General features: G+C 40.4%; 9 protein-coding genes and 2 long non-coding RNA genes across 20 annotated transcripts; 6 read left to right on the top strand and 5 right to left on the bottom strand.

Annotated features, from left to right (window-relative positions):
* Positions 1–6,277: 6,277 nt before the first annotated feature.
* On the bottom strand, positions 6,278–27,755 carry LOC109406308 (phenoloxidase-activating factor 2). Of its 6 annotated transcripts, none has more exons than XM_062858545.1 (6): positions 27,685–27,755; positions 20,028–20,190; positions 19,857–19,937; positions 19,647–19,768; positions 6,983–7,260; positions 6,278–6,911 (listed from the first exon to the last, which is right to left on the bottom strand). In XM_062858545.1, the coding sequence occupies exons 2-6, from the start codon at positions 20,164–20,166 to the stop codon at positions 6,317–6,319; spliced, it is 1,215 nt and encodes a 404-aa protein (XP_062714529.1). In that variant the 5' UTR covers positions 20,167–20,190; positions 27,685–27,755; the 3' UTR covers positions 6,278–6,316. The 6 variants fall into 6 exon arrangements, with proteins under 6 accessions (XP_062714529.1, XP_062714532.1, XP_062714533.1 ...); XM_062858548.1 differs by having other exon boundaries at positions 20,028–20,177; positions 27,673–27,747; XM_062858549.1 differs by having other exon boundaries at positions 20,028–20,177; positions 27,685–27,743.
* A 5,095-nt stretch (positions 27,756–32,850) lies between these two features.
* Positions 32,851–42,711, bottom strand: LOC109404503 (uncharacterized). 2 transcript variants are annotated; one of them, XM_019677401.3, is made up of 6 exons: positions 42,557–42,711; positions 42,157–42,400; positions 41,954–42,078; positions 33,718–33,809; positions 33,431–33,644; positions 32,851–33,367 (listed from the first exon to the last, which is right to left on the bottom strand). In XM_019677401.3, exons 2-6 carry the CDS (start codon positions 42,294–42,296, stop codon positions 32,976–32,978), a joined length of 963 nt encoding a protein of 320 aa, XP_019532946.3. In that variant the 5' UTR covers positions 42,297–42,400; positions 42,557–42,711; the 3' UTR covers positions 32,851–32,975. The 2 variants fall into 2 exon arrangements, with proteins under 2 accessions (XP_019532946.3, XP_019532947.3); XM_019677402.3 differs by having other exon boundaries at positions 42,157–42,321; positions 42,557–42,695.
* Positions 37,422–41,947, bottom strand: LOC134291164 (uncharacterized). Its single transcript, XR_009998946.1, has 2 exons — positions 37,751–41,947; positions 37,422–37,681 (listed from the first exon to the last, which is right to left on the bottom strand). It is a non-coding gene; the product is annotated as an uncharacterized LOC134291164 (long non-coding RNA).
* A 17,596-nt stretch (positions 42,712–60,307) lies between the features above and the next one.
* On the top strand, positions 60,308–144,159 carry LOC109406334 (allatostatin-A receptor). 4 transcript variants are annotated; one of them, XM_062858542.1, is made up of 10 exons: positions 60,308–60,710; positions 91,371–91,762; positions 97,935–98,089; positions 98,157–98,287; positions 98,366–98,513; positions 106,247–106,365; positions 113,121–113,196; positions 114,117–114,272; positions 123,106–123,244; positions 128,636–144,158. In XM_062858542.1, the coding sequence occupies exons 2-9, from the start codon at positions 91,600–91,602 to the stop codon at positions 123,205–123,207; spliced, it is 1,050 nt and encodes a 349-aa protein (XP_062714526.1). In that variant the 5' UTR covers positions 60,308–60,710; positions 91,371–91,599; the 3' UTR covers positions 123,208–123,244; positions 128,636–144,158. The 4 variants fall into 4 exon arrangements, with proteins under 4 accessions (XP_062714526.1, XP_062714525.1, XP_062714524.1 ...); XM_062858541.1 differs by having other exon boundaries at positions 60,308–60,706; positions 123,106–144,159; XM_062858540.1 differs by having other exon boundaries at positions 123,106–144,159.
* LOC134291163 (uncharacterized) lies at positions 102,528–104,626 on the top strand. The gene is made up of 3 exons (XR_009998945.1): positions 102,528–103,175; positions 103,243–103,319; positions 103,375–104,626. It is a non-coding gene; the product is annotated as an uncharacterized LOC134291163 (long non-coding RNA).
* Positions 144,160–145,871: 1,712 nt separating the features above from the next.
* Positions 145,872–150,296, bottom strand: LOC134291162 (histone H1B-like). Its single transcript, XM_062858539.1, has one exon. The coding sequence runs from the start codon at positions 147,156–147,158 to the stop codon at positions 146,019–146,021; it is 1,140 nt and encodes a 379-aa protein (XP_062714523.1). The 5' UTR covers positions 147,159–150,296; the 3' UTR covers positions 145,872–146,018.
* Positions 150,297–177,352: 27,056 nt separating this feature from the next.
* On the top strand, positions 177,353–180,223 carry LOC134290541 (uncharacterized). Its single transcript, XM_062857702.1, has one exon. The coding sequence runs from the start codon at positions 177,353–177,355 to the stop codon at positions 180,221–180,223; it is 2,871 nt and encodes a 956-aa protein (XP_062713686.1).
* A 9,168-nt stretch (positions 180,224–189,391) lies between these two features.
* LOC134290540 (uncharacterized) lies at positions 189,392–190,207 on the top strand. The gene has a single exon (XM_062857701.1). The coding sequence runs from the start codon at positions 189,392–189,394 to the stop codon at positions 190,205–190,207; it is 816 nt and encodes a 271-aa protein (XP_062713685.1).
* A 66-nt stretch (positions 190,208–190,273) lies between these two features.
* LOC134290539 (uncharacterized) lies at positions 190,274–191,962 on the top strand. The gene has a single exon (XM_062857700.1). It carries the CDS (start codon positions 190,274–190,276, stop codon positions 191,960–191,962), a length of 1,689 nt encoding a protein of 562 aa, XP_062713684.1.
* Positions 191,963–210,378: 18,416 nt separating this feature from the next.
* On the top strand, positions 210,379–210,804 carry LOC134290538 (uncharacterized). Its single transcript, XM_062857699.1, has one exon. The coding sequence runs from the start codon at positions 210,379–210,381 to the stop codon at positions 210,802–210,804; it is 426 nt and encodes a 141-aa protein (XP_062713683.1).
* A 22,478-nt stretch (positions 210,805–233,282) lies between these two features.
* Positions 233,283–241,539, bottom strand: LOC115261515 (uncharacterized; the record flags this gene model as incomplete). Its single annotated transcript, XM_062857698.1, has 2 exons — positions 233,283–241,375; positions 241,437–241,539. Coding segments are annotated over 2 exons (651 nt in total), but the record flags the coding sequence as incomplete, so codon positions are not given.
* Between the last annotated feature and the right edge of the window lie 791 nt (positions 241,540–242,330).

The following is a 242,330-nucleotide window of genomic DNA, read 5'->3' as shown; positions in this document are numbered from 1 at the left end:
ACAACAAAACAATTCTCGTAGTTCATCTGAAGATTATAACTGAAACTTTCCATTGTGTACGTTATTTAGAATTCGCTATATCAAGGGTAAATTTTATCGAAGATTACCTTATAACACTGCTTCAAATACTTTATTTTGATGTAACTCTTGGCGCTTTTTTTATCTGTATTGACGAGATTTTTAGCCCTAGGTTAGTTCTTCTCGGGACCCACGCTTTGCTTCCCTTCCTAAGGAAGAACTCATATTTTGCGAGTATGTTAGGAGTGGGATTTGAATCCAGGTTCTCGGTTAGTTAGTCAAGTGTTCTAACTATCACACCAGGTCCGCACCCCTCTTGGCGCTTATTTCCTCTATTTTTATATTTTCGTTTGAAAACTCATTTTTGTATGACGTGAAAGATTTCTTAATCATTTCCCTTTTTCAGAAACCCTTACATAACTAATTAACGAACATTAATTTTGATTACAGTAGGAAAATGTCATCTGTTATGTATTATCATCGGTTATATGTAAATTACAATTTGATAAAGCCGAATGAATTTTCCTCCCAAATGTAACGAACAGATTTGTGGTGTAGTAAATGAGTTATAGCACAAGTTGCCACGACAATTATTCCAACACTTTCTTGACAGAATAGTACCAAATATCAGGCTTAAACTTTGACTAGTTAGTTATCAAAAATGCTTTACAGATCTGTAAAAATAGCAGTAATGATCAGGGGCGTACAATTTCGTTTCAATGATACACTTTCATGCAACATTTGAATGAGTCACTTCAAGTGTTTCATACATTTTTCTAATGACTCGGTCGTTAAAAAAAACTTTTCCACTCATCGTAGCACTCGGTAGTCTCCCACCCGGTCGCATTGCTTGTGCTTCACCCGTCAGAGCATTAGTGTCTCACTGGTGCGGGCTAGTCTCTCAATGGTTACGGGCGCCGGTTAATTGGATTTAAGTGGTCGAATTTGTTATCCTCTTTCATAAAACATAATTATCATTCTATTGGCGTGCACCACTATTTAAAAATGTGGTTTAAATAGTGTTTTTAGCATGTTGAAGTATTTCAATGACTCATAAATGAAACGAAAATCCAAGTGTATCATCCCATGTTTCATACACACTTGTTTCTGTAGCAGCAACGAACGAGTGTGTTGCTGGGTGAGAGATGAAGCATCACAGCAGTCCGTTCGCATGGGAAACGATTTGCTACAGTCGTCGTACGTCATGTTTTCCTTTCGAAATTGCACGACCCTGGTAATGATAGCAGTGAAAATACCGTTATTTTGTTGAACAGTATTATCTTGAAATGAGTTTCCTTCAAGCCGTAAACTGTAAACTTCTTTCAAGACAGGCCTGGAATGATTATCTTGATTACTTGTACTGTGGTATTAATGGCATCAGTGCGTCTAAGGTGTAAGAAACAAAGTACGTAGTTATTTAAAAACCGTGTTTCAAATATTACTCTAGTACAAAATAGCTCGAACCCAAATAGTACAGTTTTGGTACAGTTTTACTGAAGCCTATACAATTGAAATAACCAATCAAAAGTACCTATAATATTACTAGATGAGGGCAGTTTGCTTTAATTTGAATAAAGAAAAAAAGTTGACGAAAGATGCGAGTTTAATGATGCCTATATCATACGTAGTTATAGTTTTTTTAGATATAGAACATCTACAACACCCACCCATTGGGAATTTTGATACAATGTAAAAATGAAATGCGATTAAAAATAGTATAGAGATGAACGATTCATGACACAAAAAGACAACAATAAGTATGTATAACGACTAGAACTGTAATAAAATAAATGTGTTGCAGATAAAATGAACTGAATCATTCGTTAGAGAAATCACAGACCTTTATAATTCTTTATTTGTATTACATCAAATCAAGGATCGGTATATTCGCCTCACTCCATTCATATTCACTCCTCTTTGCTGAAGCGAATCGAGAAAGATACAGCAAACGCAGTACTTCCCAAACTGTGCGCCGCGGCGCCCTGGTGCGCCACGAACCTTTCCCGAATAAAAAATACATTAGAAAAACCCAACGTTGTATTGTAACAGTACTATTTAGAACCATATTTTTACAATAGACACCACTGTAAAAATAAAAATACAAAAACAATAAGATGTAATGTAGACACCATACAGTGAATTGTAAATAGGATTTTTACAATATATTATACGGGTTGTTAAGTATCGTAACAATACAAAAAAAAAATCTCCATATATATTTTTTTTGCAAAACCATACATTTTATTGTAAATGAATTGTTCTAAGAACTGATACGTGGGTTTTCATATACCATACATTGTATGGTACATATATGGTATCAAACAATAAAATGAACCGTAAATATATTGTTTTTCGAAAAATGATGTCTCTTCGCAGGATCGTGAGCGATTGATTGGGTCAATATCGACATCGTCGAATGTCATTTCGTCTATGGTCTGTAGAAATGTTTGATGGAGCGAGCTATCTAAGGGTTTCGACTGATTTGACCGATGATTGTCATAGAGTGTTTCGTTGATCTTCTTAGGGGCCGTTCATAAACCACGTAGACTTTTTGGGGGGAGGGGGGGGTCTGGTCAAAGTCTACGCTCCATACAAATTTCAATTTTTTTTGTATGGACAAAAGTCTACGAGGGGGGAGGGGGGGGGTCTGAGATGGTCAAATTTTGGTCTACGTGGTTTATGAACAGCCCCTTAAGGTTTTCTCCGTAGTTTCCAAGCCGGGTGTCCATTGCGTCCGTGCGAATCAGCAGTTTACGTAGGGCTTTCAGTATAATTTTGTCACGTTCATATACCGCCGGCTCAAAGTTCAGGCGGCAGGATTTGCAGAATCAGAACATGCCCACTTTTGACGTCCAGGTTGCATATTGAGTGTTTGTTAAGCCTACACAAGTGGAGTGAAAAGCCATTCCACATGAACCGCTACATGAGACCACTCTTTCTGTGTCCAAACATTCCTTACAAACTTGACATGATTCCATGATACTGGGCAAAGACAAGTAGTGATACGAAGCTCCGCAATTCGACGGTAAATTTATGTTGCGAGGAATGCGCCTGCTGGTATGCAACACTGCCAAAGTAGTATCGATGAGCTTTTGCTTGCTTCCAGTTTTTTCTGGCAGATGGCGCTTCGGAAAAATAACAGCGAGTAGGTGGATGTATGGACAATTATGATAACACAACCAGAAACACGAAACACAAAACACAATAATTCACAAAACTACGATCGCGAAACTCGTTTCTAGCATTGGTACGATTAACACAGACGTTTGAAATGTCGCTTAGTGCAATTTCGTGAATTTACGGCACATAATACAACGAATCGGCGGCGATGAAATTTACAAACACAACAGACGACCGTTTATACGAACAGCGGTTCTCAATTTTTTCAAATGGTTTTGGAATGATTCTGTTTTGTTATGTTGTATTGTTTTACATTACATATACCATATCATGTTATATTAACTTGTCATTTTTCTCCTGTTAATGGCATCTAGCCAAACTAACCTGAAAATAATGTTAAATTGAACTATCTTTGATAGTGCGGATTAGAACCTATCAAGTTCAACATTATTAGGATGCGCTTTTGTAATTCTCCAGAGCGTCTGGGACAACCCTTCATATATAGGATCGCCCACGTCTAAGTCTGAGTAGTCTCCATTAACAGTTGAAGCTTAGGCTCCCATGCATCACCAGCCAGATAACCGGGTTTTGCAAACTAAGCATTATTTGTGGCAACATCTTGAGTGGCATGATGAAACTATGCCGAGCGCGCTAAGTGTTATTAGTCCACTAATGTAGTTGCATGAAGTGGGTGACGAGGTACATAAGTATCATTACAGCGTGCTTAATTGTTACTGCAATATTGAGGCTCCAGTTTGACTAAAGTTTGAAACGCGTAACAACTCATGAGAAAACTGTCAAGTTCAATTCAAATATAAGTTAGGTTAAAAAGCAAACCAGCAGACCAACCTATATTAGAAGCCATTTCAGTGTCCCGTCCATATGTTAAAGATGGCTCTTCGTCAAAGATAAATTTCGTCAATAGCATTTAATTCGGTTGTGGAAGAAGGCAAGTTCACATGAGAGAAGGGGAGAAAACTCCCCTAAATGCAAATACAGAAAAAAAATAGTATTGAACTCATTCACTGATTTACAACACGGAGACTAATTTCGTTCGTTTGAAACAAAAATATTCATGTTTATTCGGTAAACTGATAAAATATTTAAAACTAAAATATTAATTTTTAAAACAAAGTTCCAGCTGCATCACCAAACAAGATTTCCTCTTGCAAAAAAGGCAAGTTTCACCAAAAGTTTCCACGAAATCCCATTGATTTCGGGAGCGTATGTTATCTACATGATGTTGGCATTGAAAGTGCCACGCGGGAAGTGGATTTTTCTAGAGAAGGAAATAATTTTGTAAATTTAATTGGAAAACAAATATTTCCGTAGGGCCGACCTGCCACAAAAAAACAAAAAATTTTACATTTGTTTCTAACATAACCAGTCAGAAGATACATGTTTGTTTCAAAAATGGATTGAATTTGCTTCAAATGTGACGTTCGATTTGCTCCAAACAGTTTTATTTTTGTTGCCAGAACAAATTGACAATTTATTTGAGTTTACCTGAAATATGTTTGATTTTACCATGCTTTTTCTGCGTGTACATCTAAACTTTTTAAGATTTTTGACCAAGTGTATCATAATAAATATTTTGACCGTTTGTCGATCGATTTGGGTTCTTTTGGCACCAAATGAAAGCTACAGCATCCTAGTAGATCGCCCAGAAATTTTATTTTGATTGGACATTTGGTTACAGAGATATCTTTCGAAGAGTACCTACTTAGGATTTATACAACTAAACTTTTTGAGATTTTTGACCAAGTGTATCATAATGAATATTCTGGCCGTCTGTCAACCGATTTCGGTTATCCTGGCACCAAATGAAAGCTACAACATTCTAGTAGAACCCTACACAATTTTATTAGGATTGGACACTTGGTAAGTTTAACTTTTTGAGAGGTTTTTGACCAAGGGTACCATAATAAATATCTCAGCTGTCTGTCAACCGATTTGGGTTCTCTAAGCACCAAATGAAAGCTACAATATCCTTGTATAAGGCCCTGAAATTTTATTTCGATTCGACATTTGATTACTGAGATATCTTACGAAGAGTAAAGAAATTCTGAAAACTCCACTTCACGTAAATATTACAACGCTTAAATTTCCATTTTATTTGATTCGATTTTACACAAAAGAATCTCTTGCACGCAAAATTGTAAGCAAGCTCCATACTGCAGAAAACCTGTAATTTTACAATCCGATGGAGAATTGTGTTGAACGCGATGGAGGTCAATTTGTTACAGCGAACTCGATGTAACAATTTTGAACTGTGAGCATTAGTTTTTGACCAGTCTATGGGAAATTGTTTTTCAATAAATAATGCTGACAAAGTGACCTAGCAGACTTGACGATAGAGTAACTTCTCTTTTTTTGAACGTATACGAACAACGTACGAACACAACGCAGTTAGTCGGACATAGAGGCTTGCAGCAAAAACCTAACCTCAACGAATTCTCATACGATTGGTAAACATTGGCCTCAATTTTTTTTTGAGGGCGTATTAGCGGGGTAACCCGGTATTACTTACAATCGGTGCCGTAATCGCATGTTTTCAAATCGGAATAGTTTGGAAGCGTGAGATTAATTATGGCCTCCATACCCTGGTAAGTTAAATGATTCCTTGGACGCAGCATATCTGTTGATCCAGACGCTGCAACTGGGACCTGGTTGCTCCGCTTCTCTTGTTTCTTCAGATTTTTTTTCCGCTACTGTTAGTTGTGTGTGCCCTCTTCTTCAATTACCCCACGTCGCCACTATATTGTGTATATCTTGCTAGTAAGGTACACCGGGGCAAGTTGAAACGGGTAGGGCAAGATGAAACACAAAGTTTTGAAACTGATTTCAATGCAATATGGTAATTTATCCTTCATTAACAGATTGTTTGAATCAAAAACTATGCGTTATGGCGATCAAACTGTTTATCATCATTAGAAAACATTATGTTAACTCGTTGTTTCATCTTGCCCCACCCGTTTCAACTTGCCCCGGTGTACCTTACACCTACTTTCAGATTATACAATAAAAAATGTTTTTTGATCTCCGCAAGGTATGTAACCCCTTAAATTATCTCACACCCTTCATTCATAATGCATTCGGACTGTTTTCATTATAGAAACATAAATTTATCTTAAATATCATCACTTTTGAATAGTTATCGCATGTTTAAATAAAATATTCAGGGTAAACTTATAGTACTTGTAATCCACGGTACATAAGAGGCAACATTAACATAAACGCCAGGAATATTTGAAGTGCCGCAGCCAATGCCCCATGCAACTAATCCCACCACGAAATAACGCCCACCTAAGGCGCACACCAATGGGGATCCTCCGTCTCCAGTACAGGCATCTTTGCCGGCTTCACCGCCAGCACATACAAAGCTGGTCGCGTCCAGTACGAACGCTGATCCTAGCCGCGTTGTTCGAAGAGCTGTTTGGCAATCAGCGGCAGATCTGATAGTGACATCCACCTTTTTCTGAATAGCTTGATAGGATCCACTGACAAAGTCGTTCTTTCCCCATCCGGATACCCAGCAAGATGTTCCGACAAACGCTGTCGCCGGTAGGCATGCCGTAGTTATCGTAGGCGTAACTCCCAAGGGAACCACTGCCGAAAGCCTCAGCATTGCTATGTCGTTCTGAAGATTAGCGGCATTGTAGCTGGGATGGACAAAGAACTTGGTAACGGTGTATTCTAGAGCCGCAAATGGTTCCGATGCGGCCGAAGCATCCCACTCGCCCATGCGCACTCTGAGCACTTTTGAACCGCCCCTGAAATTTAAAAGTTTAGACAAACAAGTGTTTTAAACCTGCATGTAGTACTGCTCGAGGCGCATACTTACACATATTCAGTAATTCTGTGAGCGGCTGTAATAACATTCAATGGGTCGACGAGGGCACCTGAGCCCACATATATATCGCCGGGTCCTAACAATACCGCTTGCCACGGGTACTCTCCATAGTATGCTTGACCAGCTGCGGGAGCCTTTGCAGCAGCTACCGCTGGATACTGCATCCCACACTGGAAGGGACCTGCATAACAGCACCGATCTAGCCCAGCAGCACAGGTGGCAGGAGTCACAATATTGGGGGTTGGACTAACGGGGCTGCTGGTTTGAGACTGTAAAGATGAAGATTTTTTGTGACAATGGTGAACAATATGATTGTGTACTTATGTAGAAGTCGAACGCCGCGGCTCATCATTGAGCAGCTGCGTAACGTAGAAGTGGCTCAAGACTACGCGCAGCAGTTACCAGTGGCCTTACCAACGAAAGAGCAGCTTGGCGCAGCTACACTTGAAGATGGCTGGAGGGACATCCGATCAGCCATAGGTAGTACCTCGGCTACAGCACTAGGCTTCGCGGCTCCGAATTACAGAAACGACTGATACGACGGCGAATGTGAACAGTTGAAAAACGAGAAGAATGCAGCATGGTCGAGAATGCTGCAACACCGTACGAGGGCGAATGATGCACGTTACAGACAGACGCGGACAGGCAGAACTCAGTCTTCCGGATGAAAAAGCGCCAGCATGAAGAACGAGATCACGAAGCGACGGAAGAGCTGTACCGCGCTAAGGACACACGAAAGTTCTACACTGAAATAAATTTTTTTGTGGAAACTACCAATTCCATAGTAAAATTACTAACCGTACCTATGATTCTCAACCGACAACAATTTCCAGTTGATTCTACTAAAACACTGTCAACTTAACTTGCAGTGCAGTTAACATTACTAAAAATAATCTTAATTTAACAAATGAGCATCGTATTTTTAAACATACTGTGTTGTTAAATGCGTGTCCTGGAAAAATTAACAATGTTTTGTTGTTGAGAAGACTACGCTTGTAGTTGAATTTACTACAATGCATTGTAATTTCAAGCGTATTTCAGTTAACTTAACAGATTTTGTTGTCGGTTGAGAATCATAGGTACGGTTAGTAATTTTACTATGGAATCGGTAGTTTTCACAACAAAATTTATTTCAGTGTACGAGAAGCTGAACCGCTCGCGCAGAGGCTTTGTGCCACAAGCCGACATGTGCGACATAATCACGGGAATATTCTCACGAGCGAGCGTGAGTTGGTCGAGAGGTGGTGGCAGCATTACGATGAGCACCTCAAGGGCGACGGTGCAAGCACCGAAGGTTGGCGCTGTAACAGATCTAGGAGTACGTGCGTAGGACAAAAGATTTTCAGCCCCTAACCTCCAAGAGATTGAAGAGTAGGTTGGCCGGTTGAAAAACAACAAAGCCGCTGGAGCAGATCAACTACCAAGTGAGTTACTAAAACACGGTGGAGAAGCACTAGTGAGAGCACTACACTGGGTCATTAGGGACCATTCATGTGTCCCATCTACAAAAAGGGCGATTAGTTGGATTGCGGAAACTATCGCACGATCACACTACTGAGCGCTGCCTACAAGGTACTCTCTCAAATTTGATGCCGCCGTCTATCACCGATTGCAAGAGAGTTCGTGGGGCAATATCAGGCTGGATTCATGGGTGAACGCGCTACAACGGATCAGATGTTCGCCATCCGCCAGATGTTACAGAAACGCCGTGAATACAACGTGCCCACACATCACTTGTTCATCGATCTCAAATTGGCGTATGATACAATCGATCGAGAACAGCTATGGCAGATTATGCACAAATACGGATTCTCGGATAAACTGATACGATTAATCAAGGCGACGATGGATCGAGTGATGTGCGTAGTTCGAGTATCAGGGACACTCTCGAGTCCCTTCGAATCTCGCAGAGGGTTACGGCAAGGTGATGGTCTTTCGTGCTTGCTGTTCAACATTGCGTTAGAATGTGTAATAAGATGAGCGGGGATAATCACGAGTGGGGGGATTTTCACGAAGTCCGTTCAGTTGCTTGGTTTCGTTGATGATATTGATATTATAGCTCGTAAATTTGAGACGATGGCGGAAACGTACATCCGACTAAAGATTGAAGCCAGGCGAATCGGATTAGTCATTAATGTGTCAAAGTACATGATGGCAAAGAGCTCCAGGGAGGAATCACCGCGCCCGCCACCCCGAATTTATATCGACGGTGAAGAAATCGAGGCGGTTGAAGAATTCGTGTACTTGGGCTCACTGGTGACCGCCGACAACGACACCAGCAGAGAAATCCAGAGGCGCATTGTAGCAGGAAGTCGTGTTTACTTTGGACTCTGCAGAACTCTAGGATCGAATAAAGTTCGCCGTAACACGAAGTTAACTATCTACAAAACGCTGATTAGACCGGTAGTTCTCTATGGGCATGAAATATGGACCCTACGTGCAGAGGATCAACGCGCCCTTGGAGTTTTCGAACGGAAGGCGTTGCGTACTATCTACGATGGAATGCAGATGGAAGACGGGACTTGGAGAAGGCGAATGAACCACGAGCTGCATCAGTTGCTGAGAGAACCAACCATCGTCCACACAGCGAAAATCGGTAGGCTACGGTAGACGGGTCACGTCATCAGGATGTCGGATAGCATCCCGACTAAAATGGTTCTCGAGAGTCATCCGACCAGTACAAGAAGACGTGATGTGCAGCGAGCTAGGTGGGTCGACCAAGTGAAGGACGATCTGCGGACCCTACGCAGAGTGACGAACTGGTGACAAACAGCCATGGATCGAGTGGAATGAAGCAGATGCCACCCCGGCCTCAGCCTGATCGGTAAGGTAAGTAAGTACTACAGATGAATACCCTGATAAAAAATATCATAAAAATACGATAAATTTTATTGTTACAACACCATTTTTTCGAAAAATATTCGCCATTAAACGTAATGTAATTTACACGGCACACTCACCATCATCCCTATTGTTCTATACCATTCAGCGAATGGTAGATGGCACTTTTACAATAAAAAATAGTGGTCGTTATGTATCTTAACCATAAAATTTTGAGAAAATTTTCATACACTTTTTCGCGAAAAACAATAGAATGTATTGTGTTTTAATGAGACATTTTTAGGGCAATTTTCAAAAGAAAACAATATATCTTATTGTTTTTTCATTGTTCTTACAATACAAATACAATTAATTGAATGGCGTCAAATGAATCGTTTGTTGCAATAAGAATACAATAATATTTGTTGTTATTTGTAAGCAGTTTTCGCCTTGGGGCAAGACACTGTGCTGGAGAGTACATTTTCTTTCACAGAGTTGCTCAAAATTTCTTCGGATTGCTCCCGTTTTTGCTTGGGGGTTGCCAGATTTATTGCAAAATCAAAACAATATTGCTTGATATCCCGCTTTTCTTGCAGTTTTAGGGGTGTTTTTCAAAAAATTTCGTCGATCATTGGTGAAAAGAGTTACTCAGAATTTCTCACAGTCACTCTCGTTTGCACAGTGTCTTGCCTCTAGGGTGTACACTGTGCAGTCAGTAGGTAAACGAAAAGTATAAAAAAGATATGTCAAGTGATTTTTTATTTGATTATACAAACATTATCCAAGCAACAATAATATTTATTGTTACTTATTTATTACGAATTGTTTTAAGTGTAATTGAGAAATAAACTCTTTTTTAATAAAAAGTCCATGAGAACTTTGCAGGCACTTTTGCAACTATTTAAAAACAACTAAAATTAATTTTGACTGATAGTAACTTTAAATTATTATAGAACTATTGAAAAACAATCGAATCAATTAGTCACTAATAAAGCTAATGTTCACTTATTGTACGAACTATATGGGCTTGATTTCTATTGTAAAAAGTAACAATATATCTACTATGTGTTTTATTGTGAACAATAAAACCAGTCATATGTTAATAATATTTACCATTTAATGAATGGTAATTTTTTATCCGGGTAAGCCGCTCTGAGGTTGATTTTGAACATTTCAGCTGAATTCTGTGTTATATCTTGCATTATATAAACCTTGCTACTTTTATTTTACACCTACATCGATACACCATGATTGCGCATACCTTGAATTATATAAACTGTGTTACCCTTGCTCGCGATCTGGTAGAACGAGAACTGTACTTTTCGCCATCACGATGAGCGCACACGGCGCTGAAGAAAATTGTTATTTTTCCAATTAATAAAGTGATTAAATAAGTAAAACTATTGTGAGTACTTTTCCTCGGCCGTCACAATAGTTCTGGCGACGGAGGATGCAGGGATGCCACATATACAGATTTTTCTGTAATCATACAGATTTTTTCGTTGATTTTTATGCAGAATTCTGTATACCAATATTACAGATTTTTAAAAAGGATACAGATTATACAGATTTTTCCAAAAACTTACAGAATTTCATACAGATTTTCCATAAAAAATACAGATTTCATACAGATTTTCAGAAAAAAATGCTGATACAGATGGAAAAGATTTTTGAAAGGCAAAATACAGATTTAAATGTGGCAACCCTGGGAGGATGGCGAATCCCGGTGGAATTCCGGCTGACGGTGCTGGTGCTGCTGCGGGGGCTGCTGGAGCTCCGGCTGTTCTTCCCCCACCGACGTTCGCGATAGAATCGTTCGACAAACGTAAGTTAAAATGGATGCGCTGGGTGGAACGTCTTGAGACCGCTTTCCACATCTACGGAGTAGCGGATGAGCAGATGAAAAAGCACTTTCTTCTGCATTACATGGGGTCCGAGACCTATGATGTCATCTGCGACAAGGTTGCCCCGGATTCCCCCCGCACGAAGACGTACCAGGACATCGTTGCAACGTTGAACGACTTCTTCAGCCCCCAGCCACTGGAAATCAGCGAAAATTTTCGCTTCAAGTGTCGCCGCCAGGGCGATAAAGATGCGGCATCCGCCGACGAAACGGTGGACGAGTACCTAGTGGCCCTGCGGAGGATTGCTGTTACGTGCAATTTCGGCGTGTATCTCGACACGGCATTGCGAAACCAGCTAGTGTTCGGGATCAAGCGCAATGATATTCGGAGCCGGCTACTGGAAAAGCGACAACTAACGCTGCAGGATGCTCGCGAAATTGCCGTGAGCATGGAGCTTTCACGGAAGGGAGGCGCCGAGATCGAAGGAGGCTCGTCCAGGCAGGAGGTACATGCAGTGCATCATCCAGCAGGTAAAAAAGAAAAACAAAGTGCCAAGAAGATGCCGCATGTAAACAAAAGTGCGGGTAAAAGTGCAAGCGATGGATGTTGCTTTCGTTGCGGCGACAAATCGCACTTCGCACTTCAAACATAAACAAACTGTGTGCTCGTACTGTAAATTGACCGGACATCTCGCGAAGGTTTGCTTGAAGAAATCGGCCGCGGCGAAGTCTGATTCGCGATCGACGAACAAATCTAATCCGGTGCAAACGAACTACGTAGACCAAACCGGCAGCAGTCAATGCGCCGAGAGTGTAGAAGTGCGTGAAGTTTGCACGGTCGAATCGTCGTCGCGTTGCAAAAAGTTTCTGCTGGATGTTTCCGTGAATGACAAGTGCGTAAGGTTCGAGGTTGATACGGGTTCGCCGGTCAGTATCATCAGTGCGGAGGACAAGAACAGACACTTTCCGGCCGCGCGGTTGCGTAAGTGCGATACGGACTTGGTTAGCTACTGCAATACCAGCATCGATGTGCTTGGTATCCTCGACGCGAGTGTTGAATTCGGTGGTAACGGGATGAAATTACCGTTGTACGTGGTGAATTCCGGGAAGCATCCGTTACTCGGTCGCGAGTGGCTGAAAGTGATGTCAGTGGATTGGAATTGCGTGTTCCAAGGACCGAGTGTTGTTAATACGATTGCTGCTACTGCTTCCCCGGGCCGCGATGCCGCTTTAAAGGCGTTGCTCGAGAGGTATCCGAAGGTATTCGACTCCTCGATCGGAAGGATTTCCAACGTTCAAGCTAACCTACCACTGAAGAAGAATGCGCGACCGGTGTTTCTGAAGGCACGGAAAATACCATTCAGCATGGTGAAGACAGTTGAAGACGAGCTGGAAAAGCTAGTTGCTGAGGGCGTACTGACGAAAGTTAACTCCAGTAACTGGGCAACACCGATTGTTCCCGTTAAGAAGTCGCAGAACCGGGTGAGGATTTGCGGAGACTACAAGCAGACCGTGAACCCAAACCTTGTGGTGGACAAGCATCCACTGCCTACCGTGGACGAACTGTTCGCGTCGCTGGCTGGAGGAAAGAAGTTCAGCAAGATTGATCTCGTCCAAGCGTACCTGCAACTCGAAGTGGCACCAGAAGATCGGGAACTGCTCACGCTGTCTACACATCGCGGTCTCTATCGTCCGAACAGACTGATGTACGGTGTCGCATCAGCCCCAGCAATCTGGCAGCGACAAATGGAAGTCATTTTGCAAGGAATAGAAGGGGTAAGTGTTTTCTTGGACGATATTAAAATAACGGGTGAGAATGATGAAGTACACTTGCGTCGACTGGAGGAGGTACTTCGGCGTCTTAATGAATGCGGAATACGAGTCAACAAGGAGAAGTGCGAATTCTTTGTGGACAACATTGAGTACTGCGGATACTCGATTGATAAGGACGGCATTCACAAGATTCGACAGAAGGTGCAAGCGATCCAGGACATGCCCAGACCGAAGGACGTCGATGAGGTTCGGTCGTTCGTCGGATTTGTTAACTATTACGGACGGTTCTTCCAGAACCTGAGCACGGTGCTGTATCCTCTGAACAACTTGCTTAAAAGCGACGTGCCGTTCAGATGGACCAAGCAATGCGAGGATTCCTTTAGGAAGGTGAAGGAATTAGTGCAATCCGACGACTGCCTCGCCCATTACTCACCCGAGTTACCTCTTCTGCTTGCAACGGACGCTTCGCCCTACGGAGTGGGGGCGGTACTAAGCCACGTGTATCCGGACGGTACTGAACGTCCAATTCAGTTCGCGTCCCAAACTCTCAGTCGAGTGCAGCAGAAGTACATGCAAGTGGACAAGGAGGCGTATGCTGTCATATTTGGAGTGAAGAAATTCTTCCAATACCTCTACGGCTGAAGATTCACCTTGCTTACCGACAACCAAGCTATCTCAAAGATCTTCGGGGAGCACAAAGGGTTGCCGGTCATGTCTGCGTTACGGATGCAACACTACGCTACGTATTTGCAAAGCTTCGATTATGAAATCCGGTTCCGCAAATCTGGCAACCACGCGAATGCTGATGCCATGTCGAGATTTCCGCTGGATATTTCTGATCCTGAGAACGAGATTGAAGAATCTGATGCTGTGGAGCTGAGTCAAATCGACACTCTACCGTTGACGGCTGCCGAGTTGGGCCAAGTTACTGCTGAGGATCATACAGTGCAGAAATTAATCCAAGGAATCAAGCACGGTCAGTCGGTGGAAGCGAAGGATCGTTTCGGTGTGGAACAACACGAGTTCTCCCTTCAAAAAGGATGCTTGCTTCGAGGAATTCGAGTGTACGTGCCTGCCCCTCTCCAGAAACGCGTTCTGGAGGAATTGCATTCTACTCACTTTGGAACAACCCGTACGAAGTCGCTGGCAAGAGGATACTGCTGGTGGCCTGGTTTGGACCGGGATATAGAGGATATGGTAGCCAACTGTGCCGACTGCCAGTCGGTACGTGCCGAGCCGGCGAAGATGAACCTTCATTGCTGGGAAACACCAACAGCCCCTTTTCAGAGGGTTCATGTCGACTTTGCTGGTCCCTATTTGGATACCTACTTCTTCATCTACGTGGACGCCTACAGCAAGTGGCCAGAGGTCCAGATATGCAGGTCCATCACGGCCGAAAGTACCGTCAATATGTGTCGCGAGATCTTCAGCAAGTTTGGCATTCCCTCAGTCCTGGTGAGCGACCATGGCGTCCAATTTACATCGGAGGGTTTTCAACAGTTCCTGAAGACAAACGGTGTAGTGCACAAGATGGGTGCTCCGTACCATCCAGCAACGAACGGTCAAGCGGAGCGGTACGTTCAAACCATCAAACAGAAGTTGAAGGCGTTAAAGTGCACCAAATCTCAGCTGAACCTGGAGTTGTGTAACATCCTGCTCACATACCGCAAAATGATTCACCCGTTAACAGGAAAGTCACCATCAATGCTCGTGTTCGGTCGACAGATTCGATCGAGGCTCGACCTGCTACTACCGAAAAATGAAACTTCAAGCAAGGCGGACATTGTCGTGCGCCAATTTCTGGATGGTGACAGAGTTCGTGTTCGAGATTTCCTGTCCAAAGATAAGTGGAAGTTTGGAAGAATAGCCGAGAAGCTGGGTAAGCTGCGGTATGCTGTACGTCTCGACGATGGGCGAATCTGGGAGCGCCACATTGACCACATAGTCGGTGTGGGCGCCGATCTACAAGACGTTTCGGTGGACACTCCAAGGGAGGAGGAGTTCATTGAACGGTACGAGCCAACCATATCCGCTGTTCCTGCAGTGGATCCTGCTGCGACTGCAGCGGTTCCCGCTGCCGCTATTCCAGAAGGAGAGGCTGCTGGTAGGACACCGGTGGTTTCCAAACGTAATGCGGTCACGACGTCTACGCTTCCTTCCGGCCCGGAGCGTTCGACGTCCACCAAGGATAGTCGATCAGCCGTTTTGGAGTCTACGACACCGCTGCGACGATCATCTCGCATTATTAAACCTCCCCATAGATTGAATTTGTAGTTTTTATGATTGTTAAGCGTAATTTCTTTTAACATAGGGGAGAAGTGTTATATCTTGCATTATATAAACCTTGCTACTTTTATTTTACACCTACATCGATACACCATGATTGCGCATACCTTGAATTATATAAACTTTGTTACCCTTGCTCGCGATCTGGTAGAACGAGAACTGTACTTTTCGCCATCACGATGAGCGCACACGGCGCTGAAGAAAATTGTTATTTTTCCAATTAATAAAGTGATTAAATAAGTAAAACTATTGTGAGTACTTTTCCTCGGCCGTCACAATATTCTGTTATTTGGGTTATTCAGCTGTCATTGCACAATGGTCCGAGGACCAACATTAAGTGGAAAAAATTAATAACTCAAAAACCATCCAAGATAGAGTCTTCATGTCTTCTAGACATTTGCTCGTGAGTCCAAGCCGCGTTATATGCAAAAGTGTCCTAAACACCAAATCTTAAAATACTTCATATTTCAGCACCTAACTTTTTTATTTCAAAAGATATCGAAATAAAATGTTCAGGAAAGTTGAAGAAGGTAAAAACCCCGACAACTTTCTCGAAGAGCAGTTTTTTCTATCTCTTCAATCTGAGGAGATATAACTTATTGAAGAAATAAAAAGTCCGAAATCGGTTTTTTTGTCATATGTCAAAAACTATCATTTTTTCAAGCCTACTATGTTCAGAGCAATTGTACATATTGCCAAAATACACATTTCGTCAGAAGACATCAAAGCTGTACGATGTTTCTATCAAAAGATATAAGTATTTTTGTACTTTTTTAAGCCAATTTTTCTAGCGTAACATTTGAAAAAGGCGCAAGTGAATCTTTAATTTTCTCCCACCACCGGATCTAGTATGACAAAAACTGCATTTTAACAAAATTTGGAGAGGGTGTTTTTTTGTTTTGCGTTTTAAATGTGATTTGACTATGACCGTATTTTAGGCATCAAATTCACGAAAAATGACATCCATAATGTCCGAGTTCAACATCTACTCGTGTTTCAAGATCACTTATCTTAAACATTCGAGTAGCGATGAACCCAATGTTGTCTTTTTTGTTTTGTTTTGTTCCTTTGTGTAAGTGAGCAAAAATATAAAACAAATTCCCTATAGTTTTTCGATTTCTTAATTTATCAGATATATGCATCTGGTGATCGTATGCAAATTTTAAATTGAATTGTGGACCGTCCAGTTTTATATGTTTGACATATATTATGAAAGGCCTTTGATCCTAGGATAGGATGCGACACGACCATTGTGCATTGCTGTTTGGGTGTGCACTATGTTCCGAATGCGCATATACTTCCCAATATACTGAGGGACTGCGTGTTCAGCATTGTATAGCACTACAGGAGGTGTATTGTATAGGATCCGTGGTGTAAACGTTTGCAGTTAGCCATATCATAAATCAAAGCTGCGGTAACACGTAACACAGCGTCCAAAACAATCTGTCATCAACAATGCGCATTGTCGACGATCGTATCGCATCGGTGCGACCAAAAGCGATTAAGGACAAACTTCTTAACATCCCGCTTTAACAGTGCATCAAAACTTCAAACGTACAAATCTCAAGAAGCAAGCTTCACACAACAAAGTATTCTATTATTCTGTTCTTGCTCACTTGTAATAAATCTAAAATAAGAAGATCAGGTGCGCTGGTTTTGTTTACGAAGAGATTTGTGCCCTCGAAATCGTGAGTAGGTGCCAAAGTCGGTCATTGTGGCGGCCATGTTGGGATTCTAACAAGTCTGTCCTTAAAACAATCGGATGTCCCGTAAGCGCAGAACCTCGAGGCAGCGCTTCCGGACGATGCTGGAGTGCAGTCAAAGCAGCCATGGCCCAAGCAGTTATGGCCCATAACAGCTTAGAGCACCTTCGGGTACGTGGGAAAAAGACGACGAAGGATTGATTCGATGAGGAGTCAAGAGATGTTTTAGAGAATGCGAACGCACCGCGGGTGGTATTGCTACATCATGGTACTCTGCAGAATGTGGAACGACAAGAATGGATACACAAGCAGCAAAGTCCGTTACTTTCGAAAGAAAAAAAAAACAACCGCATGGAAGAAAATACAACTGGTACATTGTTCGCAACAACCACGAAAATTCGACCAGACATTGAATTAACAAGGATAAAAAACAAATGTCACGGTGAGGGATGTTGAGGTTGCATCCACCAGATCGAAAAAAGCAGAACTCATAAAGATGAAGTGGAAAAAAGGTGTCCACATAATTAACTAACGGAGTCCCACCTTCTCGCTGTTGATATTTATTGTCTATCCGGTTAGAATCAGACAGACATTCAATAAAAAAAACAATTTCGAGGTCCACACGTGTCGCAACTTTTTCGCGACTAGTGCGCTGTGTTGCTAATGACAAGGGGATTGATACGCATTACTTCCGAAATAATTCAAAAAACGTCTCGAGTCGGGTCGCGTCGCAACTCAGTTGTGCCGCGACGTCCGGTTTGGTAGCGGCCCGACAATAGACTAGACCAAAATCAATTGTTACCTTCAAGTACCGTAGCAGCATGCTAAGATGTTGCAATGGTTATCAGTCGGAGCTGCTTGAATAATAGCTCACAGCTGCCGTTATGTCCGATCTCGATGATAACGCAAAGTAGGTTAGGCATCCAACTAGTTCACAATACGAATTAGTGGGTTTAGCTTTTATTAGTTTCTAGCTTCAGATTTGAGTCCATCTGGATACGCACAGGTTTGCAATCGGCTTGAACGTGGACTCGTTGACTCTTCGAAAACTTGCCTTGTCTGCTATCCGGCTAAACAAACTTCACATATGCATGTTGTAATCGACAGGTCTTGAATTTTTTTATGTAGTTTCTATCATCTTTTGTTTCTACAGACTCTTCAAATTCACTGTGCTCCATATCTTCTATCGAATCTATCGCTTTTGCACGCCATTACACTCGAATTTGTTGCTGTAGTACAGATATGTATATCCAACGCATACAGTCCATCTTCCTCTATTGTCACTTTACCGACGTCCTCTTCAATCTTCTCACCAGCAGTTTTCATCACGTGGAGTACCTGCTCAAACTGAAGCAGAAATGACTTTACATTTTCTTCTTCCTTGGGTCGCAGCTCTTGGACTTGCTTTCGATGAAACAGCTTATCAGCGATTCCAACCTTCCTGAGTGCATTCAAAGCTGTATGTTTGTCCGTCACATATTCGAACTGATCATCAGTTATACGATGGGTTAACAGGTTTTTGCATCTTCGGTGTCTGGCCATCCGCTCGATTAATAGCTTCTTCTTCCGCTGTCTCTCCTCAGCGTTGTCTTCTGAAAATCATCCGCGTACTCTTCATCAGCTTCCGCCGTCTCCAGACACTTCAGCAGATCTTCATCTTTTATCAGCACTTTGATTCTCAACTTCCAGTTTCCGAAATTTTCAACGCCGAACAGCCGAAGTTTCTCGTCAGTTATCTTGAACACTTGCGATACTATTCATTAAAAAAAAAAAAATGGTTCCGAATTTACACTGGACCCATAACATAATTAATTTAGGCATATCGTCATGAACAGCAAGGGTCCATTTAGTCGATGCGGTAAGCGCATGGGTATTCAGCAAGACCATGCTGACCACTCCTCGCCCCCCTAAGAGTCTACGTACTTTATGGACCGGTCCTAATGAAGAGTATGCTTTGCCCCAGTTGGGATGTTACGCCAAGAAATTTTACCATGAATGTGATGTTTTGCAAATAAATATAAGTATGAGAACTGGAATATGTTGATGGCCGGAGTCGGCATTAATCGATTGAAAGGTGGAAGTAGCATTTTGATGAATATCCGAACGAAGTGGAGATAATCGATACTGCAGTTTAAAGGGGTTTTGTTTTAACATCCCTAGTGCTTCCTACTATTTTTACCTCAAATTTGTTCCATGTACTAATCATATTCATAAACTTAAATTACATTACCGTTACAATGCGGACATCGATCATGCCAGATCCATCTGTTGGTACCGTAGTGGTGGTACAGCGTCCAGTCGGAACACATACGCAGGTTTGATTGGTGCTGTTTAAAGGCGGCAGGGGAAGCACTGTTTGGCGATAAACGTTTTATTAGAAAAAAAAAGAACTCTTCGTAATAACACAACTGAATTGAATTTAATGCGTAAGCGAAATTACCAGTTTGCAACGGAACAGTGCCATTTAGAATTCCGGTGATAATGCCTGTGCTCACATTTGTCGCCAATTGCCTCGTCAAATCTATTGAACAATCGAAAAAAGCAAACAAAAAAAAAAAAACGAACGAAAAATCAACACAACTAACAGCGATATGAAAATGCTTCGCCTTACCTCCACCACCACCACCACCTGCCCCGGGACTGGGCGAATCGGGAAATCCGATTTGACCATAAACCTGAACGGGCGTCCACGTTGCCCCCAGCACCATCAGCACACTCAGTACGGGGAACGGTTGGCGGTAACGTTTCATGCTGCTCCAAGCTTCGATGTACAACTGAAGATAATATAGATTGCCACTGACAAGGCTGATGCATCGCGTGGTGCGATCGAATGAATGGGTTAGGTACAATTATTATAATGGAAAATGCATTTCCATTCAAGTCATCAAGTTAGAATAGGATTTTCAAAGATATGATGACACAAATAGGGTAGGAAGTTTCAAATCACACAAACCCGGAGAAAAAGGTCAACGTCGGAAATCTTAAATTTTTAATTTTTATCTTGATTTAATTAAAATTTAATTTTAATGACTGCTTTATGATGGACCTTTTTATCCTTACGTGTAGAAACGACTTTGATTTAGAGAAAAGAAGAAAGAGTAAATATGGCCAGATATACTTTCAAGGTGTGTTTTGGCGCACTTTCGCCTGAGAATGATACTAGAGAGTTTCAGTATGCAGCCACACATTACACAATAAAGTGTGACTCACGATATGATAAACAGAGAAAACTCCTTCATACAATTTTACATACGTGTGTACCAGAATAACAATTAACATTTATGCGGTCATCTTAGGGCAACTCCAGTAGCGTTTCAGTCAAAGAATAAAAATAGAAAGAATGCCATCTCTTGCCTTTTTCTATGTAAACGTCAAGCGACAAGACAAGTGGCGCTCTCTAAGCGTATCAAGGTGGAAGCTCTCTGTAACAGTGTTCGTGATCTGTCATAGGAGAAGGTGGTGTGTGAATGTTGGTAAGTAACTCACACTACCGCATGAAAGTTGAACTTTCATCCGCAGATAGCGCTGCAGTAGTGTACCCCCAAGCGTCAGCGGTGTGGGCATTCTTTATATTCTTATTCTATGGGTTCAATAGTCTATTTTACGAAACGACAACAGTGTTGATATTGATATTAACACTCACGGGCTTGGGCGCAACCTCCTGTCAAATTTTCATTCATGAAATGAGCGATCAGCTGATCCGAAACGTCTCGTAAAATGGCTCATTCTGAAACCTGTCCACGATAAATTTCGGACACCTTTAAACTGCAGTAACTTGAAAACGAAGATACAAATTTCAAATAAAATAACACTCAAACTTGAAGTTAGGGGGGTAAAAAAATAGAAATATATACAGTACATGTACAGTTATTTCTGTCATCAGTAGAGACATTTTAGTCATCTGCTCGTAATCTTGAATTTTAGGGCCACTAGCTTACTCTCGCAGCTATGCGTTTTTGGTCATGTTTTTCGTTCATAAATGTTTCTAATAAAATATACTTCTGGTACCAATCGAAGGAATTCCCACAATTATCATTTTTAGTTCAATAATGCAAAATTCAAAATTCAATTCAATTCAATATTGACGCGATGGGAGGGCTTAACCCATTAGCACTTTAGCGCCAGTTTATTCACCACCGCTTGGACTTTGAGCTAGATATATCTGGTTTACGAGTTAAGTGCAAGTGAAGGAATCGGCCGTAAGTGCTAATGGGAACCAAAGGAGTATCCGTTGTGCATTTATCACAAGTTCAAGTCAAGTTATAATTCAGCATGCATTCTTTGAATTTTCTCAAATTTAACAATAATTGTTAAATTTAACGTAACGCAAGAGTGGGTAGGGGAGGTCTCTGCGTTACATCATTCATCACTTGAAATCGAAAGTACACAGGACAGGGGACGCTAGGATAAGTTGAGTTACAGATTAGGTTTCGTTAACAATTAAACTCATTACCATTAGAAAATTATGGACTGATTAGTTAAAGATAAAACTGTTGATTTTAGAAATGAGTTTATATTTGTATTTCTTATTTTTATAGGTTTTGTAGGGAGGAATATATAAAAGTTGACAAATAATCTTAATCATTTTTATTTTTGACACAAAAATCAGCTGACTGAACTTGTTTGTTTTTATATCTTAGACGATATTATAACACTGACAAAAAACTGGAATTTAGTGACAGACATGTGTCTTTAGGACTTAAGATGGTTTAAAATGTAAGGGGCTACGGTGGATATAATACTTTGGACTAAGATGATCATAGATATGCAGAAGACGACTAGCGAAATTAAGAACACAATTTGACACATTACAGACTATATTTTGACCATAGGCGAAACTACTGGGGGTGCCGGGGGTGCCAGGCACCCCCTAGAATTTGAATGCATTGCAGTAAGATATGGGGCGATGAATGATGAATGGATGAACTAATGAATATTTGTTTGAAGTGCACCCCCTGGCAAGAATCCGTAGTTTCGCCGATGATTTTGACATAAAGGATTTGACTGATATCATTACAACATCGAATGGAAGCTCAAAAAGTGTTATCCAATGCTAATATGAGAGTTATTTGGGGATGATACTGGTGCTGTCAATGACCAACATCGGTTATTGACACTATTGGTAATCAGCTTGAAATGATTTTCAGAATGTATTATAAAGTAACTTAGGATATTATTTGATTATTGTTTGGGGAAGCTGTCAGAAAAACTAGTTGCCCATATCGGCTAAAAACACTAGCTCTGGTAGCTATCTCCGAATAATTTTCAAAAAATTAAATCTTTAAAAATAGCTATGACTTCTTTTTGCTCTTTTTGGGAGGACCACCCTATCCCTTTTTTCTCTCTGAAGGTTGCCAGTGACCTCGGAGATTTTCGATTTATTGAAATATTGTTCTATTATCAAATCATTTTTGGAGCTTCCATTCGAAAAAAAAAATGCAACTTTTTCACGCATTATAGAATAGATTCGATATATTTTTGACAATTGCGCTATCGCGCTATTTCAAAACATGAACATGTTTCGATTCTTTGCTTCTGGTTGCAAACATAAACATCTTCTATCTCGTAAGTTCGTTGGGACTTGTACCGTGATTTCGGGTGAAATTGATCACTTTTCTCAGTTTTTTGCGTCTAATTTTTGAATGTTTGTCGATATGGTTAAATTCAATGCTTTAAAACAAGTACGACCATGGTTTTCATCAGTCAATGAGGTTGAAACTTTTACAGCAAATCATTTTATTATAATAAATATCATTTCAAATAAAAAATCAAAAATTTTACTTTCGGGGTGAAATTGATCAGTCAGTGAAATGCCTTTGTAAATGCTGAAAATCATTTTCCCATCTAAATTAAGCACCCTAGAATGCGAAAAGGTATGCAAAACTGTTACAAGTTTACTAAATTTTTAATTATTTAAGTTTAAAGTTTAATAAATCGAAAGAAAACGCCTAAAAGTATGCAATTTTCTCACTAATTATGTGTATCAATATTGCACTTCCGAAAAAGTGCAATTTTATGCATAAATTACAATATTTATAGAACTTTTGATGACGAAATTGGGTTTAGCGAACACTTGGCAGCTATAAACATTCATTCGAATATCCATTACATGTGTGATACAACTACGGTAACAAAAGTTTGGAAGTGTCTATGAGGATCGCCTAACACGCAGTTTCGGAAAATATTGACTTTAATACCGAAATATGTAACTAATTGGCTGTAAAACATGTAAACACATCTTTCAATAACCCTTGAGCAAGATGATGGCCATTTTCCACAAATTGTTTGAAGTTTAAAGCGTTATTTTTAACAAATAAAAATGGACCTCTCGTCGATCAATTTCATCCCGCTGATCAATTTCACCCGAAATCACGGTACTTTAGTAGTACAGATCTTGTATTACTTAACATAGGCAACCGCCCAACCTTCATAGTATCTGCTAGAGAGGAAGCGTTAGACATAACGCTTTGCTCTAGTAGAATTAGTCACGAGCTCACCAATTGGCATGTGTCAGATGAAGAATCTTTATCTGACCATCGCTACATCTTTTTTGAACATTTAAATGTTACTTCGCAAACATTGCGTTTCAGGAATCCCCGGTCAACAAACTGGGATCTTTTTACTGATTTGGTTGCGGCCAAATTTCATGGTTACTCACCATCCATTGACACTCCAAGTGATTTAGATGATGCCGTTGATACTACAACGACCTTCATCATGGAAGCTTTTGAAGAAGCATGCCCTCTACGGTCTGTGAAGATCACAAGAGGAACCCCTTGGTGGAACTCTGATCTGGCGAAACTCAGGAAACAATGTAGAAAGAGCTGGAACAGACGACGTTTCAGACCTATCAGTTTGACCTCTTTTCTTCTGAAATGCTTAGAACGCATTGTTGATCATCACATCCATGATGTTCATCTGGCCAACGTGCCTCTTCATGTGAACCAACATGTCTACCAATCTGGTAAGTCCACTGTGACTCTTTTACACAATGTTGTCTACGATATCGAGAAAGCATTCGTTCAAAAGCAATCTTGTTTGGGTGTTTTTAGATATCGAGGGTGCCTTTGACAATGTGCCTTTCGATGCCATATTGGAAGCCGCACGGAGTCATAGTATATCTTCAATGATTTCCAATTGGATTCATCAAATGCTCAAAAACCGATATTTCTTCTCGACATTGCGTCTAGCAGGGATTAAGAAATTGAGTGTTTGTGGATGCCCCCAAGGGGAAGTCTTGTCACCGCTTTTGTGGAATCTCGTAGCAGATACGCTATTGAGGCAACTCAATAATAGCGATTTTCCTTTTTATGGTTTTGCCGACGACCACCTGGCATTGTTAGTTGGTACGTGTATCACCACCCTTTTCGACCTGATGCAAAGCGCCCTTCAGGTTGTTGCGGGTTGGTGTCGCCAATATATGGCCGAGTAAAAAATCTATTGTTCTTTTTACGGAAAGGCGAAACCGTAATGGCGTTCGACCTTTGCGTCTCTTTGATTCTGAAATCGATGTGACTGAACAGTTAAAGTACGTTGGAGTCATTCTTGATTCCAAGCTTTCCTGACACCTCACATTGAGATCAGAATCAAGAAAGCTTGTATGGCCATCGGGCAATGCCGACGAACCTTTGGTACAACTTGGGGTCTAAAACCCATGCATATCAAATGGATCTACACAACTGTTGTTCGGCCAATATTGGCCTATGGATGTCTTGTGTGGTGGCAAAAGGGCGAAATGAGAACGGTCCAATCAAAGTTAGGCCATCTCCAAAGGATGTGCTTGATGGCAATGTCTGGTGCGTTCTCTTCAACTCCCACGGCAGCGCTCCAAGTTCCCTTTGACGTAGCTCCACTACACATTCATCTCAAACAAGAAGCACTTTCTTGCACTTACAGTCTACGGGTACTTGGTCTACTAGAGGAAACTCCTGTGAACCGCACATCAACACACACCTCGTTGTTTCCACTTTTGTTGAATTGGGACAAAATTGTCCTTGCTCCAAGTGATCTTACAATTGCTTGTAACTTCCCATATAGGACATTTTCCACGAAATTCCCTTCCCGGGAAGAGTGCACATCTGGTTATCTGAAGAGTAGTATTTCAGACGGCATCGTATGTTACACTGATGGCTCCCTTCTCGAAGGTCGAGCAGGTGCTGGTGTTTATTCTCGTTAGATAAAGCTGTATCAGTCTTACTCACTTGGTAGACACTGCACCGTTTTTCAGAGCCGAAATCTCTGCTCTTATGTGCGGAGTGCAATCAGCACTTCAGCAGCACGTAATGGGCAAAGTAATATACTTCTGTTCAGATAGCCAGGCTGCTATTAAAGCACTTGCTTCGGCTAACTCCAGGTCGAACATAGTTATCGCCTTTCGAACTCAAATCGAGGAGCTGAATTCAGCAAACGCTGTTCATCTTGTATGGGTACATGGTCATTCTTTCATCGCTGGAACTGAATTGGCTGATGAGTTAGATCGCATTGGAGCATTACATGACTTCATTGGCCCTGAGCCAGCTATTCCGATATCGAAGTGTTCGGGTAAAGCTTCAGATTCACACCTGGGCTGCTACTCAACACAGACAATACTGGAATAGTTTGGAGTCATGTCGTCAAACCAAATTGTGTTGTACTGAGCCATCTCCAAGGGTGGCGAAGTATCTTTCAAATCTGTCAAAGCAGAATTGCAGCATTCTGGTCAAAGCATTGACTGGCCACTGCCGACTCAGCTATCACATGGCGAACATTCAGCGAGCTGATTCATTTGCATGTGATAGCTGTGAATGCGATTATGGAACTTCGTATCATTTGATATGTAACTGTCCAGTTTTTGCGCAACTGTGTTTCCGAGTATTCGGTAAACAGTTATTAAGTGAAACTGACTTCAGAAACCTGAATCTTCAGGATATTCTGTTGTTCTTAACCCGCTGTGGTTAAGAGCTGTAGGCTCTCTTTCGCTTTAGGGAGCATCCATTAAGTACGTCACGCTAAAACAGGGAATTTTCGACCCCCCCTCCCCCCTTCGTACGGGTTTTTCCTATACTTAATACATTGCTTGTCACACTTTTACAAACCCCCCCTCCCCCCTAGGACCGTGACGTACTTAATGGATGTCCCCTTATGCGTTATTACAGTGCCCTTTTCAGGGCGCTGTTTGAACCCATTGCAGCCATTCCATAAAAAAAACACGATATAGTGCAAATCCGATTGTCGTGAAACTTGGTGGGTTTGTAGTTCTTCGAAAATAATTAGACCCGTTTTTTTTTTGTTTATTTCGTCATTGGGGTGATAAATTTAATAGAGTCATTAGGGTGACCACATATAGAGTGATCCTAAAAATCAAGGTTTTTAAAAACTAAAAACTTTCAAAAAATCATAACTTTTTAACCAGTTGACCGATTTTAACCTTCTTTTTTTATTTGAAAGCTATTGAAGTTTTAGAAAAAATACGTTGAGCCGAATTGCGGATTTGTGTAAGAAATATGAAACCACCCTAATTGGTCACCCTAAAGACGAAATACAAGAAAAACGGGTCTAATTATTTTCGAAGAACTATGAACCCACCAAGTTTCACGACAATCGGAGTTGCACTATATCGTTTTTCTATGGAATGGCTGTAGGGTATGTGTTCCATTAGTAATCTCATGCTCCCATATTCATCCTATTCGAAAACCAGCGATTACGGCACCGATTGATTCCGTTCTTTTTGATTTCATGCGTGCTCACTCCCAACAAAAAATACAAAAATAACAAACAAAACAAACAATCCTTCAATCCTTTGTTTTTTGTAGGATGAAAATGGGAGCCACATGCTTAAAAAGGGAACCAGTACCCTATATGTTTACATCTTGGTTTCATTTTTTCTATCAAAAACAAAAAAAAACATCTTTTTTCATCAAACGTAGGCAACACATATGAAATTATTTAGGCAGCAAATATTGATTGATTGATCGATTTATTTACGACACTTTACACCGTTATGGTGCATTCGTGTCGATGCAGCAAATATGAAAGTATTTGTTTTTACCAACAAAATAAAAAAAAAACTAGTGCTGTCACTTTGTGTCAAGAGGAATGACATATCCTTTTCTTACCGGAAAATCCGCATTTATCCGTTTCTAACCGTCGCTAACCGTTGCTAAGTGAGCAGCAGTTAGACGCGGTTAACGACGGTTAAAATTGGAAAAATGCGGATATTCCGGTTAGAAGAAGGATATGTCATTCCCCTTGCTTTGTGTGTGACTCTCAAATATTACACTACACTGTACCGAGTCGTCCACAAATCACAACTTTCTTTATGAACACGTTAACTTGTCAAATACCGAATCACTACTAAAAATGTTTACATAAACCGTGAGCTTTCTATATAGAAATCTGTTGAGTTCAAATAAAAAGTACATTTTGCAAACAATAGCAAATTTGCTATTATATTATTTGAACGTGTCACACAAAAAAAAGCCTTGCCTGTAGGTATAACCTACTAGAGTAGTAATTAGATGTGAGTGAATCGCATGGCACAGTCAAATGCGCAAATTGTTAACGCGCGTTAATCCATTCAAAACCAGTGAGAAGAATGGAAAGTCGATCCACATGGCCACATACAATGGGCATATTTTTATTATGATACTTGCTATTTTTGCACAGCCATGGTGACTTCAATAATATACAGTAAGATTGGTGTAGACCTACATAACACTACTTGATGGTGGACTCCCCAAAATCAGTCATCGCTGTTCGTTGCTGCAGGCTACGCAGCTGTAACCTTGAGGGTGCGATATGCACTAGCCTCTCTCTGAAGTAATGGCTTCTTGATGATTACGGAGAGGCATAGGGTTTGTGACCAAGGAAATGTGTTTAGTGGGTCGAGGAGAGAGTAGTCCTGGCTTTCACTTTTGTTGTAGAAGACGGCCTTAACCCCACACTACCTGGACCTGGGCCGGTCAGGTGTCTGTTAAGCAGATATTCCCTCCATGGTTGAGAAGAAAAAAAGATCTACAATGCACATGCATGTACCTAGTTTGGGCAAAACTAATCAATAATAGGGCACTGCACTGTTCTGATTAAATCAACATTTTTGTATTAGATTTTGACGTTTCTTGGCCTTGTTGTTGTTAACAAAATTTCTAAAGGAGCGAAAGTGAAGGAAAGACTTCCATGCAGTGCCCTATATCTAATATTGAGCTTCTCGAGAATTTTTAGCATTTCGACAAGTTTCTCTCCGACCTCTAGGCTGCGCGCCAGGGTATAAGGTGTCGGCCAGAGTGGACGCGTCACGCGGCGCGGCGCGGTGCAATACGGCATTTGACAGGTCGCGCGTCGACGCGCGGCAGAACTCCGTTCATTGGAATACAAGGAAAACAATCATAACATGCCAGAGTGCGCGCGGAATGATGCGAAGCGGAAAGCGTTTAGCAGCGCGACGCACGACAAAACAGTGCATGCACTGTTTTTGATGCGGAAGTCACGCGGTTCGCGCGGAGAATTTTGTATTTTTGTGTGGATTTCATCCGTTTTTACCAAACCATGACGTTAATTTTACGAAATTGTTTTTCAAATGTATTCAAATGTGAATATAAAAAAAATATTAACATGAATAATACCACATGTTTATTTCCTGCCCTTCAGTTCAGAGAGGGTTTGGGCAGCGTTCTGCCAACTTGGTCGAGGCAGGATTCTTGGGAGAACAAGTAAGGGGTCGTTGAAAGATTATGTAACAGTATTTATTGTATTTTGTGTGAAAAATTCTAAGCTTTCCCATACAAGTTACGTAAGATTTGAAAAACCTCATCAACACTGATATTCTAAAGAGCTGGAATGATGGGTTGAGCTTGTAGTGATCCCTTGAAGATGGGATGCAAATCATTAACTCGCGATTGCGCATCTTTGGTACTTCAGGAAAGCAGTACACTACATAAACGAATGGATTTTAAAACACATCCGATACATTACAAAAATTTAATGATTTGCTATCCATGTCCGTGGAACCATTCTGAATAGCCACTTAGGAAATACACTGGATTTTATTTCTTTTTATTTATGACTATTCTCATTATTATTATAACTTTGGCCTTTCGCGAAACGCCCTCCCCCTGGATATTCGATCTTGACGCGATGGGAGGGCTTAACCCATTAGCACTTTAGCGCCAGTTCTTTCACCACCGCTTGGACTTTGAGCTAGATATATCTAGTTTACGAGTTGAGCGCAAGTGAAGGAATCGCCGTAAGTGCTAATGGGAACCAAAGGAGTATCCGTCGTGCATTTATCACAAGTCAAAAACAAATTATAATTCAGCTTGCATAGACCTAATCTTTGCATTCTTTAAATTTTCTCAAATTTAACAATAATTGTTAAATTTAACGTAACGCAAGAGTGGGTAGAGGAGGTCTCTGCGTTACACTCATCATTCGTTACTTGAATTCGTTAGTACACAGGACAGGGGACGCTAGGATAAGTTGACTTACAGCCTTACAGATTAGATTCATTACAATTAGAAGATTATGGACTGATTAGGTAAAGATAAAACTGTTGATTATAGGAGTTTGTATTTGTATTTCTTATTTTTATGGGTTTTGTGAATTTATAAAAGTTGACAAATAATCATTATCATTTTCATTTTTGACAAAAATCAGTTGACTGAACTTTTTTGTTTTTATATCTTAGACGGTATTATTTCACTGATCAAAAAAGCAGGAATTTAGTTAGGACTTAGGACGGTTGACATTGTAAAGGGTTACGATGGATATAATATTACTTTGGACTGAGATGATCACAGATATGCAGAAGACGACTAGCGAAATTAGAAACACAATTTGTTACATTATTGACTATATTTTGACAAATAGGGTTTGACAAATTTCTTTACAATATCGAATGGAAGCTCAAAAAGTGTTATCTAACACTAATATGAGAGTTATTTGGAGATGATGCTGGTGCTGTCAATGACTAACATCGGTTATTGACACTATTGGTAATCAGCTTGAAATAATTTTCAGAATGTATTATAAAATAACTGAGGATATTATCTGATTATTGTTTGGGGAAGCTGTCAGAAAAACGAGTTGCCCATATCGGCTAAAAACGCTAGTTCTGGTAGCTGTCTTCGAATGATTTTCAGAAATATCAAATCTTTAACAATTAGCTACGACACATTTTTTTTTCTTTTTGCTCTTTGTATATTTCTTAAGAATAGTACTCTGAAGGCGTTAACATAGACATAGACACCCTTTTTTATCTCTGAATGTTGTCCAGTGACCTCGGAGATTTTCGATTATTGAAATATTGTTCAATTATCAAATCATCTTTGGAGCTTCCATTCGATCAAAACACTAGTGCGATGGGAAAAGTTAAAAACAGTATTTTAAAAAACTACTACGACCTAATGCTAATAACTACACACTTTGCTCAAGTTGACGACATCGTCTAGTCCATCGTGAGTATTAGTCCTAGTAGGGGGAAAGTTGGGAAAGGGTCCAGGCTTTGCCATCAGCTGTCCTGCAGCTCCACCTGGTCACTCTTCAAAAAAAAAAAAAAAAAAAAAAAAAAAAAAAAAAAAAAAAAAAAAAAAAAAAAAAAAGAATAATACCACATGTTTATTATACGGTGGCGTCTCGTAACCTCACTTTTCACCTGTTATGCGTAACAAAATCAGTAATTTCTTCAAATTTATGACTAAAGACTTAACGGAAATAATCGAAATCTCTGTCATTCTACACCCATTACAAGCAGAGCTTTCACATTAGCCCTACCCATGTTTCATGCACAAAAAGGGTTGATACCCTCTCGTTTATTTTACTATCTCAAAGTATTCTACTAGGGTGTAAGCTTAAAAAACAGTTTCAAAATAAAAATACACTATTTTTGAGTTAACAAACTTGTTCCATTGCCTTGCTGTTTAAAAATAAACCAAGGGGCGCCATTTTTTACGTATACAACCCTGTGGTAACCCTGACTACGAGCTCACTTGTTCATAAAATTTCAAAATTTGTACCTGTAGGGCGGGTAGATTTGAGGTTAGGGAATCACCATTGTCCCAAATGTATATCTCTTCTGAATCATCTCAAGTAAGTAGCATTTGAGGGTAAATTTATATAAATGATTTATTTTTAATTTTAGGTTGAGCACAATAATCACATATCTCTTGGAAATTTTTCATCAGATAACATGTACTCATGTGCAAAGGTGACGGAAATTATGAAAACTTTTCAGTTTACTTTACGAACAGACGCGTTGCACCGCGTTCACTCTGGCTATCAAGCCGCGTTGGAAACCGCGTCAAAAACGCGCCGCACCGCGTCGCGCCGCGTGACGCGTCCACTCTGGCCGCAGCCTAATGTGTGTTGGGCACTTTGCGACGATTAACTTAAACCCACACACCAGCGCACAATTTGCGCGCCGATTGCCTATGCGCCAAGTTTTTCACTAGCCAAATCACTATTAATCACTGATTAAATGAAGTAAAAGCGTTGTTACCGTCAATAATATCATTGTCGTACATTATTTCCAAACATAAGGAAGTTTAATGTTTTAGACAAAAATGGATCCGAACCCTAAGAGAGATAGAGCTCTTGGCGCGAACCATTTTGACATTTGTTTATTTACATTTTGTATGGCGCACAACCCGGCGCATGGGCTGTCGGCGCACAAGTTGTTGGCCAGTATGCGGATTTCAGAAAAGATTCGCAATAATCTTCTTGTAGACATAGTAAATCAACCGAATTATCAAAAACTACAGCAAAACGCGCAAGGAAAAGTAGATACATTAACCCAGTAAAAATACACAATGAATCAATTTAACCCTCGACAAGTCGTGTCTACTCAGTACACGACACGATCGCTCCCGGGTTAAAGGATGACTAAGAGTGGTCATAATTCGGTGCAACACTGAATTATACCACCTAAAATGATTCCAAGAATGGTTTACTAACGACATCGGCCACGTCCATGCAGTTAGAGGGAATTGGGAAGAAATATTATAAAGCAACCCTTGCGGTTTAGAGACCGCGTTTACCTCTGCGTATCCACAAAGTGACTAGCAATTGGTGCACACAGTAGGCCAACTTCTCTGGACCCATCTCGTTGAGTTCAGCTGCGATACCATCCTTACCAGCTGCATTGTTGTTGGTTGTATTTGAATGGTGTTTGGCATCCTTAACTTCCCTCAGCGTGTAAGTTGGATCACTTCTGTCGTCTGCCGCATTGACGTAGTCGTTTCCTCCATTGACATGATCTCGCGTGCTCACATTCTTCGCGTCCTTCAGGTGCGGATCGAACTGCTTCCACCTTTCAATAACCTCTCCTCACCATCCGTCCAGAGGCTTCGAGCCTTGTCCATGTATATTTCGGCTCGTGACATGAAAACGGGTGACTTGAAGTGGGTGAAACCGTGTTATAAGTATGAGTCCCGATTGTCTAATAATAAAAAGGCTTCAAATGGTTATTTCTATTTCTAATCAACAATGGTTTATTTCCACAAACAAAATATTTACAAAACAATATTCCACGGTTTATTTTTTAGACAACCCGCATCGGGCTAATCGTCTTTGCGAATAAAATTCATGACTATAAAGAGCTATTGGGAAGTTTGGTACTGTCGGCCTCTACCTGGTAGATATTGTATTGTTTCTTCAACACAGAATGTACTTCATCCTTGCAAATGAACTTCAATCCATTTTGTTTGTACTGCAGATAAGTGCGAACAAAGTTGCGATTGGTTTCGTGCACCTTGGGATGTTGCAAGTAAGCCTCAATGTCCATCCATTCGCATTTGGAAATCTCCCGATCGCACTTTACGATTTCGGAGTTCTCTGGCGACAGAGCCATTACTATGTACAGATCGGAACATCCGAAGCCAGCACCGTGAGCGTGCCGCAAGGAAACTACGGATTCAAATTTGGTCTTTATGTTGGTTTCTTCCTGGACCTCCCGGATGGCTGCTTCCACAAAGTTTTCGCCTAGAAATGAAGAAGATTGTATCTGTTTATGCTGCCCTACCTGTAGTCTGTAGCAATATTTACAAGGTTCCACATATCCACCGGGGAGCTTCCACGATCCCTTGATCAATGCATTTTTCTCGCTGACCACGAGGATTTGGTTCATATCGTTTAGGACTAGAGCGCCGACTCCGACCATTGTGTGTGCGTAGGGTGGGATGTTCGGACTTTCATCGGACGGTAACCATCGGTACATCATAACGAAGTTGTCTTTGGCGTGATGAAATTTGAACTGACTCTGTAAATTACATGAATTTGTGAAGATAACTGTTTTGTCCTGTATGTATTATAATAGATGCAAGAGGACTTACATTCACCAGTTCTGGGACCCAATGGCTGGAGTTCAGGTAAACCTTAAACCATATGCCTCTTTTCTTATTGTCTGTCCAATGAGAGAGCGATTCTGAAATAAAAATATCAAAAATGTATTCTCAATGTTAGTTGCGACGATATGGAAGCATTTTTAACAAACATCGTTTGGGAACTAGCAACAAGTTAAAAATCCAGCAATTATCTAGCAGAACTTGTGTTCGAAAGCCACTATCACAAAATCTTTCGTGCTACTTTCGTTCAAAATAAGTTTTATATCACTTAAATTTAAGAGTTCTTATAAATTTTCTTGACCAGCGATCTGTATGGTATCTGTATGAGGTCAGGCATAGCTCCTTTATGCAGGACTCTGAATGTAAAAGCCTTGTACTGCGATTTGATGAAGTTGACGATATTATCCGGACGGAACTCCCTTGCGTCTCAGGGCACCCCACAGATTCTCATTCAGACGATCGGAAGCTTTTTCGTATAGTAAATAAATATCAAATATCAATACCGATGATACGGAGCGTGACAATATGGTTGACATGGTTTTGGCACAAAACGGCGAAGAACGTCTGAAGCCGACCAACTGATGGTCCACACATGATCTTCAGGCACGAAATTCTGCCTGATGCTGCTACCGGAGAGTCTCGTCTGTCTTTCCTGTATCCGATTTAGGATAACTTTGCAGAGTACTTTGAGAACAAAACACAGTACATGTAATATGATGCCAGTTGTCGCCCACTGTCAGATACCCCTTTTCTTAAGGACTTTCACTTAGACGCCCTGCATCCAGTCGGGCGGAAAAGTTGCGTTGTTCCAGATATTACAGAATAGGAGTTTATGCTACATTTGCGCGGATAGCAGCATGAGGACAGCTTCGAGCATCTCTGCTGATATACGAATGCGATCAACCTCTGAAGTCTTGTTGAACTTCGGATCCATGCTTCGGATGGATGTTTCAATCTCCTGCAGTGATGGTGTCTCAATGTTGACACGGTTGATGCGTAGTAATCTAAGCTTTTCATGCCGAGATGTGTATTATTGGTTGGACGTCTAAACTTGATGAAGTTGTTCGGAGTGCGCAAACTAATGTTTTAGATGGTCATTTGGGTCGGTGAGTAACTGTTCTCAGTATCGTCTTTTATCCTCGTCCTGACATCCTCGGATTCCAGAAATAAATATTGCCGGTTGTGGTGAGCGTGAGGAGAAAGCCGTCAGGGAGACTACCCACACTCGCTTGTCCCGTCTGCAGTAATCTTTAGTTCATTAAACTGAAACTAGGTATTCTGCGTATAGGAAAACACTATCATACTAATTTGGTAACATAAAATTAAGCAACATATTTTCCTCAACCTGATTTATAGTTTGAATAACTGCCAGGTTTAGGTTTACGTATTTAAAATTACAATTACAATTATCAACATTTATTGATGCCATTTATATTTAGCTGGCCTGGACTCTGGTTCTTGCCCGGTCCATCGCGGCCTTTGCTTCGCTGCACTACTCAACCTTCCGTCAGTTTGTACCTATCAATGATTCACTCCTTTCGCTGAGTATGTGCACAGCTCCCCCAGGTTTTAATAAAGGTATTCATGATGGCCGTCCTCTTCTACGTAGCTACCTTCCTGAACATACGCTTCTCGTACAATGATAAAATATGCCCAGAGAAGTGGGTACGGGAATCGAACCCTCCGTCTCTGGGTTGGCGACTCACAGCCTTATCTACAAAGCAAACTGAAGATCCCACACGGCTTACAACAAATTTCTCAACTTTAAGTAGGTATTCCGGCTGAATCAAAAGTATTTCATAGAGTTTGACACAAGTTTTGAATTTCTGAGGACTCCAGGAACTTTCCAGGATTTCGAGTTCAAAGCTCATAATAAAACTTGTAGTTGGGGAAATTTTCAGGTAACTTAGACACATATACATATAGGTTGTTTGGAGCCTTTCAGAATGGATGGGTCATTTGCATCGCTGAAGTATTCTCTCTTAGGCATGTTGGCAGGTTTCGGGATAACGTTGAAAGCCGAGCGAATGACAGTATACATACTGGAATGAACTTAAAAAAAACTTGAAAACTTAATTTAAGACTAGACTAGAAAACACAATTGCCGAATCCTCGAAGATTGGAAATTTAAAAATACATATGGTAGAAATGAAAGTGCTTATAAAGCTTAGTACATAAATCCATATTTTCTAAAATTAAAAAAAATGTCAATTTGAGCTGTACAGTTTTTTTTAAATTCCTTTTTATTCGTGAACTTTAACTTAAGCTAATTCTTCACACAGAGCTGTACAAACTCGTTGTACAAAAAAACAGCGATATTCCGCGTTTATGTTAGGCCGAATGTGTCACTTGGCCAAATGGGCCATTTGACTGAATAAGTTAGCCAAGAATGGGCAGCCTAGTTGCGTATACCTCGAAGAGCATCCTCCTATTTTTAAAAGAAGTAAACATCTCTGATAGAAGAACTAGTAATGCGCGACCACCCAGAATCATAGTTCAAGAAATATTTGTTTGCTTTAGATGCGAGGTAGGTATGTCGCACTGTATTTCCATCTGCCCTTTCTGGAGGAATCCCATTTCCCTTACCACTTCAACATAGACGGTATTGTGGCGATCCGTCTCGTGCCTCTTATGTCGCGTCGCTCGAAGCACTCTTCGTCTTCTGCCACCACTAGTGCTATAGCCACCATGTCCGCTAGTGCACATATCGCGTCCTTTGAGACCGTGCGGTATGCGCTGACAACCCTAAGGCACATCAGCCAGTGGGTACTCTCGAGTTGCATCACGTTTCGATTGACTACTAGCGCATTAGACCATGCAGCGGCGCTATACCGTAGTATAGAGATCGCTACTGCTTACACTTATTCGAGACTTAGCACTGCCGAGCACCAAAGATATCCGATTAACAAGATGGCCATGTGAGTGGGGTCCCCATATAAATCATAGGAAGCAAGTCTCTTTTGCGATTGTGCTGCCACGTAGGGGAACAATATAGAACTACAAAGCAATATGTTACAAAGCATACTAAGATTTTTCTCGAAGCAAATGACAATTGATTTGTTTTGAACCAGTCGATGGGAGATTCAAATGACTGAATACGATTGTGGCAAGGCAGGTTTTTCATTCAAAAAAGGTTAGAACATTTATCAAACGACAATTCTTGCTTTACATGGCTGCAGGCAATGGTTCCAATCCCTTGCAACCAGATGATGCACGGTTATTGAAGAAGCTCCAGGATCACGGTCGATGGAAGGACTTCGAATGGATTCAAGTGGCGGCTGATTCTTTCAATACAATTATTTATGATTTTGTTTGGATTTCATAGTATAGATTTTTGAATTATGTGCTTTTGTTAGGTTAGTTCACGCAGAAAAGAACAATAAAGATATCAAATACCACTTGAAACTATCATAAAATACCTCATTCTATTCTCGTGAGGGGCGTACTGGAGCACGAACTTTACTGGTAGGTATATGCAAAATGACAGACTGGGGGATCATAAGAGCAAATTTTGGGAAACGATGGTATATGGGCAATGGTCAGTCTGCCTCACCCAAGCTTGGAACATAACGAATAGTACAACATTATACAAAGCGTTTGCAAACATTTATTTTCAAATTTCGATTTTACATTTTATAAAAACATGAATCCAAAATACGATTTCAACTTCACAGTTCTTGCACAGTTCTGAGTTTTTCTATTGCCGCAGATGACTTGTCCGTCATATGCTACGACGTAACAACTAACCACGGATGGCAATATTAAATGCACAAATGCTCTGGCGCTGCTCCCAGGTTGCTCCCGCATTGTGTATCAGGATGCTCCAAATTGTCCGCCGCATTGCTCCTTGGTTGATCAGATTTCAACTTCCTGGAGCAAGTACAGCAGCTCTGCGCCCTCATTTTAAAACCGTGGCCTCACTGTTTTCGTGAATAGATCTTTTAGCATATTCCTAAAATAATTGATAATAGCTTTCAATACTGAATTAATAATATTTATTCAATTATGTAAAATTACCAACCTTTCATTTCCTCACAAAGTACAAACACTTGACAACTGAAAACAAATCTGTTGAGTTAGCAACCACCAAAAGCAAGGCATACTTCAACCTCTATCCCACTATTTAATTCTATATTCTTCCGTAAGCTTACTGATGGCGCTGCATTTGTGTTTCCAGGAATTATTGGAAGTTGAGGGGGTCTGCGAGCACTCAGCAAACTTGTTTTTCAACGGGATCTCAGCAATCGTGTTGTTTGTTTGCAGAGACTCAGGAAATGTTTTGCCGAAATTCACTGCCCATATTCGCATAGGTGACGTAAACGCCACATAGGTCAAAATCCACTTTTTTAGCTTAACATATCCTACACCATGTATAGCATATGCTCCAATTATTAAAAAAATGTGTTTGTTCTAAAACATGTGAGTAAATTGAAAAGAACGTTTTGACGTAACCACCATGTGGTCGCAATACTGACGTCTGTGTACAAAAAAACTAAATCTCCCCATAAAACGTGATTGAACATAATTTATTAAGATAATTTATTGACATAAACATAATTTATGTTTTAGATATCTAAATATTTAATTTCAGATGCCTGAAAATCATTTTCAATATTAACAACTTTCATAGTGAATATTATCAATTATGTTTAATATTTATTATGGATGCATTGTAGATACTGAAACATTTATGATGCTTTGCCAACAACATGCGAATAATTTAACAAATTGATACTTGAAAGCCTTCAACTCGTAATGGTGAGTCTACGTCGATTGAAGTAATCGTTTCCACTGGTCTTAGTCCTGGATCAATCGCTTCCAGTCGCCCTGAGGTTTTGGAGACCCTAAGGGCCGCAAAATGCAGTTGAAGAAGACCTAAAAGGCCCACGTGTGCGCCCTACCACGAAGCCAACGGATCCTTCCTGGTTCTCTGCTAATATGGTATAAGTTTGTCATTTCTCTGGCATACGAGCTACGTACCCAGCCCACCGCAGCCTGCCGTGTTTTATCCTTGTCATTATACACCAGTTAACCGATTTTGTCAGCCTGCTTCGGGGACACATTTTTTGTTCTCCTTAAATATCTAAATAGATTTTCAAGCAGTAGTTTAGTGATGAACATGATTGAATTAGTGAAGTTTGACCGTAAGTTAATGAGAGCAAACAATTTGTGGGGCTGACAAAATTGGGTTCATACTGTATCGATTTATTTACATACTTGGTACAATTTGTAGTTCATGCAACGCCGCCATATGCCGTTATCCTGGCTAGCAGCAAGTATTGTTTGCAGTTAACGTGCTTACTTTAAATTATTCTAAAATGGGTGTTTGTCAAATCTCCTAAGTATAGAATCCGAACACCTCATGTTTGAACAGTTTTATTTTTTTTTGTATGGATGGTTGTGGTAGATCTCTATCGCTTCCTCTGAATTACGACGTAAACTCCTCTAACCCCCGTTCAGCTACTTACTAAGTGCTTGAAGCAAACTCATTGAAACCCGAAACGTAAGTTTTTGTGGCACCTGATTGATTAATGAAATAGTAAACTCATGGTTAGCCACGAGTAAAATCATTCCACAGCAAAACTATTATAAGTTTTTCGTTTTGTTTCAAAACCATCATTGAAACAATACTACTGAACTGTTGTGGCTTTTCAGTCTAACAAAAGTGAAACGGTCAGGAGTTTGGCATAGCCGTTTTAATCCTGTTAGACTGAGAAAGCCACAACAGTTCAACATTTCTTCCCAGTCGTAAACACCCTCCAAAACTTAGATAAATTAAATCCATATCTCTCTGATGATGATGGGTGTATGAGCTTTTGATGTTTACTAATTTAATTGTAAAAACTTAGTGTAGAGGAATAGTACAAGGTTATTAAAATGAAATTAGTTTCGATACATTTCGAAATATGTCGAATATGAGAAAAAATAAATGAGGCCCGCGGGTGACACTTAATGTTTCAGTTTATCAAGTAAATCTCAAAAAATTGTAAATTTTACTAAGGTATTACTTAATAAATACGTACAACATCATATTTTGGATAAGGCATAAAATAACCTTTTCAACATACACATAGACTACCATGCAATTAGGTGCATTGGAAGAAGCCGTTAGGATCCACCGGAGAGCCTGGGGATTAATGTTAATTTCGGTATTTTGCACACATTAAACGAAATAAGCAAACTGGTCGGCGTAAAGTCAAATTGGACAAGGCGATTTTTTGGACAGGTAAAGATAAGCCAAGGAATCATAGTATTTCAAGAAATAATGCACATGCTCTGATATCCCAATTTCTTGCAGGATATTTTCCCATAATCATTGAAAAACAGTTGGTCCGGTCTGATTTAAAGCCGACCAACTGTGAATCTTACTACGATGCCCACGCTTTATGGTACGCTCGACCGCACTATCATATAGTTCACATTTTCAGAATGTGACGTGTTAGATTTTTTCTGAAACCACGGTTAGTACATCTTCTTTCGAGTCGGGACTGCTGCTTATCAACAAAGAATGTATTTAACGCACGAATACGGACATTCAGCCGGAGACCCGGGTTCGATTCCCGTTCCGGTCGGGAAATTTTTTTCGACTCCCTGGGCATGGTGTTGGTGTATCATTGCACTTGCCTCACAATATACAAATGCATGCAATGGCAGGCAAAGGAAGACCTTCAATAATTAACTGTGTTATGTCATTATCTGTTACCAGTAGGGATAAAGAGTAATCGGCGCGCCTTCTTTGTTGCTTGTTTTGTGCCTCTTTTGTCTGACAATTCTCTTCACTGCTGAAAACCCATAAAAAATACATATAATGGATCATTGAAGCCGACTTTTCCGCTACTCACCGCATCAAAACAAAAGCGCCACCGTATATGGACGGTAACACAGTGACAGCAGTCGAGTTACGTCAAACACACAAGGCTACGGTGGCACCATCTGTTCATTTCATAGCGGCCGTTTTAGTTATTTTAGTGATCCATTCACTCTATTTTATTGCGATCTTCCTTTTATTTATTTAGGGTGACTATCAGAGGCTGTCGGGCTAACTCGTAGATTACTTAATTGGGTGCTAATGTAACCAAATTCATATAAACCTACATAGGGGGATTAGGGGCATAATGGACACTCGGGGCGAAATGGACACCCCTGTTTTTGCCGAAACCGTTAACTTTAATGTAAAACTTTCAATGCATAAGTGTAAAGGAACAAGTCATTGTTCTATTTTGCAAAAGTACCATTTACATTCCTTCAAAATAACCAAAATATCATTGAAATTGGAATATGTTTTTTATATGGTGGGTTTCTTATAATTTCGAAGCAGCAGCAAATAAGGTATTACGAGTGTTTGAGTGTGTCCACCATGAAAACAAGTGAATTGTTACCTTATCTACATGTATACGGAGATTTAGCAATGGATGAAGTATTTTGTTTTTGATCAGAGTTTACTTAAAATAGCAAATTTAATGTTGTAGTCGATTCGGGGCGAAATGAACACTGGCAACTATGGATGGATGTACGCGCGTTGCATACTGTTAGGCGTTTTAGAGAGTTTGGAAAAAATCAACCCGATTATTTTAGCCCAAAATTTATTTAATTAACTTTGATGTTATGTAAACTCGTCTAAGATGGAGTATTATATCTATGGTATTGATCTCCGTAGGCAAATTACTTAACTGGTCGATATTATCAAAGATACAGCATAAAATATGCAGAGGTGTTCATTATGCCCCGATGGGTGTCCATTTCGCCCCGTACCTTTCCCGCCAGCCCCAAAAAACACATGGTTTACAATTCATTATTTCTTCACAATAATGACATTCGACTTACTGTAAATGATTGAAATACATAGGAAACAAGTTAAAGTTGTAAGCAAACTGATAATATGTTAAGTTTTTGTCTGTTATACAGGCCTAACATACTCATTTGCTTAGGGTGTCCATTATGCCCCTAATCCCCCTACAAACTGAAAAAAATCTGATAGTGCGCATAATGTTCAATTAAAAATGTCAGAATCGTTCCTTGATATGTTGCGATATCGACACTGACAATAAGATTCAGAGAACCAATGGAGCTTTAGACTCGCACTTCAGGTAAGTATTCCATAAGGATTGATAAGAGTTGTATGTACATTATACATACACGTAATAATGAAAAAATAATTTCCGATTGGTTAACGTATGACCCACTTTTAAATTAGCATGATTTGGACAAGACACAGCATACTTACTTTGCAAGACTGACGAAAACTGCTCTGGATGGCACGTTTCGAGATTCGAGTCGACTGTAATCCCATTGAATCGATCGGAAACTCCTTTGAAAATCCCTTCCGGTGCATCTTGGACGGCAACATATCTAAAAGGTGTGATACACGTCATAAGTGTCCAAAGTCTGGATTCGGCGGCAATCATTATCAATTCAAATCAGTTATACTTATTGAACCAGCTGTCTGCAGCATTCAACACGGTATCAGCTCTTTCGCTCATTTTTCTGGCGTACAGCTGAACTAGCGGCACAGCGGTGTTGAGTTTAAACCGGGTCAGTAAGCGAGTACGACTGAGCACACTTGTCATTTAACTTTCTTGCAAACAAAAGGAACTAAAATGATAAGCACTGTCTTACTGCGGATCACGCTAACTCATTAACATTCGCCTAATGTGTAGACCAGAAGAGTTCACTGCAATGGGATTATTAGAGTAGAGCTAGTGATGCAAGGTCAGCACGTATTCCAGTGATTGAAATATAGCGATCCCATTGTCCACTTTGTCGGATCCGACGCAAATCGTGTCACGAGAGTGGCGAGCTAGCAACGCTCGTGCACAAAGATACCTACGACTAAAATCACAATGGTCTCGAGAACAATTGAGGTGAATCTCCGCGAATGGCAACTTCTGAGGGAGATAACCGAATATCTCCGTCCGTCTGAATGGTTTATATAAACCATATAAACAAATGACGCACCCACACACTACAAGGTTGCGATAACACACCTCCTCAATGGGTCATGCTAAAACCAGATGATTGAAATCAATGTGTCTGAGCGGATTTTCAGGTGAGGTAATTAATCCTATGTGTTGGTGCCGTTTATTCTGGTAACCGCTGCCTTTTTAAGGAAATATGCACATAACATACTATGTACAAAGTATAAGCAATGTTGAATATGCAAATTTAATTATTTGTTTTTGATCTTATTCTAGATATTGTCATATTATGTGAAAATTGAAACCAGTCAATTTAACTGAGTGTAAATTTGAAATTATATTGCTTAATTTTTCAAATTTATTTTTAATGCATTTGGATTCATTATCTTTACTTGAAAGAAAACGAAAATTTTAAATAGAGCCAGCATGAACTTAAGGTTGTATATCATTATAATATAGAAATGATAGTAAACAAATACAGGATCAATTATTGACATTACTTCGTTATTACTCCGTTTTAACGGGTAACCATTTTTTTTCTCAACGAAGGACAACTGTTCCATCCGTTTAGCAGGGCAGCACAAACAATTTCGTCCTACTCAAAACATTGAATTGAAACACCGTGACCCAATTATCAAGTCTGTGAAGATTTGATTTCTTTTCCTTGTTTGTAAAAATGGGACATCGAATGTTATGTGGTATACTCCGCATGTATATTGCATATAGGCAATATGGCATGTGCTACGCTCACTACAGTGAGGGCGGTTTTACTGAACCTTTTCTCTTTCAATTTCTGCTTTGGGGTTGTTTTCCAAACGTATACAGTATACTGTGTATATCTGTATACAGATGCCTGGGACACGTTTCGAAAATAATCAGGTTGTGCTGGTGAAGTTACTCTCTACTGAAAGAGCGTGCCTATAAATTAACTCTCACGTGCCTACTTACGTACAAAGGAATACATTGAATATTTTACTCAAGTTATAGGTTTTTTCTTGAATACACGTTACCAATAATTAGCATTGCCTTTTTGCTGAATTGTGATCTCTTTCTAAGTCAGAATAACTGTATAGATCGGCATGTTTAGAGCAATGAAATCAACATTCAAAAGTATATAGGTGCCTTTGAATCGAATAAACCTGCTTTAAGTCGTTTCGGGAGCGGTTTGGAATTTGATTTTGAAGTTGAAACTTCTATCGAACTCATAGTAGAGATTTTGGAGGAGAAGAACACAGTGTAGGTGGCCATGCTGCAGCATGGGACTAGACAGAACGTAGAACGTTACAGAACGGAGCGGAAGCAGCAGTTTCGCCTCTTTCGGGAGAAAAAATGTCGCACGGAGGAAGCGGAGTGTGTGTGTTGTTCTCAAGAATCACGATAGTTTATTTGTTTGTTTTTTTACTATCAACAGGCTAACTTATGCCCTAATGATATTGGATCTACATAAAATCAATTTAAAATTATTCCTAAGTACTGCCCTTGACAGGTGAAAGTCGAAACCGTCAGCAACCCTATTAAAAAGTCTAAGAAGGCCAAAAAAGGGAGCCGTAAGCGGCATAGTTCGTGCGACGGACAGGAATTTCCAAAAGCCGGTGGTTTCGTAGAGCTCTACTTTGCACATGCAGTTGGATATTGGTCAGCAAAACCGGGCAATCAATCCTTGATGTTAACACATCTGAGATGAACAGAGCTCGGGCCACATTCCGACGAATCGATAAACTGTCCAAATGGATGAGTTGACAACGACTCTCGTAACTGGGTAGATGAAACGGGTCTCTCCATGGAAGACGATGGAGAGCGAAACGGATGAACCTTCGTTGTACAGCTTCAATTCTATCCACTCCGTTACAGTAGTAAGGATGCCATAACGGCGAACAATACTCTAAACTTGAGCGCACCAGAGAGCAATACAACTGCTTCAGGCAATAGATTTTGGTGAATTCTTTTCCGACACGGAACAGGAAGCCGAGGTTTCTGGACGCCTTTCCGACAGCATACGATATGTGCTGCTGAAAAGACAACTCACTATCCAGCTGCACACCTAGATCCTTAATGCAATAAGTCCTTTCAATGGAAGTGCCGAAGAGATCATACACTCAGCGAAGTAAACTACCGAAATTTATCAAAATACCTTATAAAATTTAGCCATAACTGTAAAGTATGGATGCCATAAGAATACCTTATGAAAATTGAGCATGCTTATTATGACCTAATTACATAAGTTAAACTTATGAAAAGAGCAGAGAAATCGTAAAATGATGCAGACTGGAATCGATCCATGAACATCGAGATCACTGAGCTCGTGCCCAACCCACGCGGCTATCGACGCTTGTGAATTTCGTGTTGCTAAATGTGTATAAAAGCCAAACTGTGAGTCGATTTTGCGCCATTAACTGACATAATGAAACTCATTCTAGCCGTTATGAATTGTTTAAAGGCCATTTCATAAGTTAGATCTTATGATAATCTTAGGTTTATTTGCCTGAGTGTAATTGAACTGCAAAGAATCCTTTTTTTTTCGAGAAAGTTATAACGGCAAACTTGTTGGGGTTTACCTTTATCCGGTTTGTAGCGCACCACTCTGCAAAATTGATTAGCTGCTGCTGGAGAAATCGGGCATCGGCAGGTGAACTAATTTGAAAATAAATTTTCATATCGTCTGCGAAGGACAAGCGAGGAACCTTCAATTTCTCATTAGCATCATTGAAGTATATAAGAAAGATCAGGGGACCAAGGTGGCTACCTTGGGGAATCCCAGAAGGAGCATCAAAAATACGTGAAGTTACATCTCCAATTCTTACGGTGAGCTGGCGGCCGATGAGATACTAACGCAGCCAACTATCAAATCTACCACCGAAGCCTAGTTTTGCTAATTTGGCAATCGTAATTTCAAGATGTATGCTATCGAAAGCGGCCGAGAGGTCCAAATAAAACGCATCAGTTTGTTTAGCTTTACAGAAACCATTAATTATACGATTATACGACGTAAACGACAGCAGATTGGTTGTAGTAGATCGCTTTGGCATAAATCCATGTTGATTTTCATCGATGTAGTGACGACAATGGCTTAAGATCGGCACAAAAATCGCAAGTTCAAACAGTTTTGCAACTGAGCTCAGGGCGGAAATACCACGGTAGTTCTCGACGCACATTTTATCCCCTTTTTTATGAACAGGGAACAAAAATGCAGATTTTCATAAGGTAGGAAACTTGCCGCTGGTTAGCGACAACCCAAAGATACGTTGGAGAGGAACGACCATGCTAACGGCACACTGTTTCAGCAAAATGGGCAGGATCCCATCGTGCCCCACGGTGCAAGCAGCATTGAGTTGGTCATGGCCCGCATGATCATTGATTCATCAACCTCGATGTGTGTAAAAGACTCGCCGAGAAAGGGCACATCTTCGACTGCAGCTTCGACTTGTCGGGGAGTAATTGCTTCATTAGAAAAAAAAACGCTTCCAAATTTATCGGCGAAAAAGTCGCAGACGGTTTAAGGGTCAGAGCTCCAGGTATCATCGTGTATCATCGTGGTGGGCAGGCCAGCTTCCTTTCTTTGGTCGTTCACGAACTTCCAGAAAGATTCCGAGTTTGATTTCAATTTTAATTACATATTTTTAATACATGGATAGCAGGATTGGCTCATGCGTTGATATGCATTGTTTAGTCGAACATAATAATTTCTTAACGACAAAGTCCGGTGCTTGGAATAATGTCGCAACGCTGCCCTTTTTGCAGCTTTCATTGATCGTAGCTCCGTTTTTTGCCATGGAGCATGATTGTGCTCAGAACTAACTCGCTTCGGCACATGACGATCAATTACGTAATTCATAATATTGGAGAATGTTTCCACTGCAGCATCAACGTCGTCATTATCTAAAACATCTACCCAATCTATGGTCGATAGGACGTCAGAAATGGTGTTAAAGTCCGCACGTTTAAAATCGTAGTACACTGCAGCGGCAACTTGACGGAAACTGTACCTCGCCCGGTATTCGAAGACTAGGTGGAGAGGAGGGTGGTGACGAGCGAGTTTGACGAGCGGAGCAGCAACCTCAGAGATTACAGGAGCACGATCGGCGTTGCTAATGAACCAAAGGGGCAGATAGACTACACATATGAAAAGTGAACGATCCACTAGACGAATTTCGACCCACACTTGTTCAACACTTAACCACGAGTTATTCGGGACCATGCGCGGCTCCAATTGATGGAGAATTGCAAGAAGAACTCCACCGCCAGAGGTTTTGTTACTGTTGGATAAACAGCGGTCGCAGCGGAAAACGGTGTACTCGTTATCGAAAACCTGCGATGATGTGGTTCTGTCATTCAGTCACGTTTCAGTAAGAGCGATAATGTCGTATCTGTGATCAGCACTGGGCAACAAATATTCGTTAACAGTACCGTTCTTTCCACCCACATTTTGGTAGAAAACATGCAAGTTTGTGACATGTCCGTTATCACCACTATTCCGATCATAAACTGAAACTGGATCACGTCGAAGCTTCAGTGGTACCGGACGAGTCGGCAGATGGCACGGGATCGCAGCCGGTAGATCGTGTTGAGCTAGAATCGGAATGGTCTTCAGAGGTAGGTCGACTGACAAAACACGCATACTTGCCTGGAGGTGCAGGCTGGAAGCCCCTTCCAAACCGCCGTGGACAGGACCAGGACGACTGCGACGGCAGCTGGCAGGGTTGATGCGGTTGACTGGAGTTGGCTCAACTGTCACGGGGTCAGAAGGGGCTCCCAAAGTGCTTCTTTGCGTGCCCATTGACACTCCAAGTGATTTAGATGATGCTGTTGATACTACAACGACCTTCATCATGGAAGATTTTGAAGAAGCATGCCCTCTACGGTCTGTGAAGATCACAAGAGGAACCCCTTGGTGAAACTCTGATCTGGCGAAACTCAGGAAACAATGTAGACAGAGTTGGAACAGACGACGTTCGGCTGGTTAGGAGGCTTTCAGGTCGGCTCGCAAGGCCTACATGAAAGCGCTCCGGTCTGCTGAACGATCCGGCTGGGAAAACCTTTGTACAAATGTTTCCAGTTTGAGTGAAGTCAGTCGGTTAAACAAAATCCTTGCGAAATCTAAGGATTTCCGAGTGAACGAACTTCGTTTGCCAAATGGCGATCGAACTTCTTCTGATAAGGAAGTTCTGGAATGCTTATTCAGCACACACTTCCCTGGATGTGTGGATATTACATCTTCGGATGTACCTGATGTCTTTTCTTGTAGTTATGGTTCCCTGGCTTCGGATCGAAGTATTGTTACTATAGAATCGATTGAGTGGGCACTTAATAGCTTTGCTCCTTTCAAATCTCCTGGGGCAGATGAGACTTATCCAATTTTGCTTCAGAAGAGATTTGATTATTTTAAACTTGTTTTGAAAAAAACAAAATACTTGTTTTGCAGTTTTGCTACAGGGTATGTTCCCAAATCTTGGCGGGATATTACTGTGAAGTTTATTCCGAAAGTGGGTCGTGCGTCGTATGAAGAAGCAAACAGTTTTAGACCTATCAGTTTGACCTCTTTTCTTCTGAAATGCTTAGAACCCATTGTGGATCATCACATCCATGATGTTCATTTGGCCAACGTGCCTCTTCATGTAAACCAAAATCCTACCAAACTGGTAAGTCCACTGTGACTCTTTTACATAATGTTGTTTACGATATCGAGAAAGCATTCGCTAAAATGCTATCTTGTTTGGGTGTTTTCTTAGATATCTAGGTTGCCTTTCGATGCCATATTGGAAGCTGCACGGAGTCATAGTATATCTCTAATGATTTCCAACTGGATTCATCAAATGCTCTAGATCCGATATTTCTTCTCGATATTGCGTCCATGAGGACCAAGGAGGAGTCTTGTCACCGCTTTTGTGGAATTCAATCATAGTGGTTTTTCTACTTATGGTTTGCCGACGACAACCTAACATTGTTAGTTGGTATGTGAATCACCACCCTTTTTTTTTTTTTTTTTTTTTTTTTTTTTTTTTTTTTTTTTTTTTTTTTTTTTTTTTTTTTTTTAGCTCCTGATGTGGGACGGACGTTTATCTAGTAGATAATAATTTTAATGTCAATCGTAATTTCTCTGCATGTTGGTCTAAGTCTTTCGGTGCGTCTCGATTCCGCGTATGTCCATCAGCGTTCTAACTTCGTCATATTCTAATTAAAATGTGCTCTAACAAAATCAATAGTCAAACGTTTAAATTCTGCGAGATTCGTCGTATCCTCGGCCACTTGCGGCAACGAGTTAAAAAATTTAAATCCTCTATAATACAATGATCTCTGGGTGGTGGTTTTCAAATATCGTGGAAGTCTGAAGTCTGCAGCTCCTCTGGTATTGTGTCGATGAACATCGTTATTATACTGAACTCCTTGTTCCAAATATGCAGGCAGTTTTCCCGTTTTCATTTTGTGGAGAAACACTAAACAGTTGTAAATAATCCTTTGTTTTACTGAAAGCCACTGCAGCATATCTAGCATCAGCGAACTAGGTGTGTATCTGCTGCATCTTAGCACAACTCGCATTATTTTATTCTGTAGCCTTTGTAGCCTTCGTAACTGTGTGTCTGATGCAAATATCAAAACGGTAGAGCAATAGTCTAGATGAGGCATAATAACTGATTTGACGTAGGCTAACTTGGACGAAAACGTAAGACTTTTATTAATTCTACACAATACTCCACATTTTCTGGCCACCTTTTTGATTACATAGTCAACATGTTCAATAAAATTCAGCTTTTCATCGACCTGCACTCCAAGATATTTGGTACAGTTTACTCGTTCTATCTGTTCTCCATTCATTTCAAGTGTAACATTCAAATCAACTCGTTTGTTTCCAATTATCATGAATTTAGTTTTCAAAACGTTCAAACAAAGTTTCTTGCTTTTCAAATATTCCGATAATCGGGCCAAATCTGCTTGAGCCTGAGAAATAACATCCTCCAAATTACGTCCACTCCAGTATACTGCAGAGTCATCGGCAAACAACTTCAAAATTCCTTGTAATAAACATCTTTTCATGTCGTTTATATACAATATAAACAGCAACGGGCCTAGCACACTGCCTTGCGGAACTCCTAGATTGCAATCCCTTTGCGACGAAAATTCCTTGCCGTATCTGGTGACTTGTGTCCGGTTTAACAGATAGCTACGAAACCATTCCAAAGCTGTTCCACGAATTCCCAAACGAAATAACACCTCCACAAGCTGAACTCGATCAATCGTTTCAAAAGCTCTTTTCAAGTCCAGAAAGACTGCTACGGTATAACAACCATCCTCTATGTTCAACTTCCATTCCCTCAAGATTTGATTTATTGCTGTCTCAGTTGAATAACTCTTTCTAAACCCAGATTGCTCAGCAATTAGAATATCGTGGTTGTCAATAAACTCCATCAGCTGCTTCTTAACAATTACCTCAAGTACCTTTTCTTGTAGCTGAAGCATATTGATTGGTCTATGCAGATTTCCTTCCTTCGTACCGTTCACTTTGGGAATAGGCACTACCGTCGATTTCTTCCACGAACTAGGTACAATTCCTGTTACTAAGCTTTCATTGATGATTTCTAGAAGAATTGGCATAGTCACCTTCAGCCCATCACGAAAGACTCGTGTGGACACATCTCGAATACCACTCGAACTTTTCAGATCTTTAACTATCTCGGCTAGATCATCCACTGTCACAGCAGAAAAACTTGCTAAACACTCGTTATGAAGTTGCTCTGGTATGAAACGTTCAACATTCACAGCAGCAATTCCATTATGTATTTCAGTAATGCTGTCCACAAAATAATTGTTAAATTTCTCAGCGATGACCTTTTCATTCACTTCATCAATGCACCTGATGCAAAACGCCCTTCAGGTAGTTGAGGGTTGGTGTCGGAAAAGCGAAACCGTAATGGTGTTCGACCTTTGCCTCTCTTTGATTCTGAAATCGATGTGACTGAAGGTAAAGTACGTTGGAGTTATTCTTGATTCCATGCTTTCCTTGACCCTTACATTGAGTTCAGAATCAAGAAAGCTTGTATGATCTTCGGGCAATGCCGGTGAACCTTTGGTGCAACTTGGGGTCTAAAAGCCAAGTATATCAAATGGATTTACACAACTGTGGTTCAGCTAATATTGACCTATGGATGTCTTGTGTGGTGGCAAAAGGGCGAAATGTTAACGGTCCAATCAAAGTTAGGCCCTCTCCAAAGGATGTGCCTAATGGCGATGTTTGGAGCGTTCTCTTCAACTCCCATTGCAGCGCTCGAAGCTCTCTTTGACGTTGCTCCACTACACATTCATCTCAAACAAGAAGCACTTTCTTTCTCTTACCATCTACGGGTGCTCGGTCTACAAGAGGAAAGTCCTGTGAACCGCACATCAACACACACCTCGTTGTTTCCACTTTTGGTAAATTGGGACAAAGCTGTCTTTACTCCAAGTGATCTTACAATTGCTTGTAATTTCCCATTTTCCACGAAATCCTCTTCCCGGCAAGAGTGGACATCTGGATATCTGGAAAGAAGTATTTCAGACGGCATCGTATGTTACACTGATGGCTCCCTTCTCGAAGGTCGAGCAGGTGCTGGTGTTTATTCTCGTGAGCTAAGGCTGCATCAGTCTTATTCACTTGGTAGAAATTGCACCGTTTTTTCAGAGCCGAAATCTTTGCTCTTATGTGCGGAGTGCAATCAGCGCTTCAGCAGCGCGTAATGGGCAAAGTAATATACTTCTGTATCTGTTCAGATAGCCAGGCTACTATTTAAGCACTTGTTTCGGCCAACTCTAGGTCGAAGATAGTTATCGCCTGTCGAACTCAAATTGGGGTGCTAAATTCAGCAAACGCTGTTCACCTTGCATGGGTACCTGGCCATTCTTCCATCGCTGAAAATGAATTGTCTGATGAGTTAGCTGGCACTGGAGCATCACATGACTTCATTGGTCCTGAGCCAGCTATTCCGATATCGAAGTGTTGGGTAAAGCTTCAGATTCACACCTGGGCTGCCACTCAACACAGACAATACTGGAATAGTTTGGAGTCATGTCGTCAAACCAAATTGTATTGTACTGAGCCATCTCCAAGGGTGGCGAAGTATCTTACAAATCTGTCAAAGCAGAATTGTAGCACTCTGGGTCAAAGCAATGACTGGCCCCTGCCGACTTAGCTATCACATGGCGAATGTTCAGCAAGCTGATTCATTTGCATGTGATAGCTGTGAATCCGATTATGGAAGTTCGTATCATTTGATATGTAACTGTCCAGTTTTTGCGCAACTGCGTTTAGATAAACACTTATTTAGTGAAACTGACTTCAGAAACCTGAATCTTTAGGATATTCGGTTGTTCTTAACCCACTGCACAGTGGCTGATTTCGTCATTTTAGCGCGCTTAATTAATAACTTTTTTGCTATGAAGTTTAGCGTCATGGTGTCTTCGGGAAAGTTTTTCACTATAATAAGGAGCTTCTTTTGAGCTTCTGTGAAAAATGATCAATCCCCCTAAAAGTGAGATAGAAAATTTATTTTTTGAATTTTTCAAGATACGAGTTTGGTGTCTTCACAAAAGTTCTAGAAAATGTTGTTTGGAGCAACTTTGCCGAAGACACCAAGTTTGTAACTCCGTTACTTTTCAAGATACGTTACGTTTTCTTTCATCGACCCCTTGAAAAAGGTTTTTGCGCAATAACTTCCTAAAAATTGATTCTACAATTTTCCCATGTTCTACAAAGTTATAGATGATGGTAAAACACACAACTTTGCGGATTATGACATCCCGCTAATTCCAAAATTAAAATAGTTATAATGGTTTTTATAGTTTTTTGGGCCATATTTCAAGCATATATAACTTAGCTATAGGCAAATATATGCAAATTTCCTTTTACGCATGTGAAAGTACATGTAATTGCCTCTCTTAGAAAGCCAAAATCATCAAACTGTAAGAAACTGTAAGATGGTTTTTGTATAGAAACTTAGATCCATTTATGTTACTCTTATATGGGATTTATACAGGGTGTTAGGTTCGTGCGTGCAAACTTTTTAAAGGGTGATAGAGGACCATAAAAGGTGAAAAAAATTGTTCTACGGATATGGTCAAATCTCAACCGTTACGTAGTTATTGAACTTCCCATGTTTTTTTCTCTAATTGCCTTAACTGGCCATATCTTGAAAATGGTCAAACTTATCGCAGTTTTTTGACCCTTATTCGAAAGATTATTGAATTTTCTATCAAATGGCATCTTTTAATCGATTGGTTTAGTTAATTAACTAAATTTTCTAGAACAAATAGCTCAAAAGTAGAGCGTTTTTATTTGTTTTTGTCAATTATCTTTGAAACATGCGTAATAAATTAAAATTCTTTCTTCGGCAAAGTTATGGCCCCTGTTTCACTCTACAATTCGTTCTTTGACATCAAACTTCTAGCTCTTATCGTTTTCTTGTAATTTTGATCTAAATGTGCGGGACAGTGCGCAAAAGAGTACTTTCCTTGACAATTACAAATTTATGATCTGAAATGCGATGTTTAAATCAAAATTGCAAGAAAACGATAAGAGATAAAAGTTTGATGTCAAAGAACGAATTGTAGAGTGAAACAGGGGCCACAAATTTGCGTAAGAGAAAATTTTAATTTATTACGCATTTTTCAAAGATAATTGACAAAAACAAATTAAAACACACTACTTTTAAGCTTTTTGTTCTGGAAATCTTAGTTATTTAACTAAACCAATTGATTCAAAGATGCCATTTGATAGAAAATTCAATAATCTTTCGAATAAGGGTGAAAAAACTGCGACAAGTTTGACCACTTTCAAGATATGGCCAGTTAAGGCAATAACAGTCAAAAACATGGGAAGTTTAATAACTACGTAACGGTTGAGATTTGACCATATGCGTAGAACAATTTTTTTCTCCATTTATGGTCTTCTATCACCCTTTAAAAAGTTTGCACTCACGAACCTAACACCCTGTATATATTTTCAACATATTTATATGACATTTCATGTCAGTTTGCATTTTTATTGTTATTGTAAGTGTGTGTTAATATAAAGAAAGGTTTGTGGTGCATTTTGGATCATTCGTGAAGTACGTTACATAAATACTTACCATCTAATTCTTTTGTCTTACTAACTCAAGTGCTCCACGTAGTCCACGAAAAGAGCGAATGAAGTGCCATTTCTTAAAAAAAATCCAAACTAGCGCGTGACATATTCTGTCAACGCTCTCACTAGTACATATCTATGTCTACATTGGTTATAGTAAATTATAAATCTTATTACACTTCAAAGCAAGCTGCTGTTAAATCGTGATCCGACGAAAGAAGTTTCAATTTATGCGTTTTTTTTTCGTGGATTACGTGGAGCATTGTGAGTTAGTAAGAAAATAGAAGTAGTTGGTGAGTTTTTATGTAACGTACTTCATGAATGATCCAGAATACACAACAAACTTTTCATTATATTAACACACACTTACAATAACAATAAAAATGCAAGCTGACATGAACTGCCAAATAAATATGTTGAAAATATGTATGAATCCCATATAAGAATAACATAAATGGATGTAAGTTTCTATACAAAAACCATCTTACAGTTTCTTACAGTTTGATGATTTTGGCTTTCTAAGAGAGGCAATTACATGTACTTTCACATGCGTAAAAGGAAATTTGCATATATTTGCCTATAGCTAAGTTATATATGCTTGAAATATGGTCCAAAAAACTATAAAAACCATTATAAAAATTTTAATTTTGGAATTAGCGGGATGTCATGTTCTGCAAAGTTGTGTGTTTTACCATTATCTATAACTTTGTAGAACATGGGAAAATTGTAGAATCAATTTTTAGTAAGTTATTGCGCAAAAACCTTTTTCAAGGGGTCGATGAAAGAAAACGTAACGTATCTTGAAAAGTAACGGAGTTACAAACTTGGTGTCTTCGGCAAAGTTGCCCCAAACAACATTTTCTAGAACTTTTGTGAAGACACCAAATTCGTATCTTGAAAAATTCAAAAAATAAATTTTCTATCTCACTTTTAGGGGGGTTGATCATTTTTCACAGAAGCTCAAAAGAAGCTCCTTATTATAGTGAAAAAATTTCCCGAAGACACCATGACGCTAAACTTCATAGTAAAAAAGTTATTAATTAAGCGCGCTAAAATGACGAAATCAGCCACTGTGCACTGTGGTAAAGAGCTATAGGCTCTCTTTCGCTTTATGTGTTATTACAGTGCCCTTTTCAGGGCGCTGTTTGAACCCATTGTGGTACGCTTATGCGTTAGGATATTTTTATATTTCTCTACCTGTCCTTATCCCCATCCTTATCATTATTTCCTTCGTTTTCCCTCATGTAGATGATGAAATAGGCTATTATTATAGCGGTGGCACATATGTCCCAAATGGAGGATAACGTGCCTCTGGAGCAGGCCTTCTGATACCAACGTAATAAATTTTAAGTGGTAAAATTTTCATCAAAATCGGTTGACTACTTTTTTATATACTTCAAAACTCAAAACGCTTCAGAGTGAATTTTAGGAACTTCTCAACTATTTTAAGGTCCGTTTGCACTAGTTCGACTACAAAACTGTCAATACTGCTGCGATTCTCAAAAAAAATTGGACAGTGTTGGCCTAATATAAGAACAAGTTTTCAATCAAATTTTGGGCCATTTTGGCTCAACACTTCCAAAGTTACAAAACTTTGAATGTCACAATAAAATAAAACATTTTTGCTTATTGCAACCAGGGATGGCATTCACCATTTGCAAAGAGTTACATTCACTTGCTACTATCTCAGTTCATAAGCATGCTATCAAAAAACAATGTATGGATGACTTTTACCTTATAGTTTTATCTGAAAGTTTGCCGAATATCATAAGGGTCGCACACGCATGCTTAACTCGTGAGCGAGCTGTGAAAGCAACTCTCCACGCCGTGAATGTAATTTACATTCACGGCGTGGAGAGTTGCTTTCACAGCTCGCTCACGACTTTGGTATACGTTTGCGACCCCAATGTTATTTTGCAAACTTTCAGATAAAATTACAAGGTTAAATTCATCCATACATTGTTTTTCGATAGCATGCTTCTGAACTGAGATAGTAGCAAGTGAATGTAACTCTTTGCAAATGGTGAATGCCATCCCTGATTGCAACTTTTGGCTTGATATACGACTACAACTTTTTATCCGTTAGTGTTACGTATATGTAAAATATTTGTTATTTTTATTCCATCATTACTAAACCGATTCTTATGAAATTGTGATGGCATCATCTACACACAATAAACTGTTGCTGGTTGAAAAATCAGCCATTTTGATGCATGTAATTAAAATTTATACAATATTTTCTGTGGTGCAATTTGACGCGGGGCACCCTTTAGAGTGAATCTGTTTGTCTGTGGTATTTATTTATTTGTTTATTAATTCAACGGACTGTTTTTAGTAATGAGGCCGTTACACTGTTTGTCATTATGTCAAATATTTGCCATCGAAGTCCGACATTCATCCAAGGTTGCTTTGATTCACATTGTGTAGGTCATTTGTTGGGCTTGTTTGACCAATATTTGTCATGTCTAATGGGACTTTAAGATTTTTAAAGTGAAGTTGTAAGGTTACTGTGTGTCTGTTTATTATTATTTTTTTTTTTGCTATTTCGCAGTTCTAGAGTATGTTTTCTAAAAGTGTCCATTATACTCCGAATTCACCTACTGATGAAGCAGCACGAGACTTTATCAACCGCTTTCTTTTTAAGTTTTTTATGCCATACTTTATCGCGTGTTTATGGATTCGTAATCACAATAAAATATGTATAGGTATATTCCATTATGATGGAGTCACATTCGTTAAGGTGCTCTTGATAGGGCAACATTCAATTCTACCCAAAACGTATGGATTCAGAAGCAACGCAACGGTCAGAAATATTGAACGACATATGATACCCACAAGTGCAATTCTTCCTCTCCAGCCAATATATAACAATTCCAATCAGATGTAGGAGAATTGCATACCAAATATCACCTGTTGCCACATAAGGCAAAGTAAGGCGGAAGCCGTCGCGTCGGCATCGTATCGCATCACCACACCACCCACCACGGGCCATGTGCTTTTTGACCGAACGAGCGAACTGACACCGAACTCTGGATCATCGGCGAGACAGCGTGAAACCGCCCAAATAAACAAAACTGAATGTGCACCGCTGCTCTCGGAGAAAATGCCACTTCTGCTCACTTTCTCTGTCGGAAAAGCGTCCTTGCGTATTTGATTTTTCTTCTTATCTTATTTACGAGAAGGTGCGGAAAGGTCATAACATGAAAATCGTATGTTAATGTTAATTAGGATCCCTTTTTGAGCATATGGTTTATTATGTCCATATGAGAGCATTCATCCACCACCGGATAGACGATTTTTCATCCTTAAGAACGAAGCTTTGTCTGTTTTTATTTCCAACATTTGGAACACTAAGCTGAGGAGCAGGTCTTGTCCCAGTTGCGCCAGGAAGAAGATATTAGGAGATGGTACATTTGGTGCGGGGTTGAATCTGTTTTGACTGCAGTTTCTTCTGGAACCCGTAATAGACCCGACTTTCCCTGACGATGCGCCTTCGAGTTTCACAACTCATATTGTAGTTCCTCCATTACCTCGAAGTTATCCCCGCAATCATAACGATACTTTCTCTAGACAAATCCTGTTGTGTTCGGTTCCGCCTACTAGCATGTACTTTGTTTTCCACACATTCATCCCCAAGTAACACACTTGTCACCGAAGAGTCACGGCGGCACAGTTTTTTTGTTGCACAGAAGAATTTGTTTGTTAGAAGTTAGTCTTCGGTGACAAGTGTGTTACTTGGGGATGACCTCAGTCAGACCTTTGCTGCTTCTCGTTTTATGAAAACTGATTTGCCGGGGCGGGCGGGGGTTTGCGATCAGGCTAAGGCCGGGGTGGCCTCTGCTGTACATAGTAGTCGTCTCCATTCCACTTGGTCCATGGCTGTTAGTCTCCAGTTCCGCACTCTGCGTAGGGTGCAGATCGTCCTCCACTTGGTCGACCCACCTAACTCGCTGCGCTCCACGTCTTCTTGTACCGGTCGGATGACTATCGAGAACCATTTTAGTCGGATTGCTATCCGACATCTTGATGACGTGACCCGCCCAACGTAGCCTTCCGATTTTCGCGGTATGGACGATGGTTGGTTCTCTTAGCAGCTGATGCAGCTCGTGGTTCATTCGCCTTCTCCAAGTCCCGTCTTCCATCTGCACTCCGCCGTAGATGGTACGCAACACCTTCCGTTCGAAAACTCCAAGGGCGCGTTGGTCCTCTGCACGTAGGGTCCATGTTTCGTGCCCATAGAGGACAACCGGTCTAATCGCGTTTTGTAGATGGTTAACTTCGTGTTACAGCGAACTTTATTCGATCGTAGAGTCCTGCGGAGTCCAAAGTAAGCACGATTTCCTGCCACAATGCACCTCTGAATTTCTCTGCTGGTGTCGTTGTCGGCGGTCACCAGTGAGCCCAAGTACACGAATTCTTCAACCGCCTCGATTTCATCACCGTCGATATAAATTCGGGGTGGCGGGCGCGCTGATTCCTCCCTGGAGCCCTTTGCCATCATGTACTTTGTCTTCGACACATTTATGACTAATCCGATTCGTCTGGCTTCACTCTTTAGTCGGATGTACGTTTCCGCCATCGTCTCAAATTTACAAGCAATAATATCAATATCATCAGCGAAACCAAGCAGCTGAGCGGACTTCGTGAAAATCGTTCCACTCGTGTTTATCCCCGCTCTCCTAATTACACCCTCTAAAGCAATGTTGAACAGCAAGCACGAAAGACCATCACCTTGCCGTAACCCTCTTGGAGATTCGAAGGGACTGGAGAGTGTCCCTGATACTCGAATTACACACATTACTCGATCCATCGTCGCCTTGATCAACCGTGTCAGTTTATCCAGCAATCCGTATTCGTGCATAATCTGCCATAGCTGTTCTCGATCGATTGTATCATACGCCGATTTGAAATCGATGAACGAGTGATGTGTGGGCACGTTGTGTTCGCGGCATTTCTGCAACACCTGGCGGATGGCGAACATCTGGTCCGTTGTAGCGCGTTCACCCATAAATCCAGCCTGATATTGCACCACATACTCTATTGCAATCGGTGATAGTCGGCGGCATAAAATTTGAGAGAGTATCTTGTAGGCAGCGCTCAGTAGTGTAATCGCGCGGTAGTTCCCGCAATCCAACTTGTCACCCTTTTTGTAGATGGAACACACAATACTTTCCATCCATTCCTCCGGTAATACTTATCCTCCCAAATCTTGGTAATGACCCAGTGTAGTGCTCTCACCAGTGCTTCTCCACCGTATTTAAGAAGCTCGCTTGGTAGTTGATGTGCTCCAGCGGCTTTGTTGTTTTTCAACCGGCCAACCTCCTCCTCAATCTCTTGGAGGTCAGGGGCCGGAAGTCTTTCGTCCTGTACACATACTCCTAGATCTGTTACCACGCCACCTTCGGTACTTGCAACGTCGCCATTGAGGTGCTTATCGTAATGCTGCCGCCACCTCTCGACCACCTCACGCTCGCTCTTGAGAATATTCCCGTGATTATCTCGGCACATGTCGGCTTGTGGCACAAAGCCTCTGCGCGAGCGGTTCAGCTTCTCGTAGAACTTTCGTGTGTCCTTAGCGCGGTACAGCTCTTCCATCACTTCACGATCTCGTTCTTCCTGCTGGTGCTTCTTCTTCCGGAAGACTGAGTTCTGCCTGTTCCGCGCCTGTTTGTAACGTGCCTCATTCGCTCTCGTACGGTGTTGCAGCATTCTCGCCCATGCTGCATTCTTCTCGTTTTTCAACTGTTCACATTCGCCATCGTACCAGTCGTTTCTGTGATTCGGAGTCGCGAAGCCTAGTGCTGCAGCCGAGGTACTACCTATGGCGGATCGGATGTCCCTCCAGCCATCTTCAAGTGTAGCTGCGCCAAGCTGCTCTTCCGTTGATAGGGCCACTGCTAACTGCTGCACGTAGTCTTGAGCCACTTCTACGTTACGCAGCTGCTCGATGTTGAGCCGCGGCGTTCGACTTTGACGCGTGGTGATAACTGTCGAAAGTTTTAAGCGCATGCATACAGCGACTAAGTAGTGATCCGAATCTATGTTCGCACTGCGGTATGTGCGGACATTGGTTATATCCGAGAAGATTTTACCGTCGATTAGAACGAGGTCGGTTTGATTTTCTGTTTGTTGGTCGGGTGATCTCCAGGTGGCTTTGTGGATATCTTTGCGGGGGAAGAAGGTGCTTTGGACTAAACTGATTTGCAACGGTTCCAAATTTAAGGCGATAATTTCCATGTCGTTCGTAAAGTATGCGAATTAACTGGATTTCGTGAAAATCGTAGCCAAGCTGCGGGATCCGGCTCTTCGCATTACACCTTCCAGAGCGATATTGGAAAGTTGGCATGAGAGTCCGATAGTTTACTCGACACCCTTATGCAGTTGTGTACACCGTCCATCGTTGTTATGATCAGTCTGGTCATCTTCCCAGGAAAGCCGCTTTCGTCCATGATTTTCAATAGCTCTGTGTGGCCTATTTTGTCGTATACCACCTTGAACTCGATAAAAAGTTTTGCCGGTTTCACCGTTTTTTTTTTTTCGTCTTTTTTCGGCTTTTCTGGGATATGTTGGCTGGGAAAAACTAGTGTCGAGACTCTCATACCTTCAAAGTGGATGAGTCATTTTTTATGCTTTTCTCTCGCTACATGCGTTTAGTGAGAGAATGCGTAGGAGTCGTTTCGTCTGGACCTATGTGAATTCCGATCCAGAAGATGATAGCAACCGGAGCAGATATTTATCGCTTCAAAAGCATTCCAGCCCATTCGATAGCATCAGTTCGGTCTCGGGTGTTGTGCCGCGTGGTCGGAAAATTTATGGCGAGCAGTTTTCGCGCTCAACTTTGTTCAGTGACTAACTTTATCTTTTCTTTTTTTTCTTGGTATCGTGGAAACTTTGTGGCTCAAGAAATTCAACAACTGTTGCTCATTTTACACATTGCTGTTGTTCCGTCGTGTGAGAGTGTCGGTCGTCGATGGTTGGTAAATAAATAGAAGTTGGCTGGAAAAATATTTCAGTTTTTGTTTGTTGTGGAAGCTGCACAAGAAAAGCAACGTGAAGGATAAACCGAACCGGATGGGGGGCTTCCTTGACTTATAACGGATACGGACAGTGGTGATCGAAATATAATACGCATTGATTAGGTTTGGTTGCCTGATTCGCGAAATAGTGCACTGATTGAACTGGAATTGTTGCTGCAGTTAGGATGGACTGGACAGTGAAATTTTACCTGACAAGAATTAAAACAAAAGCATAACCATCGCAAAAAACCAAGAGTGTTTTTTTTTTCGGCAATACATTGGGATGATTATACTAAGAGTAAAACCTAAAATAGGATTGCTTCCCATGGGGTGTATTCGGGGTGACAACATAAGTTCATTTCAGAAAGTATCAATCTATAGTCAGTGGATCATTTCTTTGAAATCCCAAGAACATAATTGAAATAATGACCAATAATAGTTAATAACAATCATCAGCTACAGAATTACGGTTGGCAAAATTGGGCTCAAAATCAGCTTCTCTATACGAATTCATACAAACATATTTTATGAACATATTTTATGCAATTTTCAATAAGTAGATTTTTTTTTATTAATTGAGCCATAAGCCATCCTACAAACTATAATGGAGAAAGAGTAAATAATTTCTCAAAGACACTGTAATATATTCGAAGGCAAGGAAGTATCTGTGAAAAGTGTTGAACGTTATAAAAAAATAAGAAGGGCTTGCGGCTTGGCGGTCTTGATGGCAGTCGTTTCTGATTCGTATATTGAATTCCTAAAAAGAAACGGGACATACCAACTGTTTAAGAGTAAATTTATAGATTGTTTCAAACACATAAGGTTTGCGGTTATTTTTCGAACGTTCTTATTTCTTGTGAAAATGAAACCTACGAGTTACCATACAGGGTGCGGCAGGAAAAAATGCGAAAAGTTCAAGGCACTATTACACGCTAAATATGGGATATATATGACTATTTTTTCATAACAGTGTATCAGTCAATGTCTATATTCTAGCACTGCAAAATAAAAATGAACATATTTGATGTTTAACATGTTATAATGTAATCATAATAAGCAGGTATCAATAAACTGCGCGCTCAATGGTCATTGAACAAATTGACTATAACAGTAAAAAAAAAATTAGCTTAAATTCGATGTACAGCCAGATCACACTGATCCAGAGCCATGTAGTTTCACATACTAGATGAAATAAGTACATATATTTGATGATATTGTAAAGAAAATTAAAAATTTTGTTTTATCAGATACGAAATTTAGCGACCTGTGTACTTTTCTGCGATTTGAAAATTCTGATTGCCTTCAGCTTCAGGTGCCGCCCTGAAAAGGTTAGTGACCAAAACGGGAAAATTTTTAATCAACTTTTCAGAAAACTAGCCTATTAGAGATCATGGTACGTTGAAACGTAGATTGGTTAACGCCAAATGGACGAAAATGGGGTTTGAAGTTGAAAAACACTTTCGCATTTTTTCCTGCCGCATACTGTATTCCATATGATATGAATTTACAAGAGCAAACAAATTTGAATATCTGAGAGCCATGCATAACGTTGAAACTATGAGAATGCGTCTTTAATTGAAGAATGGTTAACCCTTGAGTGATCGCGCTGTTGTATGTTGTACAACACGTTGGAAAAAATCTTGCTTTTTGTACTTAGCATTAGCGTGGTACCAACGGCGTCATGGTCGCGATTTTTTCCGCAGTCAAGTTCGCAGATTGTGAACAATCCTCGGTACCCACTTTTGTAATTTATGTTTAGTCCTTTACTGTCAGAGCTGTCAGATTGGTGTAACACGCTAAATATAATTTACACAAAATGCAATTTACACGAAAAAAAATACACTGTAATGAATATTATTGGGTACCGAACTGGACACACAAAATTTGATGGTGTTCTTTGGTGCATCGAGGTCTTGAAATTAGTCTATAGTGGTACTGATGCTGGTGGTGGTGGGGGCCAACCGCGTGAGTGCCGGAAGGTAAAGAGTGAGAAATTAATCATACTAATCATACATGAATCCCGTTGGTTTGCATGAAGTTCAAACCAACGGGGGGAAACGGTGAATTCATAATCATACAGTGTTGGACAAAACAATAAGACCACCGGTCCTATTTCATACAAAATGGCCAAGTTTGACGATATGATACTCGGTTTCTAGTAAACCGATTTGGCTGAAATTTTGACAGCTGACATGAAATTACGGGAATTTTTATTTGTATTAAAATAATTCAGGTCTGTTAATTAAATAAAAATGTCCTCAAGTTTAAATGGCATCCTTAATTTTAGTATTTGTTTATCAATCATCAAGTATCAGATACTCACATATATCCTTTGGTAATGGCAATCTGCAAGTGGTCCTATTATTTTGTCGTTTCGTATATCCATAACTTTTGATGTAGTGAACAGAATTCAATCAATTTAATACAAATCAAAATTCACGTAATTCCATGACGACTGCCAAAATTTCAGCCAAATCGGTTCACTAGAAACCGAGTATCACTTCGTCAAACTTGACAATTTTGTATGAAAAACGGGTGGTGGTCTTATTATTTTGTCCGACACTGTATGTTCATAGCCGTCGCTATGAGCTCTGAGTTACACACCAAACGCTTTCAGCAATATTTTGCTGAATTTTGCTGATCTGAAGGGTCCAGCAAAATTTTTTGCAGAACTTTCTGAAAAGTTTGCTGAATTTCAGCAAAACGTTACTGGTGATCAGCAGAGTTTACTGAACAAATCAGCAAAATTCATCGACATTTTGCTGAAACCCTCAATCGATTTTTAGTGTGTATGAAACCAGCGACCTGTGCCGCATCATCTACAGAATAATGCCATATACAGTCTATCACCTTTCGCCTGGTATGCACAAATGTGAACCCTCTATCAGAGAACCATATCGCAAAAACACTCTGGCATCTCAGCATGAACTTGTGCAGACGCAGTGGTATAGGGTAAAGTGGGGTAAAATGCCATTTTTCAAACTTTCATCGTTTCCAATGATAAATAACCTCATTTACTAGGCTTTCAAAGTGTTAACAGCAACTAGACAATGTTTGATCGATACTTCAGCAAAAATATTCACTAAACTAATGCATTTCTGACTCCCTTTTCCCCTTTGTTCCACTTTTATCGTATGGTCAATACATGGAGTGTCACCCCCCTCCCCGCTAAACGATGATCGTCATATTTGAATGACCCCTAACATGAAAAACGTAGACATCAACAATCCCATTCTGCTTGGACACACTTGGCTGGTAATAAAATCACCAGAAAACCTTAATTGCAAGCATGAAAAACCGGAAGTTGCCAGTTTTCATTGGGAAATCGAAAGATTTTTTTATGGGTATGGCGGCCTAGCTTCTATACGTTATGTGTACTGCCATGAATCGCATATCTGTCCCATTTGCATAGGAAATCCAGCAAAGATGGGACTGATATGCGATTCACGGCAGTGTAAACGTATCTTGACACCATTCACCTATAGTATTGGTCAAATCACATTGAGGATTGATTTTATGAGTTGGGCCATTGGAAGATGGGACAATCTTGGCATTTTGGGCTTTGTTCCCCTGTACAGTCTGCCGTGGGGCAAACGATAGCAATCATTACTTCCTTCCCCTTCCCCACATTGACCTGCCATTCTCACCTGCAAATTGAGAATTACCAACACTTACACAATGAAGGTGCCTGTTAGTCCCGTGCAGTTCCCGTTACTGACGATACTGTAGTAACAACCAAGCTCAAGCTGAAATAATTCCACTAGGTGTACCGTAAAACGGGGTAACTTTGATAGTTTTTCAGCAAATTTCCCTTAATACTTTTCCATGTTATAGTATTTTTCTATGTTTTATATTTTTAAAACAAGCATTGGGGTCTCAGTTATCAATTGCAATTTTCATTTGAGCGAGAATCACATTTTCATTTTGGGGTAACTCTGATAGCGCCCTGAAAACCACATCAAATCCCATAAGTGTATTATAGATTGCATTCTTGGGAGTACCAATATGATTGAAGAAACCCTCTAGAACATATCAAATTGAATTTCATAACAAAACATATTTTTTTTTACAAAATTCTACGTATTAAAGTGAGTTTGTGGAGTATACTGAGTGAAAAACTTATTTAATTTAGCTATCAAAATGTATTATCTGTGTAAAAATATATATTTTTACAGTGCATCAATATATAATTATATGCCACACATTGTGATTTCTCGTTATTTGAATTGTTTTCGAATTTTTATAAACAAATTTAGAAAACAAATGTTAATTCTACATGAAATTTCTAGAACCTTGTATACTTTTAGGCGTTGAGTGGTGTATTTCTGTCCCAACTTACAAAATTGATTCCAATTCTTGGGAACACGCTTTGTTAAGAGATTCAATGCCAGATTTATTTAATCTACTATGATTAGGGACAATGGAAATTCGCGATTTCGCGGAAGCCGCGAAATCCGCGAAATTGGGTATTGGGCAAAATTTAGAAAATAACCTCAAAATAACACCAACTTTAAATTTTAAAACATTAATTTGCTGATAGCTTTTAACAGTGTAAAGTAATTTACAATTCTGAATCCGGCATAATGAAAGTGAAATGCATTTAACATCTGCTTCTTTTCTGACTTTTCATCAAATTTGTTATTTTTTCTGTGAATTTATGATGACGCTTCACTAAATTCAAGTGAATTATTCATTTCGCATGCAAAATTGGTGTTTTCTTCTACAAAACGTCCAAAAATGTGTAGCCGCGAAATCACCGCGAAATTCACAATGTTGGCCCGCGAAATTTTAGAAATTTCGCCGCGAATTTCCATTGTCCCTACAACGTACCGAAAATAAGTGATGATTAGTTTAAAATAAAAAATAGTCAAACATTGTTCTAGAGCACATTGTTTGAAGGTGTTGTCTAATGACAACACAAAAATATTCACAATTTTTATTTTTGTCCAAAAAGTTTTATATAAGCTTGGTTGTAATGAAAAACATTGACTTGTTTTTTTAACTGGTTCAAGGAATCAGACCTATAAGATAAAATAAACAATGTCTGTCGCACTAACAAAGCTACCCGTATTATCAAAGTTACTCCGTTTTACGGTATTTACGGTACTACCCGAGCAGAAGATTATATTTACCTTACAAATACCGCGGAAAGAGCAACCTGTGCTCTAATACCTCAAGTTGGTATTGCTATATTATTCTACGCAATGTTATGAGATCACCACAATAACAATTGGAGGTATTTGAGCAAAGTTGAGTATTGATGTGATATTGTTGATTTAGCTGGGAAAATAACTGAAGACCAAGATTTGTTATTACATCATGGAGCTATAGAAAAATGTTGAATTTAATAGCAAGAAATGTTATTACTTTGTTATTTCATAACTTTTGGATAACAAATAGAGCTTGCTGACGTTTATTCACCTTTCTCTTTCAAACATGGAGGCGGAATAGGATTTGTTGCCATCAGGAAAGATTTCCCGATGAAAACAAATCCTATCCCGCCTGCAAGCTTGAAAGAGAGAGGTGAATAAAATTCAGCAAGCTCTATAGAGCACTTGAATTTTATGGCATGCATTCATTATTGAAATCACAAGACTTGTTATTTTTCAGGTGTTATTTATACAAAAATATGGTATTCATTTTTGTTATTTTGCCTTTTATGTCCACTTAATGAAGGGCATATTTAGGTATAATGTTATTTCTTTACTGCTCGGATATGATTTTGATCAATGGAGTGAAATTATAGTCACATATTTCTGTATTAAATTCAATATTTTCTCAAACTGAGCTTAAGGTGAACTTCAGAGACACTTTTTTTTATGAAGGTACGTGTATTTGATCGTTTACTAATTCTACACTCGACTTTAAAATATTATATCGATAGATAATGAGTTTGTGAGCTGAATTAGCCAAAAAACCAAAATTGGTGGAAAATTGACGGAGATATGATCATTTCAGTTTCATTGGTACCCGGGTACCCTGCCGGCATTCGACGGGTGTTTTTTTTTTGCTGGCCACACTACGGTTAAATATAGAAATATAGACATTAAATGGTACTTTGTAGAAGTAGTCACATATTTAGTTTGAAAATCGCATACTGTACAGTGTAGATACTCAGGGTTTTCTCAGGATTTATAAAATACTAGCTGTCCCGGCAAACTTTGTCTTGCCAAGCTGGTGGTTTGACAACTGTTGAGGTCATTGCAGCAACGCAGTTTAGATTGATTTCGTTTCGATCACGCTGAATTTCTTCCCAACTCATGAAAAATAAATATTTTTACAACTTTCATGCTTTTTTAAATTATTCCCCGCTGTCCCGGCAAACGTCGTAATGCCTGCCTACTGTGTTTTTTGACATTCAGCTTTGTAGAAAAATGCCCCGAAAAATGGATTTTCAAACATTCTCGTTTTCGGTGCGTTCCCGGTCGATATTCCCAATTATTTTTTCGTACGAACACGTCGGAGCACTGCACGAATGAAACACTGAAAGAATGGTGTAGGTCCATTGATCCACTCCCGAGCCTATTCGTGACATACAAACATTATTCCATTTTTATTTATATAGATAGATTAAACATGAATAATTTAAGATTCAGAAAGTTTGTAAAAGATTCATGTTGAAAAACGTGGTCGTACTTGTTTTAAAGTGTTTGACTTTAGCCAACCCAGTGACAGGCATTGTTGTCAACATCTCTTTTGCTATAACGGCCTCAATATATGTTGGTCATACGAAAATGGGCCCCATATACAGGGGATGGCCAAAATGTTTGGAATAGGCAACTTTTTTTCTCTCACAAAAAAGTTCAACATGCTGTAACTTTTCAAAGAGTGCATCAAAAATTGTCAAATTTTGACTGCTTTCAGCCTATTACATATGCATCATTGGTACAAATTTGAGCTGGATTGGTTAATCTTTCGCGAAGCTAGAACCGTTCTCGTAAAACACTATTTTTTAGACAACTAATTTTTGGATTGTCATATCTTGGATACCAGTAAACCGAATTAAATGAAATTTTGAGCGATTTTCAACAATATATTAATGCTTGAAAATTCTTCAAGACAAGGTACTTTTCAGCCGGGGCCCGTGGCGCAATTGGTCACACCTTTGCTTCATAAGCAGATGGTCATGGGTTCGATCCCAGCTCCGGCACTTTCGTCAGTTGCTCTTTCGCCCTGAGAGTAGCTGACACTGACCCTCTTCTGAGCATATGCTCTAACTCTAACGGACCCGGAAACTTGGATATCGGCAAACGGACACATAATGGACCACCAATCGGGCTGAAAAAGGAACAACCACACATCAACATCCTCGTGCTCATCATTCTACCATGATAGGGTAGAAAGTGAAAGCAGCGCTGCAGCGCAACGGCATCCAGTTCGATATAGTACAATTAGAATAGAATGCATTTAGGCGCTGTACAAAGTGTAAGCTTCCAATTGGAATCGCTCACGCAGTGCCCTAGTGGACAAAAGAGCTATAAATTAGGTTAAGTGATTAAAGAATAAAAAATAAAAAATAGGTACTTTTCAAGCGTTGTAAAAAGTGTCAAAGTGCTGTGAAAGTGTCAAATCACCATAACTTTTTTAAACGTTTGAAAAGTACCTATGTTTTGAAGACTTTTCAAGCATTAATATATTGTTGTTAATCGCTAAAAATTTCATTCAATTCGGTTCACTGGTCTCCGAGATATGACAATTCAAACATAAGTTGTCTAAAAATAGTGTTTTACGAGAACGGTTCTAGCTTCGCGAAAGATTACACAATCGAGCTCAAATTTGTACCAATGATGCATATTGCATATACAGGGTGTTAGGTTCCTGTGTGCAAACTTTTTAAATGGCGATAGAGGACCATAAATGGTGAAAAATATTATTCTACGCGTATGGTCAAATCTCAACCGTTACGTAGTTATTGAATTTCCCATGTTTTTGACTCTTATTGCCTTAACTGGCTATAACTTGAAAATGGTCAAACTTATCGCAGTTTTTTGGCCCTTATTCGAAAGATTATTGAATTTTCTATCAAATGACATCGTTGAACCGATTGGTTTAGTTAAATAGCTAAGTTTTCTAGATCAAGTAGCTCAAAAGTAGTGTGTTTTAATTTATTTTTGTCAATTATCTTTGAAAAATGTGTAATAATTCAAAATTCTTTCTTAGACAAAGCTGTGGCCTCTACACAGTGGCTGTTCCACTCTACAATTCGTTCTTTGACATCAAACTTCTATCTCTTATCGTTTTCTTGCAATTTCGATTTAAACATCGCTTTTCAAATCATAAATTTGCAACTGTCATGGTAAGCACTTTTTTGCGCACTGTGCCGCACATTTAACACATTTAAAAGTTGTGCAGGGGTTACAACTTTGCCAAAGACAGAATTTTAATTTATTACGTATGTTTCAAAGATGATTGACATAAACAAATTAAAACACACTATTTTTAGCTATTTTTCTCTAGAAAATTTAGTTATTTAACTAAACCAATCGGTTCAACGATGTCATTTGATAGAAAATTCAATAATCTTTCGAATATGGGCCAAAAAACTGCGATATTTAAGTTTGACCATTTTCAAGTTATAGCCAGTTAAGGCCATAAGAGTCAAAACATGGGAAATTCAATAACTACGTAACGGTTGAGATTTGACCATATGTGTAGAATAATTTTTTTCACCATTTATGGTCCTCTATCACCCTTTAAAAAGTTTGCACTCATGAACCTAACACCCTGTATAATAGGTTGACAAACAGTCAAAATTGGAAAGTTTTTGATGCACTCTATGAAAAGTTACAGCATGTTGAATTTTTATGTAAGAGAAAAAAAAGTCGCCTATCCCAAACATTTTGGCCACCCTCTGTATCTCTACTGTCACTCAATGCTATTGATACATAGAGGCGTGTCATTGGCGTGAGTTGAATCATATCGTTAAGGTGAATATAGAACGAAGCCACACCTCAAATTTTCAACAGCACAAATCTGAAGAACCGAAAGTTGGATTGCGCTGAAAAGTTGATCGATTGGTCCCCTGCTGCTGGTGACCAATCGATCAACTTTTCAGGGCAAACTGACATTATATATATGAAAACTAGACGTCTGAAACTGTCTATTTTTGCCATGATATTTTAGTAAATAGGATACCTTAGGCCTATGGCCTTAGGCTGCGTAAAACGTGGCTTTAGAGGCGCCAATATGACAATAATTCATATAAAATTGACTCAAAGTGAACTTAACTCCGACCGACACTGTACATCCGTACATGTTTCGTATCACTTCTTCGGAGTACTTCACAACATTTAGCGGAATTTAATTTCGTCATGTTTGAAAAGTGATATTTCGCCGTCTTCGTCGTCGCCCCCAAGAAAGAAGTGATGATCGTGAAACAAAGTTTACAAGCTGGTGCGAGAAGAGCATCCATATGTGATTGACGTTAAAGTGCGTGATGGAAGTAGACACCGGTGTCTGTTGGTAGTATCTACACATGATGATGATGGCTTGGAACGACGACGCGCGAGAAACGGAAGCTTTTCCCCGAGAGTGTGTGACTGGCAAGGAAATGGTCCTGATGTGATTACCGGTCTCTATAGCTTCGGCGAAACTTCGATGCTCTTGATATACATCACTTAGCATGCTTATGTGGCGTCGTCGGTCGATGCCGGATATTCGAGCCATTATAGGTTTTTCAGCTTGTTTCACGGCATTCTTTATTTAGGGAAGAGTTGTTGTTTTTCAGTAGGGCCTTTTTGGCTGTACAAATGGGGTGTGATGGAAAATTGGTTGCCAATAATCGCACCGCAAATGCAGGAGGTTTGATTGCGTTTACATTTTTGGCGAGGACCCATCTAGAACCTTTATAGTGGATTATAACGAAGACCACTTTATCATAAAGTTGACAAAGTGATCTTTGATTAGGTATAACATAATTTTAAAATCTGTAATTAGGCCATTTTTCATTAGTTGAGTAATTATTTTGTTTTCAATATTGAGCTCAATTTTTATTTTGCAATAGTAAATATTTTCTTTTAATTATTTTCATCGCTGTTGTCGTAGGGTAGGGTGAAGGGTTGGAAAGCTGTAGTTCTTTGAGCAGACTCAAAAACTGTCGTTTGATGGATAACTTACTTTCAGTCCTGGGCACCCACGGTGGTGCAGAGGGCCGAATTGAAAGATCTCCATCCTGGGCGATTGCCAGCCATCGCCTTGACCTGTGGCCAGGTCAAATTTCTGTCGACTTACTTGATTTTGTTGTTGAGGCTGCGCCGCCATGAGCCTCTGGGTCTGTCTCTGCTGCGATGTCCTGCTGGGTTCCAATCTAACGCTTGCTTGCAGATTTCGTTTCCGCCCCTGCGTAGAATGTGGCCGACCCACCACCATTCTCGCTCCCGAATTTCAGTCGCTGTCGGCTTTTGATGACATCGACGATGGAGCTCCACGTTGAAGGTCGAATTGTCAGAGGCCACCATACACGAATTATTTACCGCAGGCATCTATTGATGAAGACCTGCAGCTGTTGAGTGTTCTCCACTGATACACACCAGGTTTCACTGGCGTATAGCAGCACAGATTTCACGTTCGAGTTGAAAATTCGGTTTTTGGTGCGTCGACTAATCCGGTTGTTTTCCCATACATTTCTTAAACTCGCAAAAGCAGCCTTCGCCTTCTTGATCCGCCATGTGGCTACCAAGATATTGGAAGCTTTCAACATTCTCCACTGATTGCCCAGCTACCGTAAAGCTGGAAGGGTTGACCGTGTTTACATCCAACGATTTGGCCTTGTTGACGTTGATGGTAAGACCTGCCGCTGAGGAGCGATTAGCAAGATAATCGAGCGCCGTTGAGCTAGGAGAACTTCAGTCAGTTCGAGGCCATTTAGATGCTCAATGGTAATGGGAACAGTAGCGGTGATAGTATACATCCATGCCTCACTCCAGCAACGACCCGGATGGGATCGGACAAAACACCGTTGTGAAGTACTCTGCACGAAAATGCCCTGTACTCTGCTTCAATGAGGCCGATGATTTTCTCAGGGAGATTCTTGCGCCTGAGGGCTTCCCACATGTTTCCGTGATTGAGACGGTCGAAAGCTTTTTCGTTATCAATGAACACCAGGACTCTTGGAATTCATTGATTTGCTCCAGGATGATACGGAGTGTGACAATATGGTCCACACAGGATCATCCGGCTTGGAATCCTCCTCGCTGCCGTCGAAGAGCTGTGTCTATCTTCTCCTGTATCCGGTTAAGGATCACTTTGCAGAGGACTTTGAGAACGATACACAGTAACATGATGCCCCGCCAATTATCGCATACAGACAGGTCACCCTTTTTGGGTAGGTACCTTTACTAAGACGCCTTGTATCCAGTCGGCCGGAAATGTCGCTGTTTCCCATATACTGCAGAATAATTGATGCAGTAGTTGTGCGGATACTACGGAGTCAGCTTTGAGCATCTCAGCTGATATGCGATCGACCCCTGGGGCCCTGCTCGATTTCATGCTGCGGATGGCTGTTACTACCTCCTGCACTAATGGAGTTTCGGTGTTGACACCAATAATGCGTCGAACCCTTGGCGGATTATGCTGAGGTGTTGATGGCGTGGCCGACTCTTGTAAATGGTTTCCTAAGTGCTCGAACCAGCGTTTCAACTGGTCAGCCGGGTCGGTCAGTAACTTTCCAGACGTGCCTTTCACGGGCATCGTAGCACTCATCTTAGTTCCACTAAGACGACGTGAAACATCGTAGAGAAGACGAATGTCACCGGTGTTAGCGGCTTTCCCGCCTTCGTCTGCAAGGAAGTCCGCCCACGCTTTTTTGTCCCGTCTACATGAACGTTTCATTTCCTTCTTGAAAGTCGAATAACGCTGACGGGCTACGGCTTTGGCTCCTCGTGTTTTCGCTCGTTCTATCGCGGCTTTGGCGTTCCTTCGCTCCTCTATATTCCTCCAGGTATCATCTGAGATCCATCGCTTTCTCCAGGTGCGTAGCTCACCCAAATTATTCTCAGTGACGATGAAGGCGTTCTTGATAGCGCTCTATTGATCTTTTACGCTTAGACCTGCTGGAATATCCGCAGCACGGTTCTCTAACTCCTCGACGAAGGACCTTTTCACCGCGGTGTCTTCCAGTCGGCATGTGTTGAATCAGCGCCCGATTTTCTCCTCCTGTCGCTGGATCCTAGCAATGCGCAGTCGGATCTTGCCAAGATGATGGAAACTCATCATGTCACTTTGTGCACTGGTCGATTAGGAAAGAGCGATCCCCCAATCACCATGTTATTGTTGCCTCAAAACTTTGCAAACAGCTCTCCGTTTTCGCTCATTTCTCCGAGACCATGGCATCCCATGACGTCCCATGAAAGTTTCGAACCCGTGTTCTGAATCTGGCTACAATTATCCTCTCGTTAATAGGTTCCCAAAAATATATCTATCTATATATATAAAAATGAATTTGAAGTCCCTTTGAGGCAACAAAAGTCACGAACAGCTGAACCGATCAAGATGACTTTTGCATGGTTAGATTCGTATTCATGGTGGCTGTGTTTATATGTAAAAAAAGTTAGGAAAATGGACTAAAAATGTAGGAAAATAGTGCAAATACTGATTTTTTATGAGCCGGGAGGAAATGCAGCGTGATTGGAACGAAATCAATCTAGAGTGCGTTGCTACGATGACCACAACAGTTGTCAAACCACCTCAGCTTGGCAAGACAAAGTTTGCCGGGACAGCTAGTTCTTTATATAAGGGGCATTTATAATCATATCACAGAGAAAATCTGTCTACTAAGTCAGAAGAATCATGGCATTTAAAAAAGCTGCGCAGAGTGACATTTTCATTTCATTTTTAAGCTCCAAAATGTACTAAAATTCAAATGAAATGTTAAAATTGTTTGACGAATACATTTTCAGATTTCAAATTATGTGTATTTGTTTGTATTTTTGGTTTACGTGTGGGATAGGCCGAAGGAGGGGATTATACCCTAACTGAACATATTTTTAAATTTTTAAAATTAGTTTTATTTTTAAATATTGTTGCTGTTTGTTTTGTTCTTGAATGTGTGGACATTGTGCTTTCAGAGATTGAACATTTGCACGATTGTCGCGAAATCCTTGCAAGGCACAATATCCATATCGATTCAGTAAGTTTCATTATATATAAAAAAAAACATCATAAACATAGAGAGTCAAGTTTGAAGGCCTTAGTTTAGAACTTTGAACATAAGATCTACATCGTCAGTGAAGTTTCTGAAATGAAAGAAAACCCATTCATAATATCCAGATAACTTTCGTGAAACTCGCACGCAGCACCTTTTTTAACATATTGGATATTTCACGTTCTATATCCAATAAAGTCAAGAATAGAACACTAACTCGAACAAAGATGGGAAGTTTTGTAGGAAAACAGCAAACATCGTGGATTTAATCACAACCCCTCGATCCGGCTATGTATGTAGGTATCTGTTTAACGACGGGTGCGCTCTACGTGGGGTGCCGCGCTAATGCTGTGGGAAGATTTCTGGTTTGCAGTTGTTTTACTGTTTTCTTTCTTACTAACTGGTGGATACATGACCACTGTTTGTGCTGGGCTAGATAAATATTTATTAAAAATGAGGAAAAATAACTTCTTCGCGCAATGTTTCGATTGCAAAGCGAAGAGGTATAAGATTGAACCACCACACCACACGCTCGATACTCAACCGGAAAATAAATCAATCAGTATCGCAGTGATTTATTATTATGTGATACAAACTTTTTGGTTCTTTTTCTATTTCTGGGGGTATGGGCTGGGCATTAGCGGGTTGGGGATGAATCCTTGAAAGGAAAGATTCTACCGCAGACACAGACGGTGGTTATAATCTACGAGCAGCAAGCATTTGCAATCCAAGCAAAACGAAATGCGTGTAGACCGTGAATTAACAAGCTCAATAAATTCAGCGCATAATTGAGCGTGAGAAGCTTCGGTGATATTAAGCTGGGTCTGGGTCTGGTTAAATCCGCAAAATGAACTTCAGTAAGATGATAGTGTAATCTGGAGTATATGCTCTATGAAATGTATCTTTTTGAAGTCGAATTGATTCACTAACCTCGCTAACTTCGTACACGGTTGTAATTATTTTATGGGGGATCAGTTTTTGTACCTTTCAATTCCGCCCTCTAATACCGATTTATCCTTTAACAGATACGCGTAATTTCGACTACTTGCACTCTTCCTCAGTGTCAAGGGGCTGTTCATAAACCACGTGGCAGAGGGAGGGGTCTGTTCTGGCCAAATTGTTTTATGAACAAAAATCTACTAAGGAGGGGGGTTCTGAGATGACCACAATTTGGTCTACGTGCCTAGAGGGTTTGAAAAGTCGGTATTAGATGTATGTTATACTCGAATCCATCGCCGGTCATACATATATGACTCAAATGGAGAAGATAAAATTAGAAAAAAATGCCAAGTCCTAATTCCTGAATCAGTTGGACTTAAAAAAGCTACATTCAAAATTTGAGCGAAATCGTCTAAGTTTAAGGGGGCGTTCAACAACCTTGTAGCTTGGGAAAACTGGGTCAAATGTATGTATGCAGTAAAATTAGATTTTCGATATTTGGCGCTAGGTGGCGCTGCAAGCTTTCAATTGTTAAAACTTTTGGTATTCTTGTTGGGTACTATACGCCAACAAATTTTGTCAAATACCGCAAAGTGATTAGACGCCATTTAAAAATGTTTAACATTAGGTTTCCCAATACACGTAAAGGAAAATTTTTAACAATGAAATACAACCATTCCATGAAAAAAAAAATATACTCTAAAATGGAAGTGCTCCGATATTGCTCAAATTCGGTAGGAATGATCTTTACCAAAAATATTTTTTTAAACATCACATTTAAGACAAGACATAATCAACAAAAGTACTCCACAATACTCGGTTTGTGGCTGCCGCTCTCCATCCTCGGTCGCGCCCAATGTTCGCCAGGTCACGCTCCACCTGGTCCGCCCATCGTGCTCTCTGCGCTCCACGCCTTCTTGTACCAACCATATCAGTTGCAAACTCCAGCTTTGCAGGGTTGTTGTCCGGCATTCTTGCAACATGCCCTGCCCACCGTATCCGTCCAGCTTTAGCCACCTTCTGAATGCTGGGTTCGCCGTAAAGTGCAATGAGCTCGTGGTTCATCCTTCTCCGCCACACACCGTTCTCCTGCACGCTGCCGAAGATCGTCCTTAGCACGCGTCGCTCGAAAACTCCGAGTGCTTGCAGGTCCTCCTCGAGCATGGTCCATGTCTCGTGCCCGTTGCTTTAATCAGTCTAGTCAGCTTCCCAGGAAAGCCGTTTTCGTCCATGATTCTTCATAGCTCTGCGCGGTCTATACTGTCGTATGCCGCTTTGAAGTCGATGAACAGGTGATGCGTTGGGACCTGATATTCACGGCATTTCTGGAGGATTTGCCGTATGGTAAAGATCTGGTCCGTTGTCGACCGGCCGTCGATGAAGCCGGCTTGATAACTTCCCACGAACTCATTCGTTTTAGGTGACAGACGACAAAAGATGATCTGGGATAGCACTTTGTAGGCAGCATTCAAAATAGTGATCGCCCTGAAGTTCTCACATTCCAAATAGTCGCCTTTCTTGTGAATGGGGCAGATTACCCCTTCCTTCCACTCCTCCGGTAGCTGTTCGGTTTCCCAGATCCTGACTATCAGCCGATGCAGACAGGTGGCCAACTTTTCTGGGCCCATCGTGATGAGTCCAGTTGCTTTGTTGGATTTGAGCTGGTGAATGGCATCCTTAACTTCCCTCAGCGTGGGAGTTGGTTCATTTCCGTCCTCCGCTGCACTGGCGTCGTCGTTTCCTCCGTTGCCGTGGGCTCCCGTGCCTACGTTCTCCACGCCGTTCAGGTGTTGATCGAAGTGCTGCTTTCACCTTTCAATCACCTCACGTCCGTCCGTCAAGATGCCTCCGTCTTTATCCCTGCACATTTCGGCACATTTATCATTGCACATAGTCCCTCTAGAGGGACCTCATCGAACTCACCCTCGTCTGGCAACGCGGCTTCGAGATTTTGCGTGTATGCTGAGGCGACATCCGGTTGTTTCAGTCGCTCTAGGTTGTACCGTGGCGGTCGCCGGTACCGTACATTGTTGATGACGGTGAGTGTTGGGCGCAGTTTGACCATCACCAGATAGTGGTCGGAGTTGATGTTGGCGCCACGATAGGTCCTGACGTCGATAATGTCGGAGAACTGCCGTCCGTCAATCAGAACGTGGTCGATTTGAGATTCCGTCTGCTGTGGTGATCTCCAGGTGTAACGATAAGGGAGGCTGTGTTGGAAAAAGGTGCTACGTATGGCCATATTTTTGAAGGCGGCGAAATCAATGAGTCGTAGGCCGTTTTCGTTCGTTTGCTGGTGGGCGCTGAACTTACCAATCGTCGGTCTGAATTCCTCCTCCTGGCCTACCTGAGCGTTTAAATCTCCTATAATGATCTTGACGTCGTGGCTTGGGCAGCGATCGTACTCGCGTTTGAGCTGCACGTAAAATGCGTCCTTGTCATCATCAGTACTTCCGGAGTGTGGGCTGTGCACGTTTATTATGCTGAAGTTGAAGAATCGGCCCTTGATCCTCAACCTGCACATTCTTTCGTCGATCGGCGACTAACCTATCACGCGCCTCTGCATATCACCAATCACGATGAAAGCTGTTCCCAGCTCGCGTCTGTTGCCGCAGCTCTGGTAGATGGTATGATTACCTCTAAACGTTCGCATCATGGATCCTGTCCAACACACCTCCTGCAGCGCTACGATGCCGAACCCGCGGTCCTTCAGTAGATCGGCGAGTATGCGGGTGCTCTCACTTAAGTTGAGAGATCTGCAGTTCCACGTACCGAGTTTCCAATCGCAAGTCCTTTTTGTTCGCTGGGGTCGTTGCCGTTGGTCTCGGTTCGTATTATTCTGTTGCTGATTTTCCGTTACAATGGTTTTTTTTTACGGCTGGCTCGTAGGGCCTGACACCAAACCCCTACTTTCCGGAGGACCATAGTGCACAGTTGAGCTAAGAGTCCTTCCCTGGCACTCGGACGTAGATCAGCCGCCCCTAACATGGGGATCAGACGCTGTTGTGAGCCGCTCCTCCTGGAGAACAGACGCTCAGGTTTGCCGAAGCAAACCCCCCTTCCCTGTCAGCCTACGACCAAAGCTCCCACCGGGGTTGGTTACCCGATCTTCCCTAATGTTGCTCATAGTTTCCGGCCGGTACCGCGAGGAGGTAGGGATAGGAGTTGCTGGGCAGAGGCTAGTGGACCACAATGGGATCTGAATTGCGCATCATACCCAGCCTTTACCGTGCCACCAAAAATAATTAAACCCCTTAATTTTTTGTTTCGAGCTCAGGGTAGCCATTTAAAAAATAAGGTGGGCAAAAACACGACATTTCCCAAATCGTCAAATCGAACTAATAGACCGATTTGTATTTTTTTTTCTCAAATGAAAAGATTATTAGTTCTAGAAAAAAAAAATAAATATCGCGAAAAAAAAAAGTAAACTTTAATGGTCGAAATATCAGTTTTTTTTTATAATTTTCACAATGTTGGACCACAACGACTATATTTTTTAATTTTTTAAATGAAAGTTTAACTTTTTTACATATCATATAAAAAATTGGAAATGTTCTTGAAGCCGTTTTTGAGCAGCCTTTTTTATTTTAATTTTAAGTTTTGTACTAATATATACACTTCCGATCAAAAGTTTGGGGTCACTCCCTTTAAAAACATGTCATTTTTTCAGGCCCATATTTCCGCCAATTTGCGTCCGATTTCAAAACCCTAGGTCTCATTTAAAAGATAATAAGTCAAAGTAACTTTGAACATGATTTATGTGAAACTTTTTCAAAAATATTTGTATGTAAACTTAACCCAGAGTTGCCGAATTTTCTAAAAAATGAATATAAACTTACGGCAGTGTCGCTGGAAGTTAGGTCGACCAAATTTTATGATGAGAGCGGTAATCTAACCTATTTTCTATTAGCTTTCAACTGCTTGCTGCAGAACCAGGCTAAAACATTTAAGAAAAAAGATATTAAGTAAGTTAACTCTTGATGTCATCGACCATATAGCCGAGGCGGTAAACGCACGGGTATTCAGCATGACCATGCTGAGGGGGAGGGGTTCGATTCCCGGTCGGTCCAGGATCTTTTCGTAAAGGAAATCTCTTTGACTTCCTTGGGCATAGAGTATCTTCGTGTCTGCCACACGATATACGCATGCAAAATGGTCATTGGCAGAGGAAGCTCTCAGTTAATAACTGTGGAAGTGCTCATAGAACACTAAGCTGAGAAGCAGGCTTTGTCCCAATGAGGACGTTACGCCAAGAAGAGAGAGAGAGAGAGGGTTAAGTTTACATACAAATATTTTTGTAAAAATTTCACAAAAATCACGTTCAAAGTTACTTTGACTTATTATCTTTTCAACTCACTTGAAGTGCAAATTTTCGGTAATACCAATCCGTGTGGTCAAATTATGAAATTCAAATAATTCAACGTACATATGTACAGATGGGTGAATTATTGGTCAAATTGGGAAAAAATCCACAGCTCAGGTGAGATTTGAACTCACGACCCTTATTCGCTAGACAAGTGCTTTACCAACTAAGCTACCGAGCCAATTAATGACCCGGCAACTTAGTTGTCATAAGGTTCAATTCTAATCTAATCTATTCTAATTCTATTATCTTTTGAAAGAGACGTTGGGTTTTGAAATCAGACACAAATTGGCGGGGATATGGGCCTGAAAAAATACATGTTTTTGAGGGGGTGACCCCAAACTTTTGATCGGGAGTGTATATGGAATGACCATGCGTCTCCATCACTTAAGAGTAGCTGTATATTTCATTTAATATTTATGCATTTTTACTGATATACTTTCATGGGCTATTGGGTAATTCCAGTTAGTAAAAAAATACCAGCGAATTCACTTGCTGAAAAGTGGTAATCCTTCATGAATTTCTCCAGAAGTTCCTTCTGAATAAGTCTATAAATTCCTTCTGATTTTCCAACGGAAGTTTCTTCTCAGATTTGTTTTGCTCAGATTTCTCCTAGACTTCTTTCTTAGATTCATTCAGGAGCTCCTTCTGGAATTGCTCCTCAGGAGTTCCTACTGAAATTACTCCAACAGTTTCTTTTTGTGTCCTCCAGGAATTAATCCGGGAATCCTTAAGAAGTTTCTTTACGAATGCGTCAAGGAGTTCGTCTTAGAATTTTCTTTTTTGAGAATTCCTCTAGCCGTTCCTTCTGATAATTCTTGAAAAGTTTCATCTGTGATTTTCGAAGAAGTTCTTTCTGAGAATTCCTCAGAAGTTTCTTTGAGTCTTTCTTGGAATTCTCCAGAAACTGCTTCGAGAATTCCCTCAGGAGGTCATTTACGGATACCTCCTGGAGTTCCTTCTGGGATTCTTCCAAGATTTTTTAAAATTGACCAGAAGATGCTTCTGGAATTTATCCAAGAGTTCTTTCAAACATTCATCTCTCTGGGATTTTTTTCTTCCGGTATTTCTCCAGCAGTTCCTTCCAGAATTCACTCCTCCCTTTTTCGATTTCTTCAAGAATCTGCTGGGACTTTTCAAGAAGTTTCTTGAGTTTCTTGAAAGTAGAAAGTAGGATAAAGAAATGATATGAGATGAGATTTTCTCGAATCTTCGCAGGAAATCTTTTCGGGATTTTTTCAGGCATGTTCCTTCCGGGATCTCTTCAGGGATTTCTGCAGCGATTGCATTGAAAAATCCTGAAAGGATTCTATTAGGTATTCTAGTCGGCATTCCTTCACGGATTCCTGCTGGAATTACGGATTTACTTTAGAGATTTCTGCTGTGGTTCCTTTAGGGGTTCCTCCCGAACAGGATTATAAAAGAATCTGGGTTAGCATTAGCATTAGCATTAAGCGAGTCGCACAAATTCGTAGGTGGTACAGTCCTAGACCGCTGTTATGAGGGTTGCCTCCTTCCCGTCCGAACCAAAGCACAAAGATGTGGGACTAATCTCTGACTCTTAGACAAGACTGATGCAATCCTCCAATGGTCGAGCACTGTCCTGGCCACGTCCTTGCGACTGCTGAGGAATGGGAAAGGATGGTTACCCAGGTAACCAGTAAGCAGTTGAAATGCGCCTTTACAGCAGGTCAAAAAATGGAAATAAGTCGTATATGCGCCATAAGTGCTGCTTAAATGCAGGTTTTGGCCCAATATACGGCTGATTTAATGCTTATATCTCAGACTATCGAAAATGAAAACGAAAATATGTGTATAATTCCACACTTCTTATCTCGCCGTCTGTTCTATCTCTCTCCCATTTTTCTTTTCTTCACTTTGCGCTTCCAAAAGAAGTAATTCATTCAATTTTGAATGTGCTGGACAGTATTTTTTGCTAGAAGACCCCAAAAGATCGTGCATTTGAAATGCTACGCAACAGCTGTCACATTTTCAGTAGCAGTTCAGTTGCTAATTTAGTACAGTTTAGCAGTTGAACTGCTATGATAGAGCAGAAAGCAGGTGGAATGAAGATATAATGCTGAAATACGGCTTGTTTAAATGCTTAGTGGTTACCTGGGTAGTTTTGGACACCTATGAAAAATGTAGACAACTCTACGATCTCTCAGGCCTAGGTGTCACGGGATTGTTAGGTTGTTGTTAGTGGAAGGGTAAACTCCAAAGGATACAATTGGTCAACGTTCAGGCACACCATTGTTAGACTGCTTCGAATCAGTTGTTTGCCCAATTCATCCTGTGTCCTCGTCATCTTGGTTGGATTACTAGCTTCTTCGGTTGGTAATCTGAAATGTAAAATAATATTAACATCGTACGTCAAATAAGCTACATATTAGTGATTCGCTCGCCACAGTTACATATTTTTATAATATGATTTATATCATACGATAAATTTACCTGAATCCTGCTGAAATAAAATATTAATTAGTAGTGCACTAAGGGCCGATTTCTTCACCTAGGCTTAACCGGTAAGCCAGGCTTACCCATACAGTTAAACCTGGCTTAACGCTTAAGCCAGGGTGAAGAAATCGCCCCTAAAACAAAATAAACTACAAAACACAAAAAAGTGAATCAAACTTTGATCTTGGAATATTTATAAATACGGTAAATATCAAGATCAAAATTTGATTTGGTAGATCTTACACCGCAACGCACCATTCTAAGGTGATCTACCCACGTTACGGGGAAGGATTATAAAAGAATCTGGGTTGATACACAAATTATGTCACGCAAAAATCGACCTTTTTCAATCCCTCATGTCAATGCCCTATGTCACACTTTTTGTATGAGAACTCACCATTTTTGTATGAATTGTCACGTTCTGTAAACACCCCCTCCCCCTAAAACGAGACGTAATTTGTGCAAGGCCCCTCATGCAGTCTTAGAGGGATTTTTTATGTCTTTGTTATCGGGACTTTCATCTCAAAGCTGGCTCGCCTGCATTGGAAGGATTCTTTTAGATATTTGTGCCGGAATTCCTGATGGGATTCCTTCAAAAAATATTCCCGAGTTTTCGCAGGGATTTCTTCAATCATTCCTTCACAGGGATGGCATTCACCATTTGCAAAGAGTTACATTCACTTGCTACTATCTCAGTTCATAAGCACGCTATCAAAAAGCAATGTATGGATGACTTTTACCTTGTAGTTCTATCAGAAAGTTTGCCGAATATCATAAGGGTCGCACACGCATGCTTAACTCGTGAGCGAGCTGTGAAAGCAACTCTCCACGCCGTGAATGTAAATTACATTACAGATTAGTAGCAAGTGAATGTAACTCTTTGCAAATGGTGAATTCCATCCCTGTTCCTTCAGGGATTTGTTCTATGATTATTTCAGGGATTCATGCTCAAATTTCAGGGATTCTTGCTGGGATTACTGTACTAATTCCTCCCGGTATTCTTTCAAAGATTTCTGCCAATATGTATTCAGAGTATCCTAGTGACATTCTTTTAGAAATACGTGTCGGGAGTCCTGAGCTGGTATTCTTTGAAAGATTCTTACTAGCATTCCTCCCAGAATCCCTATGGAGAACTCTCCCGGGATTCCTTCAACGATTTCTGCTGAAATTACAATAGAAAATCTGTTGTTTGGAAAATTTTGGAATTTCATATGAAACGTAACACTGTTGTAGTCCAAATCACTCCTTCAAAAGCGCTTGAAAATCCTCTGAGTGATTTGGACAGAGTAAAAAAGGGTATTATAATAGAGCGTGAATTACAGCTAATGAGAGTGGAAAAGCAAGAAAAAAATTATAAAGAAATCGATAGAATGAGTTTTCCGATACCCCTAGATGTCTCTAGTAAACTATGATGTCATCTGTCAGTCATTTTCCAATTTTGATTGAGTAGTTATCCTCTCCCACTCATTATAGATGCATTGCATTTACGGATTAGACTACAACAATAGTGTACAAGTTGATTGAAAATAGAGCTTTAAACAATACTAATCAGATCAGATATTAAGGACCTACATTGAAGATTTTTTTCGGATCTGCACCATAGACTTCCTATTTATTTTCATGAAATCATGTTTTTCATGAAATCATGTTTATTTTATTGAAACTTAGTTGTTGATAACACATTTTTATGAAGATTTAAATTTTGAGACCATTAAGCTGAACTTTTGTGTTTTTTTCAGGATAGCGTTGTGTTTCCAATCGTTTCATGATTCTTCTAAAAAAATAAAAGTAACACGGAATCGGGTTTGGAAAAAAAAGTTTTTTCCCAAAAACATAAATACACTACCGCATTATTGAAATTGTCGCATTTAGTAACAGGCATATCTACAATGATCGTCGACTTTTTCGTCGGATTATTTTGAGCAATACGATCAGTACGCGGACGATATCTCGATGTAGTTCGGTGGACCTAAAAGGATTTGCCTTACAATTTATTAACAAGTGAGAAAATCGAAGAGGAGAAGTCGATGATTGTTCATACGTTCCCGAATGTCGTAACGCCTAATTGTGACGTGCTACTCTTGTACAATGTTGAGTAATCCATGATCTTTACTTCTTAAATATTCTATCAAACTGGAGCCTCTCACGTTCTATTATTAATATTTGAGTGATGAAAATTAGCATCAATTCGCCTTGACGGAGGCTCTCTGAGAGAATTGCGCTGTGCGTGAAAACAAATTTTTTTAACATGGGAAAGGATAGGAGCTGCATTTTCAAATGCTTCTAATTCTTTATAGAAATTTTTTTAAGCAAAACGTTCTTAATGTTATCGAATGAGATTTTGATACGCTATATTATAGACATAACATTGTGATTTAAAAACTTTTTGTCTAAAACCAGTTATAGTGTAGCTAATTGAAAGTATATTGCAAAACATTAACTCTTTCTTCATTCTGAAGTCCCTAAAATATTTTAGAAGCATTTGAAAATGCAGCTCCTATCCTTTCCCATGTTAAAAAAAAATGTTTTCACGCACAGCGCAATTCTCTCAAAGAGTTCCGTCAAGGCGAATACCCATAGTTAGCGGAACGCCGTTTGAAGTGCATTCTATTGAACAAAACTTGAGACTGTTACTCACGAAATTGATAAAAATTCAGGCAATTTCCCGTCTCACTGCTAGCCATCTCCCACTTTCTTGAAACAGACAATTATTTATTCTGATTGAAAGCAAAATAAGAGAGGGTTGCTTTGGGTGGGTTCATCTCCGGCCTTCCAATGGAAAGTTTTAATTGAAGATTTTATTTACCCTATCCGCTGGAAAATGCTCCAAGCATCGAAGCAAGTATTTGGGAAAAGCTCCAATTACACTAGGGAATCGCAATGGAACAGTTTCACTTTGCTAAATGTGCGAAACGGGGTATACGACTTTGAGAATTTGTTGGTTTTGTTGTCATCTCAAGATTATGTAGAGACAATTTCTCTATCTATTTAATATGTAGACACATTCCAGCGTAACGGGACACCGCGAGGAACTAACTTTCGTAAACAAATGACGTCTGCAATCGAAAATAATGTTCATGACCGTATGGTTTAACAGGTTTTATAACAAGCTTATTAGATGTACTTCCTGATGCAATACTTGTTCTATGGGGTTTTGGTTCAAATTTACTTTATATAACATGTTACATTTCGTAACGGGACACCATCGTAAAAAACTTATTTAAAAAAAAATCAAACTAAAATGCGTATATCTGCTCTGTTATTAGGTTTTGAATAATAGAGTCTTCTAGCCATTTCTTCTTTGGATTGATGTGAACAAGATTGCCGAAGTGAGTTTTACTGAGAAATGTATAGTTTAGGAAATATTCTTGATTCAGTTTTTGGAGTGCAGCGTTACGCTCGCGTGAAAACAGTGTTTTGCAAATGGTGTCCCGTTACGGCTAAAGACATCTAGTTGTAGATCAAATGCTATGCTAGATAGAATGTTGGTGTCTTCGGCAATGTTTTTCAGACAGAGGGTAGCTGTCCGGTAGGACACAAAAACGCCTTCAACCCCGCTCTGGCCCCATGGTGGCCATCGGAATGGGCCCTGGGGAACCTGTTTCGAGGTTTATTTACCTTTCACGTAGCCGACCCCCAACAACTCATTTTCAAAATGCTGGCTTTTCGTTAATTTTCATCCGATTTTTTTGAAGTTGCCCTCAATTGATCATAAATTGGTGCTAGTTTATTATACTCAAGTGGCCATGCAATATCCGGAACCATTCCGGCGATATTTCGGAATGTGTTAGGGTCAGGGGGTTGCCAAAATGGATTAAAGTGATTATTTCGTGTGTTGTTCTATTTGAACCATCGATTTTCGACGAAATTGAAACACAACGGCTATAACCAGATTTGACAAATCCGGATCCCCGTGATAGGTTCCACGGGGCCTCATTGGAGACACTTCTGGTTTTCAACCTAAACATGCCGTGCGACATATCAATCTTTATGATTTCGAATGACTGCGTCAGAAACGATGGACTTAAGTATGTATCAACTAATATGGCCATCCCGGAACATATAGCACAGGTTCCACGGGGGTGTCATCGGGGACATTTCTGGTTTGCAACCGAAACATGCCGAGCGACGTATCAATCTTCATGATTTCGAAAGAATGGGACAGAAAAAAATGACTTAAGTATGAATCAACTGATATGGCCGCTCCGTAACACCTGGAACAGGTTCCGCGGGGGCCTCTCAAACACAATAACACACACGAAATAATCACTTTTAGCCATTTGGCAAAACAGGCATCAATTGCACAAGATACTCAGGAACAGTTTTATTGTCAGCATCATCCTACTGAATAAATAACTATAAAAGCGAGGACTCTTATTTAGTAGTCCAGTCTACAATCCTGCCAAATATTTAACTTTTATATCGTTGATTTATCTAACTGGTTTTATCCATTGCAAAACACATTTTTTATTTAATCATTTATTTGAAGGCTCATGCGCCATGGGAATAAAGGAGCATATTTCATTTGAAATAAATTTTACATTTTCAAGGGGATTTTTCTTTTATTGTATGTTAGTTTTGGGGAACCGTTGAACTTGCCGTTTGGTCGAGGTTCTCTCTCGTTTGTCGGGTGAAGATCACTGCGTCCAGATTTTAGAACTATTGTGATATACCCTTTTGCTGTGAGGTACGCAAGTTATCTCAGTAACATATTTGTCACTGATATACCTTGGTATCGACTGAACTCAAGACCATCTATTATTGATGAATAGAGATCCTGAGTTACAGTATGTGACTCCCCCATTCTGGCGAGACTAGCTTTATGACGCCAACCACGTCCTTGGGAGATAAGATCCATATGTCAGCAGGCCCTAAAAAGGGCTTGCTGAGAACTTTGAACCTACGTTGAGTGAGTGCACTGCAATAGCAGAGGATGTGTTCTGATGTTTCCCTCTCCTCGTCACAGAAGCGGCAATTTGAGGTTTGGATTGCTCCGATCTTTTGTAGATGGTATCTGCAGGGGCAGTGTCCAGTTATTAGACCGGTGTAGATGTTGAGATCCCTTTTGTTGAGACCTAATAGTTGTTGGGTTTTCTTGGGGTTTATCGTTACGAGCCTTTTAGATTGGCTCGTATGGGGAAGTGCATTCCAGTTTGATGTGATTTGACTGACCATATATTTGTTCAGTTCCATTTTTACAGAGCAGTCTGAGATCCCGCAGAAGGGCTCGGGGCCAATGAACCTTTCATTAGATCCATTTCTGGCTAGCTCATTGGTCGAGGTTAGAGAGAACAAAGTTTTTTTTGAGGGGCTTTTCGTTGATATTTAGCTAACCAGTAACGATACAAACGGATTTCGAGAAGAAAAAGAAATTGACAACCAAAACGAAAAGAGGGAGGTCGCTAGACTTTCAATCAATGATTACTAATTTATGTTGTCACAAAAAGTAATGCAACGCCATTTTCGTGATGCATTTTACACTTTTTTGTTTTCAATAAGAACATAAGCTTCAAAATATGCTTGTCATCATAAAAGTGAATTATACGGTGAGGAATGGAGTAAAGAAAGAATGCCAACTATCACTTCGGGATCTTCAAGTTTTGAACGCTGTGTGATTCTATAAACCTTTCTATACAGCATGGTGGTAATTCATTGGACATGTTAAAAAGGTTTTAGCATTTAAAGAGTATGCTGTCACCACAAAACTTAATAAAATATCACTTTTTATACTGATCCACCAGAATACCTGCCCTTTGTTTACGTAGTTTTCGCGAAGAGCTGAGAAGTGGGCTTTGTTCCAGTAGGGGCGTTACACCAAGAAGGATAATGAAAATATATACACCCTCTAATATAATTTCATCATGGTTACAGATTTTTGGTTAAATATTTGATCGAGCCAAACATATTTATCCCACTTATGAATGTCTTTAAAATTTTCGTAACGGGACACCATATCTACGCACCCATTGTAACGCCTAAGATAACGCGTCGATCAAGGTAACCCATATTAGTTGGAAGAAAGGTCTCCACGAGTACCAAGAGAATCCTGAAAATCATTTTTCTAAAGTTCGTAATAAATTCGTTATTACAACAAATATACTATTTTCGTAACGGGACACCATTAAATTGCGGCTATTGCAAAAAGTGCTTTAAACATGTCAAAACTCATTTTTATTAAAAGTATCCTTTTGATGTATAAAATATACGTTATTATACTACATTAATGAAAAATAGGTTTAATGTTTTCGAACTTTAACATGCAAGCAGGCATATTTGAAAAATATCAATGAAAAATAGCATTTTTCTTACATAAAATCCTGTTACTTCACCTAGCTATTTAAATACGCTACCAGTCAAATTTTAAGTAAAACAAATGGTTTTCCTAAGATTGAATCTACCCTTTTTCATATGCTGGAAAGCTTGGTGCGAAACAATCACTTTGAAATTTCACACCCTTGGCGTAGAAGTGCGTGGAATGTGTCTGTATTGTTTTGAAGGTCGTATTTTCATCATTTTATATTTTTGATATGAAGCATGAATTTGAATGAAAGTAATCACACATAAGTGCTACTTTCAGTTTTATGAGATCAGCTACACCTACACAAGGACCCATTTTGGGATTAACTACAGGCATCTGCAGTGTGTAGGTTTCTTATATTCAGAAAGGCTAAGATGACGGTGACGTGTTCAATTCCCGGTTGGTCCAGACATTTTTCGTCATGGAAGTTTCCTTGACTATATTGGTCATAGAGTGTCTTCATGTCTACTAGAAATTATACAAATGCTAAAATATCCATTGCATTGGCAGAGAGCTTTCAGTCAATATCTATGAAAATATTCGTTGAACACTACACTGAGAAGCATGCTTTGCCATACGAACGTAAAAAGAAGAATTAGAGTATAAATCCTAGGGCTGATGATTTCTTCGGCCTGGCTTAATCCTTTGTAGACGGAATTTTCGGATTTCTGGATGCAATCTTGCTGGTCTAGAACACGTTAGTAAAGGTCAGTTTTCTCGGCTGGGCTAATGTGACCCATTCGTCTCCAAAGGATTAATCATTAAACCAGATTTAGCTATTTGGGTAAGCCTGGCTTACCGGTTAAGCCGAGGTGAATAACTCGGCCTTTAGTGATCTTTTGTTTCAAGATGCACTGAGGCAAAAATACTTAGGAATTTCATAACTCGGAACTTATGAATAGACGATTTTTCTATTTCAACACTCGCTTATTGACTTTATAGTTGTTAAACACGCGTTCCATAGCTACAACTTATGATTGATATAAGCGGCATGGTTGTGAAAAAATCATAACTGAAATCTATGAAAGTTGTAACAGTGATGGCATGAATTCCAATAAGCTGCGTTTTAGACGAACAACCATTACTCGCAGATCTGTTTTCGGGACTATCGGACACGAAATCAAATTAATTTAATTTCCCAAGTGTCGATAAACTCTCTTCGAAAATTAACGACAAATCTTGAATTACGTAAGTAACACGATCGGCCTCTTAATCGATTTCCACGTTTTAATGAAAGTGAGAAGAAGCAAGTTTTTTTTAGTTTAAAGTGAAAAAAGGACGTGCATTCATTTCAGCACATATTGCAAGCCATCCATGCAAACTTGCATTCATGAATGAATGTGCACTCGCTTCTTGTATTTTTATTTCAAGTGATCCATGAGAAACCGATCGTTTTACTTACGCGGTAATTCGAGAGACATGACACTGCATCATTGAATAAAGTGAAATCCCTAAAAATACACAAAATATAAATACGAATATTATTGATAATATTGATTTCCATAAGTTTTCATAGTTGAATTCAATAAGAGCAAACGTACGATAGTTATAATTTTGAATCAACGATATTCATAAGAGAAACTTAAGATATTGTTAAGTGTCTTGATACTGATTTTCTCCTTAATAATCATAAGTGAAATGTATGTCTTTCAACAATGATCGTAGTGTCGTCAAATCATAAGGGGTTCTAATGTTCTTCCTAAGTATTTTTGCCTCAGTGTACGTCAGAACGCTGATCAAGCTGGAGAAGGGGTAAAAAGTGATCGCAGAGAAACAGACGTTACTCTCTACTCGCTTGCCTTCGATTACCGTTTTAGCGGTTGAATCAAATATTTGGTAGTTGGACAATAATTGGTCAGTCGTGGCGCTGGCATCGTTTTTGCTTCTGTTTGACGTTTGCTCACTACCGCCATCTAGTGGTGACTTGTCCAGTTTGGACAATCATGTTCGCCATGATTTGCATTGGGCGATTTCGATTTCGTGGCGATCATTTTTAATATAATTTGTTCTACATAAGTGTTACGCCTGTTTCTCTGTGAAGTGATGATGCAATCCGCCAGCCCACGGTAGACCGTGTGCCAGGGTTATTTCAATGCATTGTCAGTTCATGTGGATATCGCATGGACTGGGAATGGCTGTCACGCAGATATTCTTATTGGTGCGCAGCGCAGATTGGAGGTGTAAAGCATTATTAGAAGATTTGTGAATGATGCGGCGTAGTTTGCTGATTGCCAATTTGTTGGTGTAATGCGATAGACTGATTTTATGTTTTGCTGTGAAGTTTGAAGGAAGAAAAACGGCTTCTCCAATCCGGTTGTGGTTTTACGGTGGCTACAAAATAATTGTTATACATAAGTGGTAACTAAATAGAAGAATGGGAAGGTTGATAGAAAGAAATAAAGTAGCAGGAAACCCGAGCAGGAGAAAATAGCTGAAGAAAAACAAACTCAGGTATGGAAAACCCAATACCTACAACCTGAATGAGTTATTAATTAGCCCTGCATAAGAGGTAAAATACCTCAAATAATAACTGGTGTGTATTCTGTGCATAACTAGTGAATGATGATATCAGGTATTGCAATACCTCAATAATAATCGGCGATTTTTCTATACAAGTAGCGATTTTTCCATAATTGAATAATACCTAAAGCAGTCCTCAACATCAAACCAATAACTCGTTGAGGTATTTTATCAGTACCTACAAAATACCAAAGTTAGTTATTTTCAATACTTGGGTAACCAACTACAGTCATGACTCGCTGGTTGGGGGCTTAATAGTTGGGTGGCTTTTTAGTTGGGGCCCCGTTAGTTGAGCTGTCAGCCAACTAAAAAGTACCTGGATGTCATAATTCAATGTCAAACTGAAAATGACAACCAATCTGTAATTCCGAGGAGCGAGCCAATGAGTTTTTGGTTGTTAAACTTTACTGATAATCGAGAAGAATTTCAATTTCATATTTCTTAAAAGAAAAAGTATTTGTACAATTACTTCGAAACAAATGCAAAACATCGGCAATCTTTATTTTGTCGATCATTGAAAGTGTTTTGTGCTTGCTTTTGGTCCGGGTGGTTTCATAAACATCTATATTTTCACTTCACCGACTGAAAATGGGTGAAAATAATTATTTCTCGCATTGGCCATATATGTATATGTAAGAATCGTACTATAAAAACGTTTCGAATGTTCTCTTAGTAAGCCCCTCGGTGAAAGTCATCCTGCATCATTTTAGGTGTTAACGTTTTCAAAACCCATGCAATAAACATTACATAACAATGTTGCAAAATCCCGGTTTCACATTTTTTCGTCTGCTTCCGGACACAAAGTATTCTCTAATTGGATATCATAGTTCGATTGTGGGGGCCCTAAAGTGCTCTTCCATGTGGGTGCGTCTAATTCAATTTCCGCGGCTGCGTCTCTTCCAGTGCCAGTGCGATAAAGTGAATGAGTGAGCGAGGCCAGTCATGGTTGAAAAATGCAATATGGAAAATAACACGAGTGCATACTAACAATCGAGGAATGCAAATAAATACCGCCGAGAGAGGACCATATGCTCTGGATCAAAATTGTTTGAGGTGCAAATAGTGCTGCCTGTCGTCCCCAGTTGGTCGTGAGTTGCCATAAGCGGATGCCACCGGGAAAAGTCAGGCAAACATGTTTGGAAATACTACGTGGAACGATACCTTCGGCTGGTACAACGAGTCCGGCTATCATGGGAACGTGACAAACATTGAAAAAATTGTATCCATGATGGTGCCGGTGTTCTTCGGACTGATAGGACTCGCCGGATTAATAGGAAATGGCTTGGTCGTACTAGGTAAGTGTAAATTAGTTTTTCCATTAGTTGCATACCTGCTCGTTCTGATTATTGGATTGAATGTATACCGCAAAATGGAAATTACCGATGCTTTAGTTTCGAGCGTATCTTTTCAAAGCAACAAAAACCGAAGCCAGGCTTAGGCTTTGAAATTATATACAAATGAACCAATGGATTCATGTTGATCCATTCATTGGCAGCATTCTTTCAGAAACGAATGCAATTTTGTGTGTATGAAGCTTACTATTCATAATTTGTTTTAGTTCTTATATTTATATTTATATCTATCAAAATGTTTTCCATTTTTTCAGAAACCATTTGTTTGTGAAATTGTATTCAAAAATGGTTTCCACAAAAACGAAAAACATTTTTCACCACAAAAAAATTCAGGAGAAATCTTGATCCATACTCTACATGTGTACGAAAACCGATTTTGAAAATCTTGCCTCGTTATTTAATGAAAAGTCAAAAACCAAAAAGTGAGGAAACGCTTCCAGTTTCGCCTTAAAAGAAAACACGTTCAACAGAAATTGTTGTAACTATTGTAATTAGTACTATATTTTTATGCTCCCAAGCTGCTTCAACACTTTTAATACTAAACTAAAAAAAAATGAGAATCGAAAAAAATGTTATATTCTTTTACAAAAGTTTCCTTATTTTCGCGCACCTCAACATACACTATGGTGCATAATTGATCGGACAAACGTCGATTTCCATACAAAATGGCCAAGTTTGAGATGCTGTAACTATGGTTTGCTTCGATGGATTTAGCTCAATTTTTGACACGGAACTACAAATACGAAGAACAAAATGTTTCGTTCACAAGCCTGGGCATGATAAGGCGTTGAAAAATGTTCAACGGTGATCGGACAGCGGTACCCCTTTAATTTACAATGCTGGTTCATAAAGATTAGAGCATTGGAATGAAAGTTACAGCCTATTGTGGCACGCAACCTCCATAAGGACAAGAGTGAGTGTGAAGCTTCATTTAAACGTGATTATCTGGAAATTGTGTATTTGAAAAGTGTCGTTACAGTTCACTTTTTATAAATAATTGCATTGTTGACTTAAGGCGAAACTGGAAGCATTTCCTAATTTTCGGGTTTATGATTTTTTACTAAATAACGAAGCAATATTTTCATAATCGGTTTTCGTGCACATTTAGAGTATAGATCAGGGTATCTTCTGATTTTTTTACGCGGCAGAAAATGTTTTTCGTTTTTGCAGAAACCATTTTTGAACAAAATCTCACTAAAAAATGGTTTCTGCAAAAACGAAAAACATTTTCTACCGCGTAAAAAAATCAGAAGATACCCTGATCCATACTCTACATGTGCACGAAGACCGATTTTCAAAATATTGCTTCGTTATTTAATGAAAAATCAAAAACCAAAAAAATGAGGAAATGCTCCCAGTTTCGCCTTAACCCTCGAGGAGTTGCGTCTTCGGCCACCTTCAGCAACTCCACGCTCACGCTGTGTACTACTAGTGCTGAAAATGTCATTTCGATATATCTAAAACTTGTGCGGCTAGATCTGTTCTATAAGAAAGTCACGGAAAAATCGTTATTACACAGTGTATTCTGTGTATCCTCGCCTTCGGCGTTTTCCAATCGATGCCGATCTGGCTTTATTGCTGCTGTTCTTTGTTGTGCTGTTATTGCGAACAGTTTAGTTTTACCTAGTTTGGGTAGTAGCTACGGTTAGGATAGCTCAGATCAATCTTCAGCATGAAAGAACAGCAACGATCAATCTTTGCAGACTTATGCAAAATGGTACAGCCCAAGTGGCCTTGGTCCAAGAACCTTGCTTTCGTAAGGGAAATTTCTATCTAGGAAACCTTGTGAACCTGGTGTTTGCTACTTTCAATGAACATGAAATGGCAAATTCGTGTGTCAAGCCTCGAGCCTGTGTGCTTGTCAACAACGCAATAGTTGCTACACTCATCTCTGAACTAACCACCAGAGATGTATGTGCTTTCACAATTGGAACCTCAACAGGAAATACGTCTATTGTTCGGTTTATTTACCGCATGATGAATCATCCCCTACGGATGCTTTCAAACAAGTCATCGCATACTGCACTTCAAAAGGCCTTTCGCTAATTGTAGGCAGTAATGCTAATGCTCACCATATCATCTGGGGCAGCTCAGACATCAACTTGAGAGGCTCCAGTGTGGTGGAGTACTTAAGTAGTACACGCAAAACAAGAAAAGCTACCAAAAATTGAGATATGCCTTTTCTACCAATTTATGTATTAAAAACGTACAGAACATGTTTTAAATCATATTCCATTTGTTCCATTTGTATCATGTTCCATTTGATGCGCTACACGGTCCCACAGGTTCCATACCACTACACACAAACACCTCTATTCAAACCCGAGAAGTTGAACCGGGTTGCGTCTAAAAATAACTTTCGCTTCGCTGCTGAGCTTCGCACCTTATTGTCTACTAGGAATATTCCACTTGCAAACAGCACACTGCCGGATTCGGGCTTTTCAGTGCATAATGGGTCTAGAGTCGTATTCACGAAGACAAAAATGTTTCTGTGGCTTATCCAAAAATCTGCTGATTAATTATTCTCTATATAATTTCAAAATGTTCTACAAAGTTGAAGCTAATTTGCAAAAAAAGAAACATTCAAATAATTAGAACTTTTCGAAAAGTTTTCAATAAATTGCAACTTTTTTCACTTTAGACATATGTATTTTAGTCGAGTCCAACGGTACATGAAGACCATTACATTAGTCATAAACTTTCAAAATTTAGTTTAATTCGGTTCGCTTAATCCTAAGGTTACAGTAATTTGATAAACGGAAGTCAAATAATAGGTATTCTACTAGAAGGGCTCTAATTTCGTGTAGAGTTAATCAATCAAGCCCAAATTTGTACCAATTATATCTAACTAGTTGAGGAACAAGAAATCAGAGAGTGTTGGAAGTGGACATCTAAGGACCGAAGGAGATAGTGAATTGCGAGGAAAGAACGTGGGGTGAGGTGGGCGTTGGATTCAGGTTGGTTTTCTACTTCACAGAATTGTTACTTGGTCTGTGGCGGAGTTGGTTAAGGCGCCCTGTCTAGCGAACGTGGGGAGACGTGGCTTTAAATCCCACCAGAACTACGTGGATTTTTTTGTAACTTTTCCACTCAATTTGTCCATTTTTCAACGTATATAGTTTTGGTGGACATTATAAAAGGTTACAACACAACTTGCGACAATGTTAATTGGCTTACAGTTAATGATCCACTTGTTTCGAAATTTCGCCACTAGCTCTTTGAAATACCTTTGACTGAACTTAGACACATTAAAAGAAAACTAATTGTTGATTACTTCACGAAAAAAATCAATTATTTGAATGATTTTGCAAATGTGTAACTAGCACCACCTAGTGACAAAATTTCAAAACAAGTAGACCATTAACTGTAAGCCCTTGACTAACTGAATAACATTGACGAAGACACCAACTTTCTCAGTGATGAGAGTCCTGAGATATATGAAATTTAAAATATGCTTGACCTCTGGCGCTGCTTATTGGTGGAATTTCCAATGAAATGATCCATCACCATCCATCATGAAATCGTAAATAAAATCATTAGAAAGCAGATTTTTTAATCAGTTTAACCAGATGAACCACCTTAACATAACAATAATGGGGAATAGGGTCAACAATTAAAAAAACTTTCTTAAACACAATATGTGTCTAAAAACTTAAAGTTTAAGCTTAGAAAGTTTTGTCTTCGTAAATACGACTCTGGGCCCATTGTGCAGAGGGGTGGCTGTATCACTTCCATCACCAAGCCACGTTTGTGTTGATGATGATGGCTTTCAGCCTCTTGTCTATCCATGTGCAGTTGTAGCCGTGCTGGTTAGAGCGCAGGGTACTGTATATTACCATGATAGTGTCTCGGTTCGATTCCCGCCGCCGCCCGTATTTTTTAAACATGTTTTGGTGATTGGCGGCTGTTGCTATGACCAGTCTAAAAATAGAACAAATAATGAAAAACCAATGCAACAGAGCATACGCACACATGCGAAATTTTCCTTTTCCACAAGGGATTTGATTATGTTCGCTCCCAGCACGAAGATCCATTTTGATTTGACCCCCCGTTTCCATGCAACTAACCTCGAGTCACTGTTATGGGTAGTACGCTGATCGCAATAAATTTCTTGGCCTATCTCGATGCGTGGAATCGCTCAAGAAATAATAAAGCGTCACTTTATTCCGGATCCTAGTACGAAGCTGAAACGAAACGTCAAATCAAATGGGGCTTGCTGTGTTAAATTTCTTGACCATTTCGGTCATGAAAAAATAATGCACTGAACGAAAATTACTTGAGCGATTCCGTTTGAAGTGCATACCTCGCATTAAACCGAGTAAAACATCTATTGTTCTTTTTACGGAAAAGCGAACCCATAATGGCGTTCGACCTTCGCGTCTCTTTGATTGTGAAGTCAATGTGACTGAACAGGTAAAGTATGTTGGAGTTATTCTTGATTCCAAGCTTTCCTGTACACCTCACATTGAGTTCAGAATCAAGAAAATGTCACGGACTACCTCCGAAAAATGCCATTTGATATTCACCATGAATATCATTAGCATTTTTCGAAGGTCGTCCGTTGTCATTTGTCTTAAATATTCGAAAAAAATCGGATTTCCGAGACTTTCTTGTAGAGCTGGTCGAGCCGTACAAGTTTTTCATATACCATATTCTCAGGTTGAGCTTCCAAAATGAGCTGGATGTGGTTGAATTTAGATATGCCGAAATGACATTTTCAGCACTGGTACTACAAGCGTGCTTTTTTAAAGATGCATGTACTCCTCTACGATATCTCACGTCGCCTTAGTGGGACCACAGAATCTGTGGTGGCCCTGAGATGAATTTCACGATGCCCATGAAAGACCAGCAGAAATGCTGATTCAACGACAAACATCAAGATTGACGCAACTCTCCGACCTCAGCAAGCAGGATGCCGAACGATCCTGTGTGGTCCGTATCATCTTGGAGCAATTCAATGAATTCCAAGAGTCTCTCTACCTGATGTTCATTGATTACGATATAGCTTTCGACCGCCTAAATCACGAAAATATGTGGGCAGCTCTAGCATGCATTTTTTTCTCATTCTTTCTCGCAAACAAACACGAGAAAGAGAACTTGCCCAATCTTTTATCTCGCTCTATCTTGGGTTTATCAAAGAGAATGGGCGAAAAAAAAAGAAAAAGCTACGCACGTGAGAGGTGGGCAGCCCTCAGGCGCAAGGGTGTCCCTGAAAAAATCATCGGCCTCATTGAAGCACAGTACAAGGCATTTTCGTGCAGAGTACTGCACAATGGTGTCTTGTCCGACCCCATCCGGGTCGTTGATCGTAATCGACGAGATCCTGATAGGTGCAATTGATCGTGAACCAAATTGGGGTTGCTGTGGCTGCCCACCACAGCTCAATGATATGCAGAGCAAGCTCAATGATCTTGCCGATCGCTCCTGAACGGCAGGTCTTACCATCAATCACAAGACCAAATCGTTGGATGTAAGCACGGCCCACTCTTCCAGTTTTACGGTAGCTGGGCTAGCAGTGGATAATGCTGAAGGCTTTCAATATCTTGGCAGCCAAATGGCTGCGGATAGATCGACATAGGTGCACGGATCCAGAAGGCGAGAACTGCATTTGCAAGCTTAAGGAATATACAAGCAAGCGTTAGATTAGAACCCAGCAGAATGACATCGCATCAGCAGAGGCAGACCCAGAGACTCATGGCGTCGCAGCCTCAACAAAGAAATAAAGGAAGTCGACAGAAATTTGACCTGGTCACAGGTCAAGGTGATGACGGGCAATCGCCCAGGATGGAGTTTTTTTTTCATTCGGCCCTCTGTACCACCATGGGTGCTCAGAACTGAAAGCAAAGTAAGTGACTGGGAGACGACGCGCCGTGACAGAAGCTGATTACTTGACACCTGGTAATTAGTTATCTAGACGCGAATATCAAAACGGGGCATTCTACATAAGTTCAGCTTATTGGAGGTAGTGACTTAATTTCCCCAACGGCGGGCAGCAAAAAAAGTATCATTCAACAGCAATAGAGTAACAAGATCTATACGTCATTTTTTTATAATCATCAGAAATTTCATAAAATACAAAACTCACAACACTGTTTATTTTCTCGTTTTCTTCTAGTTGTTGCCGCCAATCCTAACATGCGATCAACTACAAATTTATTAATAATCAATTTGGCGGCTGCCGACCTGTTATTTGTGATATTTTGTGTACCATTTACCGCGACTGATTATATCCTACCAGAATGGCCTTTCGGACTGATGTGGTGCAAATTTGTAAGTACTGAACTATCTTTAGCACTAGATTCATTTGCAGCACATTGCCCATTTTGCTTTCACATAGGTACAATATATGATAGTGGTTACTGCCCATGCCAGCGCGTACACCTTAGTTCTTATGTCCTTGGATCGGTTTCTTGCTGTGGTCCATCCAATCACCAGTATGTCGATAAGAACCGAGAAAAATGCTGTGATGTAAGGAGTTTAATGTCATTGTCCTTTTTCCACAGCACTCAGCTTGTTCAATCTTCTGGAAACTATTTTCTATTACAGAGCAATAACCGTGGCTTGGTTCATCATTGTGACCACAGCAATTCCAGTCGCCATATCTCACGGAGTGCTGCACTATCCTAGCAGGGGAGGCGATTATACCGCTTGTCTCTTTCTTCACACCGAAGGATACAGTTTGATTGCATTTCATGTAAGTGTTTTCATTTCTAGTGGTGATGATAAGGACGAGAAAGATTGTTGAATTCAATGCGGCAAACGACCACCACAATAACCACAGAAACCGATTCCATGTTTGGTTATTTTTGATACAGGATTTGCCATGATGCATTTTGAAATCCACATCTCGGTTAATTTATGTCCGATTTCAAAAGTTTAGATATCATTAAAAAACTAATAAGTCAAAGAATTTTTTCTAATAGGGTTCTTATTTGGGTCGACCAAATTTTAAGATAAGAGCACATTTTTTACCTACATAGGTAGGGTATGGGACCATTTGGGCAGAAGCATCTATTTTGGGCACTTGCTGCCATAACTCAGTCAATTTCAAACCAATTTATGACCTCAAATTTTGACCACCTGCATTCCGGACATTTATTCACCACGGAGGTGTGGCTAAAACTAATTATCGTTTGGAAAATCAAACAGGGCAAAAGTCAATTCTCAAAGACACTCGTTTTGTTAAGTATTCTATTAGATGTGTCATGTAGTGTAGGTGCAGTGTAGTTGATTCCTTGGTGAACACCCATTTTGGCATTTGGCATTTTGGCATAGTATTTGGCCTCTATCAGGGTGTTTCGGACAGGATGTCTTGCGCCACGATGTATAAATTCATTTGGCTCCGAACGAAGGGGTAGAATTTACACTCGACTACTATACTGCCGGTGGAAGCATAATTGTCACATGTGCATTTTTGGCAATATTGAGATTTTGCAGCCCATGACCATGTATCATGGTGTACTACCATACATATAGGGAAATATAAATAGGTAGTTTGTTCCGAAAATTGTTGAAAAAATGCAACGCCGATTTGTCACATTCTGAAAAGTGGACGCATAAGTGTCACGTTTCATTGGAAAACCTATGAGATTTTAAAATCGCTCTAAAACAAAAATTAGTGCTCAAATCAAAATTGGTTGATGTTAGAACACGATTCGGCATTTATGCTTCATAGTTGAGACAATTTACTTTTTCGAACTTTGGACGCGATTTTCTCGATTGTCTGTTTTTGCACATGTGACATTTATGCGTCCACCGGCAGTATACAGAACGGTTTATTCGCGCCCCGAGTGGCAGTGCACCACTCGGAGAGCGTACATAAATGACGTCACGCTCCGGTGGATTTCCAGCTGATTACCAGCAAAGTACCAGCGGTATCCATCAAAATAAAAAAGAAAAAAGATTCCCAGCGGAATCCAGTGTAATCCAGCGGAATCCCAGCGGAATCCAGCGGATTCTCAGCGGAATACCAGCGGATTCCCTTCGGAATCCCAGCGGATTCCCAGCGGAATCCCAGCGGAATCCCAGCGGAATCCCAGCGGATTCCCAGCGGAATCCCAGCGGATTCCCAGCGGAATCCCAGCGGATTCCCAGCGGAATCCCAGCGGATTCCCAGCGGAATCCCAGCGGATTCCCAGCGGAATCCCAGCGGATTCCCAGCGGAATCCCAGCGGAATCCCAGCGGAATCCCAGCGGAATCCCAGCGGAATCCCAGCGGAATCCCAGCGGAATCCCAGCGGATTCCCTGCGGAATCCCAGCGGATTCCCAGCGAAATCCCAGCGGATTCCCAGCGGATTCCCAGCGAAATCCCAGCGGATTCCCAGCGGAATCCCAGCGGATTCCCAGCGGAATCCCAGCGGATTCCCAGCGGAATCCCAGCGGATTCCCAGCGGAATCCCAGCGGATTCCCAGCGGAATCCCAGCGGATTCCCAGCGGAATCCCAGCGGATTCCCAGCGGAATCCCAGCGGATTCCCAGCGGAATCCCAGCGGATTCCCAGCGGAATCCCAGCGGATTCCCAGCGGAATCCCAGCGGATTCCCAGCGGAATCCCAGCGGATTCCCAGCGGAATCCCAGCGGATTCCCAGCGGAAGCCCAGTGGATTCCCAGCGGAATCCCAGCGGATTCCCAGCGGAATCCCAGCGGAATCCCAGCGGATTCCCAGCGGAATCCCAGCGGATTCCCAGCGGAATCCCAGCGGATTCCCAGCGGAATCCCAGCGGATTCCCAGCGGATTCCCAGCGGATTCCCAGCGGAATCCCAGCGGATTCCCAGCGGATTCCCAGCGGATTCCCAGCGGATTCCCAGCGGAATCCAGCGGATTCCCAGCGGAATCCAGCGGATTCCCAGCGGAATCCAGCGGATTCTCAGCGGAATCCAGCGGATTCCCAGCGGAATCCAGCGGATTCCCAGCGGAATCCAGCGGATTCCCAGCGGAATCCAGCGGATTCCCAGCGGAATCCAGCGGATTCCCAGCGGAATCCAGCGGATTCCCAGCGGAATCCAGCGGATTCCCAGCGGAATCCAGCGGATTCCCAGCGGAATCCAGCGGATTCCCAGCGGAATCCAGCGGATTCCCAGCGGAATCCAGCGGATTCCCAGCGGAATCCAGCGGATTGCCAGCGGAATCCAGCGGATTGCCAGCGGAATCCAGTGGAATCCAGCGGATTCCCAGCGGAATCCAGCGGATTCCCAGCGGAATCCAGCGGATTCCCAGCGGAATCCAGCGGATTCCCAGCGGAATCCAGCGGATTCCCAGCGGAATCCCAGCGGATTCCCAGCGGAATCCCAGCGGATTCCCAGCGGAATCCGGCATAACCTCGGCTATACTTCAACGTCATTAGTTAAATCATTTTAGACAAAAAAAAAACAACCAATGACAAAAAAGCAAAAAAGTGCGTTTTCCCATACTAAATTCCATTCAATTTCATACAAATTTTGCACAGTTATTTTAAGGTGTCTTACTGCATCACTAAGTTTTCAACCGAATCATTGACTTTTTGCTTTTCAATGATTGTTTGCCTCGCATTTTTGAAGTGATAAAAAACTGTCAATTCTGCAGCAACGCAGCAGAAAAAGTATCATAGCAATCACTGCGAGTGAGCATATATGATGATACTTTTTCATACGAATATTCGCTATGGTGGCAGAGAATTATCACTTTGAAATTTTGAGGCTCATATCCAACATGGCTGCCGATGCCGATGATGCCGTAAAAAGCCTTAAACGCTAAAAGGAATCGAAAAAGCTTTGTTCCAAAAAATCGACTCTGTTGACCCAGTGTACACCTCTTGTTTTGCACTCGTTTTCGGGTAATATTACTATGTACACTCATTGCACAATTATGGGTCACACACAGGCATCAAATTTTTCCCTCACTCACGCGAGTAACGATCTATCACACAGCGATATTATCCGGATAAAGCAGCCTGTGATATTTTCCTTGCACCCATATCCGATTGAAAAGGCTCTCACTCCGGTTCCTTGGCGTGATAAAAGTATGCTCTCTCCAACTAGTGCTCACTCACAAATCATTTGTTGACGCAGGAGAAAATGGTTGCTAAGGCTGCACCAACCCACGTTTCACCCGGTTGACGTCTGAGCAGTTCCATGTTATCTAGATGGCCATGAAAACAAGAACAATTAATGTAAACACGGCAATACTGAACGTCAAAAAAGTGATCTCGTGCATCGGTGGAAAAGTTATGTGATTCGGACACGGAGTGAAAAATTTGATGCTTTGTTGTTTATCCGTGAGTTGTGCATGGAGAGAAAGAGAATTATCGCGAGCGCTGGAGTGAGAGACTTTTATTTTTCATCCCATGCAATGAAAAATTATGATCGCGGAGGTGGATAAATCCGAAGAATCCGATCACGTGAGTGAGAAATTTGATGCCTGGTCACACACCATTATTAGTCACTTTCCACTTTAATTGATAAATACTAATTAATTGCAAGCTTTTGTTAGCCGTTATAATTTTTCGTTCATAAGTTGATTTGTTTTGTGTCAGTATGCGTATCGCACACAGGCTTATACGTTAAAACATACATATTTTTAATATTTTTGTTCGGCACAAAACCATCTGCCAAAGTAACGCCTCGGTTGTGAATATCGGAAAGTGCGTGCGCTGATTTTGTAAGCTCTGTAAAAGCGAGATTTAGTGATTTTCAAGTGCGGAATGGTATCGTCACCATAACAAAGGTATAATTAACGTTCTAAATGTAGAAATTCATGTGACTGCAGCTAATTAAAGCTTATTTTAGGCAAAATTTAGGTGACTCATTATTGTGCCAAGAAACACCGAAAATCACACAATTATGGGTCACTTTTTGTGCAGCATAATATTGATAGTTCTGCGAACATGTGAAACGAACACACGAGTGTTATTTCATAGACATCCCTATAATGTAAATAATGTTGTGCCTTTAAATAGGCAATCGGTATAATGAGTGCTCGAATCAGGGTTTCAATAGAATATCGCCTAAGAGAAGAAATTGTTAAGAGTAATTAAGTCTATCAATTGCAAGAAAATTTATGCTGTTGGAATGATTTCAAGAAAATTAAGAAAACGGAAATAAAAGAAAACCTAGAAAATTGGAGGTCTGGAGCCTTGGATAAGAACGATATCAGTTCTTTCCTAATCAGACCGCCGAAGAAGAAAATTAGAAAATTGTGTATTATAAGTAAAGTGATTGAAGCCTATTTGAAGTGAGCAAGTAAAGTTAAATTACAAGAAAAAAATCATTACAACAATTGATCAATTTAATTAAAGCTATTTTCAGAAATAAGTTGAGTTTTAATCGAGTTTCGCATTAAAAAAATCGTGAGTGGAGTGTTATCAAAGATTTGATCCTGTAAGCACATGTGTTAGAAAAATTAGTAGCCAATGATAACCAAATCTGTCATAAATAATTTCTTTAGAAAAAAAGCGTGAGTGGAGATTAATCAAGCTAATTTTGAGGAAGAAAAAGCCGAAAGTTGAGAAGCAACAACGTGAGGTAAATTGTGAGAATGTATAAGTGTTTTGGGGTGCTAATGAAATTTATTCCACAGTCACCACAGTGACCTCGTGGAGCATTGGGGTTGAGGAGTGACTTCGTTCGGTGGAACACCGAGCCACAGAGCGTAATTGGCACAACAAGCTGCTCGCCAAAATCATCGGCATCGTGCGATCGGACTAGGGCGATCCCCTGGAGGTTCTCCTCGTCTCGTGGCTGCGTGCCGCTAGGAGTGCCCCCAGAGTGCGTGGTCAACGGTTTTAAGGATTCGGCCTCGCGAAACCACACCGCTACCCGTGGTTGCCTGCGAACGCGAGTAGTCTGACTAGGGAAAGAAACCCACAGCCAGCGAGATCCGCCCCCCCCCCACTCACGTCCCGGGTATAGAAGATCCATGGAATTTAGTCCGATCGCCTCCAACTCCCACCCCACGTTCGTGTAAGTACCACGCCACGGTTGATGGTATTAGTGCTCTCCAGACTGGGCCGTCTGAGCTATTAGCGTCGTGTTTTGCATCGAACATCGAGGCGACGCCTGGTACCGAGCCCTCGGTGCACTCGGTCGGCGACCATCCGACTCCATCACCAATAACTGAGAACGCCTGGCTTAGCTCGACTAACAGCCGGCCGTCGGTCACCGCACGAAGATCGGCGTCGCTGCCGGCCGCTACACCCGGCAGAGAATGTAAGTACCTGACATTTTTATCGGAGCATGAGCACCCAAACACCAATACCTAGAGCGAGAATGAGTGATCAGTAGGGAAACAAAATGTATTGCTAGAGAATAAGCTTGAACTCACACACAAACTATTTGAAGAGCCACTCCAACAAGTGACGTCACTATTTAGGATTTTATAATTTGAACTTGAAAACTAAAACGGATCCGTTCAGAATCTAATAGGAACTTTTGTTTTAATCAATAAAACCACAACTTAGGAATGTAAATAGCTTTGAATATAAATAGTTTTTTTTAATAAATTGCCACAAAGGCAATCAAAATTGTTCTTTAAATCGGATTCAATAAACTTTGGCTAAGAATGTTCAACAATTATTTGGACTAAACAAGAACTATTAGACTTTTTTTTAAAACTATTAGAATTTGGGATATTTACCTGCTTTGGGGAGAGAGTTCTTTGGGAAAGTGTTGGGGAGTTTATGGTGGTGGATTCTAGGAAGTGTTGGGAAAATTTGGCTAGCAGGGCAAGACCGATCTTGAGTTCTGGCAGGCGACTTGCGTCGTCTGGCGCTTAAGCCAGAACTTAGAGGCCCTTCCAGGATCCTCCTTACACATGGGCATTGCATACTTTTAGGCGTTTATCGGTGGTTGTGTTGGAAATTTTGTCCCAATTTTGAAAATTTGATTCCAAATCGTGAGAACACGCTTCGTTAAGAGGTTTGAGACCAGTTTTAGATTCTACTACAGTTGATCAATCGAGAATAAGTGATTGTTCATTGAAAAAATAGACAAAACATTATTGTTTAGCCGATTCCTCTTGAGTGACCCATAATAGGCAACAAATTGACCCATAATTGTTACACAGCCAATTTTGACCCATTATTGTGGTTTTCATTATTCACCAACATTTTAGTAATTTTCACCGCCTAAAGTGAATTTTACAAGCAGATTTCCATATAAAACAATAAAAAGAAGTTTCAATGAACAGAATATAAAATAAAAATAATGAAAGTGTTATTTTTGTATGAAAAACGATTTATATTATGAAATGATTGTTCCTTGAGTGACCCATAATTGTGCAATGAGTGTAAATGTGATATATTTAAATGAAAATTGCCCAAAACTCCTTGTTTGGATTGTAGGTGTTAGGTAGAAATGGTTTATCCTTTTACAGCTGTAACATATATCTCGAGGTTATCCAAAACATCCAGAAGTTTTGAATTTAGTCTATTGAATACAAATAATTTTGTTTTCTTTTTAAATCACTTGAAATTTTTCAATTCATTCAAAGGTATCTTTTAAAACATGAAATGATGATGGTCATAATCTGGTGATGTTGTAGGCAGCATAAAACGCTCTGGAGCTTTGATTGTAAGGTCTTTACTTGCAATAGGATATTGTGGATTTACCGGCTACTTGTATTCTACCGGTTACTTGAGTAACCGTTACAAAGTAGCCGTTTTCATATAATAATCAACTTGATTGTCAAAAAATGAATGTCGCTGAATAGCTAGTGGCAACGAGGAATAGCGCATACAATGAAAATGTTTAAAAACATTTTGAAGTTTTTTTTTATAAAACGGCCTCTATTGGAGGCCATACTGAAGCGACCGGTAGAATACAAGTAGCCGGTAAATCCACAATACTAAACTAATGTATGCATGTCAGAACTAATTTCATTAGATTCATACGTGTAAATTAGAGTATGCGAGATTGACTTCGCATTAATGACGATTTTTAAAACCATTCAAATCCACATGTTCATATCCTTTAAGGGTTGAGAGATGTTCAACAATTGGCGAGTTTATCAGGTATGCAACAATTCGCGATATACCCAAATAGGAACAAGTATTGATGTTTGGAATAAATATGATCATTATAATCCGATTTACGTATTCAATAGGTACAACACAACAATAAGTAATAGATTAGATGAATAGAAATTCTCTCAGACGTTCGTGACTTCAGCTCTTCTTAAAAAAGGAGTAATTTAATTTCTATGGAATACAAAGGCCAATTTCGTCAGCCAGCACTAGCCCAGCAGTGACTGACGAGCAAACCTTGATGTATAATGTTATTCTGATAGAAACCGATACCCCAATAATTCAACCCCCAGAAGCATGGATCGGCAATTCCTAAACAAACTCGTTATTGCGGTGGGAGGCGTTCGCTGCCGGTCGTTAGGAAAATTTGTCTGATATTTTCTTTCTCTTCCCGTATTTTTTTTCGGTTCAACATATTCAATTTCTTAGGTATCGTTTTTCCTATCGTCGTACGTCGTCCCACTGACGCTGATATCGATGCTGTACGTCGGGATGCTCGCCCGGTTATGGAAAGGTGCACCGGGCGGCCGGGTATCCGCTGAATCAAGGTAGGTTGATATTGTCGGCGGAAATTGATTGCTTCCATCGTGTCCTATCCCTTTCTAATGCCTATCACACCTATTTCATATTTATATTCTAAACATAGTGCACAGTATGATTTCTAGATAGGGTGCCTGTACCAATTATGGCACTACCTGAGGGAAAATATTTGTGCAAAAATAAAGAGAAGACAAACGAATGTTATCAAAATGTTTAACGATAGGATTGTATGTCATTCCCCAGAAACCCATTCCCCAGAACGACATTCCCCAGAATGACCCAATCCCCAGAAATCCATTCCCCAGAATGGGACATTTCCCAGAAAATTATTCCCCAGAATGGGACATTCCCCAGAAAAATATGAGAATCAGTAGTTCCATGGGAATTCAGGTGAATTGTTAGTTTTTAGAGCTCTAGGTGATTTGACCGAACTCCAGCGGAAGATCAAAAGGCTTCAACGTGGTTCAAATCACCCTTCCGTTCAGGGAAATTTAAAATCGTTGAATGAGATAACTTTCAAATGGACATGGTTTTCATATAATGATGCCTTCGTCAGTGTATCTCAAATGAATATTGAGTTAAAAACAAAAATGCGGCAACCTTACTTGAAGAAGGTTGTATTTCTGTAAGAATGGTAACTAATGTCAGACATTTTATCATTCAACTTTAAATAAAACCCAATAAAAAGAAAATCTCAATTCCAAAAAATCCCAAAAGAACAGCCTGTTAATTGAAGAAGGCAAATTTCAGATGAAAAAAGTCAGCCATTCTATTGGACACACCTCAGAATGACTGTTTCAGCAGTACGTTAAGTTGTAGAGTTCCATATTTTTGCATGAAGTTGAATATGCAAATACCAGTGTTATGAAAAATGAAAAAAAAGATGGTGGCTCATTAGGACAAACATTCCATAAACTGAAAAATAATTCTACTTCAAATAATATTAATGTGATTACTTTTGTGTAAATCAAGTTGTCAAATGCCTTAGTGAAGGTTTTCGGATGCCAGACGCTGGATTTTATCCTTGTGTGTTCCCTTCAAAATTTCTTAGAAGGATGAAACGGAAACCATGTTGCGTTGGATCTTCCTCGCGAGCATTCATTTTTGCATCTTCGCGATCCATTATTCACAAGCATTCGTTTTTTATTTATGCTTCGCGAAGAACACTCTAGCAAGTCAATGGGAGCAGTGAACGAGGAAGTAAGTTGATCATTTGTGCAGACCACATGCGACTTCCATTCGTTCATGGTGCTCACTCCTTCCATCGTCTTCTTCGTTGCGAGTGCATTTTGACAGTTGCGTTGCGGCTAATCTGGTTGGGAAATACCTGGCATCAGGCATTAAAATTCTACGCCGAAATCCGGATTTTCCGCAATCCTCGGTGACCGCTCCGGCTCCCCCTCTCAGTAGAAGGTGATTTTTTGAATCGAATTAGCCCAATCGGCGATAAAATGGCAAAAATATGACCATTTTCATTTAGCAGGTACCAGGGTACCATGTTAGCTAGAATGCCGTGCAACGGGTGCCGTTCACGAAGCTGCTCGTGTGAATGGTTTTCTGATCTTCGCGAAGAGCACGCATGATGCATTGAAGCAATCATGTCTTCGGGCGATGAAGTTTTTTTTTCCAGTCGTAACGAGCGACGACGACGCTTTGTTGATGACGAACAAAGCTCAAGCAATGGCAAACCTGTTCACTCGCAGTTCACATGTACATAGCGAAGCAATATTCATCGCCCTTCGCATGTTTCATTAGTGTTCAAGCACTTTGGGCAGGCACGAAGATACTCTATGCCCAAGGAAGTCAAGGAAATTTCCTTTACGAAAAGATCCTGGAACGACCGGGAATCGAACCCGTCACCCTCAGCATGGTCATGCTGAATACCCGTGCGTTTACCGCCTCGGCTATATGGGACTTATACATGCCATATAAATCTGATACATTAGAATAACTTTGTCAGCATTAGAAAGACATTTACAAAAAAAAGTTGTATTGGGTTTACTCGACGCCATTTCGAAGTCCCAAAAAAATGACCACGTGGTTTATGGACAGCCCCTAAGTAATGGTATATGTGAACAATCACTAGTGCAACTACAAGCATAGTGCTGATCAACCTCCCGTATCAGGGTTACTCAAATTTTATCCCGAAACCAATTTGAAAATGAAAATAGAACCGATTCTGGGGAATGTCCTATTCTGGGGAATGGCTTTCTGGGGAATGGGTCATTCTGGGGAAAGGCTTTCTGGGAAATGTCCCATTCTGGGGAATGGGATTCTGGGGAATGGCATTCTGGGGAACGGCATTATGGGGAATGGGATTCTGGGAAATGACCTACAACCAAACGATAGCATAGCTTCCCATACTTTACAGTAAAAACATAGAAACGGAGCCAAAACTACTTTGAGTGTTTATTACAGCGTGTGCCAATGATAGGAACCCTGTAGGGAAGTGGAACCATCTCGGCAGGGGTCTTATTTTGGGCACTTTTCTGCTATAACTCAGTAAATTCTGAACAAATTTAGAGAATTTTTGGAACGCGATGAGATACGTATAGTATCTAACCGTGTACAAAATTTCAGGTCAATTGGTTTGGGATTGACTGAGTTATAGCGAAGAGTGCCCAAAATACCGGCCGCTGCCCAAATGGTTCGCTACCCTACCAGTTATGGTTACATTTTTTAAATGAATCGGAATCGGGTCAATGGGGGCGAAAAAAACGGCAAAAGCGGCGAGGTCGAGAAGTCAAAAAAAAAAAAATGACCACGTGGTTTATGGACAGCCCCTTTCTGAAGTTCACTCATATTTTTGAGATTAGTGCAACGTAAGAACTATATCGCAATCACACGATACGACGCGGAACAGGACATAACCCTTTTTGTTCCTACACAAACGAAAAAGGATATAAACTTATCTAAGCTTTGTCTTCATTCATCAACGGCTGCTCCGTAGTAGCAATGTACATCGACTCCCATGCGTTGATGTGTGAGACTTTCGACTGGACTTCCTAGGAAATCTTCCACTCTGAACCGACTGGACTTCCTAGGAAATCTTCCAGGAATCTGCTGGTATCCAGCAAATTTTAAGCGGTCTCTTAGCGGAATCCAATTAAAATTCTAAACAGAAAGAAATTTTGAAAACTACCCGATGGGCCGATGGGAAGCCGCTGGAACTCACTGCTGGAATCTGCAGGGATTCGACCACGAATCCGCTGAGATTCGACTAGGAATCTGCTGGGATTTCACTGGAAATCGCTAGCTTCTGCGCTGTAAGTTCGCCTGATTCTGCTAGATATTTTAATTTGACTGTTCTATTCGTGTGTTATGTGTGGTCCAACAGCCATCCATATTGCCTTCTAAAGGACGGCCCTGGTTTCAGGATTCAACCGAATATGTATAAAGCCACTATGCGACTTGGCGTGGTGATGTCCCAGTGGTGTGTGATGTTAATGATGATATCTACTCTACCGGAAGCGTTTCGATTTCACCGATAATAACATTAATTGGTTTGCCCTTGATATACATAAGTGAATCAATTTCGGTTCTTGGAATAATGTACGGCATGTGATAATCATGGATTGATTACATGTATTGTGTATTGTGATGAAGATCAAAGAGAGAGAATGAACCAAAAAAAGAAAGAATGGAATAATGGCAGTTGCATTCAATGTTTTTCTAGCTGTAACTGTTTTCTTGTTCAATCCCCTGTTTCAGATGAAGATAAAATAAAATCATCTATCTGAAATTGAAAAAAAAAATGGATCCCCTACATGTGCGATATTTGATTGACAAGTTTTCCACATTTAATTTCCATTCCACTTCATCTGAATTGTGATAATGAGAAATTCTGTCAATTACATCAAAGCATTCACAAGTTCATTTTCATACGAATCGAATAAACTATTTTTACTAAGGTTGCAACTTAACCTAAATCATTGCTGTACACAATGTAAATAAGCTGATATTCAGCTGTCATTGTTACTTTGGAAGTACACAGGGTCATATTAACGAGCCTGGATAAAACAAAGAGGAGAAACGTCAAAATTGGAACAGGCGATTTAGTGTCATCCCCATAGTTCCAATCGAACAGGAGACCTGTCAAAACGACAAGGATTCGCCACTTTTTTATACTCGAGACACTTTAGGTCATATAACTAGACGAGTGCACCGATAAACTGAATTCATCGCGGTCCGAGAATTTTGACACTACAGCGGGGTCGCTTCCAATCAGAAGTGAGAGATTTCCATTCAGAATTGAACAATTCTGATTGGGAACGACCCCGCTGTAGTGTCAAAATTCTCGGACCGCGATGAATTCAGTTCATCGGTGCACTCGTCTATATTCCACCAGGAATGAACTAAAATCTAGATTGAGTTTAAATAAGGGCGAAAGTAACATGAGAGAGTTCTCTTAATCGACTCTCTCTTCTGCAAATTAAAGTGACAAGATGCAAATTCAATCGAACTTTTTTACACTTAAACGCTAGATTGCATCGCAACCTAGCGATTTATGACCAAAAAGTTCAACAATGTTTGCATCTTGTCACTTTAATTTGAAGAAGAGAGAGTCGATGAAGAGAACTCTCTCATGTTACTTTCGCCCTTATTTAAACTCAATCTAGAAATACTAACATCCATGACAATCTGATGGAGTCAAACCAGATGAGCATTGATTTGTTTTTGATCAAATATTTGACCCTGTGTATTAGTATCTTAATAGAGAATACGACAATGATTTTTCTTAAGGGCCTAACTGACTTGATCGATTTCTCTTCGTGGACTCTCACTTTCGCTAATAACTTGATCAAAACAAACAAAATCATTGTTCTTTGTTTTCTAGAGCAAGATGTAGTCGTCGTCTTCGCATTTCAACCAAAACAATCTTTGGAAAACTTAATACATTTTCCGTAATAACACAAAGAGATTATACATTACAGAGGGTCATCCCCTGTAAACATGTAGACTCTTGAATTACTCATCCCTGTTAATTTAGGGCCACAGCTGTAAAGGCGTGGGTATTCAGTAGGGCCATGCTAAGGGTGACGAGTTGGATTCAGGGCTGGTTCAGGAACTTTTCGTAAAGGAAATTTTCTTGACTTCCTTGGGCATAGATAGAACTTCCACACGCAGAGAAATTAATTGTAAACACAATTAAATTCTAGTTCAAATCAACCGATTTTTCAGTTTATTATAGCGACAAACTGATTTTAAGTTCAAACTGAACTGCTCCGTTGTTTGATAATACAAATATTTTCATTTGTCGAAATTTTTGACAGTTTGTTAAAACAAACAGAGATTTGGCTTGTTTTAAACGAATGCACTTTTGCCACTAACAAAGACGGAATGTGATTGTGTTGGTGACGGCAGCAGCTGCGGCAGCTCGGAAATCTATTTTCAGGTCGTTGGCAAGCGGATGGGAAAAAGGACGACTAAAAAAGACAAAAAAGGCGAAACCGATCAACTTTTTGTTGGTGCTGTTGTGAGTACCTGCGCGTTATCCATCACGGCCAAAGCTGAACTTGAAAATTGGCGAGATGGATTTGTTACACCTTCTTCGTTGTGACGATGTTGGGATAAGCATTTTAAAGATGTGTGAGTAGCGTGGGACATAAAAAGAAATTTTACTCCTGTACACTTTTTGAGTTCCATTTTGGCCCCATATCAACTGTGCAAAATTTCAGCTCGATCGAAAAAAAAAACTATATTTCAGCGCCAGCCGCTTTAAGTTTTCATACGATTTACTATGGGGAAAATTTGGAAGTCTGATTCCTCGTGAAGTTATCTACAGAAATCATTCAACGACTTATTTTTAGGTATCAAGCGATTTTTCTTTGAAGATGTAAATTATCCCCATAGTAAATCGTATGAAAAACTAAGAAAGGCGGGCGCTAAAATATAGTTTTTTCGATCGATCTGAATTTTTGCATAGTTGATATGGGACCAAAATAGAACTCAAAAAGTATACAGGAGTTGGAGTTTTTCCATTTTTTACGCAGAAAAATAAATTGTAAACACAATTAAATTCTAGTTCAAATCAACCGATTTTTCAATTTACTATAGCGACAAACTGATTTCTAGTTTAAACTGAACTGTTCTATTGTTTGATAATACAAATATTTTCATTTGTCGAAATTTTTGGCAGTTTGTTAAAACAAACAGAGATATGGTATTTTCAACATGAAATAATGGTTGATTCAAACGACTGCACGTTTGCCACTAACAAACCCGGAATGTGATTGTGTTGGTGACGGCAGCAACTGCGGCAGCTCGGAAATCTATTTTTAGACCGTCGGGGAGCGGATGGGGAGGAGAACGACCAAAAAAAGACAAAAAAGGCGAAACTGATCAACTTTTTGTGGATGCTGTCGTGAGTACCTGCGCGTTATCCATCACGGCCAAAGCTACGTTTGGAAGTTGGCGTGATGGATTTGCTGCACCTTCTTCGTTGTGGCGATGTTGGGGTAAGCATTTTATAGATGTGTGGGTGCTTTCGGACTATGTTTATGGTTTTTATTTTGTTGAAACAAACGAAATTTTTGACATAACATGAAATGATGGTAATCGGTTGTTTTTATCGATAAACTCTAAATGAAAACAATAAAATATAACTTTGAAATAAGTAAATTCTCAGTTTGAAAATCAATCATGCGTTTTATTGTTTTAAACAAGCGCCATTTTTCTGCGTGTGCCGTTTCCCTATTTCTAGAACATTCAATTAACAATTCCATCATTAACCACATATATGCTAATTATATTTAACTTGCAGGAGAGGCAAAAAGCGCGTCACCCGAATGGTGGTAGTGGTTGTGCTGGCGTTTGCAATTTGTTGGTGTCCTATTCAGGTAAGGATTCTAACGAAAATTTCAATAGATTTCATTAAACAAACTGCAAGCGGGACAAATTATTGACATGGAAAACAAATGATCAGTTTCCATGCGGTGTAGCATTAATTATTTTAGAAATCATTGGGGTTCAATATAGAATGTATTATGTACTCTCCATTAATAATGGGTCAAACATTATAAGTAAAATGTGAACAATACATTGCAATCGTAGGACGGCTGCACAGTGCACTCATATGGGAACTTTCTTATGCACTTTAACTTTACACATTGTTAGTTTTCCTAAGAACATCCGGCTATGATGTGAGGACCCATATGGCTCTCTGAAAAGTTTCATTGAAAGTTTGCCTAACACAAGATACATGTACTGCACGTACACAAAAACTTGATGCACTATACCCTTATGAATAAGCAAGAAGCATGGAGCACATACACGTTCTTGCCATTTCCTTGGCCGTCTTCGCTCTAATGATGTTTGAGTGCAACCACAATATCAACCATCTTTTAGAGAAAATTGAGAAGCCCGAGGGTATTCAAACATGAAAATCTAAATCTTCACTTTTGGATGGAAAGACGACTTTCCAGAAAATCCAGCAATATGCATAAATCGTTCATCCGCAACGCGGGAAGCAAATTAATCATTTTATCTAATTTAAACAGTCTCAAAACAAACACCGGCAGATTGGTTTCTGTTTTGAATTAGCCGGAGTTGGAAATGTGAAGTTTTTATGAAACGGCAATTCAACAAATTATGCTAATTTTGCTTCCACCTCATGCTACGGTGGAAATGGATAATCCAGACAAGATTTTTTTTATACGAAGCTCGCCCTCTATACCTTTGCGTTTGCAGGAAAAAAAAAACTCCCACCATGAGGATGCTTACTAATTTGATTCCATCTCTCCATCCCCGCCATCCGCAGATCATATTGGTGCTGAAGTCCTTCGACGTGTACGAAGTCACACACGCCAGCATCATCATACAAATTGTGGCACACGTACTGGCGTACACGAACTCCTGCATTAATCCGGTGCTGTACGCATTTCTGTCGGACAATTTTCGGAAGGCATTCCGCAAGGTGAGTATGTGGTACCATTTTGTACCTAAGTGGACATTCCGGTCCATTCGACCAGCAACGAGTACTACTGCGGCACAGTGGGAAATCCAGTGGAAGTCAATGGAACATCATTTGATGCGTATGATGGAATCGGAGATTTAAGTTTTATTGAAGCTGAAATTGAAACTTGTGCTAAAATTGGAATAAGAGCATTCATTAAAAAAAAACTTTGATTCAAATTAAATTAAAATCTTAAATTGAATCAAAAATGATAAGAAAAAAATGGGTCTGAACCTGTAACGAAAATCTTTTAACAGTCAGTGAAACTAAAACCGAAATATAAACAAAACCGAAGTTGCTGGAGCAACAGAAACTGAAACTAACAGAAACTGAATGATAAACAGAACTAAACAGAAACAATACGGAAGCAGACATAAAATTGAATCGGAAACTAAATTTGAAACTGAAAAAAAATACTAAAAAGAAACCCAAACAAAATTGGAACAGAAGCTGAAACTACAATGAAGCAAATAAAAATATAAACAAAATCGGAACCTGTATTAAAACTAAACTGCATCTGAACCTATATTGAAAAGCAAAACAGAAAGATGATCAAAACCTGAAAGAGAAATTTAAACACCTAATGCGGCTCTGTGACCCTTAGTGATTCAAATTCCCAAATTCATGCTATTCGAAACCAAATGATCGACTGATTCCGTTTTTTTTTTTGTTTTCATGCGTTTTTAGTGAAAATGGGAGCGTATAAGCTTAGTAACGGAACTGATACCTACTTAAACAGAACCAATAACTATTCAAACATAAATATTTACAGAGTTTGTAACAAAAACTAATTAGTTAGTTAGTTTTTATTTTTAACCAAAATTCAGAAAGAGGGAAAAGTCCCTTTGAGTGATTTTTTTTTCTCTCAATGAAATCGTTCTCAAAAAGGCACAAAACCTCTTAATCTTTTCGAAAAACATTTACAAAGGTAATATAACTTAAAATAAAGGCTCAAATGGCATTCGTTCATAGCAGAGCCAAATCTTGAATATGGGCCGAAAATCCTCCAAAGTCTTGAATGAACCACAATTTTCATCTACCACTGAGATATCTTGCTAAATTCTGAAACGAGAAATTAAAAAAAGAGAATCATGCTATATACGAAATTTCATTTAAAAATTTATAAAGTATTTTCATCAAACGAAGATTTTTACTTCCTAAATACTACAATGGAAAACTATATGATCAATGTCCTTATAGGCTGAGCAAAAATCACATAAATCAGAATCTTTGACATCAATACGATATAAATGACTGTTACAGACATAAGTCTCGATAATGTACACATGAAGTTTCGTCCAACAAACATATTTTTAAACCATAAATTTTGGTTAACTATAGGCCAAATGGAATGACACCAACGTCCCTTATCACTAGAATCCCATGAATATTGTCAATTAACTAACGAATGGTTTCTGAACTCTGTAAAATATTCAGATGAAGCAATTTGTCGACAATATTCAACACCATTACGAACACCTAGTTTGGCTAAAGCATCAGCTTGCTCATTACCGTAAATATTTGAATGAGCAGGAACCCACACGAACTTGATAACAAAACCCTGAAGATGTAAATTATATAGTCCATAGTTATAAACTATGGATAGTCCAGATAGTTATAAACTATCTGAACATATAATAAAAATATTTGGCGACAAATTTCTGATTAAAGTACATGTATTATATAATGCAATTAATTCAGCAATTAAAATCGAGCAAGGAGATTGTAGTTTAAAAAAAATATGCTGAAGAATAATTGTAAATACCAAATCCAGCTACATTTTGGATTAATTATCCATCAGAAAAGTAAAACTGATTAGGCTCTAGGCCAACAAATTTACGTTTAAATAAAATAGGTGCAAAGCGAGGATATGTACTAAAAAAGAAACTAAAATAGTAATTAAAACAGTAATTAAAGCATAAATTGAAACAAACAGTGAGTCAGCACAAACAAAACAGAAACTGAAACAGAAACTACAACACAAACAAAACTGAAACGAAAACTAAAACAGGAAACGAAATAGGAGCATAATGAAAAACACTCAAATAGAAACAAATATAGAAAGTGAAACTAAAAGTTAAACTGTTACAGAAATTGAATCATAAACTAAAACAGAATCAGCTTTGTAAAAGCCAATTGAAAATTAATCCAAAACTAACATCATAATTATAAGTAAAATAGAAAAAAAACCCAACCGAATCAATAATTGCACGGTGTCTGTGGCAAAAAGTATTATCGAAAAAATATCAGTATCGCTAAGTCACCCATCAAATGAAAGCTAAGGGTGTCCTCTTTCATTTGAGGCTAAGAGCGAAATGTTCTATCGGGGGTCTAGAGCAATTTTTATTTTTTTCGTGATTTCTAGAATAAATTTCCGAAGAATACTTATGTTTTGGGTACTTTTTACCCAAAATTTGTATAAGAAAATGACCCCCGATAGTACATTTCCATCTTAGCCTCAAATGAAAGTATAGACCCTTAGCATTCATTTGGTGAGTGACTTATGGATACTGATTTTTTTCTAACAAAATTCTTCTACTATATACACCGTGGTTGGCTTATGTTCTAGTTTCAGTTAAGAATGATTTAAACTTCCGGTAAACTGAAAGTGGAAGTTTAAGGCGAAACTGGAAGCATTTCCTCACTTTTTGGTTTTTGATTTTTTATTAAATAACGAAGCAATAATTTCAAAATCGGTTTTCGTGCACATGTAGAGTATGGATCAAGGTATCTTCTGATTTTTTTTTTTTTGTAGTGGAAAATATTTTTCGTTTTTTGCAAAAACCATTTTTGAACAAAATTTCACAAAAAAATGGTTTCTGCAAAAATGGAAAACATTTTAAATTACGTGGTATCGACAGCTGCAAGGGTCCTGGTTCAGACGGATTGCCTCCGTTGTTCATCAAAGAGTGTTCTTCTTCGTTAGCTGCTCCGGTCGCTCAGCTATTTAATCGTTCACTCCGGGAAAGCACGTTTCCGTCACGGTGGAAAGAGGCGTTGATAACACCCATCCACAAATCCGGAAATGTTCATGACGTCCGAAACTATAGAGGGATTTCGATTCTAAACTGCCTGCCGAAGGTTTTCGAGAGCATGGTGTTGGATTTTGTCTACCCAGCGGTAAAGAATATCATCGACGTGGACCAGCATGGCTTCGTCAAAAAACGATCAACGACCACAAATCTTATGACGTATGTGACCATGCTAACAAACCTCATAGAAAAACGTAAACAGATCGATGCAGTGTATATTGATTTCTCGAAAGCGTTCGACCGAGTACCACACCTACTAGCGGTTGAGAAGTTGAGACGAATGGGATTTCCTGATTGGTTGACTGGTTGGATTGCTTCTTACCTGCAGAATCGTCGTGCTTCTGTTAGATTGGGGGCTATTAAATCCGAATATTTTCACATCACGTCCGGTGTGCCTCAAGGCAGTCATCTCGGTCCTCTGCTCTTCATACTCTTCGTGAACGATCTTTGTGGTGAGCTGAAATCATTCAAAAGTATGTATGCGGACGATCTCAAAATCTTTCGAGTAGTGTCATCAGCACTGGATTGCTGCGCACTGCAAGCGGACGTCGAACAAGTGGTGGACTGGTGTCACAGAAATGGGATGGAGGTGAATGTGCAAAAATGCAGCGTTATCACCTTTACTCGACTTTTCTCTCCTATAGTCTTCTCGTACACGTTGCGGAACTGTGCGCTGGAAAGAGTATCGAGCGTCAAAGATCTTGGTATTACTCTGGACACTAAGCTGCGATTTACGGAGCACATATCCTTGGTAGTAGCCAAGGCATACGCAATCCTCGGTCTAGTAAAGCGAAACACTCGGGATTTCAACGATGTTTACTGCCTGAAAGCCATATACGTCAGCCTGATTCGCAGCATTTTGGAATACAGCGTAATTGTTTGGTGTCCATATCATGCTACACACATCAATCGGATTGAACGTGTCCAGAAGGCGTTTGTCAGATTTGCACTTCGAAGACTACCGTGGAGAGACAGGATGAACCTTCCGCCATACGAAAATCGATGTGCACTAATCAACCTCCCGACGTTGGCAACAAGGAGAACGTATCTACAGAGACTCTTTGTTTTCGACCTGCTAGAGAACAACATTGACTGTGCCGAGCTCCTAGCAAGACTTCGCATCAATGCTCCAGTGAGAAGAACGCGGCGTATTGTTTTCTTCAGGCGCGGGACAAATCGCACGCTATACGGCCAGCATAACCCGCTCGATGTGTGCTGTCAGTCCTTTAATGTAGTGTATCATTTGTATGATTTTAATTTGTCCAAAAATGTGTTTAAGACCAGAATTAGTAATTAAGTTTTAGTCTGTACGATTCCATAATCGAAGACTGTAAAAATAAATAAATAAATAAATTTTCCAACTCAAAAAAAATCAGTAGATACCTTGATCCATACTCTACATGTGCACGAAATCCGATTTTGAAAATATTGCTTCGTTATTTAATAAAAAATCAAAAACCGAAAAAATGAGAAAATGCTTCCAGTTTCGCCTTAAATTATTCTTCTGGATCTAGCTGCGCGTGATGCTGTAAGGAGTGGCTTTCAGCCCTTACCCGCTGTTACCCGGCAGGGCGGCCTAAAGCAGGGTACCTCCACTAAATTCTGGATTTCGGATGAAATGAAATGTTTAAATAATTAATTTTTCAATTTTAAATACTTATATTGTAATCTGACCTTTTACCCCGTTTTCCCCTTAGCACTTCGGCTTCGGTCGACTCGTTGGGGCCCTTCGATGAACAGCAGCGGTGGTGATGGTCGTCGTTGGTTCGCTCCCGCACGGTCTATGCGGAGCTCCTTCTTCTTCTTCTTTCTTCTTCTACTCTTGGGCACTTTTGGACTGTAAAACAGTCGTCCTTGGCGTTTAGCTAGGGGGAAGAGCGGGCTCCTTTGTCGGATCCCCCCTAGCGACGGTGGTGTAAAACACCGAACTGCCTACTCGCCGTAGACAGTCCCGATAGTCACCGCAGTAAACTATCACAGGTGGTACGCCCCTTTGTACAAACCTGTCTTCGTTCTCCTTGGCTTTTAGCTACACGGGCGAGACAAAGCTCTATTGGCTGAGCCCGTGTAGCGAGAACGGTGGGTTTTGGGAACTCTTGACTTTCCACCGGGAGGCGATAGGCTCCTTTACGATTAGCCCTCCCAAAAAGGTGGTTGTTCCAACCCTTTTTGCACTGCACTTCACAGCACTAATATCGCGTTCCCGAACCACGGGCCGGCACTTTTCCGTAGGAAAACACTTCACGGATACTTCCTTTGGTGCTGGGAACAACCTTCCAGCGGGATACGGCGCGAAAACGGCACTTCCACTACTTTTCCCGGGCGTTAGAAAACGGGTTAAAAACGCGTCCGTCGCACTACGTGGTTCGTAACTTTCTCTTTTCTCCAAACAAAACACCACACACCACATATCCACCGTATGCAATTGTTCTGCTGCTTGTTGCTGCTGATGTGTGCCATGTGGTGGGGGAGCGTGGGGGTCGAATGCCTCACCGGTACAATATACACGATTTTGTGTCCCTACATTCTAACTAACTAATTTCAAAGAAAAATTTATAAAAACAAAACAAACAAATTAAAATGTTGCAAAACACAGTGGTGTCCACAAATTTAGAACAAAATTGTAACCACGGGTTACAATGCAACATTTCTTACTCAGCCGCTGGATGCCAGAACAGACGTTGTTTGAGCCGCATCTCCTTGGTGAACAGACGCTCGGATCGTACCTCCTCAATCTAGCTGAAGTCAGAAGGCAGTGAAGAGAATTGTCAGACAAAAGAGGCACAAAACATGCAACAAAGAAGACGCGGCGATTAATCATTATCCCAGCTGGTAACAGATAATGACATGATCTCTAAAATTTTTGTTGCAGACAAAACGGAAGCTGAATTTGTTGCGTACTTTTCAACTCGTAAATAATCATTTATTACCAACCCAAAATCGAAACTTCTTGATGATATATCATCAGTAGCGTTGCAGTGTTTACCGACTCTAAGTTACCGCTCGAAAATCTCTAAATTGGTGTTGCACGATCTTTGTCCTTTTCTGTTCAAGTTGGGACAAACTTATGTCGCATTGGGTGGATTGAGCCAACAAATGCAGGTTGCAACATTGCACAATGGTCGGAAAAAGATAAAGTTCGGCCAAAACTCTTTTTATGTGTTTAATCGAAGTTATAGGTTGCCTAGATATGTTATATAGTATTTTTAGTGTTTAAAAAGGGGTATTCAAATATTACGTAATTTCAATAATTTCAAAAACGGTGAAAATCAGTAAACCCCATATTTTTTGCGTTTTTTGTTAGAAAATCAATTCGAATTTAAATAAATGATCATTTTTTTATCAAACCCAATCAAGTTTGTTCAAAACGTGTGAAAAATGTGGAAAGATAAATTTTATATCAGTAAAAAATGGAAAAATAACGTAAAATATATGAAAAAACATGTCTTTTTTAAATAGCTCTAATTTAAAAAACTGCAAATTTCTGCAAAATATTTAAACGTTTTTAGGCAGCTCTAAGCATGATGTTTAAGATGTACTATTCGAAATTGCGGCGACACGTGACGACACGAACCGTTTTTTAACTTAAAAATTACCAAAATTTCTAAGGTACAATATACGAAAATTTGAAAAGTTTTGTGACATATTAATTTTGCACCATACGTGCATTCAAACAGTCCAATAACAAGCTTTCATATGTTGGATAACTTAAAACATATATTCCATTCTCAAAATATTATTATTTTACTTTTTTCGAATAATTCATTTTTCAATTTTATGACTTAGGCCACTTTGGCAGTGAAAATGTCATTGAAATACAAAAGCTAGTGTACTTTTAATTAAGAATCATAAAAGTACAATACATTAACTTTGTTATAAGGTGAAATAAAGTTTAAAAATATCAATTTCGTTTTTTGAGAGTTTTGGCCGCCCCTTTGTATGGAGCCCGACCAATGTGCATTGTCATTATTGTTGCGTGATGGTTGAATTTTGATTCACTGTCAGAAGGACAACAGTGCCTAGGCTGCACTTCCAGCTAAGTACTCAGCTCTTAGCTGGCGGTCTTTGCCATCGCTTGACTCGTGGAATCGTGAGGTAGGAACTTGTGAGGACCAGAGCTATGTTGAACGCTCTCCTTATCGACTCACCGTTTTGCAGCCCGTCACCTTCAGTATGGTCTTGCTGAATATCTTCGCGCTTACTGGGTCGCTTGTATCTCCTCTAAATGGTAATATTTTTAGGCCTAACTCAAAGTATTATCTTCTTATTTTCATTTTGGCCAAGAAAAGCACACGAATTTCAATTTTAAACACCTTACGTAAAATAAATCATCTCCTTTACAACACATGTTATGAGCGAAACGTTTAGAAAGTTCTCAAGATGACCTTTGAACTTTTTCATACAACTTTGACCAACTCAACTGTGTATAGACTGTTTCAGAAATTATAAATACACTTTGTTTATTAAATTAAATGAACTGTTCTAATGATTTTTACCAACTTCCTTCAGAGTGTAGCATATTGTACTCCATATTTTTATATTTCTTTTCAATTTTCTTGATATTTTAAAGAACAGTCGAGTTCTCTAACAAATAACTTAGTTTTTCAAATTTGCATTTGCACAAATGTGTTTTTTAATGATTTCAACATTATTTATCACTAAATACCAAAATTTGTCTATATTTTTATCACATTTGCTTTCTCAACAAGTTGTCTAAGGAATGCCTTGAAGAAAATTTGGGAAAAATCGATAAAGGCATTTCAACAACATTTTTTCGGAAATCAAGTTTCTAATTTTTTAATGTTTTCTACAGAACATAAGAACTACCACACAGTTTCTTAGCTTTCCTGAACGCATTTAATCTAAACAAACTTATTTTTTCAGCTCATTCGATCCTTCAGATGGGAAAGCATGTCATACCATAAAAATGAATGCAGTAAGCAGTAATTAAGACATTCGTTTGCTTAACGTTTGTTGCTACTGGTGTTGTTGAGAAATTTGAAACAAAAAAATGTGTGTTGAGAAGGCCCGTGTTGTTACATTTTCTGACCACTTTGTGCAACTTCAAATTTTAATCATCTAGCTTACAGAGCCCTATTTTTTAACTTTTACCAGAAACATCAACAAAATTGGTATTATTTGCTTCGTTGGCATGTTTACTATAAGAGCTAGAAGAAACTTTTTTGGATATTGTGCTCAAATTGAAATGGCAGTTAATCGTTAGTGTATTTATAATTTCTGAAACAGTCTATATGAAGTACATTTCAGTAACAAATTTTGAAAACGACGTATAATCAATGCTACACCATTGATTATACGTCGTTTTCAAAATTTGTTACTGATTTCTAAGATGATTAATAATACTTTTGTGCAAATAAATGAAAAGCTCTTTTCCAGGTGGCAAAACATTGAGAGCTTTTGATAAGAAAACTTTTCTAACAAACAATTTTCCCACTGTTTCCAAACTACCCTGCATACGAGGTTGAATCGGTACCTGGCTGGTCGAATGGAACCTACCAAGAATGGATTTAATTTAATGATTTTTCTGCTCTATCACCCCCATCCCATGCTCGAAATTCAAACTCATTCGATTGTGTTCCCTTACGCAACCCTTTGTGCAACGCCGGTGTTGATGAACGAACATTCACAGTGTGGGATCGGTGTGGAGTTGTAATTGATAAAGATTATTTTTCTCTGATTTATCTTTGTGCTGCACCGATGCACGCCGATGGACAACGAACGGACCGGATCCGGAACAACAGGTGGTATGGTGTGGAAAGCCTCCGTCGCTGTTGCCTCAGGGCGGTCCACAGACGAAAACCACCCGCACCGGCAACGGAACGTCCAATGCGGATGTTTTGTGAGTGGAAGTTGGCGCCGATGGCGGCGGTACAAGCGGAGGTGATAGCAAACTCGTTGAAAAGTACATCGAAATTACTAGTGCACTGAAAGGCGGCTTGCAGTAATGACAAGCATAAAAATGTTTTTAAATTTACCATGGCAAAACATGATCATCGACCCACCAACGCTTCTTGTGTGCGTTTTGTTTCTTCTCACATCAACCGGTTCGATAGCCGAGTGGTAGCGTGCGAGCCTGGTGATGTCAAGGTTCTTGGTTCGAATCCGGTTGCCAACAGAAACTTTTTTTAATTGAAAATCGAGTCCATGGTAAAATTAAAAACAAAATTCTGTTGAATTAAAAAGAAACTCAGTCTGCACAAATTTAGTGGCGTTGTGTATTTAAATTGACCCTCAGAATAGTAATTTCAACCGCAAGCCTCCGTTCAGTGTGTGTAGGATAACCACCTGCTTGGTGCATTGTAAATAACTAGAGCATAAATCATCCAAGTCGTAGATTAGATATAGGTACTGGGGTGGTTCGACAAATCGTGTTTTACATATCTTAACAAGCTTCCATGTCATGCTTCAATCATTAATACTATACAAAAGTATGTTTTGTATATTTGGGAGGAACCTATATGAAAAAAAAATCAGTGTGAATCATTTAACTGAGCTGAGCGGGAGCTTGACTGACCCAGTAGATGGTACTCCAGTAACGCCAGAACAGCTACATTCACGAAAGGAATCAATGAGATAGCTGCTTGGGACTGACAGGCATCTTTAGTGTGTGAGTGTTCATGTTCTGCTATTTTTAGGTGGGAATGGCGTCTGCTGCGTTAGATTGCAGGATAATTTAGGGAAGGGTATAGAAGTGATGATTTTAATGGCTTGAGACAGATCGCTCAGTCCTCTGCGTATGCACAAGTTCATGCTGGGATGTCGGAGATTTAGGGACAACTCCGGTCGCTGAAGTATACAAAAGGCCTCCAGGTGCCATATCTGTTTTAAGTCATCTAACAAACGATGGTATCTCTTCACCTTACCAGAGAACGTTGATTTTACATTTTGGACTAACGGTACAGCGATTACGATGAGGATTAACAGTTCCCGATCTGTTTCCAGAACACACTAGTAGGACCATCGACCACAGTCTAAAGTTATCACGCGTACTACCAACCTCCGCTGCCCGTCAGCCGACCTGAAACTACAACCAAACTGGCCGAAACGCCTGGACTGACAGCAAGCGTACCTAGCGAATCTTAAGTTTTGACATGATCTCATCGCCTAGCCTCGATGGGTAACAACACCACCTATCGGCCGTTGAAAAAATAAATGAAGTAAAATGCATACGGACAAACGCCGTTTATCATGTAAAATGGCAAAGTTTGAGTTGATGTAACTATGATTTGCTTTAATGGATTATGCTTAATTTTTGGCAAGGAACCACCAATATGTTGAATTTTACGTATATGAAGTACACAATGTTTACGTTCACAAGTCTGGGCGTGACAAGGCGATCAAAATGTGCAAATGTGATCGGACAGCGGTTCCTCTTTGATTAACCTTCGCCGTGCATTAGGGTAAAGATAACCCAAAACGCGATTTCAAGCATTAAAGACTGGACTCGAAAAAAATGAGACGCTCAAAATAATGTATAACTTTCGATTGCATTCACAAAAATATTTGATTTTTTAACCAGGAATAGCATGTTATGTGTAGTTAATGCCCTAAAAATTTCATCAAAATCGGTTCAGTATTGGCGCAAATATTGTCGATAAAATAAAACATGATTTTAGAAATTTTGGGCTTCCATTTTAAAAATTGTTTAGTCTGAAAATTTGACTGTTCAAGAAAGTTCTTCAAGAAAGTTATAATAAGTGGTGAAAATTTCATTATAATCGGTTCAGTACTTTTTTTTAACAATTCACACAAAAACGGGGTTTTCAAATTTTGGGCACTTTTTAACATTTTGAAATCAGTGTGCATTATTTTGACTGTAGAATTGGCAACACTGTCCCGATTTTTTTTTGAAACTTTTACAGAGTAAAATCGTTGTGTTAATCTGTTCTCAGTGAAAATTTCAGCCATTTTGATTGAACATTTTAAAAGTTAGAGCATTTTGAATTTCACTACACCAAAAACCACATCTGCTTATTGTGACATAGTGCTACATATATGGCTATAACTTTTTAAAGGTCAAATCAAATTAAATGAAATTTTGACACAATACATCTACATACATACTTTTTGTACATAAAAGTTTTCATTGAAATCGGTTCAGTATTTTTGGCTCTACAGTTTTAGGTAAAAAATGTGAGATTTTTTAAAGTGTTTGTTTGGCCCAAGATTCTCAAATGGTAAATCTCTTGTTTCGACGATATCTCCGCCAACACTCAACCGATTTTGATGAAATTTTTATGGTATTAGCTACACATCAGCTATTTTTGTACACGCAATCAAAAATTACACATTATTCTTTGTGTCTCATTTTTTCCGAGTCCAGTCTTTAATATCTTTTTTGTTTATTAACTAATCGTAATGAAACTTCCTGCCTCTTAATATTTAGCAGAAACGAAGCAGTTGACGATTTTGTTGTTTCTCAAGGTGAAACCAAAATGGCAACACACAAAAAAGTTACGAATAGAGCATTGGGTTCATTATGACCCAAAAATTCGAACTCTTATAGAATGATGAATTTTCTACCAATTCAAATGACCAACGTCTTGTTTGAAAGATAATTTCCTCAAAAATGTATTCATATGATAAAACAATAGTTCCGGGAACATTGGCCACCGGGAATCTGCTACAAAGGGCACCACGTCGGACATGTTGGATAGCATTGTATTTTGACAGTAGTTGTGGAATATCTCGCGTTCTGGACCATTTAGAAGGATACTATCTTCGGCAAAGTTGCTCAGAACACTAAGAGCTTTTGCATAGAGAACAATTTAATTCGATAATCGCCCACTGCATTAAGTATTTCATTGGACATTTCCTTTGGAAAATTCCATCTGTTATTACTTTGGAAGTTCTATTAGATACTCTCTTACAAATTGAAGGGAATGGCCGGGAAAAATATCATAGGACTAAGGAATTTCCAAAAATTAAAATGATTGCCAGAGAAGTTTCCAAAAAAATAGCCGAAAAATTTCCAAAGCTACATTGCTTTCTACAAGAAAAACTTTATTCTCCCGAGCAAGTTTGCCGAAGTCGGATTTCTTGAATGCGAGAACACTAGAGCCACGCAGTGAGTGATTCTCGAACTAAATTGTTTTATGCGAAGGCGTAAATTGTTTTCAGTCTTCTGAGAAACTTTGCCGAAGACAGTATCCTTCTAAGTGGTCCAGAACGCGAGATATACGACGTTTAGACTAAACTAAAAGCTCACAAACAAATCAGCGCCACCCAGTGAATGATTCTCGAATTAAATTGTTTTCTATGTGACAGCTCTTAGTTTTCTGAGCAACTTTGCCGAAGACAGTAACCTTCTAAGTGGTCCAGAACGCGAGATATACGACCTTTGGACTAAACTGAAGGCTCCCAAGAACGCTAGCGCCACGCAGTGACTGTTACTTGAACTAGATTATTTTTTATGCGAAAGCTTTTAGTCATCTGACAAACTTTGCCGAAGACAGTATCCCTCTAAGTGGTGCAGACGGCGAGATATTCCATAACTACTGGCAAAATATAAAGCTATCCGACATGCCCGGCATGGCGCCCTGTGTAGCGGATTCCCGGTGGCCAATGTTCCCAGAATCGATGTTTACCAAGATAATTTCGTCCAGAATGTGTGAATATTCTGGACGAAATTATCTGTCAAATAAGATGTTGGTCATTTGAATTGGTGAAAAAATTATTATTCTATAAAAGTTTAGATTTCTGGGTCATAATGACCCCAATTCGTAACTTTTTATTTAAAACCCGAAAAATGTTAATCAATCGAAAGCTCGTCTTTACATGCAATAATGGCGTCCACTTTACCTTGTTATGTCTAATTCTGCTTCCTTTGTGGGGGCTCTAACCAGGTAGTACCAACCCTGGGGAATTCCTTCCTGTTAAGGACATACAGACGTTCACTGCCCAGACAACACTAGTAGTTTCTACGTTCTGCCCTAACACCGTAGATCTTCTTCTTCTTCTTTATGGCTCTACGTCCCCACTGGGACTTGGCCTGCCTCGCTTCAACTTAGTGTTCTTTGAGCATTTCCACAGTTATTAATTGAAGGGCCTGCCATTGCATGAATTTGTATATTGTGAGGCAAGTACAATGATACAGAGAGACAATTTTCCCGACCGGAACGGGAATCGAACCCGCCGTCTCCCTTAACCCCTTAACCACTAGGCTAACTGGAGACCGTAGATGTAGTGCTTGAATGAAATGTTGGTGATTGGATTCGCCGCTCGCAATACGCGTTCTCCAGCTTTGAGTTAGCGAACCTTCTGAATAGTTGCTGCATTTAAGTCAACATGCTGCCATTCATGAGCCAAGATCCTAACAAGTGCGGCTTCATTCAAAGCTCTCACGGTCCAAGATCCGACTTTCCATTCGTTGTACTTAATTCGTTGGCTCTGATCTGTTCCAGTTGAATCAATCTACCAGCTCTACTTTTGCTTTTCTTGGTAGTTATATCCCAATATTTTTGAAGTATAATAGGAAATGGGCTTCGTTAAAATTATTGTTTAATATCGTTACCAGCACAAATTCAAAAAATAAAAATCCTCGAAAGCTGGATGGCAAACAACGGGTTATAAATACAAAACAAAGTTCACTATATTTTCCCAAGGAGTCGTTAATAAACAGTAATAATGAGTAAAGCCAAATGACCAATGCTACCGTGTGCAGCATAGTTTTCCCATACCTATTCTATGGGAGTCCCTATTAGCATGAGACAACAACGTATGTTGCACGTGGCAGAATGTGCAACACGATTTTTCGAGCCACCCCAACAGGTACGACTACCTAGTACAACAAAGCTGGTTTCCAAACGGAGGTACACACAAAGAGTGCTTCCCATCGCATGAATTGGTAATTTCTTAGATCAGATAGCTATAGATACATAGCCACGTAATGTAAGTATGTGTTGTTCCCATCAATTAGGAATAGAAGACCAGCAGGACAGATTGAGAGCATCGTGAGGTCTTCCTAGTAAAAGTGATTGAAACCGACAAATCATCCGACAAGGATGTTTATTGTGTATACAAATCATTGGGACAGAAACAGCTCTGGGTACACACATGTCGGTGTATTGAATTTCCTCTCCGTTGATTGCATGTGGTCGACCACTCGAACAGGTGTGTCGTTTTGTCTATAGACCGGGCGTACTGGTACTATCCCTATTGTATAACGACTTTCGACACGTGCAACTCGTTCCAGGAAGACATACATATACACTGAGCACTTGTGATGGACTATGAACATTGTTTTTAAAAAATATTATTTTTATATTACAGGAACATATACCAACTGAAGTTGAAACATTCTTTGATCATCACCGGACTTTATTCTTTGTACAGTGGTTAACAACAGCTTCTCAGATAAAACCGCTGGCTCAGCTTGATAAAAACGCAGCCCACGTGAATGAAACTGAATGTTGTAGATAAACGCATAGAGGCGCAAAAATACGTGGAGAGTGAGGAAAACATCAATGATTTACATGTTACGTAGAGGCGTTGGAAATTGAGACATGGTATTGGGGAAGGTAAAAATTGATTCGATTCAAATAGGATATGTATATCTTTAAAACAATTAAGTTGCAGAGAATAATGATGGCGTGTTTTTGGAATATAACTTTGTTTGAACTGTTAAAAAAATCCTGTAATTTGAATTCAGTGACAAATAAGCCACTGAATACGAACCCCAAGATAGTTAACAGATTGATGACTGAACAAATGGGTATAGTAAAACATGGTTGTGTGGATTTCAGGATAGTAGGGAGGTTTCAAAAAATCCCCAGTATTATGCCTGTCCAACCTTCTGAAACCACGGGTTATAAGTCAGACTCCATAACAATTCGAAAAGAAACACGCTGCGTTAAGAGATTCAAGTCCAGATTTGGATTATAATATTATCGAACTACCCAAAATGTAAGGCCATTCATTGAAAAAATAGTCGAAACGAATAGACGAAGATTCACAGACAAACAGACGTATCGCTTTGAACAAGTTGCGATAAAAATCATCGTCTCGAAAACATGATTGCAGTGCCAGTGCAATTGAGCTAGCGTTATTGGCTACAGTTTGTCCTAGAACGAATAATTGTGCAGTAGCATCATACTGTGGTAAGCATATTCCGAAAGCAAAGCATCCAGTTGCTTGGGCAAACTCTCACAACAAAGCCGCAATCCTGATTTTTTTTTTATTCAAGTGCGCCATCTTGGAAACTCTGGTCACCATTTTTGGACTTCGGACTTCTTCCCCATAGAGATAAGTGACATTTCAACACACGAACACCAGCGTGATTTTTTCCATACACAACCGGGATGAGAGTGCACATATTTTCCCCCAAGTTTCACAACTACATCTACAAAAGAGACGCTCATACATTTGAACGTGATTACTACTATACCAGATATACACGGGAAAATACATTCCCCTCATCATGAATAAAAAATCATATTCTTATGATGTCTGCCAAGTCATAATATCAGTTATAATTCATAATATCATGAACGAGTTTACCAGAATCATGAATAGAAACAAGCATTTTCATAAATTATATTCATGGTCACTTCTTAACGTCTCACTTATCTGCCATATGTAATTATACAGGGTGTTAGGTTCAGGCAGACAATTAAACGTTCCATAATAAATACAAAATTTCCCATAAATAATTCAAAAAGTCCCAGTGAAGAAACAGGGCTGTAAGCAGTAATAAATAACAAAAGTTCCATAAACAAATAAAAAAATGCATAAATAATTCAAAAGTTTCAATAAAAAATTGATTTTTGAGCAATTAAAAACGTCAAAAATGCAATGAATAAATCAACTGTTGCAATAAAAAAAGCCATTTTTCCCACCAAATAACTTCGAATTTTCCATAAATAAATCCGATTTTTCCATAATAAATTAGAAAATTCACAATAAAAAAATATCGAATAAGCAATAAAAAATTCAAAAAATGCAATAAAAAATGACGAAATTACCCATGAAAAACTACTGCAGGAAATTATGAGACAGTGAAATGCTGAATCGCACTTATATGACTGAAACGACTGAAAAGCTTGCGTAACTATGATTGCAATTTATCGAGCAATTGCTTGCTGTCCGAACTCGCTATCGCTCGTCGGACCTAAAAAAGGGATAACATCTATGTTTGCATTACACCGGCACGGTGCCCCCACAGACCGTTATTATAAAATAAAAATGTCCATCAAAACTAAGTTCAGGGATCGAATCCTGGTGCCATTCTGCACCTCTGGGCAAATTTTTAAAATAATCCCTAGGAGGAATCTCGAGAAATCTCGATTTGATGTTTTATACTAAGAAATTTCAAAGAAATCCATGTTTAGATTCAACAATATCGCTTAAATACCTACAAAAAATGTCCCCAAAGTATTCAAAGTTGTTTCAAACCAGTATATATTTACCAACGCAACTTTTATTATACATATTTACTACTCACCCAACTCAATTAACTGACTAAACTTACATAAGTATGTTTTTCCAAGCCATGCATCGGTTTTAACGTAAGCATTAAAAAGCGATTTTCCCTATTGTTTTATGAACATATTACAAATCCCAGTGTTATACATTAAAATTTTCCCTAATTCTACAACATGTTTACTATATTTCGAGGAACCAACCCTCCGAAGACCACAAAGGGATCTTAGATATGTGGAAAAAGTTATTGACTGAAATCCGAATACCGTCGTTGGGGGTGAGAATGGGTCAAAAAAGGATACTCAGAGATTGTTTGTTAAATAACAAATGCAGTTGAAGTCAGAATAACTTTTTATCTGGTATGTATACTCTTCTATATGGTAATGATAGTTTAGCAAGAAAGTATCACATTATATTAATTGTCTACTAAACTACAAATGATTGAAAATTAACCCAATCTCACCCCTTAGAGGGGGTGAGAATGGGTCAAAGTATTCGAAGTCGCCTATCTAAGAATACAAGTTAATTTTATTGATCATATCTAGTAAACCTACTTAAAATACGATGTAACCATGACGAATAAAAACTTAGGTAATTTTAAAAGATGATTAATCCACCTAAAAGGGCTAATACAATCGAAAAAATGGTTGAAACTTGATAAAATAAAGTTTGTATGTTGTATCGCCATTTTTAGCCACCATAATCATCCACATTTAATGTTCCAACCTCCATGAGAGGAGGGGAGATTACAATGAGGGAGAGGCGCATTAAAAGATTTATTGAAAAAAAAAATGATATTTTTCGACGTTCGTTCGTCTTTCGAAATTTTGTCATGTTACCGGTTTTATGGCTCCGTATTTCCTGGATGCCACAACCGTCTGGTAGTTTCACGATATTTCCTTAAAATTTAAAAAATGAGTGGAGAAGAAAAACGCTATCAAGTATATTTTGTGAGCTTACGATATTGCAGTACACTAAAAATTAGCTGATGATCTTCTTCTTCTTCTTCTTCTTCTTCTTCTTGGCGTAACGTCCTCACTGGGACAAAGCCTGCTCTCAGCTTAGTGTTCTATGAGCACTTCCACAGTTATTAACTGAGAGCTTCCTCTGCCAATGACCATTTTGCATGTGTATATCGTGTGGCAGGCACGAAGATACTCTATGCCCAAGGAAGTCAAGGAAATTTCCTTTACGAAAAGATCCTGGACCGACCGGGAATCGAACCCGTCACCCTCAGCATGGTCATGCTGTATACCCGTGCGTTTACCGCCTCGGCTGTATGGGCCTTAGCTGATGATCATAGGAGCTGTCAAAACGCATGGGTTTATTGTTATAAATGATTTTAGGCACTAAACGTATGAACACACTCGTTTGGCACTTCTTCGACATATATTCTAAAAAAGCGTGCTTTTATGAAGATACGGTAAACATGGCACCACTCTAACGTCAAATGGGGACTGGATAACAAGTTGAATTTTTAGTTAAGGTTATGTGCACTCGATAACTTGCTTGGCCCAATCTCACTCCCATTCTTAATATTTAGACATAGGGTCGAAAATATTGAAATTTTAATAAAAAGTGCATTGACAGTCCGCTTTTTTTCGTTGCATCAACCAGGTAATACCTACAGCTAACCACTTTTAAGAAAATTTATGGTTAGGTACTTGTGTGAAACATTACGAAGGAGAATTTTTTTCAGAGTGATTTACTAGTAGTTTCGTCATATTAGTTTAGCCACAAATTTAACAAAAAAAACGATTATTGCTAAACATCTTATTCTGCATCATGATGTGTAAAAACATCTTCTCTTTGAAATAATATAAAGTTTTCAATATAAATTAGCGATAGTTGATGAGCTATTTCAAATTTTATGCTTCTCCGTTTTGACCCAATCTCACCCCCCAGACCCATTGTCACCCCCATCGACGGTAGCACGGAAACGCTGTTTAACATGTAAGGAATAACAATAAATAATCAAATCTCGTCATTTTATCGATCGGGTAAAGCTTCATAACTTTTTTCCATGAACTTCGAATCGCTTTGAGGTCTTCGGAGGTCTAATTCATCGTGAAGTTTGCTACAGAAATCATTCATCGAATTATTCTTAGGGACCAAGGGGTGACCTCAAGCGATTTTTCATTGAAGAAGTAAATTTTCTCATAAAATCGTCTGAAAAACTAAGAATAACGGGCGCAAAAAAAATAGTTTTCCCGATCGACCTGATATTTTGCACAGTTGATATGGGACCAAAATGGAACTCAAAAAGTGTACAAGAACTAGACTTTTTGCATTTTTTATATTTTCCCATATAAACCGTGTCCCATTTTATTACATATACGTCGTAGTTTCCTGCCCTTTCAAAATTGGTGTACTATTAGATCTTTATTTAACACATATTTCTCAGTAAATTTTCAAGTGATCATGTGCAAGAATATGTAGCACTTTTCATTCAAAAAAAAAAAAAAATGTTCAAAGTTCTAGGCAATGCAAATCAAAGATAATCGTACACACCGTAGATGCTACTCCGTAATTGACCAGACCAATTGAAGTTGCACAGAGAACCAATGAAAGCAAGGCTTGGGACTAGCTAACCATTCTCAATGTGCACAATTCGAGAGTTCAATAATTGAAAGTCAATAACGGCGCTGGCCACGTCCTTACGGTCATCGGATCGATTATGTGTCATACTCGCCCCATATAGGAGCGATACATTTACAGCAAAGAACAATACAATTACTAAACACTGAGCGCCCCTGTTCAAAATGCTAAGCAATATCGAAAAAAGTATAAATTTGTTTTTGACTATTGTGACTGAAAACGTTATTAATTTTAAGAAAACTGCCTTCAAAGACCTACTCCGGTTTTCTAACCCTAACGTTGGTAACCAAAAGCACACATGACAAGCAACGTTTTTTGCACCTTTTTTTTCTGACTTTTGTGCACTGCCAAATGTTTGGTATGTCAGTTTAATCAGTTAATTGATTTAGATGAGTAGTAAATATGTATAATTGAAGTAACGTTATTAAATAAATACGGGTTTGAAACAACTTTGAACACTTTAGGAAAAGTTTGTGTAGGTATTTAAGCGATATTGTCCAATCTGAACATGGATTTCTTCGAAATTTCTTAGTATAAAATATCAAATCGAGATTTCTCGAGATTCCTCCTAGGGATTATTTTAAAAATTTGCCCAGAGGTGCAGAATGGCACCAGGATTCGATCCCTGAACTTAGTTTTGGTGGACATTTTTATTTTATAATAACGGTCTGTGGGGGCACCGTGACCGGGCAAATTCTTGGATCTGTGGTTTGCCTAGAACTGAATCGATGCAGTTACGGTGCATCGGATATCGGAAACTTCGGCGGCCTTCTGCCGCCTCAGTTCCTCAATCCTCTATGCGGCTTCGCCGCATGGTCTACTTCATTTTTTGGCTCAAAATGCATTTACGTGTATTGCTCATTTTTCGACATTTATTGATTATTTATATTTTCGTTTATTGCACTTTTTGAATTATTTATTGCTTTATCGATATTTTTTTATTGTGAATTTTCTAATTTATTATGGAAAAATCGGATTTATTTATGGAAAATTCGAAGTTATTTGGTGGGAAAAATGGCTTTTTTTATTGCAACAGTTGAATTATTCATTGCATTTTTGACGTTTTTAATTGCCCAAAAATCAATTATTTATGGAAACTTTTGATTTATTTATGCATTTTTTTATTTGTTTATGGAAATTTTGTTATTTATCACTGCTTGCACCCCTGTTTCTTCACTGGGACTTTTGGAATTATTTATTAAGAATGATGACTTTCTTATGAGTCGTTTATATTTTAGCCGTTAGGTTCATGAGTGCAAACTTTTTAAAGGGTGATAGAGGACCATATATGGCAAAAAAAATTGTTCTACGCATATGGTCAAATCTCAACCGTTACGTTTTGATTATTATTGCCATTTTAAAGTTATAGCCAGTTATATAACTTTAAAATGGTCAAACTTATTACAGTTTTTTTACCCTTTTTCGAAAGATTATTGAAGTTTCTATCAAATTGGCATCTTCGAATCGATTGGTTTAGTTAAATAACTAAGTTTCTAGAGCAGGGGTTCTCAAACTTTTTCAGCTTGCGACCCACTTTTGATTTTTGCAGTATTTGGCGACCCACCAGCATGTATTTCCATAACGTGTCATTTTTTGAAAATTTGGGCTGCCTTTTTCAATAAATACATATGATTGCTTTCATAGGTTAACTTACGTCACGTAGTACTTAATCTCACTATTTTTATGTTTTTTTTTTTCATTTTAAATGCTTTCTTTTTGTGTTTTTTTTTTTTTGGTAATGTCAAAATAAGTTAAGGTACCCAAGTAATCAGTATCAGTAAATTCTATGTGTCAACGATTTGAGACAACCTTGCCTGTTTCTAATAAAAAAATATTGGTCTGGCTGCATGCACAACTACAGAACACCACAGATTTTAGTTGTTGAAAATATAGGGGCTATTACCTATATGCATTAGTGTGGGTCATCGGAAGCGTTTTCTCAGATCAAAGCTTTTTTGTTTCCGTTTCGGGTCCTGAGTATCTGTGCAAAATTTGAGCACGATCGGTTGCGTATACACTTTGCGCAATGCAATTGAAATTTGTATGGGATTTTGTATGGGAAAACATACTTTTTTGCATTTTGGCCATAAGTTGAAAAATTTTGTCTGAAACTTTTTAACCGATACTGTAAAATGATAGCCTAGGATGTTCTGAAGAACTTTGTTGAAGACCGCAAAGCGATCCGATGCTTGTGAAAATAGTTATAACCAACGAACCTCATGCATGTGTTTATGTTTTAACATGTAAAGGAATAACAATAGCAACAAAATCATGATGTTTCGCCAAGCAATGCCAACGCTATAACTTTTTTCATAAGCATCAGATCACCTCGCGGTCTTCGACAAAGTTTTTCAGAACACCCTAGGCTATGTTTTAACTTTAACGGTTACACGGTTTCAGAAAAATTCGAGCTTGTTATGAGAGAAATACAAAAAAGTGTGTTTTCCCATGTAAAACCCCATACAAACTTCAAACGCGATGCGCAAAACGTAGACATAACCGATCGTGCCAAAATTTTGCACACTAATTTGGGTCCTGAAATGGAATCAAAAAAGCTTTGATCTGATGGGATACCATTGAATTTTTCACTTTTCCATATAAACGATGACCCACTCTAATATGCATCTGCAGCACTTAAAAAAAATCCTTCAAAAAATACGAAAATTGTTCGATTTTTTTTTTAGTTTTCACGTGATTTTTTTTGAATACATCAAAAAGATCGGCAAGTGGGTAAACATCATGCAGAGATTTTAGAATAATAGTTCTGCTGGATGGTTTGATAAGTTCTGATTTCTGTAAAAGTTCAGATTATCGAAATTCAACAGAATTTTATCGAAGTTAAGCTGTGCCAAAGTTCGATTAAAATAAACAGATAATTTGATAAAGATCACCAAACGTTCGTTGTTCTCCTGTCGAAATTTGTCTTTTTTTGTTGATTTTATGGTATTTTTTTCTGATATTCTAACTACTGGGCTTAGCTGAAAATCTTATTGAAAATTCTAACTGCAAGCAACAACTTGAACTTATTTTTTCCAGAACACAAGGAAAATCTATTTTGTTCAGAATCTCAAACCTTTTGATTGAAAACACAAAGCTTAAGAAACAATTTCAGAATCCAGAGAGTAGTTTTAATATTCAATTTAATCTAAAACCTAAATTCTAGAAATAATTTTGTCGATTCTTTAAGAGAGTGTTTGTACATTAGAAAATGGATGACAATACCATTTGACATAAAATAATCAGGACAATCATTACTATATTGCCAAAGTCTTCGCGACCCACCAAAAATCAGCCCGCGACTGTTCCACTCTACAATTCGTTGCCGCCAAACTTCTAGCTCTTATCGTTTTCTTGCAATTTTGATTTAAATGTGCGGCACAGTGCGCAAAAAAGTGCTTACCATGACAGTTGCAAATTTATGATCTGAAATGCGATGTTTAAATCAAAATTGCAAGAAAACGATAAGAGATAGAAGTTTGATGTCAAAGAATGAATTGTAGAGTGAAATAGGGGTCACAACTTTACCTAAGAAATAATTTTAATTTATTACGTATTTTTCAAACATAATTGACAAAAACAAATTAAAACACACTACTTTTGAGCTATTTGCTCAAGAAAACTTAGTTATTCAACTAAACCAATCGGTTCGAGGTGCCATTTGATAGGAAATTCAATAATCTTTCAAATAAGGGTCAAAAAACTTTAACAAGTTTGACCATTTGCAAGTTATAGCCAGTTAAGCCAATAAGAGTCAAAATCATGGGAAGTTCAATAACTACGTAACGGTTGAGATTTGACCATATGTGTAGAACAATTTTTTTTTCACCATTTATGGTCCTCTATCATCCTTTAAAAATTTTGCACTCAGAAACCTAACACCCTGTATAATTCGTCCAGCATAAACATGTGAAAAAATGAACAGGCGCCATTTTGAATTTTAAGCCGGCATCTTGGAATTTCTGGTCTCCAGTGCCAATTTCCACACAAAATTCATCAACCACGCTAAAGGTTACAAAAATCGCCGCAGTTCGATGTGTCGCATGATGGGGCTTGGTTAAGTTTTATATACGGCCAGTTCTACCGGTCCTGGTCCGGCCATCACTGAAATGGCCATAACTCCGAAACGCCTTGACCGATCCGGACCATTTTGTATAGCAAACAATGCAAACAAAGCAACAAATTCCGATTCGGTTTGAGCTAAAATCCGTAAAATCTGTCGATGGGAAGTGCCTTAAAAGTGAGTGAACTTATTTTGCGCACATACATACACACATACAGACATAATCTCAATTCGTCGAACTGAGTTGATTGGTATGTATATATGCGACTTGATCCTCCGAACATTTTTTTCGAAAAATCCTTTTTTGAGTGAACATATAGCGTTTCCAGTACAATTATGGTACGAGAAAGGCAAAACCATAAAAAATGTACTAAAAACCTTTGGCCTTGAGCCTTCTTTATCCTTTTATTTTCCTTCGATGTATGTTATGTATTTTCTAATTGGTATCGATCGCCTACGATCGTTAACACAACTGTAAATGATTTCCAGCTATATACCTCCAGTAAGAGCCAAAGTAAATTATCGAACATGCATAAAGAGTAGAATGTTTTGATCCCTCGAGGGAACTGCACCGAGTCCTCATTATTTTACCGGCAAAGCTTGTTATCATATGGCGACCGTGACAGAGAGTTTTGAGTTAAAGAGTAAGGTTGCAAAAAAAAACAACAGCACTCGACGAGTGGGTTTTGTCTTTCCACCGTAGCGCTTTTGATGTTAAAGCTTTATATCCGTACGAAAAGATATGAAGAGTGATTCATCACTCACTCAGGTTGAATGGGCGAGGTTCAACAATATTGTTTTCCCCTGTCATTATATGTAACTCAAAAAACAAAGCCTATCACGCACTTATTATTTTATATACAACCGTTATTTTCAAAATGCTCAAACGGGAGAATGTTGTGCCGTAGAGGGATTGGAAACAGATAGTATATTTTTTGCTCTTTTTAAATTCCTACTTATCACTCGACTGCATTCTCTGTCGATTGATACCATGTTTCAATGAACTTTGTTGATTTTTGGCCACGAAACGTAAACAGAGCCTTTCTCGCATGGGACGAAATAAATTAAATCCTTCCCACTATTACAACCCCTTTACTATGGCCCATTTCATAAGCCCAAAAGAAAGCGTTGTCCTGCTAGAAGTTTTATTGGACACAACGATCCAGTTTTCATCTCATGGTACCGCAGTGTGTCCTTCAGGCGAAAGTTCAAAGTTTTGTTGCGATTTTTCTGAACTATGTGCATACGAGCTGAAGTTTCTTCCTTATAAACCACAAAACCAATTCACATCCTTATTTTATGGCTGGTCAACAAGTTTGATTAGTTACAGACCCATAAAAATCTGCGTTTCTTAATTGGGACTTTATGCAAATGGTACATGGCGATACGACTGGGGTGTGTCGTACCGTACCGTACAAAGGAAAACCCCCAATCTGTCGTTATATTTGATGATATTAATGAGCTGTCGCCAAGCGATTCTGAGGCTCGTAGTATGATACCCTTTTGAATATTTTCACAATGGCATCGAGAAAAGCAGTCATATCAAATGAAGCGCAAAATCTTTTATTTGTTGGTACGTCTAGCCTGGCGTCGAAATAATTGACGGCCAACTTTTCATGATTTTTAATTGTTCATTTCTTTTCAACATTGATTGGAGCTGTCACTGCGGTGCTCGAGTTACTTAACATAATATTCTAAGTATATTGTAGATGCTTTATTGTCTCTGAATGGTAATGGAGTTATTTCGCGAAGTAAATAAATAGACCGGATTTACTGGTACCGTAAAATGGGGTAACTTTGACAGTTTTTTAGCGAATTTTCTTAATATTTTTCCACGTAACAGTATTTTCCATACTTTTATATTTTTAAAACACGTACTGGGGTATCAGTTATCAATTGCAATTGAAAGATTTGATGATTTTAAATATTTTGGGTGACTTTGAGTTTTCCATATGAGCGAAAATAAGATTTTCATTTTGGGGTAACTTTGATAGTGGCCTGAAAAACACATCAAATCTTAAAAAAAACAATCACAGATTGAAATCTTGGGAATATGAACATGATGAGAGAAGCCTTGTGGAAAATATCAGAGATTTTTTATATCAAAACATTGATTTTTACTGAATTTTACATATAAAAATGAGTTTGTGAAGTACTGAGTGAAAAACACAGTGAATTTAGCTGCCAAAAATCATTATCTATGTAAAAACATATGTTTAACGTTACATCAACATATGTTTGCATGCTATTCATGATGAGTTTTCTTATTTTTTTGGGTATTTTTTAATGTTCTTCTAATAAATTTTGAATAACATAGATTTATCTACATGAAATTACAATGGTATTGCATACTTTTAGGCGTTTATTGGTGCATGGAGATTTATGTTTCAATTTACAAAATTGAGTCCAGTTTGTAAAAACGCACTTCGTTAAGAGATTCAAGGCCAGATTTGGAATCTACTATGATGGATCTACCGAGAATAAGAGGCAATTCATGGAAAAAAATGTTGAAACAGAGCTGAACAGCAGATTGTTTGAAGGGTTTGACAAATGACAAAAATATCATCAATTTTTATTTTTAGCCCAAAAAGTTAAATATAAACTCGGTTTTAATGAAAATTCGTTTAAGATGGACTTTCATATGTATAGTTTTGATCTACGTTTGCCTTTTTCTTAACTGGTTAAAGGAATCGTAGTTATAAGGTAATCTGTACCATGCCTGTCGCACTATCAAAGTTACCCGCATTATCAAAGATATCCCATTTTACGGTACACTGAGCCTATATGAACAAGGAAGCTTCTAACTGTTGTAATCACAGTTTTTAAAAGGTTTTTAAGAGAATCTGCTACTTTACACCTGAGAGCAAATCAGTTTCAAAGTTTAATCTAATCGGTGTATATTGATTGAGTAAAGGCTTTCAACCATCTCAATCTCAACCAATTGTGAGGAGCCCTTGGACCCAACAGTTATAAAAAAAAACAGAACATTCTTAAAGCAGAAGTGTTGCCCTCCCCTTTTCACTTGATCAAATAAATAAAACTCTTCTCATTAGTAAAATGCATTCCATGAACCACACTCTCCAACTTCAACTGACGTCTGTTCTGTGTCAAAGCCCCAGATTAACATTTGAAAGTAAGCACCCAATTATGCGAGTCTTCCCACTCAGCCGACGTTTGATTAATAATAGCTCGGATTCTGGGTGCTTTTGGTTCGAACACGGCAATCCCACCAGCCAGCGGGTTTTCACACGACGACGTAACGTTCTGTACATTATTGCTCGAATGGAGCACATTTCGCGACAGGTGGCGGAAGAAGCCAGAGAAACACAAGCAAGCAGGCAGGTTAGACAAGCTGTTGCTCGCGCTTTCCGCCTGCATGTACAAATACTGATGCTCATGATTGTATGGACATCTATTTGAATAAAATAAACTGGAATCTAAACAATACTTCCTACTCTAAGAAAGGGATACTAATTTGAAATTGTACTATATTATTAGATCATCAATTTGTATGTGCCTTCCAGGCACCACCAATCCGACCTTTGCTGCTTCACGTTTCAGGTGGGTGTACAGTTCTGCCTTCCAGGGAGATGTTGAATAGAAGGCAGGAGAGTCCATCACCTTGTCGCAGTCCCCTTCGAGATTCGAAAGAATCGAATAGTTTACAGTTTACCCGAAATCCTTACGCTGTTTGCACACCGTCCATCGGTGCTCTTGCTCTTATCAGGCTGGTATGCTTGCTGGGAAAGCTGTTCTCGTCCATGATTTTCCACAGCTCTGTGCGGTCGATACTGTCGTATGCCGTCTTGAAGTCGATGCACAGGTGGTGCGTTGAGACATGGTATTCACGGCATTTCTAGAGGATGGCAATACGGTGAAGGTCTGGTCCGTTGTCGACTGGCCGTCGATGAACCCCACGAACTCATTTACTTTAGGTGAAAGACGACAGAAGATGGTCTGGGATAGCACTTTGTAGGCGGCATTCAAAATGGTGATAGCTCGAAAATTGTCACACTTGCCGCCTTTCTTGTGGATGGGACAGATTATCTCATCCTTCCACTCCTCCGGTAGCTGTTCGGCTTCCCAGATCTTGACTACTAACCGGTGCAGACAGGTGGCCAACTTTTCTGGGCCCTGCTGCGATATCGTCCTTACCAGCCGCTTTATTATTTTTGAGCTGTATGGATGGCATCCTTTATTTCCCTCAGCGTGGGAATTGGTTCGTTCCCGTCCTCTGCTGTGCCAACATAGTCATTTCCTCCACTGCCTCAATCCCCCGTGCATACATTCTCTTCGTCATTTAGGTGATCGTCAAAGTGCTGCTTCCACCTTTCGATCACCTTACGTTTGTTCATCAGGAGGCTCCCGTCCTCCTTTGCGGGATGCGTTGAGCTTCTGGTAGAATTTATGTGTTTCTTGTGAACGGCACAGCGGTTCCATTTCATCGCCCTCCGCTTCCTCCAGGCGGCGCTTTTTCCCCCGGAAGAGGCGGGCCTGCTGCTTCCGCTTCTGTTTGTATCGCTCCATATTGTGTCAGGTTCCGTGCTGCAGCATTACCACCCGCGCTGCGTCATTCTCCTCCAAAACCGCTCTGCACTCCTCGTCGAACCAATGGTTCCGTTCTACGTACCCGTTAGTGCTCTCGGCTACGTTGCTGATGGTTGCTTTGACTGTACTCCAGCAGTCCTCTAGAGAGGCCACATTGAGCACACCCTCGACCGGCAACGCTGCCTCAACATTCTGCGCATAAGCGGTTGCGACGTCTGATTGCTTCAGTCGCTCTGGACCGTATCGGGGCGGCCGCCGATACTGCACATTATTAATTAGCTCTGTTTAACCATCACCAGATAGTGAGCATAGTCGATGTTAGCGCCACGATAGGTCCGGACGTCGAAAATGTGGGAGATGTGTCCCACATCCCGTTTGTTGTGGTGATCTCCAGGTGTAACGATAGGGGAGGCTGTGCTAGAATAAGGTGCTACGAATGGCGATGCTCTTGGAGGCGGCGAAATCTATGAGGTGTAGGCCATCTTCGTTCGTCAGTTAGTGAGCGCTGAACTGTCCAATCGTCGGTCTGAATTCCTCCTCCTGGCCTACCCATTAAGGTCTCCTATGATAATCTTGACGTCATGGCTTGGGCAGCGATTGTATTCGCGTTCGAGCTGCGTGTCATCATCAGTGCTTCCGGAATGAGAATTGTGCACGTTTATTATGATTATGTTCAATCGGCCCTTGATCCTCAACTTTCACATTCTTTCGTCGATCGGCCACCAACTGATTACACGACTCTGCATGTCGCCCATCACCATAAAAGATCTTTCAAGCTCACGTGTGTTGCCGCAACTCTGGTAGATGGTATGATTACGTTCACCTTATAGATCCTGTCCAACACACCTCCTGCGGCGCTACCATTCCGAACTCAGGGTCCTTCAGTAAATCGGAGAGTATGCGGGTGCCCCCGATGAAGTTGAGAGATATGCAGTTCCACGTACCGAGCTTCCAATCGCAAGTCCCCTTTCGTCGCTCGTCGCCATTGGTATCGGTTCGCATTCTTCTCTTGATGATTTTTAGGTGCTTGTCTTTTTACGGCTGGCTTACCAACCTACTAACTGGGCTTACCTTCCCGGAAGCTACGTGTTGTGCATTAGCATTTATTCCAACTAAAGTGCTAAACCCAAGTAACAATTTTAATTCTATTTGGTTTTATTTGTTTTTATGATAGTTTTATCCTAACATTGCATATTCTAGTTGATCTTATCGGAGTTTCAGTTGAGCACAACTATTCTTCGTCAATATGTGGTTTTAAAAACACCTCCAAGAATACTTGAGGTTCAGTTCATAAAACCATAAACACAACAAGAACTGTTGAACTTATTTTCAGTTTTATAAGGTTCTAGTAGTTATCTTCAATCATCCGTTCTTGATCAATAGCAACTGTTCTCGCATAAGAACAGTTTGGTACATGAAAAACACAAGATGTTGCGACGCGGTGATAGGTTTGAGAACAACATTGAACAGGCCTAGTATAGAAAGAGGGAAAGTAAACAGAGATCAGTTGCAGGATTGATATAAAACGAAGGGTAGCGCCATTGCGATAGGTTCAACCGAAAACTAGTGAAATAGTGCGAGATAGTTGTGTCTGTTTATTGAGATTACTAGTCGGGAATTACAGTGAGCAGAGGAAGTGCAAAAGTCTATTGGGTAAGCATTTAAAGTGAAGTGAAAGATAAAGATGAAATAATGTATCCCAAAACACTTTCCCAGCCGCGGTAAATTGATTGCCGATTCGTACCAGCAGAAGCCTGTGAAGAGTATAGGGGAGAAAGGTCAACACTGGTACACTGTGAGTTGAATCAGAAAGATAAAACCAAAAAGATATTTACCTGAACAATTAATGTGAACATCTACATCTCTCCGGTCAGGTTAGGGTAAAGGCACCAAATATCGACTCGGGATAAGTTGGCATAGAAATAGTGGGAAAGGAAACCACTTCTTGTGAGTATTTAGTTTAAGTTAGTTTAGAAATATTATAATAATTCGTTGAATAAATTTCAGTTTTAAGCGTTGCTGAAAACCAATCGGCTGCTTTAAAAATTGAAATTTATTCAACGAATTATTATAATATTTCTAAACTAACTTAAACTAAATACTCACAAGAAGTGGTTTCCTTTCCCACTATTTCTTTGCCAGATTTGTACGTGAACTAATACTACAACTTTTTGAAGCTGCCCTCAACACTCCAGCCCGTAACATTCGGTATTACTGAATTTACCTATTTCTTCGACGACGCTAAATTTACCTCTTTTTGATCCTGTATCACCAGTGGTACTCACGTGTGTCTGACGGATTCCTTCATCCGGGCTCCGGACGCTTACCTTCACGACTTCTTCATTCAAAGACCTCCGATTTTCGCTGTTGATCACGAATTCCGAGTCACAAGATTTAAGCGAATTTTGTTCACCGATGCCCTTGGATTGTTGCTGTATATTTCCCGACGAACTACCCGATTGGCGGTTCCACTTTTGGCTATTCACGTCGGGCCAGTTGCCTGACCTTTGTACCACTGCCTGCTTCCAACGATTTCTTTCCAGTTGATGTTCGTCTCGTCGACGATGTGTTTTCAGCGCCGACACGTGCTTCGTAATCGCCCCCTCGATCGGTATCTGCTTATCTGGAGCTGTTCTGAAAGGTCCCTGCTCCTTTTGTTTGCACTTGCCAATCTGCATGACGAAATGGTCCTTGAGATTCTGTTTTTTCTTGAGATGCTTCCTTCTAGGCAGTATCATTGGATGACTGTCCGGAAACTGTGGATCAGTTTTCCCGAGCAATCCACTTTCGAAGCGATCGTCAATAGATTCTGCTTTCTGAGATATTGCTACCACTGTCTCTTCCATCGAAGAACAGTTCTTAGGATGCGCGTGTTGGTCTTCGTTGATGATTTGCTGGTGGTAGCCCAGATAGTTACTGGTTGCCAACGTGGTCGAATATCTTGGTCCGCAGACTGTCCACCCAAGATTTGTCCGAACGGCGATCGGCTCCATCGGGTTTCCCACCCTTGCTTCTATCGGAGCAAACGATTGAATGTTGTTCGCACCAATGAGCAATTGAGGTTGACCTTCGTACGACTCTATCGGCAGTCCCCGCAAGTGAGCGTACTGCGCAGCGATCTCCTCGTAGTCCAGCTTCTGGTGCGGTAGCATCAATTTGTCGACGGTGTGGACAGTATGCAGCAACGTTTTGTCGTCGGTGCTGGCACTCGAACTTGATGCCCATAGACTGATCCGCCGTGTATCCTCTACTCTCGAAACGTTTCCTGTCCACCTGATGGTCAATTGCTCTTGTACTCCGACCGCGCCCAGACGGTCGGCGAGCTTTTGATCCATCAGCGTGACGGAAGCACCTTCATCCAGGAACGCCAATATCGAAATGGTTTTTCCCTGGTAGTGCAATTGAACCGGAACAATCCGGAACAGAACCGTACAGTTCGCATGGACGCGCGCACTTGTTCCGACCGCATTTTGGACCGGATGCAATAACGGGTTGTGGAATTTTCCGCCTTGGGTGTTGTGCTCGCTAACCTTTGCTGCTGAACTAGTGTTCATGTTGTGACAGTAGAGTCCGACGTGCTCTTCATTTTCCTCTGGTTGAGAAATTGTTATGGATTGGTGTTGCTGCTCAAACTCCATGTCGACGTTGGCTTCGCAAGCATCTGCTACTATATCCATAAGGAAATCTGTAAATGTTCGCAGCGTTACTTCGCCACGTCCTCTACGATAGTGGACCCATTCACGCTTTCCGCGATCCGGTAGCTTTGCGACCAGCGACTTGATCAGTAGAGGGTTTAGGAGATGCTGTCGCATATCCGCAGCCTCCATATGATCGCAGAGTTGCTCCACCGTGTTTCCGAATGGGATGAAACTCTTCAGGCTGTTCGGTTGAGGAGGGTCTAGTCGATTAATTTTGTCCAACAGACTTTCAAGCAGCTGTTCCGGACGGCCGTAATGGCGACGCAGCTTCTCGATGACCCTTGGAATGGTTTCGGGAAGAAGAAGCTGACCACTTACCAACTCAAGAGCATCACCTTCGAGCGCTTCCTGCAGTCGCATCAGGTTTTCGTGATCCATGTAGCCATGTTGCGTTGGACGCTTTGTAGGCGGCGTAAAACAGTGGCCACTGTGCTGGTTTGCCAGAAAATTTTGGGAGCTTGTACGTTAGCCCCTGCCTGGCAGCCAGCTGTGCCTTTGTCGGTCTGGGCTGCTGCCCCAGCCCGTTTTGGCTTCCACTGTCGACCTGCTCCCAGTTTCTCGACGCTATGATCTTCCTGGCCTGTTTCTCCATGGATGAATCGGAACTACGCCGATCCGAATTTTCATCGACAAAGTTTTTCGACGACGGCTTTGCCACCCTGACGCCCGAGAATCCCGCCAACTCGTTGTCCATGTCCGCCATCTGCTTCTCGAACGACTCCCGGTTCGCTTTTATCCGCAGGATTTGACCTCTCTTCTTCTGGAGCATCTTCTCCTGCCAAGCACTTTTCTCTGCTTCCTCCTCTGCGCTAATTTGCAGCTCCATCTCCATCTTCGGAGCAGCTTTCTTAGCTGGAGCGATTTTCTTCGGCTTCGGAGTCTTTGGCTTCTTGGCAGCGACCTTGGACGGTTTTGTGGCCTTCTGCTTGGAAGCAGCAGCTTTCTTCGCCACTGTTCCGGTCTTAGAGGTGACCTTGGAAGCCTTGGCTCCTTTGGTTTTCTTCTCACCTGTCGCCTTCTTGGAAACCGACTTCTTGACCTTCTTTTCGTCCGCCACCTTTTTGACAGCCTTCTTTTTCTCTCCGACAGCCTTGTTGGGCTTTTTCTCAACGGACGCCTTTTTATCCTTCAGCTTGAAGGATCCGGACGCCCCGGTTCCCTTGGTCTGGATCAGCGTACCCTTTTCGACGCCACTTTTCAGAGCCTTCAAGATGAAGGTGTTCAGCCTGAGCACGTCGCACTCGTAGTTGGTACCGATATACTTCTTGACGGCCTGCAAAGAAGATCCCTTACGTTCCTTCAGGTGCATGATGGCGGCCATGACCATTTCCTTCACTGGTGGATGGGTGGACGGCTTGTTCAGCTTCTTAACAATCCGGCTTGCCATGGCGGCTTTGGACTTCTTCGGGGTCTTCGATGGTGTGACAAGCACTGGAGTCACAGCGGCAACTTCGACGGCGGTCTCAGTCATTTTGATTCTCACTGCTGGATGGAAATCGTATTAACACGTCAAATCAAACACAAGAGAAAACTCAAGCATCAGATTTTGATTCTCATCGTTCCATTATTGCTGCCAATCAAGAACACCTACCCGGAAACCCAACCGCAACGCGGTGCAGTGCCAAGTTCCTCCGGTTGCAGCATCCGAAATGAGGTGGGTATGGTCATCCAGGACGTCGTTTCCCGTGCAATCGGGGTTCCAATCATCGATCTTCAAAATCAACAACTACTTACCTGTTGGAAGTGCTGACCGGAGGAATGAGGCACTGCACCGCATCAAGGCAGCTTATCGAAAAAGGTCTGCCAGGTTGGCAACGGTACCGGGCTGATAAATCAATTCATCGGACAAGATTTACAAAATCCACCGCGGTGCGATAATTTATTGTTTGTTTACAATTTGGCGTACATGTTTTATGACGTTCTTGGCAGAGTTTGCATAAACCTACATCAAGAACGTTATAAACCTGAGTACTCTTGAGTAATACTTCTTACCCTTGCATAAGATGAAATAAATTTAAGACGTTCTGGATGGAGGCCAACCAGGCTGCATTGAGAACGTTATAAATCCTAGTATTCTTGAGTTATGCTTTTAGCTCTGGCATGAGTTGAAAGAAATTTAAGACGATCTTATGGTGATTTTGATTAAAACCATCGATGATGGACCGACCACCGGCCTAAATTTCAATGGAAGCCATGTTCAGAAAACTCATGAGCAATGTTCGCATGACCAGGAATAATATTTTTAAATATTTTATTAGTGCGTTATAATGGAAGCGCGTTGCAATTTTTGGAAGTATCTTGCAACTTATATACGATGAATTTATCTTGGCATTTGGTATCCTTGTTACACCACGGAAATATTCCCAATTTGTGTAATAAATTAATCCCGATTACAATAATGTGTCATATTCATTGTGTTTTTAATTTCAATTTAATTCACCAAACTTTTCTGTCGACATAAAAGCTGCATCAGCAACAACACTGACAAATTTATTATCGTTTTATCGTGCACTTGAAGAATTCTACAAGGAGAGAGCAATTCGCCTTGAGGACAACTTGGGAAGTAGAACAAGTTTTAAGAGAAATTTAAAAACAACTCTCCAAGAGCATCTTAGGATGGGCCTCTTTGGTCTTATGGCGGGTTTATGGTTGAGTTGATGTCGTGTTGCAGAGCAATTTGGTTTATGCATGGTTTTAAAGAACAGGTGTTGAAGAATACTTCAAAAGCATTATAAAATTAATTTTGTTACTTGGGAATAGCTATAGGTTCAAGCGCCATTCTTCACCGGGGTGGTGTTTTTGATTGGGCGCCCAGACGATATTTTACCTGAGCTTTCATCCCCTTCCCACTCACTTCTTATTTATGCTTCTCTTCAACTTTGTGTTCTTTGAGCACTTGCACAGTTATTGATTGAAGAGCTTTCTTTGCCAGCCATTGCATGAATTTGTATTTTGTGAGGAAGGCACAAAGATACACTATGCTCAGGGAATCAAGAAAATTGTCCCGATCCGAACGGGAATCGAACCCCACCGTCTCTCGATTGGCGATTCACACCCTGAACCATTAGGCTAACTGTAGGCCCAGTAGCACACACTGTGTATACGATAACATAATTTCTTCTTCTTCTTTATGGCTCGACGTCCCCACTGGGACTTGGCCTGTCTCGCTTCAACTTAGTGTTCTTTGAGCACTTCCACAGTTATTAATTGAAAGGCTTTCTTTGCCTGCCATCGCATGAATTTGTATATAGTGATGCAAGTACAATGATACACTATGCCCAGGAAGTCGAGAAATTTCCCCGACTGGAACGGGAATCGAACCCGCCGTCTCCGGATTGGCGATCCATAGTCTTAACCACTAGACTAACTGGAGACCCGATAATAGAATTTACACCTTTGGAATTTACAGAATGGAACAGCACTACCGTTGTGTTATTTGCTATGCTATTTGTCATAGCAAAGCATAGCATAAACTTTTGTACAAATCATGGATGATGTTTCAGAGATAAGTATGTAAGTATAACAGATTCCACTACTAGCTACGATAACATACGCCCTCTAGTCTGTCCAGTATATTAGCAACTTGAAAAGCATCCAGTGCTGAAACAGCTTCTCATAGGTGATACGATGGTAATATCAAAAATTCATCCTAGCTAGTCGCACACGATCATTGTAACTTTTCGCTCCGAACCACAACTTCCCGACAAATAATCTTCCGAATCACATTGGTGTACATTTTAAAGGCAGTGGTTTTACAGAGATGATCGGTTAGAGGAGCTTAGCACTTGTCAAACAAATCCATCAAAATAAGTCAAAATTTCAGAATCACCAGGTAGAATAAAGATTTCGCATCCCCAATGTGGATCAAGCGAGAATGTTACCTTTTCTCTGTTGGAGCTTTCATTCATAATCCTAGATTTTCCATAACTGTTGCACTGAATGCCTGTACCTACTGTATCATAATGCTTGTACGATCGAGAGGTGTTCTTGTTGATCGATTTTTGACGTCTGCCCGACGTTGCAGTTATCGAATTTCGTTCGCTAAGTAGAAAGCAACAATGTTGCAGTTATTGAACGTCTACTCTAACGTACTTCTGTTTGCCTATTTGCATTATCTTACACTTTGATTTGCCTCCCTAAGAGTATCCTTGAATCTTTACTAAATGCGCCATTTTATTCAAAGCTCTTTGCTATCAATTTATTATTTATCGTAGACATTGTGCAGAACCCTTACACCAACAAATGTCGGTTTCAATCACTTTAGCATAATAGGACTTTAAAAAAAAACGCTGTATCCTCTGAGAGAGCCCAAAGAGGATACAGCCAGATGCCAATATTGTAACCCTACAATCCATTGTTCAAAGTATGTGTACCTCACCCTCGATTCCTAGAAGTGACAGATTAATTAATGCATATATGTAGGTGTATCATGATCAATTTTGGATATATTGTCAAACTAACGCAATCGTTACAAATTTTATAATGTTCAGAAGATTTTTACTTACTGCGAAATTGAAGGCATTGTTCTTATATAAGTGTATTTTTATAATAAAGAAGATATATTAGGTAACTGTTCCCCGAGAATCCAAGTGCTCTTTTTTATTGAGAAAATCCGAACAATATAATACTCCAGCTCCAGGTAAGTATTCTTTTGTAAATCAATATTCCCAAACATTTCCACTCAATCACCCTATCAAAACTAATAGCTGTACTCGTTCCCTCAAAGCAGCTTTATACATCAGATCCAATATTCCAACAAGAATACAGAACCTTAACAACAGCATAAGACATTTCGAAAACTATATTTATTTATATGTCATATTGAAGATATTATTCTCGCAACACTATTATCGACAGTTTTCATTTTTTTTTCCAAGCAAAGTTAAATGTAAAATCAACAACTAACGTCTTGAAACCCTTTCTCTTTATTAGGTGATTAGATTAATTTTGTTCAACTAATTTACACTATTTCCTTCATGACTTACACATTTACCCTAAAAATCCTCAATTACGCCCAATGCTTACCAGATCGCGCACCATTTCCCATCGTGCTCTTTGCGCTTCATGCATTCTTTTGCCAACCGGATCAATAGCGAAATTAAACTTTGTAGGTTTGTTGTCCGGCATTCTTTCAACATGCCCTGCCGAATATTTCCGGCTTTCGCCACCATGTGAAATGTGGATGCCACAGTCTATTAAAATGTGTAATTTTTCATTTAATGCGTAACAGTTGCGTAACATAAAAGAACAAGACGGCACATATCTTTAGGTACAATAGAGTATATAGTTATACAGCCATTCCATAGAAAAACGATTTAGTGCATCTCCAATTATCGTGAAACTTGGTGGGCTTGTAGTTCTTCGGAAATAATAAGACCCGTATTTTTTATTTCGTCATTAGGGTGACCAATTTTCATATAGAGTGGTCCAAAAAATTAAGGTTTTTCAGAACTAAAAATTTTCAAAAAATCGTTACTTTTGAACCAGTTGACCGATTTTAAACTTCTTTTTTTTTGTTTGAAAGCTATTGAAATGTAGTTTTCAGGAAAAATACGTTAAAGGGGCTAAAATGTAAAGAGTACTATAAAATATGCAAATATATTGGTTTTTACACGTTTTCATGGTCTCGGGACCAAAGAGGTACCCTGGTTATATCAGAAAATTCAGGAAATTTGGCGTAACATATCAAAAAATCAGAGATATGAATGTTTATTAGTTTTTGAGATATGGTTTTTTAAAAATAAAAGGTCAAATTTTCCCATACAAGACACTTTTTTAAATTTGATTATATTTTGATTCCTTATAATATTATGGATACCAAAACCATCAGGAATCACTTTAAAAAGCAATACTATGCATAGTTTTATGAGAATTTGCAATTTCAAGCAATTTCAGAGTAGCTAGTACTAAAATATATGACTCTCTATATTCAAAATATCATATCTCAAAAACAAAACAACATATATTTCTGATTTTTTTATATGTTACGCCAAATTTCCTGAATTTTCTGATAAAAATATAAAACCAGGGTACCTCTTTGGTCCCGAGACCATGAAAACGTGTAAAAACTAATATATTTGCATATATTATAGTACTCTTTACATTTAAGCCCCTTTAACGTATTTTTCCTGAAAACTACAATTCAATAGCTTTCAAACAAAAAAAAAGGTCAAAATAGGTCAAATGGTTCAAAAGTTACGATTTTTTGAAAACTTTTAGTTTTGAAAAACCTTGATTTTTTGGACCACCCTATATGAAAATTGGTCACCCTAATGACGAAATAAAATAATACGGGTCTAATTATTTCCGAAGCACGGTGTGTTTATAGAGCAACTTTAAAACAAAAAAATAAGTAAGTCTGAAATTTTGCCCAGTGATACTTTGGGCCATTCCCTTCAATTTGCTGGGTCGGTTGAAAACATCCATCGGGGGGTCTAGAACAATTTTTTTTTTTAAGGTTTTTCATGCAAAAACTGTTAAAAGCGCATATTGTAAATTATTGCATCTCCTAGAAATAGTCACAACTTTTTTGTCTTTGAAGATAGAACCATACAATTTTTAGGCGTTTCGAAGTAGTATGCGTAGATGACTGTGTGAAAATTTCATTAAAATTTGTAGAATGGTTTTCAAGTAATAGCAAAACTATCAAACGCATTCTAAAATACTAAGCTTAGTAGCAAACGATCAACAAAATATCTATATTTTTTATACAATAATACATGAAAAATATTTTATTCTAAACACCTTGAGTCATTATGATGGCGGTACTGTGAAAACTTGTTTTTCAAATGATGAACAATTACATAGTCAAATACATGAAAGGAAAACACAAACTGTCATTATGTAGCTTTTGACTAAAGTATTAATCATTTATTTCAAGGACGTGGTTTTGCGTGTACATGTTCACAAGTACAAGTATGCCTCTATTACGAACCCTATAATAAACACAATTACATATCATGATTGCTGAGCTTGTCGGCCTTCCCTAAAAAAAATATTTGAATGTCAAGCCAAGCCAAGCCAAGAAAAGCACTCGAGGATTGGGAAACACCTCTGTTCCTTGAGCTTGCTTGAGCTTGATTGACCGCCCGCAGTTGCAACTCCAGTATCGCCAGACCAGCTACACTCACACAAGGAACCAATGAGATAGCTGTTTGGGACTAACAGGCATCTTCAGTGTGTGAGGATTGGTGGTCTTGTATTTTTAGGCGACAATGGCGCCTGCTGCGTCAGGTTGCAGGTCAATGGGGAAGGGGAGGGAAGTGATGATTGCATTCGCTTGCCCACATCAGGCCGTTGAGTCCTCTGCGCCTGCACAAGGTCATGCGGATGTTGGTGTGTTGGTGGGAAATGTTTATTTTTTGGCCATGGATCATGCATTGGTGCAAGGGTGCCAGGCGTAAAGCGATAGAATGTGTGAATGTGCTGTAATGAAAGTTGGAAGGAAGGGAAACGGCTTTATTTCAATCCGTTTCTGGTTCTAGCGATCGCTACGAACGAATATACATGAGATGTATATGTAGGAGAGAGAGAGTGAGAGAGAAAGTAGATAGAAAGATTCAAAGTAGGAGGAAAGGGACGAGCCAGGGATTGAACCCAGGACCTTCTGCATATGAATCAGAAGCGGTAGCCACTAGACCACCAAGCTCGTCGTGGGAAACACCTCTGTTCCGAAGAAAAAGTAAAGAAACTAAATTATTTTGGAATTAATGTTTACAAGCTCAAAATTAAATAGTATTTCACCTTAGTCAATGAATAAAAACAAGTTAACTCTGTTAAAAACCTCATAATAACATTGAAGTTGTGGGTATGAGTCCACATTAAACCAAGACAGGACACAATAACGAGAACTGAAATCAAAACAGAATTCAGTTGGGCAATATTCGATCAAGGTCTACTTTACGGTACTAAACATAGTTTCCGGATTATTCCACGACATTTGACATAGCTGTTGGACCTAAACTTAGGTTTGTCTTTAAATTTAATAGCAATGGTCCACTGCACGAATTTATGCTGGCCTGCTTACTCTCACGCGAAATTTGACGTTTGAGCGGTGCCGACACCTCTCAAACGTCAAATTTCGCGTGAGAGTAAGCAAGCCAGAATAAATTCGTGCAGTGGACCATATGATGCTTATTACTTATGCCACCATTTATTAACAAATAACTGATAATAAGTTCTGAAAGAAGAGTTAAAAGAACGGAGTACTTATTGACATGTTTCTACATTAAGCGCAGTTTCGAGTTCGAAAGGAATCGCTCAAGAAACTTCTTGAGTGATTCCTGGCAGAAACTTTCTTTGGTGACTGCCATTTGAACTGTCATTTCTTCGCTACTGCGTACTGCGATCGAAGAAAAACCGGTTTCTTGAGCGATTCAGGCAAGGAATTTCCCATGCATCAAGATAGGCTGAGAAATTCCTTCTGATCTGCAAACAGCGCTTTAGGCATGAAAATTAGGCTGTTCAGCATAAAGCCAAGGAAAAACAATTTGATAACAATGGTTTAAATAGTCTTATCGATTTGCATATGTCTCAAAAATATTTTCTGTGGTTTCCTCCAAGCATGAGGAAGAGTGATTGATCATTGTTAGGGCGTCGTTTACTAGTTGAATATTTTCAACATAAATCTATATCTTTCGAAAAAATAACAAACAGTTTTTTTTGTAATCCAACTTATTGCACCACGCTCTTCTAAAGCCTTTCGCTTGCAATCTGATACTTAGATAAGACCTTAATCATTAAAAAAAATAGAACAAATGAACATGTATACGCAAAACCGCGTTCTTGAGATAAATAATTAATACTTTAGTCAAAAGCTACATAATAGCAATGTGTGTGTTTTCCTTTCATGTATTTGACTATGTAATTGTTCATTATTTGAAAAAACAAGTTTTCACAGTACATACCGCCATCATAATGACTCAAGGTCCTTAGAATTAAAATTTTTTCATGTATTTATATAAAAAAATATAGATATTTTGTTGGACTTTTGCTATTAAGCTTAGTATTTTAGAATGCGTTTGATAGTTTTGCTATTACTTGAAAACCATTCTACAAATTTTAATGAAATTTTCACACAGTCATCTACGCATACTACTTCGAAACACCTGAAAATTTTATGCTTCTATCCTGAAAGACATAAAAGTTGTGAATATTTGTAGGAGATGCAATAATTTACAATATGCGCTTTTAACTGTTTTTGCATGAAAAACCTTCAAAAAAAATTTTTGTTCTAGATCCCCCGATGGATGTTTTCAACCGACCCAGCAAATTGAAGGGAATGGCCCAAAATATCACTGGGCAAAATTTCAGACTTACTTATTTTTTTATTATAAAGTTGTTCTACACAACACACCGTGCCGAAGAACTACAAGCCCACCAAGTTTCACGACAATCGGAGATGCACTATATCGTTTTTCTATGGAATGGCTGTATAAGAAGCTGGCCAAGCGAATTAACCGCCGAGAGGGTTAGCCGTTGGTAGAGTTAGCCGCCGCCGGCGTACTATCTAAATAATGGAAATTTTCAATACATCGCAAGTGTAGAGGGGTAGAAAAAATCTGAAGGCCCCTACAGGTAAGTAAAGGTAGTCGGTAGTCCGAGCGAGCAGGAAGTGGCTGAAGACTCTTTGGTTGCTCGCTTTCTGGCTTTACCAACAGAATCGTCGTGAACGAATGTAGCGAGCACTTGCATAGTTCTTTGCCGCCTCCTGAACAACGTTTATGCCATAGATGTCCTAAATAGGTATCAGGTATCAGAAGGCCGGCTTCAGAGGCACGTTATCCTCCATTCGGGACATTTGTGCCATCGTCATACATACAAGCCTAATTCATCATTTACCTGAGGAAGAATGGGACAAGGGATGGGAATTAGGAAAGGGAAATGTGATGAAATAGGAAGGGGTGCCCTAGAAGAGGGAATGAACGCTTAAGCGCAACGTGAGCTCATAGCACATACCACAACGAGGTTAATCAGTGCCCTGAAACAGAGCGTTCATGATTAACAAAAATTTTAATCATGATTAATCATTGATGATTAAAATTCCAATTTTGGTGATTATTGATTATGATTAATGATTAATTTGATTTTTAGGATGATTAAAGATTATGATTAATGATTAAAATTGGTTTTATCTGTGATTATTGATTATGATTAATGATTAAAATTAACTCATTGATTAAAAAATCATGATTAATCATGATTAATCAATCACAAAAAACTGGAAATGATTAAAATATATCTATTGTATAACATGTTTTTGAAGTTTCAAAAGTAAAAGATAACTCTGTCCGGGAGATTTTTGAAAAAATAATCATGAATTATATTATTTAGAACAGCATTTGAACCAATTTAAATTGGTTCATATTTTTTATATGATGAATCATTTTTGGTGATGAATGATTAATGATTGATTAATATTTTTTCTTATGATTATGATTACTGATTAATGATTAGATTGCAAAAACAGTGTGATTAAGATTAATGATTAATGATTAAATGAGATTATTTTGTGATTATGATTAGTGATTTTGATTAATCTTAATCATTAATCATTAATCATGATTAAATTTATGATTAATCATTAACGCTCTGCCTGAAAAGGACACTGTAAAACGCATAAGCGTAAAGAAAGCCTATAGCTCATTGGAGGCAGCTTGCGACTTTCAAAATGACATTGAAAGGCACGTCATCGAAAGCATCCTCAATATTCAAGATATCACCCAAGAAAAAACTACGTTTGAGCGAGTGCTTTCTTGAAAACGTATACACCTTTGTGTAAAAGCGTCACTGTGGACATCCCAAATTGGGAGGCATGTGAGTTCACATGAACAGGCATGTTAGCCAGACGAACATCACCGATCGACAATGCGTTTCAAGAATTTCATAAAGAACGAGGTAACCAGATAAATCTGGAACTCATTCTTTCTTTATACAACGCACGCACCCTTTCGGGATAAACCTATCAAGTATTTTCACGCTATGAAAATACACAATAGAAAACTGCAAGAGTTCAAAACATGTTAGAAAACTCAAATCCGTCTGGAGAAAAATAGGACAAAGCCCCATTTGCTCCTGGAGATTTTAAGTAAGCAGAGCTTTTTAATGCCCACTAAATCGATTCTATAGCTACAATCCTCGGGGTAGAAGCTAAAGATTCGTAGCCATACAAAAGACTGGTTTATCCGAAGATATTTTGTACTTGAACAGGTCAGAGTTCCATTCAGGAATACCTCTTGCGGTCCGCACAGACCGCAGAGGACAAGCCTCTTTTAAAGCAATAGCTATGGTATACCACAATGAAGGGCGTTGTATTAACAAAACCACAATGAAACTCTCTTGGAGTAGCAATGGAAGCGAGTTATCCATAACAGTGCTGAAAAATTCATTTCATCATATCTAAATTCAACCACCAACAGCTCAGTTTAGAAGCTGAACCTGAGTATATGGTATATGAAAAACTTGTGTGGCTAGACCAATTCTGTAAGAAAGTCACGGAAAAATTACAATTTTTCGAATATTTAAGGTAAATGTCACGGACTACCTTCGAAAATTGCCAAATGATATTCACCGTGAATATCATTGGGATTTTTCGAAGGTAGTCCGTGACATTTATCTTAAATATTCGGAAATTATCAATTTTTCCGTGACTTTCTTGCAGAACTGGTCTAGGTGCACAAGTTTTTCATATACCATATTCTCAGGTTCAGTTTCTAAAATGAGCTTTAGGTGATTGAATTTAGATATGACGAAATGAGTTTTTTGCAATTTCTCATCGTAATAGACTGTTTTACCTCACGCATATCTGTCAGGAAAAGGCCTACTTTCCCACACCAAATTAACAGTGCTGTAATGGTTTATTACAGCACTGATTTGCGTTGCGTAATGAACCATTACAGCACTGTTTTAAGTTTTGATCAACTTATTGATGCTTTCTGGCCGCAAGTTTGAAAAATTGCACAACTGCACAGTATAACCTGCTATGATCAGACTTTCTTAAACATGGCTTGAACCAGAGCTGCCACATTACCTGTATTCCGTACACGAAAAAAGTTGGCACCCCCTCGTTTATTTTGCTACCTCAAAGTACTTTACAAGGACTGAAAGCTTAAAAAATAGTTCCAAAAATATACTATTTTTTGAGTTAACAAACTTGTTCCATTGCCTTGCGGTTTAAAAATAAACGAGGGGGTGCCAATTTTTTTTTTTTTTGTATACAACCCTGTATGTGGCAGCTCTGGCTTGAACATCAGTGTGCAGTTTATGAAGAAGTTTAGTTAAAAACTATCCTTAAATGGTAATTTATGAAATTGCAAAAAACGTTGTACGCAACTCGGTGCAGAACTCGATTTTTACAGCACTCGTCGTAATTATCCAACTCGGCAAGCCTCGTTGGATAAGTGTACGACTCGTGCTGTAAAAATATTCTTTCTGCACCTTGTTGCGTAAACCACTATTGCAACACTGATCCATGAAATGTGGTCGCAACCAATTATTACAGGTCAGTTTGTTGAGCAGGGACGCCTGAATACGCAAAGTTTGCGAAGGATCACTCAAAAGTGCAAAGAAGGTCAAATGGAGACTCCTCATCTGACACATGTCAATCAGTCAACTCATGGCAAATTATGCTATGTAGAGTTGGATTAGCTACAATTCTATGTTAAGTTATCCATGAACTGCACTACCTAAGTATTCCATCAAACTGAATCATCTCAAATTAATGTTTGAGCTACTTCCGATGATATAATCATCGTAGCAATACTGCCAAATATCAGCGAAAAGATGCTGAAAACAAGAGCTTGCTTTAAGGCATGTATAAGGAATGAAAAAAGCAAAACTGGTTTCACAAGGTAACCTATACAGAAGTTACCCTACGAAAATGAACTTTTTGGAGTAGAGCCACTTGGGCCGAGACTTGGGCTACACACGCTATTTACGATGAAAATTGATCTGAGGTTTCCTAGCCGTAGCCACTACCCAAACTAGACAGGATTACACTCTTCACAATCACATGAGCATGAGCATGAGATGACCGCACAATTCGTAGTTGCTACGGATTACACTCTTCACAATCACAACACAAACAGAAAACATCAACGACGAACCAAATCGGTGTCAATTGAAAAATGCCAATGGCGAAAACGCATTAAGCGAACCCATATAGGTACTAATGTAAGCTAATCAACAACATTTGAATAATTCCGCCCTTATTTAGCCTCAAATTTGAGACTAAAGAAGGGCAACTGATTATCTCGGAGAAACGCAAGGTCCACTGCACCATTGCTCCGGTTAGAACAGTAAGGGCGTAATACTGTAGAGGACGCCCTAATTCTCCACAGGCTCCGTTTGTGGTTAGGTTTTTATAAGACCCTCCTAACCATTCATTCCTTGGCACGGTAAGCATAAAGCCGCATAACACCATGAATTAGGGGTCACCTGTTTAGTGGACTCTTACCACTGGATCAGGCGGTCCGTAGTGTTATTCTTAGCCAATTGAGACAACCGCTACCGACACTACACAGCTATTTAGGCTGATCGGGAAAAGAAGTTAACATTGATGGTCAACTTCCAAACGAGCCCGAACAGCCGACAAAGTCAATTAAAATGTGTAATTTTTCATTTAATGCGTAACAGTTGCGTAACATAAAAGAACAAGACGGCACATATCTTCAGGTACAATAGAGTATATAGTTATAAGAAGCTGGCCAAACGAATTAACCGCCGAGAGGGTTAGCCGTTGGGAGAGTTAGCCGCCGCCGTCATACTGATCTAAATAATGGAAATTTTCAATACATCGCAAGAGTAGATGGATAGAAAAAATCTAAAGGCCACCTACAGGTAAGTAAAGGTAGTTGGTAGTCTGAGCGAGGAAGTGACTGAAGACTCTTTGGTTGCTCGCTTTCTGGCTTTACCAACAGAATCGTCGTGTACGAATGTAGCGAGCACGTGCCTCGTCCTTCGCCGCCTCCTGAACAACGTTTATGCCACAGATGTCCCAAATAGAGGATAACGTGCCTCTGGAGCCGGCCTTTTGATGGTCCATGTCTGGTGTCTATAGAGGACCACACCGGTCTTATTAGCGTTTTGTATTTAGCACATTTGGTGCGGGGTGAATCTTCTTAGATCGCAGTTTGTTCTGGAGTTCGTATTGAATGAACAGCTCTGCCACCGATCTAAATATTCTGGAGGAGAAAATGGTCGAACAAAAGAGTCACAAAACAAGCAAGAAAAACGACGCGGCAATTACTCTAAATTTCAATCGAACATGATCTCGAAAAGTTTTGTTGGCGACAAAATAGATTGTACCGTACATTACATCTCGTGAATACATATTCGATTATTACAAACCCTAAATCAAAACTTTTTAATGGTAGACATTGGTTTGGTTAAGGGTTTAAAACACGTGGCTGCGCCAGTGAAGAGGTGCCCTTCTTCGCCGCCTTTTTCTCCAGCACTAGCATCATCTCTCCGGTCCTGGTGCGCCGGATGCATTTTACATCCGCACCCAGGCAGCGGTGAGAGACGATTCTCGCTCCGCATGGCCCTCAGCACCTCGGCATAGGCATCCGCCTCGGTTTTGAAAACTAGCGTGTCACTCCTTCCGCGCTTACGAGCTGGCTCAGCTTTTCTCGCTTATCTTCATTTTCCAACCGTAATCCAAGGGTTCTCCTTCCCTTGGCTCGGTTGGTTCATTGCTTTCTTGGGATTGGCCTCTTGGGGCTCGATTTACCTGGCCTTCCCCGGCTTGGGGGCCTGGTTGCTCGCGCTGGCCGTACGCATCCTACTCGACGGTTCGCCCACCTCCACCGCGTCTCCTCGGCAGGTCTCGGCCATGCAGCTCGGCCTCGTGCGCCATCGTCGCGCTGTTAGCAAAAAAGAAGCTGTCCGTTACGTTCTTCGGTCAGACGGTCGTACTCCTCCTTGGCCAGGACCACCGACCTCCAGAGCTTCATCTTTGCTTGAGGTCTTTGCTGATGGTCGACCTCCCCCGCTCGTGTAACCGATCAGCTCGTCGAGCTGCTCGACGACTTGTAACATTTTTAATAGCCCAGTTGCGGTTCAGCGCCCACGTGAGGTCCGCGCCGCTCCCTCTCCTGTACCGTCCTCGCTCACATTATTATTTGTAGTTGTAGTTTTACTAGTCATGTATGTTGACCACGATCAGAGCCGTATTCATCTGAACCTACTTCCACCCAGTGAGTTGCCTAAGTGGGTACAGGTCGGGATTCGGGAACGTACTTTACGGCCTCGCTACGGTTTTATTAATTTCTTGGTGTTCCGGATATTTTAGAATGTCAATAACGTCTGACACCGTATTTTCCTAACAAAATAGTAGAATTTCAATAACTTTGCTGACACAGGGTTCGCTTTCATCAAATGGGATAATGTATGCAGCCATTTTTCATTTGGGGTCATATATGACCCCTCCGGCCCCAAAGGGTTAAGATGGTCATAACATTCCGCCAAGTAATGTACAATATACAAACCTACATATATGTAGTCGCGGAGTAGTGCTTGGTAGCGTAACAAGTCTCTGCTGCTCGAATGGTAGAAACGCATATTTTATGCCAAGTGAGAGTGATACTGTAGAGGGAAGATAAATGATCTTTCGTAAGCTCATTAGGCTCAGAATGGCAAGGCCCGACTATGTTCGGAGAAATCTTAATCCTTTGCTCACGCAAATGTAATGGGACTGTTTCGACGAAATTGTGATTGATGGAAACGGATTCGAAGAGACAAAAACGCATGTTGACAAGCCGTTGAAATTGGCAATATATCAATCAGCTCAGCGGAAGTCAACGTGGATGGGAATGGGGATGATTTACAAATTTTCTATTGTGTAACGTATTGTAAATGCAGAAACGGTTTGGCCTTTTCTTTTGTTGCTGGTGAACGAAGCGCAACAAATGATTCGCCGAATTCATTAGATGGTAACCTTCGTGTGGATAAAAGTTCATCATTACAAATGTTTTGACTTTTTGTCATAGCAGTTCGCCTTCAGTGCGTTATATGTTATTGTCTTGATTTAGAAGGCTTCAACGATGGTTTTACTTGGAAAATGAATCATTGTGATAGGGTAGCAAGTAGGGTAGTTATGTGATGCTTGAGAGGCTGCCACTCGAAACATCATTCTCCACAGAAAGAAAGAAAAACATACAGTATCGGTCAATAAAAATGCACCAATGCCGGTTTCCCATGCAGACTATTTGCTGTGACGAACTACACACGTTTTAATTTGTAAAAACTAAATATAGTTTATTGCATTGCTAACTGGACTGCGACAGAGTGCGGAATCTTAAATAAAAGTGCGATATTGCATCAAACCCATATAGCCGAGGCGGTAAACGTACGGGTATTCAGCATGACCATGCTGAGGGTGACGGGTTCGATTCCCGGTCGGTCCAGGTTTTTTTCGTAAAGGAAATTTCCTTGACTTCCTTGGGCATAGAGTATCTTCGTGCCTGCCACACGATATACACATGCAAAATGGTCATTGGCAGAGGAAGCTCTCAGTTAAAAACTGTGGAAGTGCTCATTGAACACTAAGCTGAGAAGCAGGCTTTGTCCCAGTGAGGACGTTACGCCAAGAAGAGGAGTATTGCATCAAATCGTTCCGGTGTCTTCACCGCACTTCCTCATCGCACTTTTATCTGCGCAATGCGCAATATTGAACAATTGGAAATAGAAATGTTTAATATAAATAATACAAATATGTATAAAATGATACAAGTAATAACAAGAATCCTGCATTGAAGATTTTTTGTCTACTAAATTGAAAAAAATCAATTTAAATTGCATTGCACATTTTAAATGATTTTTAAACATTCGATGATTACTGATTTTATGTATGATGATTTTCCATAACATTGGCAGTTTTTCCTGTGATAGTCACTCCTTACTAGCAGCGTTGATTTGTAAGAGTGCAATTTTCTCGAAATGCCAAACAAATGTTCAGCTAAACGGAGAAAATTCAAACTAGCTGCTAATCCACGAACGCATTTTTCATGCAAAGTATTTTGCATATAAGTTACTGACTGAACACATGTGATGACAGAGAAGAGGATGCAAACGACACACAGAAGATACTTTCCCTTGGAGTACTTGTTTTCTCGAAGAAAAATGAATCTCACCCAAACCCATTAATCAAACGCCTCGGAAACCCTTTTCACTTTTCCGCTCCGGATCATTCGTCGTATCCTTTTGTCGTCGTCGTCGTCGTTGTCCGGGTAAGTTGCCTCAAAATTGAGAGGAAAAGGCAACAACGAAAAGGGATTTTCACACACGGACACACGTACATACGTCCTCTTATGCAAGCCATGTTATGTTGCCAATGCACAATGGTCCGAATCCACGTTTTAGCAGGAAAAAAATCCGTATCTCTGTTTTCGTTAATTTTAGGCATTTGGTGTCTTCAGAGAAGTTGTTTGAATTTGTTTGCTGCATCTTTTCCAAAAAAAAAAAATAATTAGGGTGGTCCACGTCTTAACTCAAATCTGGAATAGAACTTTGAAATTTCAAGTCATACGCGATCGAGTTCTTCAGAAAAGTTGTAGGCAATGCTATTTGGAGCAACTTTGCCGAATACGCCGTTTATCTAGCTCTTAATTTGAACATAGTAGGTCAATTTTAAGTTTTGACTTAGGGTGAGCCACCCAAAAACGGTTTTTCGCAATAACTTTTTTATTTGATTTTTTTCGAAGATGTGAGCTTCGGAGCATTTGAAGATCAATTAATGACGCATATATGTTCTGAACATTGCACGTTGCTAGGTCTTGTCATTCAAATGTTGTGGCAATTTTGACTTAAATTCAACGATGTCTTCAAATGCTTATATCTCTAGGAGCTGGTAAAATAAAAAAAAATCTTTAAGTAGCATTTGGAAGGTCACATATAAAGCCAAATTTGGAGCAAATATTACAAGAACGTTATTTTTTAAATTGGAATAAATCGACACCAAAAATCCCCTTAAAAATTGAAAAAACTACTTATGACTCATACAATTTCAAACATAGAGTCAAACTGTCTTCGGAAAAAATGTAGGTTTTTACCATGCCTACAAGTTTTCCATACACGATTTTTTTTGCAAAACGTGAAACAAAAGCTTGAAATTGATAATTTGATCCATAGGGGTACATGCTATGTTTTTCTAGGAAATCAGAACGATTATATTCTTTAAAAACAAATTATCAATTTCAAGCTTTTGTTTCACGTTTTACAAAAAAGTCATGTATGGGAAACTTTTAGGTATGGTGAAAACCCACATTTTTTCCGAAGACAGTTTGACTCTATCTTTAAAATTGTATGAGTTATAAGTAGTTTTTCGATTTTTTAAGAAGATTTTTGGAGTCGATTTATTCCAATTTAAAAAATAACGTTCTTGTAATATTTGCTCCACATTTGGCTTTATATGTGACCTTCCAAATGCCGCTTAAAGAACTTTTTTTTATTTTACCAGCTCCATGAGATATAAGCATTTGAAGACATCGTTGTTTTTAAGTCAAAATTGCCCATAACATTTGAATGACAAGACCTAGCAACATGCAATGTTCCGAACAAATATGCGTCATTACTTGCTCTTCAAGTGCTCCGAAGCTCACATCTTCGAAAAAAATCAAATAAAAAAGTTATTGCGCAAAAACCGTTTTTGGGGGGCTCACCCTAAGTCAAAACTTAAAATTGACCTACTGTGTTCAAATTAAGAGCTAGATAAACGGCGCATTCAGCAAAGTTGCTCGAAATAACATTGCCTACAACTTTTCTGAAGAACTCGATCGCGTATGACTTAAAATTAAAAAAATCTTTTCCAGATTTGAGTTAGGACGAGGACCACCCTAATCAAAAATTTTTGGAAAAGATGCAGCAAACAAATGCAAACAACTTTTCTGAAGACACCAAACGCCTAAAATTAACGAAAACAGAGATACGGATTTTTTTCCTGCTAAAACCTGGATTCGGACCATTGTGCAATGTTGTCTGTCGGGTTTTTGGGATGGATCCACAAATCACCCGCCAAAGTGGCACACATTTCGGTTGGCAGTGGGAGGAAGAAGCGTACATAACCGTAAAACGAAATTGCGGCTTTAGAGCACGTGTGAAATGCTTATAACCTTCCATCCTTACGTTCGATACACTATCGTGGATAGCAGATTATGCAAAAAATGTGGTGTGGTTTTTCACATCGAATGATTTGGAAGTGTTATATGATTACATATAATTTGGACAGGGTTTGAAAGCATCTTCATTGTAAAGCATTGGCACATTACATAATTGCTGTATTCCGTGAATCTCTTGGAAATACCGAATCATCTTATTATGATGCAGTTCATATAACCCTTTGAAGCCGAAGGGGTCATATATGACCCCGGCGATGAAACCGAGTATAACAACCATGTTCGAGACCAGCGAGGTTGCGACAGCAGCGGCGAAACAATTCGGCTTCAAAGGGTTAAATTAACTTGTAGTACTTCATATCTATACTCCGAACACTAGTTGTATCCGCTATACAGAGCAACGTTGCATAATCAACCATAGGTCATGGCTACTGGACCTTTGTAAATACTAGTGGATATCAAATATACATTCAAAGTCGTCCAAACTATTTTGGAGTTTAGCCCTTGGCATCTACAGCTGTTAGAGTAGTTACTAGTTATATAAGCTACAAACCCGCATCTCCAACTATTGGATCCGTTGGAATTTCACGACCATTCTAAAACTCATCCGGAATGTTCCAGATCAGTTCATAATTCGCCTATTTTAAAGAAATGGTGCACTTTCATAAAAGTTTCGCTTATGAAATTTGAGCCAGCGAGTGTAGCCAGATACCTTCCCGACCAGAAGCTCCTAACAAGATTATTACAAAATTGTTACAACCGTTGTTAGAAATAACATAATTTGATATAATTTTGTTGTAAGGATTCGTATATGTGAATAACCATAACAAAATTTGTTATTATTTTAAAAACAAAATTATAACAAAACTTGTATTATTTATTCAAACAGATTGTTGAATAACTATTAAGAAAATGAATTGCTACCTTGTTTTATACTACTCAACCCTAAATGAAATTAAAACAAAAGATCATCATAACGGTAAAAATAACTAACATCCCACGAAGAGAAAGCCACTTTGGCCTTGAATGATTGTATTTCATTGTATCTCGCTATATAAGTCTTATATACTAGCTAATCATTATAATGTAAAACTAAATCACTAATACTAATGTCATGCGCCCTATAAAAGTAAGCCCCCATTCTCGAAGTAGAGTCAGTTCTTGTGAAACCTACCACCTGTGCGTACCGAACGAATATCAAGTGCCAGTCCGAAGATCCCCTAGTGAAACCCCACGCGTGTGTTGGTCCCCAGTCCCAGTGTATACAGTCCACTCTAAACGTTGAAGGTCGGCCCGCGGATTTCGAGCGAAGTGAATTCGGGGTCAGAAAACATTACTCCATTGAACACAGATATATAACAGCATTTGTTACATTGTGCATAACAAAATTTCGTAACACATTTATTGTTATATTTGCTACATTGTATGTAACAAAATTTCAAAATTTGTTAGTTTTTTTGTACTGACTCGAAATAGTTTGATCATTTTTGTAATATTGACTACTCGAGTCAAAAGCCATAAAACAAAATTTATAGCACACATTTAGAACGCAACGCTAAAACCGTCATGTTTTAACACCGCCTCCTCTTCCGTTACGCTTTTTTTTGTATGAAAGTCCTAAAATTTTTGTATGGACCGTATCGCTCGGTTGTACTTACTTTCCCCTCTTCCTTGAGCGACGCGTAATTTCAGGAAGGCGTCATATTTTTTTCAAAAAATGCAACAGAACTTGTTTTCATTTAGTTATAATCTGCCAAATTCTTCCCAAACCAGCAGTGCTTTAAAGCTACTATCGTTATGCGATATCATTACAGCTGGAAGATGTAATAAAAAAAACTGTTGGGATATCACCATGGCTTGTCGGATGTAAACATTAGCTGTAAGCTGTAAGCTGGAATATAGCTGGAAATCAAATACTTCACTGATATCTTTTTTTCTATTTTTTTGGGGTTCTTATATTGCACTCTAATCCAAAACCGGAATAGTTTCCGGAGGATGTGCCAATCGAATAAGAATCCTCACCAACAAAACAGCTGCTTCCATAGAGTACGCTTTGGTACTGTTGCAGCGCTTTGTAGCGTTTTAAGGTGAAACATCAAGAAATCCCATTTCAATTTTGCATACAAACTTTAGAAGCACAAATCTGATGAACGAAGCATCGAATCAAGCCGCATTTGTTTATCCTGGCTTTACTCATTTGTAGAAAGAGGCACACGGAGACAAATTTCGTTCGTTTGAAACAAAAATATTCATGTTTATTCAGTAAACTGATAAAATATTTAAAACTAAAATATTAATGTTTAAAACAAACTCAATTACATATTGATTTCTCCAATACCCATTGAAGTGCCCCCCGTTCCGCCGTCGAGAACATAAACAAAACTCTCAAGTTCCAGCTGCATCACCCAACAAGATTTCCTCTTGCAAAAAAGGCAAGTTTCACCAAAAGTTTCCACGAAATCCCATTGATTTCGGGAGCGTATGTTATCTACATGATGTTGGCATTGAAAGTGCCACGCGGGAAGTGGATTTTCCTACAGAAGGAAATAATTCTGTAAATTTGATTGGAAAACAAATATTTCCGTAGGGCCGACCTGCCACAAAAAAAAATTTTAACATTTGTTTCTAACATAACCAGTCAGAAGATACATGTTTGTTTCAAAAATGGATTGAATTTGCTTCAAATGTGACGTTCGATTTGCTCCAAACAGTTTTATTTTTGTTGCCAGAACAAATTGACAATTTATTTGAGTTTACCTGAAATATTTTTGATTTTACCATGCTTTTTTCTGCGTGCAGCTTTTACAAATCTAGAGCATTTGTTTACGAATTTTCAAGATTGGTGCTCTTGAAAACGTGAGTAGGGAGCCAAGTCGGCCATTGTGACAATCATATTTGTGTTCTCTGAAGTTTCTCCTTAAAGTACATTATTTCTGCTGGAAGCTGTAGCGAAGAACCTGTTGACGCAACAGCACAGTATTTGATAGATGATGTTGGGTAAGTTTTGTGGCACAATTGTTAAGTCTTGTCTGATGTTAAACAAAACTAGTAAGCATTGACAAACTTCCCCTTCATCAGATCATTAGCTTTTCATTCTTCTCTGCTAACCTGAAATTTGTACAGTAGACGTTCGATAACTGCAACATGTTTACGTTTCACTTAGCGAATGAAAATCCGATAACTGCAACGCCTGACATTGTCAACAAACCATCAACTGAAGTTAAATGAACGTGAACTTCATCCGACTGTTCATTTGGGCTAACATGGCGTACCATTTTGGCGGTGCGATAACTTTAAATTTGTTGCACTTAACGGACTTGCAGTTAAAAAGTATTGCAGTTAAACCGCTTGCATCGACCAAGCGTCTACTGTACGTCACGCTAAAATTAGAAATTTTCAACCCTCCCTGCCTCCTCTAAACGTGACGATAAACTTAATGGATGACCCGTTATGTGATAGATTCAATTTCATTGCTTAAAATATAAAAAAGTGGAATATAACTAAGTTATATCTACAGCTGTTATCATATCTGCATATGTTATAATTGTGATAGATTAAAACAAAATCACTAACGTCAAAAGTCTATTATATGTACGTCAACGAGCTCAATGTGACGTCATACTACCTCGCTCGTGTGCGTCTGACAAACAAGGATTCGAATGAGGAAACTGGCAATACGTAGAACTAGTAAAGCTTCTATCACCCGTAAAGGTTCAAATCCCGTTCACTAGTAAAGGTTCAAATCCCGTTCGGATCTGAAAATTTTATAACGTACTGGAAACTATTTTTTTTATGTTACCTACTTTTTCTAAAAATAGAATAGCACACTAAAAAATATTTACCCAAAAAATGAGTATAAAATAGTTTTTACTCTAAAAGGTTGCCGAAGAATTACCACACAGTTTGTTATAATTTTGTTAAATTCTATCATATTTCATGGAACAAGTTTTGTAATACTTTTGTTATGATCATAACAAAAGTTATTATATTTTTGTTCTTTTCTTGTGGGAACTTTGTTAGAATTTTTGTTATTTTAACTACTAACGGTACATGTTTTATAACAACCCTTGTTATAAAAATTTATTGTTACAAAATAACACAGCTTGTTATAATTTTGTAATGTCCATCTAGTCGGGTTGACCTGCTCTAAACGCATGTTGTCTTTGGTCACCAAAGATGTACTCAACAATGCAACGTTCAATATTCAATATTACTTACCGTACCTTACCGATCAGGCTAAGGCCGGGGTGGCCTCTGCTGTACATAGTAGTCGTCTCCATTCCACTCGGTCCATGGCTGTTTGTCTCCAGTTCCCCACTCTGCGAAGGGCCCGCAGATCGTCCTCCACTTGGTCGACCCACCTAGCTCGCTGCGCTCCACGTCTGCACGTAGGGCCCGCCCATGGTTCGTGCCCATAGAGGACGACCGGTCTTATCAGCGTTTTGTAGATAGTTAACTTCGTGTTACGGCAAACTTTATTCGACCGTAGAGTTCTGTGGAGTCCAAAGTAAGCACAATTTCCTGCCACAATGCGCCTCTGAATTTCTCTGCTGTTGCCGTTGTCGGCGGTCACCAGTGAGCCCAATTACACGAATTCTTCAACCGCCTCGATTTCATCACCGTCGATATAAATTCGGGGTGGCGCGGCGGGCGCGGTGATTCCTCTCTGGAGCCCTTTGCCATCATGTACTTTGTTTTCGACACATTAATGACTAATCCGATTCGCCTGGCTTCACTCTTTAGTCGGATGTACGTTTCCGCCATCGTCTCAAATTTACGAGCAATAATATCAATATCATCAGCGAAACCAAGCAGCTGAACGGACTTCGTGAAAATCGTTCTACTCGTGTTTATCCCCGCTCTCCTGTTGTAATTCCTTGGGCTGCAAAACGGTGAGTCGATAAGGAGAGCGTCCAATATAGCTCTGGTCCTCACAAGTTCCTACCTCATGCTTCCACGGGTCAAGCGATGACAAAGACCGCCAGCTAAGAGTTGTGTGCTTAGCTGGTAGTGCAGCCTGGGCACTGTTGTCCTTCTGACTTCAGCTAGATTGAGGAGGTACGATCCGAGTGTCTCTCACCAAGGAGGTGCGGCTCAAACAGCGTCTGTTCTAGCATCCAGCGGCTGAGTAAGAAACGCTGCACCACGCCCAGCTAGATCCAAGGTGGTAGCCCCATCAGCGTGGTCGTCCCAGTGTTGGTTGGGACGTTAAACAGAACTGGCACGATGGCCCTCCGGCGAGACAGGAGTGTTGGCGTAGGCCCAATAAGCCACCCGTAAAAAACCCCATTGCGAATAACATAGGTGAAAATACGACTTGATACAATCGGCAAAGACCCACGCGACGAAATAAGGACTACGATTGGAAACTTGGAACATGGAATTGCAAGTCACTAGGTTTCGCAGGATGTGACAGGATAATCTACGACGACCTACATCCCCGCAACTTCGACATCGTGGCGTTGCAGGAACTTTGTTGGACTGGACAGAAAGTGTGGAAAAGCGGGCATCGAGCGGCTATCTTCTACCAAAGCTGTGACACCACCAATGAACTGGGAACAGGATTTATAGTGTTGGGCAAGATGCGACAACGTGTGATCGGGTGGCAGCCGATCAACGCAAGGATGTGCATGTTGAGAGTTAAGGGCCGTTTCTTCAACTACAGCATCATTAACGTCCACTGCCCACACGAAGGGAGACCCGATGACGAGAAAGAAGCGTTCTACGCGCAGTTAGATCAAACATACGATGGTTGCTCGCCGCGTGACGTGAAAATCGTTGTCGGCGACATGAACGCGCAGGTAGGAAGGGAGGAAATGTACAGACCGGTAATCGGGCGAAACAGCCTGCACGCCGTATCGAATGATAACGGCCAGCGATGCGTAAACTTTGCAGCCTCCCGTGGTATGGTAGTCCGAAGCACCTTCTTCCCCCGCAAAGACATCCACAAAGCCACCTGGAGATCACCCGACCAACAAACAGAAAACCAAATCGACCACGTTCTAATCGACGGTAAATTCTTCTCAGATATAACCAACGTCCGCACATACCGCAGTGCGAATATAGATTCGGATCACTACTTAGTCGCTGTATGCATGCGCTCAAAACTTTCGACAGTTATCACCACACGTCGAAGTCGAACGCCACGGCTCAACATCGAGCAACTTCGTAACGTAGAAGTGGCTCAAGACTACGCGCAGCAGTTAGCAGTGGCCCTACCAACGGAAGAGCAGCTTGGCGCAGCTACACTTGAAGATGGCTGGAGGGACATCCGATCCGCCATAGGTAGTACCTCGGCTACAGCACTAGGCTTCGCGACTCCGAATCACAGAAACGACTGGTACGACGGCGAATGTGAACAGTTGAAAAACGAGAAGAATGCAGCATGGGCGAGAACGCTGCAACACCGTACGAGAGCGAATGAGGCACGTTACAAACAGGCGCGGAACAGGCAGAACTCAGTCTTCCGGATGAAGAAGCGCCAGCAGGAAGAACGAGATCGCGAAGCGATGGAAGAGCTGTACCGTGCTAAGGACACATGAAAGTTCTACGAGAAGCTGAACCGCTCGCACAGAGGCTTTGTGCCACAAGCCGACATGTGCCGAGATAATCACGGGAATATTCTCACGAGCGAGCGTGAGGTGGTCGAGAGGTGGCGGCAGCATTACGATGAGCACCTCAATGGCGACGTTGCAAGTACCGAAGGTGGCGTGGTAACAGATCTAGGAGTATGTGCACAGGACGAAAGACTTCCGGCCCCTGACCTTCAAGAGATTGAGGAGGAGGTTGGCCGGTTGAAAACAACAAGGCCGCTGGAGCAGATCAACTACCAAGCGAGCTTCTAAAATACGGTGGAGAAGCACTGGTGAGAGCACTACACTGGGTCATTACCAAGATTTGGGAGGAGGAAGTATTACCGGAGGAATGGATGGAAGGTATCGTGTGTCCCATCTACAAAAGGGCGACAAGTTGGATTGCGGGAACTACCGCGCGATCACACTACTGAGCGCTGCCTACAAGATACTCTCTCAAATTTTATGCCGCCGTCTATCACCGATTGCAAGAGAGTTCGCGGGGCAATATCAGGCTGGATTTATGGGTGAACGCGCTACAACGGACCAGATGTTCGCCATCCGCCAGGTGTTGCAGAAATGCCGCGAATACAACGTGCCCACACATCACTTGTTCATCGATTTCAAATCGGCGTATGATACAATCGATCGAGAACAGCTATGGCAGATTATGCACGAATACGGATTCGCGGATAAACTGATACGGTTGATCAAGGCGACGATGGATCGAGTGATGTGCGTAGTTCGAGTATCAGGGACACTCTCGAGTCCCTTCGAATCTCGCAGAGGGTTACGGCAAGGTGATGGTCTTTCGTGCTTGCTGTTCAACATTGCTTTGGAGGGTGCAATAAGAAGAGCGGGGATAAACACGAGTGGGACGATTTTCACGAAGTCCGTTCAGCTGCTTGGTTTCGCCGATGATATTGATATTATTGCTCGTAAATTTGAGACGATGGCGGAAACGTACATCCGACTAAAGAGTGAAGCCAAGCGAATCGGATTAGTCAATAATGTGTCGAAGACAAAGTACATGATGGCAAAGGGCTCCAGGGAGGAATCACCACGCCCGCCACCCCGAATTCATATCGACGGTGATGAAATCGAGGCGGTTGAAGAATTCGTGTACTTGGGCTCACTGGTGACCGACGACAACGACACCAGCAGAGAAATTCAGAGGCGCATTGTGGCAGGAAATCGTGCTTACTTTGGACTCCGCAGAACTCTACGATCGAACAAAGTTCGCCGTAACACGAAGTTAACCATCTACAAAACGCTGATTAGACCGGTCGTCCTCTATGGGCACGAAACATGGACCCTACGTGCAGAGGTCCAACGCGTCCTTGGAGTTTTCGAACGGAAGGTGTTGCGTACCATCTACGGCGGAGTGCAGATGGAAGACGGGACTTGGAGAAGGCGAATGAACCACGAGCTGCATCAGCTGCTAAGAGAACCAACCATCGTCCATACCGCGAAAATCGGGAGGCTACGGTGGGCGGGGCACGTCATCAGGATGTCGGATAGCAACCCGACTAAAATGGTTCTCGAGAGTCATCCGACCGGTACAAGAAGACGTGGAGCGCAGCGAGCTAGGTGGGTCGACCAAGTGGAGGACGATCTGCGGACCCTACGCAGAGTGCGGAACTGGAGACAAACAGCCATGGACCGAGTGGAATGGAGGCGGCTACTATGTACAGCAGAGGCCACCCCGGCCTTAGCCTGACCGGTAAGGTAAGTAAGCCTGTAATTCCTCTAAAGCAATGTTTAACAGCAAGCACGAAAGACCATCACCTTGCCGTAACCCTCTGCGAGATTCGAAGGGTCCCTGATATGTACTCGAACTACGCACATCACTCGATCCATCGTCGCCTTGATCAATCGTATCAGTTTTTCCGGGAATCCGTATTCGTGTATTAGGTACGCGGTCTGTTTTTATATCCAACGCGAAAAAAAAAAATCGCGCAGGAGTCTAAACGGGTGGAAACACCGCAATATTGTTCGATAATTTTACAGTTTTGAGCTATTTGTGTATGAAAACTATTACATACTAGCTGTCCCGGCAAGCTTCGTATTGCCTGCCTACTACGTTTTTGACATGCAGTTCTGTAGAAAAATGACCCGCAAAATGCTATTTCCGGTTTTCCAATTGCTCTTGCCTTCCCGGTCATTTTTCTCAATTATTTTTTCAACGAACACGTCGGTACCCTGTACGAATGCAACAGTGAAAGAATTATTTGCTTTCGCACATCCGTTCCCGAGCCTATTCGTCACATACAAACACCATTTTATTTTTATTTATATAGATTTAGTTGCGTATAATCCTAATTTCTCTTCTTATTAATTAACACTTCAAAATCATTGAGAAACTAGTGAGAAAAAAGGATCCAATGTTACCCGAAGTGTCAAAACAGCAAATTTCGACTTATAATTGTGCTAATCGTCGCTGTAGGTGCATGTCAAAAGAGAATATCATCATCCCCATGATATTTGCGAATGAAATAGGATATCTTCCGTAAACATGAGGTGCGATTGATACAAGAGTTTACCATATTTTTAACGAAAATTTTGTTACCGATTTGATTTAACCGTATTTTCTGAAAATTGCTGCCCTACTTCAAAGCACCACCCAAGTAACCAGCAAGCATTTAAAATAGCATTACTTCAGCATTATAGTAGTCTTTACGGCAACGCTTTTAATGCAAATTAGCCGTATATACGCCTTAAGTGCTGCTCCACAGCAGGTTTTGGCAAAATAACGGGCTGTCTTAGTGCTAGCCCTTCAGGAACGTCGTTTCAAGATGTCAAAGAAGCGTAACGCCTACGGTAACACCTCGTCGTCGAACAAAACAAAACAAAAAAAGATTTACGCCTGTTTCCTCTTGCTCCCTCGGCGTTCCCGCTTCCTCCCTCAGCGTTCCCCGCTTCCTCGACCAGGCAACACTCCGGCTTGTCTTACACTTTTTTGCTTGTTTTAGTAGTAATTGGGATTTGAACTTGTGATCCCCAGATAACAAATTAAAGTTGAGCTGCTGCTCCACGCTGCAGGATATGCTACAGCTGTAGCGATGGTGTGCGATGATGTTATCCCCAATATAAAGAATGATTAGAATGCGGCATCAATTCCAAACCCCAAAACCAATTATTTTCTGAGATATATTCCCTTTGCATAAGCAGTTTCCTTCCATATTCGTTCTATACCATATTCCTCTTCCCTCTTTCGAATTATAACTTAAGATCCACCCAATGATCCACTTATTCGGTGCACTTCCGATTCAAGAAGGAACGGCAATTTATGGATGGCCCAATCCAAACCAGCAACAGCAATGTTTTCTCCGGTGATTTCTGATAAGGAAGAGAAAAACGAATAAGTAACTCAGATGTCCAAATTTGTCAACAAGGTCTGTAAACCATGTAAAAGAGACGGCATGAGCTGTCAAATGCATAACATATCTCCCATACTCTTTGCTCGTAGCACTGGTACAGCATTTAAAAAGCATTTTCAATGCTTCCGAGTGAAAACATCTCAGACAGTCCAAATGCTAATTAAAAGCCGAAAGCTTTCGAGCGGCACAGGTAATGCTAATTCAAGGCAGCTTTGCATTCGAACTGCTTATGTAGGGCTGCAAGCAATTCAAATGCTGAAAACGGTCTATTGTACGGCTTATTCAAATGCTTAGTGGTTACCTGGGCATTATAATGTGAAATGTTCACAATCATCAAGGTTTACCATGTATTTTCATCAACCATGCATAGATATAAACGTGTAAATTTTTGAACTGAACTGAAAAGCAAAATTCTTATGAAAGTTCAGTGATTCACCATGTCACCTTAAGCGAAGGTAAACTATTGGAACATGGGCATAATTTGAAAGGATCGCAAAGAAGTTATAGCAAAGACCAAAAATACGTTGAAAAGTTATCGGTGGCGCCAATACACTTTACAATGGAATTGAATAATGGAAAACAAGGGTGATTGATGGATTGCGCGGCTGAATTCTCATGAAAGAAATTGTCAAAAAATAGCCGATTGGCAAGTTTGTCACCGGAAGATAAATCGATTCAACTTGATGACTGGCTTGAATTATGAAGTTCACTTCGTTTAAGCAGCATGCTGTGTGAAGCTCATTGCGAAGTGTATGGTAGGTGTGCTGACTAAGGATCTTTCTGTGTTATTGTTAGTCCGCTAGTCACATTCATTTCTTTTTTGCGTAGGTAAATAAAGAGAAGAAAACCAAGATTGAATCATAAGCTAGGCTCAGTGTACCAGTTATGGCTATAGTACCTCAAATTCGCCATAGTTGATTATTATCCTTTAATGATACATCTATGGAAACAGTACCCCGCAGGACACCGAAGCGCAGAGTTTGGAAGGCCGCCATCGCATCGATTAACGCGATAAACTGGTCGGGAAACATGCCGACCCTGAGGAGTTGTTTCAGGGAGTCTCAGGAACGCTTTCCTACTGGGCTAGTCGGCAGTTAGCTATAATAACAAAAAAAAAATGTGTGTATCAGAAACATTTATATCATTTACCTCATTCATTTTATTTTGAAAATATCGATGTTCCATAATTCAGTTCGTAGTCCACTAGCAAACAAAGTTAATTATTAGCCCTCTAGGGCAGAAAGTCAGTCGAACTGAGAATTATTTGCCCCTCAGCTTGACAAACAACTAGGATAAAGAATCTCGATAATAAAGATAATAATAATAATAACTAGGATAAAGCATTTAATGCAGCCAATACCGTTGTACAAGGCACCCATTCGAGGTGCATAGAATGTTTGAAATTCACTGTTCAAATTTAAGGTTTTCAAAAGGTTATACACAAGGGGTTTCCAACAGGTTTTTTAGTGACAAGTAATCAATGATTATTTTTGATTTCTCTGAGTAATCAGGTAATCACAAGTAATCATGATAATCTGAAGTAATCATTAGTAATCAAAAGTAATCATTAATAATCCGAGGTAATCAATGGTAATCACATGTAATCAATGGTAATCAGATGTAATCAATGGCAATCGAATGTAATCAACTAGGTAATCAACGGTATAACCAAACAAAGTAATCATGAGTAATTAGTTGTAATCATATGATTATCATAGGTAATCTAAGTAATCAGTAGTAATCTTGAGTAATCAATAGTAATCTTGGTAATCAATAAGTTATCATTAGTGTTGGCAATCACAATTGTAAAATATGTTTATAACCTAATATTTGAATTGTAATTAGACTACTCTATTTGAGTCACATGTAATAGAAATCCTCTCTGTTACCCACTGTGATGAGCTAAATGAACTCAGAGAGTAGATAGGTTGAGTTCTCTTCCGATCGGTACCGTGCCGATCGTGTTTGCGCGATTGCTAGTTATAAAGCAGATCATTTAGAATCTGCGAGTTAGTTGTATTTCGGATTTTATCGAATAAACATATTCGACCCAACTCGAGTGTTTCTCATTCCGCGAATGTTAAAAGAAAGACCGTAGAGTTTGTTAGAAAGTGGTGTCCCTCCCCACGTGTTCATCGGAAAAACGTGGTCGCCGCCGTCCCAAAGTGGTTTGCTGCTGTCTGCTCCTGCTGTAGCTGGTGGCCGTTCATATCTCGGCCGTGTTTTCGTCGACGTAGCCAGGTTTGCCTACATTTTTTGGTGCCGAAACCCGGGACTGCCAGGTCCCCGTCATCGTTATCGGCCGGCGCAAGAGGATAGCGTGGATTGTTCTCGAACAATAGCGGGCTCCATTTTGGAAATTTTCGCCGCTGTTGTACCACCCCACGGATCTTCAGCCGGATTACTTGCTGCATCGGTAGCTGTTCTCGACCTGGACGTTTGCAAAGGCACGGAAGATCACCAACGAGCAAAGGACGCAGGTCAAGCCAAGTGAGCCCAGGTAACGCACTGCACTGGAGACAAAAGGTGAGTGGACCACCATTTTATTTTCGACCAATAAATTGTTCTCGTGCGTTTTATTGTTATCGCGCCCATTGTTCCAAAATGGTGCTTCGACAGTGCAAGAAAACAAAAAAGCTCCTTCTGAAAAGGAACAATATCATCGGTTCCGCCAAGTTGATCAAGGAATACGATGAGAATTTCGTGTTTGACCGTGATTTTCCTCAACTCAAGTTTCGGCTTGAGACGTTAGATAGCTTGTGGGAGAAGTTCAATGAGGTGCAGGCAGAAATTGAACTTGAGGATGAGCTTTCGGAGGAACTTGCTGAAGAACGCGTTGATTTTGAAACGCAATACTTCGAATTGAAAGGCTCATTAGCCACCAAACTTGCGGTCTTTGATGAAAGAGCTGAAAGGCGGCCCGGTTCACCTGGTGCTCCGCCTGCACATGCTCCTTTTGTTCGCCTCCCTGAACTTAAAATTCCGGAGTTCAGTGGAGATTACGATGAGTGGATGAATTTTCACGACCTTTTCACCACTCTCATCCACACTAATGGCCAACTTTCGGCAGTACAGAAGTTTCAGTACTTGAAAACTGTACTGAAAGGTGATGCTTTGCGACTCGTGCAATCTCTCGCAGTCTCCGCGGCAAACTATGCTATTGCGTGGGACTTGCTAAAAAAGCGGTTCGACAACAAAAACTTCCTCATCAAGCAACATTTTTCGGCATTAATGTCCACTCCATCTGTGCGCAAAGAGTCTTCGTCTGCGCTGTGCAACCTTGCGGACGAGTTCGACAAACACGTGAGCGTGCTCAATAAATTAGAAGATCCCAGAGAACATTGGAACTCGTTCCTAGTTGAACTGCTCAGCAGCAAACTTGACCCGTTGACGCAAAAGGAGTGGGAGAATCAGCTTCAGGAGAATGTGCGGCCAGTGTATGCTGACCTGGTTGCCTTCATCCAAAAACGTTCTCGCATTTTGCAGTCAATTACGCTCTCCCAACCTTCGCCTTCTACGAGTAAATCCGAACCGAAGCATGAGTCCAGACCCTCTCGATCAAAAACCTCATTGTACCACTCAGCCAACAGTGATAGCACTCAAAAGTGCAGTTTGTGTAAGCAATCGCACACACTATCGCAGTGCGATGAATTTAGGAAGCTAACGCCTCAAAAACGCTTCGAGTTGGCTAAACGGCAAGGACTTTGTCTAAATTGCCTGAAATCATCTCACATGATGAAAAACTGCTCAGCTGGTTCGTGTAGGACCTGTAATAAACGTCACCACACACTTTTGCATTTGAATTCGCAGTCTGCCAGCAATACAGAGTCCCACGATAAATCTGTGGCAGCACAGGTTGGCCAATGTCAGCAATCCCCACAATCGGCCACGGTCGTCGAATCGCCGTCGTCGGTACCGTGCATTGTCGATCAATGTCACGGGGTCCCTCGGGTTACGGGACAGGCCTCGTCGCCGTCGGATAGGCCAACCAATCGTTCGTTATCGTCCGTTTCGTCGCCGGTTCCCCCGGTTATACCGTCAAGCTTAGCTCATAGCTCCTTGCAAGTGACGAACTGCCAAACCGTCACACCCAATCACTCTTTCGTATCGAAAGCATGTATCTCGTCAGTGTTCATGCTTACTGCCTTCGTGAAAGTCCAACACGTGGATGGCACTCATATTCTCGCTCGCGCCTTGCTGGATTGTGCATCCGAAGCCAATTTCGTAACCCAATCTCTCGCTCAACGGCTTTGCTCGAAACGCACACCAGCCAATATCGATGTGTACGGCATCAGTCAAACAGTCAAACAGGTGAAGCACAAAACGATCATTACTGTATCGTCGCGCTTCGGTTCGTACACAAGTAGCATGGAATTTCTAATTTTGCCCACATTGACTAGAGTCCTACCCACTGCAACTGTTGACATTTCGAAGTGGGTCATTCCTCGCCACCTTCCCCTTGCTGATCCTAAATTCAACATTGCGCATGATATCGACCTCATCATCGGTATCAAAAACTTCTTCTCGATTCTGGAGAACGATCAAATCTCCGTTGGAAATGGCTTGCCAGTGCTTCGCAAAACAGTTTTCGGTTATGTTGTCGCCGGTGAAGCAGAACAACCATGCGCCCCCTCCGTCGTCTGCAACGTGTCATCGATGGACAACCTGGAGTCGATGGTTCACAAGTTTTGGGAGGTGGAGAGTTTTGAGAAGGGAAAGGCGCTCTCGTTGGAGGAGCTATACTGCGAGAATCATTTCCGAAAGACACACTATAGAGCTTCTGACGGTCGGTACGTGGTTCGTTTGCCGATTCGTAGGGAGATGCTTGACTCGTTGGGAGAGTCGTTCAGAATCGCCGAGCGGCGGTTTTCGGCCATCGAGAGGAAGCTGTCGTCTGATCCACAACTACACGCAGAGTACTCGAAGTTCATGGATGAGTACCTATCGTTGGGGCACATGGAGGAAATCAAGCCTGATTTATCTCCGTCTACCCCGCACTTCTATCTTCCTCACCACGCCATTCAGCGGCCCGACAGCACCACCACGAAGACACGCGTGGTGTTCGACGCTTCGTGTCGCGGCAGCAACAACATTTCGCTGAACGATCTCTGCTATATTGGTCCCACCGTCCAACCGCCCCTCATCGCTACACTAGTCAACTTTCGCATTCCTCGCTTTGCGGTGAGTGCGGATGCCGAGAAAATGTACCGGCAAGTGTGGGTTCACCCGGATGACTCTTTGCTGCAACTGATCCTGTTTCGGGAGAATCCAGCCGAGGAATTGAAGACCTATCGGCTGAAAACGGTGACATACGGGACTGCCCCTGCACCGTATCTCGCTACACGCGTTCTCAATCAGCTCGCCGAGGACGAAGCCGACAAATACCCTCTCGCTGCTTCAAAGGTTGGAAAATGTTTCTACGTTGATGATTACTTTTCGGGGGACAACAACGAACAACAATCGATTCAATTTTGATCGTCGTGATCGTTGTTTTTTTTTTGAGCGTGTGCCCCGTGGCGGTGGTTAACTGCCGCAATGGGTGATGATGAGGATGGCGGGGGTACGTCATATACCATCAATGAAGCCTTGTTGTTGGCGTCGGGTGCACCGACCCAACAAATTGTTAACAATGTGAACCCCTTTGGCACCCCTCAATCTGGAGTGTCTGCAATGGACGCCAATAATACACCTCAAACGTCCCCCCGCCTCAAGGCCTACCCTCCCGACTTTGGCGGTCCATATGTTGTTTTCTTCCGACCCAAAGGCAAACGTTTGAACACCGTTCAAATCAGCAAGGATCTGACTAAGCGGTATTCTTCCGTTGTTTCCATTGACATGGTTGGTACAGCTAAGCTTCGGGTGACAGTAGGCGACCGAAAACAGGCTAATGAGATTGTGGCCTGTGAGTTGTTTACACTTGAGTATCAAGTGTACGTCCCAAGCGCTCAGGTAGAGATTTCGGGGAAGGTCGCCGACGCATCTTTGACCTGCGAAACGATCATGCAAGGCTGTGGTCGTTTCCATAACCCTTCTCTACCTCCTGTCCAGATACTGGATTGCCGGCAACTGCATTCGGTCTCCCAGGAGGGCGAGAAGAAGGTTTACACACCATCTGATGAATTTTGTGTGACCTTCTCCGGATCTGCATTACCAGATCTGCTGGTGATGGGCAAACTTCGGCTACCTGTGAGGCTGTATGTACCGAAGGTTATGAACTGCACCAATTGCAAGCAGCTGGGCCACACCGCCCTATACTGCTGCAACAAACCTCGCTGTGCAACATGCGGCGAGAGGCATGTGGACGGTGCGTGTAAAACGCCGCCCAAGTGTGTTTATTGTGGTAGCGACCGTCCACATGATCTGATGGCTTGCCCAAGGTACATACAGCAGAAAAAACATCAAAAACGGTCGTTGCAGCAGCGATCACGGCGAAGCTACGCCGAAATGTTGAAAAAAGCTGCCCCGGCCGTTGAATCCCGTAACATCTACTCCTCTTTATCTCTCGATGATCAGGGCTCTGACTCTGAGGTCGGGGACGGGGTTCCCTTTGTTTTCAAGGGTGAAACGAGGAAACGGATGAGGCTCCAGAGACCCACCAAAAAACCTCGGAATCTGCCTAGCAGTGACCCCCAACCCGCCGTGACAAATTCTAGGAGTGTTAAGAAAGGCGCCAAACGTTCACCTCCTGGATTCAAAATCCAAGATGAACGCGGCTTTCCTTCGCTCCCGGGAACATCAAAAATCCCAGATGTCCCAATTTTTTCGACTTCTCAGCCAGAGGGACAGCATTCGGAGAACCAGGAACAACCTCTTGGTGCTCCGATGTTTACGCTTTCTGGCATCGTAGACATCATCCTAAACTTCTTTAATGCTTCCGATTCAGTGAAGAGCATTGTCAAAGCACTTCTTCCTTGTATGTCCCCTCTTTTGAAGCAGTTGGCTTCTAAAATGCCCCTCCTTGCGACATTCGTATCTTTCGATGGCTAATTTAACCACCGAGGTCGAAGATATGATTTCTGTGCTACACTGGAACTGTCGTAGTATCGTACCAAAATTAGACGCTTTCAAATTTTTAATTAACAATTTACAATGCGATGTTTTTGCGCTATCCGAAACATGGCTGACAACCGATGTAACCATACCTTTTTCCGATTTCAACATCATCCGTCTTGATCGGGCCGACTCATACGGAGGGGTGCTTTTAGGGATCAAAAAGCAGCACTCATTTTACAGAGTTGATTTCCATCCGATGACGGGCATCGAAGCCGTCGCATGTGAGGTGACTATCCGAGGTAAAACCCTCAGTGTTGCCTCCATATATCTTCCACCGAGAACTGCGATATCTCGCAGGGATCTCGCCCACATCTGCTCGGTTATGCCTGAGCCACGGCTGCTCATGGGAGATTTCAACTCCCATGGTACAGGCTGGGGGGAACTGTACGATGACAGCCGTTCAACTTTGATATATGACCTCTGCGACGACTTCAACATGACAATTTTGAACACCGGAGAAGTTACGCGAGTGGCGCCTCCAGCTAAAGATGGCAGTCCTAGAGACAGTCGATTAGACCTCTCAATCTGTTCGAGCTCACTATCGCTGGAGTGCTCATGGAGGGTTATCCAGGATCCCCATGGTAGTGATCACCTTCCGATCGTTGTTTCTATTTCCAATGGTTCACGGCAACCTCCATCTATCGACATTTCCTACGACCTCACGAAACACATTGACTGGGGGAAGTACGCGGAAGCAATTATCGACGGTGAGCAATCGGTAGAAGACCTTCCACCGCGGGAAGAGTATCAGTTTCTATCAGAACTGATCATCAGTAGCGCGCTTCAGGCACAACGTCGGCCAGTGCCAGGTCCTTCGGTTCGCAGGAAACCCCCCAATCCGTGGTGGGATAGCGAGTGTACAGAAATCTATCGCGAGAAATCCGCTGCGTTCAAAGCGTTGCGGAAACGCGGTGCGGTCGAAAACTTTAAGCGGTACACTTCCCTTGAAAGCACGTTTAAGAACTTGGTCAAGGCGAAGAAAAGCGGTTATTGGCGTCGGTTCGTCGAGGGTTTGTCGCGCAAGACTTCGATGAGAACTCTTTGGAACGTCGGGAGAAGAATGCGTAACGCGTCGTCGGTAAACGAGGATCGAGAAAGCTCTCCTCGGTGGATTCTCAAGTTCGCCAAAAAAGTTTGTCCAGATTCCGTACCCGTGGAGCGAATGATTCGTGATGTTTCCGAGGATAGGGACGATATGGATAGACCGTTTTCGATGATTGAATTCTCACTTGCTCTTCTTTCATGTAACAATTCCGCTCCAGGAATGGATCGAATTAAGTTCAACTTGCTTAAAAACCTCCCTGACGTGGCTAAGAGGCGCTTGTTGAACTTGTTCAATCAGTTTCTGGATAACAACATCATTCCGGATGATTGGAGGCAAGTGAGAGTGATAGCTATTCAAAAACCCGGTAAACCCGCGTCGGATCATAATTCGTACCGTCCAATCGCGATGTTGTCTTGTCTACGGAAGTTGTCGGAGAAGATGATTCTCTTTCGACTGGACAAATGGGTTGAATCGAATGGCATGTTGTCAGATACACAATTTGGTTTCCGCAGAGGCAAAGGAACGAACGACTGTCTTGCGATGCTTTCTTCAGAAATTCAACTTGCCTTTGCGCAAAAGCAGCAAATGGGCTCAGTGTTTTTGGATATCAAGGGGGCTTTTGATTCAGTTTGTGTCGATGTTCTTTCCGACAAACTGCACGAAAGCGGCCTTTCACCAATTATGAACAACTTTTTGTACAATTTGCTGTTTGAGAAGCAGATGAGCTTTGCTCATGGCGACTTGACAGTTTCACGAATTAGCTACATGGGTCTCCCCCAGGGTTCATGTTTAAGCCCCCTTCTTTACAATTTTTATGTCAGAGACATTGATGATTGTCTCATGGAAAATTGCACGTTAAGACAGCTTGCGGATGACTGTGTTGTTTCTGTGACGGGATCAATAGCAGTCGATCTGCAAGGGCCACTACAGGATACTTTGGACAATTTGTCTACTTGGGCTCTGAAGCTGGGTATCGAATTCTCTCCGGAGAAAACTGAGATGGTTGTCTTTTCTAAAAAACACAAACCGGCTAAGTTTCCGCTCGTTCTAATGGGTAAGACAATCACTCATAGCATGTCTTCACAATACCTCGGCATCTGGTTCGACTCCAAATGCACCTGGGGGAAGCACATTGTGTATCTGATACAGAAATGTCAAAAACGAATCAACTTTATGCGAACTATTACCGGAACATGGTGGGGAGCACACCCGGAAGATCTGATCAGGCTGTACCAAACCACCATTCTATCGGTTTTAGAATACGGTAGCTTCTGTTTTCAATCCGCGGCGAAAACACACTTGCTGAAACTTCAACGGGTTCAGTACCGTTGCCTTCGAGACTCATGTTTACACTTGAGTATCAAGTGTACGTCCCAAGCGCTCAGGTAGAGATTTCGGGGAAGGTCGCCGACGCATCTTTGACCTGCGAAACGATCATGCAAGGCTGTGGTCGTTTCCATAACCCTTCTCTACCTCCTGTCCAGATACTGGATTGCCGGCAACTGCATTCGGTCTCCCAGGAGGGCGAGAAGAAGGTTTACACACCATCTGATGAATTTTGTGTGACCTTCTCCGGATCTGCATTACCAGATCTGCTGGTGATGGGCAAACTTCGGCTACCTGTGAGGCTGTATGTACCGAAGGTTATGAACTGCACCAATTGCAAGCAGCTGGGCCACACCGCCCTATACTGCTGCAACAAACCTCGCTGTGCAACATGCGGCGAGAGGCATGTGGACGGTGCGTGTAAAACGCCGCCCAAGTGTGTTTATTGTGGTAGCGACCGTCCACATGATCTGATGGCTTGCCCAAGGTACATACAGCAGAAAAAACATCAAAAACGGTCGTTGCAGCAGCGATCACGGCGAAGCTACGCCGAAATGTTGAAAAAAGCTGCCCCGGCCGTTGAATCCCGTAACATCTACTCCTCTTTATCTCTCGATGATCAGGGCTCTGACTCTGAGGTCGGGGACGGGGTTCCCTTTGTTTTCAAGGGTGAAACGAGGAAACGGATGAAGCTCCAGAGACCCACCAAAAAACCTCGGAATCTGCCTAGCAGTGACCCCCAACCCGCCGTGACAAATTCTAGGAGTGTTAAGAAAGGCGCCAAACGTTCACCTCCTGGATTCAAAATCCAAGATGAACGCGGCTTTCCTTCGCTCCCGGGAACATCAAAAATCCCAGATGTCCCAATTTTTTCGACTTCTCAGCCAGAGGGACAGCATTCGGAGAACCAGGAACAACCTCTTGGTGCTCCGATGTTTACGCTTTCTGGCATCGTAGACATCATCCTAAACTTCTTTAATGCTTCCGATTCAGTGAAGAGCATTGTCAAAGCACTTCTTCCTTGTATGTCCCCTCTTTTGAAGCAGTTGGCTTCTAAAATGCCCCTCCTTGCGACATTCGTATCTTTCGATGGCTAATTTAACCACCGAGGTCGAAGATATGATTTCTGTGCTACACTGGAACTGTCGTAGTATCGTACCAAAATTAGACGCTTTCAAATTTTTAATTAACAATTTACAATGCGATGTTTTTGCGCTATCCGAAACATGGCTGACAACCGATGTAACCATACCTTTTTCCGATTTCAACATCATCCGTCTTGATCGGGCCGACTCATACGGAGGGGTGCTTTTAGGGATCAAAAAGCAGCACTCATTTTACAGAGTTGATTTCCATCCGATGACGGGCATCGAAGCCGTCGCATGTGAGGTGACTATCCGAGGTAAAACCCTCAGTGTTGCCTCCATATATCTTCCACCGAGAACTGCGATATCTCGCAGGGATCTCGCCCACATCTGCTCGGTTATGCCTGAGCCACGGCTGCTCATGGGAGATTTCAACTCCCATGGTACAGGCTGGGGGGAACTGTACGATGACAGCCGTTCAACTTTGATATATGACCTCTGCGACGACTTCAACATGACAATTTTGAACACCGGAGAAGTTACGCGAGTGGCGCCTCCAGCTAAAGATGGCAGTCCTAGAGACAGTCGATTAGACCTCTCAATCTGTTCGAGCTCACTATCGCTGGAGTGCTCATGGAGGGTTATCCAGGATCCCCATGGTAGTGATCACCTTCCGATCGTTGTTTCTATTTCCAATGGTTCACGGCAACCTCCATCTATCGACATTTCCTACGACCTCACGAAACACATTGACTGGGGGAAGTACGCGGAAGCAATTATCGACGGTGAGCAATCGGTAGAAGACCTTCCACCGCGGGAAGAGTATCAGTTTCTATCAGAACTGATCATCAGTAGCGCGCTTCAGGCACAACGTCGGCCAGTGCCAGGTCCTTCGGTTCGCAGGAAACCCCCCAATCCGTGGTGGGATAGCGAGTGTACAGAAATCTATCGCGAGAAATCCGCTGCGTTCAAAGCGTTGCGGAAACGCGGTGCGGTCGAAAACTTTAAGCGGTACACTTCCCTTGAAAGCACGTTTAAGAACTTGGTCAAGGCGAAGAAAAGCGGTTATTGGCGTCGGTTCGTCGAGGGTTTGTCGCGCAAGACTTCGATGAGAACTCTTTGGAACGTCGGGAGAAGAATGCGTAACGCGTCGTCGGTAAACGAGGATCGAGAAAGCTCTCCTCGGTGGATTCTCAAGTTCGCCAAAAAAGTTTGTCCAGATTCCGTACCCGTGGAGCGAATGATTCGTGATGTTTCCGAGGATAGGGACGATATGGATAGACCGTTTTCGATGATTGAATTCTCACTTGCTCTTCTTTCATGTAACAATTCCGCTCCAGGAATGGATCGAATTAAGTTCAACTTGCTTAAAAACCTCCCTGACGTGGCTAAGAGGCGCTTGTTGAACTTGTTCAATCAGTTTCTGGATAACAACATCATTCCGGATGATTGGAGGCAAGTGAGAGTGATAGCTATTCAAAAACCCGGTAAACCCGCGTCGGATCATAATTCGTACCGTCCAATCGCGATGTTGTCTTGTCTACGGAAGTTGTCGGAGAAGATGATTCTCTTTCGACTGGACAAATGGGTTGAATCGAATGGTATGTTGTCAGATACACAATTTGGTTTCCGCAGAGGCAAAGGAACGAACGACTGTCTTGCGATGCTTTCTTCAGAAATTCAACTTGCCTTTGCGCAAAAGCAGCAAATGGGCTCAGTGTTTTTGGATATCAAGGGGGCTTTTGATTCAGTTTGTGTCGATGTTCTTTCCGACAAACTGCACGAAAGCGGCCTTTCACCAATTATGAACAACTTTTTGTACAATTTGCTGTTTGAGAAGCAGATGAGCTTTGCTCATGGCGACTTGACAGTTTCACGAATTAGCTACATGGGTCTCCCCCAGGGTTCATGTTTAAGCCCCCTTCTTTACAATTTTTATGTCAGAGACATTGATGATTGTCTCATGGAAAATTGCACGTTAAGACAGCTTGCGGATGACTGTGTTGTTTCTGTGACGGGATCAATAGCAGTCGATCTGCAAGGGCCACTACAGGATACTTTGGACAATTTGTCTACTTGGGCTCTGAAGCTGGGTATCGAATTCTCTCCGGAGAAAACTGAGATGGTTGTCTTTTCTAAAAAACACAAACCGGCTAAGTTTCCGCTCGTTCTAATGGGTAAGACAATCACTCATAGCATGTCTTCACAATACCTCGGCATCTGGTTCGACTCCAAATGCACCTGGGGGAAGCACATTGTGTATCTGATACAGAAATGTCAAAAACGAATCAACTTTATGCGAACTATTACCGGAACATGGTGGGGAGCACACCCGGAAGATCTGATCAGGCTGTACCAAACCACCATTCTATCGGTTTTAGAATACGGTAGCTTCTGTTTTCAATCCGCGGCGAAAACACACTTGCTGAAACTTCAACGGGTTCAGTACCGTTGCCTTCGGATCGCGTTAGGTTGCATGAACTCGACTCACACAATGAGTTTAGAGGTACTTGCTGGTGTACAGCCTCTGACAGACCGCTTTGCGGAGTTGTCGTTCCGGTTCCTCATCCGATGCGAGGTTGTGAATCCGTTAGTCATAGAAAACTTCGAAAAGCTGCTCGAACAGAATCCCCAAACTCGTTTTATGAGTGTGTACTACTGGTACATGACGCTGGAGGTAAGCCCATCTCCGGTTAACACCAATCGTGACAACTTCTCAGACTTCGACAGCTCCTCTGTGGATTTTGATCTCTCTATGAAGGATGAGATCACTGGTATACCGGAATCTTTTCGTTCCATAGGTATTCCACAAATTTTTGCAAGTAAGTTCGGGCATGTTAGCGGGGCCAGACAGTTCTTCACAGATGGTTCCAAAACCGATGATTCGACTGGATTCGGTGTCTACAACGAATTTCATAGTGCCACCTTTATGCTTCAAAAGCCATGTTCGGTATATATTGCTGAGCTAGCGGCTATATACTACACCTTAGAGTACATTCGCACTCTCCCACCTGAGCACTACTTCATTTTTACCGACAGTCTAAGCTCTCTGGAGGCTGTTCGGTCAATGAAACCGATGAAGCACTCAGCGTACTTCCTGAAAGGAATACGCCAAGTCTTGAGTGCTTTGTCCAAACGCTCATACATCATCACCATAGCTTGGCTCCCTTCACATTGCTCAATTCCGGGCAATGAGAAAGCGGACTCTCTGGCTAAGGTGGGCGCTAGCGAAGGCGATATTTACGAGCGTCAAATCGCCTTCGATGAATTTTTTGCATTGGCCCGTCAGGAGACCTTGATCAGCTGGCAACATAAATGGAGAGATGGAGAGATGGGTAGATGGTTGCACTCCATCATTCCACAGGTGTCGAAGAAGCCATGGTTCAAAGGGTTGGATTTAGGCCGCGATTTCATTCGTGTGATGTGTCGGCTGATGTCCAACCACTATTTGTTGAACGCACATACCTTCCGTATTGGGCTCTCAGAAAGCAATCTTTGTGTCTGTGGCGTGGCTTACCAGGATATCGAACATGTCGTGTGGGGATGCAATGAGTATCGTGAGGTCAGATCTGAGCTGCATGAAATTCTCCGGGTCCGAGGAAAACAACAGAAACCCGTTAGAGAAGTGTTGGCAGGACTTGATTTGGAATACATGAACCTGATTTACCAGTTTTTGAAACGTGTTGATGTCAGAGTTTGATGTAGTACGTTCCTTGTTTTCGTTGTCCGCCTTTTGGTTTTGTTGTTCGCCCCTGTCTGTCGTCTCCCCTTTCCGTTTGTCCTCTTCTTGTCGTTTTCTACCGATAAAGTCCTTTCTTTTTGGTTCCGTTACAGATATGGACAATTTGTCCCATCAATGATTTAGTATAAGTTAGCAAATAATTTAGTTTTAAACCCATAAACCCCCCCTTCCCAATTTTATTTTATTTTTTTTTTTCTTTCAATCCTTAACCTCGAAACAGCCGCGAGTACTTCGGCTTCCCAAACTAACATAGTTTTAAGGCAGTAATAAATTGTAAAATGTAAAATCATTGTAAAAACAAAAGATTTCGGCTCAGTTATGCCCATGTGGCGCCCGAGCCTTCCAAATAAACGAATAAGTAAAAAAAAAAAAAAAACAACGAACAACGCTTGATGGAAACGAACCATCAGCTAATCGAGCTGCTACGTTCAGGTGGATTCAACATGCGAAAATGGAGCAGCAATAGTCCCACTGTGCTCTCCCAAATTCCGGAATCGCTTCGGGACGCTCGAACAGAACTCGATATCAGCCAATCTGACTCGGTGAAAGCTCTTGGACTTCTTTGGCACCCACAGTCAGATGAATTTAGCTTCAACGATCCAGATCTCACGTCTTCTGAGCCAATCACAAAGCGTTTGGTTCTTTCTCAGATGTCACGCCTTTTCGACCCGATGGGATTAGTTGGGGCATCCATCGTAGGTGCAAAAATCTTTTTGCAAGCACTGTGGTTCGAAAACTTCAACTGGGACGACATTTTGCCGGAGCAATATCAAAAGTGGTGGATCCAGTTCCGCAACGAGATTGTAACGCTATCTTCGCTTCGAATTCCACGTCGCATTCTCATCGAAGACTATCGAGCCGTAGAATTTCACGTCTTTTCAGACGCTTCCGAACATGCGTACGGCTGCTGCATGTACGTCAAATCTATAAGCTCTACTGGGGAACAGCAATGCAACCTGGTGATAGCGAAATCGCGTATCAGTCCACTTCGTAATTTGTCTATTCCTCGTCTCGAATTGTGTGCGGCAGTTCTCGGCGCTCAATTGGCCGATTTCGTATTGGATTCGACGAAGCTGGCTTTCCCGGTTACATTTTGGACCGATTCGTCGATCGTTCTTCATTGGATAGCTTCGTCTTCTACGCCGTGGAAGGTATTCGTTTCGAATCGGATTGCCGAAATTCATCGGCTGACAGGAGGAAGTATGTGACGGCATGTCCCGACTGAGCTGAACCCTGCGGACAAGATCTCGAGGGGAGTCTCTCCGTCGCTCTTGATGGAAGATTCGCTCTGGTGGCACGGTCCCCCCTACCTTCGGCAAAATTCGGATACTTGGCCGGAGAACTGCATCAAACTAACACCACTACATCAAGAAGCTCGGAAAACCGAATCCAAACAGGTCGTTTCAGTCGTAGTCGCTCACCATGATACGATTGATCTCATCGAACAGCATTCATCGCTCTCCCATCTGCAACGCAAAGTCGCATGGCTGCGGCGGTTTGCTAATAACTGCCGCACTAAACCACCTGAAAGGCGCAATTTTGGTCCACTTTCGCATATGGAACTGGAACACGCGCTGATGGAGCTCGTCAGGCAAACGCAGCAGGTCTATTTTTCGGCGGAAATCGAATTCCTCAAGAAGTACAAGGGGACTATCCGCAAAGCTTTTTCGTTCAAATCTCCTCTAAAAACTCTCTGCCCGTTCTTAGATTCGAACGGGTTGCTGCGAATTACTGGTCGGCTGCAGCATCTCGATATTCCGTACGATACCAAACACCCATTGGTATTGCCCCAAAAGGCCCACCTAACAACGCTCATCGTGAGAGCAACGCACCTCCGAATGTTACATGCTGGACCACAACTTCTCTTGTCGACGTTGCGCCAGCGCTACTGGCCAGTGCGAGGCCGCGATCTTGCCAAAAAAGCTGTTCGGGAGTGCATTACCTGCTTTCGCTGCCGTCCCAGAAATGTCTCTCAAATCATGGGACCATTACCTGCAGTGCGAGTTACGCCGTCACGCGCGTTCACCCACTGTGGCGTCGATTATTGTGGGCCGTTTTCGGTTTCGATTCCGAATCGTCGCGGGCCGTCGGTCAAGATACACGTCGCGATTTTCGTATGTATGTCGTCGAAAGCGGTACACATCGACATGGTGTACAACCTCACGTCCGACGCGTTCGTGAACGCATTAAAGCGCCTCGTCGGTCGTCGCGGTCGTGTCTCCGATATATACTGCGACAACGCACGAACTTTCGTCGGAGCAAATTGTATGCTCGAAGAGAATCGGAAGCAATTCGACGCGATGCACCGATCGCGTGAACTGCACTCGTTTTGTGCGGAAGCTGGAATTACCTTCCACTTTAATCCAGCCCATTCACCCCACTGCGGCGGCCTCTGGGAGGCTTCCGTCAAGACCTTCAAGTACCACCTCTACCGTGTCATGAAGGATACGGTGCTCAACACGGATGACTTCAACACCCTGATCATTCAGATCGAGGGGATAATGAACTCTCGCCCACTATGTCCGATGTCGTCGGACCCCGGAGACGTCGTTGCCTTGACGCCAGGGCACTTGCTCGTGGGAGAACCACTTTGCTCTCTCCCCGAGCCCGATTTATGCAATACTCCCATTAATCGTCTCAATTCATTCCAGAAAATGCAACGAAGCCTCCAGCATTTCTGGAAAGCTTGGTCGCGAGATTACGTGGCTCAATTACAGGACCGCAAGAAGTGGCCAACTGTCCATCCGGACATCGAGGTAGGAACGTTGGTGCTCCTCAGAGATGATAACGCACCTCCGATGCGCTGGAATCTCGGTCGGATCGAAGAGGTATTCCCCGGAAAGGATGGACACGTTCGTGTAGTTCAGGTTCGAACTGCACACGGGAGCTACCGACGAGCAATCACCGAAGTGTGTCCACTTCCCATCGAGGATCCCTCCTCCCAGCAACCTACCACCCACTGAGCATGGAGACGCTTGGTGTTTTGTTGAAAGCGGGCTTTCAACGGGGCCCGGCATGTTGGCAATCACAATTGTAAAATATGTTTATAACCTAATATTTGAATTGTAATTAGACTACTCTATTTGAGTCACATGTAATAGAAATCCTCTCTGTTACCCACTGTGATGAGCTAAATGAACTCAGAGAGTAGATAGGTTGAGTTCTCTTCCGATCGGTACCGTGCCGATCGTGTTTGCGCGATTGCTAGTTATAAAGCAGATCATTTAGAATCTGCGAGTTAGTTGTATTTCGGATTTTATCGAATAAACATATTCGACCCAACTCGAGTGTTTCTCATTCCGCGAATGTTAAAAGAAAGACCGTAGAGTTTGTTAGAAAGTGGTGTCCCTCCCCACGTGTTCATCGGAAAAACGTGGTCGCCGCTGTCCCAAAGTGGTTTGCTGCTGTCTGCTCCTGCTGTAGCTGGTGGCCGTTCATATCTCGGCCGTGTTTTCGTCGACGTAGCCAGGTTTGCCTACAATTAGTAATCACAAGTAATCATGGTAATCAGAAGTAATGATTAATAATCTGAGTAATCAGTAGTAATCTTGAGTAACCAATAGTAATCTTGGTAATCAATGAGTAATCATAAGTAATCAAGGTAATCAGAAGTAATCATGGTAATCAGAAGTAATCATTAATAATACGAAGTAATCAATGGTAATCAGATGTAATCAATGGTAATCAGATGTAAACAATGGTAATCAAAAGTAATCAATTAGGTAATCAACGGTATAATCAAACAAAGTAATCATGAGTAATTAGTTGAAATCATATGATAATCATAGGTAATCTGAGTAATCAGTAGTAATCTTGAGTAATCAATAGTTACCTTTGTAATCAATAAGTAATCATAACTAATCAAGGTAATCACAAGTAATCATGGTAATCAGAAGTAATCTGTCGTAATCTTGAGTAATCAATAGTAATCTTGGTAATCAATAAGTAATCATAGTAATCACAGTAATCAATGAGTAATCAGAGTATTTTTTTTTCAGTAGTGACAGGTCATCAATTTAGTTGGAAACCCCTTGGTTATACAGGTCGGGCTCGATTATCCAGAGTCGGGTTCTGGCGCTACCCACATTAATATCTCGCAAACGGAATGCTTTAAGAAGCTGAAATTTTGACTGATCACTAATCAAGGTTGACTTAACAAAATTCAGCTTTGTAGAGCATTCAGTTCTCCAGATATATGTTTGAGAAGCATCAGAACCTCACTCCGGATAATCGAGTCCGACCTGTAATTCAAACGTTTTGCTGAACATGTCACTAAACGCATTATTTCCAATAACACTAAACCTCAATATCAATTTGTTCATTAAATGAAAAAAAAAAACATATTTGAAATCGTAATGTTTAGGTTATTTTTTTAGGAAAGAATAGGTTCGCCCACATTTTAATAACACTCTAGAGGCAAGTGTCTAATAGAGCCAGCTGGGACGGTAGATACTTTTGGTCTCATTACCACCATCGACTAACCAGTAAGTTATCCCATATGTATAAGCATAATTTCATAACATGTAGGCCGTATACGTGAACTCTATACAACGCCTGCGAAGCGCCGGAAAACTTTATCCGTTTGCCAAATGTGACAAAAACAGATGATTGACAGTATTCGAAAAGTTTTCGGATTAAAGTCAGTTCTGTTGATTACTTTTGCGCCCAACAGCGAGTGATGATGCATATGAAAAAAAAAGAAATATACTGGGCAATTCCATTTATTCCATTCCACTGGGACTGAACAATAAATCAAATTTAGTACTTTAAGCTAGATGTACTTGAACTAACATATTTCTACTTAAACAGCGAAGTATTTTCATGATTTAGCATGAGCTGCATGGTGCGAATAAAGTTGATGGTTCAATGATTACAAATGATTAATTTGAATACAGACACAGAGCAAAGCCTCGGCTCATACAAAAGTATCAAACATTGCATCCATGGATTGAAAGCTGAGAGGTTGATCCTTTGCTCACCTGCGGGTGGTGACTAACCGTGCAATTATTTAACCACGAGGCGGCGCAGCACAAAGATGTTGGTTGTTGCCGTTGGACGAAGCTCATCAGCTACACGATCGGGCGGACTACCAACAGCAAGCCTTGCTGGCTTTCATCTGCTTTGCGTCCACCTCCAACCGTATAGGACCTTATTACACTCACCGGGTCGAGCCTCTGCCATTGCAGGTTCATTCATTTTACATAATATGTCTCTTTGGACATAGCATGTGCCTGGGCATTGATTCGCAGTGTTAAAATGATTGGCCGGAAGTGCTTCTGCCTAGTTCAGTAGATGCCCAAAATTCGCTCATCCTCATCGAACCTGATAGGAACGGAAGTGACTACGATTCAATTGCAAGCACCAGCGCCTTGTCGTCGAACACCTTCCGTTTCGGTGATGAATTATTTGGCTCTTGATCTGAACTGTCAAATTTGAACACCATTCCGTGTTCAATCTAATTATCAAAATTTTGTTCAAAAAGGTGAACACGCACACAAGAGCAATAAGGGAACATTTTTGGTACGCTTACTGCACATGTGCGTTCAAAATGCATCTCTGCAGCAAGGACCTGAAACAGGACCTACTGAAGCTCCACAAATCGCTGTATCTGGCCAAGACGCATTATGATCTCCTGGTAGAGGAGCGGAGTACGGCTGATGCCAGCAAGGAGTAGCGGTCCACCCAAACGGACAGTTTCCTCTTTGCTGGCAACGTGACAATGCAGCACGAAATAATTCAGCTCGCCGGAGCCGTAACGTAGAGGTCAAACTGCCCTACGGCTCGAGTTGCATGGGTGAAACATGCAGAGGAGACGTGGCCCAAGAAGCGTTCGGTAATGACGAGCGAAACGCCAAAAAGGAAGAAGGGGACGGCCAGCGCGCGTACTTAACCAGGCTGCCAAGTCGGTTGTGAAACGCGAAAGGGGCAGGGAATCAAGCACCAAAAGGCCAGCCCTAAGACAAATGGGGGTCAACCGGACCAAGAGAAAGAGAACCGTGTTACCGGTGGGTAATATTTGCCGTAAAATATTAGTTTGATGAGTGCGGGAATTTAGGGAAACGAATGTGAAGGTGGCGAAAACTCCAACGGGCGTTTTGTTTTCCGCGCCTGGGCGGTGATGCGCACGCGTATGGGGATATCCCGCCTGAGTACGGTGGGTGGCTGTCTCCACTGAACCGCAACTGCGTGGAGGCGGAAAAGGAGGACCCGAGAGAGTGAGCGCACCTCCGGAGGGGGAGATAGGCTCGGCGAGGAAAATAGTCGTCAGTTGTTAGACAGCAGCAAAGTAAAGCGGTGAAATATATCGGAGGATGTAGACCTCACGTAGTCCTGCCGCGTTTTGGTGAGGAAAAAGTGTGTGTTGGCCAAGCTAAGCCAAAAGTAAGCCAGTTTCTAGGCTGTGAATAGTGGAATTTGCTCGCGGGACCTCCGTGGACACCCTTGGATCACTCCATTGTCAACTCGTATAGCTGGGTTGTGCTCATCGAGGGCCTTGGCCCAACCTCCCCCCCCCCCCCCCCCTCAAGTAATTTACCACATTTTCAGCCCTCGGCCAACCCAGGACATGTTCCGGCCAATTTGTATCATCCTCGCGGCCAGCCGGTCGAGGCTCGGTCTTCGCAAATCGTCCAAGTCGGACTGAAGTTCCATTCCACGTGCCCGCCATCGCCATCTCGGCCATTCGTACAGTGCCCGTCCGTCGAAAGCCGGCGATTTTGGTCCCTAGCCCCGGCAATTCCTACCGTCAGTGAAGCGTGTCTGCCCAGGGTCGGCGTTTATACGGATCTATAATAAACCGTTTCACATAGCTATTATTTAGAATCATGCACTCCGAAAACTCCCCCTTCGTCCGTTCGCCCTGAGACCCGGTTCCAGAAGAGGCCGTGAGAGCACACCCCAGAGGCTACCGCCGGCTTAGACCAGCAGCCTGGGGAATTGGGCCGATTTCCCTCTGAAGCCGAGCCGAGCGGTTCCGGGGCCAAAAATAAGGGTCTTGTAACCGTTGGATTACGGTCGGAAAGAAGAAAGTGAGTTAAGTGAAATCAGCCCTTAAACGCAAACGGAACGACGCGCTGATCTTCAAAACCGAGACAGACCCGTACTCTGAGGTGCTGAGGGCCATGTAAGTCGAAAATTGTCTCTCACCGCTGGGCGCGGATGTAAAAAGCATCCGGCGCACCAGGACTGCAGAGATGATTCTAGTGCTGAAGAAGGAGGCGACCAAGAAAGGCACCTCATCTAGTGCTTACTAGGCGAAAAAGTGCATTTGTGAGCCGTAACAACTAACAACGGAGGCGACTCTCCAGTGTAAAAACCTGGACGAGATCACCGACGCAGGGGAGCTCGCAGCCACACTCAACCAGCAGTGCGAGAGGTAAATGCATTAGTTCATCGATCGGCCTGCGAAAGTGCACGCAGATCGCCACTATCAAGCTCCCCATAGGGTGAACAACGCAACTGCAGTCCGCAAGATCAAAGTATGCTTGTTAGTGTGCCCGATGAGCATGAACGAGCCACTATAGAGGCGTGTTTTATATACTTCGAGCAAGGACACAAGTCGTGGGCGTGAAATTGCCCCGACAGGAGCAAACTCTGCAGAAGTGCGGAATGGAGGGCCACGCCGCCAAGGAGTGCAACTTGGCACCAAAATGCCTGATTTGCACGGCGAATAAGGGTCACACGACGGGCGGGTCCTTAATGCCCAGGCACGCGGGAAGTCGAACCAACCGACGATAATGCAGGTTAACAGCTAAACACAACAGTTGTTGTGGCAGTCAGTCTCGGAGTCAAGTACAGACACCCTTCCCCTCACGATAACGGGAACTGGGTAGCGGATAAGGCCAAGCTAGCGGCGATCTGTACAATCGGTCGTTTTCCGGTCCAGAAAATAATTTCCACACCGCACGAGGGCGAAGATCAACGAGGTATATTACTCTCCTCAGGTAGTCGATAAGCCAGTTCTCGTCTATGGTGGATTCGCTATCAAGCGCACTAGTGGGGTTGAGTCCCGTGGTCATCGGTGCAAACTTCAACTCCTGGGCGATTGAGAGGGGTAGCCGCTTGACTAACACGAGAGGCTGGGCTGAGCGTAGATATCGCGAAAGTAGGCGACAAAAAAACCTACAGTAGGAACGGTGCAGATTCCATCATTGATGTGACCTTCTGGAGCCCGGGCCTGAAACTTTGCTCGGACTGGAGGTTCAACGATAAATACACCCCAAGATACACCCACAGTGATCATCTGGCGATCCGTTACAGGGCGGACAATTGGAAAAGACGGCCACAGCTGAAGGTCGTCGACCGTCATCGGGGATGGCTGACCTAGCGCTTCGATAAGCCGGCATTTGTGGAGCGATTGCTTATGAAGGTTCATCTATCCAACGATGATCTAGTCGGAACCCTAAGCCGTGCATGTGACGCTGCAATGCCAAGGCGATCCCTACCCAGACATCGACGCAAATTGGTAGTGTCCAGAAATCGCAGAACTTCGCGCATCCTCCCTAATAGCTAAAAGGAGGATGCAAAGAGCTTGCATCGATGAGGGTAGAATGGAACGAAGTGAGGCCTACAGGGCGGCTAAACTGGCACTGAACAAAAAGATAAAGGCACGTTAGCGGGCTTCACAGCCAGTACTAACTCTTGGGATGATGCCTACAAAGTAGTCATGGCCAAAACAAAGAACCCGTCAGCACCTGCAGAACGATCCTCCTAAGTGCTGCATAAGATTGTGGAAACGTCCCCTATGGTCAAACCTCCCAAAGTGAGGTCACTCCGGTGACAAAAACAACGAGCTTATCGCAATAGCGAAGTCGTTTAGGTTTAAGTTGAACAAGGCTCCGGGTCCGGACGGCATCCCGTCAGTAGCCATCATGACGGTCATCGAGGCTAGCCCTGACATATTCAGAATAAACAGAGACAAATTTGCGGAGATGTGGAAACGGCAAACATTGGTCAATAGAACCTCGGGAAGCCACCTGGCGAGCCGTCGGCATACAGACCTACCTGCCTTCTGTACACTACCGGGAAACTGTTGGAACGGGTCATTCTGTCAAGGCTAATGGTCTATATCGAGAAACCCCATGATTCAGGCCTCTAGGATAACCAGTTCGGCTTCCGGAAGGGCCAATCGACAGTGGATGCTATTAGGGCTGTAACCAAAACGGCCGAGATAGTGCTATTGTGTGGTTGTCACGCTGGACGTAAAGAATGCGTTCAACAGCGTCAGATGGGCCGTCATCGAGTATGCCATACACTATCGAGGAGTCCCGGTTAGTCTTTGCCGAAAACTGGAAAGTGGAGAGCTCCTTCCAGAATAGGTCTACAGTATCCACAGACTGATGTGCCTTAGGGTGGTCAGCGCAGACCACATGGTCTCAAAGGACACGGAATGTGTGCTAGCGGGCATAATGCCCATGATGACAGAGGGCGAAGAGTGCTTCGAGCGACGCGGCACAAGAGGCGCGAAACGGATCGCCACAACATCGTCTATGCTGAAGTGGCAGGGGGAATAGGATCCCTCCAGCAATAGTAGTGGCCACAGGGTCATGCCGAGCATGTTTAAATGGACGATTAGGCCTCATGGCAGGGTGAACTTTCACTTGACACAATGTCTGTCAAGCCATGGGTGCTTTTGGGTGGTATCTGCACAGATTGGGACATGCAGGCTCCCGCGCATGCCCAGAATAGGCAGATTGCGACAAGACCGCGGAGCATGAGCTCTTTGAATGCCCAAGCTTCGTGGAGCAAAGGTCGAGTATGCAGGTAGTATGCGGTAGAGATATCACTCCGGACAACATTGTTAAATGCCAGTCAACCAGTCATCGCATAACATGTTGCATAGGATGTTAAAGTGGAGGCGATATACACAGAAAAAATAATTAAATTTAAACGACATGTAAATGGCAGAAGCTGTAACTTTAAACGAATTTAAATCAAAAAATGATTGAAAATTGAGTTGAATATGATGCACATATTGAGAGCATTGAAAAACATACAATTTTGCACTTTTATGAACCTAAAATTCCGTGGCAAAGAATTTTCAGGTTTCAGGTTAACCTTCGCGTACCCAACGTCAATTTCGGATGATTTTCGAATCTTGAATCAGCTATGAAAAAGGCATTTCCCAACCGATTTTTTAGAAGTCAATTGCATTCGCTCCAGGTTTGTTCAAATTGTCAAGGACTACCATACGGAACCGGTTCACCCATCCGTTCCGGAGTTATTCCAGATTCCGTTGGGGTCATGACCGGCCGGAAAATGACACATCAATGCATTTTACTCTGAATCTATAGTTATTTTGAAAATTTGCACATATTATACGCCAGGAATACAGAAACTATATAACTGCAAGGAACCATTGATTTGAAATGACACAATCAAGCAGTCTCATGAACCGGATATGTCCCGGGTGCCCCCAGGGATGTGGCCAAAGTGGCCATTCTAGCAACATTGTCAGAATCATTCATGCGGCACCTCGAACTTCATGATTTGTTGAAACATGAAGGAAAACAGTCCTTCCATGCTCCTAAGACCCCTCGGGAACGGCCTGGCCATACCCGGAATGTTCCGGGTGCCCCCTGGGATGTGACATAAGTTGCCATTTCCACAATGTTATCAAAATCAACCGTGCGACACTTCTAACTTCATGATTTGTTGAAACCTAAAGGAAAATAGCCCTTCTAGGCCCTTATGGCCACTTGGGACCGGTCTGGCCATACCAGGAATGTTCCGGATGCCCTCAGGGAAGTGGTCATTTCTCAAGCATTGTCAAAATCAGCCGTGTGACACCTCAAACTTCATGATTTGTCGAAACGGGAAGGATAAAAGTCCTTTTAGGCTCGCATGACCCCTTAGAGTGGTTCTGGCCACACCCAAAATATTCCGGATGTCCCCAGGATAGTGGCCAAACTGACCATTTCCGCAACGTTGGTCAAATCAATCGTGCGGCACCTCAAACTTCATGATTTGTCAAAACGTGAAGGAAAACAGTTCTTGTAAGCTCTTATGACCCCTTGGGAACGACTTGGCCATACCCGGAATGTTCCGGGTGCCCAGGGATGTGACAAAAGTGACCATTTCCACAACGTTGTCAAAATCAACCGTGCGACACCTCTAACTTCATGGTTTGTTAAAACATAAATGAAAATAGTCCTTCTGGGCCCTTATGGCCACTTGGGACCGGTGTGGCCATACCCGGAATGTTCCGGATGCCCTCAGGAAAGTGGTCATTTCTCAAACATAGTCAAAATCAGCCGTGTGACACCTCTAACTTCATGATTTGTCGAAACATGAAGGATAACAGTCCTTTCAGGTTCCCATCACTCCTTAGAGTAGTTCTGGCCACACCAGAAATGTTCCGGATGCCTCCAGGAAATTGGTCAAAATGACCATTTCCACAAAGGTGGTGAAATCAATCGTGAGGCACTTCAAACTTCATGATTTTTCCAAACATGGAGGGTCCTTCTAAGCTCTTATGACCCCTCGGGAATGACCTGGCCATACCCAGAATGTTCCGGCTGCCCCCAGGAATGTGACAAAAGTGGCAATTTCCACAGCATTGTCAAAATCAACCATGGCACACCTCAAACTTCATGATGTTTAAGCATAAAAAATAGTCATTCTAGGCCCTTATGGCCCCTTGGGATCGGTCTGGCCATACCCGGAATGTTCCGGATGCCCCCAGGCAGGGAAGTGGTCAAAATGACCATTTCTACAAAGTTGGTCAAATTAATCGTGAGCACCTCTAACTTCATGATTTGTTAAAACATGAAGGAAAATAGTCCATCTAGGCCCTTATGGCCCCTTGGAATCGGTCCACACCCGAACTATTCCGGAAGGCAACAGGGAAGTGGTCATTTCTGAAATATTGTCAAAATCAGCCATACGACACCTCAAATTTCATGATATGTCGAAACATGAAGGAAAATAGTCTTTCTAGGTTCCCATGACGTCTTGGATACACTCGAAATGTTTCGGATGTCCTCACTCTCTCAACTTTGGTCAAATCAATCGTACTACACCTCAAACTTCAAGATTTTCCGAAACGTGAAGGAAAATAGTACTTCCAGGCTCCCATGCTCCGCCATTCAACAATGTTATCAAAATCAACCGTGTGATTTCTAACTTCATAATTAGATGAAGCGATGAAGTCATTCTGGAGAACTTCAAGCATTTGAAACTCAACCCGAAATGTTCGAGATGCCATCTTTACAGTGCTGTAGTTTTTTCGAAAAATAAACTAGAATTAAGAAGATTGAGAGCAATGAGTATTCGGGATCAATCTGGTTGCATAGAATATGCTTCGAAGAATTCACAAAAATGGTGATGATTACAATGTTGAGAGCATCAATCGTGAAATTGAGATATAAGATTTTTGAGACATGAGTTGGGTGTTGTATTTGAACATGCATGGTCTGAACTTTGGTTATATTCAGGATGCCGGGTAAATTACATAACTTCAAAAATAACGTTAATTGTTAAACTTTTAAATTTTCATATTTCAACCGTTTGCAACATTCATTTTTCGCTAGCCCAGCATTTGCAACAAAATTTTTGCATAATTCCGCTTGTTCCATGTTCTCTACAAATTGCCTTGAGACATGAGGAACATTTAGTATGATTTTTCACATCCTTGGATCGGGATCAGTAAAAAAACCTTTTTTTTCGATCGGATACGAATCTGAAATCAGGATGCAAAACCCTCTCTTGTAAACCCTGATAAAGTTGGCACAACATCAAATTAGCAGTATGAGAATGGGTTTTACATGCAATGTTTGAATACTTATACCGCATTCAGTTCACCACAGGACTGCGCACTCAGTCTTCATAAGTGCGAAAGCATAAATAAAAATGCGCGCTTGCATTAAATCAATTTGATGACTTCGGTTCACTATTTCTACGATTTATGCTGAATAAGTGCTCTGAAGACACCGAGTTGATTTGTTGCAATCGTGTACTTTTATTTGCGTTTTCACAACATTTGGACAAATTATCGTTACTCGAACACATTAAAAAAAGTCTTTGTCAACGGAAGATAGTTACCATACATTTCCACATAACTTTATAGATAAGCGGAAATTTTATCGATTACATTGCTTGACAAACCGAAAGGTTTTTATCGTTGTTTTGCGTGTTCAAGGGCCAACTCCTTTGCAAGCCAGTCCAGAAATTTACGTTTTCTGGTTTTATCGTTGCGGTAGTAATTAGGGTTGGCTACTCACTGTGTGCCTGGTAGAACAAATTTATTACAAAAAAAATGGGCATCGCTAATTTTTACGCCACGTGAAAGTTGACGCTACCAGCTTTCATTCAAGCCCAACATCGAAATATTCCATCGGGGGAACTTTTTCATACAAAAATTGGGTATGTTTGTTAAGTAGAAATAGGGATTAATTTGGAACCGTGCATTTTGTATGGGGAAAAACAGTATTCTGAAAAAGTTGTTCGGGATCCCTCGGTGGATTTTTTTGAGGGACCGTGCAAATGAAAGCTGAAAGCCTCTATTTTTGAATAACGAAAAATTTGACGATGCCTATTTTTTTGTTATGAACTTTTCCCATACACACGCCGTGTACTGTGAACAGAAAATATGCATTCGATTCTGCGTTTACATGAGACACCACCTTTCAACTTATTACAAATTAGAACCACATTCTGCTTTGGCGTCGATAGTCTAGGGGCAAGACAGATACAGCGAGAGTAAATCTGTTATCGAAGTGTTGCTCAGAATTCCTCTGGATTGCTCTGGATCACTCTGGTTTCCCCGAAGTATTGTCTGATACCAATAAAAAATCGAGCAGTCTTGCCTGATTTCCCGCTTCGTAGAGACGTTTCTGAATGGATTCGACCAAAAAGAGTTACTCAGGATTTCTCAGAGTTGCTCCGGATTTCACAGTGTTTTGCCCCTAGTCGATAGTCTTAGCGTCAAATAGTCTAAGGTCTTCAGGATGATTATTCTCATAGCATCATGCACTTTGAGATGTCGCAAGATTGATTTTGATACATTGTGGTAAGGCGCGTCCATAAACTACGTAGACTCAATTTTGGCAATCTCAGATCCCCCCTCCCCATCGTAGACTTACGTCCATACAAAATTTTCGAAATTTGTATGGACTGTTGACTTTGACCAGACCCCCCACGTCCCCCCTCCAAGTCTATGGAGTTTATGGACAGGTCCTAATACCTGAGGTAATGTTATCCTCGACCATTTTCTAACAATCAAGGGATCAAGACTCACTATGTTCTTTTATGTTTTGACAAATCGTGAAGTTCGAGGTACTACATTGGTATTGGTTTCCACAACCTTCCGGGAAACATCTGGGACATATCCGGTGTGGCGAGGTTGTTTCCAAGGGACCTCGGGAACCTAGAATAGCGATTTTCCTTCATGTTTCGACAAATCATTAATTTTGAGGTGTCGCACGGTTGTTTTGATCAATGTTGTGGAAATGCCTATTTTGATCACTTTCCATGGGGCATCCGGAATATTTCGGGTCTGGCCAAAACCATTCTAAGGGGTCATGGGAACCTGAATGGACTGTTATCCTTCATGTTTCGACAAATCATGCAGTGGGAGGTGTCACAAGGCTGATTTTGACAATGTTTGAGAAATGACCACTTCCCTGAGGACATCCGGAACATTCCGGGTATGGCCACACCGGTCCCAAGTGGCCATAAGGGCCCAGAAGGACTATTTTCATTTATGTTTTAACAAACCATGAAGTTAGAGGTGTCGCACGGTTGATTTTGACAACGTTGTGGAAATGGTCACTTTTGTCACATCCCTGGGCACCCGGAACATTCCGGGTATGGCCAGGTCGTTCCCAAGGGATCATAAGAGCTTACAAGGACTGTTTTCCTTCACGTTTTGACAAATCATGAAGTTTGAGGTGCCGCACGATTGATTTGACCAACGTTGCGGAAATGGCCAGTTTGGCCACTCTCCTGGGGACATCCGGAATATTTCGGGTGTGGCCAGAACCACTCTAAGGGGTCATGCGAGCCTAAAAGTACTTTTATCCTTCCCGTTTCGACAAATCATGAAGTTTGAGGTGTCACACGGCTGATTTTGACAATGTTTGAGAAATGACCACTTTCCTGAGGGCACCCGGAACATTCCGGGTATGGCCAGGCCGTTCCCGAGGGGTCTTAGGAGCATGGAAGGACTGTTTTCCTTCATGTTTCAACAAATCATGAAGTTCGAGGTGCCCCATGAATGATTCTGACAATGTTGCTAGAATGGCCACTTTGGCCACATCCCTGGGGGCACCCGGGACATATCCGGTTCATGAGACTGCTTGATTGTGTCATTTCAAATCAATGGTTCCTTGCAGTTATATAGTTTCTGTATTCCTGGCGTATAATATGTGCAAATTTTCAAAATAACTATAGATTCAGAGTAAAATGCATTTATGTGTCATTTTCCGGCCGGTCATGACCCCAACGGAATCTGGAATAACTCCGGAACGGATGGGTGAACCGGTTCCGTATGGTAGTCCTTGACAATTTGGACAAACCTGGAGCGAATGCAATTGACTTCAACAAAATCGGTTGGGAAATACATTTTTCATAGCTGATTCAAGATTCGAAAATCATCCGAAACAGACGTTGGGTACGCGAAGGTTAAAATTAAATTGAATAACAACCGATTTTCTGTTAACAAAACTATAAATTTGAATTGGCGTGTAAATTTACAGCGACACTCGTTTACAATCAATACAAATGGCGTGTCTGTTTCAGTTTTGTTTTGCGCGACGACAGAAGGCAGTTGGTCGTGAGAGAAGCACCGAAAGACGCACTGATTGTTGGTTTTGTGTCGCGAATTTTCGTGTTTTATAATTCCTTGTACGTACGCAAGTGCATAAAATGTATAATTGATACAAGTGCAATTCATCAGATTGTTGATTCTTATATAAAACTATCGAGTTTCAAAAACAAGTTCATCAGCAGCAGCACCAACTACAATCGCAGTGCGTCTCCCGGTGCTCCGTTTTGCGATGCGGCGTAAAGAACAACTGTTGATGGCCAAGAATTAGTATGGCCAAATAATGATCGGCAAGTATGAGTTATGGCAATACCGCATCGCCGTGAAATTTGTCTCCACAACAAAATTAGCTCTGGTAGTCGTGCGGCGGAAAAAAATCCATGTCAACAAACGGAATCGCCAAAAATAAATCGTTTAAATTTAAACGTTATTTAATTTTACACGACTCATGTACGAGACATGAATCGTGTAAAATTAAAGTCGTGTAATTTTAAAGTCAAACTTAATTTTGCGTTTATTTCGATGCTCCAAATATGTGCATCGAAATAAATGCAAATTTACACGAAAGTTTTAACTGTGTACGTACATTTTACATGCGCCTAAATGGAGGCATGTACGCATATGGCCTCCACATTATCATCTTATGCAACATCTTATACGATTACTGGTTGTCTGGGAAAAGGATGTGTGGCGGACAAGTGGGATTCCGTTACTACCATCCGGGAGCTTGAGTCCAACAAGTACTAGCCAGGACCCAAATTTTCAGTGGAGACAGGACAACTTAAGGCGTTATCTGGTGGAACGCTTACCAATAGAGAGTACATCTCCCTCCCTTCTCGAAATCATTCCTGGGCGTATCGCGAAGGTAAGGAAGAGAGAGAAAGATTTTTTAGTGGGTCGATCCCCACATAACCCGAGGAACCACCTCTTGGGTATCTGATCAGCAGGTTTTTTTTTATTCTATAAAAAAATGTCTCATGAAATTTTCAATGGTCACTTCATGGAATTTCAGGAGGTCTAAGGGAATCTTAGGGCCATTTCTAGAAATTTCAGGGCATATCAAAGGCTTTCAGGGGGTCTTAGAGGGGCTTCCGCAGGGTTTTTATGAGCAATTAGGGATATTTCAGGGGTCTCAGGAAGTGTTAGAGGGCTTTCAGGGTCGATCCAGGGCATTTAAACGGATATTAGAATGGTTTTACAGGCGGTTCATGTCAAATAGGGATGTTTCAAAGGGTTCTCAGAGGTTTTCAGGAGTGTTTCAGGGGCTCATGAGTTTTAACTTTTTCCTTCTTACGATTGTGGTCGACTATTTCTATGGCAAAAAAAAGCGTTTTCGTAAAAAGTGCTCCAACTATTTTTTTTCGAACTAAATCAATTTGAAATCAAAAACATTATAGTTGTAAATCAATAGGGTTTTGATTGTTTATCAATAGTTCCACTATAGAAACAAGTAGCCTAGTAGTTGAATTAACCATATGAGGTTACAATAATATCCTAAAACTAATTGCCTCATCTTCATCTAATTTCGTTTGCTTCGAGCTCGTCGAAAATGGATGGTGCTCTAGAGCAACCATGAGAAGTACAGGGTTAAAACACAGACAAACGGATGTTTCACTCTTCTCACTTCCCATAAATTTCCTTTTTAACGGATTATTTAAATATTCTGTGGTTCGCAAATCCCTCGCTCATGGTGCTTGTATCATTTTTGCTCCTGTTTGACGTTTGCTCACTACCGCCATCTACTCAGTGTGTTTGCGAAACACAGCGTAATTAGCATTGGGCGATTATACTTTTGTGACGATGATTTTAATAGCACATTATTCCAAGTGACACGTCTGTTTGTCTGTGGTTAAAGAGCGTGGGCTCAGTCAGTCCCAAGGAGTTTCCAGGTGGAGGTCTTGAGCTACCTGAAGCTTTCTTAAAAGTTCTCTTTATCTCTTCAATCACGCCTGAAAGGGCTTCAAGCGCCCCCCCCCCCCCCCCCACCTCCAAAACAAATTTGAACCCCCTGTGACCCCCAGCAGAAACTACACCGCCCTTCCCACCCCGCGGGAAACTCTATGACACCTTTTGAAACGCCCCTCCTTGGAAATCCTCTGGAATGCCTCTCAAACACCGCCACAACACACTTTTGAATCCCTCTTAAATCACAACGCCCTCCTTGAACCCCCTTTTTTAAGGTTATCCTGAAACTGATGGAAACCACCATCATCCTATCTCAACCCCAGAAGAAAAACCTGCACTCACAAACTAACTTCTGAAGCACCCTCTTTAAATGCCCCATTTTAATTTGTGCAAACATCCAATAGATGTCCAGTCCATAACATAAAAATAAATTCCAGTGTATCAGTATAGGTATAGTTTTTTTTATAAATCTTCCAGGACTACCAACAGAAATCTTTCAACAAATTCCACAATAATTAACCTTCCGTTAGTCGCGCGGTTGGCCCCCACCGTCATCCACACGCTAATGCTGAGTTCGAAAAGCGTGTTGTACAAAATACAACGGCGCGATCACTCGAGAGTTAATTAAACTTTGGATTTTTTTGTGAAAATCTCCAGAAACCTAAACCTATTCATTACAAATGGTTAAATTACACAGCTCATTCAAAGTAAGCCCATCAGCATTCGCCAGTCATGGATCGGATGTGTTTTATGGGCTGAATAGCTTTCGCATTTTCGCTTTATCTGAAATGCAAGGACCATTCACTTTCAATGGAGTGTAGAATTTTTTTTCGAAAAGGGTTCTTTTCATACATATGTAAGTGTATGCTTCATTTGAATAGATCTAGCTGATGCTTTCAAGTTCTGCAACTCTGGGAAACCCAGTTGTAGGCACAGGAATCAAGTGGGACGTTCAACAGAAATGGATGGAATTTCTTTGCTATGTGCCACCTTTCGCGTAGGTTAGGCATAGCTTGTCAACCACAATACGGTAACCAAACTACCACGCGGTGAGATATTTCTTTGGAAACAATGTATCAGTTGCCGTGTAACTTGAGAAATTTTAATTCCCAAAACGCGTTGAATTGGAATAAATTTACACCACCAGCCGCCAGCAAGTTAAGACCGCAAAATAACGATGAATGGAGACGCTATTTTCTGTCACGTTTCCTTCTTGGAAACGCTTCTTCGTTTCAAGGTCTTCCTCTAGGACAGTCACTCCCGATTATGGCCGGGTGGATAAATCCGTCGTTTGCAATTTATTAAATGAGATAACTAATGGCTTCTTATTTATGTCACGTCAGCTCAGCAGAGCGAGCTCAAACTATACATACAAAACGTAAAAGGGGTGCAAGTGAACCACCATCGCTTCCGTTGAATCCTTCGCGTACAACACAAAGTTGACAAAAGGCAAGATGCTGCCGGATGTTTCATAAAACTTTTATTGGGAGACAGCGTACATAAAGTGAACTGTTCGCACGAGTGAAAATGCTCTGCAGTTCGTTTATTACAGCGTGGTGATAATGTGGATTTAAAATTGACACGGATCACTGTAAAATGTGCACTGTGCAGCAGGAAAACATTTCAGTATTCCATGTAGGGATACCGTCCGATACACATATCTTCCACTTGAGAGTTGAGCAGAGTTTATAGTACCTGAAGAAAAAGAACTTAAATACGTATTTTCGCCAGTTTTGTTCTCTTTGTCATGGAGGGATTTTTGAAACCTGTTGAACTGAAAGTTGGCATCAAATCATTCCCAACCATGCTGAATTATAAACAACGTTTCAGACCTGCAAAAACCCCTCATGACGAAGAACACAAACCTGTCGATAAAACTCAATGTCACTCTATGTACACTCATAGCACAATTATGGGTCACTCAAAAAGCAATCAGGCTGATACAAATTTTATTTTAACATTTTGTCTCCCCCCTCCTTCAAAAATTTTTGGCTGGATTTTGCTTTTTGGGGGGGTGGGTGTGGTGGGCAGATAAAAAAATATTTATCAAAATATCGGTTCTTGCCAAAAAAGCTTTAACAAATCCGATGAGTTTAAAATATTTTTTAATTAAATGCTTTATTATTTTTATCCCCCCCCCCCCCTCTCGACCAGCCAAAAGGTGGTGGGACAAAAAGTGAAATAAATATTTGGTAACGGTCTCATTTCATAATATGAATCGATTTTCATTAAAAAACATTTTCATTATTTTTATTTTATATTCTTTAGATTCTTATCAATCTAATCTTTGTGACTACAAGAACCTCCTGTTGGTTAATATTCTCTCTGCGCGATTGGATCCTGTGACGCGCAGAGGGTGGGAGGAAATATCTTCTACAAAGCAACAGGATACGGTGAAGGAGTGAAAGAGTTGACAGAGTACCTCCAGCGTCGCATTCATATGCTGGAATCGCTTCCAGGGAAAATCGCAGACCCCAGAAACGCAGCTCAACCGCTATCGACGAAGTACAAGGCATTGTCGGTCAAGTCCAGCTTCAACACTGCTCAAACGCACGGAGAAAGCTGTGCCGTTTACAGTGCAAACCATCTGCTGTTCCAGTGCGGTGTTTTCTAAAGGATGCCGCTATCGGAAAAGGAAGCAATCCTGAGAAGTCACTCCCTTTGCAGGAATTGTTTCAAGTCAGGACATCACGCGAAGGATTGTCAGTCCAAATTCTCTTGTCGGCATTGCAAGAGTCGTCATCATTCGCTGGTGTGCTTCAGACCTGGCAAGGATAAATCTTCGAAGTCAGCGGTTGCTCGAATCCTTCGAGCCCCACGGAAGCATCAATTCCTAATACTCAGGTTCAGTCCACTTCATCAGCTCCCCAAGTGCCCAATATGGTGGCCACTGACACTGTTGAGGCGCTTGGTTCAGCCCAGTATTCCCAGGTGTTGCTGGCGACGGCTATCGTGATCGTTGAGGACAATAGTGGGCAGCGCTATCCCGCATACGCTTTGCTGGACTCGGGATCGGAGAGCAACTTCGTAACTGCAAGGGTCAGTCAGCGATTAAGGGTAACCCGCAACAAGGTAGAAGTCAAGATTAACGGTATCGGTCAAGCAATGACCAATCATAAGCAGCGACTTACTGAGTTCTCTCAACGCATGAATTTTCTCGTCCTACCTAGGGTGACCGTCCATCTACCGACGTCTTCAGTCAATATTGCAAAATGGAACATCTCAGAGGGCATAGAATTGGCTGATCCATCGTTCAATGTGTCCATGAACGTTGGTTTTGGGAATTGAGTCGTTCTTCCAATTCTTAAGAAACGTATGGCAGGTTTCATTAGGAGAACAACTACCGGCGCTCAACGAATCTGTTTTCGGTTGAGTAGTATGTGGTTGAACCTCGGTTTCCAATCAATCGCTGAACATCAGCTGCAACGTGTCGACTTCAGAAGGCTTAGAGGAATTGGTAGCCCGATTTTGGTCCTGCGAGGAGATTGGGTCTGCCGAAAATTATTCACCACAAGTAGCGCGTTGCGAGAAGCATTTTGTTCAAACCGTTTGTTGAGGAGAAGACGGACGTTACACTGTCACTGTCTGTCGAAGGATACAGAGGTTTTGAAGCGAATTGGCGAGTCAAGGGATATCGCAGTTCGTCGGCTTCGAAGTACGGAGCGCAGATTAGCGAAAAACGATGAACTTCGTGGTCAATACTACGCAGTCATGGAAGAATATTTCCAGCTTGGCCACATGAGGAAGGTCAAGAGCGCCACCGTTTCATCGAATCACTGCTATCTACCCCACCATCCAGTTGTGAAGGAAACCAGTACCACAACCAAGGTTCGCGTTGTCTTCAATGCTTCCAGTAAAACTTCTACCAGGGTGACGTTGAACGATGCGCTGTTGGTTGGGCCGATCATCCGAGATGATCTTCGTTCTATAATCATGAGGAGTCGGACCAAACAGGTGATGTTGGTAGCGGATGTTGAGAAAATGTTCCGCCAAATCTGGGTCGATGAGGAGGACCGAACACTGCAGTCCATCTTATGGCGATCGTCACCGGAGGAGGAAAGCAGCACCTTCGAGCTAAACACCGTCACGTATGGCACGAAACCGGCACCATTCCTAGCAACAAGACTTCTGAAATAATTATGAAATTGCAAAAAAAACGTAGTACGCAACTCGGTGCAGAACTCGATTTTTACAGCACTCGTCGTAATTATCCAGCACTCTTAAGAATACCGAAAAGTAGTACTTTTCGGCACACTTGCATTAGTGGTGAAAAGTAGGCCGTTTCAGCATACTTCATCCAATTGAAAAGTTAAACTTTTCGGAACGTAGGTAATTGCAAAAAAATAAGTAATAAAAATTCTGGAATTTCGAGATGAAGCGTTTGCGTATGGCAACAAAAAAACGAAATCGAGTATTTTTTTTTTAAGCACTCGTTGGATAAACGTACAATTCGCTCTGAAAAATCACCATTTTATAACTTGTTGTATAAATAACTATTTTTCTATTACATATAAGTTCATGTGGACATAGTGGGAGAAAGGCAGTGGCCAAAATAAAGTCCACGCTGGTCCACGACGAGGCGGAAGGAGTCATATAGAACGGCTTTTTCATCCACGTGGTATATGAACAGTCTTTCAAGTTATAAATCATTGGAACACGAGTCCTTGGCCGCAAGTTCAACATTGGCGTAGCTAGAGGGAGGTCTGGGGGCCAGCCCCCTCCCCCCCAGAATCCGCCAGACCCCCCCCCCCCAGAAATTTTTCATGACTTTATATATGGAAATTAGAAAAAATCTGAAAACCACTGTCGTGGTGACAAACATAGATCTATAATAGACATTTATATGGCATAATATGTGTTCAAATTGACAGTTATTGGAGACTATTCTCAACTTGTCACTCTTTACAAGATCATTGTTCAAAATGGTTTATGTAATTACTTAGTTTTGATTTCCAAACATTATATAACCAGAATTATATAGAGTAAAGTGGGGCAAAAGTTCGAGTGGGGCAAGAGTTTCTTTTGAAGTTTTTGAGCTCAATTCGAATTATTTCTTTCGGGTGTCAAGGTTGTTCGAACTCCTTTTGAAAAAGAGTCTTTCACTCCAAAAATTATGAAAATTGATCAATATTTCGAGAAGTTATGACAAAATGTTGGTTTTTGATCAAAAAATTGTAACATGCGATGGCCCTTCCAACGCATGGAATGAAATTTTAATGAAATCGAATTGGATATTTTATTTTGGGGCGTAGCTAGGTATATTTTGAAGATGCTCTACCATGTATAACTTTTTGCAAAAAAGATTTGGAAATCGTATTTTACACATAGTGGGGCAAAAGTTCGAATTGTGGGGCAAAAGTTCGAGTCATGTGGCAACTTTAGATAGAAACCTAAAATTCTGCAAAATGTACATATTATCTCTAAGAGTGATGGAATTAATGAGAAAATTCGATTAAAGTTGAAAAAAAAGTTGTTTTATCTGAATTTGGCGGAAAACTACTAATTTTTGGTGAAGTAAATTTAACCCTGATTTGGGTAAAATCCAAATCGAATTTTAAAGTGTATTCCAGTTCTAACATCAAATATTAAGTGGTTTCAGGTATTCCTATCACCAAAATGTCAAAATAGTGTGCTACGGTTAGCGCAATTCCACAAACACTAGATTCGAACTTTTGCCCCAGTGGTGGGGCAAGAGTTCGAATAAAAGACACACATACAAAAAGTGTTGTAACTCAAAATTGAAAAGACATTTGGCGTAGCTTTGTTCAGCGAAATTTTAGCTCATGGGTGGTAGAATCACCACACGGTATTTATTTGTTTTTATCTGCTTCGATTTTTTGAAATAGGTTGAATTATCAACTAAGCTCGAACTTTTGCCCCACCTTACTCTAAATAGCAATGCTTTGTTAGTCTTCTTTTTTGAATCGCTGAGAAATTAAATCTAAATGGTAATTTCCAGGAATTCTTTGATGAGTATCTTTAAGAATCTTTGAATTTTCTAGCAGCATTACTGCAAAATATGGTTAAGAAGTATCATGTGGGAGAAAATCTGGTTGAATTTGCAATGGAATTCCTGTTTTTGAATTCCTGAGCAGAGGAAAAAAAGCATATTTTGATATGGAGAACAAAAAGTGATATTTGTTTGTTTGAGATAAGAGGTAAAAGTACTGAAAATAATATCTCAATTTTACTCCTGGAACATCATCATCATCATAGCACATTTAGCTCTTGGTAAGATCTAACCAAAAGCAGAGAGCTATTTGAATGATCTTCAAATATCATATTTTGCTATTGGTTAAATGGTTCAAGAACAAATTTTTGCTATTATTTTTAGTACTTTTACCTCTTATCTCAAACAAGCTAATATCACATTTTGATCGTCAGTACTTGAACTCTGCCCGGGTAGTGAGAATAGATGTTACATAATAAGAAATGATCCATGTAGCTCAAGCGTAAACGCGAGTGTATTCTTTTAAACCATGCTGGAGGTGATTTCTAGTCGGTAACTAATATCTTTTATTTCGTGGACCAGGGGTATTTGTCTTCTTCTTCTTTATGGCTCGACGTCCCCGCTGGGACTTGGCCTGCCTCGCTACAACTTAGTGTTCTTTGAGCACTTCCACAGGGCTTTCTTTGCCTGCCATTGCATGAATTTGTATATTGTGAGGCAAGTACAATGATACACTATGCCCAAGGAGTCGAGAAAATTTTCCCGACCGGAACGGGAATCGAACCCGCCGTCTCTGGATTGGCGATCCATAACCTTAACCACTAGGCTAACTGGGATATTTGTGCGTCTATCAAACAATGCACACATTCAAAAGGCCATTGATGAAATTTTAATATATTTAAAAGCTTTTGCTGCAAGGGGTAATCTTGAAGGTATTCATGATTAGATTCCTTAAAGATTTCTCGGAGATAATTGTGAAAGAATTCCTGAATGACTACTGGGAGAATTTCTTGGCTTCTGTGTCCCTCTAAAATTATCTAAAAGAATTCCAATACAAATCGCTGGAGGAATTTCTCTAGAAATCCTTCAAATTATTCAAATAATCTACAAGTAATCCTAAAAAACCTTGGAGTGAATCTGTGATAAAGATTATGAACGGATTACTGAAATTTTTGAACTTATAGCTGAATAATTTAAAAAAAATCCAGAAAGAAATTTCGGAAGAAATCATTACAGGAATTCTCGGAGCAAAACCTGCAGGAATTCCTGGAGAAATTTCTGAAAGTATACCTGGAGGAATTCCTGGAGGAATCCAAAGAGCAATTATGCGGAATCCCTGAAGGAGTTCCTGGACTAATGCCTGGAGCATTAGGGGATTTTTTTATCATCATACAAATTGGTACGAAATCCTGGAGAAATTCTTGGAGGGATTCCTGGATCAATTTCTGAAGAAATTCCTGTAGGTATTTCTGAAGAAGTACCTGGGGTAGATCTTCGTGGAATTCCTGGATGAAATCCTGGAGGAATACCTGGAATAATTCCAGGATAAATTCACAGAGAAATTTCTGGGGGAATTTCTGAAGGAATCATTGGAGGATTTCCTAGAGAATTTCCGAAGAAATCCTTGAAAATCCTAGAGGATTGGCAGGAGGAATACCTGGAATAGTTCTTGAAAAAAAAAAAATCCGGGAGGAATTTCCGAAGGAATCCCTTGAGAAGTTTCTGGAGGAATCTCAAGATCTATTTCTGATGAAATACAAAGTTCGATTTCTGAGAGAATTCCAGGAGGAGTTTCTGATGAATTCTTAGAGGAAATACTGAAGAAACCGCTAAAATTCCTGAGGAAATCCTGAAATCCTGGATTAATTCCTGGGGGAGTTTCTGAAGGAATCCCAACAAGAGCAGGCATTTTTGAAATAATCCCGGAATTCGATTTTTTTAAGAATAATAGAAGAAATTTCCGGTGAATCCTTGGAGGAACTCGAAGTAATTTCTGAAGAAACCCGATGAGCAATCACGGAAGCAACTCCATGAGGAACTCTGTGAAATCTCAGGAGAGCTTTCTTAGCGAATACCTGGAAAATTTTTTGTAGGAATATTCCTGGATAAAAAAAATTGAAGAAATCAATGTCTGCAGTAATTGTTGAAGGAATACTAGGATCCCTAAAGGTTTTTTTGTACATTTTTTTCAAATAATTCTTGGAGTATATTTTAATAATCTCTAAGGAAAATTTTCTAAAAGATTTTCTGGAATACATTCCTGCAGAAATACTTCGAATCATTCCAGATGTAATTATTGGAGCAATCTCTAGTGGAATTCTGGAAGGCATATATGGAGAAATCTCTGTAGAAATCTCTGAATACCTGCAGAAATACCTTAAAGGATATCTTGAGAAATTCCCAAAGAAAACCTCGAAAAAAGCACTTGCTGGAAAAAGGAACAATTGCTGGAGGAACCTCCAAAGATATCCTAGGACAAATTCCGGAAAAATGTCTGGTGGAATCCCTAGATGAATTCTTGATTGAATTTCTGGAAGAAGCCATGATGAATAACTGAAGCAAGCTATGGAAAAAAATCTTGAAGGAATTGTTTGTACTCATATTGTTTACGAAACTATGAACAAATATAAAGCAGTCATTTTGATTACTCAAAACTACAATACCAATTTGCATATTCACACATCGGGCGCCCATCACGCTTAAAATTCATCTCAAGTCAGGCCCCCCCCCCCTGGGCCTCCTTCAGGTAAAAATCCTAGCTACGCCAATGAAGTTCAAAAAACTGAACCGTTAAAATGAAGGTTTAATCGCAAATCCAGATCTCAATGCCAGTTGGCTGTCTCTTGAACATTTAGAAGTTTTGAACTTAAGAGAATGAGTGAGGTAAATTCGCCGCATTGGCATACAAAAACCACTTCATATGCGTATGCAGAATATTCCAGGGTAATCCTAGTCCCGAGCATACCAACTTTTATTTTTCTTCACTCTTATCAATCAGCAGGAAACAAGCCTACCTAGGGTAAATGTACCAATAGTGGTGCTATTAGTAGCTCCTTGTAGTAAAATAATTGAATAAAATTGATAACACCACAAAATAAAAAGTCTGAAAACGTTAATCGATAGTTTTTCACTTAAATTTGCTAGGAAAAATGTAAAAACCATTGTTTATTTAATTTTTGCTAATAAATCACTTGCACTAACTATTGGTACACGGTTCCTATTATGGAGGTAAAATTTAACATCGGTTCCTATAGTGGCGCATCTCATTGAATTCTTATGGGACCCACCACTATAGGAACACTACCACCACTATAGGTGCAAAGGAGCAAAAAAATTAAGGAAAATAATTTTTTAAAATAGGTTTTCCGCCAAATCCTGACCACAAAACAGAATTAATGTTATTAGTTAGGTATGATGCATCTAATAAAAATGCCATTTGCAAGCTTTTTGGTCGAAATAGTGCTAAATTGCCACTACCACCACTATTGGTACTACCTCCACTAAGGGAGCTTTTACCCTAGTTAAAGAAATTCGATGCCGGAAAACTATTTAAAACTGTAAAGTTTTTAAAATTTAAATCACTTCATGTGAACAGACATGGCAAAGTGTGAAAAACGATTAAATTAACCTTAAATCTTGGTATTACGATGCAAACAGTAATCAAAATATGATATTTTAGAAGACGAGACAAGAGTTCACCAGTGATTATTTTTTCACTTCTCACGGTTTCATATGGGGAAAAGTCTCACGATCATACCATAGAAGGGTGTCACTTTTATCCATAAGCGGCAATTTAACTTTCATATTTGCATCTCAATGTTTGCAGCCTTCAGCCGTTTGATTCAATGTTTCAACTTACATCTGCCACAGATTGAGCCATTTCAATGTCATGTCGGAGAAACAACGATGAAAACGCCGCATTTGGAAGATAAGCATGGCAATTGCCCCCCAGGCGTACTGGCGAAGTATGTAGATTGTGGGTTTTGGTTTCACGAAACATTTTTTCCTACTTTGTAAGATTATGCTTCAGGATATGTGATAGTCATCACGCACTTTGAGTTGGGATATACATATTACAATCATGTTGGGGTGAGACAGAAAAGGATTCACCGACTTTGTGAGGCATAAAAAATAGACGGCGGAAAATTGCGTACGCCTTTGTCACATTCGTCGATGTAGAGGAATGGAGGCTGCCTAGAGAAAGGGAAAATATGCCTCTAAACAAAACCTTCGATCTGTGATGTTTGGATACAAACAAGATTTTCTGTATATTTTTCATGAACGGAAGCTTATCCTTTTTCGATGTCAAAAAATACCTAACGGGAAGAACCATAAATTATCCGATTGCTTCTGAGGCAATAGCTTATACCGATGCGTGAATCGTCTTTATTGGCTTTTATTCAGCGAACGATAGCTGCTGCGATTCATATCTGCTCTTTCCTGGAATTGACAACACCGTCTTAAAAATCATTCAAGGGGGCATCCATTTAGTACGTCACGCTAAAAATGGGAATTTTCAACCCCCCTCCCCCCTTTCGTACGGGTTTTTCCTATACTTGATACATTGCTTGTCACATTTTTCAGAAACCCTCTACCCACCCCCCCCCCCCTCCCACTCCCTCCCCCACCCCCCTCAAATGCCGAAAATGCCTAAAAATATGCACGGCACGTTCTAATGCACATATCAATTGAACACCCCAAGTTCTCCATACAAACTTCGGTTTTGAACTGTGAAGGCCCGGTCCAATATTTTTCAAAAATTCTTTCACTATGACACTTCTAGGGTCCCAAACCCTTGTTATTTTTTTTCTCATCCCATAACCCCAAATTTTGTAAAATTTTGTCGAGCAGTGTTATCCAAAGCTTTAGAAAAAAAATACTTAAAATGCAGATACAAGGATTTCTTACAACATTTAACCTCCTGCATCCATATCAATCTGGCTTCAGACCAGGTCACAATACCACCTGTGGACTGTTAAAGGTGCATGACGATATCCATAGAACTATCGATAAAAAAGGAAAGGCATTATTACTTTTAATTGATTTTTCTAAGGCCTTTGATAGGGTATCATATTATCGTTTGTTGAGGAAGCTATCAACTCAATTAAATTTGTCAAGTAATGTTGTGAAACTTATATGTACAATCTTATTTAACCAATCGTCATCAAGTAGTTCAAGTCGATGGGCAAATATCTAGAAGTGTTGGTGTTACATCTGGAGTGCCCCAGGGATCTGTACTGGGTCGGACCAGTGGGTCCGCTCTTGTTTTCATTATTTATTAACGATTTGCCATCTGTTCTTAGATATTGTAGCATACATATGTTTGCTGATGATGTCCAAATCTATATTTGTTCCACCGACCTTTCAGAATCAGAATTGGCACAGTTAATGAACAATGATCTGTCGAATGTTTTAGCCTGGTCAAATTCTAACTTTCTTCCTATAAATTCATCTAAAACAAAAGTGATAGTCATATGAAATTAGGATAGATGCTACTGCTATTGATTTTGTTGATAAGGCATCCAATCTTGGAATTATTTTCCAAAACGATCTTGAGTGGGACTCCCACATTGACAGTCAATATGGGAAAATATTTGGATGCTTAAGGCATTTGAAGCAAACAGGAAGTATGTTGCCATTGTAACCTGGTAGCTCAAGGGATGGGGGAATCTACAGGGTCGTTGATGGCATTTCATTCACCCCTATACACACGCCGTGGATGGCCTAATGTCTCAGGAGCTATACTGGGATGGAAACCTGCCCATAGAGGTTTCACTACGGTGAATTGGCAAACGAATCACCTAAAAAAAGGGGGGGAATACTTCTACGGCAATGATCCAAGAAAAGCGAGGCTGGAGGTGGAGGTTCCTTTACGAACCCGGAGAACGACACAAACACAAGAATGGTGAACGGATTTCAATATTTGGTGGATCTTTCCAAAAGGCGCTACACCTGAGGTTACATTTTACAATTTTATTTAAGTGACGTCACAAAATGGGTACTTGCGCATATTTGTTCTTGTTGTTCTGGATCGTTGTTGAAGGTGTAGCTGGGGGCTAGCGAGGCAATCGTGGATCGCCGATCGATGCTGATCTTTGAAGCAGGCGTCGGAAACGTCAACGGGGTGTTCCACGGACGCATGCCGACTTCGGAAAGGCCAGGCTATTGTCGGTGTTGATGCTCGGCGGCTCGTGCAAGTGTGGGAAGATGGCGGCTACAGCAAGGCAGGCTGCATCGAAAGTGCCTAATCGTGCGGCCAATAGCAATGGCGGCACGGAGCTACTCCTCGGAATGCCGGGACGAGTTCGGGATCACCCCCTGAACAGGAAAACTTGCGCGCACTTCCACCAAGCACTATCGGAAACTCAGAAAAGAGACGGAAAGAAAAAGGTCCCAATCTTGGACCTTTTTCTTGTTTTATTTTAGTTAACACGTTATTTTTCGTTCATTGTCCTATTGTTTGTTCTTTGTGTAGTGTATTTTACGTACTAACACATTTTAACATTAATTGTCCGTACTATTACTTTTTACAACATTTTAACATTTAACGTGGTTTTCTAACGAACAAACTGATCCTCAACATTACAAATTACACACGCGCGCTACTACGATTCTGTTCCCCGAGCAGAGGAAAATATCAAAATAATAACAATCGAATCACAAAACCTGTTTTTATATCTCGGTTTGTTATTATGAACTTATTAAGTCATCACCGTTCCATAACATGTTCTGTTGGGCAATCTTATTTTGTTATGATCGTGCTCTTGGTATATTTTCTTTAAATTACATTTCAATAACACGTTTTGTTGTAGCACAAGTTCAGTTATTATTGTGTCATTGACAGTGGCGTAGCTAGGAATTTGGGGGCCCGGTGCGGAAGCAAATTGGTAGGCCCCCATGAAAATTACATAACATGTTCATATTTTACAATGATGAATCTATACATTTAACTGTCGAATAATCTCACTGTTATATTTTGCACAAAACTTTGAAAAAATCTCGCTTTTTGTACTCAGTATTCTAGTGATGCTGGCAGTGATGGCCAACGGAAGGTTAAAAATTATCTATCTTATCTTATTTTCTGTTTTCCGAGCGCGAGATTTTTTTATAAGAATTATGCTGAAAATGTTTTAACAATTTATTAAGAAATAGCACCAAATAATCATTTATAAACGCTTTCAAAGATTGCTTTACTTTTTTCTTTAAGAAATTTTTCTTGAAGAATAATTTGTATTCAAGAAACTTTTAAGTTGTAAATGCAAGGATATCATTCAGTATTCCTCTAAAAGCACTTCTTCAGGAATGATATTATTATAATTAGCCTTATTAATGAGGCTTTCAATTCCTTGGCTGGTTCACCTCAGACATGCAGGAATGTTTTCAAAATACTACAGAGTAATTCAAAAGATTCTTGCAAAGGCTTCATCGAGTATTTCTCGAAATATTAGTTCAAGAATCTATCAATTATATTCTGAGGATTCATCTAGAAGATCATCTAAAGAATTCTTTCAAAATTCAGAAAAAAATGCTACAAAAAATCATCAATGATTCATTTAGAACCAGATGTTCTTCCAAGAAATTACATCGGGATTCCCTCAGAGGAAGAGAAGCCCTTCTAGGGTTTCTTTAAACATTCTTCCGTTTCTTTCAGGGAATCCTCTTAATATTCCTTTGGTGATTTTCCATAGATTCTTCAAGTATTTCTCAATTCTTCCCTCAAATAACTCTTTTAGATATTTCTCCAATAATTAAACTTGGAATTTCCTCAAGCATTCATCACTTATCTTAGTGTCCTTTTAAAGATTTCTTAAGAATTACTTCCTAAGATTACTTCAGAAATCCCACCAAAAATTCCCTTTTCCAAAAAAAAAATCTTCAAGGATTCTTCAAGAAGTTTCTCTAAGGTTTTACTAAGAGATTCATCATAGGATTTCTCCATTAATTAAACAAAATTTCCAAGGATTCCTACTGAAGAAATTGAATTAATTAAATTAAATTTTTAGATGGACTTCTGTAGGAGTTCTGTAGGAATCCTTTCGAAAAATCATTCTGGACTTCCTCTAACGAATTTTTCAATATCCATCAACTCTAGGAGTTTTCTCGAGAGTTCCTTCAGGAATTTTTGCAAGTATTCCTCTGGGCACTTTGCAAAACAAATCTATTTCTCCAGAATTTATGATTGATTCCTCCAGAATTATTACGTTATTTTTTTATATAATCCGTGCTCACTTCTAACAAATATACAAAAATAAAAAACAGAACAAAAACGCATCATTCCATTGTTTTGAGTGGGATAAAAATGGCAGCGTAAATCGCTAAATAGTAAAGAAACAGATATCCTATCTTATCAAAACAAATAACTTCTCCAGAAGTCTCTCCAAGGATTTAGGAAATGTTCTAAGGTTATTCAAAATTCTAAAGGATTTCCTTTAAGGCAGCCTTTAGAAATTGCTCCCAAAAATTCCTTCAGGATTTTTTCCAGAGATTTCATTAGTAATTCTCTTGCGATTTGCCGAAAAATCGTTCAGATTTTATTCAAGTATTCTCTTAGAGTTTCTTCAAATGATTTTATTCATTCATTCCTAAACTGATTTTTCCAGGTATTTTACAAATAATTTTGTACAAGAAATCTATTGGGGTATTTTTATGCAAGGATTTCTTCATGTAATTATTTAATTACTACTGCAAGGGTTTTCCGGAGATTCTTACACAAATTCCTCCAAGAAATTCCATAGGAATTCCTCCAGGGGATGCAATGAGTGCTTTTGCTAGATTTTTTTTAGAAATTCCTCTAATAAGCCTATTCACACACTAACTTTTGTTTACCGAACTCAGTTATATTTTTGACGAGATTATAACAGCTGAGCTCTCGGTGATCATTTCGGTAATTAATTCCATTACTGAGCACTCAGTAATCCCGGAGTTTCAAAGAACTGTCAAAAATAACCGAAGTGATTGCAATGTTTTGACGGCGGCTCAGCATTTCTTTTTGAAAACCGTTCAGTAAAACCCCTCGCATTTAGCAGGTTGATAGCTGGGGAGCCCAGTATTTTTTTTATGAATTTCGGCTGCATTGAGACTGTTTTTCCTCTACAAATAGCTAAGTATCCCAGAGTTTCTTGGCAATCTTCATCAATCAGGGCATGTTTTCATTTGATAAAATGCTGAAACCAGCTTTTTATTCCATATAATAAAAGAAAAAAAAACAACAAAATAAAAAAAAAAAATCTGGTTCGGTGGAGCAAAAATTGGCCGCCTGGACTTTTCGTTTTTGAATCGCATACACTAGCTGGGTTTTCTACGAAAACATAAAAATAGTTAAAATTAAAAAAAAAAAAAACACACAGTTTTTCGTTTACACCTACCTCACAATGTAGTAACTTCGAAAATTGTAGATATTTTCGTTTTTTACGGCTTTAAAACTATCAACTTTCACTGCGGCAGAGACAACTAAGATGGCGCGTACGTTGAAACTGTTTGACAGCTCTGCTACGAGGCACCAGAGTTTGTTCAGCACTTTTGAACAGTCGTCCAGTAATCAAATGACGACCGTTCAGTAAAAATTCCAAAGATTGCTGACTGATCAGTAATGATTATTACCGAACGTTTTCACTGCAGGGGAAAAGTCAGATGTGCTGAACATATCAGCAATAAATTTTACCGTAGACAGCATATTATTAAAAAAAAAAGCAGTCATCAGTAATTTTTGTTACTGATTTCAGTAGAGGCTCTAGAAAAATACCGAGTGCTCAGCAATTTCGTTGTTTTGACGAATACATCCGCTAAAAAAAGTACCGAACATCGAGTATAGGATTAAGTGTGCAAGGATTCATAAATTCCTCCAATGAATACTTTAGACACTCAAAAAAAAAGAATTCTTTCAATTCTCACAGAAATTCCTCCTAGAAATTCTTTAGAAATATCTTTATACATTTTTAGGAAATTGCTTGTGATCTCTTCTGGTAATTGAGATTTTTCTCGGTCGTTCCGTTGTAAATTCGTGGATTTATTTTTAATTTGCAAAGATGTATCTCATAGAACATCAAAAGTAATAACAGACGGAATTTAATAAAGAATTATCAGAAGAAATTTACAGAGGAATTACCAAAGAAGCTTTTAAAAGTTGCCACATAAATTCACAAACGAATCGACTAATTAATTTTTTGGGCCGCTGAATCCGAATCCGGGCTCAGATTTGTTTCAGGACGCCACAATTTTGAGCTATACCTCAATTTATAGGGCAAAATATGCGATTTTAGGCTTTTTTGACTGCAAGCCGTTAAGCATGGAAATAAGGCAATTAAGAGGTAAAATGGTCAATTGACATTTAAATTTACGACTCACGCAAAATATTTCGTTTTATCAAATCAAATTTGAAAGATTTAAGCATTTTATGTTAATATGTAAACTTGCATGCAATTTTTGGAGGGTGGTTTGTATCGTACCTAACATAACATGGGCCCAAAATCTGTCAGAGACACATTAGTTTGCTCTTGAGACAGACCAAAAGTTAATTTTTGTTACGCTGTGCTATTGAAAGAATTACAATAGTAATTGTCTGGTATATGAGCAAAGGGACTGCTGGTAGAACTTTTTGAGAAATTGCTGAATCCCGTAATAAATTTCCAAACCCAAAAAATTCAAAAAATTCTGTCAAAGATATTTTCAAAAATAATAACCTAATTCAACTTTGAACATTATTGCCGAGAAATTCCAAAAGAGTTATGCCGAAATAGTTTTCAAAAACATTTGCAGAGAAAATTCCAAGAATACTCTTATAGGAACTTTCGGATCAAATCCAATCAAAGCATTTCCCAAAAATTTGCTAAAAAAAAACGCCGAAAGATATTTGAAAGTTTTTTTCAGGTAACTCACAGAAAACTCGCCGAATAAATTACCAAAAAAAATGCCAAATGAATTACCCAATCAATTCCCGTAGGGATTGGCATAGAAGTTTCCAGAAAAGTGTTAAAGTTATTCCGAAAGTTATTACCAGAGGTTTTCTCAAACGAATTGTCAAAAAAAAAAAACAGTGAAAAGTTGCAGACGGAGTTCCTAACAAAATTTTCGTAGAAATAGAAATCTAAAGAAGTTCGTAGAAATAAGAATCAGACGCAATTTTTGTAGCATTTCTGAGAATTAGTTGAAGAAGTTTCCAAAGGAAATGCCTAACAATTAATCAAATATATCGTCAAAGGAAATTTTCAGAGCAATAGCCGAATTAATTCACAAATTAATGTTTAAAGATATTCCTTAATGAATCTGTACACGGGTTTCCGAATTAATTACTGAAAAACATAAAAAAAAACGAAGAAATACTTCAAAAGTTGTAATAAATGATGTAAAAATTCTCACAGGAATAGGAGGCAATCAGTGAAGTACTAGATTGAAAGTAGTGAGCTGGATTTTAGTATGGTGAGATGATCAATTCTTCATTTCTGCAATGAAATTGAGCAAACAGCGTGGGTTATATGATTTCTTGACTAATTTGATGCTATTTGAGCAAAAGTTTGGGTAACTGTGATGTTGTATTATTTATTTCTTGCAACTTCAACAACACAGTTACCCAAACTTTTGCTCAAACAGCATAAAATTGGACATGAAATCATATAACCCACGCTGTTTGCTCTATTTCATTGCAGAAATGGAGAATTGATCATCTCACCCTACTAAAATTCAGCTCACTACTTTCAATCTAGTACTTCACTGATTGCTTCCTATTGCTCCAAGAGATTCTACTGGAATTCCTCAATGAATCCTTTAGGAATTCTTCCAAGGTTTTTATCAGCTTTTTTTCTATTGATACCTTTAACGGTTTCTTTAGCGATTACACCAGTTTCGTCCAGATTAATTTCACGAAACTTCTAACGAAATGCTTCTAACGATTTCATCAAATTTTTTTTCTCAAGTGCGGAGCTCCAAGAACTCTTTCTTGGATATCTTTTACGATTCACCTGGGAAATACTTCAAGGACTTCTTTACAAATTCCTCGAAGATTTTCTGCGAAAGTTGCAACAGCGATTCCTTAGGAAACTTCTTCTTCAATTCCTTGAAGGATTCTTCAGTATTATGTAATCCCAAGAACTCTATAAAGAGTTTCTTAAACATATCCACAAGCGATTCCCACATGTTCTCTTCAGCATTTTTTCAGAGGAATACTTTGGAGTTCCTTCAAGATTTTTTTAGAAACTTCTTCAAGGGTTATTTTTGCACTGCCTCATACGATTTTTCTTGGAAGTCCTTTCAAGGATTTCTTAAGAATTTGTTCAAGCATTTCTTTAGTAATCATACCTGCAGGGATTTCCTCATAAATTCCCCCAATAATTTCTGTAGAAAATCATTCAAAGATTCCTTAGGCAATGTTTTTAAGTCCTTTTTCACAATTCGTTCAAGAATCTTTTAAGAAATTCCAGTAAAAATTTAATCTTTTCAACAAGGACTTTGTTTTTCAAGTTACGTATAAAGATTCGTTCATGGATTTCTCGAAGTTTTTCTTCAGATAACCCTACAAGGATGGACACATTCATCCCTAAAGAATTCCTGCACAAATTTCCTCGGGGGTCTTACAGAAATTCACCCAAGGCCTCCTGCGGAAATTCTTTTGAAGTTTGTTTTTTTTTTATTTGCACCAAAGAATTTGGAATTCTTTGGGGTTTCCGTCATTGATTTCTTGAGAAATTATCTAGGCATTTCATAATTAGTTCTTCCAAAAATCCCTTTGCTTACAGATTTTTTTCAGGAATCCTTTAAGTAATTACTTATAGTACTCCTAGTACTTGTAGTACTACTTCATAGTACTGTAGTAATCCTTCCAGAACATCATTAAATATACCTCCAAAATCAACCCAATACATCTTAGAATTCATCTAGGCGATTCTTAAAGATTTTTTTAGAAATTTCTGCAAAAAATCCTACAGACATTTCAACAAGAGTTCCTTCGTGAATACATTCAAATTTCTTTGGAAAATCTCCCACGGATCCATTCGGGTATGGCTTCAAAAATCTCAAAAAATCATCAAATATATTTTCCATGAGGAACTACTGCAAGATTCCTTCTTGAAGAAATCTCTAAAATCATTCTTGGAGAAATTCCTTGAGGTCCATCTGAAGGATTTCTTGAAGAGTTTTATGATATAATCCTTGAATGGCTTTATGCACGGTTCCGAAATGGTATTTCTGAACGACTGCTTGAATAAATTCTTACAAAAAAATCTCAAAGGAATTTTTGAAGGATTTCTTGATAATTGTTTGAAGAAATTCTTGAAGAAATGTCAGGAGGACTTCCTGAAGCAATCATTGTAAGTATTCGTAAACCAATGCTTAGAAAGTTTTCTTAAGTAATCCCTGAAAAAAGTTCTGAAGTAAATCATAGAGGAATTTTTGTAGAAGTCTTTGAAGTAACTGCCTGAGAAATCGAAAAATATATTCTTGCCCGAAGGAATTCCCGCAGAAACCCTTCAAGAACGTAACATGCGTTCAGTTCTTAATTTTGATAGATGGGGCCCCTGAATTTCAGCTGCTATCTTATGCCAAATCAACACCTATGTTTGGTTCTGTGGTTAGGATATCAGGGACATTTTCATAATGCTCATGAATTATACTTCCATATCGGTACTGAATATCGTAAAATTCAATTTTGATTTCGAACACATTTTTTTATTGTATTTTGGGGCTCCTGCAGGTGCAAAGAGTAGTCATCAAATTAATATAAACAAAACTAACGAAACTACATGAATAAAGTGTGTACATTAATAATTGTTAATAATAGAACATCAAAATAGCCATCTGTGTTCCCATTCCAAAATCTCTTGATAATCACGAAGAGGCCCCTACATACCTATCAGCAGATCGGCAAGTATTTAAAAACTTATACTTATATGTAGGAATCTTTCGCTAATCACAGAACTTTATTCAAACTGGGCCCCCAAATTCAGGAGGCCTCCAAATCAGGGAAGGTTTATAACACTAGACCTGCCCTGATTTGGAGGCCCCCTAGATTCGGGGGCCCGGTGCGGACCGCGCCCTCCGCCCACCCCCCCCCCTTGCTACGCCACTGGACATTGAGACTGTACAAATATTTGATCATTGATATTACAAGATAACTAGCTTTGCAATCAAAACTACACCATTCGCGATATTCGTTGGACACAGCATTCCGTGAGGAACTGTAGGAGAAAATATTATTTTGTCATCAGTTCCTCTTCTTACTGACCTTACGTTTTAACTGTGACAGTGCCAACTTATCAGCCTTTTTGTTTTATAAGCACTTTGAAAAGTATACCTGTATTTTTGTCCCAGTTTCAGTAAGACATGAATACAAAAATAGAAAGTGTAATAGAGTGTTAGGCATTTTATGAAACATTTTGGATCAACGACGAACAACACATTTTCGACAAAAATGTAAAAAATAAATCATCAAGAACTCCATTGATTATTTTCAGACATTTTATTTTTATTGATTTCACTGCATCGAGCCCACTTAGATTCACTTAGATAAATGTGTCAATAAATGAGGTAATAATGTAAATAATCTTATAAACAATGAACCACCTAATAAAGGGTTTCAAAATGACGGTAGTTTTTCATCGTAAGTTGTTTGGAAAATAAACGGAAACTATTGTTTCTCTCTGTTTTCGATAATAAACCGTTTGCGACAACAATAGCGTCTCAATTATGAATGAAAAATTTAACAATAGATCCTATTGTTGCGTATCCCATTGAATGCATATGGGACTTTGGAGGAGCTCCTATCCGAATCAGAAAAAAAGCAAATTTTGTTTTCGGATTGTTATCAATAACGTATTCATATCAAAATTTGTTATTGAAATATTTTAAAAATTCGCTATTATTAAGTTGTTATTGAAACTAACAAAACATGTTATTACACAGGTCTTCCAGGAACATTTTTTTGTTATAATTTTTGTTATTTTGCCGCTTATGACATAGAAGTTTATAACAGGATGTGTTATGTAAATAACATGAAAATAACTCTTTCCGCTACTCAGTTATTTTTCCAAAATAACACATTTTATTATGCTGTTGCTATTCCCTTCTGCTCGGGTCGAGGATCACTGACAATTAAGAGAAATTCCCCAGTTTCCGTTTGGCTTTTATAAGAAGAGCACACTTTTTTCCTATACATTTATGCTCATGATTTTATGTTTGCCCATCCTGTTGTAGTTGAGCAACATCTATGGGACGAGGAGAAGACTTTCAGGGCTGTTTTTTGTTTTGCCCACCAGGGTGCGATGACGTCACGTTTTCGATTCCCGCATCTCGTACCAATGTTTAGGGAACTCAAATGCATTGTCAATGGGGGAACCCAATTGATGTTGGCTGCAAACAATCCTATTGGGTGGGAATAGGGATGTCATATATGTGGTTTTGCCCGAGCTCAAACTGCTCAAGTTTGGACGCATTTCATGGCCATGGTATGACGTGAAAATGGAACAAGCACTCATTACCTGTATCCAGGGAGTGTGTGCGTTCCTTTATTACAGGGTCTAATTAAGGGGAAAAAATTGGGAAAATAGGAATTGTGGCAGAGCCAACAAGTACATTTTGGAACCGAACGGTTACAGCATCACACATTAGGCTGTGCCTTTTTAAAGCATTAATATTTCCGCATTTCATTTATGGATTGGAATTGTTTATTAATGCCTCTGCTAGAGCTCTCTACAGGTTGAAAGTAGCTTTGAATTGCTGTGTACGTTGGATCTTTAACCTATCGTTGTACTCAAGTATGACGTATCTCCAACCTCAATTGCTTGGTTGCGGCTTCTACGAATTTATCAAACTCAGAACAGTCTTGTCTATGTTTAAAATCATTTCTACTAAAACACCACGTTTTCAATTCGATAAATTACATCCCTTCCAAAGCATTCGTGTTAATAACTATATTATACCCCAATACAACACGTCACACTACGGACATTCTTTCTTCGTTTGAGGCATTGTGTAGTGGAATCACAGGGTGGCCACAGACTCGGGAAATTCTGGAAATGCTGGAAAAAGTCGGGAATTGAAATTCATCGGGAAATAAGCGGGAATAGGTCGGGAATTTTGTTTATGACCGGGAATTTTTTAAATTATGTGCCTCCAGAATGTAAAATCAAACCTAGATTTAATTAAATCTTGGCTCACTTTAAATCCAGATTCTTACACAGTCTCGGATGGCTCACGCATGGATTTCATTTCAAAATCCAAATAATGCAGACGGGCATTTGTTTCTGAATTACGAGTTATTTCTGGTTTGATGGAGATTATCCGGAAGACAGGTTTTTAATCAACGATTACACCTTAAATTTGGGCACAAACATATTTCAAATCACAATTTTTGAAAATAAAGTTTTAAACTACTAAAAAAACCTAATCTAAAGAACGTGAAACAATATCGCAAAAAAATAATTTTGGTAGCCCAATTTTGAATGATTTTTTAAGAAATGCCATAAAATACATCTCCAACCTTTTCTTAGAAAAATTTTAGCTTGTTACATTTCTATCAAAATGGAGAAATTAGTGACATAGTTTTAGAGATTCTAGTTCCTTGTAGTAGTTACGATTTTTGCCAAATTTTCAGTATGAGCTTTAGGACAAGTTTCAATTGATGTTTTCATTGGAACTTTTTAAAATAATTCCTCAACTTTCTTCGTGCATTAGCTGAAGCGCACCCCGCTGACGTAGTTTACGCTTAGTGTGCCTGTCTGGGTCATAATGACTCCAATGCACGACTAGGGTTAATTCGCTAGTGGAGGACTTCCTGAAATTATTGCTTTGTTGGAGTTTTTAACGGTATTTCTAAAAATTTCAGTTTATAGAAAAGCTCCCTGCAAAGCCATCATACTAACAATTTGGCGTTTCAAACATTTTTGGAATAATTACTAAAATTTTTATGGAGTTATGAATTGATAACGTAATATTGGATGGAACTCTTGAAGTGTTTTCTGTGTAACGATTTGTAGAATTACTGGAATAATTTTTAAATAAATACCTTGAATCCTAGCAATCACTATTATTACAACGGAAGCAAAATTGCAAGTTGAAAACCAGAAGACAGGATTCTCTAGATTTTTTAATCAAATCTTTCAATGTATGTAGGCAGTGAAGGAATTCCTGGTGTTACCAATGGAAAACATGAAAAGTTTCTTGCATCAATTTCTTAGGACATTTTGTTTTAATGTTTATTTTTGTGTATTTTAATTTATGCTAGGGTGCCTGTACCAGTTATCGCACTACCTAAGGAAAACTACTTCTAAAAAAATAAGAAGAAGATCAACGAATTTCGTCGATATGTCAAATGATATATTATATTTTACAGGTTTTTTTCGAACTGTGTGTGTAGATTTGCTTTACAGGAAAACTATAAAATCTGAGCCAAACCCACTTTTACTATTTATTACGGCGTGTGCCAATGATAGGAACCCTGTACCAGTTATGGACATATTTTTTTTATTTCGGTTCCACTCGCACTATTTACTTGCATTCCTTATGGAATTTGCCATAACTGGTACACTATGGCGAAATAGGGTGCAAGGAAGCTGAAATTGATTTATTTCTATCATAATTTGAGCAAAATATGAAGTTTGAATGAGTGCAATCATCATAGTTGAAGGTTGAAAATCAACTATGGCGAATTTGAGGTACTATAGCCATAACTGGTACACTCAGCCTAATTCTATACTTTCCTCAGGACAGACACGTGAACATTGTAGAAGATTTCTCAACAAAAATTCGTGAAATTTTGACAGTTTATCGTTTATCACAAAGTCCAGTTTATGAAATCCGGATTTTACCGTTATTCCGGAGTTATGGTCGGGGGCAATGAAGTAACCTCCTTCACAGGTAGTGGTGCAACCTTTAAGTCGCCTTCGAAAGCTAATCAAACTTCATGGTTTTGCAAACATGGAACATGTTTCTAGGGATTTCGAGTAAACTGGCTACGTCTCCGGATGTTCCAGAAACCTGATGCGCCTAGGGAACTGGCCACTTTTTGATTAGTTCTGAAACCTAGCTTGCGACAAATCAAACTTCATGATTTTGCAAAACTAGACTATAGATACATATTTTAAGTACACTGGCCACATCTCCGGATGTTCCGAAAACCCGGTGCTCACAGGTAAGTGACCACTTTTTGATCATTTTTGAAACCTAGCTTTCGACATATGTATCACACTTCATGATTTTTCAGAACAAGACTATTTGAACATGGTTCTACGGATATCCCGGGAACCTGGTGTCTACAGGGAAGTATGTACTTTTTGATTGGTTCTGAAAATTCAATATTCACGAGTTTTCAAGTAAGTTCTTCAACAATGGGATTAGCAATAAAGCCCAGAATATCGATATTTTCATTAAATATCTAAAATGAGCCTTACAAATTTTGTCAGAAATATCGAAGTTTTGTTTTTCAAGATTTAAGAATTCCTTTACAAATTGAGCTAGAAATTGTTAATGAATAGAAAATCTTTAATGAAAATCCCCCACATATTTTCAAAATTTAAGAATTCCGCTAAGGAATTGCTCTTATAGCAACATTCATATTTTCTTTTCTGAAATTACCAATTCTCACTAAACAAGAATTTTTCACAGGTATTACGAGAAGCTCCAACATAAATTTATCTGATACTTTTGAATCTAGTGGTTTGTATATGAACCTGTTGATATGTGTGACGAAATTTATTTTTTTTAATATTGATTTGTTAACTCAATTATTGCATAGATTTCCTGATTTGTTACCAGCAGAGTGAGAAAATATCACAGAATTTAATTAGTATTTTTACAATAAACTCCTTCCAGGAAATTTGTTATGAAATTTCTCGACGAATTTCACCAGAAAACACTCCAACAATTCGGCTTATAGGAATTATAACAGAATTATGTCAAGAATGCCGTCCTTCACATCTTTAGAATTTCTGGGATAGTGAAAAAAACTCCTATAAAGAATTCATCAAAGAGTATATCAGTTAGCCGACTCGATTTTTTTTTATGGGAACTTTATCAAGCATTTCTTAAGGAGATCATAAAAATATTTGTGGGAATTCCGAAACACATACAGTATCGGACAATAAAAATGCACCAAAGCCGTTTTCCCATACAAAATAGCCAACTTCAGATTACCATATCTCCTCAACCGATTGTTTTAATTTTTCTGTGACGAACTACAAAACATTTCAATTCTCAAAAACTATTGAAAAAGTTCGGTGGTAACTATTGATACAAAAGTTACAGATAGGTTGAATTTTGACAATAAAAAATGCACTAAGACAAAAAGTTGTATAGCAAAAAATACTGAAGTCATATCATTTTCGTCTCTTCAGCAAATGTATTCGTCATCACACTAGAAACATAGGTATTTGCCGAGGACACCAAAATAATGTGACGTAATCATTTTTTGCTATGAAACTTTTTGACTTGCTGCATTTTTATTGTCAAAATTCAACCTATCTGTAACTTTTGGATCAATAGTTATCACTGAACTTTTTCAATAGTTTTTGAGAATTCAAATGTTTTGTAGTTCGTCACAGAAAAATGAAAATAATCGTTTGAGAAATATCTGAGATATGGCAATCTAAAGTTGACTATTTTGTATGGGAAAACGGCTTTGCTGCATTTTTATTGTCCGATACTGTATCTTCAAGCATAGGTTTACTTTACAAGACATCCAAAATAAGAAGCAAATTTTATGCATATGTTACATGTAAATTTCTTTTGAAGTTAATGTCTCTAAACTATTGTAAAACTGTCACAGTATGTATCACGATGACACTGTAAATATTTCAGTTTTACAGATCCACCTAAAAGTTTGGATTTCGAATGTTTTACATGCTCCATAGGTATATAAAGAAAAGTCGGGAAAATTCAAAATTAATGCGGGAAAAATGCGGGAATTTCAATTTAGATTTTGTGTGGCCACCCTGGAATCAGTTACCTCCCGAAATTAAGTCATGTAGTAATATGTCAGAGTTCCGCTGGCAGAGCACACACTACTTTGATGGAAGGAATTAGTTAAACAGTTTAAATTTAGGGTTAGTACATATAAGAATAGAAGTAATAACCGAATTGATAAATGAATTCCGATTGCTAAATTTTAAAAGGTTGTACCTTACTTAGCAAGTATTTGTTAAATAAATAAATAAATGAATAAAACGCCCGCTGGCATTTCCCGCTTTGACTTGTTGTGAAATACCAAGAGGCTCCATCGAACTCTTCCCAGCAGCAAATGAAGGAGTAGGAGGCGCGTGGTAGTTTCATGGGTTGATTCCATATAATCAGCGCGCAATGTCGTAGTTTACGTGCGCTGCAGATTAGGGAATCTTTCCAAATCGTCGTTTTTCACACTTTTCTTTCGACAATAGCAGCCGTTCTTGGGCTTAACCTGCTCAGTTTGAGCTCTAGTTTGCTTGCTTCTATTGTAAACCTCCATAATATAATGAAATCGCGTGAAGGCGTTTTGCCCCCGGGGCGTTATGCCCGCAGTTCCCCTACATATAAGGCTATCTGACGTTTGATCACCCTTCTCTTTTTGGCTCCTGAGAAGGATTGGTTTGGTTAAATATTAAACAAAAAATTGCTATCTTCTGCTGCTGCTTGAGAGAGAAGGGTGATAATCGTTAGATTGCCTTATATATAAATGAGGTGATCACTTGAAAATGAAACTACATCGAAGTATTAAAAAGTAACGTTTATTTCATTTATTTGAAATTTCGATACACATTTGGCCGACAGATTGGTCCCAAATCGTAAGTAGCTAAAACACTGTCGTGAACGCTCATCGCCTAAAATCGAAAACCTATCCTGGAGAGGGCGGGACTACTCGCGGAACATTCTTGCAATGATAAATAAATAGCTATTTTAAAATGTCTTTACACATCGAGACTGTACACACTTACGGGGATATCACTAACGGCGTCTTACGAGGGTACTTTGTACATTACGTTTATCGGTATTTTTTTTTTTCTACCGCTGAGTTTAACAAATACATTGATTGCTGTGTGTCAAATATGGTTCTATTTCGATTCATAGGTACGTCCTTATGTTAAGGTCAATAAAATGCGTTTTTCTTCGTTGGTTTTAAAATCTGAACATTTTAAGGAACTGATCTGTTTGCAAAACGTTTTTTTCAATACATTCCAAACTGACACATTTACGACATTTCTAACTAGAGTTTGTAGGGCAACATGATTTTAAGCACTTCTTGGATAGATGAACATATTTCTATAAACAAGAAGTAGGGTCTGGGACCATTTGGGCAGGAGCACCTATTTTGGGCACTTGCTGCTACAACTCGGTCAATTTCAAACCGATTGAATTGAATTTTTGTACATGGCTAGCTGATCGTGTCGCAAAAATCAAGTCAATCGGTTGAAAGTTGACTGAGTTACAGCAGCAAGTGCCCAAAATAGGTACTCCTGCCCAAATGGTCCCAGAGCCTACGCGATGAAGTTTCCTGTATTTTCCGGGATCAATTTCAACAAATTCCACACGTTGAAAACCGATTTATTATTTTGAGTGGTGCTTGACCATTTGGATGGTATACCAATATTTAGGGAACTCAAATGCATTGTCAATCGGGGAACCCAATTGATGTTGGCTGCAAACAATCCTATTGGGTGGGAATAGGGATGTCATATACGTGGAATTAACCGATTGGAGTTCTTTGATTGGATAAGGATCACCCACCAGCTCTCGAACGCAAATGACCCACTACACTCGATTGTTTTGTTTGCACGGGTCTGGTTTTTGCTATAACTCAATTGTTAACTAATTTCAACTAGTCAATTTTTAACTAATTCTGGGGGGGATCGCAAATCGACCACGTTCTAATTAATGAAAGGCACTCTTCCGACATAATCAGACCTAACGGCAACTCTGACCACAACATGGTGAGGTGAAGGTTAAGCTGTACCCTAAACTCTCCGCCATTTTTTTAATTTTTGATAACTGACACTGAGGAATATTACAAGTGGTAGTCGAAATACGCGTATATGTCAAAGGATAAGCAAAAGAGGGCGGATTACACTCATTCGAAGAGGGTACTCTGGTTAGAGGATTCGAAAAGTCGGTACAAGATCTCCGACTTTAATAATGCCGCCTGCATCCCACCGTAATTATATCAATTCAGGCCAAACATTTCAATAGGTCCTATCTGCATTTGAGAGGCTCTCTTTGTTCACTTTCTCTTTCAATTATTGCAATGTAATGGTACACTTTTCAACTACTTTTGCAGTACAAATCAAAAGACGATTGTTTTGACCATCGTTCAATGCAAGGAGACAATCATAATACAAATAAACAGCTGAGATATTAACGAAAGAGAGGGAAACCAAAGAGAGCCTCTCTTCTGCAGATAGGACCTTTAGAAATGTTTGACCTGATCTATCTACCACACAGAGCTATGGAAAATCGTGAACGAGAACAGCTTTCCCGGAAAGCATATCACACTTGATAGCATAACAGACATCCCGAGCAAAGGCGGATAACAAAATGATAACAAACTCTGTTACCTGGTTATCATTCGTACACAGTTCGAAAAAAACCTGTAAAATTATGACGGATCGAATGTAACAAAAGGACCCCGTCATATATGATGGAAATTTATGTGCGAACTTAAAATTACATTGCAGATATTTGTTAGAAAATATAAAGAAAAATTGAGATCCGACCGAGAATTGAACTCAGATCCTTGGAGTGTGAGTAGCACGCCCGAGCTCACCCGGCTATCTTAGCTTGTTGAAAAGCAGACAGTCAAAGGTAAACTGCTTCTACCACAATGCACGCATTCCCGACATGCTCCGACTGCTGCAAAGAGTACTGAGAGAGACAACGGGGAAACCGCCACAGCTGCGAGCAGCCGTTCTTTGGCTGACGACGGAGAGTGGCTGGCATGATTTATAGCAGATGCATGTAAATTAAAAGCGAATATGCTTTAAAATCTGTAAACAAGCCGTCTGACCAGCAGCGGACTGCTCGGCTGACGTTGAATGTTGGCGATTTACATTTTTCTGTCGCAAATTTCAGTTGATCTTCAATTTACGTGTTGTTTAACTTTCATATTTTTTTGCTGTGTATGATAATTGAGTTTGTTATCATTTAGGTTGAATTAAGAACCAACATAACAAAAATGAAAACTCAAATTTACTCCACGAATACCAAAATGATAAAAAGTTATGTTATCGTTGAGTTCAAATTGATAACTAATTGTGTTATAGAATATTTTATTAAATATTACACTTAGTTATCAACATGAAAAGATACAGCTGATTGATAACAGGTTTAGTTATCACTTGTTTCTCATTCAGAGCTATTTTATCGACCAAAATAGTAAAAATCCGACATAGTTAGCAGTTTCTTATAATTATAACTCATATTTCAACTATTGCGCCCAGTGGGTCTCGAACCCTGACCGAGTGATTATCGGGCGAAGCCGATAACCCCTATACCAACGGGTCTCAGTGAGAGGGAGAGTGGTTGAAGGCTACGCTTTTGTACTGCAGTCGCAATGAAGATGGTAAGCGGAATCTATTTTTAGATTCGAGGTTCACCAAGCCTCAATTTCGGGAAAGCTTTGAAATGTGTGTTTGGAAACTGATAACATATTATCATTAATTGGAAAAGATGATAACAAAAATAACATAATGATAATACCGATAACATAGTTTATTATCAAAGTGATATCACTTAGTTATCCGCCTTTGTTTGGGATACATAATAGCAAAGATGAACAGTGTACTGTATTGGAGTGAGCAAGCGACGTATGTTAACCCTTTGGAGCCGGAGGGGTCATATATGACCCCAACATAGAAACGGCTGTATAAATTCACCCATTCGATAGATCAGAATACTGCCTTCGGCAAAGTTGTTGCAAGTTGAGTCCTCTATTAGGGAAAGTCCTAAGTTTTTTTTTTTTCATTTTGTTGTAAAAATTCCTTGACCCTAAGAATGGCTATGCTAACCGGTTCACGTTACGTTAACAATAAAAATTACAATTACAATTACAAATTACAAAATTGGGATATTTGTATTTGGGGCTTCATTGATAACCTAGAACATCCTAAACACCATGAAATTTGGAAAAACGAAATAATTGACAAACCAGTTGTTCTAAAAGCTGAACTTGGATGTGAATTTCGTTTATATGTATCCATTTAGCCTTTGTCATGAATATCAAAAGGTGTTTTATATTCTGGGATGTTCTAGGTGTTCCAAACTGTCCTGTAGTGAAGTCCTTCAAATCTACAAGAATATTTTTATGTATTTCCGCCACAATTAATAGCACTCCATAAGCAACTGGAATCCGTGAAGCTCTTGACATTTACAAGGCCATTCATAGACGCTATAGGGATATTCCAGGTCAGCCAAACTACCTTGGAGTTCAGGACTTCAGGTCTACACTCGTAACAGTATCCATATCTGTTATACTGAGAAACGCTACATAATCAACCGCAGTTACTGAAGCAATCTGAAGTCTACGAGCTTATTATAAACCTTTGGGACGTCTAGGGTCGTCCAAACTGTTCTATAATAAAGTCCTTCAAATCTACAAGAATAATTTTATGTGTTTTCACCATATATAATAGTATTGTATAACCTGCTGGGGTCCGCGAAGCTCTTGAAATCTCAAATGCCATTCAGAGACACTACAGGGATATTCCAGGCCAGCCAAACTACCTTGGAGTTCAGGACTTCAGGTCTACACTCGTATCAGTATCCATATCTTTTGTTCTGAGTAACGCTGCATAATCAACCGCAGTTACTGGAGCAATCTGGAGTCTACTTTTTTATTACAATCCTTTGGGACATTCACGGTCGTCCAAATTGTTCAATAATGAAGTCCTTCAAATCTACAAGAAAAATGTTATGTGTTTTCACCATAAATAATAGCATAGCATAATCTGCTGAGATTCATGAGGCTCTTGAAATCTCAAATGTCATTTAGAGACACTACAGGAATATTCCAGGTCAGCCAAACTTCCTTCAGGTCTACACTCGTAACTGTATCCATATTTGTTATACTGAGTAACGCTGCATAATCAACCGCAGTTACTGGAACAATCTGAAGTCTATTTTTATATATTAAACCTGTGGGACATTCGCGGTCGTCTAAATTGTTCTATAATGAAGCCCTTCAAATCTACAAGAAAAACTTTGTGTTTTCGCCATAAATAATAGCATAGTAGCTGCCGAGATCCGTGAAGCTATTGAAATCTCAAGTCATTTAGAGACACTACAGGAATATTCCAGGTCAGCCAAACTATCCATAAGTTCAGAACTTGTAGCGTTCAGTTTTATCCAATAAAAAGTTTGTTATAATATTGTCAAGTTTGTTCATCGCCAAACATATTTATACGCGAAAAGTCTCACACTTCGACCACTGTTCCATCTATGCAACGCTGGATGCTGTCAGTACATCACGCCACAGACAGCGAAGCCTCGCTTGGCGGCAAAACGGTGCGAAAAGAGAAACGTCAAAGTTAGGAAAAAAAAGGTGACTCGGGACGAAAGCGGACGAGGAGCTTGGCTTCTTCTCTCTTGAGCCGGCAAACGGGTCGGACGCCATTGTTGGAGGAGAAAAGTTACCGTAAACTCGAGATAGCTCTTCGGAAAACGTTTGAGTTCCGCGCCGACGTCGAGTAAGATTTCCGGGTGTCAAGATCGTGGCCACGGAAGAAGCCACGAGACAGCAGCAATTCAAATATCGTGTGGACAGGAGTTGTGGCTGCTAAAGCCGTGATTGCACCGACGCCGTTGGGTGATGTCCGATTGAAAGGAGATGGCTTCGCGGTCGCATCATGATCGGTCCGAAGGCAGGACACCAATCTTCCAGGACGTCCTGTTTTGCCGGTACGTCTTCACATTCACAGCTCCGCTTGGCTTGAACGTCGTGGGGTCCTCCGAATTATCCGATGGCCGTGGTAGAACGCGAAGACAGAAAAAGTGCGACGACAGCAGTGTAGGAGATAACCTCAACATCCCGACCGTCGGCATGAAGCCGGCGAGGCAACGGTGGCGCGACCGCTATCACATCGACAGTTCTCAATCGTGCCGAGCGAGGCCAGCTCCCAGACGTGGTGAGGCTACTGGCCGGACGGGAGATTCCGTGAGTATCTTCGAACGATTCTGCGGGATCGAAGTGAGCGAATGGCCAGAAGGCCGAAAACGACTGTTGTTCATGTGAACATAGCTAAGGACAGCACAGACAGGGACAGTTAGGATCAAAACCTAGAATAAATGCTTAAAAGTGTACCATTTTATGAATCTTTTAACTGTGGGAAAGAAGCTCAAAAAATCAACTGTAACAAACTTCAGGTCTACACTCTTAGCATCAGCTAAATCTGACATACTGAGTAACGTTTCATAATCAAAAGTGGTGACTGGACCAACTTAAAGTCTACTATATATTTTTATGAACCTTTGGGACATTGAGGGTCGTCAAAACTATCCTGAAGTTTAGCTCTTGATAGTAACAGTAGTTAGTCTCACAATGAACTTTAGACTGTAATCTATAATAATAGTTTTGAGATATTCCAGATCAACATCGCTACTCCGGAGACCATAGCGTCAGGTCTACACTTGTGATAGCTTTTGCAACTAAGTTAAGGTGTTACATAATCAACTGAACTTACCAAAGCAGTTAGAGGAACAATATGCGTTGTTATACATTTTTGGGATATTATGGGCTTCTTACTGTTATGAAACTTAGTTGATAAAAACAACCACTGTAACTTTCAGAAGACTTGCTGGCCATGATAGATTACAAGTCGTAGCTTTTTATGGAAGAAGTTACCGTTACACTCGTAAACTTTAGGATCTAAACTCAAGAACAGTTTGGATGACCTGTCTATTTACCTTCCAGAAGACATACTGGACATGATAGATTACAAATCGCAGCTTTGTATAATGAAGGCAGTTACCGTTACACCAATAGACTGTAGGATCTGAACTCAAGAACAGTTTGGATGATCTAGAATATCCCGACTGATCGGATACTGTCTATTGAACTTTCAGAAGACTTACTGGACATGATAGATTAATTGTAGCTATGTATAATGAAAGAAGTTATCGTTACACTCGTAGACTTTAGGAACTAAACTAAAGAACAGTTTGGATGACCTAGGATATCCGGACTGATCTGATATTGTCTATTTACCTTTCAGAAGACTTGCTGGACATGGTAGATTTCAAATCGCAGCTTTGTATAGTGAAAGAAGTTACCGTTACACCCATAGACTGTAGGATCTAAACTCAAGAATAGTTTGGATGACCTAGGATATCCCGAATGATCTGATACTGTCTATTGAATTTTCAGAAGACTTACTGGACATGATAGATTAATTGTAGCTATGTATAATGAAAGAAGTTATCGTTACACTCGTAGACTTTAGGATCTCAACTCAAGAACAGTTTGAATGACCTAGGATATCCCGACTGATCTGATATTGTCTATTTACCTTTCAGAAAACTTGCTGAACATGACAGATTACAAATCGTAGCTTTGTATAATGAAAGAAGATACCGTTTTAGCCATATACTTAAGGATGTAAACTCAAGAATAGTTTGGATGACCAAGGATGTCCAGAAAAATATTCTGCATAATATTCCACCGTTTTTCTACCGTTTTTATACTACAGAAAAACGTAGAAAAAACTTCAGAAGAACGCTTGGAAAGATTCCGGCTTCAAAGGGTAAGAAGATTTTCGGCGGCATGTAGGAGAACGGTCAGAATGGTGAATCATGAGCTCGATGCACTTTTACAATGAGCCCAACATCCTGAAAGCTGAACGAATACAATGGTCAGGGCATGTCACAAGAATGCCGGAAAATAACCTTGCAAAGTTTGTATTCGCTAATTATTGGTTGGCACAAGAAGGCGTGATGGACAGAAAACACGAAGGGCGAACCAAGTGGTGCATAATCTGGCGAGCATTGTGTGAGACAGACGTTGGAGAGCTGCAGCTGCAAGCAGCCCGTGCATTATGTCTGCAAAAAGTTGACATAGTGTTATCGTAAATTTGATGTTATACTAAAAAAAAATGAAAAATACATATTTTTTTCATCAGAAAAACTCCCCGAAAACATCATCGCGAGCTATCCTATTCGGACTCTAGCTATCTGTCAGAGCAGTTGCCTTTTAGTATTCCTAATATATCATTTCCATTGTAATTCTGCAGTTCATAAAATTACCAAAAAAAAATCACAAACTTCGACATCAGTCTCACACGAGCGTCGACAGCTCGTGCGGCGAGTTCGTGGCAGTAACATTACTCAGGTCGAGTGTGGCCGCATTCATGTTGGTCGGCATTCCCGGACTAACGGATCCGGTCGCGTCTCGACCCAGCAGTGCGTTGACCTTGGGGGTCGGCGGCGTTGCCGTTGCCGCCCGCATCCCACCGTACGATGGCAGGTACGCCGAGTGGTTGAAACTGATATGGGAATGGTTCCCCGAGAGGGGTGTCACTGGGGTCAGCTGCTGGGCAACCGGGGTGTGATTGTGGTTCGCATGACTATGGTTCAGTGCCATGTGGGTCGCGTGCCCGTTTTGATTGAGATAATGCGCCGGGTGGGATATCGTGCTAATCTGCGGTGAAAGTGTCAGGTTCAAGTTCAACGGGGACTGTCGAACACTGATGGTTTTCTCCCGTTGCCATACGAACACGTTGTGCACCATGGCACCCCCGCAAAACACAATGCCCACGCCGATCAATATGCTGGTCACTATGGCCGGTGTCGAATGGAATTGCGTGAAGGTGTACAGAATAATCCCTAGAAGAAGAATGGAGATGCTATTAATAAACGGGAACATTTCACTATTATAGCTTCCTACCTGTTAAGAAAATGGGAATCGAAATGAAAAATCCACCAACTGCACACACTCTGCTGACACTGGATTTTTGTAAGTATTTGTTCCCCCTGAAAAAAAAAAACAAGAATATATGAAGAAATTAACGGTTTGTCAACACCATAGATAGATAAATGAAGAGCAGATACGTAAAATAATTACATTTTAACAAACTGTAAACAGTAGTTTTGTGAGACATAACTTGATTAAAAAGAAAGGTTTAATTTCTTCCTTGTCGAATGTAAATGAACATTTGCGGTGAAAGATAACCAAATGCCAAAGGAATTGTTGCACAATATGCCCGTTAAATGCTGTAAGTAGGTCTATCGCCTAGTCTATTGAAGTTTTAAAAAGATATCTGGACGGACAAAATGTCCGTTGAGGTCAAAACACCATGGGTTAATCTTAGAAACTTACTGGTTTAACTTTCTTTCTTATGAATTGGCATCTTTAGCGGTGTTGAGATAATTCCATATTCAGAATCTGCATGCAAAACTGAGCCGAAATCCAAATTTTCATGAATTTCTGTGCCCGGGAACCTATTTAAAAATCAGTTTGAAGTTTGTATGGGAGCGATTTGTCGAATCACCCCTCGTCGCATTTTGTACTGGGCGGAGCTGTCAAGCAGTTGGCCAGCTGTCAAAAGGTGATTTTGAAAATTCTCTTCGAAATCAATTTTAGGTGCCAAAATGAAGTTCTAAAAATCTGAAAAAAATCATGGTGGTTCAGAAAAAGGTGCTCTTTCGCATAAAATCAAAAAATCAATACATTTTTCTTAATTTAAAAACCCAATTGATGATCTGAAGGCGAACTATCTAACTAGGGAAGATATCTCCCTAGAAATATGTAAATACTTTGAACCTCTATTCAGAATAAACA

This window comes from Aedes albopictus, chromosome 3 (genome assembly GCF_035046485.1).
Source record: "Aedes albopictus strain Foshan chromosome 3, AalbF5, whole genome shotgun sequence".
Lineage (NCBI taxonomy): Eukaryota > Metazoa > Arthropoda > Insecta > Diptera > Culicidae > Aedes > Aedes albopictus.
The sequence above is the reverse complement of the archived record's forward strand: the minus strand, read 5'-3'. Positions and strand labels throughout refer to the sequence as shown.

Excerpts from the sequence above, each read along its gene's own strand:
- LOC109406308 (XM_062858545.1), bottom strand. The coding sequence starts at position 20,166 with ATGAAACGTTACCGCCAACCGTTCCCCGTACTGAGTGTGCTGATGGTG. Across the intron at positions 19,938-20,027 it reads AGGTGGTGGTGGTGGTGGAG|ATTTGACGAGGCAATTGGCG; the intron begins GTAAGGCGAAGC and ends ATTGTTCAATAG. Across the intron at positions 19,769-19,856 it reads CACTGTTCCGTTGCAAACTG|TGCTTCCCCTGCCGCCTTTA; the intron begins GTAATTTCGCTT and ends ATCGCCAAACAG.
- LOC109404503 (XM_019677401.3), bottom strand. The coding sequence starts at position 42,296 with ATGACAAGTGTGCTCAGTCGTACTCGCTTACTGACCCGGTTTAAACTC. Across the intron at positions 33,810-41,953 it reads GTTTTCGTCAGTCTTGCAAA|AATCGCTCTCTCATTGGACA; the intron begins GTAAGTATGCTG and ends TTTTTATTTCAG. Across the intron at positions 33,368-33,430 it reads CGGTGGATATGTGGAACCTT|GCGAAAACTTTGTGGAAGCA; the intron begins GTAAATATTGCT and ends CTTCATTTCTAG.
- LOC109406334 (XM_062858541.1), top strand. The coding sequence starts at position 91,600 with ATGTTTGGAAATACTACGTGGAACGATACCTTCGGCTGGTACAACGAG. Across the intron at positions 98,288-98,365 it reads ACCGAGAAAAATGCTGTGAT|AGCAATAACCGTGGCTTGGT; the intron begins GTAAGGAGTTTA and ends TTTCTATTACAG. Across the intron at positions 106,366-113,120 it reads CGGGTATCCGCTGAATCAAG|GAGAGGCAAAAAGCGCGTCA; the intron begins GTAGGTTGATAT and ends TTTAACTTGCAG.
- LOC134291162 (XM_062858539.1), bottom strand. The coding sequence starts at position 147,158 with ATGACTGAGACCGCCGTCGAAGTTGCCGCTGTGACTCCAGTGCTTGTC.
- LOC134290541 (XM_062857702.1), top strand. The coding sequence starts at position 177,353 with ATGGTGCTTCGACAGTGCAAGAAAACAAAAAAGCTCCTTCTGAAAAGG.
- LOC134290540 (XM_062857701.1), top strand. The coding sequence starts at position 189,392 with ATGGAAACGAACCATCAGCTAATCGAGCTGCTACGTTCAGGTGGATTC.
- LOC134290539 (XM_062857700.1), top strand. The coding sequence starts at position 190,274 with ATGGAAGATTCGCTCTGGTGGCACGGTCCCCCCTACCTTCGGCAAAAT.
- LOC134290538 (XM_062857699.1), top strand. The coding sequence starts at position 210,379 with ATGGAAGAATATTTCCAGCTTGGCCACATGAGGAAGGTCAAGAGCGCC.